The sequence below is a fragment of the Phoenix dactylifera genome, chromosome 7 (assembly GCF_009389715.1).
Source record: "Phoenix dactylifera cultivar Barhee BC4 chromosome 7, palm_55x_up_171113_PBpolish2nd_filt_p, whole genome shotgun sequence".
NCBI classification, from domain to species: domain Eukaryota; kingdom Viridiplantae; phylum Streptophyta; class Magnoliopsida; order Arecales; family Arecaceae; genus Phoenix; species Phoenix dactylifera.
The window spans coordinates 2,797,159-3,080,996 of record NC_052398.1 but is presented as its reverse complement, the minus strand read 5'-3'; the positions used below and the strand labels follow the sequence as shown (position 1 = coordinate 3,080,996).

The 283,838-nt window shown below is 39.5% G+C and overlaps 22 protein-coding genes and 4 long non-coding RNA genes across 48 annotated transcripts in view; 9 read left to right on the top strand and 17 right to left on the bottom strand.

Moving 5' to 3' along the window:
- LOC103702396 (F-box/kelch-repeat protein At5g15710-like) overlaps window positions 1–1,889 on the bottom strand; it is a 3,500-nt gene extending 1,611 nt beyond the window's left edge. Inside the window, exons 1-2 of one of the 2 annotated variants that reach the window (XR_003384743.2) lie at window positions 1,799–1,878; window positions 1–1,202 (exon numbers count right to left, since the gene is read on the bottom strand). The exon at window positions 1–1,202 is cut by the window's left edge and continues 637 nt beyond it. Coding sequence is in view for 1 of the 2 variants with exons in the window: in XM_008784823.4 (XP_008783045.2) it covers window positions 1–1,143 (1,143 nt within the window). In the remaining variant the exon portion in view is untranslated. Of the gene's footprint in view, window positions 1,203–1,798 lie in introns of both variants that reach the window. The other variant, XM_008784823.4, reaches the window with a different exon arrangement.
- A 3,932-nt stretch (window positions 1,890–5,821) lies between these two features.
- LOC103702397 (DNA-directed RNA polymerase 1B, mitochondrial-like) lies at window positions 5,822–20,110 on the top strand. Of its 2 annotated transcripts, XM_008784824.4 has the most exons (19): window positions 5,822–7,002; window positions 7,263–7,475; window positions 7,599–7,732; window positions 7,814–7,880; window positions 7,990–8,048; window positions 8,475–8,592; window positions 9,213–9,326; window positions 9,492–9,623; window positions 9,719–10,135; window positions 13,155–13,205; window positions 13,825–13,895; window positions 15,498–15,582; window positions 16,157–16,309; window positions 16,426–16,500; window positions 17,856–17,945; window positions 18,084–18,131; window positions 18,268–18,382; window positions 18,467–18,570; window positions 18,837–20,110. In XM_008784824.4, the coding sequence occupies exons 1-19, from the start codon at window positions 6,043–6,045 to the stop codon at window positions 18,945–18,947; spliced, it is 3,117 nt and encodes a 1,038-aa protein (XP_008783046.1). In that variant the 5' UTR covers window positions 5,822–6,042; the 3' UTR covers window positions 18,948–20,110. The 2 variants fall into 2 exon arrangements, 1 of the variants encoding a protein (XP_008783046.1); XR_003384744.2 differs by lacking the exons at window positions 18,268–18,382; window positions 18,467–18,570; window positions 18,837–20,110 and adding an exon at window positions 17,117–17,180 and having other exon boundaries at window positions 18,084–18,098.
- A 2,823-nt stretch (window positions 20,111–22,933) lies between these two features.
- Window positions 22,934–28,547, bottom strand: LOC103702398 (transcription factor bHLH49). 2 transcript variants are annotated; one of them, XM_008784825.2, is made up of 9 exons: window positions 27,882–28,538; window positions 27,658–27,763; window positions 26,493–27,539; window positions 26,166–26,375; window positions 26,005–26,070; window positions 25,855–25,923; window positions 25,629–25,700; window positions 25,242–25,436; window positions 22,934–23,616 (listed from the first exon to the last, which is right to left on the bottom strand). In XM_008784825.2, exons 3-9 carry the CDS (start codon window positions 27,261–27,263, stop codon window positions 23,500–23,502), a joined length of 1,500 nt encoding a protein of 499 aa, XP_008783047.2. In that variant the 5' UTR covers window positions 27,264–27,539; window positions 27,658–27,763; window positions 27,882–28,538; the 3' UTR covers window positions 22,934–23,499. The 2 variants fall into 2 exon arrangements, with proteins under 2 accessions (XP_008783047.2, XP_038983862.1); XM_039127934.1 differs by lacking the exon at window positions 22,934–23,616 and having other exon boundaries at window positions 25,328–25,456; window positions 25,532–25,700; window positions 27,882–28,547.
- A 7,598-nt stretch (window positions 28,548–36,145) lies between these two features.
- Window positions 36,146–48,878, bottom strand: LOC103702400 (transcription initiation factor IIA subunit 2-like). Of its 4 annotated transcripts, none has more exons than XM_026802725.2 (5): window positions 48,666–48,878; window positions 43,531–43,662; window positions 43,401–43,451; window positions 37,955–38,138; window positions 36,146–36,397 (listed from the first exon to the last, which is right to left on the bottom strand). In XM_026802725.2, the coding sequence occupies exons 2-4, from the start codon at window positions 43,657–43,659 to the stop codon at window positions 37,998–38,000; spliced, it is 321 nt and encodes a 106-aa protein (XP_026658526.1). In that variant the 5' UTR covers window positions 43,660–43,662; window positions 48,666–48,878; the 3' UTR covers window positions 36,146–36,397; window positions 37,955–37,997. The 4 variants fall into 4 exon arrangements, with proteins under 4 accessions (XP_026658526.1, XP_008783050.1, XP_008783051.1 ...); XM_008784828.3 differs by lacking the exon at window positions 36,146–36,397 and adding an exon at window positions 37,234–37,493; XM_008784829.4 differs by lacking the exon at window positions 36,146–36,397 and adding an exon at window positions 37,569–37,849.
- A 983-nt stretch (window positions 48,879–49,861) lies between these two features.
- On the bottom strand, window positions 49,862–50,619 carry LOC120111420. The gene is made up of 2 exons (XR_005512611.1): window positions 50,421–50,619; window positions 49,862–50,155 (listed from the first exon to the last, which is right to left on the bottom strand). It is a non-coding gene; the product is annotated as an uncharacterized LOC120111420 (long non-coding RNA).
- A 10,313-nt stretch (window positions 50,620–60,932) lies between these two features.
- LOC103702444 (pentatricopeptide repeat-containing protein At3g02330, mitochondrial) lies at window positions 60,933–64,527 on the bottom strand. Its single transcript, XM_008784883.4, has one exon. The coding sequence runs from the start codon at window positions 64,303–64,305 to the stop codon at window positions 61,636–61,638; it is 2,670 nt and encodes an 889-aa protein (XP_008783105.2). The 5' UTR covers window positions 64,306–64,527; the 3' UTR covers window positions 60,933–61,635.
- Window positions 64,528–65,307: 780 nt separating this feature from the next.
- LOC103702401 (trafficking protein particle complex subunit 6b-like) lies at window positions 65,308–71,136 on the top strand. The gene is made up of 4 exons (XM_008784831.3): window positions 65,308–65,584; window positions 69,899–70,016; window positions 70,108–70,339; window positions 70,816–71,136. The coding sequence occupies exons 1-4, from the start codon at window positions 65,433–65,435 to the stop codon at window positions 70,842–70,844; spliced, it is 531 nt and encodes a 176-aa protein (XP_008783053.1). The 5' UTR covers window positions 65,308–65,432; the 3' UTR covers window positions 70,845–71,136.
- Window positions 71,137–71,412: 276 nt separating this feature from the next.
- LOC103702403 (serotonin N-acetyltransferase 2, chloroplastic) lies at window positions 71,413–72,349 on the top strand. The gene has a single exon (XM_008784832.4). The coding sequence runs from the start codon at window positions 71,521–71,523 to the stop codon at window positions 72,130–72,132; it is 612 nt and encodes a 203-aa protein (XP_008783054.2). The 5' UTR covers window positions 71,413–71,520; the 3' UTR covers window positions 72,133–72,349.
- A 511-nt stretch (window positions 72,350–72,860) lies between these two features.
- Window positions 72,861–74,008, bottom strand: LOC108511127 (protein SOB FIVE-LIKE 3). 2 transcript variants are annotated; one of them, XM_039127933.1, is made up of 2 exons: window positions 73,845–74,008; window positions 72,861–73,608 (listed from the first exon to the last, which is right to left on the bottom strand). In XM_039127933.1, the coding sequence occupies exons 1-2, from the start codon at window positions 73,873–73,875 to the stop codon at window positions 73,100–73,102; spliced, it is 540 nt and encodes a 179-aa protein (XP_038983861.1). In that variant the 5' UTR covers window positions 73,876–74,008; the 3' UTR covers window positions 72,861–73,099. The 2 variants fall into 2 exon arrangements, with proteins under 2 accessions (XP_038983861.1, XP_017697115.2); XM_017841626.3 differs by having other exon boundaries at window positions 72,861–73,629; window positions 73,845–74,007.
- Window positions 74,009–85,823: 11,815 nt separating this feature from the next.
- Window positions 85,824–87,960, bottom strand: LOC103702404 (zinc finger protein CONSTANS-LIKE 2-like). Its single transcript, XM_008784833.4, has 2 exons — window positions 87,333–87,960; window positions 85,824–86,395 (listed from the first exon to the last, which is right to left on the bottom strand). The coding sequence occupies exons 1-2, from the start codon at window positions 87,855–87,857 to the stop codon at window positions 86,042–86,044; spliced, it is 879 nt and encodes a 292-aa protein (XP_008783055.2). The 5' UTR covers window positions 87,858–87,960; the 3' UTR covers window positions 85,824–86,041.
- A 13,793-nt stretch (window positions 87,961–101,753) lies between these two features.
- LOC103702405 (probable serine/threonine-protein kinase DDB_G0291350) lies at window positions 101,754–114,613 on the bottom strand. 4 transcript variants are annotated; one of them, XM_008784836.3, is made up of 7 exons: window positions 114,540–114,609; window positions 114,216–114,455; window positions 111,506–111,648; window positions 108,299–108,442; window positions 106,170–106,355; window positions 104,355–104,479; window positions 101,755–102,320 (listed from the first exon to the last, which is right to left on the bottom strand). In XM_008784836.3, the coding sequence occupies exons 2-7, from the start codon at window positions 114,415–114,417 to the stop codon at window positions 102,095–102,097; spliced, it is 1,026 nt and encodes a 341-aa protein (XP_008783058.2). In that variant the 5' UTR covers window positions 114,418–114,455; window positions 114,540–114,609; the 3' UTR covers window positions 101,755–102,094. The 4 variants fall into 4 exon arrangements, with proteins under 4 accessions (XP_008783059.2, XP_008783058.2, XP_008783056.2 ...); XM_008784837.3 differs by having other exon boundaries at window positions 101,754–102,320; window positions 104,367–104,479; window positions 111,506–111,665; window positions 114,216–114,613; XM_008784834.3 differs by having other exon boundaries at window positions 111,506–111,665; window positions 114,216–114,612.
- A 2,695-nt stretch (window positions 114,614–117,308) lies between these two features.
- Window positions 117,309–122,748, bottom strand: LOC103702406 (protein NSP-INTERACTING KINASE 1-like). Its single transcript, XM_008784838.3, has 11 exons — window positions 122,134–122,748; window positions 121,914–122,046; window positions 121,688–121,759; window positions 121,438–121,581; window positions 121,253–121,324; window positions 121,096–121,155; window positions 120,537–120,634; window positions 119,499–119,648; window positions 119,041–119,382; window positions 118,113–118,492; window positions 117,309–117,901 (listed from the first exon to the last, which is right to left on the bottom strand). The coding sequence occupies exons 1-11, from the start codon at window positions 122,234–122,236 to the stop codon at window positions 117,581–117,583; spliced, it is 1,875 nt and encodes a 624-aa protein (XP_008783060.2). The 5' UTR covers window positions 122,237–122,748; the 3' UTR covers window positions 117,309–117,580.
- Window positions 122,749–132,077: 9,329 nt separating this feature from the next.
- LOC103702407 (H/ACA ribonucleoprotein complex subunit 2-like protein) lies at window positions 132,078–141,538 on the bottom strand. Its single transcript, XM_008784840.4, has 4 exons — window positions 141,294–141,538; window positions 140,202–140,271; window positions 135,357–135,462; window positions 132,078–132,506 (listed from the first exon to the last, which is right to left on the bottom strand). Exons 1-4 carry the CDS (start codon window positions 141,418–141,420, stop codon window positions 132,345–132,347), a joined length of 465 nt encoding a protein of 154 aa, XP_008783062.1. The 5' UTR covers window positions 141,421–141,538; the 3' UTR covers window positions 132,078–132,344.
- A 2,400-nt stretch (window positions 141,539–143,938) lies between these two features.
- On the bottom strand, window positions 143,939–151,700 carry LOC103702408 (uncharacterized protein At1g32220, chloroplastic). 2 transcript variants are annotated; one of them, XM_017841605.3, is made up of 12 exons: window positions 151,528–151,693; window positions 151,349–151,447; window positions 150,495–150,612; window positions 150,292–150,380; window positions 148,791–148,846; window positions 148,630–148,685; window positions 147,638–147,731; window positions 146,478–146,557; window positions 144,840–144,882; window positions 144,527–144,618; window positions 144,272–144,431; window positions 143,939–144,181 (listed from the first exon to the last, which is right to left on the bottom strand). In XM_017841605.3, exons 2-12 carry the CDS (start codon window positions 151,402–151,404, stop codon window positions 144,168–144,170), a joined length of 858 nt encoding a protein of 285 aa, XP_017697094.2. In that variant the 5' UTR covers window positions 151,405–151,447; window positions 151,528–151,693; the 3' UTR covers window positions 143,939–144,167. The 2 variants fall into 2 exon arrangements, with proteins under 2 accessions (XP_017697094.2, XP_008783063.2); XM_008784841.4 differs by having other exon boundaries at window positions 143,939–144,431; window positions 151,551–151,700.
- Window positions 151,701–154,789: 3,089 nt separating this feature from the next.
- On the top strand, window positions 154,790–165,407 carry LOC103702409 (plant cysteine oxidase 3). Of its 2 annotated transcripts, none has more exons than XM_039127932.1 (6): window positions 154,790–155,087; window positions 160,313–160,473; window positions 162,266–162,428; window positions 163,679–163,879; window positions 164,741–164,859; window positions 164,981–165,407. In XM_039127932.1, the coding sequence occupies exons 1-6, from the start codon at window positions 154,973–154,975 to the stop codon at window positions 164,993–164,995; spliced, it is 774 nt and encodes a 257-aa protein (XP_038983860.1). In that variant the 5' UTR covers window positions 154,790–154,972; the 3' UTR covers window positions 164,996–165,407. The 2 variants fall into 2 exon arrangements, with proteins under 2 accessions (XP_038983860.1, XP_017697099.3); XM_017841610.3 differs by having other exon boundaries at window positions 164,962–165,401.
- Window positions 165,408–166,448: 1,041 nt separating this feature from the next.
- On the top strand, window positions 166,449–173,153 carry LOC103702410 (probable 2,3-bisphosphoglycerate-independent phosphoglycerate mutase). Of its 2 annotated transcripts, none has more exons than XM_039127931.1 (6): window positions 166,449–166,711; window positions 167,486–167,944; window positions 168,530–168,675; window positions 169,273–169,549; window positions 171,089–171,361; window positions 172,402–173,153. In XM_039127931.1, exons 2-6 carry the CDS (start codon window positions 167,636–167,638, stop codon window positions 172,879–172,881), a joined length of 1,485 nt encoding a protein of 494 aa, XP_038983859.1. In that variant the 5' UTR covers window positions 166,449–166,711; window positions 167,486–167,635; the 3' UTR covers window positions 172,882–173,153. The 2 variants fall into 2 exon arrangements, with proteins under 2 accessions (XP_038983859.1, XP_026658529.2); XM_026802728.2 differs by having other exon boundaries at window positions 166,453–166,711; window positions 167,504–167,944.
- A 901-nt stretch (window positions 173,154–174,054) lies between these two features.
- LOC103702411 lies at window positions 174,055–179,305 on the bottom strand. 2 transcript variants are annotated; one of them, XM_008784846.4, is made up of 8 exons: window positions 178,890–179,305; window positions 177,811–177,891; window positions 177,647–177,706; window positions 175,059–175,102; window positions 174,839–174,881; window positions 174,657–174,728; window positions 174,487–174,588; window positions 174,055–174,374 (listed from the first exon to the last, which is right to left on the bottom strand). In XM_008784846.4, exons 1-8 carry the CDS (start codon window positions 179,259–179,261, stop codon window positions 174,255–174,257), a joined length of 894 nt encoding a protein of 297 aa, XP_008783068.2. In that variant the 5' UTR covers window positions 179,262–179,305; the 3' UTR covers window positions 174,055–174,254. The 2 variants fall into 2 exon arrangements, with proteins under 2 accessions (XP_008783068.2, XP_026658531.1); XM_026802730.2 differs by having other exon boundaries at window positions 174,055–174,322.
- A 2,013-nt stretch (window positions 179,306–181,318) lies between these two features.
- LOC120111292 lies at window positions 181,319–184,685 on the top strand. Its single transcript, XR_005512437.1, has 2 exons — window positions 181,319–182,787; window positions 184,559–184,685. It is a non-coding gene; the product is annotated as an uncharacterized LOC120111292 (long non-coding RNA).
- Window positions 184,686–186,212: 1,527 nt separating this feature from the next.
- Window positions 186,213–186,747, bottom strand: LOC120111419. The gene is made up of 2 exons (XR_005512610.1): window positions 186,469–186,747; window positions 186,213–186,375 (listed from the first exon to the last, which is right to left on the bottom strand). It is a non-coding gene; the product is annotated as an uncharacterized LOC120111419 (long non-coding RNA).
- A 1,826-nt stretch (window positions 186,748–188,573) lies between these two features.
- LOC103702412 (transcription initiation factor TFIID subunit 10) lies at window positions 188,574–200,110 on the bottom strand. 5 transcript variants are annotated; one of them, XM_039127928.1, is made up of 7 exons: window positions 199,933–200,110; window positions 199,772–199,836; window positions 198,498–198,560; window positions 197,145–197,261; window positions 195,530–195,584; window positions 195,399–195,449; window positions 188,574–189,006 (listed from the first exon to the last, which is right to left on the bottom strand). In XM_039127928.1, exons 1-7 carry the CDS (start codon window positions 200,017–200,019, stop codon window positions 188,926–188,928), a joined length of 519 nt encoding a protein of 172 aa, XP_038983856.1. In that variant the 5' UTR covers window positions 200,020–200,110; the 3' UTR covers window positions 188,574–188,925. The 5 variants fall into 5 exon arrangements, with proteins under 5 accessions (XP_038983856.1, XP_038983857.1, XP_038983858.1 ...); XM_039127929.1 differs by having other exon boundaries at window positions 199,768–199,836; window positions 199,933–200,024; XM_039127930.1 differs by lacking the exon at window positions 197,145–197,261 and having other exon boundaries at window positions 198,441–198,560; window positions 199,933–200,109.
- Window positions 200,111–202,322: 2,212 nt separating this feature from the next.
- On the bottom strand, window positions 202,323–208,872 carry LOC103702413 (protein FLX-like 2). 2 transcript variants are annotated; one of them, XM_008784850.4, is made up of 5 exons: window positions 208,749–208,872; window positions 204,339–204,909; window positions 204,080–204,237; window positions 203,868–203,968; window positions 202,323–203,194 (listed from the first exon to the last, which is right to left on the bottom strand). In XM_008784850.4, exons 1-5 carry the CDS (start codon window positions 208,825–208,827, stop codon window positions 202,733–202,735), a joined length of 1,371 nt encoding a protein of 456 aa, XP_008783072.2. In that variant the 5' UTR covers window positions 208,828–208,872; the 3' UTR covers window positions 202,323–202,732. The 2 variants fall into 2 exon arrangements, with proteins under 2 accessions (XP_008783072.2, XP_008783073.2); XM_008784851.3 differs by having other exon boundaries at window positions 208,739–208,839.
- Window positions 208,873–215,493: 6,621 nt separating this feature from the next.
- On the top strand, window positions 215,494–219,457 carry LOC103702447 (protein trichome birefringence-like 19). Its single transcript, XM_008784885.3, has 2 exons — window positions 215,494–216,053; window positions 218,495–219,457. Exons 1-2 carry the CDS (start codon window positions 215,511–215,513, stop codon window positions 219,302–219,304), a joined length of 1,353 nt encoding a protein of 450 aa, XP_008783107.3. The 5' UTR covers window positions 215,494–215,510; the 3' UTR covers window positions 219,305–219,457.
- Window positions 219,458–221,456: 1,999 nt separating this feature from the next.
- On the top strand, window positions 221,457–226,351 carry LOC103702414 (cingulin). Its single transcript, XM_008784853.3, has 6 exons — window positions 221,457–221,774; window positions 222,329–222,451; window positions 222,829–223,008; window positions 223,089–223,170; window positions 225,735–225,799; window positions 225,881–226,351. Exons 1-6 carry the CDS (start codon window positions 221,484–221,486, stop codon window positions 226,178–226,180), a joined length of 1,041 nt encoding a protein of 346 aa, XP_008783075.2. The 5' UTR covers window positions 221,457–221,483; the 3' UTR covers window positions 226,181–226,351.
- Window positions 226,352–230,346: 3,995 nt separating this feature from the next.
- On the bottom strand, window positions 230,347–235,304 carry LOC113463524. Its single transcript, XR_003387878.2, has 2 exons — window positions 235,078–235,304; window positions 230,347–234,227 (listed from the first exon to the last, which is right to left on the bottom strand). It is a non-coding gene; the product is annotated as an uncharacterized LOC113463524 (long non-coding RNA).
- Window positions 235,305–238,294: 2,990 nt separating this feature from the next.
- On the bottom strand, window positions 238,295–261,882 carry LOC103719046 (methyl-CpG-binding domain-containing protein 9-like). Of its 4 annotated transcripts, none has more exons than XR_005512432.1 (11): window positions 261,134–261,882; window positions 256,357–257,002; window positions 254,849–255,991; window positions 254,017–254,709; window positions 251,279–251,587; window positions 249,962–250,294; window positions 248,793–248,891; window positions 247,784–248,215; window positions 241,734–244,067; window positions 238,793–239,434; window positions 238,295–238,632 (listed from the first exon to the last, which is right to left on the bottom strand). XR_005512432.1 is itself a non-coding variant. In XM_039127926.1 (10 exons), exons 1-10 carry the CDS (start codon window positions 261,658–261,660, stop codon window positions 239,192–239,194), a joined length of 6,759 nt encoding a protein of 2,252 aa, XP_038983854.1. In that variant the 5' UTR covers window positions 261,661–261,882; the 3' UTR covers window positions 238,298–239,191. The 4 variants fall into 4 exon arrangements, 2 of the variants coding, with proteins under 2 accessions (XP_038983854.1, XP_038983855.1); XR_005512433.1 differs by having other exon boundaries at window positions 238,797–239,434; XM_039127926.1 differs by having other exon boundaries at window positions 238,298–239,434.
- Window positions 261,883–268,129: 6,247 nt separating this feature from the next.
- Window positions 268,130–269,287, top strand: LOC103719045 (RING-H2 finger protein ATL14-like). The gene has a single exon (XM_008808111.4). The coding sequence runs from the start codon at window positions 268,396–268,398 to the stop codon at window positions 268,897–268,899; it is 504 nt and encodes a 167-aa protein (XP_008806333.1). The 5' UTR covers window positions 268,130–268,395; the 3' UTR covers window positions 268,900–269,287.
- Window positions 269,288–283,838: the final 14,551 nt, after the last annotated feature.

The window sequence follows — 283,838 nt, the reverse complement described above, 5'->3', positions numbered from 1 at the left end:
ACCTTTCCCTTGGTTCCAGGATGTAAAGCATATGAGGTTATCCTGCCCAAAACACTCAAATCTTTCAGCTGATAATCTCAATAGAACTCTAAAATACTTTGGTGGCATCCTACTTATTTCCACCCACGCAGTCTTAGCATGATCCAACTCCCAGATCCGGATGCTCTGGAGAGTGCTGTAAAGTCCTATCCTTCCAACCAAAAACAAACGCTTTTGCGCACCTGCAACCAAATAGCCATCCAGCAATGATCGTGGAAACTTGGCTGGAATATGTTCCCAATGCCCTGTATCTACTCGATACATCATCAAGCCAAGTGGCGAAAGAGTCTCAAGATACAGTCTTGAGTCACAAAATGCCATCTTTGATGAACATAGATTAACGGCTGGCATTGTCTGATGAACAGACCAACGGTCAAGGTTTGAGTCATAAACTTCTGTAGGCAGTGTTCTGTCTCCATAAATATCACTTGCCGCAATCACCTTGAATGAACGATCTGCCCTATCAACAACCAAGATCAACTGCCTTTGCTGATTGTAATGCATGTTTGGCAATGTCCTCCATGTCTGAGTTAGGGGATTGCAAACAAGGATTTTGAAACAAAGCCCATCGTATCCACAAAAACAAACAAGACCACCTGAAGAACCAACCAACCAGAACGCCCAATCTGGTAAAAAACCAAATGGGACCTTATACCAAGTCTTCAATGGTAGGCTGAATACAGAACACTGATGGGTTTGCGAGTTCTTCCAGAATGTGAGAAGGCAAGGCCCATGTGAAGGAACCTTCGAGTGAGATGTGAGAAAGCTACTATCTTGAAGAATTGAATTCCATCGCCTGCAAACTGACCTCATCCTAAAGATCAAGAATGGAGGCACCCTAGCAAGAACCTCGATTAGCAAGTCCTCGGGCAATAGTGCCCATATGTTATCTTCCATTTGGATATCAGCATGAACGACTTTACCAAATGTTGCAACAGTCTCCTCATCAAAACCCCTAGGCTTAGTCTTGATCACCTTCTGCCGAGACGGGCTTGTATTTCGAGATCCAGTTCTGGTCAAAGGGACCGAATATCTTGGAGACTCGCCTTCTCCAAAGTTGCCATTTTTCACCACTTGCAACCCAACTCCTCCGACTCTTTCCATCACTTCAGAACTCCAAAGTGCAGAACCTAAGAATGCGATCTATTAGTCCATGATAGTCACTGCAGCAGAACAAAAGGCAGATCTCAGCCCTCCACTTCTACCGAGCAATCTTTCCAGTTTGATTCCCAATTTATAGCAAAGCCCGTAAATTTTAAAACTCCAATCGACTGAATCACTTACAACGGGAACAGGCAACCCACATCAAATTCAACATTATCAAAATCAAGAGCTTTCAATTCGAACATAATAATCACAAGCACTTGGGTGATTCAAATAGAAAACTATTTCATATTGAATGACAAAAAGAATCTAAAACCTGCATTGCAGATCAAAGACTTTAGCACGATAAAATTAAAACAGGAGGAGGACAGACAGACGGCTCCCGGAATCTACAACTAGAAACACGCCCCTCCCAAAACCCTAAAAATCTCAGACAACTAATCCAGAAAGCAAACAACAGAACGAGGATCAAAACCCTAGCTTTCAGGATTCGCAAATGGGACGGACATGATACAGAAATTGATCCCATTATCCAAAAAAAGGGGGAGAAAACTCATCCAAGAAGCCATCAAACAGATTACACAAGATCGAGCAGAGGATCTCCTACAAAAACCTCGGAAAAATCGAATCTTTGAGGGTTTCAAGGGAGAAATACCTTTCGAGAAGCCCTTCCGATGAGAGAGAAGAACGGGGGAGCGACTGCCCACGGCCCCTCTGGGCTCTGACGGTCTTTTCCGTTTCAACCTCTTAGCTGATACCTTGGTCAATTTCCGGTGTTCTTAGGAACATTATACGGAGACAGAACCCAACTACGTGGCGGCCTCTCTTTGGTCGGAGTATACTTAGTCGAAGGGGATATTTGGTGTTTAAGTGATCCGCGAGATCTCTATCAGGGTTTAAGATTAGGTCGAGCGCGGTGAGAATAAGTACATGCTTACCGAGTCCGGTCGGTCAAGTAGGATGCCGCCAAGGGAAACATTGGTGGCCAGCCAATGTATGGTTCCGTTAGGTATGGTTTAAAATAAAACAATGTAAATACAAATACAGTATAGGGATTGGCGACAAGGGCTGAAGGCATCTCTCATGCTCGTCTTATTCTAGAGATCGATTAGATTTAGCTTAAAGTAGATTCAGCGACTATCATATGCTTGATCTAGGGTCCGTGGTCTCCTACATAATTGTCTAGATGCCAAGACCACTGGTGTACCGGAAGGCAAATAGGGCAGTTGATTGGATGGCATTATTCGCTGTCCAGCACTTCGATGGTCTTCTGTGGGATAGTTTGGAGTCTTTTCTCCTCCTCCTACGCCGCCTTATTTTTTTTTCCTAATTTTATTGGATGTACTCGTACTAGAATGGTATGGAGGTATTAGTCTTATAAAAAAAATAAAAAAAAAAATGTAGAGAGGTTGAGAGACACTCTACATCCGTCTAAACATATATCTTGGGCAAACGATATTGGCTGAGAATTTTAGATTCTTGATAGGTGAAAGAATACATAAATAAAAACTTTTGGCCTCGCTTTTGGAAGAAATGGCATCCACGTCGATGTTCATGGTGATGAAAAAAATCCATTTTAATGAACTTTGAAATTATTGAAAACCTATTATGTCCTGCAAATTTGTTTAATGGGTCATATGATTTTTTGAATTATTTGTGAGTATACATAAGTAAGAATGAATTATTTAAATTTTAATTTTATAGACTTTACAGATGTGGAAAAGGATCTTGTATTGCATGATGGGTACTTTGTGAAAAATAAAATACATTTTTTTAGGTTGTTCTCAGCCACATTGGATGTGTTATCATCTACATTTTTTTGAGAAATTCCAAAATCAAGGTTGCGGTGATTTTTTAAATGCACTATGCATGTAGCAAGTCGGGTATGATTTATCTTATATTATGAAGTTTATTTGCTGAGATCATCCAAAAATTTGATAATTTTTTTAGAAAATCTTAATTGTGTATTTGAAGGTTTTCCATAATCTTATACACATTCATGACTAAAAAATACCTGCCAGAGATATACATTCAAATTCCTTACGTTGTATTTTCTATGGTATTCTGAATGTTTACAAATTAATTGTTGTTTCTTTCAGCAAAGACCAGCATCCATGTAACAATGCACTGTTTTTTTTTTTTTGGATTGTGAGACAAGCATTGATCAAATCGCCCTCATTTAATTAAGAAATTGAAATTAAAAGGAGAATGAAGGGGCTTAGCATAGACCCCATGGAGGAGGCAAGAGAACGCCAATTGAATATTTGATATTGATTTTTTCCCTAATTATATTGCATGCACTATCCATCTAATTCATCAAGGTAAAAGAACATGATTCTCCACTTTTACAAAGGTCTTATTTTTGATCAGTAAGACATGGACAAAATCTCTATTCTTTTTCCGTGAACATTGCTCATCTTCCTCCGAGATGCTCTGTACGAAGTTCATGGATTTGAAACTGCCCGCACCCGCAAGCCCAAGCCGCTGGGGTTTTAACATGACCAAAGTCAAAAAAGTCTTGTTTTCATTCCGGGGCAACAAGGAAAAAATGAAATAAAGTTTTGAAGCCTCGAAAAGTCTCTCTATCTGGCTCGGCGAATACTTGATTCTCCCCTCTCTTTTCTTTTCCATGGAAAAAAAAAGACTCTTTATATTTATAATTTTTCATCACCTCAAATACCAAAAATCTAAGAAGAGATATAAGATTATTTGAAAATGATAAACAACATAATCTAGTCAATACAAATCTTTCAATTAAATTCAATACCTTGCATATTTATTATGCAAGAGAATGCATCCTATTTCTTCTAAATCTCTTGTAGTCCGCCAATAAGCTTCGTTATCAATACAAAACTTATCTTTTTATATACTTTTTTTGGATTACCCAAAGCAAATTCTTTTTCAACATCTTTGATGTAAAATGAAATATTATTTTAGTTTTATTTTAAAATTGAACAATTTACAATGCTCCTACTTTTGCAAAACAACTTATTTTGACTAGTCATCCAATCCGAACACGAGGCAGTACAAATTGTTTAAAAAAAATAATCATATCTGAAAACTACCAAGTCATAGCTAGATATTGTCCATAAATTTTTTTATTAGAATTAGAAGTGCAAATAATGTAGTGATTGTTATGCAATATCTAAATAGAAACTAGCAGATAATAATAGCAACATAACAATTGGATATTGGACTGACAGCTTCACTATTCACCAATAATACATATTGCATAATACTTCTATATATTTGCAATAAAAAATATTTTATTGTATAAATAGGGAGGAAGAGTAATAGAATGGGACAGTTCTAAAAGTAATAAAGCTGCTATAAAAGCCACAAAAATATGTTATAATAGAAAATGGCTAAAATAATAAATGTTATTCTCTTATTTAAATTCATATCATGTATGGAAATCTCTAAAACTATTGTAGTTATAGTTGCATTGTCGTATTAGTTGTTATTTGAAATTATGTTTCGAAAAAGTAAAATTTTTTCTCCTTTAAAGATGGAATATTATACAAGCATTGCAAAATAATAGCAATGATGATAATGATTTGATAAGGCCTTGTCACGATCCAAAATGTATAACCACTTCGAAGGTAAAATTGAAGGCCATAATCATGCCTTTATAGATAGGCTCATATTTTTACTATAAATAGTCACAACTATATTACTATATCAAGTAAAAAAATGTGAATCAGAATTTTTTTTTGTAATTTTTTTTTTACATGTATATCTTTATAATTTTTTTTTTTTTTGCTCCTTTGGCAAGTAGACCATCCTAGCCAGTGGGAACAATCCCATCTTTGAGACTCTCCAAATACCCAAGATATGAGACCTCGAAATCCCTGTGGACTAGGCCCAACCAATGGCTCCTTCTGTGGCTGGATGCATCACTGATGGTTGGTGATTGAGCTACATCCTTCGCAAGACGTCCAAATTCTTATCTAAAATTCCAAGAGCACCTTTAGAGACATTTAAGGTAAATCCAACATATTCAATTACTCGCATATACATGCCTTTATGAATGGAGATGACAATGGATGGATACATTTTCTTATTACACGGACGCCATTACCAAAACCAAAGCCTACATAATGACAAACCCCACTCCAGTGAAAATAAAAGCAGCCAACAAAATAGTCATAAACCAGCTTTTGGATGTATGATTCATTAATGGAGGATAGGCATACGTTAACCCGAGAAATAAGAAGAAGAATGAGAGCTTATTTGAATAATTAGGTTGAAAATTTTATAGAATCTATAAATCAGGCTAGTACAATAAGTAAGATTACAGGCTGGAGACTAGATTTATATTTATAAATATTCAAAAATAACTTTTGAGAAATCATTCTCAAATTTTATAAAAAGTATTTTTTTTCTTGTTTAATTTATAAATTTTATAAAATTTTTAGTCCAAGAAGATCCAAGGAGCAAAATCAAAATTTTTTTTTTTGAAGAAATGGTGGGATGGCACAACCCAGAAGGTCTACCGGACCGGCCAGCTCCAAACCCCCTCAGCCAAGCTGGTTAGACCGGGGTGGACTCGGACACATTCGGTCCGCACTCACGCTCCAATTCCTTTTTTTTTTTCCTTTTAATTCTTTTGCCCAGACAGAATGGAAAAATAAAAAAATAAAAGAAACTCTTGATCCCTAAACCCCCCCTTGCAAATAAACGAGAGAGAGAGAGAGAGAGAGGGTTTAAGGTCGGCTGGCCGGGGGCTTTAAAGGCGGCGTCCTCCGTTCTCCCTTTCCCGCCGCCTCTACCCTCTCTCTATCTCTCGTTTATTGGCTTTCTTCCTCTCTTTGATCACATGAACTTCTTTATCCACCCTCTTCTCCATCGCCGCACTCACTTTTTCTTGCCATCTCGCCCTTCGAAATCCAGAGTTTGATGTGTAGCAACGCCGTCCTCGGCCTCCGAACCCCTAAATCAGCTCCTTTTCTCCAGTCCAAGAAGTGCCTCGGCGACTTCGAATCCGTTTTGACCCCAATCCCGAAAGAGATGTGGAGAAATCTTGCAAGAAAGGCATCGTCTTCCTCGAGATATCTGGATTTCGCTGGGCGCCCATCATCCGTCCCCGCCATCCCCTCTATTTCCAGCTTTCTTGGTTCCTCCCAAGATTCGATATGTTGCGAGAGAAGTAGAATCTTGGACCTCGGAACGCCCTTCAGTCATCGGTCCTCCAACACGGGTGTTGGTCATAATGGAGATTCGTCGCCCTTCATCAGGTGCCCCAACTTCTCAATCGGGCGGATTTCTGGTCGCTTGGGTGATTCCAGGTTCTTCGCTAGCGTCGCCGAGGCGGTTTCTTCTACAGACGTGGATGAAGACACTTCCTCTATAGAAGAAATTCAAGGCATGCTGGAAGAGATGAGCAAAATTGACGTGAGAGAAGGCAGTAAGATAGGCGGCAATCTTGAAGAGGTTCGGCCAAAGCAGCAGCTGGGGCAGCCGAGGATGGTGTGTGGAATGGGCTCAGGCAAGTATGCGATTCTCCGGCGAAGGCAGATAAGGATAGAGACTGAGGCTTGGGAACAGGCGGCGAAGGAGTACAAGGAGTTATTGACGGACATGTGTGAGCAGAAGCTGGCCCCAAACCTGCCGTATGTGAAATCTTTGTTCTTGGGTTGGTTCGAGCCGTTGAGGGATCAGATTGCTGCGGAGCAGGAGCAGTGCAGGGATCCGAGGACTAGGGTGTCTCATGGTCCGTACTTTTATCAGCTTCCGGCTGACATGATGGCAGTGATTACTATGCATAAGCTGATGAGTCTCCTGATGACGGGCAATGGAGATGGAGGTATTCGCGTGGTTCAGGCTGCTTGTCAAATTGGTGAGGCTATTGAGCATGAGGTCTGTATTTCTGTTTCTGGCATTTTCTTCTATCTTGATTTCAGTATAGTTATCTCATTTTTTCATTGTAATTGGTTATGTTTTTGCCATGGTGTTGATATTACCATCTTGCTTGATGTGCTGCGATTCATCTCATGTTACCTCACTTTATTCAAGCAGTTGTTTGTCACACATTTCTGGTGTCTTCTTGCCCATTTAAATTATCCATAGCCCGAGTTTGGCATGTAAGTGTTTATAGCTATATTTCTGGTTTGAATCAGGTTAGGATCCACAGGTTTCTAGAGAAGACAAGGAAAAAGACTGATAAGGATAAGAAAAATGAAGATGTGGAAGGTGCTACTTTGACCAAAGAGCAGGAGTTTTTAAGGAAGAAGGTTACAAATTTGATGAAAAAGCAGAAGGTGCACCAAGTAAGGAAGATAGTGAAGGGACAAGATGACTCTAAGCCATGGGGCCAAGATGCTCAGGCCAAGGTTTGCTTTTCCCTTGGCCAGTACTGGTTACTCTACTTTTAGCTTTTGCTGTTATGTAGATAGGATTTCCCCCCTTTCCTTCCCCTTGTTCCAATTCTTCAATTTTTCAATTTTCATTTTTAGGTAGGGAGCCGTTTGATTGAGCTGTTAATGGAGACGGCTTATATACAGCCTCCTGTTAGTCAGTCAGCAGATGGTCCACCTGATATTCGACCTGCGTTCAGACACTCACTCAGAACTGTCACAAAGGAACAGCAGTAAGAAGTCTGACCATCTGAGAGTGTCAAACATTACTCTCTTTTCTATATATCTTGACAATAATTTCCATCATTCAACAGAAAACATAGCAGGCGATATGGGGTCATTGAATGTGATCCACTAGTCCGTCAAGGGCTAGATAGAACTGTGAGTACAGTTTATGATTGGTTGAAGTCTTGTGACATTTTACTAATATATGTTCTTTTCCATGCCAATGTTTATTTTGAAATGGGACTTAAGAGTTGCTTTATAACAGGCAAGACACATGGTTATTCCTTACATGCCAATGTTGGTACCTCCGGTAAATTGGACAGGGTATGTGGTCCTCAAATATTCGTTTGAAGTTCACTTGTTGATGTAGTGCTAAATCTTGACTGCTTGCATTTGGGCCCTCTTAAGGAGTGGCACTGCATGATTATAATCGCTACTACTAATTATTCGTTATTCTAGTGTGCAGTGCATCATGTCCATGGCTTTCAGTTCTGTAGTTTCTTTGTAACTGCTGGCTATAACAAGTAAAACTTGTACCGATTTTAATGAAGCTTACTGATGCTTTTGGTTTCTGGGTATTGTTAAATATCATCCCGTTTTTATGGAAAATGATTTTCATAACATTTCATTACCAGCTTTCAATAACTTTTTACAGCTAATTTGTCCCTTCTATAGACTGATAGTGAATTAGTTAGTTATTTTGTTAATGTACTAACATTTTCTTTAATATCATTATTTGAGTCTTGACAGGTATGAGAAAGGAGGACACTTGTTTTTACCATCTTACATCATGCGCACACATGGAGCAAGACAACAACGTGAAGCAGTTAGAAGGGCTCCAAGAAAGGAAATGCAAGCCGTTTTTGAGGTTTCTCAATTTCTATTTTTATTATAAAAACTTGAACATAACTAGATAATGAATTTATGTATTGGGCAGAGATAAAACAAAATCCTTATTAAAATATTGCTCACTAAGATTTTTTTTTTTTAATCCTTGATATGTCAAATTACTGTTTTTCACTATGGATGTAGTTTTCCAAGAAGATTTTGAATTTCTATTGCAGAATATTTAAATTTTATGCTGGTTATTATGCTCAAGTAAATGTTCACCAAGAGAGTTAAGTCAATATTCACAAAGAGAGTTCAGCTGTCTCTAATAACTTCTGCATCTGAGAGATTATCACAAGTCCTTCTTATTGCTTCTAAATTTGCTTCGATCTTTAGGGTTGCTCTTTGTTATCTTTAACATGTTGTTACTTTGTGCCTGTACACATGCATGTCTATTATGGGATGCATGTATGGAATTTATCCAACGTCCAAGATTCAGGTTATTTGTGGGTGGCCTGATTTGCACCATCTATTCCTTGCTTTTGCTGTATTTGTCATTATCTTTTATTTTTAAATACATTATCTGGCTCTTTACCTGGAAATTAAACCTCCTTGCTTTGTTAATCATGCTGTAACTGAATATTGTTATGTACTCTCCAGGCCCTGGATACATTAGGTAGTACAAAATGGAGGGTTAACAAAAGAGTTCTTAGTGTCGTTGACAGAATATGGTCTAGTGGAGGTCGTCTTGCTGACTTGGTTGATCGTGATGATGTGAGTTGAATTCATAGTTGTCCAATTTTTAGATGTTCAAATTTTATTGTAGCAGCATGAAGGAATTCTTTTGTTGATTTGATTATATATTCTTGGTTAAATTAGGCCATGTTTGTGACTAGATATCTGGCTCAGTTTTTGCTCTAAATATATATTTGTTTTCAGATTCCTCTGCCAGAGAAGCCTGATACTGAAGATGGAGCTGAAATTAGGAAGTGGAAGTGGAAAGTAAAGTCAGTGAAAAAGGAAAATAGCGAAAAACATTCTCAGCGGTGTGATGTGGAACTTAAACTTGCTGTAAGACATTATCAATCATGTTATTGCTATATTACAATCATAATAACATGGCGTTTCGGTGCAATATGATGCCATTTGTTCTTTTCTGGGAGCAGGTGGCTAGAAAAATGAAAGATGAGGAGGGATTCTATTATCCACACAACCTAGACTTCAGAGGCCGTGCATATCCCATGCATCCTTATTTAAATCATCTTGGTTCAGATCTATGTCGAGGAATTTTAGAGTTTGCAGAGGGTCGCCCACTGGGAAAATCTGGCTTGCGCTGGTTAAAGATACATCTAGCAAATTTATATGCTGGCGGTGTCGACAAATTATCATATGATGGCCGGGTAGCATTTACTGAAAATCACTTAGATGATATATTTGACTCTGCAGATAGACCACTGGAAGGTAGACGGTGGTGGTTAGGTGCTGAAGATCCCTTTCAGTGCTTGGCAGTTTGCATCAATCTCTCTGAGGCACTAAGGAGCTCCTCACCAGAGACTACAATTTCACACATGCCTGTGCACCAGGTTGTTTTTAAATGCAATTTCTGTCTTCCCATTTTTTGTGATCAAGTTTGTGCTTGTGCCGATTCCAGATGAAAATATTTTAGATTTCACATGTTATTGGTGTTAAAATGTTATCTTTTAGATCAAATGCAGCGCAGGAAATAGGATAATCATGTAGTATATAAGTTTATTCTATGTTTTGTTACTCTTAATCTGCAAACACCCATCAATATGTATGTATTGTACCAATTACAGGTGACATGTATGTTTTTATTGACTGCATTACATATGCATGTTGACATTAGAGAATTTCATATAGTTTATATTTGTAAGAATATTTGTCGTGCTGTTTTATGTGAATTATGTAAATACTGTAGTACTTTCCGCGGGGTAGATGCAGTCCATTATTATGGAAGGCAAATCAGTGATTGAACTACTTGCAACCTGGATTACTTTTCTGTGTCTGCCTTTTTTTAATTAATTTATGAAATAGGCTAAAGGAGAACTGAACTTAACTGTGGCTTCATTTTTCTGCATTGAAGTTATTAGGTGGAATGTTCTAGCTGGTATATCTTATCCAAGTTAATTTTCTTGAGCTCAATCCATGGTTTCACATTGCAGTTGACCTATTTTGAGAATTCCTTCCAATTTTATGTGTTTGTGAATGCTATTTTCCCCTTGTCTTTTATACTATTCCTCCTGTACCTTTTCTCCTTTTATCTTCAAATGCTTTATAACTTCTAGCTTTGGAGTGGAGAAAGTGTAATTTGGCAATGCCAAAATAGTAAGCCTGAGATAAGATAAAAGAATATTGCTGACATGTGGATAGAAAGAAACTTTGTATGTATATTTCAGAACTTTCATTTAATTTGCTATTAAATTTTGTATTTAATATGCTAATAGAATTTGAAACTCTCTAAAATGAGTGTTTAGTCCAACTAAAAATTGGCGTTAGAATGCTTAGAAATGTTATTAAAAACTTAGATGAAAATTTTGGAGATAATTGGAAAATTCTTCAATAATTGGAAGCCTTGTTGTCAGTAGCAAGTTTGGAACTTGAAGCATGGTCAAAGGTTACACATGGGATATCTTACCATGTCAAATTTTGACATGTGCCGGCATAGCAAAATACACGTCTTTAAAAAGAAAAAAAAAGATGCAAGCTAAAAGATGATACAAAGGCTAACTTCTATATCATTTAAGCAACATGTCATGTGGAAACAGTCATCTGTCAAGCACTAAAAAGTACAAGCCTTCCATGTAGTATCTTAAATCACACTAGCACACATCCTGTTACTGGTCTATGCAACTTAAAGGTATATCTTATTAATTAGAGAAATCTAAATGATGAGCTAACACTTGCTAATATCATATAGGATGAGAGAAACTAGAATAAAGACAAGTTCATGTTAAAATGAAACTTACTATTTTTATGACATTTTAATGCAAAAATAGTTATAATATTCGATAAATTTTGTGAGAATTACAATAATATCTGGATCTTTCGTCAAATTATGTCCTTTCAGGAGAAAGTTTAGGTAATAAGGAAACCAATTCCTCACCTTAATCCTTCCAGTTATTTTGATTCGAGCGTTTATCATAACGCAAACATTTACACATTACAAACTTAGAATATGAAATTTCAATTCCAAAAACTCATGTCAACCTCTTTATTTTGGTGGTTTAATCCATGAACTAATGTTTCTTTGCCCTTGATACTATGAATTTATGTAACTTTCAGATGGCTGAGGAAAAGGTTTGGGGGGATAAGAAGTACATATTTGAGTGTAATAATGCTCCCAGCTAATATTCAGCCAAGAATGGGTTCAGTTTGATATTTTAGCAGCCTATTCCAAACTGTATTGTACTGGATCTCTACATTTTTTTATATTGCGGGTTGGTCAGGTTATCACTGCCGATACAAACCAGAACAATATAGGCACCCTTGTATGCCAGCGGCGACCTTGAATATTATCTGATATAGTATGAAGTGGATTGACATTTAATATTGATCATTGTGAAGGATAGGGTTGTGTAAATAGCTTGCTTTTAAAGTATTACAACACAACAAGGTTTGTCGAATCCGTCCCAGAGAGCATACTAGTCGGCAATTGGTTTAGCATGGTATAGGTCTTATCGTGCCATTCCAGGGCGTACCAAAACAAAGAGAGTCGGATAGTGAGGGGGAGAGGAAGAAAAGTATAGGGAGGGAGAGAGGGAGGAAGGGGGAGGGTTGCGAGAAACCCTAACCTTAACCCAAGCAAAAGAGGGAGAGGGAAGGCCGAGGAAAACCCTAACCCGAACCTGAGAGAGAGAGAGTCTTACTAGACCCTCAAACAAGGGCAGCAGGGGGTTCGGACCATCGTGAGCAGGGGTTAAGGTGCTCTCTCGAATATCCCGAGCGAATTGAATCATGAGTGGATGGAGGGGCGGCTGGGCGGGGCGGGGGGAGGGGGGAGGGTGTTTAAGCGAACTGGCCCTATCTCAAATAAATTGCTTGAACTGTGTTGGTCCTCGACTGGTCCAGTTTAGTATCCCTTGAATTGGTTAGTTTGGCATAGTTCGGCCATTGTTGCAACATAGAAATGGCGGAATAATCTAATAGAATTCCCTACAAGTTATAAACTCAAATTTATCCAATTTGGAAGAAATGATATTTTTAGGATACTGTTCATGGAATATGAACCGTGAAGTAAGAAAAATTTAAAAAAGGGCAAAATTGTGTTATTTTTTCTTTCTTTTTTTTTTTAAAAAAACCTTTCACTGAAAGGAACTGGAAACATGAGTTAGCCTTGGGTCCAAGGGGGACCTGCTTATCTTTGTTGCCTACATAATATATGGTTATATGATCCTAGTTTACATGGAGATGGCAAGAATGAAATAACTGCAATTCCATTTTATCACTGATTTATTTCCTAAGGAATTGCTCTATAACTTTGATGATGTATGGTTATGCAGGGACGAACTGTAGTAAGTTCATAGTATAATGATGATTATGTCAATTAAAGAATATTTAATAGTTGAACCATTATTTTCTCAGGATGGATCGTGTAACGGTTTACAACACTATGCAGCTTTGGGAAGAGACAAGGTGATATTCTCATCTTTAATATTTAGTTTGTAGTACTAGTTGGTAGTGATGTCCAGATGATAGATACATAATCACAGTACTTTTTGATATTGAAATATTATTATTCATTTAGTGGAGAAACAAAACCAAGAGCAGGAGAGTTAGTTTTTGTAAAATCACCTAAACAATATGCCTTAAAAAAGGTTTGATTTGTTATAAGTATTTTCGAATTTTCCCCTTTTTGGTTTTCATCTGCTTATTTTATTTTGCTTTCTGGGGTTTTTCCTTTCATCCTACTTTAAACAGCTTTAAGTAACATCTCTACCTTTCTCTCTTATGTTGAGATTTTCAATGAATTTTGCTCCATTGGGCCACAGTGAGAATTAAATTGCATAACTCAGTTATTATGGTCTTGCACTTGAGAGAATGATGAGAAGCACATACATGATTATTTAGTCAACTGCTGACAAGCTCTTGCTGCCAAAGATCATGTTTAGAACTAACTTTACCAGCTAAGATCATACTCTTTCATTATTTTTATGCATTTGATATATTTTCATATGATCTGGTAAGGTAGAAATACTATATGTGCTATTTTATAACAGAGGCTATTTCTTGTTTGTTGAATTGTTATATTCAGTTGGGGGCCATTGCAGTGAACCTGGTCGCAGGAGATAAGCCTGCAGATGTTTACTCAGAAATAGCTGCTAGGTATGATGTTGTTTCGGAATGTATAGTTAAATTTTTTCAAAAGTCATGGTTCGCATATTATGACTTTGTATGGTTTGGAAAATCTATATGGCCGCACAGAGACTTATCAAGATTGTAACAGCAATGCCTATGTTAAACTTCATTTTTTCCGCCAAATTTATCATACTATTGGTCAAAGTGTAGCAGCACTTCAAATTCTTCTTTACCATTGGGAGATTCTCTATCCAAGAATTTTGAAACTAAATTTCCAACTTTAGAGGCTTGATAACTGATTTTTTTTTTTATGCCGGATTATTGGGACTATAACTGGGTAATGCCGCGCCCCCCCCCCCCCCCCCCCCCCCCCCCCCCACCCCACCCCCCAACACACACACACACAAAAAAAAAAGTTTTTTTTTTTAAAATTGTCGTTCTCTACTCTCAGAATTGCTTTGCCATTAAATAGTATTGGTACATTATGAATACTGAAGATTTACTTATTGGATGTCATGGCTTTCTCTTCAAATATTCTTTGGCGTATTGACTTACTGTTTGTCGGTGTAGTGCTGTGCTGTGCTAATACTTGGTTCGTGTTGGCACACATACATCAGCATGTGAGACAGCAGCCATATGGCAATGAGGCACTGTTATGGTACATGCCAGTCCATGCTGACCCACATAAACAACTTAATCCTTTGCTGTAGTGTTAAAGGCCAATGTGAACCAATAGTTACTGACACAAGTTTGTCTAGAATAGGCACTTGTTACCATTTCGGTGATCCTCTGACAACATATAGCTTATGGCGTGCTATGATGAGGAAGGCACTTAAATCCATGATTTGCTAGCCTGATAAATATTTCACTGTTAGGCGCTGCACTAAACTAATTGCTCTATACTAAACTAATTGCTTTATACTAAATTAATTGCTTTATGATTATGGAAGACCAATATGTTGGTGTTACATATGCAATGCATGTTAATACTTGCAAATTTCTCATGTTGAAATTTTGCTTTCCACTTAGCATCAGAGAAAAGGCCAGGCAAGAATAGGAAAGTTAAAAGTGAAAAAAGTAGTAGGCTAACATGATGCAAGAACCATGTGAAGGGGCTCTCCTCTTGATTCTAAGCTGAAAATTCCATGGATTTCAACTGGACTCATAGCATTGTTGTAATGCCCAGTGTAGGCAATATCATGTTAAATCCAAAAGTTTTAACCACATTCACTGATACCTCCCTATGTCCTCAAATTCACACATAGAAGACATTCTTCATGTGTGTCCTAGAGTTTTCTGTGTAGACTTGACTATAAAAAAAAATGAAACACTGAAATGCATATTCAATATTAACTTCCTCTTGTTTTCATTTTAGCTGCAAAATTAATAGTAAAATCCTTATTATTTCAATTCATGTTTAAGGGATTTGTTAGTGCTATTTCAATTGAATGTTATAGATAGTTTGTTTAGCTGGTTAATCACATTTGTAGACAGTTACTATGAATCATCGATTCCTACAATTTCTAATTTAGCAAAAATGGCATTCATGTTTATGTGTGGACATTTTTAAAAACACATATGTTGTTTGAAAGATTTCTGAACTAGTTTTATCATAATTTTTGAATACAGGGTACTTGAAATTATGAGAAGAGATGCACAGAAAGACCCAGCTACTGACCCAGATGCCCTTCGTGCTAGGCTTTTAGTTAATCAGGTTAATGTTTTATCTTGCCTCTTTTTCCTTATGGTTTGGAGTTTTCCAGGATATTCATGATCTGGTTGAGTGAACCATGGTTTTGACTGTTAGAAAAAGGTGATCCTGTCCCCATTAATTAGATGTTTGTGGAGTTTTGCATGTCTCAAGAATAAGTGCCTTTTCCTTTTACCATTACATATTTATATGATGATTTACATGTCTTATGAATAAGTACCTTTTCTTTTTATCATTACATATTTATGTGATGATATTTCTTAATATTTTAATGTTTAAGCTGATTAAAATGATCAGTTTTGCTGCAAAATTTCCATTATCCACAGTAGTTTTACTTATGACACCTTCAATATGATAGTTGCATGGCGTAGATAGCATATCCAGTCATTAATAAGGTAATCCATGTTGTTCATGACGCCAAAATCCTACATATAAATCATGTCCCATCCTCATCCAATTTCTGTTCGAATCAATTTTGAAATCAGGAATGCTTTCTTTATCTCACTTTTCATTTAAACAGCCAATTAAAAAGTAATATCAACTTTTCTTGTTAATTGTTGATGTCAATGGAATGTAGGTGGACAGAAAGTTGGTGAAACAGACTGTCATGACATCTGTGTATGGTGTCACTTATGTTGGGGCCCGTGAGCAAATAAAAAGAAGATTAAAGGAAAGGGGGGTTATTTCAGATGACACAGAGTTGTTCAGTGCATCATGTTATGCAGCCAAAGTATGGAACAATACATTGTCATTTTCTAGTCCTTGTTTTCTTTTTACTTGAATTTATGTTGTACGAGATTATTGGAATCTGTTGTTCAACTGGAAAATCTTTAACCACTTGAACAGACTACATTGACTGCACTTGGGGAGATGTTTCAAGCTGCACGTAGCATTATGAGCTGGCTTGGGGACTGTGCAAAGGTATGTATTTCTATCAGTGCATGATGACAATATACCAAGAAATGGATCACGAAAAGAAATTTGCTCACATGCTCTTTTAGTGCCTTCAACTATGGGTAAAATGGACATCCTACTGCATGAGGCTCCTGCTGCTGCAGAGTTCTGGGAGTGTTAGATTATGCAGCCTTACCCTCACACGTGGAGAGGTTGTTTTTGTGTTTTGAAGCTATGACACCTAGGACACAATGGAGCAACCTTACCATTGCATGAAGGCCTGCTCTTGGTGTCTTCAACTATAGTTATAGAGAGTGAATAGACTTGCAAGCAAGGAATGCTGAATCGGCCCGTACCGAACCGATCCGATCTCTGACCGGTCCAGTTCGGCGTTAAAAAACGGTACTGGCCTGTACCGGCTAGGCCAAAATTTTTAGGCTTTTGGATATGTGAACCAGGCCGAACCAGTGGTACCAGTACCGAACCAGTCCGGTGGCCGATCGGTACACCTATCGCAACCGATTCGGCGATCCTTGCTTGCAAGTGATTTTAGAATCGAATTATGTATGTTTAGAGAACAACATTTGGTAAAAGACACAAGATGAATCAATCACGGATGAGGTGTTTGAATGTCTTATCGCAGCTGAAATGAAGACATTATTTTGAGATGAACTTTGGAACTAAGCAGCTGAGGCGAATGAAGGCAGGTAGGTTTTGACCTAAAATAATGCTAGACATTCCAGAACAGGGGGTTTGAACTCAACCTGATAATGGCCGCTAATGGTCGATGCACAGAACCAATGAAGCTTTTTAGGTACCAATGTTTGGCGCAGACCTCCTTAGCTAGACAGTCCGGAATCATCTTTCACTGCTTAGATTGGTTGATTTCTCAAATGGCCAATTAAGAGTTGGCCAATCCAAATACTCATTGGTGATGCTAAGCTGATGGCATCTTCAAGTCTTTCACTGAGATGGTCACAGCTAAGATGGAGATAAATATCCAATGAGATGATCTTCCATGAGAACTCCATAAAGTTGTTTCCATGAGTCTGGCAGTCATGATGTGGTACACCATGACCCTGGAGGCTGTAGATATGCTTTGCTACAAGGGCAGTAGCCTGATACATAAAATTACAAGAGGTTTCAGACTTTCAGCTCTTTCATGTAACAAAGTATTATTACTGTGCATGGTAAAGTATTTGCACACATTCAATGGAGGCTACTGACAGCTCTTTCTTTTTGTTTTTGTTTTCATTTTTAATTTTTCCTATCCATTGTGCATCAGGATCAAAGCTCCGAACTTTGGCATATTTTGTGAAAAATAACTAGTTTCCATAAGCATGATATTGGCACTGATTTCAATTTTCCTTTGTTTCTAACAGATTATTGCTTCAGAAAACCAACCTGTGAGGTGGACTACCCCTCTCGGGCTTCCAGTAGTTCAACCTTACCGTGCATTGGGAAGGCATCTTGTAAGTGTTTCTCAAACCAGATATTCTTTGTTTGTTTTCCCAGTGTTCATTTTGTCTGTTTTTGGTCAAAATCAAGAAGGCATCATGTGATCTTTCACTCTTCCTGAAACTAACAATTGCTTGGTGAATTGCTCTCAGATTAAAACTTCTCTTCAAGTTTTGACCTTACAACGGGAAACTGACAAGGTCTGTAACTATTTCCTTTTGACCTTTTCTTCCGAAAAACTGGAAATTATAAATCTGAATGTGAGAAATTCCAGTGTGATTTAATATAGAGAGCTTTTTAAGCTTTAATCCCTAAACCTATTTTTTTTATTCTTAGGTCATGGTAAAGCGGCAGAGAACAGCTTTTCCTCCGAACTTTGTCCACTCCCTTGATGGTTCCCATATGATGATGACTGCAGTTGCCTGCAAAAGAGCAGGATTGAATTTTGCAGGTTGCTTAATTTTGGCTGATTGTAAACCTCTCATGTTATGCAATATAAATCTATTTTTATCTCAATGTTCCTCTAATGTTGCAGGAGTCCATGACTCATACTGGACACATGCGTGTGATGTTGATCAGATGAACTGGATTCTTCGGGAAAAGTTTGTGGAACTCTATGAGACACCCATACTTGAAAATGTAAGAATGCTCTTCCATATCCAACCAACCAATAAAAATTTAAACATCCTGACCTAGGAAGTGAATGCTATGTTTCAACTTAAAAATTTCTGGTCTTCAGCTTATTACATTTCATTATTCATTCTGACAAGATTATCTTAGAACCTTGCTTTTCATATCAGCGAGATCTCTCTCTCTCTCTCTCTCTGTCTGTGTCTGTGTGCGTGTGCATGCCAGCACTTTCTTCTTTAGTAACATCTGTAACACATGTTGATACTATTTTGCAGTTACTAGAGAGCTTTCAGCAATCTTTCCCTACATTAAGTTTCCCGCCGTTGCCAGAGCGAGGAGATTACAGTCTAAAAGATGTTCTGGACTCACCATACTTCTTCAACTAACAGGGCATGCTGTTCATTTCTTTCCTATATCAACAGCCTTGCTTCAAGCAGTGGCTCTGCACAAATATTCTACATCTGCTGTCAAATTGCATGGTGGCAGAGCTAATTCTTTTGCTGGTGGGCATGGCAACATGAAAGACAGCTCTCTGCGCTGCTAAAATGCCTCACTTCGGATGTAGCAATAGCATTCCATATATTGTCAAAGACTGCTGTGGAGTGCTGACAGCAGAATTATTGCGCTTAGTGCAATGGGCTTGTATTCATGAGAGTCGAGGCTTTCATAGAATTGTTTGAGGCATTTCTGAGGTTGAGGCGGAGTATATGCAGAGAGATGATTAGGTTGATGGTCAGAAAAAAATTAGTGATGCCAGCCAGCAAGACGGTCTAATAATTTAATTGAGGCACCGAGGGTCATTGACAACAAAGCCGAGCATGTGTAAATGAGAGGCCAGTCCAAAGCGGCAAGCAGAGGGTTCAAGCATCAAACAGACATTTCTATCTGCATACTGTGGATCTCAACCAAATAAGGGATCTCTATGTTGGCTATTGCAGATGATATTCTTGCTTGATTTGTGATTTAGTTCAGTGTAATCTGCAGAATCCCTGCTTGATACTACTAACTACTAGCCATTTGTTTCTACTGCAATATTACAATGCACCTCAGAGGAGAATTAAATTCAAATGGTGGTGATGAAAAATTATGGAGTGCTTATTTCTCCTAACAGAGTTTTGTTGTAAGCTAATAAGAAACTCCGTCAATGTTAATGAGGTTTATAATCCCAGTGATTGATTAGCTGGCAAAAAGTGATTCCAAATTTTCTGCTGGAGATGCATGTAGATGAACATTTTCTCTTACAAAGTATCTCTCTCTCTGAGTATGGTTCTAAACCGAAAAAGGATTGATGTAGCGGGTAGTAACTAGATTGGGATTGAGGCTTAGTTGAGTTGAGCTGGAGCTGCATATTGATGAAAGTCCCATCCAAATGCTGCTATATGACCCTCAAAACTTATCTTCTCCATTTTTACGTCCTTTGAGGATTCCAAGGAAGAAACCTATTGGTGGTTTGGTATAACCAACCTTTGTGCTGCAATCTTGTTTTTATTTTTCCATTTATCTTGAAAGGTCCATTTGGTACTGCTTGGTAGCGTTGTCTACATTTATTCAATCTTTGTGTAAAATATGAGTGGTTGAGCCTTCAAATTATCCCCAAAATACTAATGAGTCCATATTTTTCTGTTGTTGGATATGGTTGTAAGGATGGATAGCATCTCATTAAGGCATTGTGATTCGTGACTAACTAGCAAACAGAAAGTCTCACATTAAAGCAGTCTCCTGTGGTAGGTGATCATAACTTGATGCGCCAAGCGTTGCAGGATGCGGTTGAAACACGAGGGAGCTCCAGGAGTTTTGATTGTGATGCATGGTCTAAACTTATTTTTATCATTCAGAAAGATCACCATCCATCCAATTCCTATCTCAACATCCAACAACAGTAGCATTACTGAAATAACTGTTCAAAAGAGGTTAAGCAAGCTAAATAATCAGCTTAGCATCCTTAAAGCCAAGCCCCTTTCCATTGTGAAAAAGACCAGCAGTCGGTGTTGGCTTGGCTTTGTTGAGGATGGTTGCCCTGCAACCAACTTTTATTGGCCCCCCCATCTCCATGGTAGAGCCTCTCTATTAGATGACGGACGTAACAAAATTTTCTCGCTCATTTGCTACTTGATTCATATACCTTGCGATTCAACTAATTTTGGAAAACATGAAAACCATAATAACAACAACAAACGCCAGGGAATCACCGTCGACAATCTCGTATGTCCAGATATGTCCGCACTGTTTGTTTTGCTTGAATGTTGGCAACTAAGATCATGTCAATTTAGTGGTCAAATTCAGTGAATGATGGTGAATAATGGAAATTCAGTGAATGATACGCACCAACCTCAACAATCTATTGCAAGTCTCTGTCGTAATTAAGCAGTGCTCAGAACGAAGGTATAGCCTTCTTATCCCCCTACAGAGCTCAGAACACCTTCAGACCTACAGCAGATGAAATAAGGACCTACAAGAGCTCAGAAAACCTTCACAAGTCGTAAGGCCCACCAAACAGACGATCGCGGGCATCACGCCACCACGCCAAACTGTGGGAATTCCACGAGACACCGTCCCTCTCAGGAATCAAGTCAAAGATTTACTCCATCTCGGAGCGATGGCCGGACTTGGAGGAAGCCAAGAGGACAGCATTCCACGAGAAGAGGTCTGGGTGGGGGATTTGGTCGAACATGCTGCCAGCGTAGAAAGGGAGGGCGGAGCTAGACCTGGAGGGTGGCATATTAACTTCCAAATCTTACAGGAATCTTGATTTGCATATCAGATTACTTACTCTAAACAAATCATAATATTAGATGTCGAAAGCTTCTAATGGTGCATATTTTTCTCCATGAGTCCCAGCTGTGACTATGTGAAGAAATACCCAGCCAGATAACTTTTTGAAGGTTTTGACTATGAAAAGGTGAATTATATTATTATCTTACCCTACCCAGCATGAAGATTTTCACCATTGCAGGATAGGATGTGAGGAATTGCTTGTTGATGTGCATTCCAGCTGGAACTCATTATTTATAACATGAGTTTGATGAATCCTTAATTGTTGTGGGAGGTTAATTCTAGTACACTGCCATATTATTTAGTGCCTCATTTCACATCATACATGGTACTCCTCAGGATTTCTAGATGCTGTCCTCAGCAGGACACCAGTCGCCCACATCCAACAAGAAACTCTATGATGAGTGCCTAAATGATTAATCCTTGACAGTTGGACATAGATCATGACATGTCCTTGCTGCAGCATCTATAATGCAGCTGTGGAGCCAAACCCATGTTGGCTCAGCAGGATACCTGTGGTTGGGCAGACCTACCATCACCTACAACCTACTGTTACTGGTTCTTCACAAAGCATGGAGATAACACCATTAGAGAAGGATTGAGAATTAAGCTTTCGCATATTGATCCTGTCTTCCTCCAAAACTCAGTCATCCATTCCTTGTGGTAAAGAAGCTAACCACCTCTTTATGGTTTGCCTTAAAACTGGACACAGCATGGCAGCTTCCATTAGGTTCCTCAGTTAAAGGTGGCCCATAGGGAAGGTGTAAATTGGTTGTTCAGTTTGAGAGCACTGTTGAGAGCTTCGTTAGTTAAAAAAAGCTGAAGCAACGGCACATGCTGCAAGCTTCAGGCTTAGAACTTAATGCTGAAGTATAGCACCTTCCTTCCAACTCTGGGACCAATGGTGTTCGAAAGTGGTCCTAGGCCAACCAGCCACTAGATCTTTGTCGGATCACAGTTGGTCCACCAAAGCCTGTCATGACATCAGGGAGATATTCCTCCATTTTGGAAGCAATTGGTCGAAGAACCGCTAATTAAGCACCAGCCTGACCCCACTGCCATATGATCGATTTCCTTTCACCGGCAAGGATTAGCTCTGCAATCTAATGACTTCAGACAAAAGGATACAGGTGAATAAAGATGCACCTCTGAGCAATTAATGGTGCACTACTGTGGGGGAAGTGTTGCTTCTAATTGCTTCTCCTCTATGCCAACCAAGCACTTCATATTGCTTCTCTCTTACACCAACCAAAGTTGGTTCTTGGGGGAAGGAAGAAAGGTGGAAAGAGAAGTGGGTGATGGCAGACTGTTGCTGCCCTGTACAGAGTTCCTCAAAAATTCAGGTATCTATCAACAAAGATTACTTTTGCCATTCCAAAATCTTTGGACCCACAATCTTTCCACAGCCTTTTCATCCTTGTCCCTTCACACCTTCGAAGTCAAATGCAAGATATCTAATGAGTAAGCTGGCCGGCGAACCAAACAGACCAGTTGAATGCCTGAAGATCACCGTGTCAATGAGCTAGCAAAATAGCTGCGTCAGAAGAGCATGGAATATTTAATATTCTTGTTCTTTAGTTTAGAAAAAATTGGACATATAAACCAGAACAATATATGTAGAAGTTGCACAGATTTCAGCCAAAGGAAAGCCAAATTTGGACTCATAGTTTACAAACTTATTTACCGACATCCGGAAATTAACAAAAAAAGAAAATTATTCAAATGTAAAAAAGAACCTGATATACAGGAGCACTTCGCTAAACTCATTTGCGATTTTTTTTTGGCTACATTATGCTAAGCTTTTGATACCAGTCTCATCATACAAGCGTCCTCTAATACTCTAAAATTTTCGATAAAAGAAATGAAACTAGTACATAATATAACCAACTGCAGGGCGAGCGGCCTTCATTTGCTGTACAATGATGAAACTTCAGACAGTGCTCTGAAATCAGATGCTTTAAGTGGAATAAGCCATCTTCCACTAGAACTATCGGATGAGCATATACATTCGCCTTGGCCTCTTACCATGTCGCAAGAGAATGAAGCTTGAAAAGCATCAAATGTGATAACCAAAGCTCGAATTCTGAATGACGTGTTGGCAGCAAACACATGAAGCCAGACAAGGAGACTTCATGTTAGCTAAGGAACTCGGATATTGTTGTAGCCTTACATGGGGAAGCCATCACGAGGTTTACTGTTCGACTCTTTTGAGTGAAGAGGGGGATTAGTGGTATAACTCAATTGCATGACATTGTGAAGCTCGTCATCCCATACATTTGGCATCTGCAGAGATATAAAATAAAATCAGGTGGTCTGGCCTTGCATAATTTATCATTTTAGATAATGCTATCATGCTAGTGATAAAAGAGAGTTTTAAAAGGATAAAACTAAAGGCATAATTTGGCTTTGTAAGTTTGAAATTGAGGTAAAAATCTTCTTGGCTCCTATACTATTATCATGCCAGTTTTACGTTATCCTAATCTAAAGATGATGTTAGGCTTTCCTTCAAGAAAATCTAGAGGCTAGCAGAGAATACGGTAAATTGGAAATTTTCATCATATCTATGAAAATGGCAAGAAAGAATTTTAATTTAAACTCTCTCTTTTTTTCTACACTTGGTTGTGAGGCATATTCCCAACAAGGATATCAAATAATGGCGGTTGTATTTTTGATAGAGGAAGTATGAGAAGGAAATCTCTGGCCAGGGAAAAAAAAATCATCTTTAATTTAGTTATATATTTACAAATATTTACGACTAGCAGATAAAATGGATGATATACTAACCTAAATTATTGAAAGTTGTCTATCCTTTCCAATCTTCTCTTCCTCGAACTAGAAGTTTTTATCTGAATTAATTGAACAGAAAAAAACTTTTTTATACTCATCAATATTATGGTTTGAAGCTAGATAGGGTGGAAAAAAAAGAGAATAGGGTTTTAAAAGAGTAGCAAAGGAATTGCTACCTGAAACTTCTTTAAGATAAAAGAAACTAAGTAAAAGATGTAACTTAATGAGGAAGACAATTTTTGAATTGCGTTAAGAAAAATAGATTATCCAACAGGACATGAGTCAAATTTTCCAGCTAAACATACAGAATGCACTGGTAGAACACTCCCAACATATTTAAAGCAGAGGCACATAACAGTACAAAATATACTTCTCTGACTTCACTATATGCAAGTGCTTGCAATGGAAATATGATCCCTTCAATTGCTGTTCAAGATAAGGAGCTTGAAGTCAGAATTAAAGCAAGTCTGGACTTAAGCATCGAAGGAGAAAATTGGTTGTCCTTGTACGAGTCATGTGTTGCAGACAATCAAGAGAAATTTAAGTAGGAAGTTTCTTTTCCTCCATATAAAAGGTATATTTAGAGTTGCAATTTTTTGACATACTTAACATCTACTTTACAAATTATACTGCAGTTGGTGCCAGTTGAATCAACATAAAAATTTGCTGGCTAGTGGCCAGAGGTGGATATCTAGTTCAAAACCCTACTTGAAAGATTCAGTCAAAGGGCGAGAAAGGCCACTCAATACCTAAGTTAATTCATTCTCCAGGCAATTATATACTAATTGTAAACATCTCAGGCTAATGATAGTTTCAGTTCAACTAATTGGTTCTTTGGCGAATGAAATGAAAACAGAGGATAAAAATGTTTATATTCTGAAGCTTCTCTTTCTAATGTAAATTATCAGTGTTCTTTAAAAAAAAATCTTTTTGTTTTCCAGACTTCAACCTTTTCCCACATGTTTGGATTTTGGAAAATGATTTCATTCTGTATGCTTGTATATATGAAATTTTCTGATCCAAGCAAAATCAAAATCATTACTTTCAAGATGCATGAATATGACATCAAATCATTTCTTCATGTATAAGGTAGATTAATAAGTCTTTTCGAGAAGGAAAACCTGAGGCGTAGGCTCTTTGAATCCATTCATGGCAGTCAATTGAGCATTCATTGCTCTCCTAGTTGCATCTGAAGGGTTTCCCATGCCAGATATCCCAAATTGAACCAAACTGTGTTGAGATGGATGCAACTGAGGAGGAATCGTGTCCGGCGAGAAACCAATCATAGACGAAGAACTACCGCAGGACTGAAAAAACTGTTATGCAAAGCAACAGACTGCATCAACCAATTATACCACTATATATTTTGATACAACAAGCATTAAAGAAACCGGATTGTTAATAAATAAACCATTTGTATCCCAAGTCTCTTCAAACTTCAATCCTACAGACATCCTTTCAAATGATTGCTGATCAAACATTATTAACAAAGGAGATATGTCGCATACATCTTTTGAAAGAAGCCCTTCCATGTTGAAGTCCAGTCGTGGATTCACATTCGCAAGTTTCATCGACAGAAACTAGGGGAAGAAAAGATACATGATTAGTTACAACTGCTAACCAGTGAGCACATTCGAAATGATTAGTAATATATGATATTTGGCAAGATATGGATGCAAGGCTTCATGTTCATTTCGGTCAAAGAAACATAGTCTTCCATGTCCAAAAACTTACCTCAACCTGCCGTTGTAATGATTGAACATAGTTTATGATCTCATCCAGCATGACTGCTTTTCCTGTGACCTACAGTTCAACATGCCATAGTAAGAATGTAAAATTGAATTTTGAGTAGGAATACCATCAAAACTATTCTTTTGAACATACTTTACTGCAACCAGGCACAAGCTCTTGAAGATACTTCATCCTTTCACTTATTTTTTCCCTTCTTACCTGCCACAAATACCGGCCCACCCAAACCAAATAAGCTTCTACTATGGAAAACAGGACACAAGAAAACTTCTGCAACTGTATTATTGGAACATTACTCTTTCTGCAAGACTATGGCTATTAGTTGCCTGGCCACGCCGTGCTCTCACATGAATATAATCTTCCTTGGAACCTTCTGTGTGATCTTTGACCTGCTTCCCAGTAGGCTTTGAGCTGGTCTTCTCAACTTTTTGCTTAGTTTCAGTGCTATCCTTTGTGTTTTCTATTGATAATTGTGGGCCTCTTTGTAGCTGGTCCAATTCCATATCCTACCATCCAAAGATCCACTCAGAAATCTTGGCTATAGTTAAAAGCAGAATAGAAGGGAAAGAAAGATAGCCAGCCACAATAAAACTTTATCTCAAGAAGAAAGTGCTATAATCTACCTGATTGGTTCTTTTTCTCTTCTTTGCACCAAGATCACTGGAAGAAGAGTTCCCAGCTTTGTTGGCCAATTCAGGAGACTTTTCTCGATCATCTTCAGAAAAGTTGGCCTCCCAGGACTCGTTGCCCAAGCCCCCAACCAGGGAGCCCCCCTTGACTCTCTGGTTGTTCGATGGACTTCCACTAATGGATCCACCATCGATTGTCCTGGGAACTTCAGTTAAGTGCAATTCACTCTTCTGGACCTGAGCTCCCGCGACACCTCCTGGAGCATTAGAGCCTGGAGTTAAAGATTCAGATGGGCCGAAAGCGTCCGTTATGTCACTAAAATTACCACCATTGAAGCACGAAAACCTCGCAGCCCTCTCGATGAAATCAGAATCAGCAGGAAAAAGAGAGAGGCTTGGGAGTAGAATTCCCGGGACGGCTGGCAGGAACATTTCTCTAGAAGAGACTGCAACTGGTTTTCCAATCGGTATGCTGCTGGAAGCACTCATGGTGGTCTGAACATCACTAAAACCCGAGTTCTGTGGATTGGCAGGGTGGCTCCAGAGGCCAGGAGGAAAGGAGTCCACCACAGTAACTGAAGGGCACGAGGAGGAGGAAGTCTTCGAAGCTCCCTGTCGACACATGGCAATGGGAGGGTTGGCTGGAACAGCACCCATCGACGGTGTTCCGAATTGCCAGTTAACAGAGATACCAGAAGTCTGGTGGTTCAAATGATCCCCACTCCTCTTCTCCATCCCAAACCTATCATTTGCATCCATTTCCATCTCTCTCTTTCCTTGACAAGAAAATCTTAGAGGCAGCTATCAGAATTGGATCTCTTCTTTTGATGTAGAAGAAGGAAAAAATCAAACTTGATCTCTTTTTTCACATTTGCTGTCAGTGACAGCAATCCAACAACAGACAGCCATATCAGTGACAAAGATTGACATCAGTGGCATCGAACAAGGCCATCCAAATGGAGCCACAAAGAAAGACAAGCAGTCAATGGGAGCAAGTAACTTGTCAAATGGCCGGGGGCCACAGACTTCGGAGATGAACAACTGCGGAAATAAGGGAAAAGAAATAAAGGAATAACAAGGGTCAGCTAATGTGCAAAGAATAATTCCATTATACCTCATGGAACAGCACACATGGATAAAGAGGTCAAGAGCATAGAACCTCTTTCAAAAGCCAGTTCACCGAGCCACCAATCTCAGAAGAGAATCCTCAAAAGTCACATAGCCCCCAGCTCATATCCGAAGCCATCGATTCCAGACACCAACAGCTTTATTCATCACAGGGAGCAAAAGTAAGCAAAAAAGGAAGCTTTTATTAAACCAACAATACTAATTCAAGATCGCATAGTGATCAACAGGATTAATGGCGTAAACATTGATAAATACCTTCGAAGATCACCGGTCAAAGGAGGGATTGGCTTATGAATGGAAAAAATTAATAGCACAGGGTGGGGGGCAAACAATATGAAAGGCCAGGAATCAGACAGAGAAGGCTTCAAAGGACAAGAAACCCAGTTGCAAGGAGGGGTTGAAAAGACAAGGCAATCAGAGAATCCTTCTGCTATCGGCAAACTGGGAAGCAGCAAAAGTGCCTTGGTTTCAGAGAAGAGCAGGGCAGCCCAGTCCGACCCATTCAAAGCCAAAGCCTCCCTCTACTGCCTTCCCTTCTCCACACTCAAAGCTCTGAAGCCAACACAAGACCACAACCCAAACCACACAGTGGAAAAAAGAGAAAAGCAAAGATGGCAACTTGAGATTCCTCCCTCTTTTACCTCCTCTTCTCTCCACTGAAGCCTTTTCCCATTGAAACAATTGGAAAAAAAAATGGGACCTTTCTCCTGCTTGGGCTTTGCTTTTTTTTACTGTCTTCTTCTGCTCAGAGGCCTCTTTACAGGTCTAAGTCTAAATGAAGAGAGAGGTCATCTTTTTTTGCTGGAGAAGAGAGTGGTACATCAATAGATGGAAAAGAGAGAGAGCTGTGTGTGTGAGAGAGAGCGAGGGTGTGCAGCATTTATACCTCAGTACTCCATGAATGAGAGAGAGAAAGAGGCATTGAATGATTAGCACCACCCTAAACTATATACAATTGAGAAGAAATGGTAGAGAGAGAGAGAGAGAGAAAAAAAAAAAAAAAGAACCACACTTTTTTACAGTTTACTAGATTGTTTAATCTATGTTGGGCTGTATTAACTTTTTTTTAACATAGTTTTTTATTATCTTACTTGACTTATTACAGCCTTGATGCAGCGGCATCACCCGGGCGTTACCAAGTGCCAGCCCTCCATTATCTTAAACTTTTAATGAGCTCAGTTATATCTTAATCTTAACACAGCTGTTGTTTCGCATCGGATTGATAGTAATGAATAATAATCATAAAATTTTCATGATTTATAAAATTTTAGATTAAAAAGTTAAACTAAAGTTAGGATATAAACGGTTAATCAATTCAGAAAAAAACAAGCTAAAGATAATAAATTCAGCCGTCGTGGGCAGACTCTATTATAGATTTCTGACCATGTTCTCTATAAGGCCTTCTTCTATTGATTCCTACAGATTGGATCAAAATTTTTTTTTGAATAAGATATTCAACTCCAGAGACGAATCAATTTTTTTTTATTGGTTCTACCTTATCTTTTTTTGAAGAAAATAAATTTTTTATCGAAGGATCAGGAGAAAAAAAAAACGATCTGAATCTCGGGTGTTTCATGTGTCCTGAAGGTGTTTTTCTAAGTAGATAAATTTTTACTAATTTTATAAAAAAAATTTTACAATGTTTCCATTACTAATATCTCTATATAGACATAAATCAATGTTTCCATTACAACAAAATAAATCATTAAGTATTGGCCATATTCTAATTGTGCATTGCAGAGGTCCTTTATTTTTCTAGTGTGATCACCATTATAATGTAATTATTATTTCAAACCATGCAAGATTAGGTTTCTGACGTAAGTAGTTAGAAAGTCTAGATTTTTTTTAAAAAAAAAATCTTACGGTACTTTTTTCCCCATTGTTCATGAATAATCTCCGGAGGAATTAAAGGGCGGGGGTTGGGTTGGGCGGAGATTTCGAAGATCTGAGGGATATCTCGGGAGATTTTGGGGGGCCGGCGAGTGAGTTACCACACTGGAAGCATCGGTGTGGAGCCCCACCGGCGGTCCATTGATCGGACGGCTGTTGTTGGGTGGACCCTCGGATCCACCGACCGCCCTGCGTTGCTTTTTTTGGGACCACCGAACCCCAGGAGGACATCAGTGATCGGGACGCAGTAACCGTTGATTTCGGCATGAAAGGACCGATTGGTCCTCCATCAGGGAGAGAGTTACGGTGTAAACTCATGGATTTGGACCGTCCATCTTGATGATTCGAACGGTTTGAAATCGATGTGGATGCGAGAAATTCTGGTAATAGATTGCTATGATCGAGGTTGTTAATTCGTATCCCCCAATCATGACCCCACCCTCTTTCTATTACTTTACTTTCCTTATACAATAACGGTCAAAAGCTATTCTTTTGAGCTTAATTTGAATATATCCGTAAACGAGCTATGAAAGCTCCAAAAGTGTTAGCTTTTAAGTTAGGAAAGCTCGAGTCTGGATTAAGTCAACCGTAAAATTTGAACTATGATTGAGACTTGAGACATATTTGGTTGGAAAAAATTGGACTCTCCAGCCGATTGGTTGATTGAGAAAAGTTTCATTCTCATTTCAATTTTCTAGAGGAATGAAAATGGTTCGATCCTTCAAAACTCAAATCTTACTCTTTTCCAGCATTCATATTTCATTCTGATTTCGATTCTGGTTACGAATCATACGTAAGATATGGCCAAATCGATTTCTATTCAAATCTATTCCAATTTTGATTTCGATCACGAACTAAATGCTCTCTTAACTAAAACGGATCCAAACTAACGAGGTCCAATTAGACTAATCCAACTATTTTACATAGCTTACATCCTGGCTATGTTTAAGGTTAGTAGGTACTATGGACCTTTCTTGGTCAATCTATTGCTCAAAGTGAGAGCTAAGCTAGTCTAACAGTTACATGCTAGGTCTGAAAGTAATTGTCTTTGATTAGACTGAAAGCATGTGAACGGATTAGGGTCAGGCTATGGTTCACCATCATCATAAGAGAGGTAGGTCCTGGGGCAGCATTTATTGTACCTTACCTAATTGTTTCCTTGCTGCCACATCAATTCTTTGTGAAGGGATTTACATGGCACATTAGTTCAATCTTGGTATCCAAGGATCATGCAAAGTCTACATCGCCATAAATCAGTTTGTCTAAATCAATTGATCATTTAATTAGGGGCTCTATATTGGATGTAACTGACTCATTCAAAATTACATGAGTATCTTTCTACCTATTTATACTCATTAAAGGTTCTTTCAAATTGTCTTTCATTAGATACAATCCTACTCTCAGCAACCAAGATTGTACCACCTAAAACTAGGAGGCAATACAAGGCAAGCATCGAAGGTGATGACGGTAATATATTTAATCGAAAACGATAATTACAGCAATATAGATCTAAGAGTTATCAGTAAATTTGTAATATATCTAATGCTGCAGCATGACTTGCACAATGCTATAACAAGCGGAGCTGATTAACTTGACTAATTTTCGGGTCGACTCAGAACTCACCCATAAACAACTCTTTCATGGCACTTGACATATGTGCTCTAATTTTTCTGTAAAATATTTTAGGCTATAATAAATGAATACAAGAAAGGTTTTACCAATAATTTTTAGTATTTAATTATATTCTTATCTCAAAAAATATATTTTAATATCTTTTCTATATTTTTTTAAAGTTTTGAATCTAAATTGCATGATGGATATCTGAATCCATGATACAAACTATTCATCATGATTAAAGACAGATGGTTTCTTAATAACAGCATAAATATTCTTTTTGCATGCGGTTGGGTTGAATCCATGCTAAATTTTTGTTCTACAGTTGTTTCAGAATATGCTAATTTTGGTTAACAATGTGCTTTGTTTATTTGGAGAGTGCATTTTGCATTTTTCACACCAGACATAGCTAATTTTCTTACATCTAAAAAAGACAATAAAATTTATATTATTTATTTTAAAATAAAAACATTATAGATAAACTATTCAAGTCCAACTACTTAAAGAAATACATCATCTAGGTTTCAACTTGCAACCTCTCCCAAAAGGTGTACATGCTCAAAGATATTCCTCTCTCCCCCCCTCACATACAAGCCATTACTAGGTAGCATGGGGACTTGAGACACACCTAACTCCAAGCATTAGAATAATCAGGTCTCACTCACACCTCTTTACTAAATGAATCTCTCAGTCCCTTATACCATATTAAAATGCAACATATGGGAGGAACTATGACTTGTGTTGATTGAGTGGGCTTCACCAGAGATTTGTTCAGGAACTTTTTCTTCCCTCACTTTCCTTCACATATGTGAAAGTCCTTTATGACATCCAAAAAGCCTCCTGCTTCTTCTCTAAGGGGAGGGTGGGATCCCAAATTCCGATGTAGAAGACAATGGGGCACAACCTGCTTTTGAAGTTGAAAAAGAGGATGACAGATTCCTTTGCACCCCTTTGGTCGTTTTATATTATTTGAGCTATTTTGCCATGCCCAATAGGCTCCTCCCACGCATCCCTTGCGTTTGTTAACCCACGGGCCTCTTACTGTGGGGTGGGGCCTACATGTTCGGAAAATGGCAGTGGTTATAATGTCATGGAGAATTTGGTAGCTGAAGTAACAATTACTAAGGAAGCATGAGCACTTCTTTTTGTGAAAGTAACAACTAACAAGCAACTCATCTAAAGCAACAAACGTTGGGAGGTGGGAAATGGAGATGACTCTCAAGCTTGCTTGCTTAGTTTTCCATTTACGATAAGATAATTGGAGAGGGAACCTCTTTGCCTCTGATCCACTCGAGCACTGTTGCAAACTAAGGTCTGTATACGTACGTATACTCGTGCATACGTGTTTAACCGATCTTTGAAAAGTAAAATTTATAAGGTCCATAAAAATATAACTCTATCAAATTAAGTGAGAAAGACTCCCACTTATCTATCAAATTAAGGGCACTAGTTTTGAAGTAGACATTTTTTGAGTGAAGCTCTATACCATTGGCATGTCATGTGGAAGGAGGGCATTGATGCAATCCATGGTATCATTTATGTAGCATTTTTTCAACATTTAAAACAAATTTTACTGAAGAGTCCAAACGTTATGCATTTCGATGGCTTAAATATTACTTTCCAATGTGCATTGGGATATTATACTCCTCTAGGTTGATGAAGGTCCACCAGCATATGATTGGCATTGAGCTAAGAAACTGCACTAGTTGCATTGGTACACATTAACATATTATATCGTTATGCACCCTAAGTGCTATGATGTTTAATTACCTAATAGGATTTTGATTGACTCTTAAAGGCCTAAGATATCTCTCAAAAAGCTAATAGGATTTTGGTAATCAGGTCCCTTGTTTTGGTCCATCTGAAAGCAGTTCTTTCCTTCGAATGGATCTCACTTCTTTTTGTAGATTAGATTAGTTGGCATTTGGTCTCAGGATGGAGATTTAACCATCGATATGCCTAAACTGACATCTAACTTTTAAAGCATTTTGTTCTCATAACATGAGCTTAAGTGTGTCCGCATGAATAGAGATGTCATCTTTGTTTTGCAAGGGGGGTAGTTGTGCATGCAGCTCTTACAACATAATACAAACATGATCAAGATGCCTTTATAACGTGATCGAGATGGGGTACGACCTAAGGACTAGTTTCTTGAACGTGAATTGCATTTGGATCTGAAAGCCACTAGAATTGCCACTAATTCTAGCTCTACAAGATATGCAGCGAATCTAATTCTGAAAGTTCTTGCAAGGTCGACACAGCAAAGGAATACCTCAATGCATGTGTTCTGCAGCTGCTTATTTTCCAAAGAGATGAAGGACATGGGTGGAGTTCAAATTAACTATAGTATTTTTTTTTTATGTAAGGGAGACAAAAGGAGCCACCCTGCTTTTATTAAAGATTAATCATATTTACAATAAAAATAAAGAACATAGATGAGTTACATTCTTAAGGGAGGAGAGGAACAGATGTGAGAAAAAGAAGCTAAATGGCTCTAAACCAAGTGTTTGATAATCGGAATAGAGAATGTTGATGCTCGTAAGATGTTAACTTTCTCATTCATGAAGACATATCGAATATGCAGTAGTGTTATGCATAAATCATCGTCATGAGGTCATATTATAGACAAAACCTAACAGCAAGCACATTAATTTTCTTTTAAGTTGAGCATCACTGGTTCTGATGGTTAATAATCCTTCCAAACTTCTTTACACATCGGCGATAATCTCCCCACCTTTAATTTTCCATATAAAGCATCTAAATCGAGTTAGAACTTTCAAAGACCAAAGGCATATTAGTGGTCTCTTACTGATGAGTACTGATTTCGATCAGAAAAGGATTCCCTCGCATCAGCCTAGTGAACGGATAAGGAAGGTATTGCCAACACCAGAGAGTAGGAGGTATCTTTTTTTTTTTTTTTTTTGCTGAAAGAGAGTAGGAGGTATCTTGGTGGACTCATTTTTTAAGGAAAGCCGCCATCAAACTTTTCTGAAAGAAGATTGGACCTCCCTTCAAGAGGGAAGAGAGCACATCTTATCTTTTGTGCACATTTTCCACACTGCCTCCTTTCAAATGGGATAAGTTTTGTGAGTCTTTATCAAAGATGCCGTGCTCCAGGGTGGTCTGTGGAAATGACATTGGCAGTGGATAAACGTTGAATCACTGGCAGATTTGTGGCAGCTTTCATTACCATTTGTTGGCCAACCAAGCTATAAATCTAAAAAAAAATTGATGGGAGGGTTGATAGAGGCACTGATAGATCCTCGAAGAGCATCCAATCATGGTGCTCAAAGCCGTATTGCCATGCGCTGCGAATGATTGGCGAAGGCACTTCGAACACGTCTCTTGCACTCAGCTTTGCGTCGCCAAGAAATCGAATCATGGAGTTTTCGCTATCCAATTCAAGATGGCTGTCTTAATGATGACATGGTTTATTGGTGTTTCTTATCTCGTTCGCTTAGGTGGATTGAGATTTGGAAATGCCAGTAGAATTAGAGGTTGGAATGTACTTGTGAACGCTAGTATCTTTATCGAGGCTCGAAGGATGGAATAGACTCATCCAGAGACAGCTTGCCCACAATTTAATATGATTCATATGATACAGATTGGACCTGTAAAGTTTACGGGCGACATAAAAGGAGTACCAAATCATTGTCGCAGGCAGCTGGCAAGGATTCTGTCATATGCGCCTCTGATGAAGAATAATCTCTCTCTGTGTAGCTTTAGTTACAGCCCTTCTAACAAGTATAGAAATAAAACCTATTGTTATTTGACTTGAATGCTTTTAATTATGGATTGTATTTTAAGGAACTGACAAACTTTGGAGGGTCTCTTCAATTTTAGCCATTGGTATGATGTAACAAATAACAATTGAAGTCCTTCAGTCATCCCGTGCCATCGGCCGTCGAGGTTGGCCGAGTTTGCCTCGCCGCCTTCTGCCGCCATCGTGGCTGGCCACTATGGCTGCCCTTGGATCTGATCAAAAAGAGGGGAGAGAGTGATCCCCTATTTTGGAAAAGAAGAAGAGAATCTCTCTCATCTTTCTCTCACCATGGCTGCATATATGCTTATTTTCTATAAATTATTATCTATCTGATTGCCTGATTTATTTAGCTAAGTGATCATTGCTTAATGGGTTGTCTAGCTCATTATATAATTTCTTGTTTTTTTATAGATTTAGAGAACTAGCCTACCGGAGTTTTCAATATATAAGAATGACTAAAATAACTGTGGCACAATTATCTTAGATTTAGTTTAATAAAATTAATATTTTTATTTTAGACTAATGTTAGAATTATAAGACATTATAGTTGAATTAGTTAATAAAAATAAAGTTTGCGTATTATTAGTTAAAATTATTTCACTGTATATTTATGATACCATGTTAAGATATCTTGTATGCTTTATGGAAAGAGTTCGATGATTGCCCAGCTCGCGATCTTAGGTCGAAAGTGTGATAATTTATATTATAACAACTCAGGACGTCATCCAAAAAGACTAGTTGGAAGATATTCTATGGATTTTTAGTCCTGCAAAAATATCTAAAATCTTCTCGGTGAATAACTGATGTGAAACTAAATACATGTCCGTATGGATTCTCACATATGCTTGGGATAACAATTGGATTGCATGCACTTGACATCTTCAATCCAACTCATTCACTCAAAGTGAGGCTGTCGTTCCTATTTCATCTTTTGCAAGTTAGCACAGGCAGAATAAAAGCAGCCTGCTGTCGTTCCTTTTCTTCAATTTCATCATTTGTAAGTTCCAAGCACAAGCAGGAACACGTGCTTCTTTCTCATCTTTTACGTGGCCAATGGCTTGCATTCTTGAGGCCGGGCTAAGCTGTCGCCACAAAGATTGATACTATTGAAAAGAATCAAGAGTTTCTGATTTATTATTACAAGCTCAACGAACAAGCAGCAAGAGAATATACCAAGTTCCAAGGGTGTATAAAATCGGGGATTGGTTTATAAGCAAAGATGATTGAAAGAATTTCACAAGATTTTCCAAACTACTTGGAGCAAAACAAACAGAAGCGTATGTTTGTTAATCCCTGTTTACACTTTAAGGTGCATTGAAGTGGCCCACAGGAAATCCTATAGTTTAACATTAATGGGAGGTTAATATTTCTTAACAATGGCAAAGATCAGAGCAACGAGAAATTAGTTTCCAACGTGTTACAGGGGAGCGTCTGGATCCAAACATGAGGGTAATTCGAGTCTTGGATCCAATACACTCGATCGGCTTAAATCCACCTTCGACTCCTGTGACCATAAATAATTAAAAGTTACAGGGCTAGATTTCGTGACACTGGAAATAAATTCTTCAAGTTTTTTTTTTTTTATTGAAAAACAAATTAATGCATGAAATGGGATAAATATTCTAAATCAGATGCAACAACCTAATACCCGTTACCTCATAGACAGCCATGTTATAAATAATTTTTCTAGGTTTGAATTGATTCACCATGCAAAAAGGAGGGGGAGGAGAAGGAATCATTAGCCTTTTTGGGCTCAGCAGTAGGTCTGATCAAGGCCTAACATCAAGAGGCTATATAATGTCTAGTTTGACCCGGCCAACCCTAGACAATGCTGCAAGCCTTCATGATCAATTAAAGCTACTTCAGGTTAAGGTCAAAGGTCAGGTCTTTGGACCACAATCTAAAAGCTGATGAGAATTAAGTCAGTTCGACCAAACCACTACGAACACCACACAAAGCCTTACCGATTGACTAGTCATATTTATGCCCATCAACTAAACCCTGCAATCACCACCAAAAGAATTAAAATCGTATGCTGCAATAATATAAACCCACAATGAGAATTCTATCTTTGGAGTTTAAGCTATCTCATTTCTTATTTTCACCTTTTGAGTCACGACTACAGTAACTATGGCGACCTATAATACTTTTGATAGAGGCTTTGCTTAACTACCGTAAGCCAACCCAATCAGAAAATATTGGAAGATAATTTGATGTTCAAATGTTGGATGCACAGAAAAAATACATCAAAAAATCATGAATATCAATACATGCACATACGTGTGTATATATACGCAAGAAATATATGTATACACATGTATATGTATATAGATATGTATGTACATATGTATATGTATGTGTATGTGCATATATATAATTTTGCAAAGGATTCCCCAAATAGCTCAACAATCCCCTTCTAAAATGAATGTAAGACTGTAAGGAGTTCCATTCAAGATAATTAAATAGCCATCCCAGGCAACATGGACAAGAAAACAAACCACCGCTGCTATGGTTTCAAAACCAACGTGTTAACTGGAATACAGGAAATTGACAGTCTATAATTCTGTTCTTGTCCCCTGCTGCAACCATGTTGATTGGACCTATTGATAAATAAACACGTAAAACTGAAAACAGAGAACAGAACACTGAGAAAATTAAATTTGAAGAATACCAAATAACCAAAAAATAAAATGAATTGCAAAATAGTGTAGCTATGGTCTTAATTAAATTTTGTTATTCATGAGATCAAACCAATGGAGAACTAGGTTAAGGTCCAGCAGGTACAACCATGGGTATAGGCCGATACCTAAACCACTGCCATTGCCATAAACCCACTACTCTCCCTCCATGCATATGTTCAGCCGACCTTGGTCAGCGAACGCCTAGATAGGGCCCCAACACATTTTGAGTAATCATGCAAAAGATGCATTCAAAGACAGTGCAATTACTTAGATTCCTGCAGATATCCGTGGTCAAATGCATGTAAGAAACATGCCCCAAGTATATTAGTTATTCGGCTGCAGGATTGGTAAATGCGAATCCAAAAGCAAGAGAGGTATACCATCCATATGCTCTGTAATAAACAAAGCTAACATGTAGGGCACTCATTGAGTAAGCAACTTGGAGTCGCAAGCTACAATCTTCACTCTCCCAACTTGATCCTGACGTTCCTCATTCTTGAATGTTGCATCTTGTAATATGAAGGTCCACACATTGTCACAGAACCTGTAGGTGTGCAGGTGTCCCTGTAGAAAATATAAGAAATGAAATGAGGTGGCTCAGACATCCGATCCCAAGAAGTATCAAAATCAGGGACTATGAAAAGATGGTAATGCCAAAAATCATATGCAAGAAAGTGATGGATACAGTTAAAATAAATTTTGAAAACCAATCCGGTATGATTTTCTTAAAGGTTGCTCACACATGGAGGTTTGGGGTGATAAATACAGAGGTGGCATTATTCCCAATAAATTCAGCTTCAAGATCGTCTTGCATTTTTTTCCCGAGTCCAGCAAATGTAAAGCCCCAGTATGCATGAACTAAGCCAGGCCTGTGGTACATATATGGGAATTTTTAAACTTAATAGATAGGATCTTGCATTAGAATAAAGATAGGATTTTGTGTCCATCAGCAGCCTTCCACAGACCAAGAATATGCAAGAATTATATCACTTGGGCCCGGATCAATAACCCAGATTCAAGAGACAATTTATCGGTGATTTTTGAATACCTAGTATCAGTAATTGCTGGGCTGACATTAATAATTTTGCACATTACGGACCAAATTGACAGGCGCCTTCCGTGAGATGTTCCCCTCCTCCACAAGGGAGAACCCCCAAATGAAGATAAGATCAACTCCCAACCATCCAAAAAGTGGGTATTTTTTTAGTGCTTGACCCTTTTAATAGGACCAAATTACATTTTGAATATATAAAGCTAGCATAATTTGGGTACAACCACTACCCTAGAAGGATTCTCGATCGGGATTAAATAGAATAGCACTCACAGCGGCTGAAGCAAATAGTAAGACAATCTGCTCGAGCAATCTTGAACTCTCTTTTATATTCCAACTTCATGCTTCAGAAAATGAGAGTGAACTGTCACCCATCCCCCCACCCCCACAAAAAAATAGAATGCAAAGACCCATGGACCAAAAAAGCATGAACTCTGTAATCAAACAACGCCATAGGTATACTAAAGTTCTAACAAAAGATAAAAAATTGGTATTCACTGTCAAGTACTAGCATGGAAACAGCCTCTTTGCAGATGTAGGTAAAGCTGCACGCATCAGACCCCGCGATAGCAAAAGTCTTGTGCACTGGGCCGGCCCTCTTTTACTGTCAAATACTAGACCTATACATCAACATCAGTGAAGAAAGCAATAGTCATTTCTTCCAATTAAGCATAATGCATCCCCATATGGGAGGGCTCACATTCCACATACAAGACTCTTAAAATATAATAGTACCAGAACAATTGTACTTATCAACGATTATTATGAGATTAAAATTCCTTTTATTTTTAGCAATCCTGGTAAAAACATCTTCTTTAGCATGACCAGAGCTGAAATTCTGAACAATTCTTTGAAAGACCAGCGCTTATTGTTGACTAAACAACTACATAAGCCAACTTTTACGTGATTGACAGTGACCCCAATCATAGTATGATCGTACCCCAATTCCAAACAATCTGTCAAATATGCATTTAGTCAGATTGGATACATATTTGTTGCAGCCTATGGCACTATTTGTAATAAACTTATGCTCATCTTAGTTCATGACATAAATAATGACTACATCTGAAGATAGACCATAGATCTAAGTGGAGTTGCAGTACTTGCTTATCATTTGCATGGATGCGGAGAATTAAACAAAACTATTGCAATGGCTACTCAAAGTTAGTTATATTTATTCATACTGGCAAAGATCTCAAATAACTAAACATATCCACCATATCATCAAGCCAAGATACGGAAAACTACACATTGTAATCTTTCTATTAATGGCATGGCTATTGATCACATAGCTCATGCCCCATCTTCATTGGAGCTAAGAGAGTGGAGCAATGTATTTAAACAAACTGTAAGATGTGTCACCATACCAAAACCTATCAAAATCCTCAGCTTCCATGGAACTCATACAATAATGAGAGAAGTGTGGTAATGTCTCGCCTAGAATTAGATTAATGCTTATTGCATGCCAAAGGAGAAAAACTGTCTGAAAGCTCTAAACCAGAACATGTATAAAAGAAAACCTTAACCCCTTCCTACCTATAAAGACCAGGGCAGCTCTTTATACAAGATTTCACACGCTTAGCTTTTCTAAAAGCACTGGTACAAAAGTGGCTGTCACTGGCAGCTCTGGCACATCTTTTTGCAGGCTTATATAGTTATTATGCAACAAGTGTTCTCTTCATGTAAGCGTAAGCATCCTACTTCTAATCATGTAGGGCACATCCTATTGAGGGCTTATATAGTTCTTGTATTCAATGAGTATTATCTCCATGTAAGTGTAGTATCCTAGTCAACTATATGTATCCTACTCCACATCATAAGAGGCCTTACAATTTCACTGACAAAGACAGTGTAGAAAGTTTCATATATCTGAAGGGAAGCAACACTACAGCACATGAAGACCTCATAGATTCACCTACGAAAAGATTATCTGAGCATTATAACTTGAAATGAACTTCTCTGATCTAGTCACTTTTATATAACCAACTTATCTTTCAGTGTCGTATCTCACTCTGCCAGGAAATATTCATAGTGATCCTGAAGGAATTACAATAAAGCAAAACTTTCCACCTAATGTGTAAGTGGTGTCAAAGACAGTACAATTCGACCACCTATTGGACTTGGGAGTCCTGAGTGTCATCATCTCAGTTCCAATGGTGTTACCATTCTCGATGTCAATGCTCAATGTGCTCTCTCTGTCCCCCCGCCTCTCTGACCCCAAACATTCTAATATAATCACTCTAATTCATCATTCTCATGGACTGCCTGTATATCCAAGATTCCAACCAATGTCATCAACTCATTATGCTAATAGTTTCAAGAATTGCATATTCTAACCGGATACTAGCCCTATTAAGTTTAACATCTAGCATGCTAACTTGTTTTTTATAGCCTAGGCCAAGAACTCCATATCCTCTGCTGAAAGTTGTGTTAGAACAAGTCCAAGATCTTGTTATGCAAGCCAGCAAATTTATTGCTTCTCATACTTAAAAAATGCATCTATGAAAATGGAATGTAACTCCTCTACAGCATATCTACACAATAATTACACTCTGCTATCAGAGTCGCTCAATAGTCAAACATCAGATACCAAAGCATAGGAGGGCTCTTTATCATGCCTCCAGCTTTGTGCATTCGCAAGAAGATTTGGAGTAGGGTTCCGTGATCAAACCTTAAAGAATGAAGAGAGAGAAAGGAAAAAGAGGGAGAAGAGAGATATGAATAAAAAAGGAGATACATGTAATAACGACTTGGATCTTTTGCTCATGGACAAACTAGGTAGTAGGCTAGTAGAACACTGCACAAAAGTGTGCAGATGAGACTAGATGTGTCCCATAAGCTAAAAAGTGACTTACACATTGATCCACCCTTGTGCTTCACTCAAGTGAAGCGTGACATATGACAACGTATGTGGAGAACCACCATATCATGGGCCAGCTCTCACCTCATATAAAGTAAGTCTCCATAAAGCAAGAAACCAATGTTTTAAAAGACAGTGGCTTTGGTTGTCTAAACAAACACTTAGGCAAGGCCACCTAGGCATTTGCTTTATTGTTTCACATTGTGTTTGAGTATGGAGGATCAGATAGATCTATGAATCATTGCCAAGTTAATACTTCCAATGACAAATTATTTCTTCTTTGTTATGCTACGTTCATTCTTTGGGTCATAAATATTTTTCTATACTTGTCCTTCTATATTGTTATGTTTTTGAATTTATTTTTCATTGGCTGCTTCGACCTCTAGCCTCACATCTAAGCACTCGCTTAGTGCCAAGAAGCAAAAAAGCCACAAGCTGCACAATTGCTGACAAAAGAATCTATTATTGATGCCTCAATGAATGGGAAAGTGGTGGGATCCATAAAGATGGACAATAGTAATAGAGAGATAAAATTGCCAACAAAATTATAAACTCTTCACTTATATCGCATCTTTCCAAAAGCATTTCATCCTCATTCATTATTTGAATCGAATCTTTTAAACATTTTATCCTAAATAATATATTGGCTCGAATTCTGTCATAGTCTGATCAACTCTGTTCATGATACAATTTTCTCAATCAAGTTTAGTGCAGACATGAAGAGGCCAAGACATGACGTTACTAACAGGAACTGCAATGATTTTATAACTAGGTTACCCAAAAATTGTTTTTTAGTCATTGGAAGCCCAAATGGTTCATAAATTACAGTGGATGTGTTGATAATTAGAGATTTGAGAGAGCAGAGAAAAACGGAGGTCAAGACATTGAGATGAACATTTCCTAGAGTGAGCAGTAGTGGAAGATGGATGGGAAAAGATAAGTTTCATGACTGTAGTTTTTATAATTCTGAGGCTTTCCTTTTCCTATAATATTTTTTAATCAACTAAAACATAGTTTATCAAAAATTTGATAAGAAAGACATGCTTCACTACTTATAATTTCTTTTAAAAAAATTAAGCAACATCCTGAAGGCCCCTTGGTCTAACTAGATCCATACATAAGGCATATATTATCAATGATGATTTTTAGATCACAGAGGAAATGATATACTGCTAGATGAATGTCTCATTCAAATAGAATACAAGGTATGCTAATATAAGTGGATCACAATACACCAATCTACTCATATGTGGCTACAATGGGCCTCACAAGAAATTTTCCTTTTGTGTAGCTTTACTTTGATTCCTCCATTCTTGGGAGCTTTGACTTGGCTACTGAATGGCTAATGTAACTGTATTTATCTCCTTTACAATAAGCCTTCTATACAGTGTCATTTTCACAATTAAAAAAATTAAAAAAGGATCCACTATTTTAGTCTTCAGCATTCATTCCTTCGTTAAAAAAATAAGCAAAGTGATTAAGTGTAACGCATGCAAGTTTTTAACATCAGATCGAATCTGATCATGAACATATGAAGCTTAAACACTATGTTCCTAGGTGAAAAAATCAATCAATCTTTAAAAGGAAGTGACTGCAATATGAACTAAGCATTTTCTAATAAGCATCAAAAAAAGATACTGGAAACCATGTAACAGAATAAAATGAGCAAAAGAAGGACGCTTATGAGAAAAAAAACTGCAGTTGATTGGATTTAAAAAATGAACAGATTACAATATTGTCAAGGTGTGACATTTTTCTTGGTTCTCTTTCATTAGGCCACTCAGTTTTTTTGAAACTAAAACTTAAAGATCAGTTGTTCAATCAGTGTCAGATCAAGCAACGATTACTGAATAAAGAGGCTGGAGCCCTACATAACATATACAAGACACAAGACAGAAATACTGCAGATACTTACCTTGACAGTAACCTTGCTCTTCACTTGGGTTTCCAAGGCCTCCGTCATTGACTAGAAAAATTTGAGAAAAGAAACTACACGATTAGGACTCAATTTTTTCAGGGAAATTAATAAAGTGTTCAAAACTAACCTTATCAAACTGCACCAGTACTTGGATAGCAAGGTCTGGGCTCAAAGTCCCATTAGAGACCATCTCATCTAGGGTTTCTGTCAAGCACATGCCAATTGAGGACCTCCGGTATAATTCAAATGTCGCCATTGCCTATTCTCAGAATCCAATGCTCGAAAAGGTTAGGAAAGAAAAGAAAGCCGAAAAATTTCATCCCCAAAAGGTCAACATAATTACTAAAAAAGGCATCAAGAAGAGTGTAGGATGATATTTGTTATAATATTCTGCTTCATTAGTACCATGTCAATATAATTTGATGGGTAGATTTCGTCATATCCATAATTTGAAGGTTGCAAGTAATTTTTTCTGCAAATTGAAAGCAATACCAACTGGTTTGCAGCAATGGGACAAAACCATATCAAGAACTAGAAGATTGAAACATAAGGTACAATACCTATTTAAGCTATGTTATCTCCAAGAGTCAAGACAGTGAAATAAAATCAATTGGAACAGTTACAAAAGATCTCCTCCCAATTGTGTGCTTCAAGGTCAGTTTTGCAGTGTGAAGACTATTTTGGAGGTACCAACCACACTACTGAACCTCATAAAACGTGAACCATTATTTAGTAGTTGCAACTGCCCCATGCAGATGCAGCCAGAGAGGATTTGCAAAAACCTCAGAAATGAAAATATAATGCAAGGTTCAAAATCTTAGTTTTGGCTTAAGTTTCAGCCGAGCCATAAATGAGTTTCAATGTTTGACAATTTTAGTAGTTTTAGCAAATTCAGTTCGATTTTTCCAGCTTAAGCCAAGAAAATGATTAAAAACAAGAAAATAAAGAAAAATAAAAATAAGTCAACAAGATATGTTATATGCCACTTTAGAGTATGCTCTATTGTTTGGAATCTTTAGGTGTATTATGTGTAGATTTGGAAATCTGAAAGCTTTAAAACAGTAAGGTCATTATGAAAAAACTCAGAGAATTTAGAAAACTATACTAATTACTAAAATATATCACATACCTTTTTTCTTGGGGAGGAAAAACCCACCAAATTAACTAAAAGACAGAAAGATTGCAATGGATAATGCATACCATTTTAAAATCATTCATTATCTGGTAAGAAATTTATACATCAGGTTTTCAGTATGTTGTCATATTTCATAAAATTCAGGCAAAGGTTTACATGAACTTGCATGGATTGCACAATTTTGAAATGTTGATATAACTAGATACCTAAATTTCGCAAGAAACTTGTTGCGACCCAATATCCATGCTTTCTAAATTCTAATCAAGTCAAAACTTGAAAATCAAGTAATTTTGAATCAATTTTGATCATAATGCACCACATTTCAGCTGGAAAGTTAACACTTTCAGCCAAAGCTTCAAATCTTAGTGACAATGGAGTTTTTCACATACTGTGGAGTGTGGACAATTCATTGTTACAAAAGCATGTTCTGCATAAGAAGTTTTATTGCCACTTTACCCAACATGATTAACTCATCATGCTCTTGTTCTTACAGAGCAGTTCATTAATTCTCCAACTCAATAACTTTTTCAGAAAGTTCCATATGTTGTGATTCTTTCAGCCAAAGCTTCAAATCTTAGCGACAATGGAGTTTTTCACATATCGTGGACAATTCGTTGTTGCAGAAGCATGTTCTGCACAAGAAGTTTCATTGCCACTTTACCCAACATGATTAACTCACCATGCTCTTGTTCTTACAGAGCACTTCAATGATTCTCCAACTCAATAACTTTTTCAGAAAGTTCCATATGTTGTGATGCTTTCCACAAAAAACTCAGTTTATGTATGCATTTCTGTTTATCCTCCCCTTAAGGCCCACTATGTATGTGATTTGAATGTGACTGTGCTATATGTTTGTTTGCAGGTTGGTTCGAGGTTTCTGGCAACCCATTAGCTGTTTGAGTGAGATATTGTAAAAGCCTTGTGATAAAACAGTTAGCATGTTATTTCAACCATACTTGTGATCTTGATCATGCTTCCACCATATTAGCTAAGGTTTAGATTAGCCATCAGATTGATAGGGCCTATGGAGATGAGAGTTTCTTCCACGCAACTAACAACATATTAATACAATGCTTTTGCAATATTAATGTGCAAAACAAGGCCACCGAGATAAAAGTCATGCTAGAAACTTGGTCCAAAGCTGGAATTAAACACCATCGTACAGCTATATTTAGCAAGTCTTAGGCCCTATTTGGGGGAGCTTTTGGAGGGCCAAAAAGCACCTTCTGGCCCTCCAAAAGTACTTTTACATAAAAAAGTGTTTGGTAAAATTTTCGGAAAGCTATTTCAGCTTTTGCGGGAAGCTAAAAACAGCTTTTAGGGAGGAGCTTGGAGCTTTTCGAAAATGTTGTTTTCAGCTTTGTCAGGAAGCTCTATTTTTGACCAAAATACCTCCATTTTAAAAATAAATTTTCTCCCCAAAACCTCATCTCGCCGCCTGTTCCTCTCCCACCCACGCCCCCCTTGCAGCGCCGCACCCCCTCCCTCTCCCCCGCCGCCGCAGTGCCGCACCCCCTCCGGCGCCGTCGGCCACGTGGGAGAACCCTTCCCAGGGGGCTAACTGCGGCCGCCGAGACTGCCGCAGGCACCGCCGGCCATGGCCCAGCCCCCTCCCGCGGCCGCCGCGGCCTGGCCCCCTTCCGGCGCTGCCGACCGCGCGGAAGGAGAAGAACGAAGAAGGGGGGAGAGGAAGGAAGGAGAAGAAGAGAAGAAAAAAAAAAAGAAAAAGAAAAGGAAAAAAAAGAAGAAAAGGAAAGAAAGAAAAGAGAAGAAAAGAAAATAAAAGAAAATAAAATAAAATAAAAGAAAATAAAATAAAATAAAAGAATAAATAAATAAATAAATGCATAAATAAATATTTATATAAATGAATGAATGAATGAATAAATAAATAAGATAATAAATAAATACATTTCAATGAATAAATAATTATATCATAATACATTAATATGTTATTTTAAATAATTTAATATTATGTTATATTATGAGAAATTAATTAATACTAATAATTATAATATTTTATATCTTTATTATTGTATTATACTATAAATATAATATATATTACATTATATCATAATATATTAATATGTTATGTTAAATATTTTAATATTATGTTATATTATAGAAAATTAATTTACTCTAATAATTATATTACCATTATGCTATGCTATGCAATGTCATATTACTATATTATAATAATAATATTTTATATTACAGTAATATTATACTATATCGTATATTATGTATTAATATATGTTATGTTTTATTATGCTCTATTGTATAATACTATGCAATGTCCTTTATGGTAATTTTGTCATATAAAAGTACTTTCTCAGTTTGTTTACCAAATATATGTTAAAGTGCTACAGCACTTTAAAAATATAGTTACCAAAGAGCAAACAGCTTTTTGTAACAGCTCTACTTCAAACAGCTCTTACTGCCAACAGCTCTTACTGCCAACAGCTCCCCCAAACAGGGCCTTACTCAGAGATCAATACCGTTGATGGCTATCACTAATAATAAAGTGTTAGAGAGGACTGAGGCTAGGAACCTCTCATACATGCCACAATTTTACATGATCTCATAAGGACAAAACTATACCACAAACTCCATGTAATTTTTAATTTCACCTAATGTTATGTTCCGCAAAACATTACCTATTTTTAATTTCACCTTACAAAAATAACAATCAGCATTCATAAATAATATAGTACTGAAATAAAAATATATACATAATTAAATATACCAATCGAAAAATAAATAGAAGGCCAAGTTGGCTTATGCATGATCTAAGCAAGAAAGCTAATATCTAGGTTAAGAAAGCAAGTACATACTAATTCAATTGCAAAACACAGACAAAAAGCATAACATTATTTTTTATTACTCTTATGACAAAAATAATATAAGCAATGGAGAAACTAATTATCATAGGCCAGCCATATTACATTTCTAATCATCAAGTGTCTTCAAAAGAGACCATGTAACAATTTTTACTAGTGAGCTTCTGCTATAAGGTTGCATAAAGAAACTAGCCTAGTTTACCAAATCCAACACCATTATATTGTGAGCAATTCCAAACAACCTACAGAAACACCATGTAGTTCCATGGTTCCTCATCAATCGGATAGCTTGACATTTATGGTAACGATTAGACAGATGGCTTGAACTTTGACATAAAAAGGAGACAAAAGAAGAATTCTATCTCGTATATGTTCAATGTTCTAATATTTTACTTATTTACTTATTTATTCAAAAGCATAAAATTTTATGATATACTTTTAACAGTTGAAGTCTAAGCAGAGTCTTATATACCCATCCTGAATCCTACAATGATTATCTCCTTAAAAGTCCTAAATTGGATGAGCACACCTAGACCGTCCACCAATAAACTCCAGTTCCCAATCTCTAAAAGCCACAAAACTTGGAGCCCTTCCACTTGTTAGCTTCTTAGTTACTCTTGCTCTTAATTTTTTTTTTGTACACCTCGCAAAAATAAGTTGTTTCACTGGATAATAATATATGCCTTTGCTTCTGTTCTGTCATAATCAATTTGGGAAAACAAAATCCAACTATGCAATTAGCAATCATGGCCTTAATGGTGAGTTCTCATGTGTTCAATTCAAGGGCAGGCTAAAATTGCAAGGATCTTTTCTCCTATCGTTGGGATCTAAACTTCTTTTTGCATGAGTTTAGAAATTTTAAGATACTCTAAAAATCAAAAATCTTAACAAGATTTTGCATCGTTATGGTTTAACATACAGGGAATATTAGTTGGAAAGTAGATTTTCTTGTGAAAATGCCCATTTGATATGGTTCTTTTGAAATGAGTCGTGCGGTAAAAACATCCATTTCAAATTTCTGCGTGCAATAAAATCAGGCGAGTACTTTATTTCTATAACATATTTGAATCGATCCAGATACTAATTATTATCCTACACTAAACTTATATCTAATCAAGAGAAAGTTGACCGATTGCAGACCTAACTGCAGACGGACCCTAATTTCAGGAAGGTGGGCGCAACCCTAATTGCAGACCTCGGTGGCGGCCTTCTCGCTTTGTCCACCGGCACAGAGAGGGGTGGGTGGGTGGGATTAAGAAGATTCTAGAGAGGAAGGGAAAGATGAACCTGATCGATGCACCGCCGTCGGCCGACGAGAGGAGGGTTGCGTCCGCCTTGCTTGGACCGGAGACCGGCGACCGATCACGACTCGAAGGGCGACGTTCAGCCGGTCAGGAACCCAAGAATCAGGTGGAAGACCACGAAGAGGCGGCGGAGGCGAAGAAAACCCTAAGACGGAAGAGTGGAGCAGGGAAGGGACTTCCGACGGTTATCGTCTCGATTTGGAAATTCGGATGGGGGTTAGATACAGCTCAGCCCAACACGCGAGTGCCGTGATTCTGGGCCTGGGAAAGCCCAATTTTTGCCTGTCGGTTTGAGCATAGGCCCAAGAAACGAGTGGGTTGATATATACGCATTAGGTTCGGATATGGCCTTCAATTCGAGAATGGGCCTAAGGGCTGTTGCATGATTTAAGAGACTACCTCCCTAACTCCTTGAAGTAGAATAATAGTAAAAAGGAAAAATGTCTAAGGGAATTTAGACTGACACGACATCATTGAAGGGTTTGGATCTTAAACTGAGCCTTGTTTGGTTTTAATTCGCAATCCATACCTTAAAATTGTAATTGGTCTGAGAAGCTGGTTTGGTTCTACAAAAAGTTTGCTTTGGGTCAGAGTGCAAGCTGGCCTCACCACAACAAAGCATGCCCTGTAGGCTTAGATATATGACCATGAAATCCAATGGCACTGGGCCCAACCCAAATAGATTCATGAACCTTCATGCCATGCATGTTACAGGTACGATATAAGGATCAGGGTTGTATCTTTCGCACCAAAGAAGAATCCACCTTTCTTCATGCAAATCCACCATTGGATCATATGCTAGTCACTTTGAGATCTGTGCATATTGAGAACTTTAAGATCTATGTGGTGGGTGATTTAATAGTGGATTCGTACGGAAAAAGGTGAATCCTTCTTGCCTTCAAAAGATACAACCCTGAGGAATAATCCTCTCTAGCTTGGAGGATTGAATATGACGAGCATGCACGTATCTATCTTGCCCTGTGGAGATTTAGTAAAGGGAGAAGATCCAAATTCTAACCTAAAATCCTCGAGCAAATAAAATAGTTGGTACTAGTTCTCATTCTCGAGGTTGAGACAACAAAGTTGATAATTGTCACGTATATACGCCTTTCGATCGAGCAGATAATAATATGTGGATACTTTTGCATTGCCTGTGGCAGACACCATTACCAAAACAAGTACCCAAATACCAGTAAGCAAACAAATATACACACATACACACACATTGTTAAAGAAAAAAACATGACCCTTGATGACACATAGACAGCAGAGATGATTAATTGCCAAGAACTCCACATATCTTAATCCAAGAGGATGACAAGAGAGACACAGACAAGAAGAAGCAAATTTAGAAGCAGATCATGGATCGTTGATATCTTGGGTGTAGATATAATCCGTGTGAGCTTCCATCCACTTCCCCATGACACACTTATTGTTGACACGTTCGCATCCTTCTTTCTCAGTGCTTGGTCCCTGCATAGAAATAATCGGGCACGAAACTGAAATCATCAGCATTCAAAATAAAAGAGAAATATTTCAATTGTTGGTAGGTACTGGCGTCTAAGCTCGCAAAAATAATACTCCAGAAACTATTCCTTTTCTTTCTGAAAAGGCTCATAAAGCCGAGTCCACACAAACACACACACATAGAGAGAGAGAGAGTACTTCAGAAACTATTCCTCTTCTTTCTTAGAAGGCTCACACACTCAGAGAGAGAGAGAGAGAGAGAGAGCAGTACATGAGACGTAGAAGCACGAGTTGGCTTGTCAGGCACCATCATCAACCTTCTTGAATCAGACTCAGTTATTAGCAGAAGTAGACATAAGAGAAAGAGCACCCTTGCCATTTTTCTTTCTTTCTTCCTGAACCGAGGAAAGAATGAGCATGCAGGATGGAGATGGAATGGCGAGTGGGATATTTGAGGGTGAGCGTGCGCACCAAACACCAAGTAAGAAATATTGTGCAGCCCAAGGCTCATCAAAAAAAAATTTAATGTAGTTGACAAAGTTTGAGGAGCGTGAGTTGAAGAGATGAAGTAAATGACATTGAAGGAAAAGAGTGCTTTGGGTTGGATGACATCTATTAACTCAAAGTCAACATCGAACCAGCCCTCCACCTCGGAAGCAGCACCACATGGACAACATCATGGTGAGCCGTTTCTTCCTGTCCTCCATGGTTGGTAGCCGATTTCTGCTTCTAGAAAGAAAGAATTGAAGTCTTTTCATTGCACTGTAGAATGGCGGTGTAAGGTGCCATACTGCCATTAAAGGTGACAGCCTAGAGATAGAGCAACGGAGCAGTGTCCAAAGTCCAGTTCCTGGGTAACGTTCGAAGACATGACTCTAGAATCATATCCCATTTTTTTTATTTATCGTCCAGCTTCGACTTCAAAGCTCTCCGGAAGGATGAGGTCAGGCCTTACGTGTATCTTTGGGTATCCCATGGCGGCAGGCGATGCGCAATGGAGGTTGCAATATTGCAGCTATTCATGCTTGCGCAGCAGCTGACTATTCGTCTTTTACCATGCAAAATACTTTGATCCTTCGTCTCTGAGTTTTCGACTTTCTTCTCATGTGACAGCAGTCATCCATGCTTTACATCGCATGCATCATAATTTGGAGAACAAGTGTGTTGATTATATTGGTTAGCATAAGCAGCTAGTAATTTTTTTTCTTGATTGATAGAAGTGTTGAAATTTTAACTTGAAAAAATTAATTTTAAAAATAAATATACCGGCTTTATTTTCTAAATTTTAGATGTTTAAAAACATTAAAATGCATGCTCTTTTCTGTGGACTCTTCTTTCAAAAAAGTTACGACTCTTTCAAATGCAGTTGCTATCTTTTAAGAGGAATTATTAGATGAACCAGATCTATCGTAAATTCAAAAGGAATTTAACCCTTTTTTTTCTCCTCTTTTTTTATTTTTTTTATATACATATATGTGTTATAGCAATATGCACATAGCTGAATTTATCTTAGATCTGCTCTAGATCTGATCCACCTAATAATTTTTTATCTTTTGGACCATGCATGCATGCGGGTGCATGGTATACGCAGTCTTCAAGCAGCAGCACTGAAATCCACCATTAAATTGTGCACCGTCGACTCACCGTGCGTGGCCCCAAGCACTTGGGTTGACGTGCCAAGGGGAAGCGACTTCGCGAGAAGCGGGTCGTTTTAAGTTCTTCGAAAGAATCGTGCTTGGGTTTTGACCTCAAAAAAGCCACGGATTGCAAAGATAAGCACTCTTCCACATGCTTTTAGCTTTGACTTCTGACCTCGCTCCGTTTTATTGTTTTGTTCGCCGACCCGGAAACATTGGAGCATCCCGACGAATTCCACCCAGAAATCTCATTGCCGACCACGCATAATGCATGCATGGCATGTAAAAATTTCTTGCTCCGGGTAGGGATCAACAGTTGGGTATCACTTGAGATCTCGATAAGTGTAGCTGGGCTTTAATTAAGTTCGGGTCTTGTTTAGCTTATGGTTGTTTTCATTTTGCAGTGCATTGCTATCATATTTAAGCATACATGTCATGCATGTCATTAGTTTGACTGAACATTGAAGCAAGTTAGGTCTGTGACGGTTTTTTTTTGATACAACGGCGACCCACACACAACGAGTGTGGGTGCAACCATTCTTTGGCAGATGTTGAAAAAGGCTTGGAGATTTGGGCTGGAGACATGATTCTTTTAAGTGTGCATCGAGGCTTAGATTTGGTGGTGGTGTCATAAGAAAGGATCTTAGAAGCTATGGCTTCTATCAATGAACCCATACAGAATTTCATTAAGGACTCATTTGATTTGTTGAAAGAATTTTTTCTCTTTACAATATTTCTTTTGAGATTACATGATGTCTCGAAAAATGATTTTGTATATTTGGTTGACCATAAGAGCGACATATTCTACAATAGCTTATATTTGGTTAAGTATCTATTTTTCTTGAAATATTCTATAAATATCTGTTATGTCTTTAATAAAAAAAACTTACTTTATTCAATATAAAAGGTTAAGAATATTTTTGGAAAAGAATTATCCTAATTTTTTATAAAATTTTATTTCTACGGGGTAACTACTTTCTCTTCACATTTCTTTGAAAACTCCAACCGGCGCCATTCCTCTACTTTTTCTTTGAAAACACTTTTCCCTTTTTATCTTCCTACGGAGTCCTAAATGGTCTTCAAATCTATAGGTATTATAGTGATGCCCAGCGACATAGAAAAGGGTCACCAACTAGAGGGGTCGAGTCAGCAACAATTCCCATATTTTGGTCCCAAAATCCAAATCTGTTATGGACTATGGTCCCATGCAATTGAAATTGGTTGAGCTTTTGAGTCACGAATTAATTCGATAGACCTTAAGGGGCTGGCTTAAAATTTAACCAGGCTATTAGATGACAGACTCGACGATAGGACTTGTAGAGAGATCCTTTGAACTTGACTTGGGCTGGGACCTTCGTGTTGGGATTTCGATTTAAGCGTTGACATACTTGGATTAAGTTCAAATTTCATGTGCTTCTAGGTTTTAAATCCTTCGACATGGTTGATGTCTAAACCTCTGGACCTGTTTCTAAGGTTAAACTAATATTAGTTATTTTGGACCTATCAATGTCCATTCGGAATCAAATCCTATTGATCCTCCCTGATAGCCCCTTTAAGCTTTGTAGCATTTGGAGAATTTTAATCCGAGTCTAAGCAATTCATATTCATCTTGACATGAATTCTTGATTTGGACTCGTCTATGTGTTCTCGAATGCTTTTTAAAAGTGGATATGATTCTTTGAGTTAATTAAGGTATTTTGAGGTCTTTTGTGACCAGCTCTGGCTAATTTAAAGAAAAAAAGGGGACAATAACGACGACTACATCCATTACTTTACGACTAAAAATCTTTGAAATGAGCAGAAAACTACGCGCGAGTTCGCTAAGGGGCCTAAATCATCGTTATCATCCACAATCTTAGTGGATCAATACAAAGATTTAGATGTCCTTGCAAGCTTGTCAAAAGTGGAGATTAGAATCTAACATTATACAGCAACATTAAGAATGTCTCATGTACCAAGTATATATAACAACTATTTTCCTTACATAATTAATATATAATAACTGCATCAACCATTCTTCCAAAAAAATTTTAAAAATAGAAGTTAAGCAATATGAATGCTTATCTAGCCTAGTATTGTTTATTGTAGCACATTTGAATGATATTAAATAAGCTAACTATATGCTGCATTCATTAGTAATGATTAGGGTGGCAAATTATATCAATTCAACACGTAACTAATCCAGGTTCGGATTATAATTAAATGGGTTAATCTATCTAAACTTGTTCATTAAATGGTTTGAATTTAGACCTTTTACTCTTCAAACTCATTTTGTTCTATTTAATAGTGGGGGTCTGGTCATGACCTGACTCGCTTAATCTATTAAAGACATGTCTAACCTATTTGAAGTCTATTTTTAATCCATGTATCTTGTTTAACTTGACTTGCTTGATCTATTTAATCCATTTACCTGTTTAGTAAATAGTTTAAGTTTAAATTCAGATTTTTTAACCTGTTTGATGAGTAAGTAAAGTTTGGGGACAAATTGTTGACCCAATCCCCATCCGACCTGATCTAGCCTAACTGCTACCCTTAATGACGATTGATGAACATAACAAATAACTCCTGCTCTTTTTGCATCAAAAAATAAATAGATAATTTATGTAGTCAGAAGCTCACCTGCGATCCATTCATCGGTGGACCATACGTACATCGAACAATATAAGCCATAAGTTTATCTATTATATTTAATCGCTCGTCCATTGTTGATGAATGAACTATATATGATTGGATCCTCTAACTCCCAAGATCTAGGCTCGATGATCAAATAAATATCTGGGATTAGCCATCCCATCTATGTCGAGTTTTCATTTGCTCGCAATCTTACCAACATCTCATATTTTATTCACACATCAGCCACCAAATTTGAGCCACAAGGTGATATTGCGCAAAAGTTGCTTTTAAAGATGGGTTTGGCCACCTTTTAGGTGGTGCAATTCGGTGGCGGTGTGGTGCACCTGCAGCAGCACATTAAGAGGGCCCATCCTCTTCTGCTGCTCGCCCTTCTGTCCCCTCCGTATACCACACCGCCGTTACCACCATCCGTCCATCTCTCCCTCTCTCTCTCTCTCTCTTATTTTATTTGGTGCAATAGCTGCTCATCCTACTCTAGTGTAAGACCTGCCAACAGAAGCAAAGGCTAGAATCTGGCACAGTTGCGAGAGAGGGGCCTTCCGGTGTAGCCAAAGTATCTCTTCAGAGTGTTGCGCCGTGTAAGATGCAACCCAGTTTGTGGTCCTATTCGCCTCCGTCCATCTCTGACCCTCATTATTTTAGCTGCTCCACTGCCATTTCTTTTCAGTTGGAGGAGGTTTGGCTTGGGGTGAAAGGGTAAACCCCTAATTATATATGAAGTCCTTATTTTTATTTTTATTTTTATTTTAGCTTTGATAGGCAGTCCTTATTTTTTCCAAGAAACTATGCAAAATTCATGTGAGAGAAAAGATAATTATAAAACAATTTTTTTTACAGCACCTTGATTTTTATCAATAGAATAAGATTCGATGAGAATTAGACTATGAGGTTTTTATATTATGCATCTTGATATTTGGCTAGCCATGCAATGGATAGGAGAGGAGACCTTGATGTTTTTATTTCTGCCGGTAAGCAAAAAAAATGTAGTTTTTTGTGTAAAAAAGAATTTCTTATTTTTTGGTTAAAAAATTAAGTTCGCATTAGCTATGATATAGAAAATTTCTTTTGAAAATGGTTTCACAAAAAAAGAGGGACACCATCCCAGTCTATTTGTGTAAGACATTTGTGGTATCTAGAACAGATACAACAACCACTAATATTTTGTCCAACTCTATCCTAACTAAATTTAATTAAAAATAAAAAATTGACAGATATAATTTTATGATAATTAATATGATTTATACAAATAATAATAGTTTATTATTTATTAAATAAAAAATAGCTCTCTTGTCTCTCAAAAATTTTTTATTTTGAAATATTATATGGTGCATATGAGCTATATAGGTGTGTACAACCAAACACTCTATAGCCCAAATTCCATGGAAAGAAGAACAAGATTTTCATGGATCTTTATTTTCTCCATGCAGCTCAAGGCTAATATGTTTGAACAGGCTCTTAGAAAATATGAGCTAGTGGGCGAATTTTCAGCCTAATTTTGTAAGACTATCTAAAGAGGACATTGATTCAAATTTCTTAGATGCAGTTCTGATCGATTGATAAGCCATACTCAACATATATTATATGAGATCCTTGTTAAGGGCATTATAAAAATAGACAAGAAACAAGAGTAGGTTGTCTGCTGCATCATGTCTTAAAACCTAAAACTTCAATTATCTTTGTACTTGGCCCAGTTTCTTCATTCCATTCCTCTTGCATGGGAGATATCAAATGTTCGGAAGTGCAAATGTGCTCTAAAAGTTAGACAAGAACATAATCAGCAAGAGTACGTAAAAGATACCTCAACACTATCCGTACTAAGCTTCAGTTCAGTGATGCAGATCATTGGACTTTTAGAGAACTTCTTAAGGGCAATCTGAGCTAAAGCTGGAAACATCCATGAAGATATATTGAGCTCAATGTACAGTCCAGTTAGTGCCTCCTCTCGGCACCTGAACAACCTCGCAAAGTGACCATCAAGTCGCCACGCAGAAAGGCAACTCCAGTAGAAGGTGCGTCCAGCCATCAGCAGCATTTATACCAGTAGGGCCACCAAGGTGGTCAATTGAATCATTATTATATCTAGCTCTACTCTGCCGAGTGGTCTTCCTCCATAATTTTAGATTGAAAATCTTTCAATCTAAAAGTATACAAGCATAGTCTGTGCCCCCCAGCACCCTCAGTATTAATGGATAAACTCTTTTACATCTTTATAATATAAACAATCTTCATCCAACTCTACCCGTTTATGTTATCTTAGAATACCAGGCAGTTCTGTATATGTAATAACTATCCAAAGAATAACAAAAGCGAGATTAAACATATGTATGCTTCCTCCGTTTAAGCCCTGATGCGTCATCGTCAGGCTAAGGATCTAAATTTATTCGAATCTAATTATAAACAACATGATCAGCTCGTGGTTATTATAAATATATCCGTGCTGCAGTATCCCTCAGTCCACATAACAGGTTATGCGTCGGATCTGCTCTGATACTATTTGTCATGACCCAAAATTTCATCCAAAAAGGCTAAGTCCGAAAGTATTATTTAAATTTCTTGGTCTTATATAAATATCTAATATCTATCAGCGAAAGAACTAAAGTGGGACTAAACATACATCCGCATGAGTCCTTGCATGCATAAATATCGGGGAAAGCTAAGGGGTTGTGTTCAATTTTAAAGCATACAGGAAGTATCCACAAAGAAGAACATATTTATAGTGATGTATCATTCTACCAAGACTCATCTTTAATTAATCCTTTCCATCGAACTCTTCCACTCAGCTTAATATGTTTTCCCACCAACACAAGACAGATGCAATATTTCCATCATTCAGCACCTAAGACTATGCATTAGCCTACATACTGAAACATCAATGCGCAGAGTCTGTCATCATCATAACAAATACATGTTATAGTTAGCCAATCAGCAGTTGGATTAATGGTTGCAAAACCTAATCTGATAAAGGGCTCATCTGACTCGAGATGTCTGATCATAATCAAACTGGTTGTGGTGAGGAGCCCATACATGTAACTCATGAAAAGCCTAATGGTAATCTTGTGATGCATTTTTTATATATATGTATGTATTCTTGGTTGCTAGAAGTGGGCCACTCTCTCCAATTGCAGCCTCTTTTCACTATTAAATAGCCCACCACCATCATGCTTGCTTCCTCCCTCCCCACCCTCCCCTCTGGAAAACTCTCTGCACACAGAGCTCTCCCTCCTAACCTTTCTCCACATTCAATATATACCTTGAAAGCTCCATCCATGCACCCCCCCCTTGAGGTTTCCGACCTACAGCATGGAGGCTAGCTAGAGTTAAATAAGGTTCTTTGGAGCTTGTGCAGCCCAAGTCCAAGCCATGGGCTCAGGAGATGGGAGTCCCTCTGCCCTGTTCTGGCCCTGGTAACACCTCAACGTCAGATGAGGCTGGTGAGCACCAACCAAGCCTTGTGGATGAGATGAGGAGGAGGAGGAGGATGGTATCAAATAAAGAGTCCGCTCGAAGGTCACGCATGAGGAAGCAGAGGCATCTGCATGAGCTGTGGTCACAGGTGGTATACCTCCGGGCCACAAACAGAAGGCTCGCCGACGAGCTCAACCATGTGATGGAGGAGCGCGATCGGATCCTCTACGAAAATTCCTGGCTCGGACAGGAAGCATCTGATCTTCGAAAAAGGCTGGACTGCATGCAAGTCGAGAGCAGTAGTTGTGCTGCATATGAAACCTGAAAAACTGATCTCATCCTGCATTCACCAGTGTAATTCCCCTCTCATTGTTCGGGGTTTGTGTTCTTTTAGATGTTATATTTACCTGTATGGCTGGGTCAATCAAACATTCACCATGAGCCAATTGTAGCAGAAAGCTCTACTTGTAGCGACTCAGTTCAAGATTACAGCAGGGCAGAAGGAGGCAGATGATTAAAATCTCTGCATCAGCTTCCACAGGGGAATGTTAATTTAAACCTACGTTGTCCTACAAAACTAGAAAATTTCATGTGAGATCTTGCACCGACGTGTCTAGTCCTGCATCAGTTATGTGCTAGAAGGATATTGGATACTTATATAAGGTCAAGGATTCCAAATAACACATTCCAACCAGTTTTTTTTTTGGATGGCGCTATGCATAGTTGCCAAAGGTATCGAGGTGGATCCAATTCATGACTCATGTCAAATGGGGGACATTGCAGCATGGATACTTTTGGAGCTGACCATGGGCTAATCATGGTATTTATGATTGGACTTGATTAGATAGTGAAGAAAATCAATCAAAAAACAAATCTGCCAAACTTACTAAAAGGATGCAACCAGATGTATGATAAAAAAGATTAGATAATTGATCAATGCATTGGCCAAATTAGGGAGCATGCAATTGTAGCTCCAAAAGGAAAGGCAGTTAAATGAGAACTGCTGCTGGTGGTTGTGGATCATATACCTACAAACACAAGCCTTGCCATAGAAAGTCAAAAACATATAAAGTGGCTTTGCATAAAAAGAAGATGCACACTTTCCAACTTTTCTAAGGTAGCAATGTCTGCAGTAATATTGTTCATCTGGGTGGACCTTGTCTGCCCAGTTCCAGATGGCATCCAGCATCATTAGCACTATCACTTTCACTCAAAAGAGTATGTCTGACTGTCAGTGTAATGTGGGAATAAAAAAAAAAAAGTTCTATTCTGAGTTTTCTTATACAAGAGAAATATAGAAAAAATATTCAGCTTGCGAGCAGACCCACATAATGATTCAAGGTTCTTCTCTGCTTGTGTATAAGTTCTTATACATATGCACCTAAGGTGAAATTGAATGCTTCCCCATGTTAGAGGTTTTATAACCTCAAAATAGGTGCATGGCAGCCTCCCCATTCACTGCCCATCATACATAGCTGAGGAAGAATTTCCCCTGGATTTGAAGTAATTTGTGACTGCTACTCTTAAAAATTAGCTAAAATGAATACTGGAGTGCCCAAAATGTTCAGTAACATTAGTCATGGAGTTTTATTTTGATTTTAAACACATTTCTGATATGCATCCAATGTCGTACCTACTAGATTGAGTTGCAGTCTATTTTATCTCCCCTGTAACTTTTGAGCTTTTTAATCTTTAAACTAGAAATTTTTTAAGGTGTTTCAGTTTGATGGCTGACTAGGACTCTGTAAGATATTTCCTTTTCTTTTGACCCTTCAGACTTTTTTATTAGGTAACCATTTTAGTTGGACAGCAGACTATGTGTAAACATTGCTCCCTTCTTGAAAAAAACTTTCTTGTTCAAATCTTCAAGTAGTTCAGATGCCGATCTCTTGGAGCTCCAATGGGAGTAGAATTATCCCCTGTTTCATCTTTCAGCAAATCTGATTATCTACTTTAACATATCCATCTTCACCAACATCTCTTCGGATTAAGCATGCTGTTAACCTAATCATCAATTTCCCACCATGATTAGTATAGCAGGTCAACAATGACAGAGAGATAAAATCAATCCCAAATGACTTGATAAAGTCGATACAATGCATATTCTTGAACTTGTTGATTTGTCACACTTAGTTATGTGCCCTGTACCATCCAATCGGCTAGTATATGTTGAATTGTTTGATTCCTGTAATGCCCTTTGGGCTTTCTTCAGCCAATTTGGACAATTTAGCTTGCATTGTTTTTCCATCATACAAGTATCTCCTACTAATACAGAGAGGAGATTTTCTTGAGGGTATCTTAGATTTAGCCTTTTAGCAACAATCACATCTTGTTTCTAAATTTGGTCAACATGGCCAGGGCTTCAAGACCCATATCTGTCTTCCTAAGCTGAACTGAAACTACTATTCTATGTTTCATAATGTTGGATCATGGATGTGACCGATTCGGCTCTGGAATGCATAATTAGACTGTTGGACCAATTATATGCTCTTAGAAATCAGCATATAGATATCTTCATATTTATATTTCTGGTCATATAGTTTGACATGATGCATATGTCTCTCTTCCCTTTTTTTTCTCACTATTATTTGTGCAATGTGAATTATAAGGACAATTAAATTACCATCAATAACTTATGTAACCTTGTATTAAGCCCTCTTAATGTCTTGGCAGCTATATATTGGCCAAGATATTTGGATATCTATCATTTAATAATTAATAAAAAAGTTAAAAAAACTTTTGTTGTCTTTTTATCTCAGACAACAACATACTTGAGATTACAGTATCTCTCGGTATTCATTACCATACAAGATGACGCTCCAAAGCCAATTCTCACAATATGAAAATCTTGGAATCAACGTAAGCTCTTTTTCGCATTGTTCTACTTGTATGGCTCTTACCAACTAGATGTGAGTTTCACACCTTATCTGTCATACAAAGAGTATAGAAGGTAGTTTTTTTTTTATTTTTTTTGGGTAGTGGAGGAATATAGAAGGTAAGTTTGCAGGAAAAAAATATAAGATTAAAATTAACTTGAGTTGAACCATTAAGGATTACAAAATAAAAAATTTCCATCAAATAGCCTGCATTCTTTTAAGTCACACATGGAATTAAAAAAATATGCATTATCACTAAAAATATACATTACAAGAATTGGGAGCTTGCTCGTAAAAGAATGATCCATAAAAGATCGAAACCTTATTGACCAACATTCAACCTGATTTCTTCCTTCCAAAATTATGCTAGAGTATTTGGATCATGCTGAAACAAACACCCGATGTAAGCTAGCTCTGTCATTCGTGAGGGTGCTAATATACCTCAGGCTTTTGCTTCATAGCCAAATGGATATCTAGTAATTGAAAAAAGGTTAAGGAAAACCTTGATTATTTTTTTAAGGGGTCTTTGAAACATATTTTGACACTTTGAATTTGTATATGCTGCACAAAAAGGATTAATTTCAGAACACAGAAGTCCAACATTTTAAGGATGAGCCTTGGCACAATGGTGAGGTTGCTTGATTGTAACTTGGGTGTCATGAGCCTGAAACATGAAAATGGCTTCTCCGCAAGCAGGGGCAAGACTGCATACATCTAACCCATCCTAGACAAGTAATAGCGGAAGCCTCGTACACTAGGCCACCCTTTTTTTTTTTCTTGTAGAAGTCCACCCATTTTTTTAACCAAGGGAAAGATGCATTGATTTGTACTTCTTCCACTGGAGGAATATATAGCTGCTTTGAACAGACATATCAAATGCAGTCATAACCTGGTCCTAACGATAAATTTGCCCGAAAGACCACATTTTGGTGGATCAAACATTACCAAATTGGAGCTGCTCTTTCTGATCTCTTCTCTCCTCTTCCTCATCCTCAAGGAAAGAATCTAAATTAGGCACATATCCAGCCCATTTCATCTCACAAATTAACTCATCTAGCCTCTGATATATCTCCACGCATCTTGGGTGAGCCTTATCTCCCACAAGAAAGGCGTGCATCTCGTTCTTCACTTCAATCCAACTACAACCAGGCTCCTTTTTCATCCTACTCTGCCTCATTATCCTCCTTATCTTGGAAACTTCCCCCCATTTGCCGACTTCTGCATATATATTTGACAGAAGAATATAAGCTGCAGAATCTTCAGGATCCAGCAGCAGTATATTATTTGCCACCATTTCTGCCACCTCTACATTTCGATGGATCTTGCAGACACTCAAAAGATTTCTCCATATAACAGCATCAGCTTCAACTGGCATGTCATTGATGAGATTTAAAGCTTCATGGATGCCCTTTGAGCGCCCTACTATATCCACCATGCATGAATAGTGCTCCAATTGAGGCTCCAATTTGTAGTGGTTGGTCATCAATTGGAAGTAGTGCATGCCATCATCAACCAAACCAACATGCCCACAAGCTCGAAGAACTGCTACAAATGTTGCATGATTCGGTCTCACATTCTCTAGTTGCATCCTCTCAAACATTCTAAGTGCCTCTAATCCAAGGCCATGATAAGCATAACCACAAATCATGGCATTCCATGACACAAAGTCCCGTTCATGCATCTTTTCGAATATTAAAAGAGACTCCTGCATGTTCCCACACTTAGCATACATGTCCACCAGAGTGCTTGATATGAACACATCCCTCTGCAACTCTTGCTTGACAATCTGACCGTGGATTTGCTTCCCTAGACCAACCATGGCAAGGTTCGCACAAGTATCAAGTACCGAGGCATATGTGAAGTTGTCAGGTTTTATCCCAATATCTAACATCTGAGAGAAGAAATTCTGAGCCTCTTCACTTTGTTTCTGAAGAGAAAATCCAGATATGATGGCATTCCATGATACAAGTGTTTGCTTCTCTATTCTCTGGTGAAGTTTCTGAGCTTCTTCCATCATCCCACATTTACAATACATGTCAACAAGAGCACTTCCAATGAATGAATCCAAACCAAGTCCTGACTTGATAATCTTGTCATGGACCTTCATTCCATTATCCAAAGATTGCAATCCTGCACAAGCTTTAAGAACACTGCCATAAGTGAACTCATCAGGTTCCATGCCGCAACGTAACATCTGACTGAAATGTGCCAGCGTCTCTTCATACTGTCCATTCTGCTCAAGAGCTGTGATAATAGCATTCCAGGAGACAGCATCTCTTCGGTCCATCTCCTCAAAAATATCGCATGCGTCCGTCAAAGCTTTACATTTTCCATACATATCCAGTACTGCATTCCTAACACAAATATCCGAGATCAAACTAGTTTTAATAGCTAAGCAATGAATTTGTGAACCCTGGAAATACCCTTTTACCTCTGCACAAGCACTGAAAACACCAGATAAGCTGATCTCGTCGACACCAACCCCAGATCTGTTCATGAGTTGAAATAGATTCATAGCTTCGAGCGTTCGATTGCTTCGAGCAAACCCAACAACAATGGCATTCCATGACTGCAGGGTTCGGGTAGGCATCCACTTAAACACTCTCAAAGCATCATCCAAGCAATCACCTTTTGTGTACATATCCAAAATAGCAGTCCCTACTACAATATCTGTACTAAAATTGTTCTTCAACGCATGCCCATGAAATTGACTGCCCACTCTAACTGAGGACAGACCTGCACATAATCTGAAAACACTCGCATAAACTGACTGACTCACTCCTACTCCTGAACGCTGCATCTCCATGAACAACTCCAATCCGTCAATGAATTTTTCATTTCGAGAACAACCCCCAATAACTGCACTCCATGAGACCCAATTCCTTTCAGGCATTTCAAAGAAAAAATGAAGCGAATCACCCAGACTCTTGCATTTCGCATACATATCCACGACCGCACTCCCTGTCACCACATCAAAATCCAGACCCATCTTCAGTACCATTCCATGAATCTGAGAACCCAATTCAAGTTCCTCTGATGCAGCACAAGATTTAAGAATGATAGCAAAGGTAGTACGATCTGGTTCTATCCCGCTACGCCCCATCTGTAAGAAGAGTTCGATGGATGAATAAGAACTCCCGTTCTGCAAATAACCTGAGATCAGCGAATTCCACGAGATAACATCTCGCTCGGGGATCGCATCAAAGAGGGATTCTGCGATGCCCATCGCACCGCTTTCGCTGTACCCAGAAATCATTGCATTCCAAGAGATGGTGTCCTTCTCAGGCATGCGGTCGAATACTTTACGAGCATAGTCTAAATTCGAGCACCTGACGTACATGTGCATCAAACAGTTGGCAACGAAGGTGGTTGGGACGAAGCCAGTAGTGATCATCTGGGCATGGGCTTCTCGGCCTGGGTTCAAGTCTTGGTGCTTGGCACAGTGCTGGAAGATGTGGGAGAAGGTTCTTCTCTTGGTGGGGGGCGAGTGCGGCTCGGGCAGACAAGTGGAGAAGGGAAGACGGAGGGCGAGGCATTTGGAGAAGGGGTTTGGAGGGAGAGAGGAGGATTTGGCGAGGAGGTGGCGAAGGGACGGAAAGGCCATGCTATTTGGAAATCATGCCTCATGATGTGCTTAGCTAGCTAATGTGACCGTTGGGATTTTGAATTTGCCTCCATCAAGCAGGACGGACCCCGGACGGAAACGCGTATGTTATATATATATATATGACCGCTGCTCACACTGAAGAGAAAGACGGCAAAGAGACCGAGGAGCGGCTAACCTCTTTTGAGCATAGGAGAGTCTGTAATTTAGTCTGTAATTTTATTCGTCTCTCAATATACATGCATAATTGGAAAGACGCTATAATTTTTCATCATCTAATAAATATTACAAAGCAGTAGATTTTCATCTTTTACCATCTCTAATTTTTTATTCACCCGATAAGAGTTTTCTTTAAGGGCTCGTTTGGTTCGCGAGAAGTATTTTCCCCAGGAATCATATTCCTAGAAAGAGGATACCTAGGAAAGCACTTTTGGCATGTTTAGTTAACCATGGAAAAGTGACAAATTTTCAAAAGTGCTTATGTTTGGTTGACCATCCACTTTCCTAGGAAAGTTATGTATAATTCCTATTATGCCCTTAATAAAAATTAGGTCTTTAATGCCTCTTCAATGCTTCTTTAATGCTGAAGGGTCTTTTTGGGAAAAAATAAAAAAGGAGTGATTCCCACCTCATGGGAAAGTAACTTTCCCATGTTTCTCATGGGAAAGACTTTCCCATGATTCTCATGGGAAAGACTTTCCCATGAAATGTGGGAATCATATTCCCATGGGAATACAACTTTCCCATCTCTCTTCTTTGAAAACTCCAACCAAACAAGAGGCATTTCATTACTTTCCCGTTGACCACACTTTCCCCCCTCCCTTTCCTGCGAACCAAACGAGCCCTAAGTAGAATACGCTCAACCCCAGCATCCGTCTCGCTTTGGCGATAAATTCAGGGTGAGGACTGAAGCTTTGTGAGGGCTGACGTCACTCACACCGGGCAGCCTTTATTATATTATTCTCTTGTGGTGACGTGGCGTTTAAATGAGGAGCCCTCTTTATGGTTTGATTCTACCGGACCGTCTATAGGATTTCTATTCGGACCGGACCCGGATCGAGAGGCAGGCGACCGAGACCGAGAAGACCGAGGACGGAGAGGGAGAAGGGGGCTTGGAGGTGTCGGAGATGGGGAGGGAGGTGGCGGAGAGCTGCGTTGATGGCGTGATCATGGAGATGGTGTCGGCGTACTGCAATCGCTTCTACTCCTCCAAGCCCGAGCTCGCCGCCCGCCGGATCGAGGCCATTGGCTTCCAGGTCGGCCACCAGCTCTCCGAGAGGTACCCTCCCCCCCCCTCTCTCTCTCTCGCTCTCGCTCTGACCCTTTCTCGTCTCCTTCCCACATTCCTCTCCTCCAGATCTACTTACCAGCCTACACTTCGTTTCTCATATAATCGAGTAATTTCTATAAAAATCGGCTTCTTTTCTTCGAATCATGCGTCTAGGGCAGATAAATTTCACTTCTTTTATGGATAATTTCTTCTGGTTACTTGTGATTTTCTTCTTGAGAAGAGGGTATAGTTTTAAGCTGGGGCATAGAGTCGGTATTTTTCTCTTTGTTTCTTGAGCAATTTGTAAGGAATTGGATTTCTTTTTCTTGCATTTATGTGAAAACTAACGTTGGGGCGGAGATGAATTGCATTTTTGTACGATGTATTTCTGTGATTGTGGATTCTTTATTGGGTTTCAGTGTCCGTGGCTTCAAGTTGGTATTTGTGAAACTTAAGATCCGCCTTCTTGTTAATGGCTTATATGGAGATCATAAGAGGATCATTGGCTAAAAGGGGAAAGTGGCTTTATATCAAAACTTTATCCTTTTGTTCTGCCTCCAGACATGGGGATCTTTATTAGGATGTGGAATAAGGCAAACTAGGCTGGACGTGTTGTAGACTTTGATATGTACGACATAATCTGGATTCTAAATGGTTTCTCTCTTCTTGATTTGCCTTGTTATGAAATCGACAGATAATTTGTCCTTCCAACATTTTGTGTCACGCCAAAATATGAAGTCATGGATAGTTTGGAAGCTGATTCTTTTATTTTCTTTTTTTTTTTTTTGGATTTCATGTTAGAGGAAGTATATTTGTAACAACCCAGGATCTCACCCAAAATGGCTAGCTGGAAGTTATTATTTGGGTTCCTCGATCCTGTATAAGTACCCAAGATCTCCTCAGCAAATAATCGATGTGGGACTAAATACACGCTCGCACGGATTCTCACATACTCCCTCCGTTCAAGTTTTGATGTCCTCGTCAGGTTAAGGGTTTAAATCCATTCAAATCTAATCACAAACACCACGATCGACCCGTGGTCAGCCCCAATGAATCCGTGCTACAATGTTTTCTAGTCTACATAGGTTATGAGTCGGATCCGCTCTAATACTATTTGTAACAACCTAGGACCTCACCTAAAATGGCTAGCCGGAAGTTATTATTTGGATTCCTTGATCCTGTATAAGTACCCAAGATCTCCTCGGTAAATAACCGATATGGGACTAAATACACGCTTGCACGGATTTTCACAATACTGATTAAAAGAAATAACTTCTTTATTGGAAACTATGGTTAATATTGCTATTGCCATGTTTTAAGAAGCTCATGCTGTTGATGTTATTAAAAAAGAGAGCAAATGATGGAATTAATGGTTGTTTAACAATTTCGATATTTGGGGTGTGATGTTTATTCAACACATTATTCATGAATGGTTAAAAATTTCAAAACGTCCAACGACTATATCTTAGCTGTCTCTAGGTTGCTTATGGAGTATAACTTTACAAACACAACCCAGATTAAATTATGTTCTTGTGTATACTTATACTAGTAGAGAAGAGAGGAATTGACTAAACATTATTTTGTTCTAGATTTTTAACTGAAAAGTATTTTATGCAACACAAAATAACAACATATCTGGACTTCTTAGATTGTAGAGTTACCAAGGCAGCTCTCTTAGGCGCTTGAGTGGTGTTAGCAGATGAATTTCTCTGATTACTTGATTATGCATACATATTTCACTCGATATAGGCTTATAAAATTCAAGCCTACCAAGTTCATTACTCTATATCAACACATGCTCTCTTAGGCACCTTCACAATTTAGATTTTTGGACTATTGCTGAACCCACGTTTGGTAGGAAAAGTCTTGGATGGTGATGATGATGTAGTTGTATACCTTGTACACGCACACTGTGTGCATGTATTTTTGTCTTGTACATGCAATCATGGATGTCTAGCATTATATTATGTTTATTAATGCCCTGAAGTAGCTACATTGAGTATAAATGGATTATGTGAATTCACTAGTTTTTGCACTTGAATTCATTGTGAATGTGCCCATATTAGCTGCATATGTATCTGAACACTGGTAAAGAAGGATTCATAAGCTCGATACTAGGTTGATGGCAAAGGGCTTGCTGAATATGTTTCTAACTATTTTTAATCAAGATTATTTTTTGGCTGAAAGGTAACATTAATATGCATAAAGTTAATTTGTCATGTATAACTCATTCGTTGCATCTCATACTCAGAGAAAAAAAATAGCAGGATATCTTTGCATGTGGTGCTCTTATACATGAGCTATTTATTTCTGGTAATCTCAGCAGATTTACTTAAGGCTTTGTAAAATCCTTTAACTTGTTCACATCAAATATGACATGTTCATATGTCTTTTATTTTCCTTATGTTTGTTTTTAACAATGCCTTCCTCACTTACTTTTGGTTCTAGAAAACATTGTGCTGATCTTTCACACATATTTGTCAAATAGCCGAGGTGACCCCAGGTGATGGACTCTCCTACGGTCCAGGTGATAGCCTAGGTCATAACAGTCTAGGTGATAGCCTAGGCAAGGTGACAAGATTTGTACAAAAAGTTACAAAATAATTTATGTCTTGATGTATTTCAGTTTTTGATCAAAACTTGCAATGTTCTCAATCAACCATCCTAGACTATGACTCTAAGATATGTGGTAACAGTTAATGAATTAGTTATATTTAAAATCTAATGAAAATTTCATTTTTATCACAATTTTATTATCTCTACTAAATTCAGAGTACAATAACATTGTTGTCTTAGCTCAAATGGTAGAGCACAATAGAAGGTCAAGCAAAATTTCCTCTTTCTAGAGCACAACGGAATAACAAACCTGGGAATGAAAACATGAGGATTTCAAATAAAAATAGAGCATAATTATTAACTGTTCCCTCTATTACTGCTTTATAGAACAGAGCAAAATAAATTAGAGTTTACTCTTTGAAAGACCCCTCATCCTCCTATGCAACAAAAATAGACAAGTTTTCCCTTTTTTACTAATTACCACCATGGAGGAAATTAAGAGGGCTAAAAAACACAGTAGATCAAAATAATTATAACAAATAGTTGTAACAGCACAAATTACAATTAAATCTTGAAGAATAGTGAAAGTGCAAAAGAAAGCTCACTTGAACAGCTACCATTTGAATAGAACAACCCAAAGAGTTTTAACATACAAAGTAATTTAAAAAATTGGAGGCTTTGCAAGAGTATCTTAAGCTCTTTGCCTCTCTCAGAGCTTTGGTAAAGAATAAAAAAAGTAAGAAAAAACCTCTCCCATTTTGGAGGCTTGGACCACCCATTTTCTTTGGGGTTTGACAGCATCAACAATAACCCAAAAGGAAACAGAAAAAAGGTAAAGGAGAGAAGAGAAAGAGCGAGAGACATAGGAGAGAGAGAGAGAGAGTGAGAGAAAGAGAGAAGCATACCTTGATTGGCCTCATTGTTCACCATCAACTCTTGCTTGACCCTTTTTAAGCATTGTTAGCCACCGTTGACTATCATTTGGGACATTAGAGAGTTGAGAGGCAGGAGATACAAGCCGTCTTCTTGCCCTAAGGTTGGAATGAGGAGGGAGGGGTGTGAGCGGATTGCCCAGTTTGTTCTTAGTGTCCTCCTTTTTTTTTTCTTTTTGTTGGAAAAAAAATGGTTTGACCTGATAGCTACCCACTTGGTCTGAGCTAGAACTCTGGGTCGAGAACTAGTGTGGGATGGCCGAGCAGCCACTCGCATAAATTAGGTGATATAGGCAATGCTCAATTGCCCAAGCAGGTGCCCAGGTTGGTAGGTGGATGCCTGTGTAACAGGCCATCCAGGTGGGCCTTGCGGCGCTGGGGGGCCTGTTAGTCACCTAGGCGCCCACCTAGGTGCCTAGGGGAGCACCTGTAACAACTATGCTTTTATGTGGAAAGAAGCTCAAACCTAGGATAAAAACAACAAATCATAAATAACCTGTTGACATGAATTTCTCTTCTGGCTTTGAGAACTCTGCAGAATATCACCCTGGTTTCTAGGTGCTTCCTTACCTAGGCTTTTCTGGGGAGCTCAGTTTTCGTAGTACCATAACCAAATCCATTCCCACATGTTCTCACGATCAAAATAACAAAGTTCTCCAACATTGAATGTTTGTGCATTTCTTCTTGCCCTCTGGCTCGGTCATATTTTTAATTTCTTTTTACTCTAAATATACTCTTCAGTCATATCAATGTTTTCTATTCCTCGGGAGCAGATGCATCCTATGGTTGGAATTTAGACTGTCACATCTTATCATGTTCGCTTGTTTCTGGCCAGATATACAATGGAGCGCCCAAGGTTCAGCGATCATCTGGAAGCTATCAAATTCATCTGCAAGGATTTCTGGTCAGAGCTATTCAAGAAACAAATTGATAACTTGAAAACTAATCACAGGGTAATTCCAAAGAGCAGATTGATAACCTCGGATACGTACTTATATAATTAGATGTATGTGTGGTTGCGTGATAGTATTCTGCACCCTGCAGGGTACTTTTGTGCTGCAAGATAACCAGTTTCGGTGGCTTACTCACATATCGATTGATGCATCACCAGACAATGTGGAAGCATCTCAGCAGGACTCTTCATCGCCAACATCTAATAACGCAGCCCAATTCACAAGCATGCATCTCTACTTCCCATGTGGAATCATAAGGGGGGCACTTACCAACTTAGGAATTCCATGTGCTGTTTCTGCTGACATATCCAACCTTCCTGCATGTGAGTTACAAGGACTGCATCTCAATTATGGGATTTTGACATCTAGAACTACCAACGCTGACAGTAGATTATCATTCTTCCTATTAGAAAATTTTCATCTTTAGTGTCAATCACAGCAAACTTGTCGATAATAGCCTGCTGGAGAGTTGGTTGATAAATTCTCAAGCTGATCAGCTTGCTCGCCCGCATCATATTCTGTAGCCTCAAATAAGGGCTGAACACAACCAAATATTCCCTCAAAGACAATGTAATCAACACGGACAGGTGTGGACATGTCTCGAGAGCTGGGTACATGTCGGACCCCAAATTAACAGCCTGACATTTTTGTGCTTCTCATGGAGCAGCTGATCTTTCGTTGAATGGGCTTTGTGTAGAATACCCTAGCACACGAGCATTTTCCAATTTTAAGAATTTTGACATAGATACACTTTGAATGCAATGTGCTAACGAGTTGCTGGTTTCCAACTGATCAACAGGTTCATTCGTGGTACGTATAAAAGCTTAAGGCACGCTTTGTTTGGATCAGAGATATATGTTTAAAGGGCAGCTTCAAGGCAATCAGAGGAACTATATGTTAAAGTTGTTTCCATTTAAATCATGAGTCTTGAATCCATGTAATTTGTCTCACTTCTTATAAAAGATGCTTGCGGTCACAATTAGAAATTGTTATTTTTGTTTTCTTGAGTATCAGCAATACTTTGTTTGGTTTGAAAATTGTAACGTTAGCTTTAGATTGAGATGCATATTTTTGACTCTATGGATGCAATACTGAACCGTCAACAGTCATGTTTCTTCTAGTTTGGCTTCTTGGGTAACCTCAGGACAAGAGCATCCCTGTGGCTACTATTGCCTAGTTATCACTTGTAACTTGTACTTGGAAATTCATGGGCAATCAATTCAAAGCTTGGAATGCTAGAAATTTTTATCTTCAACTGCATGAAAAATCGAATGGTGGGGTGGCTCTTGATCAGGTTTGACTCCCAAGGTCTTGTGGGTGTGCAAGGCGTCACAGGACCTGTTTGTAGGCCAAAAAACGACTATAGCGAGCCTTAAAAAAGGTTATGTCTATAGATCATAACGGAGGACCAAACATACCAACCGCCCAACGCGAGCGAAGTGGATAAGCCGTCCGTTTCACATTATTTCTCCCTCGTCCATCTCTCTCGGCCAACCATACTGAGATGCAAGTATTCCCCGGCATCCGCCGCACCACCCCTTCGCCATCTCTCTCCGCCCGCCTCCGGATCCCCACGAAACCAAAGACGCCGCAGCGCCGCCACCTCTGCTTCGCCTCCAGCGACGGCGGCGGCTTTGGGCTCTCCGTCTCCGACGGCGAACTGGAGTCCCGGGGCTTCCGGGTGCGGCGGACGGCGGCGGGGCTGGACGTGGAATCCCTGAACGAGGTGTTCGCGCGGGTGGGCTTCCCCCGGCGGGATCCCGCGCGGATCCGGCGGGCGCTGGAGCATGCGGGCGGCGCCGTCGTGTGGGTGGAGGACGCGAGGTCGAAGGCGGAAGGGCGGCCGGTGGCGTTCGCGCGGGCGACGGGGGACGGGGTGTTCAACGCGGTGGTGTGGGACGTGGTGGTGGCGCCGTCGTTCCAGGGGATGGGGCTGGGCCGGGCGGTCATGGAGCGTCTCGTGGCGGAGCTCCGGGGCATGGGCGTGTCCAACATCGCCCTCTACGCCGAGCCCCGTGTGGTGGGCTTCTATCGCCCCCTTGGCTTTGCGGCAGACCCGGACGGGATCCGAGGGATGGTCTACTCCCGGAAGAACCAGCAAAAGAAGAGAAGATAGCAGCATCACAGGAATTTGGATGCCTGCTCTCACTCTATATTGATGCACATTACTGCTTGTTTGCATCTAAAACTTTATGTATGGTACATTTTAATGGTGTAATTCTACAATTGAAGCACATCAGAGAAAATACAAATATTTTTGTAAAGAAATGCCCTGAACCTTTCAAAGGGCAAGCTTTGAAGCTTTGTTTCATTTATGAATGACATATTGATGATGACCTTGGAATTGGTATCATGTTTGGATATTTCGAGCTGTATAAAGCTGAATCACAAGGATTGACATGGGAAAGAAAAACGTCCGAGTCTTTTTTGAGCAAATTGGTGGAATCCCACCTCTCGATTGAAATGGGGAAGATAATAAAAGAAAAGAAAGAGAAGAAAGAAATGGCCGAGAGGGGCCAAGAACAACACAACAGCAGAACAGACTACCCATGGAATGAGCAGCAGAACTGGGTACACCATTACACATCAATTAATCATTCTCCCAACTCTTTTATGGACCAGCTGAGGATAACAGTAACTAAAATGCCATTCTTTCCACCAAGAACGACTTTGATCATATTACCGGGTCTTGCATAACTGCAGGAGCTACAAAAGCATGAGCATGAATCTTGTGACTAGTGATAGAATGGATCCATTTTTGCTGGACGTAATTTATTGTAATTTTCATTTCGTAGAAGGGAAACTGCAATAGAAGATTAAGCATGTGCTCGTTTGAGGCATGGATGAAGATGAAAGGTGAAAATTAAACACCATATCTTGGTACCATTAAGATGAACAAGCTTCAAACTTGAGTTACAAGACTAGGATACGTCATGTTATTTGATGCCCGTCTATCTATTTTGCAGATAGCTTCCCTTTGAAATAGTTGACAATTCTATTGAAGGCCAGCTTTCTCATCTGAAAACATATAGAAAGGTCGATATTTTTTTTCATAGCAGAAACATAAAGAAACATTCATACTATCATTTTCCAGATGCCTTCTTTTTTTTTTGGTTGAATCCAGATGCCTTCTTCACCTTCGAGCCGGTGTGGAAAAAAGAAGCAGCACCATCTTCCTTGTGAGAAACACCAACCCTTCTTCCACTTTTCATTTTGTTCGCCTCACAAAACTTCTTGCATGAGTACGACAAGTGATACTGGTTGCGCTCATCTTCTTCAATCCCGTCGTCGTCGTCATCATGTTCGAGACGACAAATTAAGCTACTTTGATCGCATTTTGTATCACCATGCTTGCGCTGAATCGGTCCAGTAGAAGCATCTGAAGCCATAGAATCATTATCTTCACCTTCACTCCCATCATCGCTTTCGTTCCTGCAGCGATCATTGGCATCATCCTCTTCTTCATCATTAGGTTGGAGCTCGGCATCACTATCTCCACCATCATGCATGGGGGATGAGAGGTACATGGTCCAACCAGACTCACAGCTGCTGCATTCTTCTGCCTCCATAATGAGTGGGGAAGACTCCATAACTGTGAGAGAGAACAACAGACCTGAAGAGAGAGAACCCAGCAAATTAACTGAGAGATAATTAGCTACAACTTCTTTAACAGCAACGCAAAGTGCTGGTCTGATGACACTTCGAATCCCACTCCCTGATGAGCTTCCTTCAGCATTTATAACTCTGATTTCATCAATAGAGGGCAGCTGTCTGCAAGATTCAAAAACATCTCGAGTACATCATTTATCAGGATGAGTTGATACCTACCACCTGAAACTTTACTGCATCTTTGAATCATCTGACAGTTCTATCGATAGCAGGCAGCTTTGGAGCACGAGACAGAGATCCAGAAGAACAAAAGAGATGAACGCTTTGGCCTGAACTATCCCGTGTACTTAAATATTTTGCCTTGCAGACCCAGTGCTCATAAATAAGAGACGCAGCCAACCCTCATCAGCACTGCTTTTTACGCTTCTCACAACCTTTAATTCTCTGTCTTGTCTTCATACCAAAAGGCGGTGCTTTTTTACTTTTTTTCTTATTTTTTAAAGCTTAGTGTTGGTGCTGCAGTTGGTGAAATTGTTAAAAGAGGTCCTTTCATTAATTATCCAGCAACCTCCAGTGTTTCTCATTTCCTTGTCTCTCTGTCCTATGAGAAAGCATGCAAATATTTATTAAAGCAGGCTTTGCATGGTGATCTAGTTTTTTATAGTGTGATGACAGAAAGCCACAATCATTTATATCATGTTGGTGCAGTGATCGCCATGAACACAGCTTCTCCATAATTTATGGCATCTACTTCTTATGTTACACATGCGAACTTGATAAATTATCAAGAGCATTTAGGTTGAAAATAGGATCTTAGGCTCTGCATGTTTGAGTGGCCGCATGCCCCTCGATCTCGGGTGTCTTGTTGGTGGGTGGTCTCATGCATATGGTCCACAGGCCGAAATTGCACTGTTTCCTTGTTGCTAGTTGTCAATGAATGCACCTTTTTTTCTCTTCGATGTCTAAAATGAAAGGCTAAGGCATTTAACTATTGACTTATCCTAACTCAATAGGAAGTGGGATCATCTAAAGAACTTAAGCTAAGTTAGAGTTAGTGCATCTAGACTTCCACTAGCAATGTGTTAGAGCTAGAATTCTTATCCTAATTAGGGCCGGCCAAACTCTTAGGCGACTTAGACGGTCGCCTAAGGCTCCGACATAAAAAAGGCCCACTGCAGAAAAGACCTCAAAGACAAAAAAGAAAAGAAAAAGGTGCTTCTGAGTTCGCTTTAGGCCGGTCCACTGCAGAAAAGATCTCAAAGACAAAATGGTCTTAGGCCTCCAAATACGTTGGGCTGCTTTTGATCCTAATCGAACAGATACTGCCGATTTATGGTTGAAGCACTTGATTTATGATATACGTTTTTGTCGGCTTATTATAATCTTGAAATCATAACACTCAATTTTCCAGAATTCAAGTGGACTCAGCTAGACTGAAAGTTGAGTATTAATTGAGTTTTTGTGCCTTTTGGATTTCATTTATCAATAAAGGACAATCGTAGATTCTTACTCTAACACCAAAATACTCATCTTAAAGATGGGAAGGTGTTGATCCTCCACTCCTTCCATCTCTTGGGAAACCTATGCTCGGAAAAGAATGTAGATAGGTATAGGAATCTGTTGAAAACTCTGTTTCCCTTGATGCACATGTCTTCACATTAAAATTATTGTGGACTCAAATTACTTTTTTTATTGTTTTTTTCCAGGATAGAAAAATTTTTCCCATTCCAAAAGAATCCTCTAGGATAAAAAAAACCCTAGAAAAGGTTAGGTAAAAAACTAACATACGTTAAGACTTTTTTATCTCTATCTGCTCCAATAGCTGTAGAAGTAAAAAAGTTCGGGCTCCTACTTATACCTATAAATATTTCTTCTCACTTCCTCCATTACTACCTCAAGATTTGTTTAATTTGAAGGAATGAAATAAGTATACTTCCATGGCAAATACCACATCCAATCTTGATGGAAGCTTTATGAGAAGACTTCAAGTCTAGCACACATTTGCTGGACTCATAGGCCTAAAAATAAGAAAAATACTTGTTTTTCATTCTACGCTTAGCAGTCTCGTATGCATGCAACATACAATTGTAGATTTTAGATTCTTATAAAGAACATATACTTGTACATCCATGCTAGTGTTTGCTCCATTTGGTTTACCTAGAAAGTATTGCAATTAGATAAACCCTTACTTAGTAACGATAATTAAATGTAACAAGATAAAAAGGTGTGATAAGTCACAAAGTGTAAGTTAATTTTGCCCATGCTCTCCACCTAGGAAAGATGATGGGAAAATCTTAGTGCGGTAAGAGGTATTTGCCGGAGGCTTAACTTTCACACTCTCGCCACCTACCGCAAACCAGCGACAGACATCATGATTAAAATTACTAACCCCACTTACCTTTCAAACTGCCACATCTAACTCGTCCAAACCACATACTCATTTGTCAAAGAGAACAGAAGAGCTGACGATATCTTGCGAGGTTTAAAACCATGGACAAAAGCGATGCATGTCAACATACTGTTTTCTGATTTGGCTCTTGATGAATATGTAAGGACTTCCTTTATTGAACCAACTTTTAATTTTCATCAAGTAGACTTTAAATTATCTGTGGAAGATTAGACTTTAAATTATGCTTTTTCGAGAACAATATTATTATGAATTAAAAGTTATTAAGTAAATAATCTTCTTTCAGAAAGAGTACTGGTGGAAGATTTATTTTGATCAGATATCATCAAATGGACAACTAATTGGAGCTGCACTTTCGAGCTAGGAAAGCAACTTGGTCCGTGGTGAACCAGTTTGCGTGAACCATTAAGCTAAATCCATTTCATAGTCACGGTGAGTATCACATACATTATTTTTTAGTTATCATACAGCTGCACATAACAATAGAGAATCAAATCCATTTTATAGTTAATTATAGTGGATATCTCTCTAAAAACATGAGAGAGAGAGAGAGAGCTTACACAGTTAATTCATCTTTTTAGAAAAATACTGACTCACATCAGGATGCAAAGCTTATATAGTTGCACATTAAAGATACAAAGATCCTTCAAATCATTTATGAGATTGTTTAGTTTGTTGAATAGTTTAATAGGTCTACTTACAGTCTACTATCTTTTGCAAAAGTTTTTTTATTATTTTTTTTTATTTTTTTAAAAAATTCTTGATAAGTAGTTTATATAAACTCTATTTTTTTAATAAAGGCTGGATGGCTTTGCCGCCCTCCGAGATGCTTCTTTGGTATACTGTTTTAAATGAGATTAGTGTGCATGCAAGTCAACGTATAATTCGAGTTCGTGGCACCCAGTTTCCCATTGCGCACCAATGGAACCATATGATGCGAGATGACTAGCTATCCACTTAAACACCTTGGAACTATAATAACTTTCAAGATATAGATGAAGGATAAGGTGCCATCCTTCAACCTTTTGAGAGCTGGAAACAAAGATGACATTAATAATGACGAGAAGGATTAGGAGCATACCTAACGTTGGGGCCGAATTCCCACCATCTTTTTCCTTCTACGTCATACCGTGTTAGAGAGTAATGACCAAGATAATGATTTCGATAACTTTACTCCCTAGGGGTTGAAGAAGAGTCACTAGCTTCTAAATTTTGGGAACTTGTGGTCTAACATTGTGGACAAAGGCATTTTATCCCCCTGTTGACTGCTATTCAATGTCCGGTCGAAGCACAAATATGGACAAAAATGAGCAGAACTACGTTGAGGAGTAGGTATGACTGAGCGCAGAAACAAGACTTGATTGTGCATCAAGGATTGAGCATGAAATGAAACTTGGCCAAAAGAATGATGTCGTAAAACGGAGCACATTCAAATGAACGACCCTTTGCATTAGATCTTCTCCAAATATTATCGTTTTTTTTAGGACATGCTTTGGAGTAATATATAGGGAGTACTCATCACTTCTCCTCTCTCTCTCACAATTTTTTTTACCATCTTTCTCTTTTTTGTCCTCCTTGTTTCACACTGCCATATCTGCAATGAAATGTATGATGGTTTCTCCCATGAAAGAAAGAAAGAAGGAAGAATCAGGAATGAAAAGAGAACAACCATGATCATGACTCTTGCTCGAGATCACTGCTTGTCTGATGCTTGCTGCTGGGTATGCAGACTCAAGGAAACGGGCTTTGCTAAGAAAGTTGGATCGTCATCTCCGGCCATGGTCACCGCGATCATGGGCTCCATGTCCAAAGGAAGAATCGCCGGCTCTCCCATCGAACTCGGCGATTCCGGGTCCCCGTCGGAGGAGGGATTGGAGCGGGAGCATGCAAGCACTATAAGGGCGATGGCCATGGCTACCATCATGGCTGCAAGGCCTCCAAAGAGATACGGGATTGGAGTGCGCCATAAATTGGATCCGGTTGCGCCGTGCAAGCTTTCAGGCCTCATCTTCTCTCTCGCCTACTCTCTCGTGCTTTAGTTTGCCGCGCCTGGCCGGAGGAGCTCGGACGTATGGGTTTTTATAGGCGGAGAACGCGGTGCTGGATACAGTGGAACAGAGAGGACGAATTCTCGGCAGAGATGCATTGTTCCTGTGGGTCACCTTCGATCGGAGCGTGAAAGCTTCTTCTTCCGTTTCCATCCGTCCAAAGAATCCCTTCGAATTTCCAACTAAAATATAACCTGCAAGATATATGATTTTTATTGTTTTAAGTACATTATTTTTTAGTAGTCAAAAAACTGTTACATAGTAATTAAATAATGAACACTAGATTGCTGAGCAAATATTTCTATCGGTAGATGGCGAATAGAGGGCTGTGTACGTGATTTTTAAGTGATATTTTCGAACATGCATATTTAAAAATTTGAGCGTTTTAACCGTTTGATTGCAGTTACTCACTTTAGGTGTTTGATTGTAGGATGAAAAAAAATCACTTCAGGTCTCTTTGGATTTTTGGTTCTTTCTATACTGAAGAGATGTGGTCACCCAAAAATGAGTGGTGAGGTAATCCTCCGTGCAAATTAATATGTTTTCTCTCCTTTATTATTACACTATATATATATATATAATATTTTTGGTGCAAATATTTACTGAATAAAGTAATATAACTTCATTGGTAACTAATTTTTGTTATTTAGATGATATTATTTGATATTTAATATCAAGAAATATGAACTATCTCCTAGAGGCATGCGTTCGATTAGTAAAATGATATTAATCTTGTAATTAAATTAATATTATATAATTATTAAGAATGTTGAAATTATATTTTTAGTTGATTTTTAATTGATATTTTTATTATTTGTTAATCAGGAATCAAACTCATTTAGCTTTTGAAAATATCCTTCTTGAAAGTGCTAGCTTATCGATGGTATAGATAATTTTTGGTACCAAACAAAGAAATTTTTCAAAATACGGGATATATGATTTGTTCTTTTACTAAACCTTTTTTTTGACTATTTGTAACCTCATTTCGTGTTATCATTTGCTATAATAATTAGTAATTTATATTATAACAAGTGGATTCTTTTTATACTAATGATGAAATCTCCAAAGCTTATCTCTCTCTTTTTTGTTTTTTTTTCATGCACACGCGAAGAAGAGTTAAAATAAAATCTTCCATGTCCATGGTGAAGCAGCCCTTAAGATATTTTTTGAGGGAAGCAAATGATTTGGAGGAGGAAGTAAGAAAAGGAAAGGAAAAAAGGAAATATAGTAGCAATGGATTCTCTCAAAGACACAGTTTCAACTATTCCTGACAATGGAAGATGGCGTGGAAATGTTATCACCGACGGAAATCCAGTATAATTTTCTTACAAAAGATGTGTACGTCCCCTTCTTACTTTGAGAAAAGAAGAAAAGGTTCCATGTTAACACCATGACACCATTGCCCACATACAACCAATGAACGTTTATCCTTCTTGCACACCGCTAAACCATCATCACGAGCCCCACCACAAACCTTCGAGCCACCGCATTTAACAGCCTTTTTTTACTGTGAGAATAGAAGAAAAAAGCTTTGATGTTAACACCATGACCCTATTGCCCACATACAACCAATGAACATTTATCTACTTTGCACCGCTAAATCATCTTCACGATCTCCACCATAAACCTTTGAGCTACCATGTTTAACAATCAAGTTTGCTGACGTTTTTCATTCGTTGGTGAAAGATTTAGAGTTGATGACAAATGTAAGAGCGACAAAGAAGAAAAACCGCATATTATATAGCTCTTACGTGAGTACAATCATCCAAGTCAAGAAAAAGAAAATGATACAAGTCAGGAGGGATAATATCCGTCCTGATCCATGAAAAATCTCCGAAATGCCGAGCAACGAAGGAGGCAATCCAATCTGCAACTTTATTTGCCTCTCGATACACATGCGCTATCTGAAAAGACTCCATCTTTCTGATCAGTCTATAAATCTCACAAATCAACGTGTGACCATCTTCATAGCGATCCACTCTCCAAATCGCCTGCGCGATATACAACTACGCCGCCAGCCCACATCGGCAACCACCGTTATTTTTTTTACTTAGAAAAGATAGGTTATTCTGGCACTCGTGCGGCCGAGCTTCCACGGCCAACCTTATATTATTTTTATTAAATAGAGTGCGGATGGCATCACTTCTCTCTCGTGCGAAGAGAGATGCCAACTGATTCAGGTTAAGTCAGGTTGGCGATCGCCCCACCTCACATCATTTCATGAAGTATGGATGAAATGCTCTCTTTTCTTCATGCATGTCACCTGACGAATACCATCAACGGTAATGAGGTCGATGGGGGATGCAGCTACGTACTGTGATCTGTGAATGAGGACATGCGAACGAGAACCCGTTGCCGAGATCTGTTGAACTGCTTAAGCCCAGCCCAAATGGATTGGGCCTGAGAATCATACGGGCCATCCGGACCTGTTGACACCCCCATAGCTGGAGGAGAAAGTAGATTGGATAATATTCGTCTGAATCTATTTTTTATTCCAGATCTCATCCGAATACGGATAGAAAGTTGAGCATTCGACAAATATCCGTTAAAGAAAAATAAATATGGATAGACAACTATCCGATCTCTATCCAAATATTTTTAACACTATATATAATTTTAGAACAAAAAAAAATACAGAGATGCTACTTCAAATTTGAGCCATTTATACTTAGATCCCAAAAATTTTAAAAAATATTAATTAGCCATTGAAACTTCAAATTGTTATAATGTGGCCTAGCCTTCTATGTAGATCCTAACACTATTAACGGAGTGAGAAAAAGGCAAAAATACCCTTGATTTAGAGAGACCGTCCTTTAGCATTCATTTACTTGTACAGATTTCAAAGTGCTCTATTCTTTATGATCCATCCACCTGCATACATTTTAAAGTGCTTCATCCTTTGTCATTCATTTGCTAGCACTGGTCTTAAAGTGCTATGACCTCAATGATCCATCCGCATGCACAGATCTCTGAGAGTTTCGTTCTTTGCAATCCATCCGTTTGTACGGATCTCAAAACACTCGGCCTATGATCCATCTACTTGGATAAATCTTAAAGCTCCTCATTTGTGATCCACTCACCTACCTAGATCTCAAAGTGATCCACCTTTATAATTCATTTGTTTGTATGCATTGATCTCAAAATACTCCATTCTCGATCATTCGTCCATTTACATGGATATTAAAACACTCCGCCCTTTGTCATCCATTCATCTATATAGATCTCAAAGTACTTAATCCTTTTTTATTTATCTACCGGTAGAGATCTCAAAGTGCTACTTTCTCTCTTCTCTTTCCTTCAATTCCTGCCAAATTTTAATCTTGCTATGTTAGCAGAAAGGGCAGTTACGAAGTTTTACAAAAAATTAGTTATCATGTAATTCTCATGTGATACGTTTTGTAATGGAGATAAACGCTAGGCTAAATTGCAATGAATTTAAAGTTTTGGCAGCTAATTGATACTTTTTAAAATTTGAAGTTTTAAGTGTAAATGGTCCAAATTTGAAGAAATGTCTCCGTAATTTTTTCTTAATTTTATATACCACTAATAAACTTTTAGAAAAAATAAATGACCACATTAACATACTATTAACTTGATTTATTATCTACTTAATAATATCTTTAATTATATGATCATAAAGTTTAATTATCTAATTTATATTCATATTTATATCCACACTTTCAATATACGATTTGCATATGTATCTATTTGAAACAAATATTAATATAAATTTCTGAATCCAACTAACATACATATTCATATCCGTATTCATCAAATAAAATAAGTATGGATTTGGATATACTAGTATCCGATCTGATTGGAGTCCTTCTTGGAGCAGAAAATAGTTTTGGTCATAGGACAGAGTGAGTAAGGATCATGTTCTTTCGTTATTTTTCTTCGAGTGGGAGACCAGGAAAATTGGTGCATGCATGGGCACAGTGGAGTCAATGATAGCTAGCAAATGCTCCCCACCCCAGAAGAAAGGTGTCGTGTGGAACTGTCGATATACTCCCTTGCCAAAGTGCTTCAGCCGGAATGTGAGCCACAAACATTTTGCTCAAATCAAAATGAATTAGGCTTTTGTTCAAAAGTCCACACCATGGAAACATCTAACCCCACTCTAGACCTGACCATGGTTCGGCTCTAACCGGAAAACCGGACTGGAACCGAACCGGAAAGAATCGGACCGGAACCGGAACCGGAACCGTGTCTTACGGTTCTTAACCGAACCGAAACCTTGAGGAATATGATTCGGTTAAGGTTTCAGGTTTGACGGAACCGGAACCGGAACCAGAACCGAACCGGAATCGGAACCGAAACCGGAACCGGCAGTTCGGTTCCGGTTTGAACCCAAAAACGACTATTTTACCCCTCCTAACAACTAAAAAATGCCTAGTTTGAGAGGCATTTTGGGAAACGAAAATTATCTCCAACATTATATATACCTTTTCAAATCAATTTTTTCACCACACCACTCAATCTTCCAATCTCTCTCTCTCAATTTTTCACTCTCTCAATTATTCAATCTATTCTAATTCTCTACACATTCCATAACATTCCCATATTTTCATTTTTTCCAATCCAATTATCAAAAATGTCTTCCTCCCGCTCAAATAAAGGCATGGAAATATATGTTCCAAACCCAAATTCTTGAGATCCAAATTACCGACCCCCCCTCTATTGATGAGTAAATAATAAAATGAGGTACAAATTATCATTTTGTATTAATTACTCAATCTATTTGTATTTAAAATTTTTTTCAAATTAATTACACAATCTATTTTTTTTTTTCAAAATTTTATAACCGAAATCGGAACCGAAACCGGCGGTTCTAGAACCGGAACTGAACTGACTATTTTCGGTTCCGGTTAAGGTTCTAGGTTTTTGTGGAACCGAAACCGGCGGTTCCGGAACCGTGGTCAGGTCTACCCTACTCTACACCGCCGAGCTGCCGCTTCCAACAACCTAACGCATAATAAAGGCTCTTCTTTTTGTCAAGAGTAGTTGGAATGTGCAGCTTAGAGAGTTTTGAACTAAAAAAGAAATGATATAAACAAAATGAGGAATATAATCTTCAAGTGAAAGAATAATGGGAAGGGCTAAAGAGAATTTTCTTGTTGTTTGTACCCTTTGAGGTAGGAGTAGAGCCATAGCAATTTGGCTGAGATTGGCCAGCATTTTTGATCTGATAAAAACTCTTTAAAGAACATTAAAGGACGCCAATCTTCAGTTAGGATTACATGGTTGTGGTAAAGCAAATAACTAGGCTTCAAGTTTATTCTTTTTCTTTTTCTTTTTCTTTTTCTTTTTTTGTTTGTGTGGGTGGTTGGGGAGAGAATTTTGCATTGCATCGAGGTAAGCTCGATGCCACTACATGATCTTAAAGCTATGAAAAGCCTACAGGCCATTGCGTGGCTTAAAATGTAGTCTTTCATGACAAGACAAATTATACCCTACACTGCATGCACCAACATAGCTGTGCACCACGTCAATCAACCTATGGGCCAATCACCGAGATGAGCATATAATAAATGAAGCCTACAAGAAGGAGATAAGGTAATTGGAATAGTGTACATCTATGTGGTGTGTGTGTGGTGTAGGATATAATTTTTTCTGGTGACTTGTGTCTGACCGCCACCATACACGAGCAAGAAACATAGAAGCTCCGCACTTGTAAAATGGCCTGGAGGCTTTGTGGTCCATGTGGTAGTTTTCTACTAAAACAATGGGAGCTGGTTACAAGTGATGTGATTAGGATAGCTTATTGTTAGCCTTCTATATATCACTACCAATTGCTTTATGTCGACACCAATTGCCAATACGTGCATTAAATTCAAAGAATCATGTATCAGATGTCAAACAATGGACGTGCATGTAATTCAGACGAAATGCTGCAACTTTCATTATACCCAAGTCTTACTCGAAATTGGTTAAGACGTTAAAATCCCCGTCCTATCAATATAGATTTTTTTTTTGGAGGAAGATCATAATAGATCAATTTATAGATCAAGGTATGACCATGTTGAGGCATGGTAGTCCTATATTAGATAGATCGGTGATTTTTGTCGTGCTTATACACTTTTAGGTCAATCCATCTAAACATCCAGATTTTCAGATAGGATCTTAATATGATATCAGAGCTCACCGATCCTTTTTGTCTATCAAAATCTTCGTGCTCCCACTTGCTAACCTAAGTATGGCCTCTCATTCCGAGTTCTTTGGTTAACTAACCAGTTATTCTCTTCTATTATTATTATTGTTATCATTATTATTATTTGCTCCCACCCCACTTACTAATCTTCATGCTCCCACCCCACTCTTTGTTTCCTTAATTTTTTTCTTGCTTCCCTGTCCTGATCCTGTATGCCTCCATGCCGGTGCTGATTGTTTCTCCGTGTACATCAATCCATGTGCTTTGCTTGTATAATAGCAAATTGTCATATCTAGCATCCAAGGAGACATCATATAAAAGACTGCTGTCTTGTAGCCATTTTAATCTGCTATTCCATTGCATTACATTTTAGTCTTTGTGAATTGTGATTATAAAGAATTGCAGTTTAGCCTTGCTTTGTTTCTGAAGAATTTAAAAAGAATGGATATTTCTTTGTAGCCCAAGGAGATACTGAATATGTAACATAGCAAATACTACTCATTTTACATGTCCTAGAAAACGAAGCCAACCCCAGTCCTATAACCACCTCAAAGTCTAATTGAGCAAACCACTTGTAAGTCCTTGAGAGTCAAAAATTTAACATGAAACAGATCTCCATTTAGGTGCAAGATCTACGTCAACATTGTTCCTCTAGAATACCGTAGTTGGATAGATGGAGATAGTGCGGAGGAAAACACAATGGCAATGGAGACAATATCCAGGGAAAAAGTCACTGCATGCGCAGCTGTACCTTGAGTTAGGGATGAGCGAGGTGAGAATGATTTCTTTCATTTGGCAAGACGATTGACCTTCATGTGCCCCAACTCCTTACAAAAATGACAGCAAATAGATTACATATCTTGAAGAGCAGGCATCACTCTGTTGATAATACATATAGAAGAAGCAAATAGGATGTATTTAATAGGTTATAGGCAACAACATCTTGATGGCAGATTGCAGCAGACATGCAGATTTTATGCATTGACTCTCATGGTTAGGCATTGCTGGACTGAATTGTGCCTAAGACCATTACAAAAGATCTTGATACAATAATAACATGTAAATTTTTCTTAACATATCCACCTATGGAGCCTCAGGAGCTGCAGTTTTGCAGTCCTCCCAGCTCAACTATTGGTTAAGAAGCCACAGAGCGCAAAATATACAAGACACAGGCTGGTTGCTGATGGTAATACATTAGCCGCATGAGGAATGGTTGTTAATTTGTTATATATATATATATATAACAACTAATTATACATGACTTGGCTATATAGGCAGAAAATATAAACTTCAATCGTTCCAATTATGCTGCTAGTCTAATCTGTGAATTACTAGATATGACTCATCTAGAAATTACCATGTTCATCTCTACTGCTGAGCTTTGACCTCTTCAATTTATATAAAGGCTAACATGAACCACAAGATTTATTATTTTTTTTTTTTTTTGAGATAAATGGTGGAAAAATCACCCAACATTTCATTAAGACGATGAATATTAATTACAAGACAGATGCAAGGAAATGTTTCAGGGAAGGAGGAAAAGAGAGAGAAGAAACATGGGGGAGGAAGAGAAGGCATGACAGGAAAAAGAGTAACATGAACCAAAAGACAGTTTCATAATTCAGAACAGAAATGGTTGTAAAGCTATGAGCAATTCTTTACAGTTCCCATGTCTTTAAAAAAATATTACTCAAGAGGGTCACAGTGAAGTTGCACTAAATTTTCTTATCTTTAGCTACTAATCATTGGAAAAATAGAAACAGTGAAGTAACTCATGCATTCTGTCATACGGCGATCTCTTGCAGAAGAACTAGAATGAAGGGACAATGCCGTAGCTCGAGTCTGTCATCACAGTGGTAGAAAAGAACTGATCCACTTCAACATCTGATCTCTTAGCGAAACGGCCTTTAATTCGAGGCCGGGTTTCAGCATATGCCTTTCTTGATGCATATCTGATTGTCTTCTCGAATTTTCTTGTCTTCTTCTTCTCCCTGTATCTAAGAACCCTGGCTTCTCTATCCATAGGAGTGAATTGTGGAGGCATTTGAAGAGGAAGGCCTGAGAAGAAGTCTATGGTCCCTTTGGAAGGTAGAAGGTGAGAGTTCGAGATATCTGCCATAGTGGTGTCTGCTACGCTGCTTGCTTCCATCGGTGACAAGGAAAGCTGAATTTTAGAGTCAAAAAGACAAGGAAAGCTGAATTCAGATCAGAAGAGAGAGAATTCATCAATCTAATAGATTCGTTCCTCCATTACATTAATCAAAATGGAGAGAGAAGAGAGTTCTCTAAGCAAAATGTAGCTCTTTTATCTTTTTTTAAAGTATAAATCACAAGAGATCGAGATCATGAAAAGACCATAAAGACCTTCTAGAAACACTACATGCCAAAGAGAAGATTATTAACAAATCTATCAAAGAGAAAATCTTCTGCCACTCGGGTATCGGATATCTAATTTTTGGTTCTTATTCACTCATAGGAAGATAGATAGAAATAGAAATCCTAAATGACCAGTTCCAAGGAGAGGAATGGTTGTTGCAATCCAAGACAATATTAATATTGAATTCATAACGAATAAATTCTCTGCTCAAAAACAATTAAAAAAAAGAGAAGATCAGTAGGAACAGAATCTATTATAGTAGGGCTTGTAGATGTAGTCATTAAAGAAATCATCGTATTGGGAAAAGGACTTGCACCAAATAGCGTCAAATAGATGACAAAATAAGAGAAGGAAAGCCATAAAAAATCACATAACCATGAACAGAATATTCACACCGGAAGAGAAATCACTGGTATCTTATCTTATAGAGGATAGAAAGAATTTGATTGTGGATGCATTAAATTCAGAATTTATATTATTACGAACTCGTGCCACCCAACACTTAACTCTTCTTGCCACAAAACTGTATAACAATTCATTTTTCAACGATAATTCCCTCATTCTAGATGCTCTGTTAGTTTAAACTACTACTACTACCACCAGGAAAAAAAGAAAAAAGAAAAAAAAAAGAGAGATACAGAGACCAATAAAACTAATAAGTAATTTGAAAAGGAAAATAAAACAAGCCAGCAAGATATAGAAGAGCTCAATAGAATCAACTCACGCTGTGACTAAGTGAAGCAGTGCAACCTAAATTACCGAATCCAGCTTCAGAGGAGGCTTCATACTGAAAGCTCTGTTCGCTCCTCCCATTGTTGGGATCCGATTGCTGCTGCTTCTGGCTCGTGCTCTGCTTCTCCGCACCCGAATTGTACTCGCCGAGATCCAAAAACCCGTCAACCTCCTCGCCGAAGAGGCCGTCAACGTTATTATGATTGCTGTTCTTCACGGGATCACGGAGCAGCCATGACAGAACTGCGTCGTTATCGTCCTCCTCCTCCTCCTCCCCAGGAAGCTCGGTCTCGGCCTTGCCGCCCGCATGGTTATTATAGTAATGGTTAAGGCTCGGCCGGACGACGAAGCCGCCGGCCCGGACAGGGAGGATGGGGACGCGGTGGTGGCGGCGGGCGAGCAGGTTGGCGGAGTGGATGTCAGCATCGCAGGCAGCGCACAGCGCTGCCGCATCGGCCCGGCAGTACACTGCGCACGGCGCCGACCGACACGACTCGCACGCCTCCGCCTTCACCATAAGATTCGTGGAGATATAATTTCTTATAATCCGTATGGGATCTTCTTCTTCCCTCTCTTCCTCTGTTAAAGGCAACCCGGTCCGGTTGCTTTTGCTTCTTTGTCCATTGGGGGTGACTTGACGAGTGGAAAGAATCCGTTTGATGACACGCGGCAGGAATTCAGCGGTTGAGAGATCTTGTGGTTGGCTACGGTTCTGAGTAGGAAAAAATTATTACACTAGACGGTGAGGCTACAAATATTTATGACCACATATTTTTAACATATACAAATATAGATATAGATATGATATAGATATTAAAATTAATTTTTTTATTTATTTTGAATGGATACAGTATGAATTGGATCCTAAAATATATGTATCCGTCATAGATAGATACAAATGCAAGATCAAACTTTGAATGGAGTTCAATAATGAAAACTAACATCAATTAAATAAGAACCAACATCAATGGTACAAAAGTATCTACCATCCAATATACATGTAATGCACAACCAATTTGGTAAGAGTTGGAAGTATAAATATACGTATCCGTTATAGACCGACATGAATGCAAGATCAAATTTTGAATAGAGTCCGATAATGAAAACTAACGTCAATTAATAAGGACTAACATCAATAGTATAGAACTATCTGCTATCTAAGATACAGGTAACGCACAACCAATTTGGTAAGAGTTGAAAATTTATTATAAAATCTGGATTGGCAAACAATGAAGCCAAGGGTTTAGTTTGCCAAATTACTAGTCTAACTGCTAGATTATTGATCAGATTACGTTTTATCCACTCTTTGAATTAAATGGATTTTATTTTTTCATATTACACTTTTAATTACAGCTTAACTAGAAAATAATTATAAATCATCTGATTTTTAAAAAATTCTAAAAAATTATATATAATATATGGATATGTAGAAGTTATTGATATTTTATTATTTTAAATAATACATTTTAAAAAATATGAAAAATAAAGCATATTCGTTATTATTTTCTATCAAAGAAAAGGATTTTTGTATAAAAAAAATTAATTATTAACTTGGAGGGGATTGGAAAGCTGTGCTTTTCAGGATCAAAAGCATTGCGGTCTTTCTCTCAAGTCTAAACACGATGTCTTATCTCATCCTAATGTAAATATAATATGAGGAGTCCGAGTACAAAATATGCTGAAGCTAAATAGGTACTATAGACAAATTTTCCTATAATATATTGATAAAGTCTGGCCACATAAGAGGTCATCCAATCCACATTATTCACGCCTCTAAATATATGGGTTGTCTTAAAATCCATCGAGTCCTCCGCCATCCCCTAAGCATCCATCAGAAGGGGATGGGCACTCAGTCAAACAATGTTGCCAACTTTTCAAGAAAGCTCAATGTTCCAAAATTAGTATCATAAAACATTTGTCCGTTGCCTTGAATCCACACGAATAATTTTCCTACTATCTAAAAAGAATATATTAGTATAATTTGCCAAATTTATTGTCAAGCATAGAATTGATTGGACTATAGAACTTCAAATTAGTGGTCGTGACTCATGACTTTTTGTGTGCACATGACAAGCTCCCCAAAGCATTTTTCCAAATGGAAACATGTAAGGCTTGTTTGGTTTGCGGAAAAAGGAGGAAAAGTGTAGTCAACATGAAAATAATAAGATGCCTATTGTTTGGTTGGAGTTTTCAAAGAAAAGAGACAAAAAAGTTGTATTTCTATAAAAAATATGAATTTCACTGAGTCTTTTCCATGAGAAATATGGAAAAATAACTTTCTGTGAGTCGGAAATCACTCCATTTTTATTTTTTTCTCCAAAAAAAGCCCTTCCGCATTAAAGAAGCATTAAAGACCTAATTTTTATTAAGAGTATAATAGAAATTACACATAACTTTTTCAGAAAAGTGGATGGTCAACCAAACATAAGCACTCTAAAAATTTGTCACTTTATCATTGTTAACCAAACATGCCAAAAATACTTTCTGAGGCATTCTTTTTCAAAAATTTGCTTTTCAAGAACCATATTTCTAGAAGTGAAAATGCTTTCCGCGAACCAAACGAGCCCATAAATTATATATCATTTCATCTCTTTGCATTCGAAATGGTTATGTTACGACGAGGACTATGAATACATTCTTTATTATTTTTTTCCTCTCTCTTATATTTGCTGCGAGCGAAGTCCAATCACATCCAGCCATAGGAGTAGGTTTATCAGCTAGATTGGCACTTTACCTCATGGTCCCGAAGGACGCAGCGTCACCGTTCGTCTGCGCGCCACGAGTGGAACGAGTTTTTGACGTGGAGTCCGGACCGATCGGCTTACGTGGTTAGGGCCTGCGAGCCGCACCAAACAAGTCTCCGCCACGAGAGTGCCGAGATGCCATGGTTGGTCATCGCCTCGCTATTCCTTTTCCGGGTCACAAGCGTGGGCTCATCCTGACAGCTGACTAATAATATAGTCCAACAAGAAAACATATAAGTTTTTCTATCAGAAAAAAACAATATACATGACATGGATGAGCATAGAACGAGCCATTCTAAAAACCACATTGTACTTACACACGTGCTGTATGCGCTGCTATTGTACAAAAAAAAAACACACACACACATTAGAGTGAGGAGCAAAAAGGTGTATTTTTTTACATTTTAAATATAAATAATGCGAATCACAAACAATCGATTAGGTTGGGTCCAAGTTCAGCTTAATCAACTATGTTCGCGGGTTGAATTAGGTCTGATTTGTATCCAGATTTAGATCCGGTCTTTAAACAAATTCTTAGGAGCAATCAGAAATAATCAGATCAGGTTCAATTTTAGCTAGATCAATGTCTATTCTAAATTTCTAATTAGGTATTATGTTTCGATATGGTACTTGGGTTCTTGTGGAAATCCAAAACAAATCAGGCACAGGTCAGATCCAGGTCTCCTCAAATTATGTGCAATCCCCTCATGGTTGCATTAGGCATTTTAGTTTCACCAACATATTTTAATATAAAGCATGACGCGAGCAATGTGAAACAGGTATTGTGAGCGTGGTGAGAAACAGGGTTTGGATTTGCAAAGAAGGGTTAACAAGGGGTGGTACTATATTATCCTTGCAGAACTTATTTTTTGGGTAATATTATCCTTAATATCTGTCTATGATAATGTATTGTGTTGCTGGTGGTCCAAACCGAGAACGATTGGCACTGCGGTGTGAACGGGGTTCCGTCTGAGTTGTCTTGGTTGGTGTTGGTTGCGCTCCACCTTCCGCCAAGAAACCTGCAAACAAGCCTTGCACCACCACCAGGGTGGTGATGGCCCTCCGACGGTCAAGTCAGAGGAGATTGGAGGAGGAGGAGAGGTGATAATCGCAAGTAAGAGAGTGCTCTGGGAGATATTGCTCACCCCCCCCTTTCTCCCCCCAGCCGCATATATACCTGGCTGGGGGGTCTCTCAGGGGGGTTCGTTATCGTGGGGCACGATGGTGTGGCCACTGACATGGCCGTTACAGGGCGTCGTGGAGCAGCACCGGGTACGGCCACATCAGGGCATAGTGGGGCTCCGCTTTGTACGGCTGATGCAGGAGATCGTGGAGCAGCATCGGATACAGCCGTTGCAGGGAGTAGTGGAGCAGGAGGCCGCGGCGTGCCTCTGGGGAATAGCCTGTCGTTATCAAGAGATCTCCGACTCGGGGTCGGAGCGCTGGATCAAGGGGCAGCCGACTCGGGGTCGGGCTGCGGAGCCGAGGATATCCGACTCGGGGTCGGATTGCTGGATCAAAGGGCAGCCGACTCGGGGTCGGGCTGCGGAGCCGAGGACGTCCGACTCGGGGTCGGATTGCTGGATCAAAGGGCAGCCGTAGTCTTCCTGGGCGCGCGTGCCGGTCACGTGGGGCATGGCGGCTTAGTTCCCCCGTAACAGTAGCCCCCCACTTCCGAGCCTGGAACCAGAAGGGGAACAGGTGAAGGGAGTGATGTTTCGGGATTGCCGCCGTTCCTCGGAGAGGCGCGCGCGCTTCGAGCTCCCCGCCCTTTTTATGGCGTATGGCGGTTATTGCTGACCTGGCAGTCTGAGGATTTCGGCGGACATCCTTCCTTAATGGTGTCGATTCGCCTTTGGGGCGCGAGCGACCCTTCGGCAGCCAGGCGTCCTCTGGCGTCATCGAGGCGTCACTTGCCTTTCCGCCTATTTAATCGGGGGCCTTTCCCCGTCCGTCTTCTTCTTTACAGATATTTTCAAGTTTCCCCTTTGCGCAGCTGTTGCTGCCGTCGGACTGTTCACTTGTTTCTCCTTTGGCGCTCTCGGAGCCGTTCTTACCTCTTTTCCGGTGAGTTTTCCCCATTCTTCTACTTAGGGCGCTCCATACTTTCCCCTCTTATACTAGTGTACTCCAGTCGCTCCGGTCTTTCCCCCCTTCCTGTCCCCGTCCTGACCGTAGGTTTATTGGCCATTAGGAATGGGCGAAGTGAGAGCAGACCAAATTAAGTCGGAGCTGGTCGCCACAGACTTAGACAGACTCGTGGCTCGGTACCACCTTCCCGAGGCCTGCAACGCCACGCTCCCGGGGCCTGAGGAGAGGATGTCCCATCCTCCTCCAGGGAAGATCGCCATCAATGAGGGCATTCTCCAGGCCGGGTTCCGCTTTCCCCCTTCGGACTTGGTCATGCAGGTGCTACGGGGTTTAAGAGTGGCACCGACGCAACTGGTGCCGAACTCGTGGCGGGCCCTGACGGTCTTCCAGGTTCTCTGCCGTATGCACGAGATCCCCGCCACCCTGAATGTTTTTTTGGGAGTTCTACAGCCTGAGCGGCCACCCCCAGGACAAAGGGTGGTGGTGCTTCGCAGCGCGGCGAGGATGCGGCCTTGTCAAGGAGGCTCCTACCTCCATTCACAAATGGAAGGAGCGCTTCTTTTTTGTTGATGCAGATCCCTCTTGGGAAATCAGGGCGACCTGGGAGACCCCGATGAAGTCTCCGATCGGCCTATCGAGACTGTCAAGGGAGGAGTCCGATGGCTTGGCCGCCTTGAAGGGGTTGGTTGCCGAGGGCCAGCTCCCCCCGGTGGCCCGCCTTATTTCCGAGGATACTTTGGTGAATGTCGGTCTGAGCTCGGTCCCCACCGACCGTGAGTCCGCCACCGATTCTTTCTTGACTTTTTTCCTTCTTTCGTCCCGTTCTTTCCTTTGGTTTCTCCGTCTCCGACTATCCCGTCCTTTTTGCAGAGATCGACGACGTCATGCGGTCGGTGAAGACAAAGGCTGTTGGTAGGGCGTCCCTGCTGGAAGCAGCCCAGAGGAGGAAACGAGCTCTTCCGAGCGGGGCCCCACCGGCGAAGAAGTCCCGTAAGGAGGTGCCTCCGACGCCGACCGACGAGTCCGGGCCCACCGATCAGGGAGACGTCGTGGGCACGGACCGGCAGCTGACGCTGTATCAGCCCTCCGGTGGTAAGATTGCCGCTACTCCGGAGGTATCATCCGAGCCTGCCCGAGACGGACGGGTCGGACGTGATCGGTCCCCGACCCGGCCTTCGACTCGGTCGGCTCCTGATGACTCGAGGAGGGACGCGCCGAGGCCCCGACCGAGCGGGACCCTATCAATTCCTGGGGTGACCCCCGCCCCGAGCGCGATCGGCCGGACTCTTCCCCAGGCGATGGATAGGGGTAAGGCTGCAGAACCACCGTCCGGCTCTGGGGAGAAATCGGGGTCTGCCTTCACTACCGATGGCGCCCGAAATCTCATCGAAACAGTGCTGCTGGAGAAGGACCGTCGGCGGGTCCGGGAGTTGGAGGTCTCTGACGTTGGGGCTGCCAGCTGTGTCTGTCTCATGTCGGTGAGTGTTCTTCTGGCCGCTTTTCACCATTTATTGGCCCTGTTGTTCTCCGCCTGACTCCCTTATTTTTCCTATTTCTTAGCTCGCCCAGTACATGATCCGTCTGGAGGAGTGCTACAAGGAACAGGCGGGGCTTCTGGCGAAGGCCGAGGACCGGCTGAAAGCAGTGGAAAAGGGAGGCCAGGCTGTGGCAGGCAGGACGACCGGGGACTTCGAGGCGAGGCTCCGGAAGGCCGAAGAGCGGGCACTCGGCTTTGCTGCCCTCGAGAAGCAACTGTTGGAGGCTCAGGAGCAGCTCAAGGTTGCCTCGGGTCTCGAGGGCGAGGTCAAGAAGGCGGATGAGCGGGCCGAGAAGCAGTCCCGGAAGGCTGCCGACTACCGGGAGAGGTGGGAGAAGGCCCAGCGGTCAGCCGACAACGCCCGCAACCGAACCCGGTCTCTTGAAGCTAAGCTGGGCGAATTGGAGTCGGCCTTGGAGAAGTCCCGTGCGAGCGATCAGGAGCTTCATTCGCGCCTGACGGAGGCTGAGGCTACTCGCATTGCTGCCGAAGCGAAGCACAAGGAGGCTCGGGCTGAGCTGCTGAGGGTCTCCACCGAGGCGGAAGGCCGGATTGTGGCGAAGGTCTTGGAGGCGAAAGCCCAGATTATGGAGCGGGCAGAGGCGGCGCTGGCCGAGAGGAGTGCGGAAATCGGGCGTCAGGCGGTAGAGGCTTATCGCCAGTCCGCCGAGTTCGCTCATGATATGTCGGAGGCAGTACAGACCTATCGTCAGTCCGACGAGTTTGTCCGTGACGCGTCGGATGCGGGGGCCGAAGCCTTTGTCTTAGGCTTCGAGGAGGGCCTGGCAAGGGTGTCGGCTAAGTACCCCGAAGTTGACCTGAGCGAGATCTCCCTTCTCGACTCCTCTCCGGCGCCATTGCTTGTTGGTTCTCCTGCTGCTTCCCTACCTCCTGCGGACGAGCCCGACGTTCCCGACCCGGGAGTTCCTCCAAGCTGACCTCTTGTACCTTTCGTTGTCTTCTTTTTTTTTTGTATACCGGCGTTTTGCCAAATTGTATGGGCCTCGGCCCTGAAACAATGAAAATTAATGCAAGTTGAATGTTTCTTCATCTCGCCTTCGTCCTTCTTTTTCTTTTAACTCTCGGTAGCGTCTTGCTGACTCCTGGCTCCCGAAATTCTTCCGGCGCTAGGCCAGGCATCCGAGGGTTAGGCCTCAGGAAACTCTTCCGGCGCTAAGCCAGGCATCCGAGGGTTGGGCCTCAGGAAATTCTTCCGGCGCTAAGCCAGGCATCCGAGGGTTAGGCCTCGGGAAATTCTTTCGGCGCTAAGCCAGGCATCCGAGGGTTAGGCCTCAGGAAATTCTTCCGGCGCTAAGCCAGGCATCCGAGGGTTAGGCCTCAGGAAATTCTTCCGGCGCTAAGCCAGGCATCCGAGGGTTAGGCCCCAGGAAATTCTTCCGGCGCTAAGCCAGGCATCCGAGGGTTAGGCCTCAGGAAATTCTTCCGGCGCTAAGCCAGGCATCCGAGGGTTAGGCCTCAGGAAACTCTTCCGGCGCTAAGCCAGGCATCCGAGGGTTAGGCCTCAGGAAATTCTTCCGGCGCTAAGCCAGGCATCCGAGGGTTAGGCCTCAGGAAATTCTTCCGGCGCTAAGCCAGGCATCCGAGGGTTAGGCCTCAGGAAATTCTTCCGGCGCTAAGCCGGGCATCCGAGGGTTAGGCCTCAGGAAATTCCACTCGTTGGTCGACCAAGGCTGGCGCATGCCGAGGCAACTGGTCGGGGCTTCAGGCTAGTCTGCTCCCGGGATGGTCATCGGGTTAGCCTGGCATCCGAGGGCCGAGCCTCGGGACCTTCCACTCGTTGGTCGGCCAAGGCTGGCGCAAGCCGAGGCGACCGGTCGGGGCTTCCGGCTAGTCTGCTCCCGGGATGATCATCGGGCTAGCCAGGCATCCGAGGGCCGTCAAGCCTCAGGAAATTCCGCTCGTTGGTCGGCCAAGGCTGGCGCAAGCCGAGGCGACCGGTCGGGGCTTCAGGCTAGTCTGCTCCCGGGATGATCGTCGGGTTAGCCTGGCATCCGAGGGTTGTCAAGCCTCAGGAAATTCCACTCGTTGGTCGGCCAAGGCTGGCGCGAGCCGAGGCGACCGGTCGGGGCTTCAGGCTAGTCTGCTCCCGGGATGATCGTCGGGTTAGCCTGGCATCCGAGGGCCGAGCCTCGGGACATTCCGCTCGTTGGTCGGCCAAGGCTGGCGCAAGCCGAGGCGACCGGTCGGGGCTTCCGGCTAGTCTGCTCCCGGGATGATCATCGGGCTAGCCAGGCATCCGAGGGCCGTCAAGCCTCAGGAAATTCCGCTCGTTGGTCGGCCAAGGCTGGCGCAAGCCGAGGCGACCGGTCGGGGCTTCAGGCTAGTCTGCTCCTGGGATGATCGTCGGGTTAGCCTGGCATCCGAGGGTTGTCAAGCCTCAGGAAATTCCACTCGTTGGTCGGCCAAGGCTGAGCGAGCCGAGGCGACCGGTCGGGGCTTCAGGCTAGTCTGCTCCCGGGATGATCGTCGGGTTAGCCTGGCATCCGAGGGCCGAGCCTCGGGACATTCCGCTCGTTGGTCGGCCAAGGCTGGCGCAAGCCGAGGCGACCGGTCGGGGCTTCAGGCTAGTCTGCTCCCGGGATGATCGTCGGGTTAGCCTGGCATCCGAGGGCCGAGCCTCGGGACATTCCGCTCGTTGGTCGGCCAAGGCTGGCGCAAGCCGAGGCGACCGGTCGGGGCTTCAGGCTAGTCTGCTCCCGGGATGATCGTCGGGTTAGCCTGGCATCCGAGGGTCGAGCCTCGGGACATTCCACTCGTTGGTCGGCTAAGGCTGGCGCAAGCCGAGGCGACCGGTCGGGGCTTCCGGCTAGTCTGCTCCCGGGATGATCATCGGGCTAGCCAGGCATCCGAGGGCCGAGCCTCGGGACATTCCACTCGTTGGTCGGCCAAGGCTGGCGCAAGCCGAGGCGACCGGTCGGGGCTTCCGGCTAGTCTGCTCCCGGGATGATCATCGGGCTAGCCAGGCATCCGAGGGCCGAGCCTCGGGAAATTCCGCTCGCTGGTCGTGCGCTTGTCGCTCGCTGCCCGACGGGGTTTCTCCGTGGCCAGCCGCGATCATGTTTCTCCTTGAGCTGGTCGAACGCCACTTGACATTCAGCCGTCCAGAGGAAGTCTTTCGGGCGCTTCAACACCTTGAAGAACGGTTGGCAGCGTTCGGCCGATTTTGCCACAAATCGTCCGAGCGCGGCGACCCTCCCAGCGAGCTCCTGAACCTCCTTCACTTTGGTCGGAGGGGACATATCTTGGATGGCCTTGATTTTGTCCGGGTTGGCCTCGATCCCCCGCTGGTTGACAATGAAGCCGAGGAACCTCCCGGCCGAAGCACCAAAGGCGCACTTCGCTGGGTTTAGCTTCATACGAAACTTCCGCAAGGTGGCGAAGGTCTTCTCCAGATCCGCAATGTGCTGATCCGCATGGCGGCTCTTTACCAGCATATCGTCCACGTACACCTCCATGTTCCGGCCGATCTGCTCCTTGAAGATTTTATTGACGAGGCGCTGGTAAGTAGCGCCAGCGTTCTTCAGACCGAAGGGCATTACCTTGTAACAGTACAGCCCCCTGTCTGTTATGAAGGCCGTTTTCTCCTCGTCCTGTGGAGCCATCATTATTTGGTTGTAGCCGGAGAAGGCGTCCATGAAAGACAGCAGCTGATATCCGGAAGTCGCGTCGACCAGTTGGTCTATTCGCGGAAGCAGAAAGCTATCCTTGGGGCACGCCTTGTTCAGGTCGGTGTAGTCGACGCACATCCTCCACTTCCCGCTCGCCTTCCGGACAAGTACGACGTTTGCCAGCCACTCGGGGTAGCTCACTTCTCTTATGAAACCTGCCTCCAAGAGTTTGTCTACCTCCTGGTCGACCACCCGGATCCGATCCGGGGCACAGTGTCTCTTCTTTTGCCTTACTGGTCGGTGGGTCGGGTCGACGTTGAGGGCGTGAGAAATGACCTCCGGGTCGATCCCAGGTACATCGGCCGCCGACCAGGCAAACACATCAGCATTGGCTCGGAGGAATTCCACTAACCGGAGCCGAGCTTCCAAGTCGAGGTTGGCACCGACCCGGACCGTGCGGTCCGGGCGGCCTTCTTCGAGGGGAACTTCGATTACGCCCTCGGCCGGCTCCCCGTGCCGCAAGGCCACTTCGTCTCTGGCGTCAAGGGACTCGACGCTTAGGGCCTCCATGGGCTTCTTCCCTTTGAGAGTTGCTAGGAAACACTGCCGTGCGGTTGGTTGGTCACCTCGGACCTCTCCAATCCCGGCCGCCGTGGGGAACCGCATGAGCAAATGGTAGGTAGAAACCACCGCGCGAAGGGCGTTCAGTCCGGGTCGTCCGAGGATAGCGTTGTAGGCCGAGGGGACACGGACGACCAAGAACCCGAGTCACACCGTGGCTTCTGCGGGTGCAACGCCCGCAGTCACAGGCAGCTCAATGACACCTTCGGCCGAGATAGCGTCTCCAGTGAATCCTATGAGGGGGGTGGATGTTTTGTGCAACAATTGTCGGGACAAGCTCATCTTTTGGAAGGCCTCGTAATACAAAATATCAGCTGAGCTTCCACTATCCACAAGAACACGCCTTACATCATAGTTCGCCATAGTGAGAGAGATCACCATGGCGTCATCGTGGGGAGTCTGAACCCCCTTTACATCTTCATCACAAAAAGCGATTACATTTCCGACCCGCTGCCTCTTCGCGACGGCCACTCCTGATGCTTCCGCCGAGCCCCCTGCGTTCCTCACGGGCCGAGAGCAGCCCCCAGTGATGGTGTGGATCACTCCCGCAACGGGTCGATTCTGCTCCCGAGGCTCCTGAGGGGCCGGGTCGGCCGGACGCGGGTCTGCCGGGGGACGTCGGTCGTTTACATATCGACCGAGACGCCCTCGGCGAATGAGAGCCTCGATCTCGTCCCGAAGCTGGAAGCAGTCTTCGGTATCGTGGCCGTGGTCTCGGTGGTACTCACAGTACGCCCGAGAAGGCCTCCTCCCAGGGATCTTCTTCATCTGCCTCGGGACCGGGAGGTCCTCCCGCCCCTTGACCTCCATGAGGATCTGGGCCTGGGGGGCCAGGAGTGGGGTGTACCGGTTGAAGCGTCGGTGCGGAGAACGAGGGCGTGTGGCGCCGTGGTTCCTTGCTGGTGACGGGCTTCTGCGCCGGCGTTGAGGCGTCGGGCTCCTCCTCTGGGGTGCCTCTTTTCGCCTTTTCTTCTCGGGCTTTAGAGGGGCCTCGGCGGCCTCCTTGTTCCGGTGGGAGGCTGCCTCCTCGGCGTCTGCATACTGGTTTGCGCGAGATAACAGCTCCGGGAAGCTCCGCGGCAGGCGTTTGTCCAGGGAGAAGGTGAGTCTGCCCTTCCGGAAGCCACGCTTCAGGGCTGAGAGAGCCACTTCCTGGCTCAGGTTCCGGACCTCCAGTGTAGCCTTGTTGAAGCGGGTGAGATAATCCCGCAGGCTTTCTCCCTCGTTTTGCCGGACATCAAAGAGGGAGTCGGAGACCAGTCGCCGCCTGCTACTGACGGCGAAATGGCTGATAAAGAAGCGGGTGAACTGGTCGAAGGACTGGATGGAGTTAGCCTCCAGGCCGGCGAACCATGCCCTTGCCGGGCCACGGAGGGTCGCCGGGAAGGCCTTGCAGAGGAGCGGATCCGATGCTCCATGGAGGAGCATAAGAGTCCTGAAACTCTCCACGTGGTCCCGCGGGTCCGCCGCCCCGTCGTAGGGTTCGATCGCCGGCATTTTGAACCCCGGCGGGTTCGGGGTCCGCAGGATCCTCGAGGCAAGCGCCGGCTGGGAGGAGATCTCCAAGTCAGCGAAGGGATCTTTGGAGTGGCCCTTCAGGACCTGGAGTTGTCTGTGGAGATCGTCCACCCGCCGGTCCAGGGAGCGCGACCGGTGGGTGGGGGACAAGGAGCGGCGCGAGGGGGACCGACTGGAGTGCGGGCCCCTCGAGGACTGGGGTGTCTGAGAACGCGCCCGGGTCCGCCTCTCGTACCCCGCACAGCTCCGATGAGAAGGTCCTGGCAGAATGGACCGCACTCGAGAATCCTCCTCGCGCCGGCGCTCCTCTCCATGGGAGAGGAAGGAGCGCGGGTTGTGAGGAAGAGGCGAGTGCTCGGGGGGCAGCGGCTCCTGAGCCCGTTGCGGCACCCGAGAGATCACACCCTGCAGATTCTGCACTGCCTCCGCGAGGGTGCGAACCTGCTGGGCTAGCTGGTCGAACTGAGCAGCTTCGACCGTCTGAATGGGAGAAGGGGCGGTGGAGTGCTGCTGAGAGTGCGTTGGGGACGCAGCAGCCTCTCGGCCGGAGGCGCGAGAGGCTCCGCGACCGGAAGCATTGGAAGCTCCACGACCACCTCGCCGTGCCATTACGATCGTTCTAAGATTCGGCCCTTCCTCTAGCGCCAACTGTTGCTGGTGGTCCAAACCGAGAACGATTGGCACTGCGGTGTGAACGGGGTTCCGTCTGAGTTGTCTTGGTTGGTGTTGGTTGCGCTCCACCTTCCGCCAAGAAACCTGCAAACAAGCCTTGCACCACCACCAGGGTGGTGATGGCCCTCCGACGGTCAAGTCAGAGGAGATTGGAGGAGGAGGAGAGGTGATAATCGCAAGTAAGAGAGTGCTCTGGGAGATATTGCTCACCCCCCCTTTCTCCCCCCAGCCGCATATATACCTGGCTGGGGGGTCTCTCAGGGGGGTTCGTTATCGTGGGGCACGATGGTGTGGCCACTGACATGGCCGTTACAGGGCGTCGTGGAGCAGCACCGGGTACGGCCACGTCAGGGCATAGTGGGGCTCCGCTTTGTACGGCTGATGCAGGAGATCGTGGAGCAGCATCGGATACAGCCGTTGCAGGGAGTAGTGGAGCAGGAGGCCGCGGCGTGCCTCTGGGGAATAGCCTGTCGTTATCAAGAGATCTCCGACTCGGGGTCGGAGCGCTGGATCAAGGGGCAGCCGACTCGGGGTCGGGCTGCGGAGCCGAGGATATCCGACTCGGGGTCGGATTGCTGGATCAAAGGGCAGCCGACTCGGGGTCGGGCTGCGGAGCCGAGGACGTCCGACTCGGGGTCGGATTGCTGGATCAAAGGGCAGCCGTAGTCTTCCTGGGCGCGCGTGCCGGTCACGTGGGGCATGGCGGCTTAGTTCCCCCGTAACATATTGCAAAGTCAATCTCCCAAATATTTTAGAACATATACATTTTATTTCTAGTTATGATTGTGCTTATATTCCAGTGATTAGATTTCATATAAGTTTATCTGGCCTTAGTTTCAGATTTGCAATGAGTTCATCAAAACAAGAGCGAGTGCCCCTAGGATCTCCTAGGCATGAAATGTTGAAAAACATTTTTGGTGACCCTATTTAAGATATTTCACTCTTTTGCAAATCTGGCAAAAATTACATTGATAGGAGCACATCCTCCATGGAATTTTAATCCAAGGCAAGATGCCAACTTTTTCCTCTGACGACAAATATTTGAAATCTTCTTTTGCAAGCACTTCTTCTATCGACCCACGAACTATTGTTTATTCTCTCAATTTTCGTGTCAATAGCTTCCCCATGTTATGAAAGGCTAGCCTGGGCTATAGTGCCTGAAAATTGTAAGCCCTTGAGCCTAGGTTAACCAAGCGGCCTTTAATTTGTCTCACTTAACAAACAACTAACTGTACCAGTGATATTATTTGCTAGATAAGAAATTTCATTCACTACCTTATGAAATGGCTTCTAAAAAGTTCCATGACAGTTCAATTCATGCTTCTAACATGCAATTTGCTGTTCTTATAGCAGTCTTCAGTTCCAAAATACTGCAAATTAACCGGATAGACCAAACCTCACCACCCTGCACAGCCATTGCCTTCCCATAGTCAATTGTTCCAAAGCTAAGACTGAGATCTATAAATGATATTAAACAGAAAGCATGGAGTTGATTCTCTAATCCTTACCATGGAAGGGAGGGGGAAAAGAGAGATTGTTCGTTCAGCTCTTACTAAACTAAACATCATGAAATTTATTATGCATAGACAAAGTGGCATAAAATACTACAAGATGTTCTGTCGTTGTATACAGCCTTTTGAGTTCACTTTACATAAGCTCACCAAATTGTTAATTACAAAACCAGCAGCATCCTCAAGATTGTGTGCTGCATTATTTTAACAGTGGCTTGTTTAATATGAGTATAATTACAACCGGCATATACTGCGCCAAGAACTAGAACTGTTGCTAAATTGATGATTTCTTTTAGAACCACAAAAAATTGTATTTTCTTAACAAGAGAGGATAACAATATGGCTTCCAATAAATTAACAAGTCGAATAGCAAAAAGAAGATGCACTATAACTTACATAAATATGGCCCCAACTAGCATTTTCCATTGAGCTCAAGATGAGTACTTTGATATGAGCTTGTCAACATGAAAGATGATATCATCAATGTTAGGCCGGATTGCAGGTTGAGGCTGAAGCATCCAAACCACAAATTGATGGAGGGGCTCAGGATAAGGGGGGTCGGGACCAGAAGGCCATTCTATCTGTGCATTCATACCAGCCAACTGTAAGTTTCCTCCAGATTCACCAAGTACATACTCAAAAGGAGATGAGCCATACCTGCGAGGACCAGCATTTCATAATGTCAGAGCATCATATAAAATCTAGAAGAATTCATCCTTCTGCTTAATCTACAGAATGTTGTGCATGGAATTCGAGATCTGATTGGATGATGCTATAACAGATTCATATGTTACAAGATTGAAAGATAAGATGAGGGAGAGCAATGGACTAGTTCTCATCAATAAACTATAATTTCTAACCACTGGACAGAGTATATTTGTCCTTTCTTAAACTTTTTCATCAATAGTTACAAACGATAACAGAAAATTAATAAAAACAAATATTAGAATTACCTATCTGATGGGGGATGTTCAATTACAGCAGTTCGGACCACCATTGTGCAGAGCTATTATGAGTGATAAATTTTGAACAATAGAATTGAATGATCAGGGTCCAAGAGCTGATAACCTAGGAAGCTAGAGCTTTTAATATGAAAACCAAACAAGATTTTTTTTTTTTTTTTTGCTAAGGTGGGTAAATCATACATGACAAGTACAGATGCACCCAATAAAATCAAAAAACAGAATGCCTCGGAGTGCCAAGGGCAACTCCCCGTCACCAGCCCACAGGGTGCTACCGGAGTGGCTGGTTACATAAGAAGCCACCCAATCCACAACCCCATTAGCTTCACGGAACACATGCTTGGCCTGAAAGCCCCGCCATCCCTCACCATAGCCCAGATGTCTCACAGCAACGGGTGGGCGCAACCGTTGCCCCTAGAGCCCCTCCGGATCCAACTGATGACAGTGGCCGAGTCCCCCTCCTAGACAATGAAACTAGCATGTAAGATACATTGGGCGTGACGAAGGCCCGCCCAAGCGGCCTGCAGCTCCGCACTCGGAACCGATATGTCGAAGAGTTGACTGCCCCCAGCAGCCACAACCCTAACAGACGAGTCCCGATTAACAAAATCCGCACCACCCTATGTACCTCCATCTAAGACGGACCCGTAGAAAAACCAAACAAGATTTAGGAAGCACTTCTAGTGCGGAAAAAAAAAGCATGATGAGGTATTTTTGAGCAAATAATTTGTTAAAGGCTACCATGTTCGTATAATATCCTGTGCATACATGCAAAACATCATGTGATCTTCTTACAATCACCTTTAAAATGGAAAGAGATTCCCAATGCACAGCTGCAGTTGGAAAGTCCCAACCATGTTCACATACCATTCTACTGTTATTCTCATCCACATAGAAGATATCCCTTGACCATACAAAAAGATATCATCATGTACAACCATAAGCCAAGCACCCCACAAATTTTATGTGCGCTGTTTCACTAGTGTTACAGCATCACCTTTATAGGAATTGCATCCACATTGTACAAACAAGCTCCTAATTGACCCCCTGTGAGCTATTTTGAAACTCAGCCACATGTACAGTTCTAATTTTACCAAAATATACATAGCATATCCATTATCCAGCATCATGTAATTAGAGAAGCTGAAACAAGGAATATATATAGAGATCTATCATGACAACCAGCTTTGTTCTGTTTTTGTTCCTATCAATCGAGTATTAATTATCCCTGTTACTACTCGTTTACACATTATATAGCTTTTGATATCATTCTGTTGTTTTTTTTTTTTTTGAAGGAATCATTCTGTTGATTTGTGTATGCATCACTTATACATTTAGGGCAATGCAGAGTCAATGTAAATGCTTTACAATTTCCTTACAACATGAAGGCACATTAGCAATTGCAAATGAGAGAGAATATAAATTATTAGTTTCCATCAAACAATTACATGTTGGGTGCTTATGTTTCTATACATAGACATTCTTCCGTAGCTTCAAGGATTAAAACAATCATATATGATTTGCTTTCAATAATTAAGCCTCATCAACACAATCAATTTACAAAAGCCAAAAATCTAAAGTTGCATATTGGTAATTATGAAATTATATATATAATGAATATGTGCAAAACAATGATTCTGGTACATGCATAGCTAGGAAAGTTGACCTCATAATTAAGAAAATTAAGTGCAGAAAGTTAAAGCATAGTCAGATGAGAAGATATCCTAACATTATTGCGTACAAGGTACATCCGAGAGACCATATATCTGTCCTCTCATCAATGTTAGCATGGCTTGGACAGTCCCACAATTCAGGAGCTCGGAAGGGTGCAGAACAGTGCTCAGCAGCCCATTCCTAGACAAAAATATACAAAAATAAATAAATAACAAGTTTAACATATCTTCTGTTGCTGAAAAAGCAGTTCCATATACAAACAAAAAAAAATAATTCTTGTAAATGCTTGTAAAGACAATCTATAGAACTACATATGCAACAGAACTTTAGCAATATGTCTATTTCCTGCATCTCTGAAATCGATTATGCAGATTCAGTTACCAAATATTCTTCTAAAAACTTAGAAGTTTAAGCTTCAAAAAATGCACCAAATATCTATTAACCCTACTGTCTGAGAACTAATAATTAATCATGACATTTAGAAACTCTGTTTTGGTTGTTTAGGTTGGCCTGAATGAGTTTAAATTTTGGCGGCTTTGATGGTGAAATCTGATATCAGATGTTCCAATGCAAAAATAATAAAGAACATCCACAAAAATAAAAAGACTTAGAAAATTAAGTAAATTAAGCCAGTACTACATAATTTATCAAAGTTACAACGTGTTGTCAAGAATCTCTGGGTCTATTATGTAATACAATTTTGATGGGTGAAACCATTCTATAAAAGTGCATAATATTATTAACAAAAGAAAATTGCCAAAATCTTAAAAAAAAAAAGGAAACTATCCAAGTTAAGAAAACACATTATATCATTCTAGACTACAAAATTATTTGGTGAGAAAATTATGGCTTCTACATTCAAACTTGAGACATCCTTAAAATTTCAGAGATTTAAACCCCCCCCACCCCCACCCCCCACCCCACAAATGTTCAGCCCAGATCGTGCACATGGGCTAGACTGGGGGCAGGATGACGTCCGAGAAAATAAATAGATAACCAGCACGAAGGCGATTCAAACTTTGTGACCTACAACTAGCCTGAGCTTTTATACCACGTTAACTAACCAATTGACCCAAAAGCTGATAGGAAAGGATCAACAATGTATATCAAGCTTACCACTGAGATGTATAACTCAAGATCAATAATGTACACTTTCATTTGTGTCACCCATCATGTAATCTGGCACACTAAGTCTTCTTGCGTTATCAATAAAATATCATGTCGATTTGATGCATAAGTATGAACTCCGTACAGTATTTAATCTTCAGTTTTTAGGCAATTAGATGTTGAAAATCATGATACTCGATGTCTTGGGCCCGCTTGATCAGTGAATCATAGCACTCTATACATGAGTGACATGAAGAATTGTGATGCAACAGCCATACATGACTCCCAGACATTATGGTGTCTTTGTCTTCTTATATCTCATAGCCAAGGACATATTTCAGGAAAATACTACTTTAAACTAGTTGTCACAGAGATGCTAATAGGGTGAGACCTTCATGCTCATTGGCACTCCCAATGCTTAGCATCCTCTAGCGGGCAAAAGTTATTTCCTACTTCTGAAAGACTGAAACTCTTGGAACACAAAATGTACAGCTCCTCAACCAACTTTTGCATCTCCATACATTGGCCACTTCATCTTTCTCATGACTCATCGACACCAAATAATAGTTGTCTAATAAAATCACTAAAATAAAAGAATACTTTCCAGGATAAGTGTTTTTTATAATACTTTAGCATCCAGACATAATTTTAAAATAGTATTACCAATGATATATACTTGATATACTAGTAATAACAGGATAAAAAAATTATTTGCTGGCATGGAGAAACATAACTGTACAATCAGAAATAATGAGTTTCTTACCTGTACTTGTAATGCCTCTGCAGGTGAACGAATTTCTTTTCTTGCAGGACAAGTGCTTCCAAAATCCATTAGAATGGCAAGAGGTGGTTGTCCCTTTCGATGTGTTATCATAATGTTACCAGGTTTGACATCATTATGAGCATATGAAGGATCAAAACTGTGCATGTGCTTCAGTCCTGCACAAAGCTATATATTGAACTATGTTAACTAGCATATCATCTTTATCCATGTACGAAAAGCTAATTGGGAGAAAACACAGCAAAATTTACAGTAATGAAGAAGTATAAAGAACAAGGTAAAAATGCAGGGGAAGAAAAAGCAGTCATGTCCAAATAAATGGAATTTTATGTTTCAAAGCTAATTCTTGACTGTACATCCAGGCTGGAACTGAAAGCACACAACCATTAGTCTCACATTAGAAAAATCTATAGCTGCTAGCACTAATTTTGCAACAAAAGTTAGCTGATTACTTCATTAGAACTTAGAGATGATAAGTCTCCAATATTTCCGTTTTTGTATTCGAGATTCTAGTGTCAACATGACAAGTTTCAACAAATAATTTGAAAAATAATTTTGGAATACTAAATCTTAATTATCCCCTTTAGAAACAAAGTGAGGATCTGTTTAGCAGTGGTCTACCACTCTACCTCAGCATTTGATCTCAGCTAATTTTGGAGTTCTAACTGAGCATAACAGCACACATCTTGCCTTTCCAAAGACTGAAATGTTATTCTGTTAGTACACCACATCTCTCCTACTTCCCTCCTATCTCAAGCTTACATTCTTAATGAAGTATACACAATAAATTAAAAATGAGTTATTTTATATGAGAAGGAAAATACTCGTGAGTATGTTGAATCATTTTCTTAAAATAAATCAGCTGATCCTTGTGTAACTATGTACCAGTTTATATAGAAACAAGAAAGACAACATTTTCACATAATCATGATATGTACCAGCTAAACGTGGATTAACTTAAAAGAGAAGGCTACAAGTTCAACAGTTATCCAGTCATTATGACAATAAAATAGTTGTCAGGAATAACTGCTCTGCATTATGAATAAATAATTAGGACACATGCACACGTTGAGTTAATGGAGAACCAATGTGGAAGCATTACAAGGTTGCAGATTTCGGTGCATCAGCAGCATAAATTGTACACACAAATTAGGAAGAGACCTTTGAAGAACCCTATAATGATACAAACATCAACACTTCTTTTATGTTTGGAAAAGATTACCCTGCAGAACTATGTAGATCTAGTGAAACCTTTCTTTTAGCACAGCACAGATAATCCCTCCTAAAGCAGCTTAAAGGCCTGTTTGGCAAAACCCTGCCAGATCCGATGGATAGATGGAGAGAGAGTGCACTGAGGGGAGGAAGGGCAGGAGCGGGATAAGGGAGAGAAAGATTGCAGGGGATCATGCGCTTGATCCCAGCAGGATTTCTTTTTTTTTTTTGAAAAAAAAAGACCTTGAGAGGCCTATTTTTCAATTCAATCGGGACCGGGCCTTGCAAACCCCTGCCCTCTCCCTCTCCTGCTCCTTCCCTCTCTCCCCCATCCCACGCTCTCTCCCCCTCCAGTCCCACCGGATCCAGCAGGAACTTCCCAAACAGGCCCTAAAAGTGCTTTTTTTCTCACTTAAAATCTGATTTCGACATATAAATAGCATTCTACAAATACATTATAATACGTACAATTTACTGTATTTCTAGATATTTCTATATTCTCTTTCATTCTTTTGATTGTTCCCTATTATTCCAAAATTTTCTAAGCACTTAAAGAATCCTACTTATCCATGGTGAAACTCCTATATGTCCTAAAAGAGGAAATAAGCTCTTCTTGTGTCTTTGTTTTCTTCTTTAGTGAAAGAACTAGCATATTTTAACTCATCCAGTGGATCATGATGGATAGAATCGAGGGTACAAGAAAGAATGCAAGTAAACTTACGATAGTATATCCACAAGGGCCATTTAAAAAAAATGAAAGAAATAATTATGACATAATATAATGTATTTGACAACATGCGCACATGCACATCTGTTTTAAATTTATAAAACTAATAAGATATAGTATTTTCACAGCCAACAACAACTGCACAAAAGGAAGGATATTGATGGATGCATACCTGTCGGAATATCTGAAGAACAGTGATTGTTGGAAAAAAATCCATCTTTGCTTGCATAACTTTAGTAACATCGAGTAAAGTTCCATCCAAATGAACAGGGAACAGTAAATAAGCTTCACGATTCTGTGATCCTTGTTGCGCACCCTAGAAAAGCACAGTGACTAGTAATTACATCTATGATAATAAAAATCACAGAGAAACTAGTATATAGAGTACCATAATAAAAAGGCCGAATCTCAGTCTGCATGTGCAACTAACATGACAGAGCTTCTAAGACAGTAAATGATTTCTTCGCCTCAATCACTACAACAGAAGATCCTTCCAAATTATGAACATGGATGCTGAGAAAGAGTCTTTTAACTATCATGGAGAATGTTATCAACATAGTAAAATTATAGATGATAGCTGATCAGTAGCAAAAAAAAAAAGAAAAACATTTTTGGAACTTTAGAAAATGTACAGCTCTTTTGCTCAGTTATGCATTATATAACACAATCAACGATTAGTTTGGATGCGTAGAACAATTCATAAAAAGAATTCTTATATCATTATCATGTTACAAAAATTCTGATGCTATTGGATGCTAAAGCATATAATAACCCATTCAGAAGTAGAGTTTCGAAACCTTTCGAAACAAAAAGGTACAGAAAATATGTTTATATAACTCCTAATGTTATAAAGTGGATAGTTGGCAAAATAGCAGTACTTCAAATGGCTATGTGAAACCAAGAATACAACAACAATTTCAAGTGGGTACAGAGAAATTATAGAGCAAGAACATCATTTTTAATCAGAAAAGTTTGACCCTCCAATGTCACTATTCAAAACACAGCAGTAATGTCCTTCTATCTATGCTTCATAAATTTGATTCCTAAATTAATATCTTTTCTTATGCTAAAATTGACAAAAAAATGATCGAATGTTAATTTGCACCCACAGACATCAGAAAGGGGGAGCTGGAGAGACTAAAGAGCACCAGTACTACTAAGACTAGAGAGAGAGACAGCAAAAATGCGCTTTTTAAATAATGCTATAATCAAGTATTCTGGGAATCTTATTCAATGACTAAATTACCACATGGCAAGCAATGACATCTATGTAAGGTATGATAATAAGGTTTAGATTTTCAAAAATTTTGCTCCAAGCCTTCTATCCAAGTCACCAATAAAATGACTGATTAATGAACAGCTTTCAGCGTAATGATAATCCTCTATTTTTTCCATATGTGACAGGAAATAGTCAGGCAGTTTGTTGCATAGTAGTTAATTATAAATATAAGACATTTTTTATTATTTTATTACTCAAGAATCAATTATTTTCAGCAAAAAAGAATTAAAACATAGATATGCTACTTCGCATAAAAGCATCAAAGCTAGTCCCATTATTGGTAAAAAAAATGATTTAGAAGAAAATATTTGCTAAAAGGAGTATGCTAATGGTAGGATATACCCTTCAAGTGGCATGGCAAAACTAAATTGTTGTTATGGTAAGAAATGGGCATTGAGTGGATAGAAAATCCCCTATAAATTCACTATCCTGCAAATTAAGCAAGGACTGGCCCAAAATGTTCCTAGGAAGACACATAGCATGGAGGAAAAAACTAACAGGCCAAATTCACAACAGGTGATTTGGAGTGCTATCACCCCTAACTGGATTTGTTTCCATCATGGGCCACATAGGATTGGTTTATAAGTGGTATCAACCATACGAACCTGAAGGCCATTCTAGATCTGTCAATGTGAGATGATTCGAACTTCTATAAGCCCTACCTAAAACATTATGAGCAACATACATGGTTTTTATTCAGTTAGATGCATTTTATAATCTTAGAAAAGTGAAAGATGTAGATATAATATAAGAGAAAAAAGGAAAGGAAGATTCATAAGGAGATCTACACTTGATTTAGTAACCTACCAGCAACATGTAGTGTCACTTCAAAATCAATTTATTGTATTACTGTATTTTAAAAAGGTTATATGTTTCAGAGCTTTATATGAAGAACATGTTTAAGCATAAGGATTAGATTGGTATGACACTTATGTACAAATAACTGGTAAAACATTGAGTATTTTTTTTTTCATTAAAGACTTTATAATATGTTTCCAAAAGTGAGCAATTTATAAGTAGCATACCTGTTCTCAAATATCTAAACAAGATCTACAAACATATTTTGGAAAATTTACTACATATTGTATGATAAAAAACAAATAGTTTGGACTCTAATGTTCATAATCGTTAGAACTGATTCTGCACTTATATTCCAAGTAGAGTTAATTATGTATTTTTTTAAAAAAAAGTCCTTCACAGTTTTCAATATTTCATATTTATTTTTCACGTTATCAGTTTTTTGAATATCTATTCATACTATTCTAGTGCTTAGAAACTTGGTTAATATATATTCTTTTTTGTTAGCATTACCACTTGGAACCAGTATCATATGCAGTATTTTTTATTTTTATTTTTTGAACCGTTAGGCATAAAGAGCGAGAGTTTCCACACCAAAGAAAAAGAGGGATGGTAAAAATGCTGGTCATCTGAAAGGAAAAAATCAACCTGTCTCTCAAAACATGGGAGTTCCAAAAAAAAAAAAGAAAAAATGTTATCAGATAGTACACTTTTAAGATGAAGAGTCAATGTTATAAACTAAAATAATACCAAAAAGACAGAAGATTTATTGTTAAAAATATATCATATAACAAAGAAACAGGTGAAAGTAGGATACATAAAGATGCTAACATATAGATAAAATAAATAAGTCATTAAGTATGCGAAGAGATTAACAAAAAAAAATGTTACCAGTTGTACAGTTTTAAGATGAACAATGTCATGCACTAAAATTATACCAAAAAGACAGAAGATTTGTTGGTGAAGATTTATCATATAATAAAGAAAAAGGTGAAAGTAGGATACATAAAGTTGCTAACATATAGATAGTATAAATGTCATTAAATATGTGAAGCATCAATTTTGCAGAAAAGCAAAACTGTGATGCTAGAGATTGATTGCTAGGTTTCATTACTACAAGACATTGACATAAAGAGGATAAGAAGACACTTTACGTGATATAAATACCATGGCTTACCCCTAATTTCAAGGACAACATACAGATCTATCTACATAATTAACACGCACATTTGCTTCTTCAGAAGCATAACAGTACAGGATAGTTTAATAGAAATGACTCCAAAAGAAATAAAATTGGAGTACCTTAACTGCAATAATCGCATGATCAAGAAGGGGAAGCAGATTAGGGTGATTAAATAGGGATGAAACACGGATCTCCTCCCTAACCAACTTTAACTGCTCCTCGCTTTGGATGGGAACTTTCTTCATAACATATGTTCCATCATCTGAAGAAAATTCAGATCTGGAATAACATTAGCACATCTACCATTGAACTGATGAGATGACAGGTAAAAAAATATTAAGTGGTGTATACTTAACTTTAGAAATTACACAAAAATATCACATTAAGAAATGAAATGACATGTTTCTATTGCATAATGCAAGAAACTTAAGTGAGGCTGAACATTGCCACAGAGCCTGCATAAGTACAGTCCTTTGATTAATACAACCTCTTGATCTTGTCTGTATCAGAATAATGTTTGAGAAAGAGAGAGGAAGAGAGGGAGGCAAACAAAATAAGCCAAAATGGGTTTGGCTTTACCAAATCATATAACCTAAGAAATAATACCACCCATCAAATATCCTTACCATCAAATTAGCCACGTGAATTGCACATGCTATCATATAGAAGTGATAACTAGGAGATTGGCGTATTTGAAAGCCATGAAATGTTCTTCTGTTTCTTTTTTTCTTTTTTTCTTTTTTTCTCTTTTGGTTTGGCAGGGAGGGGGGATTTTGTTAGTTGGATAGTTCCATGGGAGAAGATCCCAGGGTGAGTTCAAATACCATCCAAGTTAATTAAGATTGATCTCCCTATGTGGAGGAGATATTCTAACTCTGCACTGCATATCATCCAAACTTTAGCCACAGTTCTACGGATATGATTTACAGCTGCAGGATACATTGGATGCCATCTAAATTGCAAATCCACACCTTAGTCGTGGTCTGCAACATCTTATAATGACTTGAAGACAAATATCAAATTATTTGGAGGGCTTTTATGTATGAATTGAGTGGATACAAATGGACAGTTTTCAATAACAGGATCGATGGGCTTCTTTAATTTATGGCAGGCTTATTTGATTTATGGTTTATAAGTACTCAAACCTATTTAACTTTAGTTAATGCATTTTAAGATGTATAAAACATGACCATCAACAATCTATTTTCTTGATTTATGTTCCACTATGAATTTTGCTACGAAAGTAGCACCAAAATACTCTTGAAGAAATTTGAATATCAAAAAAAATTCATGTGATATGATACGATGCTGTGCAGTCTAAGAAAAACCAAATCATGCACTTTGGCAGGGAAATTGCAAGTGGGCCTCAAACAAAATCCATAAACCAGTAGGAATTCAAAAAGGAATCAGTGAATGTCTAAGGTGCAAACAACTCTAAGAAAAACAGCACCTTGTAATTTCCAGAAATTTCTTGAGGTTGTGTAGGTACTATTACTTAGCATGAACTATCTATTTCAACATCCATACAGATTCTCCTGTCCTTTCACTCCAATTATACAAGAACTCCAGCAAAAATAGCATCTTTATATTTATCTTTTTCATACTGTGACCTCGCATGCACTAATGTCTTTGTTGAGGTATTCAAAGCATTAGGTACGCAATTATTAAAAGGAAAATTATAATTTATTTCAAAATCATATAATTCTTCAGATTTAGTAGCCGAATAGGATTAAAATTCCAAGTTTGCAGTATAATAGCTAAAAGGGATTCCTAGCTTCTGTTATCGGTATGCTCAAGGATATGCATCTACAAGATACATGTAGCTGTGCTGATATGTACTCATGTGGTACTTTCTGTAAATCATAGTGACTAATCCATTCCAAACGGCATGTTGCCATGGGACATTCAGACCTTGACATTATCTTAGTATTGTTTATCCTTCCAGTCACATTATCAGCTTAGATATTACAAAAGACGTGACAAACTTTCATCAGCCTGTAAGAGAAGAAGGAAAAGAACAAGAGAATCTTCATGGCTTACTGGGACCAACATTGTATTCGACATTAACAAAGAAAAAACTGTTTCCAGCCTAACTCACAAGAATAAGAGTAACAATTCGAAGAGGTATTAATAACATGTTTCAAATTAACAAAACGGCGACATTCTCTATTATGAGACCCAAGAGCCTCTACTTCGATAGAGGCAGGAAGATCTTATCATAATAACATTCTATGAATCTATATAATAAAGTTACACATGCCTCAAATAGTAGTAGTGGAAGCAAAACTAAACTCGAATCAATGAGCATTGGAGAATATACGAGGAAGAAAGAAAAAAGAGAAAAATGTAAGAAAGGAAAATCAAGAATCTTGCTAAAGGTTAAGCAAAAAGAAAAAAAAAAAAAATCATCCTTTAGCACAAGATTCAAGAAAATTTTTAACCACACGGTCGAATCAAATGCTCACGGATTCAAAGATCTCCTTTAATTATGCAACTCAAAAAAATAATAAAGAAAACGCATTCTTCACATTATAGAAAAAGAAAAAAGAAACCAAATTTCTCAAACTATGATTGGAACGGAAAATCTGAGAGGAATTCAAAGAAAAAGATAATAAATGTCACGGGATCGACTTAAAACGAGCAAGAAAATGACTGTCATTAAAAACCAGAAGATCAAGAAACCAATATTAGAAACAAAAAAAAAAAACCTAACATCTCGAATTTGGACTCAAGGATCTAATTTTGGATGAGAAAAAAAAAAATCCGGCATCAAGCAAGAACCGGGGCAATGCAGCCAAGAAACAGGGATCGGATCTACGGCGGCCGGACCTGAGATGTGCGAAGGGTCGATGGACTTCTTCCTGGCGAGCCCCGCGCCGTCGGAGACGACCTCTTTGACGAGGTAGACGTAGGACAAGCCCCCCTCGCCGAGCTGCCTCAAAACCCGGAACCGGTTCTCGTTGATCCACACATCGCCGCCCGCGCCCACGGCGTCGTAGAAGGCGTTCAGCCCCGAGAACGAGCATCCCATGGCCTCCTCTTCTTCTCTTCTCCCCCCTCTTCTTTTCTCTGAGATAGATACCAAATTTTTCTTACATGCGACGCAATTAGGATGGGATGGGTGGGGATGGAAGTGATATAAATATACTGAACTGATGGAGAGATCCCGCTCGTCTCTCTCGGTTAGGAGTCCTGCTCCTAGAAACGGATCTCTCCTCCAAAACTAAATCTTGGAACTGTGTATTAACTTGTCGCATAAATATGTCAAAAAAAAAATTAGGGTTTTTCTTCTCATAAATCCCCTAAATTTAAATTACGTAAATATCTTTTTAAAATTTATATTTATTTCTATATCTTTATAAAATATTATTTTTAATAAATACTTCTAACTATTAATAAAAATCATATTTATTTTAATTAAAAATAAAATAAAATTTTGAAATTATTATTATTATTTTGTTTTCTATGGCGATCGCCGTTGGATCGAAAGAGTAAACTTATGAATTCTCTCAATTAATTTATGTTACATTGCATGTGGTTGGGTGTTAATTCGGCGCATTCCGATCTGGTCCAAAGATTGTAGGTAATAGGAAGTCAAACCGGAGACGTGCAAAGGTAGCATTTCATGCGTGTCAGTTGGATCACATCCATGATCTCTGCGGTACATAAAAATAGATTAAAAAAAGAAAAGGGAGCAATACATTCATGTTTGTGTGCTTTGATTCGCAGTTGACCAGCTCAGTGATAGGTCTGGTCTAACCGAAAAATTTCACCATAAGCAGTGATCATGTCCTATATTAGAGCCCATTTTTTTCACAAGGAGGATTGCTATGAGGATCCGTGGGGACATGTGTTTAGTCCTACATCAGTTATTCACTTGGTAGATTTTAGATACTCATACAAAATCAAAAAATTTAAATAATATTTTATGACTAGCCATGTTGGATAAAGTTCTGAATTGTTACAAATGGTACTAGAGAATATCCGACCATACGTAATTAGATTTGAATGGATTTGAAGCCTTAGCCTTACGAGCACATCGGAGCTTAAATGGAAGGAGTATGTGAGGACCAGTCCTATAATTTTGGGTGAGGTCCTTGTGATATCAAGAATCTCTAACTCAAGGTCCGAAACTTAGTGTATTAATTCATGAATTAGCTGTTGTCGAATGTTCATGCATAACAAGCTTTTTTTTATGGCAGGGTTAGCTTTAAGACTCATATTACTTGGCTTAAGAAAAAAAAAATTTCCCTTTTTGTTTTGTGCAAGGAAGATGACCCTTTTTTCAGTCAACTTATCTTTCAAAATTCACTAAATGCAAAGAAAAATTTATTGGTTCAAGTAAATTGGAATGAATTTTAACTAACTCGTCACACCAAGCATAGATGCTTCTAAACAATGTCATTTTCTTGAAATTATTAGGTATTAATTCTATCTGTTTCTCTAATGAGTTTATACCAATATGCAGCTTAGCATCAAGTAGTTATTGTCTTAATCGATGAGCAAAGGGTAAAAACTTTTACTGATTTCATATACTATCTTCCCTAAAGGTTTTGATTTTGTTCTTCGACACTTATTTGATTCCTAATTCCTAGTCTATTGTATTTACTCCAATACATGAAATCACATTCAAGTCATTGAGCTGACTCATCCAATTCAAATAAAATATGTGCAGATGGTACGAATCTCGCTCGGGAATTTTCCAACCTTACTCTACCTACCAATTGCTCATGTTTCTGGACCAGTTACATTCCAAAATGTAACTTGTTGGCTCTGCTCAAAGAAGATTAGGGCACAAAATCGTACAGGATTAAGTTGGGGGAATTCTGTGTTTCTTTTTTTTTTCTGTACAGAATTTTTTGCTTCTTTACTTTGAGCTCAATCCTAGGATTAGATCCATGGTAGGAATGTTTTTGGATCGCGCTAGTTTCGGAATCTTCTAGTTAATGTTCTTACCTATTATTTAGATATCTCAAGAGATGTTGTCTAATGAGACTACTGAATCCTTGTCGAATTAAATCATATCGTTGGATGGTAAAGGTTAATTTCATCTACTTCTATATCCTTCTAGCCACCAAGACAACATAAGAACTGTGCCTACAGTTCTCCACCATACTCTTTCTGTTTTCCTACGAAATAAACTTGATGATTACTTAAAGTTTGCAGCGGAAGGCAATCTTCGATACGAGACATGCAGCCCTAATCTTTTTTCCTTACACCTCTCCTCTTTCCAGTTTGTCTATTTTATGATAGGTCAACTTCACTCAGTTGGGCATGGTAGTTAGCACAAGTTTTCCTTTCCATCTACTTCCACAGAGCTAGATTCCATCCTGGCTGGCCCTGCTAGAACTTTCTTATTAATGAGTTTCTTTGTCAACCAACCCCCTAAGTAATTCCGACTTTTTGATTTTAGGATCCCTAATTGCCAATCAGTGAGGTGAAGTAGAGCCATATCATGCCTGCCTCTCTTCGTCTTCTGTTCTGCAAATCTACAAACTATAGTTATCGAGCAGCTAGCGAGAAGAGAGAAACGTGATGACTCGATGTCCCTAAAAAAGATAGTGGCTTCTACCTTTTTGCTTTTTTTAAAAAAAAAAAATTGAGCAGTAAATGACTTTCAAACAGAACAAAAAAAAGCAATAATAGCACGATCGATCTGAGATGCTTAAAACCAAATGAGAGCAAACAAAGCCTTTCTCAAGCAAGCATCATTATGACTAATTAACCATCTATCGTACAACAGGTGCAACTTCAACCAGCTATATTTGCCCAGTCAGCCCTTTGAAGCCCCAGGCAACATCTTCTAGATCTTGATCAGGGATTTGGCAGCAATAAGCACTGGAGCACTGCAGCTGGGAACATTCAGTCTTTGTGCTGCGGCATCTCTGCTTCAGCTTAAAGAGGATATCCATCCACACAATGAATCTAAAGCTGTATTTGCTGCTAAAGAAGGAACCAAATTGCTTACAATTTCCATTTATATGATTCAATTACATCACCTATTCCTTTGTCACTGAATTGTCATGATTCATACTAATATCAAGCTATTTTATACAAAATGCTCATGATCCATTCACATTCTTCAATACTCCCATCAAGACTGACTTAAACTACCTCAATAGCCATCGCCAAATATAATGGCCCTGATATGTACAGTACAAAACTGAATTATTTATCTCTTTGTTATCAACTAATTACCTTGGCCCGGATAGCTCCATTGCTTGGACAAGCAGTGAGGAGTCATCAGTCAGGTCAGAGTAGCGCTCCGACGAGGAGAATTCAGGCATCTTGAACTTGTGCGCCTCGACTCTCTGAGAGGCCTCCCATCTCTCTGCAAGTCCATCACCTTCGAGCATGCGGACCACCTCGGACATCTTGGGCCTCTGGCCTGGCAGATACAGGGTGCACAAGAGTGCCACTTGGACCATCTCTTCGAGCTCGATCCGATCGTAGTCATTCTTCAAGTCCTTGTCCACAAGCATGTCAAGGTTCTTTTCTTGGTGGATCTTCTTCACCTGAAAAGTTAAACAGGCAGAGAGCATTTCTTACATGGTGATTGAAAGCATAACAAGCTCATGGTATCCTATCAAACAGCCATTTCAGCTGTACTACGAGGGATCAAGCATTCTGCTTATACACAAAGGTGGACCAAGGATGATGGATGAATACATAATGATCTAGGAGATAAATGATCTCAGCAAAACAGAGCTTGTGCAGTGTGCTTACCCAATCAAGCATGGCTCCTTTCTGGTTTGCTGCCTTGCCAAATTCCATTGCTCTTAGACCAGTAATCAGCTCAAGGAGAAGAATTCCAAACCCAAAGACATCAGTTTTCTCGGAAGACTGGCCTGTTGAGAGATATTCAGGAGCTATATGCCCAACAGTGCCCCTTACAGCAGTAGTGACGTGGGAGTCCCTGTGATCAAGAAGCTTGGCAAGCCCGAAGTCTCCTACGACAGCCTCACAGTAGTCATCTAGCAATATATTAGCAGCCTTGACATCTCTGTGAATGATCTTGGGATCGCACTGCTCGTGTAGGTAGAGCAGACCCCTTGCAGCACCCAAAGCTATTCTCTTCCTAGTGCTCCAATCCAATGCTGGTTTTGCTGAAACAAATAAGAAAGAACTCAAAGATTTAGGCTACTCTCATTTATCTGAAATCGGTAATAAACTCATAGTCATTTTGTACATGCATGGTCAAGCTGTTATAAGACTACCTTACAGCATCCTATTGCATGCTAGAACATGATGACCTTATTTAATCATAAACTTTCATCCATCATTCTCTATCATCCAATCTTATCTAAATTATCTTTAGGAGAAAGGCATCGACTCTTACGATTTGTTTACCGGTATACAGCATGTCTAATGTCAAAAAATTCAAATTTCTCATCTAACACCATTTTCACCATTCTGCTCAAATGAAGCCATGGTATATATAGTTATGGCTTCCAAAATCTCGACGACTGCCATTATCCTATGCTGTAGATAGTCCCTAATAAGAACCAGTATGTGAAAAGGTTCAAATTTTTTTAAGATTAGATTCACCATTTACAGTAGATAGTCCTACAACATCTGATTTCCTCTGGATAACCATTTATCTGCTATAAACAAATCATGGTATACTGGCTATAGCTTAGGCACCATATTCTACCTTTGAGTCGGGAAGCAACGCTTCCATTAGACATGTAAGGATACACAAGAAGCCTCTCTGTAGTAGTCATGCAAAATCCATACAGCCGAAGTAGGTTTCTATGCACTGCCAGGCTTATCATCTCTACTTCAGTCTGGAACTGGATCTCGCCACCTGCAGCGTTTCCATCCTTCAGCCTTTTAACTGCTACCAATGTTCCATCTTGTAGCTGACCTTTGTACACATTTCCGAAGCCACCTTTTCCTAGTATATTTTTGCTGCTAAAATTATTTGTTGCAATCTGAAGCTCTCTAAATTGGAACCTTTTCAGATTTCCGAGACATACTTCCTCGTTGTGTTGATCTGAAAAGTGACATCGTGCTAAGTTCAGATGAAGGATTAACGTACAAATTTGTCATGATTTCAACTGAAGAGCGAGAAATGACAGTAGCTTTTGTTTGTCCTAGACTTTCACTTACCATTTACATCGAAGAAGATTTGTTGGTTACGTCTTTGCCTCCACCAAAGAAATAGTCCAAATCCAAGGCTAAGTAAACAGATGCTTCCAAGACTGGAAACAAATGCAATCATGACTTTGTGACTTTTGGGTCTTCCCGTGGTTGGAGAGCCTTGGGAGAAAACAGAATGAAGGTCAAAATTATGGCAATGATAAGCCCAAGCAGTACAAAAGGTGTTCAAGCATGACAAGTACTTTCAAGAACAATAACTAGAAAGTAAAAGACCTAATAGCAGCAACTTGAGAATATTTGGAATAATGAGATAGTTGTAAATAACCATTGAATGAATATATTTATGCACAGGAAAGAATATGGAAACAAATCTGTAGAAGAATAAAAGATGAAACCCAAAATCAAACATGGTAAGAAATCGACTATAGCAGCAAATTCTGTCTTATAAATTGCAGAATGATGGTCATAACACTTCTCTGGGGAATTTGGTAGCAAAGGACAGCAGGATGTCCAACTAATGTCCAGATCTGTCCAAAATCTTTTCAGGCAATGAAATAGTAACTATTAAAGTGCAAGAGCTATTCAGGACTCTAACAGCTAAAAACACATTAATTTCCATGTCCAATCTATTTCAGGTATCAGTACTGACCCATGAACAATTACTCTGTGAATTTAGATGGCCTGGCAGAAATATATATATTGGTGCAGTATCAAACTGTTTGGTACAGCACAAGAGCTGATGATAATGGAAGAAGCAAAGATTAGGACTAGGAGGAGAGAGGAATTCATGAATGATTCCTGGCAAAGCATATTGCTGACCACCAAATTCGCATGATAATGTTCTCATTCGGCATCGTGAGCCAGGATTTTGGAATTATAAGATCTCCACCAATGTAAACTGGCGGAATTTCAAACACAAACAAATGTCACAAATTATCAGAAGGAAATTAACCATGATCGTATGCCAAATGTCGATCCCATTTAGCCAAATAACGGATTTTATTCAGAAAATTTTTAAATGCAAAACTGTAGAGTTAGAATCAGTACTTTGCGAATTATTCAAGTTGAAGGAGATTGGCATAGGCACTGTCCCATAGCATTCTTGCTCCAAACCGGTGGCACAGATTAAAGGATTCCCGACGATGCTGCAGTGAAATTAAACATAGATTTAAGCTCAGATCATATTTTTTTTAGCACACACGTGAGGGAGAAAAAATTGCAAGAGCACAACATATTAAGCATGAAACGTGAAGCCGAATCAAATGCCTGCTGTGCTAATCAGTCTTGCCCCTAGACCCCTGTAGGGGAAAGCATGATGGTTTATCGCTCATTTATGCGATAATTAAATGAAGGTCTGGCTGTGACAAAGGACAAAGCTCTTAACAGGTAGGAACTAAATCGACGATAAATAATTGGGCTAGTCTTGATGGTATCTTTATGAATAACATGCCTTCATTTAGGTTATAACTGTAGGAACTTGTCGATCAGTTTAAGAACCTTGATCAACAGAGTGTGCACTTACTACAGAGAATCTAACTCTCAGAACAGCAATGAAATCTATATAGAAATATCATAAAATGTAGATTAAGGAAGGGGAAAGATTTACTTGAATGTTCTAGCCGGAAACCGGGGTATAGGACCACTCAAATTGTTATAAGACAAGTCCCTGAAACATGGAAACCAGAGAATCCTCTCCTTCAGCTACAAATGGCCATAAGAGAAAGAAGTTGCTTAACCTCGAAGAGAGAAGCCAAGAGCCTTACAGAAAAGCAAGTTGAGTGATATTAGCCAAAGACATGGGGAATGATCCCGACAGACTGTTATTGTTGAGCCTCCTGCTCTCCCCCAAAGAAATGAAAAGAAAAGGAATTAGTAAGACATCGACCCACAATTCAGAAGTTTAACTCCAAAAAAAAAAAATGAAAGTTTTCTGTTTATCTCCACTTACAGGTATTGGAGGTTTTTCAAGTTGCCTACTGAGGAGGGAATTTCGCCAGAGAAGTAGTTGTTAGAGAGATCAAGTGTGCGAAGCTTTGAGAGCTTCCCTATCTCTGCTGGTAGTACTCCTGATATGTTGTTGTTCTGTAGAAGCCTGCACAAATATTCTCCACACCCAGTGAGAGACAACTCCTACCAAGGTGTGCTCAGGGAAAGAAATTGAAGAGAAGAAAAGAGAAGAGCATATTTGAAAAACTTACACAATCTCAAGGTTGGTCAAGTTTCCTATGCTTGGGGAGAGTCTACCAGATAAATTCTGGCTTGGAGTTCCCCTGCAACAATGCCATCAAAAATAGTTCAAAACCTCCTTTCCCACTTCCTCCCTCGCTTAAAAAGGATTAGGTGCCAAACCAAGTAGAGTGAATCCATTTTGTCTCTTAACATGATGAAAAATAGAGAGGAAAAAGGGAGGTGATGGGGATTTACAGGCCAGTGACTAAGTTTTGAGGTGAGCATGTCACCATAGTCCAGCTGCAAGGATCAACAGAGTCCTTGTCCCAGTTCTCAAGAACATTATGTGGATCCTTCAGAAAGGCTTTTAGACCCATCAAAGCTTGCACTGGAACAGAAAAGCAATGTTAAAAGAAAAAGTCTCTCTCTCTCTCCCTTCATTGAAGATAAGGAGGGGAAGAAAAGGAGATGCTACCTTCAAAGTTGACACCTTTAGGTGAGAGGATAGCAGTCGCAGAAGCCCAGGACCAGAAGAAGACCATCCAAAAGACCAAAACTTTGCCCTTCTTTGCTCCCATGGAACTCACAGGCTCCCAAGAACAGACACCAATATAGGGAAAAAAATACAGCCTGTGAGTGGCTTTGAAGCTTGCAGGGGCCGGTTTTAATGGAGTCAGTCGATCAAGTCATTAATTAGCTCTCGCTCTCTCTCTCTCTCTCTCTCTCTCTCTCTCTCTCTCTCTCTCTCTCTCTCTTTCCCCTTCACTTCTGATTGTTTCGTGACTTCTGTGATCAGAACAAGCAGGCAGCCTTCGTCATGACTCTCTTATGCCAGGCACCATGACAAAGGCCACAGGCTTTGGTGCCTTGGTTGTATGAAAAGAAGAAAAGAAGAGGGAGAGCAAACATGCCGGCCACTGGTTTTTGGCAGAATAAGGGAAGTGGGTATAAAAAATAGAGAAATCTAAGAAGCTAGCAGTTAGTAGTGCCATGAAAGTATTATGCTTCAAAAGAATCAAAAACAGAAAATTCCTTGGTGGGTCAGTGGAATCGCTTGTTTGGAAAGTGTGCTTGGGGGAATTTCATGGCAGATTAAATAGTGATGAGAAGATTTATTTTCTTGGAATAAGCTGGATATGTTATTTGTGTAAGAAAGAAAGAAATCAGAATTCCTCTGCCATTTTGAGCGTAAGCATGGAAGACTATAAAACAAATAAGCGAAGTGCAAATATTATAATAAAACCACTTGATCGAAGCATGCTTAACTTGTATAAATAAGACTCGCATTAGAATACGAATGAATGCTAATGATAATGTCGCAAGAAAAACAATTTTAGATGGACCCCAAAGGGTCCATATGATGCAATGCAACCATCTTCTCCCCGATTGGTTCAGTGTAAAACAAGATTTTTTATTCGGTCCATGTAACATTTTTTTTTTTTTTGACCAAGGAGGACATGCAAAGGTGGTCCAATAATGCAACGGTCACATCGGACCTATGATTATTGAGGCACCATCTATGGTGACATGATCTCCATCACTAAGTTAAATTAATGCAATCAAACAAGACATGCCCATCTATCAAACAATTCATACGTAACATGAGACCCGAAAAACATCTAAATACAATCGCATCCAAAGGACACTAAGAGCAAATATGTTTCAAACATAAATAAAGAAACTGTGGAAGAAGAACAAGAACAAGAAGGTAAAGGGTGGAAGCAAGAGATAAGGAAAAGAAAATAACAAAAGGACAGTGGTTTTGCTCTTGGAATCCAACATTCCATGGGTTCGCCCATTCTCTGATATGGTTGGAATCTTGAGATGCGTGTGGAAGCACAGATCTTTGTCGGGCTCTCCTTTGTTTCATTTCCCATATCACAGCAACATTGTTTAACGTGGAACAGTAGGAAATTATGTCAGGGGTTTGTGTGTGTGTGGGGTTTACGTTGCTTTCTCGAGTCTCCCAACGCAAACCCTGCCATCAGCACATTCACACGCCTCGCTGGACAAGACAGCAGGTTGTCGAATTTACAGTAAAACGAATCAGAGATGCAGAGGGGAAGAGAGAGAGAAGAAAGCAAAGCATTCAAAAGCAAAAGGTGGCAGCTCTCTCTCTTTTATTCATTCCTTGTCTCTCTCCTTCTTTTTCACGTATCCACATGCAGGGAGGCAGGTTAATACTTTGATGTAGATTTGTGAAGCAGCCAAGATATTATGAGATCTCAGTTGATATAAATTTCAATATGTTGGCAGCTTTATTATTATTGAAATATTTATTTAAGAACCTTTGTTGGTATTTCAATCTTGTTTTCGTATTGATGAAAATTTTTCAATGTATCTGTTTATATTAATCATTATAGTAAAAGATCAAAGTGGGTGAGCTTTTTCCCACATAGGGACAAAGTTGATCCTCTCCGGATCCCACAAAAGCCTCGAACACTTTCTCTAACATAGTAAGGGCCAAAATATCACCAACTATTTGTTGATGGTTGATATTGATTAAAATGGAGATATAGGCAATTTTTGTTTCCAAATAAAAAAAAATATTTATTATTCTATAATCTACATATATATTTTTATTATAAATACATCTAAAAAAATTAAAAAATAATAAATTGGTCCAAGTGATTGACCACTTACAAAACCACCCAATTTCCATCCTTATTAGTTTCTTTGCAAACTCGGTCTCGAAAGCAACTAATTCCTACCAATATAAGTGATCACTTTTTTGGTCAACCAGATAATTTAAATTAAACAAAAATAGATACATTCATGGAGCTAGATAAATATTATAAAACCAGATAAAATGATTGGCAGAGGATAGTGATCACTTCTTCTAGATAATTTATCTTATCTTGAAGAATTTTCCAACTCCTCATCTCTCACCACTTTTTTCCAAACCATCTCCTTCTCACCTTAACTTCAAATAATTTAGGGCCTCAATGGAAGATTTTTTTTTATTTGGTTAATTTTCTAAAATAACTATCTAACTGAAAGCTCTCTGTCAAGGAAAATGGATGAATGAAAAAATGAGGGCTTTATTTCAAGACTATTGTTTTCAACAAGTAAAGCTAGGAATAAACTAAACCACCTTTTTTTCTTGCAATACCTATTCTCATCATAAGGAAGTTCGATATTATGATGATATCAAATACTGTGACCAACCAAATAAAACCAGCCAAGCCGGGTTCAAAAGAACCTGGCTCATTGCACATATGACAGATTTTTTGTAATTTTTTGATATGGTTTATTTTGGATCATAATAATATCATATGCTTCTTCAAAAAGGAGTGAGAAAAAAAAAATTCCATGTTTCCCTGGACTACCAAGACTCAGTTGCTAGATATTTGGCACGGTGCACTTTTGTTATGGAGATAACTGAACTATTTATTCCTCCCCACCCAATGGGCAATCGGCATTCCAAACGGTTGTCCTATTGGAATACTATTGGATTTATTTCTGAAAACTTTATCACATAACAATGAAACTAAACTCAATCCCCTCTCCTGCATCCAAATCCCACATCTGGTGAGATCATTTCTTCTCTCCATCCAAACTAACTTCTCTCTCTTATTCTCCTCTATCTTCCCTCTAACAACCTTATTCACCTCTAATCCCTATCTCCCATTATTTTATTATACATATATATATATATATAAATAAAGGGAGAGGGTGAACCAGAATCCGATGGCGCCGGATCTTCAACTTGGATCCAATCAAGTAAAATCGGTAAATGGGATCAATATTGATATTTCAGCTGGTGTATATCATCGATTATCTCCAAATAATATAATAAAAAAAATTATATTATTCGAATACTCCTAACCTATGCATCTAGTGGTTAGAAAATGAGCAAATTACATAGCATATATAATACAATACCATTTTTGACTATTCTTGCATAGGCTAGAGTTTTTTAAATGACATGAATTTGGGTTTGTAAAAATAGTAGATTAGATTCGGCAATTTGGATTATCAGTTTTGAATCATTATTTTCCTATTTCAACTAACCAGATCCAATTGCAAATTTGATTGGTAAGATCATTCCCCCCCCCCCCCCCCCCCCCCCTCTTTCTTTATATAAATCGATTATATTCCTTTCAAAAGAAAATAATATCTACTCTTCTAATGGATATATGGATCAAAGGTCCACTCCATTAGCGATGATTTATACCACTAAAAATTTGTAGAAACTAAAATTCATATATTTCAATGATTTCTATATATACATACATACGTACGTACTTACATGCAAATATATATATATATATATATGTTCTAATTTATTTTTAAATTAAACGATCATTATTATTATATGCCACAACTCACCAGACTAAGGCTAAGCATTATGTGAAGAAAGAAGAAACGGAGATATCATTAGATTATACATCTACTACTACGTTGCAAGATGTTGTTTTTGGGTCAAATTAAAAAGGGAGTCAAAAAAGGAGAGCAAGCACTAATTGGTAGCCGAAAGGGTGGTGCATTATTATGCTCATGCTAGTTGGTGGGGATCCAATTGAAGGAATGAGCTACTTTTTTCCCCCATGTTGGAGCCTAAAGCCGCATCCAATGAATGTTTTCGCCCAAGTTGTGTTACAATAAAAGCTTCCATATTTTTTTTGACGCTCCTTGGGTACCATTTCTCCCTCAATTAATTCACACGCAGTCCATCCCGAGATTCCTTCTTCTCATCACCATATAAATAATAGCTAGTTTTCTACATAAAGCTTATTATTTTAATGCCTCGAACTTATTATCCAAATTTTAATTTTTTTATAAAAATGCATCCATATGATATGGCTTGATGCTTGCCTATTGGTTAGGTAGCTAGAAAAGCATGTTGCCATGACAAGAGTGATGGAGAAAAAAGTTCTAAACGTTTCTAAGTGGCATCGATGCCTTTTTTTTAGATTGCTGGGTGAAAGCATCAGCCCATAGTTTCAAAGTTTAACGCCGCCTGGAATCTAAAGCTTCATTTGGAAGCAAAAATAAAAGAGAATATTAAAAGTCACCTAATCCAGTTATTCCATTTTTTCTAGTCAAAGACTCGTCCAAGTACTTCAATTAAATCACTTTTCAGAAAGGCCAAATAGGTACTGCTGAAAATTTTTTATACATACATACATACATACATATATATATATATATATATATATATATATATATATATAAAACCATTTACTCCACTTAATTTAGGAATAGATTATTCTACCACGTAGAATGAATGGAGTAATATAATCGTGGAAGAAAAAGATGTATGAATAAGTTAATCTATTTAATAATTCTTAGTTAACTTATTTTGCTTCCGCAAGCAGCCTAAAAATATATGTATATTTTGACTTGCATTTTCTTAAGACTAATTTAGTTCGTAGGAAGAATTTTTTCTTACTTCAATATTTTTCTTAGAAAGATGATTTTTGGAAATATGATGCCTAAAAAAATGGTTTCGCTATGTTTATTTGATCATGAAAAAGTGGCAGATTTTAGAGTGGCTTATATTTAGTCGAGTATCTATTTTCTTAGAAAAGTTGTATGAAATATCTATTATACTCTTAATAAAGAAAAAGATTTTATCTATGGATTTTGATGACTTAAGAGTACTTTTTTTTTTTTTTAAAGAAACTCTAATTTTCAATTAGTGGAATTTTTTTTGAATCTTATTTCTCATATTTTCATAAAATATGAGAAAAACAAAAAGTATTTTTTATTTTTATATTACCACGCTTTTTCTCTATTTTTTTTTATGGACCAAACGAATCTCTCTAGGAGAAGCTTTTCTCAAAGTAAACATGATTTGAGCATCCTTTTGACGAGCAATGCATTTGAAGGGTACATATAAATAATTTTTTGCCAAAAGTAAGTCAAGCATAAATTCCTTTTAGTCCACTGGTGTCCCTTGGAATGTTGAGGGATCACCTCACTGCTCTAATAACAATCTACAACCCTTCAGCAATAAGCTTCACCTTTTTCCTCAGATATCCATGTCACGATAAGAAGAGTGGAAGAAAGCTAGTGATGTGCTTAATTCCATTCTTTTGCAGAAGGTTTAGAGATTGAGAGAAGCTGAAATAGACGAAACGAGGAATTAAAGGTTTGTCCCGAGAACCAAACCCTCTGAAATGACCCCTAAAACTTATCCCATCATCTGGAGATGCACTCCTCTTCCACGTGAATGTTTAGTCTAAGGGACATATATTCCCTTGCTGTCTCTTCATCCTCCACTTCGCACAGCTTTTTAGGATCCATGCAGCTCCCTGGTCATTTTGTTCTCTCCACCAAGACAAAACTATTAGTTGCCCCTCATGATCAATGATAGCTTCGTGCTATGTCAACTCCTCGTCCAAGGAGAATGTTTGGTCCCACTGATGACTATGCTTGCTTGGTATCTTCTTCTCATTGAGGTGGCTCGATCATGGAAGGCTCGTCTGTCTCTACTCTCAGCAAAAATTTGATTTCGCTGGAGCTCCAGTAGTGTACGAGTGGTTGTTGAGTCATCTTACATACATCTTTTTCCCTCTCCTTCGTTGAGGGAATTGATTAAATTTATACTATCACAAGCCATCATACTATAATACTGTAACTGCACGACTCCTTTCTAGGGCAACCACTCGTACACTACTCGAAATAAAAATGGCAGTAGGAAAGTGTTACATGCTAGTTGTACGTTCTTGTACGCATTCTTTTTAAATTTCTAGAACCTGGCTATTAGTTCCTCTTCTGAATTATATAAAAGGCAATTCTTGTCGCCAAGAAGGATTTATATGTATATATATAACAAAAGAACCCGTACGTGTTGGCTATCAGAAGTTATACAGAGATGCTGCTATCCTAAGTATACCTAAATCTCACCATTAATTATTTTTTTTTAAGCATGTTGAAGAGAAAAGCAAATGGTTCAGAAGGTAAAGTATACAGACTTCATGATTCAAATAATATTAGGTGGCTTGTACTGCATGCTGTTCTTGACTCATGGATGCCATGAGCCAGCTCGCCATATTTGTCCGTTGTAGCATATTTGTACATATCCGTAGGATCATTTGCAAGAAAAGAAGAAGAAAGAATTCTTTGCTCACGTACTGCTTTTTTACATACGGTCCAACAGAATTCTTTACTACAAGATATAAAAATGATTACGTTGCAGTGCCTGCAACGTTGCATGCCTTTCTTTTTAGGAGGAAAAAAAAAAACCTAATGTTTAGAATCCACGGTGCCTTCCCAAGCCAAAGGCTCCACTCTCTATATAAGACGGTCCCACTCTAAAGCGTTGTCATTGCTTTTCTGAAATTATTTTTCCCTTTGCATAACATAACCAACCATAATTGTGAGGCATTTTTTTTTTTTTTTTGGCAACACACGATAACTATGAACCAATAGAACATGGATCCTCTGCAGTATGCATACCGTAGTAAATTTTTTTTTAGTATACCAGCGACTCATACACAACGAATGTGGATGGTGCTCAAAGAGGCGTAGTGGATGGCTATCCATCTTTTATTGAAAGATGGATAACCATTAAATAAGATAGTCCAGAGTGCATGTCATATATATATATATATATATATATATATATATATATATACACATTGTTTGATAGCTTTCCATCTTTTAATGGCGGTCTTTTAATGGCGGTCATCCACATATGCATAACATTTTAGGAGGGTTAGGCTAGAAAGAATTCTGGTCGGAACCAACAAGCATTGTCTTATCTATTTCAGATTGGGCTTAGGGAGGGTATGACTCAAATATCCACTCTAGGCCGAAGAGGGAATGCTTCTTGTGCATGTTGGAATGCATGATGGGATTAATGTGGGCAAAAGAGAAGCATGGGCCTATGAAGATGTGATTGAGGTTAAAAAGTCTGGTTTTTGGTTGGGGGGAAAGGTGTGCAAGCTGACCCAGAGAATAGCTTGATATTAGACCCATTTACCCTGATTCTTTTATTGGTCACAAGAAAAACCTAATCCGAAAGTGCTCAAGCGTGATCTGGTGAAGCCTGACCAAGTTCTTCGACCAAAGTAAACTAGTCTTGACTCGGCCAAGCTAGAAAAGGAATCAAAACCTATAGAGTGAAAATTTTGTTATTTCAGTCGAACTGAGTCTACGATGACAAAGAATAAGTCCCTTTTTTTTTGTGAGCTGGATATATCATATTATCCATGTATCAATGCCTCCATGAGAATCATCGTGTAAAATATTCAGGAGCCGAGTCTGTATGACTAGCTAAGTCCATAGAACAGTCCAAATATTAGGCGCTCATACAAAGAATAAGCCGTTCACTCCACTTAAAGTATTGCAATTAATTTGATGAATCCGGATTTCATCTTGCGTGACTCATCCCATTCCTCATTGTTTGTTCTTCTCTTTCGAATTTCATCTTACCTGACATGTTGACGCCACTAAATTTCTTTTTGAGGGCCTTGTTATAAGAAAAGAGTGTTCTTTTTGGAACATTAACACCTACATGATAGATCAATGACACCTCCTTTCACCTGTCATTAGGTGCTGCAATCTTGTTTGTCCAAAAGAAAACAAGAGAAGCTTGTGCTCCAGATATAGGAGAGGAAAACCTATGAACGCATGTAGATCTACCAACTTCACTTCAGGAGGACATACATGAAATCAACCAAGCGTAACTCAGCAGAACAACATGGTTTAGACTCGGTTAGCTCGAGAAAGCGATGTAGCAACCCTGCCATGTTCAAGTCTACGAGGACGACTCAACCAGAGTCTTGAGGGAAACACTTCATATGTCAGGCTCTGAAATCACTACTTTAAGCACCGAACGTACGCATAACTCAGCAGAACAACATGGTTTAGACTCGGTTAGCCCGAGAAAGCAATGTAGCAACCCTGCCATGTTCAAGTCTACAAGGACGACTCAACCAGAGTCTCAAGGGAAACACTTCATATGTCAGGCTCTGAAATCACCACTTTAAGCACTGCCCGTATGTACGACGCGAGCCTAAATAACCCAAACGCCGAAGGACCATGCACTGGTTCCTATTGGAATCCCCCCTTCATTTGTACTAATCCCCTTGTCTTCAAAGGGCCGATGGCATCGCCTTCAAAACTATTGTGCAGGACCGAGCCTGAGGCAAAAGGAAACGTAGGACAAGGGATCCTATACTTCCAAGCAGATCCGAACCCAAAGGCAGATAAGCCACTCAGGTGAGTGCAGAGCATCGAATGGAGGAATTGGGAGTGGAATCAAAAGCGGACATCGAATCAGATGCCTTCAGCTATCAGCTCGCGTACAGAATTCAGCAGCAGCAGCAGCAGCAGCAGGAGGAGGAGGAGGAGGTGGCTCGGTGGGGCCGGTCAAAGATGGCGAAATGTTTGTATGGCCACGGCCCGTAGCTTTTTGTGCTTGGAATTTGGAGGAGCAATTGGCTCGGCATGTTTGTTGGTAGCAAGGGGCATGTGAGCCCCTCGGGATACCCTGAACAAAGCTCACCCCTACCTAGGACGCTACGTCGATAGCTATCCTGCTTTAACTTAAAAACACTTGGAAAAGGTGTTCATGTGAGCCTTGCTTGCCCTCTAACAATTGTATTTAAGCATATCACGTATGTTTTCTTTTTCTTTTCCTGTCGTTTCTTTTAAAGCAGGCTGTTGGCTTTGAGTCAGCTCCTTGTTGGTTTGAGTCAGGACTGGCTAGTTTGCCCTAATGTTAAGCCAACTAAGCCTTCGCCTCCGTTCAGCCCGATTTAGAGCTATCCTTTCTGCAACATGTCGAAATATCAAGTTCTTCCTTTGCAACTTCATCCCGTATAATTTTTTTATTTTACTAATCCCTCTTGGTTACACGCCTCCGAATAACATGCTTTAATCCTATGGATAATATCACCTTCAAATTCTTCTCCTTTATAAATAATTAATTCTAAATGCTGAGAATAATTATTTTTAGCTTCTCCTCTTTTTCTCATTTTACTAAACTTGTATATCATATATTCCATCTTACTCTTGCTTAACCTAAAATCCCTAGCACATGCCTTCATAATTCAACTGACATATATAAGTGGTGAATTAAACATGTTCAAGAAAAAATGACACTCATGACTCCATAATGAGAAACTAGTTCGCATCATATGGTAGACTGGTTGCAAGAAAGATATGAAAAATTTGCTGAGAGAAGCTAAGACCACTACCAGATTCAAATGACAGACGAACAACTCTCCAAATGAAAATAGTCATGTAAGCTGCAAGATCTGCAAAACTATCTAGTTTTTTTTTATGCATGAGTCATGACAATAAAGAATTTGTCTTAACCTTTACCTGATGTATAGATCCAATTCTCCCTGCATCGTCATTTCAGGCTCGGTCGGACTAAGTCATGTATCTACCATACAAGGCCCGAATATTATTAAAGATATATGTGTGTGTGTGTGTGTGTATGTAACCGTTCACTTGGGATGGCAAAAAAGTAGAATAGTAAAAATGCTCAAAAACAAACCTATCAGCGAAACATAACAATGCCTGGGATCCAGCATCCAGCTAATACATCAATCAAGTTCGACAAACAAGAATAACAAGAACAAAGAGAAACAACTTTGCTCTTTGGTCCCCCATAAGAACGTACAGCATCTGCGTCTTGCCTATGGACACTGACGCCTCATATCAAATAGAACCAACAAAATAATTGGACATGTAGGACATAAGAATGAAATTTGCTCTTCCTTTTCAGAAGAGGGAGGATGTCAGCTCCTTTACCTCTGATGCAACCTGGTTGTAATCAGCCTGCAGCTTTTCCTGGACCTCCTGGGCCAATTCCCCCCTGGCTGGCTTTGTTAGCACCAATACACAGCATGTAGGCCTCTTGGTGACCCCAGCAGTTGCAAGATCCTACGAGAGAGAGAAAAAAACACCAAGAAAAGAGAAAAAAGATGTCAGCAAAGTTGGGGAATCTATTAATTACAGCTAGAGCATTACGGTCAGCCTTAAAGGAACACAACAACATTTTGTGTATATAAAAAGCCTTTTCTTCATTGATATCGACCTAATTATATAGAAATAGCCTGCTCTATCAAACATAAAGGGTTCCATCGTAGGTGTGTGCTAAGCTTTTGAAATTACACCGGTCTTCAATCATGTGATGGGCCAAAACCAAGAAATTGCTAAGACAGCTTCGTCACTTAAGAGTTGGTGATGGATAGATTGCTACAAGCAATGTTTTAAAACCCAGACCATTTGCCAAACAGGAAAAGTGACCAGGTTATGGGAAGACGATGTTTATTTGAGTTAGCGATGGATACCTTGCTGCAAGCAATGTTTTAAAACAGGTTCAGTTGATCAAAGCAGAAAAGTGACCACATGCTTGTGTTACAGAGTATAAACCTTTAATTGTTTTAATTCCAACCAAATAGAAGAATAGATCTATTGTCTTGCTGCACTACCCACATGGAGTAAATATCCAAGTTGTTCCCTTTTCCACCAAAATCCTCATTGATAGTAAGATCTAAAAATTCAAAAAGTACTAAATATTATAGTGGACCGCACCAAAGATCCTAATCAGAATATGAATTCATACCCAAGGAGCTCAAAAACAATCAAAAATTTCATGCGGGACATACTATTCATTTAATGCTTGTAAGAGCTCAATAATCATTCTCATGTTGATGGGCCGCTAATTCCATTTTGTGAAAGAGTTAAAGAGTTCTAAAGCTTAACTACAAGGTCAACCATCGAGATGGAGAACAGAGCATGGTGAAAACAAGAGTATCTCATGTCGCTTGTCAAACAAGAGGAATCCCTAAACCCCAAATTGATGGCTCACCGTGATCTTTTATTTTTAACCAATACAGAATTGTCCAGTTCATGTGAATCCAGAATAGTTCAAACGAGCAGCTGGTTCAACTAGCAATTCAGATGGTTCACTGAAAAGAACGTTTTTTTTATTATTATTAAATAAAATGGTTCTAGGTTATGGTCCGGAACAGAGATCTGGCCGGTTGATGGTCCAACCAGTTCAATTGGCTGGTCTGGTCCTGTTTCAAAAACATTGGTACAACTCTCCTTGTGGAACCCGTAAAGAATCTGCTTTAAAAAAGCACTTTGAAAGCTATTCTTTAAGAGGTCCCAGAGCCTGACAGAGATGGGAATTCTTTAAAAATACCCCAAGCAACGGTGTATTTGTAAGAGTTGGGTCAGGTAACTAGTGAAGTAACTAGTGAAGATATGGCATTGAATCTATGTTGCAAGGACTCGAAACATGAAGTGACGGAATAAACATACCATGGTTAAAGGTAAAAACATCACAGTATAAGTTAGGCACAATATGGTCAATCGGCCATGATCCACCTGGAACTTGAAAACCTGCTAAGTTGTACTTGGCTTAGAGAATGGCACTTCACAAACGCCAGGGACTGAAAATGGTGAAGCTTCTTGCCAAATCAACTATATGGCCATTACTTTGCATTGATAATACTGAACCCAATATTTTGGGCACTCCTTGATTTTACATTTTATCTGGACTTCCAATAGAAAGGGACATATAAATAGGGGTCTTTACAATGGATATCTTGAACCCCATTATTCAATTCACTAACTTTCTAGACTTATTCTCGAGCCCCTGGAGTTTGATATTCGAAATCACAATTTTCCTTTTTTTTCAACACTTAAAGCTGCATTTGGAAGTGGAATATAAGGCAGTAAAAGTCACTTAACCCAGTCATTCCACCCTTTTCAACCAAACACTCATTGGAACACTTAGGTTAAACCACTTTTTAGAAGGAAAAAAAATAGATATTTTTGAAAAGTTGCTAAATAACATTTTTCCTTCCAAAACCATTTACCCTACTTAACCTCAAGAATAAATTATTCCATATAGCATGGAGTAAGATATTTTGGAGTAAAGAGAAGTAGGAGTAAATTAACCCATTTATTCCAGGTTAACTTATTCCGCTTCCAAAAGCAGCTTAGACATTGACACAAGCAGTCTATGGTGACACAAACAATATCTGCATGAATAAAAAGTTATCAAACACGTCTATGTCATATGATTAGAGTATATGTCATGGTGTGTTTAACAATTACAAACAAATGAATTTGATAGGCACAAGAGTAGGCACGAAAGAAGGGAAAAGCAGTGGACGCCACAAGGATCTCATTAGCAAAAAGGTTAAGCTAAGAAGATGATAGTCATTTTAACTTGTTATCAACTTTAATTTGCATCACAACCACAAGAAACACATAACAGAACTAATTTATTCAACCACATTGATTGGGAATGGAAATACACATCATTATGTTGAGTATACAAGTTGTTTGTGTTGCTAAGGATTTAAAATTAAGAAAGGCAAATGCATCATTCAAAATAATATCATGAAGAATAGGAAACAACATTAATTTATTTACATTCTAGAGACTCAAAAGTAAGTTTGGGACTAAAAAAATTGTCTATCCATGCAAGGACCTATAAATTATTTTAGTAGTCTGACCATAAGTTCTTGAAATGAAGCAGCAACTGGGACCATGAAGTTCCATACAATGGTAAGAATGGCCCAGAAAAGTTATCTAAGTTGGTGAAAGAATATTATACATCTTCAAATCAATTAGCTCTTATAAAAACACCGAGTCATGCTAACCTAGAGTCAGAAATTCTTATGGATACCATGCCATATATACATGGACAATGCATTTACCCAGCTACCAAAAGAAAAGGGAACAAAAAAGTGCTAACAGAGTCCAACCGACCTCTTTCGAAGGAACATATATGTATGGAATATCAGCTTCCTCACATAAGATGGGCACATGTGTGATCACATCAATTGGGGAAATGTTTCCTGCTATAACACACAATCTGCACCCACCAATATTAATTCAAATATTAACATATATAGCTCATTAAACAACAAGGAAAACAATTAACCAACTGGCATTGCAATATGTGTAAAAAATTCACAATGCATGAGCCATTGAGATAGTAAAAAGTTGCGAGGGCCAAAAAATCCATTCTTATCAATGTATCCCAACCATATAGTACATCTATCTACTTATTTTAACATAGTTCAACTTCAACAAATTGGGATGTATCCATCATGCAATATTCATGACAGGTGATTTCAAACACCCTGTCCCTCCATGTTTGTAATAAAATTAGGCCCAATATATCCAAAGCATATTGCAACCAACAAACTGCATCATAGATTTCATTTCCAATACATAATGAACAGTACCAGATAGAGGCATGCAACCTCTCAAAAGTTTCTCATATTTCCATTTTTTAAAGAAAATTGCACCGCTAGTGTTGCTACTAAACAGCATCATCACATGACAAGAGAGAATCCAAGGGTCCTCAACGAAGGCATAGGTTTGGCAAGGGACAATAAACTGCACTACAATTAATGCAGCACAAAGCAAATTATTCCACATAGAAACTAAGATTTTCTCAACCACCAGATTTCGCCTCAACAAACAACTTGCAGCTGTAACAAATCATGTCCCAAACATTTTACTGATTGTCTTGAAAATAAATTAAAATACCAGAAGGAATTGAGCTGTCAAATTGATTTAACAGCTATTGTTGTAGGTAGAACAAAGTAGTTTATTGGCAGAATCTAACATCAGTCAGCCAAATCTATGTAACAGAAACTCAGTTTTTTATGTTCTACCTTAAAGAAACAAGGTTTATTAGGTTTATTAGCAAACATACCAAGATGAGATCTAGGCAGATGGGTTCTATTCAAGGTTTTCAAATCCAGGGATCTTGGCCACCTCAGTGGGTGGCCAATACCAACATGGACTGAATCTTGCCAAGATGGAAACTTTGCCCAAAAGGGAAAGATCAAGATATTCCAGGATCTTGGCCAATACTTTAGGGTCAAGCGAAATCTCAGCAAATAAAGTAAATCCCAGATTTAAGTATTATATCAAGGCACTTATTTGATATTTAGTAACTAACAAATCACTCAAAAGGTAAAAATGATTAGAAATATCAGCTGATATTTTCCACATCAGTCAATTTATAAGATTATAGTCATTTATATTGACCAAGACAATGATGGTCGAGATACTGATGATATCATCACTGTAGGTGGCTGTGACCAGTAAAAGCGATATCTTGGCCAAGATGAAAACCTTAGTTCTAGTCTAAAGATATGAAACCAATTAGGGGCAGCTCAGTGAAATTTTTCACAAGACTGTTCCATGTATAAGCAGGTTTGGTTCTAAATTGATCATATTCAAGAAGGTTCCTAGAGTTGAAGCTCATTGGATGTGCTTCTATTGAGAAACCACCCATCCTCCTTTTACCACAAAGAAAACACAAAAAATATTAAAAAATAATGGGTTTTTTCTTCAAAATTATAGGAATTATGGAAACAAGGTTATGTAAAAAGCAGTGGGCTTTTTATTATTGATGGGACATCCCATCACATACCACCACTCTAGTTCCCAATTAAGGCCGTGGTTAACCTAGCATTTTTGGTCCACGTTTCCTACTTTAACTTCCTCTGCATGTTGATCTAAATAATTGTACTGCTAGATTGCAAATGGTGATTGCCAAATTTCTTTCATAAAAGAATCTGCTTTTAATTAGTATAGACGGATAAATGGTTGTACTTTTTAAACTTTCAAGTTCACGAAGGGATAAAGTAGCAAATAACATATCTAGAAGGAAGCTTTAAGATGATCTTTGATTGTTTTACAGATTACTAGGAAACTCATACAGCATGCTATAAGGCACATGGGATTTGGTGCAAGGTGGATTGAATGGATGTGATCACCAATGTCTATGCTGCAGGTTTAATCAAGAGAATAGACAATTGAGACAACAGGATCATTTGCTTCCCCAATTTTTCACATTTTTTATGGAGCATTTTGCACTTTCCTCATACATTTGGCTGTGATTGAAGGAAATGATGCTTCAAAAAGAACAACTGAGGATGCCTTCCATCTCACTTTTACAAATAATTTCTTATGACCCACAAAGGCATTTAAAAGTCCCCAAAGCTCTTGAACATTCTTCATTCAGTGCTGTTACAGGCACAACTGAGGCGCAAGGTGCATCCAGGTACAACCTCAGCACCTTGCCTACCTCAAGGCAAGGCAACTTCATTAAGGTGCAGAAAAGGGTGGGCCTTACACATGCATCATTGAGGCATCGAGGAACAGAAAGGCCACAGCTTTGTGATTATGTGAATGTTGTGTGTCTATATAATTGTGGTGGCTGTGTGCTGTGCTATGATGAACGCTAACCAGGTATCCGAGTGTTTGTGTGATTGTGCTGTCTGTTGTGGTGTGCTTGACTGTTATTAATGCAACCATTTATGTCTGGCTGAAATTATTTAGGTGTCTATATGAGTTTTGGTGAGTATTGTGTTTTTATTATCTTTGTTGTCAACATCATAATCCATTTATATATGCATATACAAATATACAGATACATAAATATAAACATACATATATACATACATAAAGATGCACACATATGGATCTATGTATGTACATATTTTGTATTCCTATCTGCCATTTCTTTTTCGACAGGAGTTGGTTTACCTTCTGACCCTAGGACCGGATACATGATTTTGTCATACTTTTTAAATTCTATTACAAGAAAAAACTGCCACAATAGTGCAAGGCTGTCATTAGTGTCTACCACTGTGTTTCTAATATGATTCACAATAAGATAGGTACAACTTATTGGTCTCATGAATATCAAATCCTCTTGGCTACCTTAAAAAAGAAAACCCATATTTGAACTTCTAATGACTCTTTGTTCACTTCTATCTTCAACACAGCTTATCAGTTTGTACAGATTAGATAATTTTTCCTCACAGCCTGTTTTTAAAGAAGAAAATTTTTGTGCAGAAGCTTGGCATAAGGAGGAGTATAATATGTCTCATTCTACTTCTCATTACTGAAATTTCTTTTTTTTATGTGAATTACTGAAATTTTCATTCACCTGCTCCTCTAACAAAAAGAATGTATAGATTTGATAGTTAGAAATTACTTTCTTTTGTTGGAATTCTACATGTGATTAAGTGTGCTGCATAATATCCAAGACTTTTACTTTGCAGTTTTCTTCTTTCATGAAATCACCGTTACAAAGCAATATTATGTTATTTAGATTCCTGCAAGTGAATCCTATCTACAAGTTCATCTGATATATATTCATGTATATGAAAATGAAGAACCTAAACTTCAGAATCTTTTACGAGTGTATAAAAGAGTCAACCATAACCTTTCTCTCATACAAACTAGGAAAAGCTGGCAATTGGACGTTAGAGGTGGCAGTCAGCAGGATGGACGCTGGTGATAGATGACTGGCGGAGTGAAACTGGCAGCAGGCAGCGAGCAAACACTAGATGTGGCAAAGAGATGCTGCAATGATGAACACAAATACACACACAGACACAGACACCCCTTTGAAATCCCTACCACCAGCACTAACTCTCGCAATGCCGGCACAACCCTTTTCCCCTATCCTTTGACCACCCATTGCACCCCATCCTTAGTCCTCCTACCAGCTCCACCCGTTCGCCACCTTCAACCAACATCCCCAACCAAAAAAGTAAATAAATAATAAACATAACTATGCTATATCGCTTACCAATCCACCCCTAAAATCCTAGTAGAGTAACCTAGAATCTCATACCTCCCATTTCTTCTCTTCTTTGTCAAGCATAGTCTTTATCCACTCCATTACCCTCAGTTGCAAAGCCACCCTCACTAGGACCCCACATGCCCCCTCTGGTCTTGCCCAACCACCCTGAAACTTCCCCCAAATACGCCCCATGAAATTTCTCTCAAAAGCTTCAACCTTCAACCTGGTGAGTTTAGCCATAATCCAAGCTCAGGTAGACCTCAGCCTAGGACCCATCGACCCTGTTATGCATCTATATATCATTTTTTTCTAAAAAAAGGCAAAAATTTAACATACATAGACTACAACATGTATCCGCTATAAGTAACTGCCTGGACATCACCAACCATCTATATAGGATGCCAAAAACACGGGAAATGACACACACTAAGTTCCGCTCCTGCCGAATATTGGGAGGATGGGAGAGGGGGAGGAAGGGTGCGAGGTTTCACGCTTGTCCAATTTCCACAACATGGAAAAAATGACCTTGCAATGTCATGTTGTCATTTTTTTCATCCTGCAGGGATTGGGCAAGCACGACCCTGTGAACTCTCCCTCTCGTCCTTTTTCTTCCTCGTTCCTTCTTCTCCACATTCTCTTTCCACCCTATCCCGCTGGGCCCCATGGGGTTTTCCCAAACATGCCCTAAGCGATCTAGGCAAGGATTGCTTATGCATTATAAGGCTTGCACAGTGCCTATCTGCCTAGATAATCCTCATAAAAATATTACCATGTATATCATAGTTAAAAATTCAAGCACATTAATATTCTTACTCATATAAGGCTTGCCAGCTACCATAGTTATCATAGTAATTGTGATCTTACTTCTACCAAAAGCTAAAATCACAATTCAGCCATAATTATTTTCATATAGCATGAGCATTGATGACCAAGAAGATAGATATCCGCAAATTGAAAATTAAAAAAAAAAAGAATTTGAGGAAAAGAAAACTAACCCTTTATGACCGCGACGAATGCTCTTCACTACTTCCTTTACTCCTCGTTTCAAACACTTAGCCTCAGAAGCTGGACATTCAAATAAGAGAGAACACATCAGTATAACTCCCATAAATAACAAATGGAGGTTACAAAACCAAAACACAAATTAGCATGGAGCACGGAAAATTTAAACCATAAATTAAAGTTTAAAAACAAGCAAATCAAAGAAATGCCTGTTTCTTTTAAATAAAAAGCACAACTTGATCTCTGCCTCCAGATACTAAAACAATCCTATAACAGCCTAACTAGATCATTTTACCTAAAATAAAGAACATCAAGAAAACCTAAGCATTGGTTCATGAGATACTATAGCCATCAACATAACCCAAAAAATATGTGAAAAGTGAAGAAAATTTGCTCAAAGAGAACAATCAGGTACCATCTTTTCACTGAATTGTATCAAGGTATCCCAGGAAATTCACTTAACAGATGATCAAGATATAATAAAGAAACATCTTTTTTATTAGAAGAAACCAAAAAAAAAAAAAGCATCATCTCGCAAGACAGAAGAATGATCAAAATAGGGAAAATTATATCGACAGAAGAAAAAAACCTCCAAAAGAATAACAACGCACCCTCCTTTTCACCGAATCCTATCAAGAATCAAGCAATCCCAGAAACCCATTTGACAGAAGATCAGGATAATAAAAGGAACATCTTGAGTTCCGCCTGGAGACATTAAAAGAATCCCGTAACCACCTAACTAAAAAAATTGACCTAAAAAAATAAGAAAACCTAAAGCATTGTTTTTTTTTTTTTTGAGGGAAGAAAACCTGACGCATCGTTTCATCAGATGATACACCCATAGCCCAAAAAAACTGAAAAGAAAAAAAAAAAAAATCCAAGAGAACAAAAACGCACGACCTTTTCAAAGAATTTTACCCAGAATCAAGGAAACCCGAATGACCCATATGAAACAAAGATCAATATCACAAGAAAGAATAAAAAAAGAGCTCCGCCGAGGTAGAAACTAAACAACACAACCGAAAACGAATAAATCGGCAAAACCAAACAATAAAGAACACATAAGAAGTATTTTGGGTTTATACCTCTTCGGACGAGCTTGAAGGTCCGCTTGCAGAGCTTCTTCCCGGCGAGAGGCTTCGCGATCGGGGCGACAGCCATCATCTTCTTCTTCTCCTTGATAGATTTCTCGGTCTCGCTGTCGCTCCCCATCTTCCTCTCTCTCTCTCTCTCTGTTCTGTCTCCGCCCTCTTTCTCCGCTGCGGGTGGGTTTCGGAGGGTTTTTGTAAGCGAAGAAGCGTCCTCGGCGGGTTTCAGGTGTCCGAAGACTCCAGGGTCCATACGTCGTCCAAAATAAATGGCACAGGGAAGTTCCCTTGTATCATGTGCTCAGATTGTTGTCAATATTCGCGCCATTTGATTACAGCCGTCCATCTCAACTTTGGGGTGAGCCTCTTCCCCGGAAGACGCCTGATGCATTAACAGCATTTAACATTATGTTTTTTCGACAATTATTTTAAGGTAAAAAAAATATCATATTTTTAAAGTAAAAAAAATTAGGATTGATATCTCCAGCTAAAAAAATAATTTCTTTTTACGACGTCAACCGTTGGATTCAACAATAACTATTTTAAAATTGGTATTAAAAAAAAATAAAATGCTTTAAGGTTTATATAAACCATAATCAAACGCATTACGAAAAACAAAAAAGATCGATCAAGATACAATCTGACCCTCCCGAAAACCTAGAAGGGGTATGAACTACAATGCTATAGTTCAATTTGTAGAATAAGGTTCATAAACCAATTTCTTCTTTTCTCCGGATCAAACTTATACTTTTATTATTTTTATAGCTAGCACATTCATTTTTTGTAAATTGATCTTCAAATTTGACTTCAGCTCGGTAAACTTTTTTTTTGCAGTTCTTTTTTTCATAGAATTTAAGTGCTTTTCCCCAGTGAGTTGGGGTCCAAACTTTTAGGAGATCATATGATCATGCTGTCAACTAAACAGATTCTAAAAGGTCGTCGACACCTTAACCTTGTAAAATGTCAACTAAAGTTTACCGACACTTTAGAAACTCAAATTCATGCTTCTTAATATAGGAGATGTCATTTCAGTCCAAAAATTTAGCGAAAGCTTTCTGTTCAGTCTCCATGGTGGCAAGATATTTTCTGTATCCATTGATAGTGCTTAGGCTTCCGGGTTGGTGATGGCGTCATTGTTGTTTTATACTGCTTTTCTTTAGATATTTGATGCTCGTTGTAGCAAGAAGAGTAAGATTAAATATGAGAGTTCTGTATAAAGTGAAGAGCCTGTTGCTTAGGTGTTCGAGGAGCAGGACAAAAAGCTTGTAAACCCATTCAGGGATTGGACTGGGGCTTTAATCTACTTAAACTAAAAAGAAAAGAAAAGAAAATTCATGCACTGTTGATATGCTACGTGGCAGGCGATCCATCGTAAAATGCACGAACCCCATGAGTTGCCCTTCAAAAATGTACTACTTATAGTACAATACTTATATTTATCAGCCTCAGCAACTTCAGAAAACTCCGGGGAAGAAGGTGTTTTAGCTTTTGTTAGATCCAAATCACCTTCCTCCTTCAAATATATATCTTGTTCGATCCTGCGTATGCTTGTCGCAAAATATGATAAATATTTTGATGTCATTACTATTTCTTGTCATTTACATTATTGAAATTTGCCCTTTCTTTATTTTTGGACAAGACTTAGTTTCATTTGATTTCTTAAATTATGGACAAGATTGTTTTGATCCATGAAAACTAGCGAAGAAGGTTTGTTTAAATTGGTTTGAACTACTAACAAATGCTACAAACTCTTGAACCAATCCAGGCTGTTGCCTGTACTTTTTCGCCCTGGTGCTTGTGAAAATCATATTGCAAAGGTTAGTGAGATTGAATGCAAACCACTCAGGTCGCTTAGTTTTTTCTTACTGTTCTAATTTCCACATGGTGGGAGTAGTCACATTTCTGATATGGCTATTATTTTTGGGTTTGGTTATCATCATTATCTTTGTAGTTCAGATCAGTAAAAACTAGCAATATTTTGGACTTCAGGTAAACCTAATGAATTTTCCTTTTCAACTAAGAAATGAAAACAGTTATTGAATTCCTTTACATTTGCAAAGCAATGCATAGTTTCTTAGTTGATCATTTTCATTTTCACTCCACACTAGAGCAAGTCATCATCATGTTCTCAGAAGCACTCTTTTTTCCTCGTCTTGCCCTCAACAGTTTTTGTAATAGCATCTGCTCTAAGTAATTCTCTTGATAATGTGATGCAAGTTTAGGGATCAACTATAGAAAGATTTTTCTTTTTTTCGTTTCGACAAGAACTCTAGAAAGAATATGAATTAGCAACTACAGCCAATGTTGCAATTTAACAATCATTCCATAAAGATGAATTCCTAAATTTGATGACAAACATTGTCAATTGGGAGAATGTAACGCTAACTAAAAGTGTAGAACGTAACAACTCAAGGAAAAGTTTTTTGTTCTTTAAAATATTTTTCTGGTTGGAAGTGATATATGGTAGCCTAGGATCTGTAGCTGAGCATATGAATGGTAGCTTAGGAAGCGATGAATGGCCAGCGTGTATGTGGCCATGCCCTCTGGTGCTTTGAGTCAAACTTTGAAAGCATCGGCCATGGCCAACCAAGAAAGAGAAGTCACAAGAAACCAATCCAAGACTCCAATACCGCCACCCACTATTATCACAAGCCAGATCATTAGCTATCGACCAAATTTTTGGCAGAACATGGGACATGTAGCCAAGGCATAGAAGCCAATTTAAGAACCAAATCTTATAAGGAAAAGCGATTTTTACACCAAAATAACCATTCATGGAAAACTGGGTGCATGAAAACGGACGGGAGTTGAGCTCTGCATAAACTCATGCATTCTTATTGCTTGGCCAGAATTTGATGAAACGAATATTTATCATCCTTTGTGGCCTGTATGGGAAGAACAATAGCAAATTTTTAACCTTGAGATGGTGCTGATTTGTGACCATTTCCTCTGGGAGAGATGTCACTTTTGCTCACCATAGCGCAGGATACCATACACATCAACAATGCCTGGAGGAAAAACTGGATCCGTTGCAGCTCTCACAGCAACCTTTGCAACAGTTGTAACATTCACTGGAGGAGTGAGGAGAGGACCCACAAGTGGGATTTGATTGAGTGGTTTCGCACGCTGCAGGACCTGCGCATAATTGAACTCATGATTCCAGGTCTTCTCAGTTTGATCTTATCACTGCACGTGTGTGTGGAAGTGAATGTGTGAGAGAGAGATTTTACCATCTCCAGTGGTGACCCAATAACACCTAGAGGTATTTTCATACTCCCAACTCGGCGAGTCCCATGTATAAAACCGGGCCTGAGCACAACTCCTGTAAAAGATAAACTGTGATGTACGCTCTCAAGCAATCTTAAGGTTCTCCACATGCTTGCAATGCACTGTGAGGCTTCCTGAAAGCCCTCATTGTATAAACTAAAGAATTTTTGAATTTATTACTATTAATAAACTAACAATTCCTAACAAGCTTAAAAAAAAATAAGTTTTGGATTCAACACAGCCAAGATTAATGAAACTAAGATCAAGGAAACTGACCTCCATATGTAAATTTTGATAACAACTCTGCTTCAGCAGCTTTCTGTGCCACAAATGAACAATTTTTTTGTCATGAATGACAGATGCATACAGAGCAAGTGCAAGATGACAATCATGAACAGAAGTGATAAAACTAGGAAGATAAAATAAAACAAGCAAAAAATGTTTACAGCAAGAAAAAAGCAAATGATAAGTCAAGAATCACGAGAAGCTACAAACAGGCTACAAGCATACTACACTTTCTGCTGTCACATCCAGTAAAGATATGGATGAGTAAGCCTCCCATGTCAAAAAGTTAATCATCACCAACAAAGCTTATCTAGCTTCTCTAGAATAGTTTAATAAATCTTTCAAAATTAGTTCCTATAAGGGTTAAGTGCTCCCAGAATACAATCCGACTGAAATTTTTTCCACTTCCCCTCACTTGACCACTTACATATCTATAGATCCATTCCCACACCAACACACTCCCCATTACACATCCCAGATTGCTCACACAGTAACCTTCCCTCCAGTCTTTGGGGAAAATAATTATACCACCTCGATCGGTCATCACTAATGCCTTGTGCTATGTGAATTATGAGACAATGACTTTGGTGATGGCTCTGTCAATATCAACAGCATGCTAATTTAATTAAAAAGGTGTCAACTTGTAAGAAGACCCTCTAATTTACCTAAATAGTACAGTATGAACTATGTATCAACTAAATACAAACTGATGAATGAGAAAGTTTATTACGGCTACAATTCGATCAGCTCAAGTCAAGGTCTTTCACAATTTCAACCTATCTAGACTTCTAATTTCATATTTTTGGCAAATTTAGGGTCATTCCATTACTAAAGTTAAATGAGTTAGAATAGATCAAGTCCTTAAGTTTCAAACTTTAGAACATTCGATCTGTCATAGTGGATCAACCTAGAACTGAAGCCTTTTCAAGAAGAAGTCATAGTTGAAGCAAGACCACCAGAGAGGACCACTAGGTTCGCCTGAATCGGGTTTCAGCTAGGTGCAACTTCTGACAAACACAAATCATTTCCAAGAGTTGTTAGAATCGGACACTACAAATCTCATTTAGCTCAAGTCAGTTCATTGCAAATGGGTTTTCTTTATGGTTACTGCTCTACAAGTTCCGTTGAATGATACATCAAACAATTGATAACTTCAAGTATTGAGTCCGCTAGAAGCCTCTACCAACTGCAGTATGTCAAACTACAAAATTCTAGATTATATACTGAGATGTCTACATTCGTTAACAATCTACAAACGGCCATCATTTTTTTTTAATACTATAAACAATGGAATAGTTTAGAAATGTCTAGATGATTATACACCTCAAGTCCTATTTTTCTTAATTACAAGTAATTAAAACTTATGTCTGAATTATTATGGTTCTTAAGCTTAACTTACTGCCATAGTTCCCAGAAAAGATAACAGTTAAACATCTAGATTATTAAATAGCAATACCTTTCCCTCATAATAACCTTGTAACACATCATTTGCATCACCAAAATCAGCAGCCAAGATATAAACAAATCTTTTTACATGTGGCTGAATCATTATGGTGTCTTAAGCTAAACTTACTGCCGTAGCTCCCAAAAAAGATACAATTAAATATCTAGATTATTAAAAAACAATACCTTTCCCTCATAATAACCTTGTAGCAGATAATTTACGAGACCAAAATCAGCAGCTGAGATATATACAAATCTTTTTACGCCTGCAATAAAAAAGACATAAGGTGCCGGATAATTGAATTTTTAACCACGTGCATTTCATCTAGAACAAGGACAACTAAACATCCTCTAGAAACAGTCATTAGATGTATGGTAGTAACAGCATTAAAGAAGACTTAGAAGGCAATGAGACATTAATAGACATAACTTGCTGTATTGCTTTTCTTTCTTGTAACCCCACCCCCAACCAAAAAAAAAAAAATGTAACAGGTACAACACATATAGGTCAAGCAGAGAGAACAAAGAAGGAAATTAGACTTTTATCTCAGACCATGGTACACTATACCGTACCAGTTTGGTACGGTACAGTATGTACCGTACCGAAGTGGTACAATATGGTATATACCATACCGAACCGGTTCGATATCGATACATGGTACGGCGGGCGAACTAACACACGGTATACCGAACCAGCTCCGTACTGTACCGTACCAACATAGTGATAATGTGGCACCAGTATGGAGCCCGATACCAAGACTATGTACCTTGTTTTGGACATTAAGCAACTTAAAATATAAAGAAAATAAATATGCCAACCAAGCACCCCCGTGCAACTAAAACATATGCCAATGCTCATGATGTCGAGGAAAGATATTAAGAAAATAAATATGTGAAGTGAGAAAAATATGTACAGAAATATAAAATAATGAACCAAGGTAATGAAATTAAAAACAACAGAATTTACACACAAATAAATTAGCAGAAATTTGCAAGTTGTTAATTTGCAAAACAATTCAATCTGTAAATCTTCAAGTCCTTTTGGCTTAAGAGCATTGGCCTCCCCATGCATTGATGCTTACTTTGCCTAATGATTCACAAAGTCTTTTTCTTCTTTTATTCTCACCACATATTTTTTGGGTTGATACCATAGAGCTGTAAGCGAATTGAGCCCAGTTGTTCCAGTCTATCACCTCAGACTATTTACCAGTCTAATCATATCTTTTATGTAACTTTGCACTGTTCTCTTTTTTTTGGCCTTAGTTTTCTGGTATCCTGAAGCCCAATTTTGGTTTTCAAAGGATGATATCTGATGGTAATATGAAAATACAGTAATACGTAAATACCTTGCTCAGAAGCTGCTCTGATAGCATTGATGTTTGCAGTTCCATTGATCTTATACATATGAGAATATGACCCAAAGCCTCCAACACATGATATCTGCAAGAGATTTTGGTATTAATTCTTTAACAATGCATAACATTACTTAATTAAAATCTTGCATGTATTTCAGTTCAGAAATTACAAATAAAGAGATGGTTCTGCAACAAGTTTAGACATAATTTGTTCTGTTATTTCTAAATTTGGTCCATAACGATATGTGGTGTATATCGTTCATGTAAGGAAAAGCTTTCTGCCTAAATGTGATCAACATAACACGGCAAAGTTGGAGAGAGGGATAGCATTAACCCCTCAAGATCTTCATGAACAGGAAAAGGCCCCAATACGACAAATAGCAAGATTGAAGATCAAGACAAACAGCAGCAAGATATTAAATGATCATGAAGGCAACAATAGGATAAGACCCATAAAAGAAAAGTGTTGATGCATCATATACGTAACCAATAAGCTTCTTGTATTGAAATCAAACATAAACATTTCATTTTCTCCATACTTTGACTCTTTTTATTATTAATAAATCCAATTTCAATCAAAGAAAACAAAATTGCTTTTGAGGGCAAATATGAGATATCAACACTTGTCCTGCCTGAAGGTTGTTTTGGGTGCGAAAAAAAGGAAAAGAAGGTAAAAGAACCTGAGAAACAAATCCTACTACTAGTATATTATCATGAAAATGGGAATAAAATCATAGAGACCATATCATCTTACATTTCAAAAGTACTTCTACAGAACAAGGTTATGGTCCAGGGAGAATATATGAGACAAAAGGCAAAAATTTATAAATATTCAGTGTCCATGCTAAACTAATGAGGCCGCCACCACCACCAGCATCTCCTATTTAACTGCAACTACCCCCAAGCCATTTTCTGACATTCAAATAAACTCCTAGTGCACTAATGCTAAGTAGAATAGAGTATTTATGCAAGCACTGACATACCACAGCAGTTACACCATTCATAACATCCTTCAATGAATCAGGTACAAGAAGGTTTCCTGCCAAAAGAGAAACAAGTTTCAAACTTCACCAAAATTTAGTCCAAGAACAAAGCAATGGGCTTATATTAGACGTAAGCAATGGGCTTATATTAGACGTTCTACCCTGGTGCCACGCAACTTTATCAGCCCATGATTCACGTATCGATGACCTTCCAGATCTGAAAAACAAATAGAAGCATGTTGATAGTCTAAGTAGGTTTCTTTGAAGGTTGAAAATACCATATGCTAGAAAGGCTTGATGTTAGAGCAACCCCCACCCCCTCCCAGAAAAAACAGAATCCAATAAAAGATTAAGTTATTCTAGATGGAAAGGTGAATGCATCTAAAATTATATATAAACATATATTTTTGGGGCCAACAATTATAAAACAAGTACATAGTGAAGAAGTAGTTGACAACAGCAGATACTATAAAAACTACAGAACAAAAGACATCAACCATTTTGAGCATGTTCAAGCAACATATTGGCATAAATATAAGAATTATCCTCACATGGAAGGCAGAATATAGACTATGTGAAGAGAAAATTGAACATAGACATTTCATTCTTAAGGACAACCAAAATGGAGCCACTGATTGCAACTACGTTAAATCAGAACATACAAGTCACAAATTGGAGGGTTCCTAGAATTGGAACATAATTTCGAGTGCATCAGGACTCAGGAGTATCAAAATCAGAGAAACTTTATATACTATAACCAGGGTCAACCAAAAAATATAGCTAGAATCTGATAGCCCGATTGTGTTAGAATTGCAGCAAAGATGTATATGTCCACTAAGAACAGTAAATACATAGCTCTCCACTGTTTTGGCTGGCAAATACCTGAAAACCACTTTCTTTCTTGGGAACGCAACATATCATTTTAGATTTGTCACAATCTACCTATAAAAGGGCCACTGTCTCTTTATAAATGGAATTTTTCCCAAAGCAATTCTAGTTCAAAGTAGAGTCATACATTACACCCAATTTTAAAAAGGCAGAAGTAACGAAAAGTTGTTACATAAAAATCTTCCAATGCCAACAATCTGCTTATCAAACATATGCATGGAACCTCCTTATTCTTCCCAGTTCCCACTCAATTTTCACAGATAAAATAAGATCCACTTCAGCTATAATAATTTCACAGAAAGTTGTTCTGTGCATTGCATTCAGTTGTTTATGGTAATAGGTATTCTATTATTTCCTATGCCCAGTCCTTTTATCACAAGTGTTTGAGGTTTTATTAACTCTACTGAGGTTCTATATGAGCATGACGATGATGGACTATATCTCCTTTTCCTTCCCAGTCTCCCTTCCCCTTGTCGAGCTTAGCCAGTAAGTTTTCTCTTTCTGCTGTTATATCTAACCTAAACTCCAAGCAAGAAGTTCCCACTTTACCATCCCTGCTACTCATTTCCATCTCCATTGTGGCAAGCAATTTGACCAGCAAAGTATTGTCACTAATCAGTTGAATTCTCATAATGGAAATATATATACAAGAGCATGTTATGTGATTTTTACTTTACCAAGAAAATACAAAGAAAGATAATAGATGCAGACCCGATTAGTATTCAAGGCTCAAAAGCCCTAAATCGAATCCTGTGCTTCCCAAAAATACGATACCTGCTAAGACTAGAAACAGACAAGCCTTGCTCTAAAGCTTCTTTGCAAACATGTGAACCAACAAAGCCACTGCCGCCCAATACTAGCAACTGTAATGAGAGCAAACAAGGAATATTTAGACAAAGGTTATCAGAATCTACCCAAGACATATCATACATGTAAATAAGCAATGTGAACCATGTTCCAAGAGTGATCTAGACAACCTTATCTGATGGAGGAGGCGGCACATTGAGTGTCTCTGCTTCCTCTACTTTAAAAGGCTCATCTACATGATTAGAATCAGTAGACAATAACCTGCCATTTCTTAACAGACCTGATGTGCTGAAATTAATAGAGAGTCAGAGAAGTTTTTTTATATATAAAAAAGGAAGTATTCTCAAGTAAATCATGTTTAAGGCCATGAAGGCTACATTACCAGACTAGGAAGCATGACACAAGGTTGAGACGAGAAGTAAAACAATTACGAGCATTATTAATATTGAAATGGACAGAGAAGTAACATGTATACTAAACTTTTTAGGTAGATAGTAAAGCTGATGGCTTCCAACATGTATACTAAACTTTTAGAGAGGTTACCACCTATTCACGAGAATGATGTACCAAAAATTACAGGAAAGAGCTGTTTTACTACTACACATTACATGTTTCCTAACAAATTGAAGCTCACCCCTTGGTCTAATAACATGGCATGATAAAGACCAATAAATCCCTAAATTCCAACGAGAACGTAAACTATGGATTGCAGATATCAATGACAGAATCCACTGGGAGGAGGTTACATGTACCAATAACGGGAGGCGTTACCCTAACTGTTTGACGTGGGAAATTCTCATACCATTAAAACAAAAGATTAATGGTTCTCCCGCCATTATCCTCCGGGGGTTCAAGAACAGAACTAATGTCATCAGATTTCAATGAAGAAAGGGCAGATACTTTCTTCTTTTTATCTCTTTATTTTTATTTGCCTCTTGGCACAAATTATTCAAGCAAAGACATAAAAGAAAATGAATTTTATCAGATTACAGAATTACAAGAAATGGTTAAACAGTGAGCTTACTATAATCGAGAGATGGAGGACTTTGAGTAGATCAAACGCGAGACAATCGACCTCATCTGGGAATTCCCTTCTTTCGTCTTGCGGATACCTTCCCTTGTTCTGAAGCGAGGAAAAAGAGAAAGGAATCGAGTGAGACAGGGGTGTAACAAATTTTAGAGAGGAGATTGAGGTGGATCTACCCTATTGTGCAATGAAATCTCACGCGCAGCGAGTTGCGAGAGAATCGTAGGGATGCAGTTGGTTTGGGTTCTTGGTCTTAGCTTTGGCCTCCAGAGAAATCGAGAGAGAGGGAGAGAAACGGGGAGAGAAATGAAGAGTCCGAGAAACAGGTGGCACGCAGCGGTCGCCAAGTTTATTTGGTTCGTGTGGTTTAAAGCTCGGGTGCGCCGTTGGCTGATTTTGGGCTGCCGGAATGCCGCGTGCTGCCGACCCGCATCAATTGGGTGCAAAGTATAAATCTGATGATATGATTCGATGGTCCCCGTTAGCTTCAATCGACGAATGTTGGTCTTGGTTTTTTGGATCCAATGCTTTTTTTTCTTTTTTTTTGGAAAAAAAATATTTTGGATCCAATGATGGGATCGGTGACTGAAAATTGAATCTTGTATTTTTTTTTTTTATTTTTGGTGCAAGAGAGGTCTGATTCAAAAAAAAAAAAAAAAAAAAAACAAGGTTAATTTTGAAGAATGCATGTTAGACGATGGTAGGAGGGGTGATACAAGCTTCGTCATTAAAAATTAGGACTCCAAGATGGTTATTGCTGGTGGGTGCAACCTTTGATATTTCTGCGCCGGGAGCGGAGTTGAGGGCAGCTTGGGCTGGTCTGTGTCAAGTCCGGCATGTTTTACAAGTCAGCACAATCTTGCTCGAGAGTGACTCAACGACGGTGATTGACTGGATACAGGAAACATTGACGGTGGGGTTGACTGCCACACTTTGCTCCGAGATATTCGAGCTATGGTCGGTGAATATGTCGCTTTTTAAGCCAAGCACACTTATGGATAGATCAATGAAGCTGCGGATTGGGTGGCCTTATGTGGCTCACCACTTTGGGAGCTCTATAAATTAGTAAGAGGAAGTTACCTAGAGCGCTCCGTGACTTATTATTTTTTGGCTTTTATTTGAGGTAGGTGACCTGATTTTCTTCCCTTAGCACATGGATAAGGTAGAATATAGCTGCACACTGAACAATGTTTGAAAGAAGAGGCTGCAATGAACCGGTTGACATGAAAAATCATTCTATGTTCTCTAATCCATTCAATAACAGTCATGGAATCTCCTTCTAACCAAATATTCTTAAATTGAAGGTGCGAAGTAGCTCTGAGGAGACTTATCCATATTGTTCGATCCATATCTACTGGGGTGACCACCGGTTTATGTTTAATAAACAGCTGACACATGGTATGCCAAACATCCGACATAAGGCATGCTCAATCTCCGACACATGACATGCCAGCCAATCACAATCACCAGCTGCAAAATCCTTCAACAGATTCATCCAAATTTTGTTGAAATGTTGAATGGTTTCTTGATTCGAACAAATTCATTGGTGCCCTGCTCAGGTCTCTTTTTTTTTTTTTTCCTTTCTTTTTTTTTTCTTTTTTGTGAATTGGCTGCTCACACTATCCTAGCATGAGCATAACCAGCTACATTAGAATCAAGCAAGCAACGCAAAGCAAAAGAAACAGAAAACTGCTGAGTCCAAAGAAACTCTCCAAAGTGTTGTGCAGCGAAAGAGGCAATCCAGTCAGCAATCTGGTCCGCCTCCTGAAATACATACCTGACCTGAAGAATCCGGCACTTCCGTAGCATCCGACAAATGTCGCCCAGAAGCAAGTGCTCCACCTTCACCCACCCTTCTTTCCTAAGGTGCGCCATCAGAAAAGCTGAGTTTTCCTCCAGAATGATACAATCAGCCTGCAGAACACATATCGCATAAGAAAGTTCCTCCCATGCTGCCCTAAGCTCCGCCCCAAAAGTATGCCCTGCTTAGTTTTCATTGGTAGTTGATGTATAGATGACTGCTTGTTCTCAAAAAGCCTCTTATTAACATCCATCCCGTATAAGTTTCCCATCATTAACGGTGGAAGTTGATCATTTCAAAATCCCTTTCAAGATGGGCTTCTTTAGGATTATTTGAACCATCTCTTGTGGTAAAAATAGAAGATAAACTTAGAATAGTCCATTGCCGTGCATAGGAAATCAGATCAGAAACCTTATTCCCCCTAGATATGCATCATATATAGTGGCATCGGCAATGCATCAATAGGCAAAGTTGAAATCCATGGATCCTCCATTATAGAAACCTAGTTACGCAAATGGCCTGCTAGTTTCTCCATTAAAACTAATTTCTTTGGTGAAGAAATTGAAGTCCAAGACCACCATTTGATCTAGAAAGGCAAATTAAGCTCCAATTAGCCACCACGTGTTCCAGTCATCCATAGTCATTTGTTATTTTAAAATTTATTTATTAAACATGCATCTTGACGTATTATAATAAAAATAAGAGTTTTTTTTTTGCATGAATATTCTTCTAAACATCGAATTCTGCATGAATATTCTTTCAAAATTGATATTTGTATCTATACCTTCATAAAATATTTGTTTTGCTATTCTACCTTTTTTTTTTATCTTCATTTTTGCATATGTTCCTACACCATCTAATGCCGCTAAAAAATTAATAATTTTAAATTAAAATAACTAAAATATTTTTAATAGATGAATGTAGAAAAAGAAATATTTATAAGACGATTATAATGAGAACAAAAAAAATTCAAATTTTATTTTATTTTTAATTAAAATAAATATAGTTTTTATTAACGGTGTTAGAAAAATTATTATATTAGAAGTATTTGGTCTAAAAATAGTATTTTATAAGGGTAAAAAGTAAATATAATTTTTGAAAAAAGTATTCACGTAAATTTAAATTTTTAGAAGCGTATTTATAAAAAATAAAATAAAATAAAAATAAAAATAAATGGTTATAATTGGGATCGTGCACGGTTTAATTTCAGAGACCCGGCCCGCCGAGACTCGAGAGGGACCTGCCACGCGGCTGAAGGGGGATCCACCCAAAATCTAACCTTCATTTCCATCCCTCCTGGGCCCCGCCCCGATTACCAACAGCCTGTACGGAACCGGCTGGAACCTGGGTTTCCCATACCGGGGGCGCACGTGTCGCGGCTGTATCTCTCTCGCGAAGGATTCACCTTCCTTCGCGCGAATCCACGGTTGGATTAATCCATCGCACAGATCTCAAATCGATCCGAACTCATCATTCACCTCCTGCGCGGCTCGCAAATCGATAAGTCGATGATCCAACGGTTGAGTCGCCCGAAAGGAAGGTGAATCCTTCCTTCGTGCAAAAGATGCAATTCTAACGAGGGGCACACTGGTTAAAGTTAAACCGCCGTAGCTGAGCTGTTCTCTCCCAGGTGCCAGATGACAGCTGCCCGCGCGGCTGCGGGACCCGCGTGTACGTGCGGCGCGGGGGCACGGGCCATGAAACCCATCTCCGAACCACTCTTTTACAAGAAAGAAGGAAAACGGCCGGAGGTCCGAGACTCCGAGTGGTGCTCGGTTTAGTAACCAAGAAGCCAAGCAAGAAGAAGAAGAAGAAGAAGAATGGCGAAGGGCTCTTCGGTGCAGGTCCTCTACGAGCTCTGCAAGAAAACCTTCTCGCCTTCATCAGGCGCTTCTCCTTCCCCGCAGGCCATTCGGAAGCTCTCCGCTCTTCTCGGTAAATTAATCGGCTTAAATTCTTCGTGCATCCTCTCCCTGTCCCGTTTTCCGACGAAAACTGAAAGTGCTCTGATTTTTGGAACCATCCTTTGAGGGTTTTGTGCGAATCAATTGGTCTGTGTTGACGCACTTGTTCGTGGACATCGAATTGCTATGTGGAATCGGTCATGCATTTCATCGAATAGTTCATCTTCTAAATCCAGCCCCCCCTCCCGGGGTGTTGTTCTTATTTTTGGTCATTTATCTTTTTCGCGCTTTTATGAAGCTGGTAAATTTACGTGCAAATGCACGTTGAGCCTAAATGAATTTAGGAGAAATATTATAGATTACAATTATGCCGTTAAATTAGCTTAGGATATAAAAATGGAAAGAAATATATAAATAATTTTTTTGATTCTATCAAATACTTTTCGCGAGATGAACGTATATTTACCAAAGTCATATAAGAATGTGTTATTGGTGCTTCTAATAATACAGCATGAGAGTGGAAAAATAAATAGCTAATATGATGATATGCTGGTTCCATATGCTTTTAAAAACAAATCAGAAAAATGATTTTAACAAAAGCAAGACAACACTATTATTTTATTTGGCTTCCAATGCCTTTTACTTGTTGCTCCTATTTTTTCTATTAATATATTCTTAAAGATTTTATGATTCTGATTTTTATATGGCTTCCTATCAATAAGTAGGTGGGGCAGCAAAAATCGTTGCTGACGTCTTGTTCAAGAATCAAAATTGTTCTGAGTTTTGAAGGATGGTGATTAAGCTTAGTTTGGAAGAGAACTGTCATAGATTATATCATGATCATAGCGACAGCAGGAGGGATCAAAATAGGATTGGATTCTTCTGAATCTTTTGTCAGAGATGCATGTGCTTGGAATTGCATATGGCGATAATGGTTGGGATATGTTGGCTAGCATTGGGATTTGGGGTGAACTTTGAGATGAGGTCTATGAAAGAGTACAACAGATTTTGAAGAAATGAAAATGATGAGAAGGCTTTGAACAAAAAGGAGATGCATTTGATTGGATTTGTGCCAGGGGTTATTTCTAAGTAGGAGACGACTGATACTAGGGGTAGATGGATCATCGAGGATGTGAGGTAGTTAAGTAATAATTCATTCTGTGTGAGTCCGCCAATTAATGGATTAATGGATACCTGGGAACAAGGAGGCATGGTCACTGTGGAGAATGAATCTTTGCCAAAGAGAATTCGACTTGAACTCTTGTTAGAAGAGGGCAAGATCCTGCCAGGATAAGATCACGGGAGTGGATGAGAAAGAGATAGTATCTGGTCTAGAGTTTCATTTTTATAGAGTTAGTACAGAAATTAATTGGATTGGTTACATCCTTTTGTGGTTAAGTTTCTATTTTTGGGTAAATTCTAGGATTTTTTAAGGAAACTAGAGATAGACTCTTTTCTGGATTTTATTTCGAAGTCGCAGATTATGCTTTCTAGCAAATGTTCTGAGTTGGATTTGAGATGGATTTGGTGTTCTTTTTGGTGCACGGTGAGATTTAGGGCACTTATATCGTCTAATGAATTTGGTTATTAGTGGTTCGGATGCTCTCAATTAAATGTTAGGGTTGTTGCTTCTTGACTTAAATGTGTTGACTTAAGGAAAAAGTAATCACAATTTTAATTATGTTGATTTAATTATGATAAATTTATCAAAATTGCATTAGTAATTTTCTAGAGACATTCATGTTACAAAATAACTCTAAAAATAAAACATTCATAATATCATTGTTACATTACATTAGGTAGGCCTACTGAGTCTCTGCATATCTTTGACTGCAACGAGTAATATTTTTTTTCTAAACAAAAAGATATGGTGAATTTGAAAAAAATTAAATAAAACATGTATTTAAATTTAAAAAAAATATAAAGATAGAAAACTAATAAGAATTGATTGAAAGTAAGATATATTAATTATGATAAATATTATTGATATACATGTTAAGTTTTACTTGAAATTTATCCTTTGGATTTAACTTCTATTTAACATATAAGCCATTTAAGTTACATGTGGATTATATATTTTTGAGGGTGTCTAGAAGAAACTTACTAATACAATATTTGTCCATTAATTTAACTTTCATAGCCTATAATGTATCTCTTTTGTTCAGTTAGTTTTTTCTTTCGTACAAAGCTACAATGGATCTAGGGAGATATGGAGCTCACATCAAGTGATCAAGATGCAATTCTTATTATGCTAGATGATTAAGATTTGCAAACCAACCTTATTGGTGGGAGATGACCTGCATGAAGCCATCTCAAGAAGACTTGAACAAGAATCGTTTACCCAAAGTTTAAGAATAGCCTTTTTTCCCTATATGTTTTATATCTACTAGTCTTTATTATAAACACTGATTTGGCTTAAGCCTTTTCCCTTTTTTATATATTTTGAGAGGCTAACCTTTGCTTTTATGAAATAAAAAAAGTCCTTTTCTAACTGACATTTTGTTAAAATTTTAATTAAAATTCTTCACATGAGATCAAAGGTCCTTCTTAGTCAATTTGATGAGGAAGGTTTCACCCCATATGGCACTTGTCTCGGTATCCTTGCCATTGTCTTGCAATAGGAGAGGCATAAGATGGTATGCTTACAATTGTTGCCATTAGAGGTCCAAGATGGATTCACTGCTAGATGATTTTTAGGTTAAGGTATATAGCCACAGCCGCTAAGAAGAGTAACTAGGCAATTGAATGGAAAAAGGATTGAGTAGAAGAGTATATAAAAGATGGTAGGTGGCTCCTAGAATGCAAGATGAGAAAAGGTTAAGGGTTTAGCTTAGATAGTTAGGACCAATATTCTAAACCTCAAACTCAGTATGCTAGATTTTTTTAAAGATTCGAGTGAATTCATAACTAAGATGAGAACATCAAATAAAAAAGCATACCATAATAATGCATGAGAATTGAAGTACTGAATAAAATTATGCTCACAGACTGATCAATCTACAGCTAAGTTATAAGATGTAAAGGTAATCCTTGTCATCAAGTAGTAAATAAAAATTTTCATAACTAATGTTAACAATGGTCCTTTAATCACCCAATAGCTAAAGTTTTGATGTTTAAAAATATAAAAAGAACAAACATACAAAGAGGAGAAGAAAAGAGTGTCTTTTTTTGTGGTAAAGTTTGTTGTTGTCTGAAGAGGAGAAGATGTAATGCATGAAGAGGAGAAAAACAATGTTGGATTGGTGCCCCCTAGAGGAGGAGAAGAAGAGGAGAAAACACATTACATCAGATCCAATTGCATGAGATATTTGGCATGATCTTATTCTTTTTTGAAAATATTAGGAGCCATGGTTTGCCTGGCAATTGAAAGGATATGAGTTTCTTACCCTGTTTGTATGGCCTGCTAAATTATCCATGGACAAATCCTGCAAAGCCCCTAAAGGAGGACAAGAACAAAGTTCAGTATGGACTAACGTGATTGCGAACTCCATCCGAGCAAGCAATCCCCCCCCCCCCCAAAAATATAAGAACAGCGGATTCTCTGTAAAAGCTGATTTCCAGTATTTTTTTTTCCATGGGGGAGTTGGGGGGGGGGGGGGGGAGGGTGGCTCTACGATCTAAAGATAAATTGCTTTCCTTCCATCTTTAGCTTGTTCCCGTCCATAACCATACAAGGAATATTCCACAAATACATTATGTTTGCATCCAACCAACCCCTTGAATTATGATTTTTTTTGTATTAGGTCACCTGCTCTGTTGGGTTTCTTGTCCAATATTTTCTGAGAAAAACCAAGGATTTCTTTGTGATAATTAGATCCTAATGGAAATGTTCCAGAAGCTAGGAATATTTTAGTTTATCTCTGTTCTAACTTATCGATTTCTATGCACTGATTAGGATTAATTTAACAATATTAATATGTTGAGAATTCATATTAAATTGGGAAACTGTAATTGGGAGAATTTTTTTTGTGGCTTGAATGGCCAAGATTAACTCAGCAAAAAATCAAAGGTATTTGGTAAAACATATGCTACAAGTTGGCTATCTATATCTCTGGAATCCTTTGGGAAATTGTTTTATCTTTGCTTATTGATGGGCAGGGGCGATTTTGTCTTTAGATTCTATGATTCTTGTATGAACCTCTAGCGGACAGGATTTGTTTTATTAGTTTCAAGGGTCCAGATTGTCTCTGGATAGAAATTATAGGCACTTATATATATATATATATATATATATATATATATAAAATATGGATTAAAGTGGATTCTTTTTTGGGATTTGTTTCTTTGGTAAATTGAGTTTTCACAAGTTGACTGAAAATTCTGCTTGGTTGGAGATAGAAATCGATTCCCTTGAACCTTTTGGCACTAGCCTAGTGGAACAATTTATCTAATAAGTGACTTACCTGCCTCCTTCTCCTTCCTTACCTGTTAGCATCCAAATCTATTCCTTGTGATTAGCTGCCTAGCTGGAATGTCGAATGTCACAACATTAACCTTTTTTCAGCAGTTAGTGCTTCATAGTGTATGAGTTTGTCTTTTGGAATGTTGATGGGACATAAATACACGTTAGGCACGTGTCGGACACTATAACAGGACATGTATGTCCATCAAATTATAGATACGTATATTCTTTTGTATTCTTCTTGAGAAACATCTAGGTCAATCAGACAGCTTGGAAGTTCATTTTCTGTTTGTTAGTTAATTCGAGTACATCTGTTGACATCTTTGATATTAAATTGATGTCCAGTTTTATATGGTTAAGATAATTGTATGCCGATCTTGGTATTATTGTTGCAATAGAACTTAGCTGTTAACTTTGACATAACATAGGATCATGTTCAAGAATAAATGATCCCTGTGTACGATTTCAAAGGCATCCGCCTTTTCTTTCCTATCAGTTGCATATATTATGTGATACAGGAACTTTCTTGCTTGGTCCATGCTATTTTGTGGAGATCAGCTTTCTATTGAAGTTCTTTTTTTTTAGCAATATGGTGGTCATTTGCCACCATTTGGTGATTGAACTGAGCACCTCTCCCATGAAGAGTTGGCTGCCAACCAGCTGAGCTAAGACCTGCTGGTGTTCCCTTTGAAGCTCTAGATTGGTCATAAATACAAAATTTGAGGATTGATACCTTGTACATTGTAAATCTGATGGATCTTACCTTTAAGAAAATTATATTGCAAGCTCCATATTTGTAAGCCATTGTTCAGCTTTCATTTAGTATATGTGATGAGATAGTTTATGTTGTTCAGATACTATTAGTCCGGCAGAAGTTGGTCTTAAAGATGATAACCTGGAGGATGATAGGGGACATGGTTTTTTTGGGTTAAATTCGTTCAAGAATTCAGCCAGGACTGCTCAATGGGCTCAACCGATAACATACTTGCATATATATGAATGTGATAGTTTTTCGGTAAGTTCATTCAACTGCTTTGGTAGTTATTCTACTTGAATCTTATTCTTCTATATATTTTAGTTGCGTCCATTTTAATTTTATATCTTAAGAACAATGAGCAAGTCAAGGTGCTGAAATAAGCACATGCATGAAAAACGATCATCGATAATAAGATCCCCATCATTAGGTTGAAATTTTGACATTAAGATCATACTTGGAATAGTAGTGCAGGAGCTGGTTGCAAGGATTCGGATATTGGTAGTTTGGTACCGATGGTGGTACCAGTTTTCTATTGGACCAGTACAGTGCCAATCCGACCCCTATCAATTCACTATATGTGGTTGTGTGCCAGTACTATTCAGGATGCATTTTTTTTTAAATAAGAGAAATAAGATGGGTGGTTAAGTGGTTGTGAATATGAGCCATTGTGTCATTGATCCAATGGCTCAGAACTTTATTTTTGGGGGATGAGGAGCTTTCGACACTGGTTTCTTAACCCTAGCTGCTTCCTATATTCCATGTATTCTCTCTCCCACTTGGTTCCTTCTCTCCACCATGCCTCCTTGTCTCTTCTTGCCTCCCAGGCTTCTCCCACAGGTGAACCTTCTAGGCTCTTTCTGGTGACCCGCCTCAGCTCCTCTCTCCAGCAACCCTCCTCAGTTCCTCTCGCCAGGAACCCTTCTCAACTCCCACTGCCTTTCCACAACCCTCCTCCTCCTCCTCCTCCTTTGGGCCTCCTCCACCACACCCCACTGCTTCCTCCTCTGGTGCCGCTGCCACATCCTTCTCTGATGCCCCGCTCTTGTTTCATTGTATTTCAGCATCTCAGCCTTGGGAGTAGAGAGCATTAGAGAGAGGTCCCCTTCTCACCCTTTTGATTAATTTAAGGCCAAATTGACCCGATTGGGCTCGGTACTGGCTGAACTAGCCCTGGTGCGAGCCTATACCGGCTGGTACCAATCAGTATGTGTGTTATGCATCGATCTGGGTCAGTTTTGATGTCCTTCATTGCAACTCCGTGTGGTTTTCTCGCAGAACAGTAGGGCACCAAGAATATTGTTCCGGCGGTGTTAAAATCCTTGATTGGTTGAATAACCACAAAAAAATGGTCAGATCAGCAACTGTGTTCTTCTATCGGATCAACTATTCACATGGGGCATAAGAAATCTCAACCAGATTGACTTGTAAGCTTGAAATCAGAGTAGAGTTCTCATTGGCAATTTAAATATTGAAAGTTTTACATCATAGATGATTAATGTTATTTATCATTAACTTGGATGACAACATTTTGCTAATAAAATGACATGTCGATAATCATTGGTTAATGCAAATGACAGACATCTTGGTGATTGAAGTAAAGGTCTTCGTAAAGCAATACTCATAAACATGAGTGAAGCTATGAGTTGTCACAGACACTTGCCATGGGTGCCGTATGTCACAGTGCTATGGAGTTTTTGAGACTTCAAACTCAAAAACATGGGCATTTTATTGTACAATTCAAAAAACTTACTATGGACATAGGCCATCATTTAAAGAAACCCGGATGCCACTGTATCCTTAAAGCATTTGACCCTGATTTTCAAGACATTACCTGCGAAGTCACCGGCTTTATGTTGTTATGCTGGTATTAAAGGTTAAGTTACATATTTGGGTTTTAAACAGCTTAGGAAATGGGTTTGTTAAATTACTGTATTGCATGGCACTTTGTAAGTATAACTGCTTATTCTGGATCAGAGCATTTCTTAACTGTCTTCTGTATTTTTATCCCACTAATACGATATGGCACTTAAGTTGACTTGTATTTCTGCAGATTGGCATATTTTGCTTGCCTACTTCATCTGTTATTCCACTACATGACCACCCTGGGATGACCGTTTTGAGTAAGATGCTTTATGGCTCTATGCATGTGAAAGCATATGACTGGATAGAACCTGCCTGTATGATGAGAAGTCAAGAGCCTGACTCCTTTCCTGGTCTGCTTCTTAGCTTCATGGTCCTGCATGATTCTTATGATAGTGCTATAATATTCAAGTACACGCTTAAATTCTATTAATGTTTCTTGGCAGTAAGCAATAATTTTACAAATTCTGATAGCATTAGAAGGAATAAGTATATATTTCTGTTAGATGCTTCAAAGGGCGAGGAAAGGTGGTTTCTTGTTTTTGTTTATTTAGTTTTTCATTTATTTATATTGAACCAACTTTCAAGAGACAGACTACTGGTTTCTTTTGCAATTCGCAAAAACTTACTGCTTGAGTGCCCTATAGTTTTTTTATGCGTGCTTCCTTGTTATCGTTCATAGATACATGCTTGTGTCATTATGCGCATCTGTATGCATCTAATGTACTTCGCTCTGGAAATAAAAATCTTTATGAAAGCTAGCCACTTCCAAGTGTATGGCTATCAGGACTTCTTGTAGCACTTAATGTTATTTTACCTAACCTGATCTGGATCTAATATATCAGCAAAGACATCGATATCATGCTACCAAGCTTACAGTGCTCAGAAATAGTCACTTCTGCTTTAAGTTATGATTGCCTTTGTTAATTTTCTATAATAGGAAGCCTACTTTCTGTTTTTTAGTGTAAGGCTCTTTCCATATTCACTGTTTTTGAGAAGAAACTCTTTCCAAGTTCACTGAAGCAGTTTAAGCTGCAACTACAAACTAGACAAATGACTGTATCCACATAGTTGTCGTCAGTCTTGATAGGGAAACCTTCTCTTGATTCTTCAAATGCCGCAAGCCAATGATCAGACTTAAGCTGAATTACTTGGCTCCACAGGTACAAGGCTGGATCAGGTTAACAAAGCTGATGAATGAAATAATCCTTCCCAAAGCTTACTTGGCTCCATCAAGGTTTTGAACATCAGGCCGACCTTTCGGACCCTAAAGATAGATTCCAAGGTTGGACTATTCTGTTATTCTTAGATGCATCGGGCAGGTTAAAGTGAAGTCAGAATATTAGTTATGCAGGATATTAGATGTCCCAGCCACATTCTTGAACATGCCAATGAACATTCTCTTTTTTCTCTTGGCTTACTATGGATCTGCGTGGCTACAATATTTGCCTTATTTTGGAAGGAAATTATTTTGTCTTCTTGTTTATTTAGGCCGATTTCTGAAAACTGGAGGAGCTGCTAGATCTCTTGCCCTGCCAATTATATGATTTTATATCTGAATTCAATAGATGGTTTATGTATTGGAACTGCTCTTTTTGTGCAGTGAGATTAGCAAAGTTACACAAGGACACTGTCCTGACAGCACCATGTCCAACCACTGTTTTGTACCCAAAAAGTGGAGGCAACTTGCACTGTTTCACTGCTGTTACTTCTTGTGCTGTGCTTGATGTCCTTGCTCCACCATACTCTGAAGAAGCTGGCAGGCTTTGCACCTATTATCATGACTACCCGTACTCCAGTTTCAGTAAGTAAAGTTCGTCTATTTTTCATCAAAATATGCTCTTGTGAGTAACTTTATTTTTGAATTCTTGCATATGTATGGAGTCTATACTTTAACTAGTTTTCACGAGCAGAAGTTTCTGTATTGCTTATCATCCTGTAAAACAGAGTCTTACTTTTTACTATCTCTATAGTATATCAAGTGAACTTCCCAAAGGTTACTTGAAGCAATAACTGAAAACCTTGTCCGTTGCCACCAAGGTGGTAGCCTGGTGGTAAGGGGGCTTGGACTCCATCCGAGTTGTCCGGGGTCGAAACGCGCGGGCGTCGATTAAATTAGGGGACCACATGCCCCACGCCCGAGTGGCTCTGTGTGGATATGCTTTCCTTCCATCAGTACTGAGGTAGCCATCAGTACTGAGGTAGCGCTGGGGTGACATACTCACACGTGGATGGCCCAGTGGGATTTCCTACGGGTTGGGGAGGGCACACGGAAACTTGCGACCCGCATCGAACATTCTCTAGTGGAAGGGCCCCAGTGGGGGTTGCTACGCGGGTGGGGTTCTGCCCCTCCCCTTCCCCTCTTATTTTTCACCAAAAAAAAAAAAACCCTTGTCTGTTCTGTAATATACCTATCATATATATTACATAGCATTATATACTCTTCCATGCTGGTCTTTCCCAGGCTTCTGTTTTCCATTATTAATATAATTATTGAAATTTGAAATGTATTATAGGAAGGACAAATAAATTGATGCATATGAAAGAATTAGTATAAATTGCTAATCAATTCTGAATGTGATAATAAAATGGTGAAAAATATCTAAATAAAACATAAGTTGCTTCAGATGATTGGATACTATGTGACAGACCTTTTTAATGACAGCAACTGAAAACAAACTGGGTGTGAATGAGAGTAATGAGGATTATGCATGGCTTGAGGCTATAGATGCCCCTGATGATCTCTACATGCGCTCAGGTCAATATGCTGGTCCAGCTGTGCAGGTATGGCTCCATTGACTGTTATCTGTTGATAGTTGGCTGCATGTATTATTTAATTTTCTGACCATCTCTTCATATGCTGTTGGAATGAGTTCCTAATAACAGGAAGAGTTCTGCTTTCCAGGATCATGTAATGTAGTCTAGCAAAGTGCCTTCTGTATGTACATCAAGATATTTGGGAAGTGACTCGTCTTGACTGGGGCTAAATCTGGCTGAATCCGTTCGTCACCGATCCATCAAAAGCCCTAATAGGGAAGACAATATTCAAATACAATCGATAGGATTGCACCTATCAAACATATATTTTATCTTTGAGGGCCTTGCACTGAACTGGGGTTTCTATGCATATGGGACATGGGACCCTAATTGTTTTTCCTTGCTGCACTTCAAACATGAAGTTGTTTCGCAAATTGGACTGGTGAATTAGATTACTAGTGCTGATACTGTAGTTGAGTGCTGCGGTATATTTTCTTTAAGAAAACTAGTACTGTGGTTTTATTGTTAAAACATGTTCAGAAATTTCAGTGACCGCTTTTGAGTTCCCACTTGCAGAAACATGATCAAAGAAGATGGTGGCCAAGTTATGGTTCTTTTTCCAATATGGTTATTGCAGATTGTTTTTTGATCCTTAATGAAATAATTACATGGCCATCTGCCCTGCGTTGAGGTGGCTGAAAGTATTTTGGTTTACAGGTGTTATGTTTTTTTTAAATAGCATTAATAGCTTCATTCAACTTACCAAATCTCAGCAGGATTTGTGAGCTTTCAGGGAAGCTTATTTTCTGGATGTTGGAGGGATGCAGATAAAATCCTTCAGAGATCTTCGAAACAATTTGTGAAATTTCCATATTAGTGTAGATTCTTGCCTGGCCAAACTTGTTTTAGCGTCGGCAATTTTTTATCAGTGTGCCGAAAACATAATTGGAAAGCATTTCCAAAATCTTATGATGATCCAAAGACTCGTTCCTCTTAAACGAATAGCAAGGAGTTATGGCTGAAGAGGTAGAATAGTCTTTTACAACTAGCTTAGTTGGTGAAGTTATTGGGGGTTAAAAAAAATTATCGGGGTGGAAATTTTGCTTATGTTTAGGTGAGAGTCCTCCCTTCCTCTCTTTTCTCAAAATACTAATTGCCTGTTAATTCATGATTTGGCATGCGAAATGTTTCAGCACCTTGAAGTGTTACTATGCAATAAGCCATCAAATGCAGCTTATGACGTACATTCTCAGGTTCTAAAGTGGAGTTTTTTTAAGTGGAGTTTCAGCACCTTGAAGTGTTACCATGCAATAATTCCTCTCGTTTGATAGAGCTTTTAAAGTAGAACTTTCAAAAGTGGAGTTTTTGAAAATAGAAATTATAAGCATCCCAGATGTTTGGCGAAATCGGACCTGTCGGTGGGTCGGGCTCCGACCTGACATGACCCGAACCGAAGCTTTACGCAATCGGAGCAAAAACAAAAAAACAAAAAACAAAAATACCAAATATATTTCCGTTGTCAGATATTAAAAAATAAAAAAATTCTTGTTTTTAATTTTTTGCAGAAAAAATGACAGTGACGGCGATGCCAAGCGCAGGCAAATTATCTCCGTTTCCTCGGGGAAGGGAATTAGATTTTCACGTCTTCCGCGAAAGCCGGTGGATGCGAGAGGTTACCCCCGTCGCCCTTTTGGAACCATGGAGCTTAAAGCAGGATTCGTGAAACGTGGCCGACGAGTTAAAAGCGAAGGGGAAAAAAAAAAACGAGGCTCGGACAGGATCTCTTCCGTTGCCGAGTCACCGATGAACGCAAAATAACTGGCAGGAGATTAAAGTTTGCAAATTTTGGAGAACACGGAAAAGATCAAAGCTTTTAAAGGTAAGATCCTTCCCTTTTTTCAATTTTTTTTTTTTTTGGTCTTCTAATTTTTTGAGGGAGATAATAAAGACTGCCCGAGCCAAGATGTTCGATTTATTTGTTTATTTGCTATCTTTTCCTTGGGCAGTTTGTATGGGTCTCTCCAATGAAACTTCTTGTCGAATCATAATGAGGTGAAATAACTAGAAAAAGAAAGAAAGAAGAAGATGGGGAAAATGGGTTGGGAGAATCCTATTCTCCAGAGTTACCATTCTTTGAAACAGATGACAATTAGAGAAGTGTTTAGAGAAACCGTTCTAATCAGGGAGCAGAACATCTCTGTTCTTATTTTAATGAGGGATATCTTTTCTGAGTGGAATTTAATGCAGTTTTGTTTTGTCTTGCATCATGATTTCTCAAGAGAAATAGATCGAAGGTATCTGTGAGTGTTTCAAAACAAATAAGCATTTGTGCATCCTGATGCCGTTAATGGCTATTGTGGATGAGTTTTCCATTTTATTCATGCCTTTTGAATTGTCCATTATGAAAAAAATTTGCAATTTGTCACCAAGAGTCTTACTTAACGGTGCTAAAAGAATTGTATAATTATTTCTTTCTTCTTATTTTGGATAGTTCTGATCGATGACATCTTTGAGTGTAATCTTGAAACCTTCCTGAAGATCTGTCGGGTTAGAGGCTCAGAAACACAAAGCAAAATATACTTTTTTCATTTTTTTAATTGTTTCTGGGAACAACATATCTCCATTGGCTAGTGTTTTTATATTTTCACTTCAGTTCTATTCTTGGTTGCAGGAATTTTTACTGCTTAAAGTTTGGTTCTTTAACTAGAAGGGTGTAGTCAGCAAAGTTCTGTAGCTGTCTGGAAGGAAGATCTTTCTATTCCAGTCAAAAACAACTTAAAAGAAGGAAAAAAAGACTGATATCATGGAAATGGGCAAGAATATCAAGAAAAGGCTCGCGTTTGTACTAATTGATGGGTTAGGTGATGTATCTCTGCCAAGGTTTCAATACCAGACACCCCTTCAAGTAGCAAATACCCCCAATTTGGATGCAATAGCCTCTGCTGGAGTTAATGGGCTCATGGATCCGGTGGAAGCGGGCCTGGCTTGTGGGAGTGACACGGCACACCTTTCTATACTGGGTTATGATCCGAGAATCTATTATCGAGGTCGCGGGGCATTTGAGTCGATGGGTGCTGGATTGGCTATGTCGCCAGGAGACATTGCTTTCAAGGTGAGACATTTGTTCCTTGCATGGAAGCATCCCGAAGATATATGACGTCCCCATGAAGTTTATGAGAATGAAATATCCGCTATGCTATCGATTCAGATGGCAGATGGCATTCTAGCTAGTTTGATTGTGTAATTTCTGAAGCCATCAAACTGACAAATTGGCCATGTTCTGCAGACACATATAACAGACATACATATAAACTTCAATATTCATTTAGTGATTCACAAGGATATGGAAGGAAGTCATTGTAATGGATTGCTAAAAGATGAGGAACCAAATGTTAATTTCAGGAGTTGAATGGATATTTGTCTAACTGCTTTGTTCAGGTAGTAGTGGTTCAATATGGACTAAAAGCTGTGTCCACAGGATTAAACCTGATATCCCAAAAGAAGAATGTGGAATGACTGCTTTTCTACAATCATAGCTGTAAGGTGTAACATACATAGGAAGGAAGCTGTAAGATGATCATGTAACAATGCTATTTCTGTGCACATATGTATGGGTGTATATTTGAAAATTTGCGTGAATGAATTTTATATCTGTGTATATTCACCTTACAATATAAATCTACATTTTGTTCTTCAGTCAAATTTTGCTACCATGGATGAGAACACTGGAATTGTGACCAGTAGGAGAGCTGATCGGCATTTTGAGGAAGAGGGTCCAATTCTTTGTGCAGCTTTGGATGGAATGAAGCTCCCATCTTTCCCCAAATATGAAGTGAGAGTCAAGTAAGTAGTACATAAAAATAGTTGTTCCATGAAATACATATTAGCTTTGGTAACTATTCCACACCTTTTTCTTCAAAGTCCTATCTAAATCATTCTTAGAAACATTGCAAAATTTCCTGTGTCTCATCTTGAAGAAAGCACCTTGTAGAAGAAAATATATGCTCTGATGTTAGTGGTACCCTGAATAATCAGATAATAGCGTAGTACAGGAATGTGGTGTCCATCATTTTTTTTTTGTAATTGCTGCTGCTAGCTAATTGACGAATGATGGTTTCCCCTAGCAAACTTTTTGAGCTTCCGCTCATGTGATCGATCAAGTTCTTTCAATCCCTTTATTGTCAGAAAATAAGGCAATTTTCATGCAGTCAAATGCTCCAAATTTAATCCAAAAGGATCTGTTAAACTATGTTTAGTTAATTAGTTCAGAAATCAAGCTAATTATTAAGCATTCAACTTATCATGTTCTATTCTGGCTTTGAGTTTTTCAATCTGTTTATGATTTGCCCATGAAAATTAAGTGTTCCTTGGAATGACAATAGAGAGGTACTTTTTTGTGAGACTAGAAGGCTACTAATAGTAGTGCATAACCGTCTACAGATATGCCACTGAGCACAGATGTGGGGTAGTTGTGAAGGGTCCAAAATTGAGTGGAAATATTTCTGGGACTGACCCATTAAAAGACAATCGGTTACTTCTGAAAGCAGAAGCTCTGGATGATACAGAGGAAGCAAAGAACACAGCAGCAGTGGTCAATGAACTTTCTAAAGAAATGTCACGTATTCTGGTATCTCATCCTTTGAATGCAAAACGAGCAGCGGAAGGGAAAAATATTGCAAATGTTGTTCTTTTGCGAGGTTGTGGCATTCGAATTGAGGTCAGTTCAGTTAAAATGATCAATATGGTATATTCTCACTTTTTGTTCAGAGTTTTGTGCATAGTAATCTAGGAAGACTAATTTTTTATTTGAATTTAGGGGCTGCATGCACTCTGATATCTTGCACCTATTGCAACCCTATATGCATGTCGAGGCTGTACTATATTCTGTGCACTTCCTATTCTACCATGACACAGATGAATTTGATCCAATAATCATGATGCCAAAGTCCGGTGGTTTACACTGGTTCCATACTGCCCTGCATTTTTTTCTGAGCAATTTGGTTGCAGTCCATATTAAGGATTTAGATACTGGTGCGTACTTGTCCATAACAGATCGTACCAAAGGGGTACTGTATTGTACCAGTGCCATATCAACGCATGGTTTCCTTCTTTTTTCTTTGCTGTCCCAACAAAGGCATACTATGTTTTTAGTATGGTACTGTATTGCACCGGTCCATACTATATTGATGAGGTGCCGGTATGGGTATTGGTACCAATACTTTAATACTTGGTCCATATTATATAATCCTTTGAAAAATGGTATCTACTTTGAAGTATCGAATATTATGTCCATATCATCCATTTTGAAAGCAGGTTCTCATATTATGTTGTGTCATGCTGAGGGCTAACACATATTGGCATTAAAAGATATACGACTTTTCAAGTATATTTCCTTTGTATTTCAACCTTCACTTTATTTGATGCCTTTATTAGCAGAAGGATAACATTTTCTGAAAGCAGGTTATCATATATGATTCTTGCTTCCTCATGTACATTACACTTATCTGCTCTTCCTATGGATGCATCAGAAGAGGCACTGTGGTACATGGTCTCTTTTGTCACATTATTAAGCAAATGAAGAAGTAACAAAGGGAAAATAGAGAGTAAGAAAGAAGAAACAAAGAAAGGGAGAGGATGTGAAAGAGTAAGAATGAGAACAGGAGAAGCCACAATGCCATTATGGCATTTTATGTTTTTTATTGTTTTAAAATTTTCCACATTTTTAATTCAAAGTAAGCAAAACTGCCAAAACTACCAACACTGTCAAATTTGAATGTCCACAGGCTTGACCGAAATTGGAACACAACATTTTCAAACCTTGACACGAACACTATGAGGATATGGCATTTAGGTAGATGGAACTAGGTCTGACCTCCCACCTTGGGAAGCTATCCCTTATTCAAATACTTAAACCTTGTTTGGATTTATGAAAATGATATGAAAAGTAAATGAAGGTTTAAGTCTGGACATATTAATTTGTCAATGTAGGCGTGACTAAACCGCTAGTCTCATTTGCTTTTCATGACCTTTAGTTTCTCAGCATTCAAGTAGCACTTTACAGTATAATTTCCCTCAAGATGAACCATTCTTTTCGTTTTCAGGTTTTTTTTCGAAACTTAGATTTTGAAAATGGGACAACCGTTGAGGATTCAGCTTATTAGAGAATGCACTCAACAGCTAAATGTCTGATTTTGTTATTAGGCAATTTTGTGCCTCAACACATTTGTAAAAGATCCTTTCATTACATGGCTATCAGGTTCCTGCTTTTGAGAAGCAGCATGGATTATCACCATGCATGGTAGCTCCCACCAAGATTATAGCAGGGTTGGGTCTATCATTGGGTATTGATATCCTTGAAGCTCCTGGAGCAACTGGAGATTATCGAACACTACTAACCTCCAAAGCTACAGCTATAGCAAAGGCGCTTTCTGCACCACTAAAGCCATCCCCACCTGTTTTTGTACCTGGGGAGGATGAACATAAACCAGGCCGAGCAGATGGATACGACTTCGGGTTTCTCCACATCAAGGTAAGAACTGCCATGCCTTCTTTTTCCTGGTTTGTCCCACAAAGTTGATGCATTAAGATTTCTCTAACACATGTTGCAAACTTTTCCCCATTTTACCTCCTTAAAAAAAAAAAAAAATTATACTATGCTCTATTGAACTATCACTGTTTATGCCAATGGGGGTCTTCCCCATACAACAATGAACTAATTCTTAAAATGTAGTGGACAAAAAATTCAACAACAGGCAGCTGGATTTGAGATCTCAAGTATTTTTTTTGGTAAGGATTTTTTAGGATCCCTTTTACTGAAACCTATTCTGCTTGTTTTGATAGCATTTGGTGTTTGTGGTTGTTTTCTATCCTTTATTGTGTGCAGAGGACAATCCAGCTTTGAAGAAAAAAAGATGTTAGGCAAATATTCTGCCAGAAAAATGTGCAAGAAAAGTTTAAGGATGCTTCAGTAAATAGAGTCCTAGGTTTATGTCAAAGGAATGCAGGAAGGGGTGAGATGTTGTGGCTCAGGTAGTGACTACTTTCCAGGAACCTTATTATTTATTTAGTCACCGGCTGTTCACCGGCAGGTCAGTAGGCCTTTTAGAAGGCGATGATGAGATTGTGAAGAAAGATAAAATGCCTTGAGAGAGGATGTAGCCCTTATTTTGTATCAATGCTGAAGAAGCATACCTAAAACCGAGACACAATAAGTAGGAAAAAGACTGGTTATGGTTAGGGACCTAGGGTTGAAGAAGTAATAAGATTGTGGATCTCTCTTTTAAAGGGGACAGAAGTCAGCAATGGGAAACTAAGAAATCTGTATCGGAACTATGCTCTGATTTGTCAGTCATTCTTGTCAGAGGCTCTTGCAGCATTCTCTTGGTTATTTATATGATTTTTTTTGTGTGTGTTATCCCCAATTTTTGGCAGTTTTCGGTACCTCACTTTTGAGACCTGCTGCTTGTTTTAGCCATTATGAATTGTTTTACATTCTTAAAATTTTCAACTCTTAGTATTGGCAGCAATATTGTTGGAAAATATCACAGTTTTCATGTAATGTTGTTGTAGGCAATAGATGATGCTGGTCATGACAAGGCAAGTATATTGAAAGTCCGAGCATTGGAAGCCGCAGACCGGGCCATTGGTCAGCTGACAAGACTTCTCTGGGAGGCAGAAAAATCTGGGAACTTCCAGTATTGCCTCTGTGTCACTGGAGATCATTCCACTCCAGTGGAGTATGGCGATCATAGCTTCGAACCTGTCCCATTTGCCCTCTGCCAGTTGAAGGACTTTGTCAGCATTGTAGAGGAGGCAAATGTGGTGCAAACTCCCCTAGAAACTTTCCCACTTCCTTCGGTCAAGGCTGGTGAAGATTTAAGGGAAGAAATAGTAATGTTGGATAACAGAAGTGGTGAATGTAAAGCCTTTGGTGGTGATTCAGTCTCTGAGTTCAGTGAGGTTGCAGCTGCAAGGGGTTGCCTTGGAAGGTTCCCTGGGAGTGAGATGATGGGCGTGATAAGGAAATTCCTTAAGCTAAAGAATGACTAGTTATGCGACAGATGCAGAGATTTGTAAATCCAGTTGTGTCAAATGCCGGGTTTCAGTTGTCTCGGTGCTGGCCAAAAAATAATGGAGGGAAGATGAGGCTATTTTAACTCAAATGGGCAGATGAATTTTTCATCTTTTGTACATGTTAATCCCTGAATGATGCAATAATCTATGACATGCAGATATTCATATAACTTGTTAGGTGACTGAAACTCAAGTTTGCAGTAAGTCTGCTGTTTCTATTTATTACAAAGTACAAGGTTTCGGATTTCTTTTGTGGCAGTCGCAACAGTGCTTACGGTGTTCCATTAACAGATGGACACCAAAGAAAGTTATCCGAGGTTCTCATCTGATGCAAACTTAATTATGACATGTTCTTGCAAGCAATCATGTATATGAGGTATAAAGGCTGAAAGAAAGTATGATTCTTAATACACCAAGAAAGTATGATTCTTAATACACCAACTGGGCTCAACTTACATGCTTCACTCGCTCATTTTAAAAAAGCAGGCACTTTGTTGCAGCCAGCCGACAAGTTAAAAGTGATGACCACAGGCTCTTTGACTATACAGGTTTCATCACCAATAATGCGTGATAATAATTTGTGGACAAAAAGAACCATTGAAGAACTAACTATAAAGAATATTAATTTATCTTAAAGAAACGCGCAATCAATATTCTTCTTTTTGAAAACTAGATCAACTATCTCTTCGCAACCTTCCAGCCTGAAACTTCTTTATACATTATATGATTGGACCTTGTGGACAAAAAGAGCCATAGAAAAACTAACTATAAAAAATACTGTCTTATCTTAGAAAAAGGCGCATTGTGGACAAAAGGAACCATCGAAGAACTAATTATAAAAAAATACTAGCTTACCTTAGAGCAAGGCGCAATTGATGGGGCATTTTTTTCAGTCATTTGATGGACTTGAATCAATGACTTAAGGCCTATTCTAGAAGATTTTATAGGGGAGTGTCCCAGCCATCTCACATGCGCACACGTTACAGAAATTTTATGACCATTAGTCCATAGAGGTTTAAACCAACAAAACAACACTGTTAGGAAGGAAATTTGCTTCAGGAAGATCGGTCATAAACCAGATAAAAAGAATGGATGAGAGTTACAGACCAAAATAATAGAACTGAGGGGAAGGGAGAGAACACGACCAAATGAACCTTATGTAAAATCTTCTATAACCAAGCTTTCTTCAACTTATATTCCGCAGCAAAGAGTGTGCAGACATCAATGAGAGAAATGGTGATGTTAGCTTTACAACAAAATGGCACTAGTGGCAATGAAATGTATGACACTGAGACCATCAAGAATTTATGAGATTTGTGCAGACGCTATTGGAGCTTCCTATCAAGGCATCAGATTGCCTTCTCAAGCCATTCTGGAAGTGTCAGCGAAGCCTTCATTCCAAGTTTAGCAACGAATACTGCATGCAAAATGTGCAGCAAGAAAACAAAGAACCCACAATTGAGTAGCAGCTGTTTTGGGACAGACAAAAACAAACACATAATCAATAATCTCTGCATGAGAAGCTCCACAAAATCCATGTGATGAACCAACTACAAAACTCAGATATTTTTAAAATGTTACCAGGCTCCCAAATATAGCATATATGGCATCCATTGATGGAATTGTATTTACACCCATGCCCGTAAGGATATAGGTGAGAGAAGCATGAAGGTTGACTGTGATCTGCAGGCCAGTAGACAATTAGAATAACATATCAAGGTTTTAGCAAAGACGCGTGTTTCAGGAAGTACCAAGTCAAGTATGTTCTCTCTTATCAAAAATGAGGATAGTAAAACATATCCAAGAGCTCCTGTTGCACGAACCTGCACATTAAGGTTCTCTTCAGAAATATATGCATATGTCTATATGATGCCTAATTGAAAAATCAAAGTCAAAAAGGTTTAATAAAATGAAACAGCGAGATGGGCATTACTATTGTGCACAGGACTATTGAAAGACCCCAATTTACCCGCAGCCTGAGAACACAATGAAATGGTAACATAATTCATTCATCTTCTAGATTATAGCTAAGCACATTCAAAACTCTGATCTGGGTTGCAAATGATGAACTGACAGAGAGCTGTATATGTCTGCCTATTTCATAAAATTGTAAATAATATAGGGAGAAGAGATAAAAACATCATATTTCATACCTCCATAGAGAACCCATGGCCAGACCAACTACTCCATGCATAAGCTGCAGATAAAGAAGAAGGCATGAGAAGGAAATGCACCGATAACTTCTGGTCTTATACTTTTATGTAGTTTCAAAAGAAATCTAGTTGGACAGTCAGGTAAAATATAGTACAGCTGCTTTTTGCAAGCATAAAATAATTTTTGTATAAAATCAAGTGATCTTAAGTTGCAGGATGTTCAAATGTGGCAGTTGAAACAGTAAGTTTGTTTCATGTGGCGTGCATGGTTCATGATTGCAAATGCTACTTAAAACAACCTCTAAAGTGTGCTTATTTGGTGTATGTTTATTTATGGTGTAGATTGTCCATCACCAGTACCAAACAAATCTTAACAAATAATGTATCAAGTCAGGTTCAGCATATGATCTGCTTCATCCAGTAATCATGCCATATTGTTGATGATCTTAAAAATAGAAACAAGTTTTGATTCATGTTCAGCGTTATTACAGCTTTAAATACAGAAGTTGGTGTTCAGGGGTCATCTCAACTGCAAACCCAAGACTGGTTCAAAAAATGGTAAACAATCATCACTTCATTTTAATTTTTAAGTGGATCCAACTAAGTGACACTTCAGGCATCGTTAATTGGAGTTATCCAGGAAAATGTAATATTGCATGAATTATTCGAAACTTGTGTAAGAGTACGCATATATTTCTAAAACATGCCAGAAACACAGAAAAGAAAGGTTCTCTGTGGTTAAAGGATGCTAATAACAGAAAAGAAAATATAGTCCTGTTCATTAGATGTCAGATTGAACTGAGCAATCATCCAAAAGTTGTTAATTACCGTCAAATTTAATGGAATATGCAGAGATATACCAGAGTCGAGGCAGGGAACATTAGTTTGATGACCCAATTACAGGAAACTCACAACCTTAAAAAACTGCTATAACTTAAAAAGCAGAAGATTTAATCAACATAAGATTGTAAACAAAGTAGAGTGTCGATTAAAAACTTGGGATCCAGAAATTGGCAAGAAAAGGGGAGAAAAAGAGTCACAGGTTTGGGGTTAAGGATGAGAATTCACATGGGCTGGAAATTATTCCCGAAAAGAAAAATAGAGGAAATAAGGCTTATTGTTCAAGTCTGTATCTAGAACATTTGATATATCAGCCTGGAAATTTAAGTAAGGAATGTCAAATTTTTGCAACAAAATCATAATATGATCCATCAGTCCATGATTGCATCATAGTGCATAAGAAAATTCCACTTGCATTTTTTTTCTCTTAAGACTGAAGTACAATACTGCAGGTTTGTTTATGTTTAACAATTAACAGAAGCTGATTATCCTTAACTATAACCTTAACCAGCAAGCCATATCCATTTTGTTGTCTAACATATTAAATGCTACACAAATCAAACACAAACTGGACAGAGTCATTGTGGCAATCTGTCCTTTTCTCTTTCTTCTATAATATTTTCATTCTTTCAAAAATAATACCAACTCAAGTGCATAAATATTAGCTTGCGAAAGAGAGCATCTCATTCAGTAGCTCTACGATATCTTCCCAGTGCAAATAACATCTTAAGAGAACAATCCAGCAGAATGATGTTTACATTAAGGCCCTGTTTGGGAAGGCCCTGCCAGATCCGGTGGGATTGGTGGGGAAGCAAGCATGGCCGGGGAAGAGAGAGAGCGGGAGCGGGAGAGGGAGAAGGCACGGGGTCATGGCACCTGATCCCTGCCGGCTTTTTTTTTAAGAGATTTTTTATTATTCCCGTCAAGATTGGTCCGATGACTGCCTCGATCTCCTCTCTCTTCTCCCACTGCCTCCCACTCCCCCCTCCTGAGCTCTATTCCCTGCTGATCTCCCTGGATCTGCAGGATGTTAAGCCCTAAGAAGCTGCAAGTTTATTCCTTTGGATATCTTAAGAAATCTAAACCAAATTATAGTGGAAATATTTTAATTACTCTCATCTAGGTTCCTAGAATAAGGAAGACATGCATAAATTGAATTAAATAGGGACAAGAAGTAGTGTATGAAGTAACCAAGACTTCTTGAAGCACGGAAGGTAAAAGCTAATTTTCTTTTGAAAACAAATAATGCAAAGTTAAAAGGAACATACAAAAAACTGCCTTTGACAAATAAGTCCACGGTAGATATAACTTAAAAAATAGCAAGTTGCCAAATAGTGTGCGCCTTGATGCAACGGAAAAGTTGCTCCATTGTGATCCAGATATCATGAGTTCGAATCATGGAAACAATCTCTTCACACGCAGAGGTAAGGCTGTGTACATCTGACCCTCAAACATATATAGGTTGGTTATACACACAGATGCAGCTCAATTACTTCCAAGGTTCCATGAAAATACAACAAAGAACCTTCTGGAACCAAGTTCTTGAAGATCTTGCAAAATTCCATAATTATGCTGAAACCACCGCTATAGCAATGCTGAAAGCACCAGTTTTCTTAAATGAATATAACAGACACAGACAAGACAGAAGCTCATGTATAGCAAGGTAATACAAACACGTTCTTGGAGGTAAAATATTAATCAAGACAAAGATCAAGATTTCAATACTACATAGTTTTAGAACTGGTCACCAGATATGTAGATGCCTTCACTGGACCAGCCAAGGTGAGCAATAGCATAGAAGTAGCCACCTAGAATAAAAAAAAGAATAACAAGAAAACATTCAACAACATCAATAGTTCTCCCAATCAAAAAATGCACCAAACTTCAAGTAGTTATCTAGGTACAGACGAACCATGGTTTTTCTACCAGCTGCCACACCCCATCTGATTGAAGAGATCACAATTGGCAATGAGAAGAAACAACCAAAGTAATTCTGTAGTCATCAAAATCCATCAGACAAAGTTACAAATTTCGCCATAACAACTGTTAAAATGTCATCTACATGCATATATGAAGTCATGCATGTATGTTTCTATATATCTATCTAGATAGATAGATAAGCCTCAATAATCTTGTTCAAGGTATTCAGTACAAGCCAAAACATAAGAACATAGTGCCCGATTAGTAAAAGCTTCGGAAAGGCTCCTAGAGGAATGATCATATCTTACAAATAACATTTGAAAAGGAACAGAAGAGAAGTGGCAAAATGAAGTTAAAATGTAGCTAGGTCATTAGGAAATATCATGAAAATCACCTTCATTGACCAAACAATATGAAATGGGTTTGGTAATAAACAGAGTAAATAGTATATTTTATAATGGTTGCTTTGCTAAGACATAGTATAACATTGTATAAGGAAGCCTAAATAGTGAGCTTTGCTAAGACATAGGCCATAATGGTTGCTGTCCAATTTTCCACAGCAGGCTTTCATATGTCAGCATATATTTTTCGGAGTGGACCATCATCAACTGAAGCATGTACATAATTTAATGATTCTTCTTCCTGGCCATTTGGAAAAAGCTCGCGTTGATAGCCTCTTAAACAGCAACAGATATATAGAGAAAAAGAAAAGACTCTTATCCTACTGATTATGCAACAAAATCAACGAAGGTTGCAACTTTCGCACCAAAATTAAGAAAAAAGACACAAGAAGATCTCACTACAAGAAAATCATATTACGGAGACTCTGAGAACGTGGAGAGAGAGAGAGCTGACATCGATGGCAAGGAAATTCCTCAAGAAATAGGCCAGGGGCCTTCTTAGCGGTACAGGGAAAGAAAGAAAACCATTGTTATCCCACTTATATGCCCCGGAATCAACAAAGATCGCAACTTTTGCACCAAAAGTATAAGAAAACCACAAGAAGATCAGGAGTCGACACAATCTCTATTGCCGAGACAGCGAGGAGGGTAGGAGCAAGAGATAGCTGACCTCGATGGCAAGGGAGTTGCTCAAGAAATAGGCCAGGCCGGAGATGGACGCGAACATGGCGCACTCCACTAGCCTCAGAGTTTGCCTAAAGATTTCCCCCTCGGCACCCAAATCCTCGTATTCCATCGAAATCCCACCGCCATCTTCCTCCTCCTCTTTCTGGGCATGCTTCTCGGCTCCGCTGATGGAAACCCTAGGTTGGAATTCAGGGAAAGAGATTGGGAACGGGGAGAGGGCGGAATAAGGCAAGGAGGCATTGCGCCCGAAGAGGTTCTTGGGGGATTCGGGGAGGGAGAGAGGGTTGCGACGAGGGTAGAATTGGCGCAGAGAAGCGGAAGGAAGGTAGAGGAGTCGAAGATTTAAAAGTGTCATCTTGGAGAACAAAAGGAGGGAGGAACGCGGTCCCTTCTCTCACTCCATATGTTGAGGAGAAAAATATATATGGATCCCTGGCATAATTTTATTTTTTTTAAGTTTTTTTTTCATAACCTTCTCAATATTCATATATATATATATATATATATATATATATATATATATATATATATATATATATATATATATATATATATATATATATATATATATATATATATATATATATATATATATATATATATAGGGGATTGATAACTTACTCTCTGTTATGGTAGGTTATCAATCTACCCATTTTTCATTGGACAAAAAATACTCTTATTTTTTATAACTTTTAAGGGTGCTTTATGTCTTTTTACAATCTTACACTAACTCACCCTCTCAACCCCCAATTAATGCTCTCTCCCTCTCTCTCTCTCCGGTGTGTGTATGCATGTATGTACATACATACGTATGCATGTATGTCTATGTATGTATGTATGTCTATGTATTTATGTATATGTGTGTATGTATGTATGTATGTATGTGCGTATGTATGTGTATGTATGTATGTATGTGTATGTATGTGTGTGTATGTATGTATGTGTATGTATGTATGTATGCATATGTATATGTATGAGAGAGAGAGAGAGAGGGAGAACATTAATTGGAGGGGTTAAGAGGGTGAGTAAATGTGAGATTGTAAAAAGACATAAAGCACCCTTAAAAGTTACAAAAAATAAGGGTATTTTTGTCCAATGAAAAATGGGTAGATTGATAACCAACCATAACAGAAAGTAGGTTATCAATCCCCATATATATATATATATATATATATATATATACCTTTTCAAAATTAATATTTGTATGTATATCTTATAAAATACTTGTTTTTCATGTATGCCCTCCATATTCTTTTTTTCTTGCATGTATGCCCATCCCATCTAATGCTGCTAAGAAATTAGCGGTTTAAAATTAAAAATAACTGAAATACCCTTAACAGGTAGATGTGCAAAAAAATATTTGATAAGAGTATATATATAAATAATACTTTATGAGGGTATTTATATAATTTCATATATTTATGAGAGTTTACATGTAAAAAAATTTAATTTTATTTTTTTTAATTTCAACCTATTTTAGTTGTCAGTAAGATCTGTTGACTTGTTACCCAATTTAGAAATAAAAAGATATTTTTATAATTTAGAAATAATTATATTTTTGGCTAATTATATTAACTGAATCGTTATGTCAAAAGTATTCATATAAAAATAGAGTTTTGTGAAGACATGCAAGTATAAATATTAATTTGGAGGGTATTCGTGCAAATTTTAATATTTAGAAAGATATTTATATAAAAATCTAAATTTTTTTTTGCGTGTATACCCTCCTAAATATATGAAATTGCATGAATACCCTCCAAAATTGCTATTTCTTTTTATATGCTTATCCATTAATGGTATTTTCGTCATTTTAATTTTAAATTGCTAACTTCTTAACGGTATTAGATGGTATGAGTATACATACAAAATAAGTATTTGATAAGGGTATACATGTAAATATCAATTTGGAAGGATATTTATGTAAATTCAAATATTTAGAAGGGTATGTACGGTTTTTTTTTTTTTTTTTAGTCTCAAATAAAGTCGGCAGTGTGAACAAGAGAAGATGTCAAGTAAAAATTATTCAGAAGTCCCTCTTTTAGTCACTAACCTTTCCAAACTCCTACTTACAATCATAAATTAACTGTAAGTCCACTACATGCATCATATAAAATATGCTGACGGGAAGCTAATCATGAGTCCCGATTTGAACCTTAAATTGTTTACAAGTTTCTAAGTTGAAGCTTCAAGTCTCGCAGGGAACACAAATACGAGAGAAAACCTAATTACAACTTATAAGATCCTGATTAACCTTCAATTACTTATAAGTCCCTAACTTATTAAGTTGGCAGTCTCGTACAAGTTACGCCGAATGCTAGAGGGCCCACCGCCAAACCGCCTCTATAAATAGAGAAGCCCCTCAACCGAGAGGGCTCTGACGTAGAGAGCGATAGAGAGGGTAGAGGGAGGGGGCGAGGGAAGAGAGAGAGAGAGAGAGAGGTTCTCCTCCTTGCTCGTTTTCCTCTTTATTTGTTGGTCCGTCTAGAATTTTTGATCGAATGCCGGAGAGGTTCTTGTTTTAGGGTTTATCTTTCTGATGTTTTGTTTTCGATGAATTCCCAATTCTTGATTCTGAGTTCTTTTCTTTCTAGGGGTTTTGATTTTCAATGAACTTTTAATTCTTTTTTCTGAGTTCTTGATGAAAACTATAGTCTTTTTTGACGTTCCCATGATAGCACATGTTAATCCGTAATCAGACCTACCAGTACTGCCAATAAAATCATCATTCTTTGATTGTATTGGCAATAATACCTTGCCTTTTCAATGCTCTGACCTTTCAGTAATATCTTTGATCCTAGAGAAAGCAACAAACAATAACTGTCAGTGTCTATACTATCTACCTTTTTGAATGGGCAACTCAATTTTAGTATAACTTTTATTTTGGTTATAGAAAATTCTTTATTTTATTTGGTATAGATTTTTTATCTAGATAGCTCTTGTTTAAATTTTCTGGAAATCTTGTTCTGTCCTGCTTAAAATCTGTATTTGATCATTTTCACTGAGGTTCTGTACATGTTGAAGTAAAGGTATTTCTTATATGCAAATCCATTTTAATCATTTCGTTAACTTTCTGCAGATGCTTGTAATTTGCTTAGCATGGTTTTAGTCATTGACTTAAAATGCCACCTTCATGGACTATGTACTTTCTGCATTCAAAATTTAATTGTGATATAAAATTACTTCTGTGTGTTTTGGTACATAGAAATTCAGTTGTTGATATCCGAAGCCAAATGATACGCCAGTTGATTATGAAGTAAGCCTTCCCTGCATGTCCATGGGACATGAGTTCTTGTGAAATTTGCAGCTGACACTTGGAAACTTGCAGAGTTTAAAATAGCAATAACTTCTATGTTCTTGATATCTTAAAATTTTCATTTTTAAACTCAACATCCTCATTTTCTGTCAGCTCTTAAAGAACAGTCATGAAGATGAGTTATATGCCTAAATATGTGGATCTTGTTGAGAATTATTAGTTTTATGACTCTTGCCTATAAAATGATGCAGAGATTTGAAAATTCTTATGATTGTAACACTATATTGTTGGTTATATTTACCTATCTGTTGATCTTCAAGTTGCCCCAGTGTGGTGGGAGACACTTCTAGGTTTTCTTAGTCATTTGTGTTCGGCCATAATTATGTGGATTTGTTGAGTTGTACTCATGTCGGTTTAGTATGAGTTCTCTTATTGTAGCAGTAATTCATAATTGTTTTTCTGTATAGCATACATCTGTCCTAATCCCAATTCTTGCAGTTCCCATCGTATCCATGCTTCTCAACTTCCACCTGAATTTCTTCATACCTCAGTTGATAGGCATCTGGTCATGGGAATTTATTCTAAGGGTGTTGACCTTTGTTGAAGTAGAACTCTTTGCATAATGCGGGTAAGTTACTTTTTTTTATCTTTTCTAGTTTTACTTTACCGCAAGGAATATTTTCCTTGTATGCTTGAGTAAACATTTCGAGTGTAATTGCATTTATCTTTGTATAGCATGTTAATTCGGCAAAGCAGCAACACTGACTAGTATAAACTTATCAATTTTGTTCAACTGCAAGATCAAGACATTACTTTGCAAAGTTTTTTGCATGGCATGGCATTTGCATGCCATAAAAACCTGGTCTAAAATCATGTTTTTGTTTTGAGTTACTAGATATTTTCTACTTTTTTTTCAGTAAGTGTATGAGGTTCTTTGTTTTTGGGGGGGGGGGGGGGGGGGGAGTTCTGCTTTCCATATAAAGATACGGCAGATAGAAAGTTTTCTTAAACTGTGTAAGGCTGAAAAAATCCATGACATGTAAAGTGGTTACTTCATAATGATGTCTTGTTGCTTCATGGCTATAACTTTGGGGCCTGTTTGCTATCGTTGCTGTTTTTGTGTTCCCGAACTCTTTGCAAATTAATCTTGGAAAATGGAAAGTGATGTTGAAGATAGCATCAGCACAAAATTTCTGCTGTTCCAGGGTTTTATTCTCACTCTTCTTCAAAGCAAAGAATCATTGCTACCAAAAACTCCAGAGATTTTGCAAACCACTTTCTGTTAAGACAGAGATGGTTCCATCATACATATTGTTCAGTCTAGTTTATTTTTCTTCTTTGTCTTTGTAAACAAAAACAGAAAAGCAAAGCAATATCAAGAAGGCCCTTAGCTTATCTGTTTTTCCATATCAATTGAAGTCTTTGAGATGTCATCAGCCTGCACTGTCAATATCATTCAAGATGAATATTTTTAATGCCAGAAATGATTGGGTAAAACCATGGGTGTTTTGATAGTGCCACGTAGACACTCATCTTTTGTGTTTCTATGAGCTTTGACAGCTTTTAACACATTACAACTGTCTTCTATGTCATTTGGACTTTGTATAATGTTCACTTTAAAAAGATCACACACACGTGCGTACCTGGTGCACACATGGACATACACATCCATGCACTCACACAAAGAGAGAGAGAGAGAGAGAGAGAGAGAGAGAGAGAGAGAGAGAAAACTTTCTTGATCCTTCCCCTTTCTCATGCTTTCGAGGAACCATGGTTGGTTTGTGGAACAGTGTCTTTTTTAATGTTCTTAACTGCTGATTTATTATCTGCTTTTCTACCTCTCTCTGTGATCAGTGATTGTCTGCTGTGGTTGGGTTTTCTTGAGGATTTATCACACTAACATCCTGCAGTTGAAGTTATATTAGATTAGTAGTAGATGTATAAGTTTGAAAATAAGATTAGGATTGAAAAAAATCTGGTAGATTGTTTTGCTACATGATTCTGAGGCTTTCTTCCTGTATTTAATGCGAAGTCTCCGACCGCCTAAAACACCCACTTGGAGTGCGAAACAGTGATTGTCCAGCGTATGCTCATTTTGGTGAGTCTGTGACTCCTAGCTCCTGCAGTACCAAGAAGGGACAAATCAGGTTTCTCTGAATGCAGAATTAAGCCAAACAAGATTCTGTCTACTTGGTTGTGAAAAAATCATTTTGCTGCAATTCTGTCATTTTGGCTTGTGATTCCAGTTGCTATATACTTGGTTGATGCTATTTAAGATGATTGCAAACACAGGATAATGAGGTCTCTTCGGAATCCAATTGTTCTTGCTGTTATGGTTGTTGTTGAAAAATATTCACCATGTTCATTAGCTTGCTCAAACTTTTGTTTATTCGTTGCAGGTTTTGTATTTTCGTGCGGTACTTGTCCTCGATATTATATTACCATATTGTGTGTTCTCAATATCATTGAGCGGCAGTAGTCCTCGATACATAGAAACAGTTGATCTTCCATGATGTTTCTTTTTTACTTGTAGCTAGATTTCCAATTGCATCACAAGAAATGGGTTAATATGTTTTACTAAATTTTGTTGAAGCACCATTGCAAATAAATCCCTTCCAAAAGATGGAAAACTTTGCCACTGGATTCAGCAGCTGTGTTTTGGGTTCATCTGAGGAGGGAACATGATTGTTGGAATGGAAAGCACTTGTAGAGATTTAGCAAAACTGAGAATAATGCAAAACCTATAATCCGAGGCCATTATCACAACTGGATAGTCGTATTGTAAAGCCCCATATCTTTGTATATGCATGTTTCTGTTAAGTTATTAATTAACACGTTGAAAGATTTGAGATATATTTTATTCCATTCTAGACAATTAGGATTTAAGAAAATTATCTCTTCGAATTTCATGATTTCATATGAGGATGAAATAAATAAATAAAGAAAAGAGACAAAAATCAAAAGCCAAAAGGCTGATATGGAGGCCAGCTGGCAAGAACTGATACGAGCGACTTGTGAGTCAAGGTGGGGGCATGGGTGGAGTGGGAGAACCCCACCTCACGCAAAAAGACTGGAAGACGAAAGAACCGTCTTGCTCGCCGAAAAAAAAGATGATGCTACAGAGGAAGGTTCGTGAGATTTCTCTTGTTCTGCTCCAATCCATGCTTTCTTCGTCTTGGACATGCATTGGAATCAATCTGTCCTCTGCATCAAGAGTGAAGAAGGGCATATATAGCAGTCTATTTAGTCCCAGTTCATCGATCATGAAACCACCGTAGCATGCGTGCAACCCCTCCCAAAGATCTTATTTCACCATAGAAAATATGAATAAAGGTTTACATCCGCCATGCATGAAACTAACACAAGGAGGGCTAGCTATTGCGGCAAAATAGCGTTAGAAAATGCTCATTACTCTACCGATTAAAAATAGATCAGTGGACCCTCGTTTGTAGAAAGCTTCGAACCAAATCTAAGGAATTCCTGAAGAAAGATCGAGATCGAGTAAAATCCTGAAGAAAGGATGATCTAAGTTGATATATCCATGGGATTTTGAAGTTCAATTCTACATAGAAAGAAAAGAAAAAGAAAAAAAAAATGGTACTGGTTGATGTTTGCACAGAATCTAACATAAGCGGTGTGATTTTAAGATATTCCAAGCCAAACTGGGCGTATTAGAAGTATAAGCTTCATGTTCATTATTTATGCAACAACCATGCATGATTTTTTTTTTTTCTTTCTTTCCTGATGGAAACAATTATGCATGATGGCTGAGTTGATTTGGCTTTTCTTCCTTCGCCGAATCTTTCGAACTCAACTCCGAGAAAACTATACCTTTTTTTTTTTCACCAGCAATGCAAGGAAAAACTATATCAAGCTATCGACAAGAGAATTCCAACAGGCGATCACCATCTGGATGCTACTCAACAAAGAAAATACTAAGAAAGAGGCATTGCTCTGCCAAACTGCGACCATGGCACTTTGCACCACACGACAATCCCTACCAATTCACAACATGTGATTTGGAACGAATTACCAAGAGTCTTGAACATAGAGCTAATTTAATTTATTCTCATAGTTTCATTCTTAATTACAGGGTGCAGAAGCTGCAAAAGTAGAATAAGGCAATACGACAATGCCTCACAATTATATGGCATCATGTGCTTAATTCTTGCGCTAGCTGCTGATAAGAAAAACTGCAAGGAGTACATCAACCCTGCTGCAAATTAGAGGAAGGAACATATAATTATAAATGGTAATAAGCAGAGGCAAGGATAAGGATCGAGGGATGTGAGGCCAGAAGAAGCTAAACCTTACTCTTTCCTCTCAGGCTTCACGAACCTGCCTCTCATGGAATTTATCTATATAGCCAGCGGCTTTCTCGTTGATTTCTGGGTCTGCGGCATCGTCAGCACTGTCCCTCACCTTACCTGAGGGGTACCTCGACACCCCCTCAGCTTCTTCATTCTGAGATGAAAAGCAGCAGCCCATTGCTCTCTCTCTCTCTCTCTGTCTCTCTTTTATTGAGCTGAGCCAGGGGAGCTTCTCACCACCCAAGGCAATTGCATTGTCCCTGTATTTATAGGCTTCATGACCGGGTCCATCCCCTACTTATTTCACTAGCGAACCGTTCACCTTCAGAATGCTGAAATATTAAAGGGGTCGACATGCACTAAGAGACAGGAGAATATTTGTGTTCAGTTTTGAGACTTGGTCAGGAAGAATGATGACTCAAAATAGGGAATCTGGAGAAGCTGGACGTACGAAACCTGGAAGCATTCTTCTGAATTTCTCGGCGCCTTGCATAATGGTTCCATAAATTTTTTGAGTAAAACGTGGCGGTTGCATATAAATGAGAACGAGCTCAGATGTTCGTGGTATGGATGAGAAACTATTTTAGTCCCTTATCTAACATATTTATAGTCTAATTCGCTGTCGTGTTTATGGTATCACTGCCCATTAAGACATGGCATCTCTCCATCCGTAATGCAACATTATTCATATCATTCATAATTGGATTCTACTTCGACTTTTAGGTGATTCTTCTTCTTCTTCTCCTCCTCGAGAATAACTCAAACACAGCCCTATACCCCACCTTGAATGGCCTGCCAAACGTTTCGAGCTTTTCTGGCGTCTCTCGTTTGTCCTTTAATATGATCTTACTTTTGACGGATAATATTGGCGACCGTTTCACACGAGGAGGTGTTTGGATGGCCAAGAAGAATCATGGACCGGTGTATGAAATAATTAATTCATCTCCTCCACTGACGTTAGAATATTATGTTACTTTGGTTAAGCGAGGGAAGGGGAAAAAAAGGTCATGCCCCATCGATTAATGTCGCACGATTGGAAGTTTCCTGGAGGTGGTTTTAGCCCTTCAGTCCTTTCGGTGGTCTTTTTCCTGCAATTTCTTATTTAGTTTCTAACGTCCTAGCATATTACTCGAAGTTTCATAGTCATATTCAAGATATTCTTGCAAGCCGCTGTCTTTGTTTGAGTATTTACTCGATCGGCACTGTTGGATTTCTTTGTTTTTTATTTTTATTTTTTTCTGCTAGTTTTCAGTGGGTTACGATGATCCTGCCATTGTCACAGATATTGAAGGTACAGATGGCAAGAGCTATATATTTATCAGCCATATCAAACTATGATTTATTGGCATAGATTTGTGATTAACCTGCATTATAAACCAACCTTCACAGTGTACTCATATGGTGTATGCTTATTTTGTGGTGCCCCTGGTCCTCATCACTTCGCCTCACCTTCCTTGATCTCGAAGACTGACTCCCTCCCATTCCTCTCTCTCTCTCTCTCTCTCTTATTGAGCTAAGCTCCCCGGAGTGGAAGGGTTCAACATCAACTTCGCTATCTCTTTGTTTGGCCGACCATTCGTGAAGTCAATCTTGGCGGGCTGTGAGACAGTGGTGTAGTTTCGGTGCGTAAATGGGAACAACAGTTGATGCTCAATTTTTGTAGGGAATCTTTGTAGTTTACTTCAAACATCAGCCATTCAATATATTGCCGCTCAATTTTATTCTTAGAAAAGGAGAAAAAAGTTTTACAAAAGAATCTTTGTAATTTTACTTTAAACGTATATATGCCATTCTATATGTTGTTTCTGCGATTCCTTAACAATGATGTTTCTGCTATTCCTTATCAGAAGATGACGAACTTCTAACCTCCTATCATGTGAGTCAAAGATCCAAAGTTGCAAGTAGCTCGACCTGGCCAGCTCATAGGATCCTAAAAAATTGAATGGAATTGATGTCCGACTCATTAGTAGCTCACTGATGTCCAACGCCATCATTGACGCAATCTTGTCAGAAAGTACCGATGAAACTTTCCAAGAAAAATGCTGCTAGCAGTCAATAAAGGAACCTATTGGAGGCAGATAGAAACTCCTTGGAGGCAGACATCTGAGGAACTGCTGATGCAATGAGATTATTGAAAAACAGAACCATGGAATAAATCAGGTGAAACATACATCGATGTCTTCAGAAAGCCCAAAAACAGGACAAAGCAAATAGAGTTGGCACGTAGCTTCTACCGCTAATGTCTGGCCTTGACACAAAGTGACTCCACAAATTATGCTAGCTGAATCTCGTCGCATATGATATGATCGGGGAAACTAATAATGATAGTAGCGATCAATCAAAAATAATAATACATCAATGACACCAAACATAGCCTCTAACTGCCCAAGTAAATGGCCTTCAGCCTCTCCAATGGGTTGGGTCCCTAGGAACTCAGAGGCATCATCCATCATTAACTATTCTTCTCTCGACGAAGGATCCATTCCAGTCAAGGGGCTGTCAGCAAAATACTCTTGGTGTTTCAAGTTTACACCATGCTGTCCAGCGACCAATGAATAAATGTCAGTGTGGAATCTAAGCTTTTAAAAAAGAAAAATCTAATAATAAAATAATATATGCATATACATATTCATATGTATATGCATTCATATATATATATATATATATATATATATATATATATATATATATATATATATATATATATATATAGGGATAGAACAGATAGATAAAGAAACATAGTTGCACAAAGAATCCTCGACTTTCATCCGAAGATACAAAATAGGAAAAAGAAGACATGGTACAAATATTCAAGACCTAATAGGAATAGGATGGATCAAAACACCGCAAAAAGGGGGCACCAGAATGAAAGTAGACAAATAAAAAGCTTACACTGTGATCGCATGTATCTGAAGAAGTAGACTGAGATCAATTAATTTCTATATTAAACTATGAAATATAATCTCTACTAAAAATCTACTGATGGATTGTGAACTGAACTTCCAGCTGTTGACCTTCGTCAAGCAGCCTGATCGATGGGTGCATAACTGTCTCCATAGCAGAGGCCAATCTCCATCTGATGATCCATAAAGTTCACAAAGATCCAAAAGTTTAAAGGGCATGAAATGAAGTTCATTTGAAGGACAGGCAATTTAAAAATTGCATTTCTCTGTCCCATCATCTGCATGGTTCAAGTGAACTGCTTCCGGCAGTTCACTAATTAAATGACACATATACAACGCATGCATGCACTGCTTGCTGTTTCACACCCATAAGGAACCGTATGATGTAATTATCATGTAAATACGGAAAAGGCCAGTGCATCAAGACCATTTCGACCAATCTTACACTTGAGAATGCACAGCACAAGGTTTGAATCTTCAACAACCATATGAACAGATTAGCATAGGACTGGCCAGCAATCTGGGCAATTCAATAACCAGATTCATCAATTAGGGCCATTTTTTCTACCTGCAATTCAATTACCTACAATTCAAATGCAGGCTGACATTGGAAATGCTGCAATTCGAATTGCAAATGCAAAAAAAATATCTATTTGATTTATGTAATCGAAAATTGTAAATGCAATCATAGCTGTTTGCTTTTATGATACTGAAAAAGATATGATAAACCTGCTAATATTCCAGTAAGGTTAACCCTTGAAAATAGTGCACTATTTACATTTTCTATTGTAGTAGAATAATTAACATATCATTTATATATTTTTAATAAAAAATAATAATATTATTAAATTATTATTGAGATATTATAACAATAACCACTATAGTAACTATTATATCGCTCTAAAATAATTTGATACTATGACAATTAGATATACTATTACGATCACAAGTATATATTTATAATTTGTATTATGATAATAACTAATAATTATTATAGTAGCTAATATAATATAATCATGATTATTATTAATACTATAATTAGATTATAATAAGAATTAAATAAGTATTTTATCTTCGATTTAGTACAATAATTATCGTATTATTTTATAATTTTAATGGAAAAGTTAATATTATCATTAAATTATTTTAGGTTATTCTAACAAAAAAAGCAGCCAGGAAAAGGGCTTCCAAGCAAATCCGTACTTAAATACTATAGTAGTTAGATCACCATAAAATAATTTGATATTATAATAATTGAACATATGGTTATGAAACATAAATATATATATATATCGTATATTATTATAATAGCTAACAATTATTTTATAAATAGAAACTATAATAGAAATGTGACTATTATTATAATATTACATATTAGAGTCATTAGATATACAATAATAATAATGAAATATGTGATGATCATAATAATTATAGTTATATTATTAAACATTATAACAACAACTATTAAAGCAATATGATATTATAAACTTTATTTGACATTATAATAATAATGCATATTATTATACCAACAAATGTATAATTTATAATATATTCGTCAAAATAATTAATATATATTGAATATATGAAAGTATAAAATATTAAATTTTGATGGTTGGAGAATGGTGAGGGGACTCCTTCAATAGTTGCTTCCAATTGTAATAGATCGTGTAACTAGAACCACGGCCAATTTTGCTTGCAATTGCAATTACAAGATTTGGGCTTTTTTTTTTTTTTACAAATCAAAGATAGCCTACAGCTGCAATTGAGTCTATTTTTTTGGATACCTGCAATTACAGCATTTGCAACTATGACATGCCCAATTGTAAGCAAACAAAACCTTTAGATGATATTAATTTGACCCATGAGTCGGAAGCTTTAGAGAGAGACAATAAATCAAGAGTGCATATGTGTGCAATTTTTCCTTCATTGGTCAGAATTCATCCATAAATAGGCATAGTTATGATATTTCTTCGAACTAGTGTTGTAGCTTCTCTCTCTAACCTTTTCTAGATAGAGAAGCTCTTGGATTTTTGTTGGGGCTCCCAAGCTTAGTGTGGCTAGGGAACACCCCCCCTCCCCCCCCCCCCCCCCCCTCTTCTCCGACCTCTCCTCTCTTGATAGGTTGGCCCAGTCCACCACCCACGCATCATCGACAAGCAAAACAGAGACCCCACCAAGACAAGGGGGGCAAGATTCCAACCTCTCAGCATACTGCCTAGCATAGCAAAAAGAGCAAGAGCAAAAAAGGCCATCAAAGCTATTGGGCTATTGCCATTAGCCTTATAAAGGGCTGGGATTTTGCAACAGGGGATCCAACAAGGAGAAAGTAGAAGAGGAAATGCGTAACCAATTGGCAAAGTGGTCACGGGAGGGGGAGAAGGAAAAGTGCAGCCAGTTGAGCAAAAGTGGTCATAAAAGGCTTGTGAGGAGGGAAAAGAAAGTTGGGACACAAGGGGCTCGTTTGGTTCGCAGGAAAATGAGGGGGGAAAGTGTGGTCAACGGGAAAGTAATGAAATGCCTCTTGTTTGGTTGGAGTTTTCAAAGGAGAGAGATGGGAAAGTTGTATTCCCATGGGAATATGATTCCCACATTTCATGGGAAAGTCTTTCCCATGAGAAACATGGAAAAGTTACTTTCCCATGAGGTGGGAATCACTCTTTTTTTATTTTTTCCCAAAAAGACCCTTCAGCATTAAAGAAGCTTTAAAGAGGCATTAAAGACCTAATTTTTATTAAGGGCATAATAGGAATTATACATAACTTTCCTAGGAAAGTGGATGGTCAACCAAACTTAAGCACTTTGGAAATTTGTCACTTTCCCATGGTTAACCAAATATGCCAAAAGTACTTTCCTAGGTATCCTCTTCCTAGGAATCTGATTCCCAGGAATCATATTCCTAGGAGGAAAAATACTTCCCGCGAACCAAACGAGCCCAAGAAGGAATGGGAGGGGGAGAAAAGGAAGAGATCGGTCGGTGAAATGGTCGTGGCAGAGGTGAGGTTAGAGAGGGTCAGAATTCCGGCAATCGCTAGAGAGATCAGGTTAGAGAGTATGTCGAAGTTGAGTTAAGGATGTAGAGGTGATGGAATGCAACAAGGGCAGGGGTGATGTGGCCAGAGCAAAAGTGGCAGCTAAGCTAGGAAGAGGAGGCTGAAGAAGAGGGCAAGAGAAGGGACATGGGGCCCGCAAGGATAAAGAGGTGACCGAAGGCAGGTTTGAGGCGGTCGGCGAGATCCAGGAAGGTCAGTTAGCAGAAGGGAGCCAAGGCATAACAAATGATGACCAAGAAGGTGCACGACATCGGTGGTGAAGTCCCACCTGATGAAAAACGAGGCGCCTGACAGAGGGGAGAGCCTAACAGTATTTCAAATTTCAAATTCAAATTCTGAATCTCAAATTTGAATTTCAAATCTAGATTGTAATTGAGCTATTTGAAATGGAATTGACTTAAGATAGGCAAGCAAACCTTGATAGCGGTTGGACCCAATTAGTTTTGTGGACTGAATTTTTGTGTGACCAGGCTTTGATGTTAGGACTGGATACTGTTGGTTTCCATTTCCTTTCTTCTCTTCTTTTTTTCTTCTTTCCCCTTTTTGTATCCTATTCTTGTATCATTCCATTTATCAATAAAATGTTAGGTGGCTTGCCACCGTTTTGCTCAAAAAAGAATAGGCATATTATACTACATGTATAATACAGTATTTACAGATAACTTTTCCTTTTTTGCCTCCCACCCCAAGACCACTTGGTTACCCCTGCTCAATTGTCATGGTCCTAATGTTCTCCTATTATGGGCCTTGGTTGTGTCCAATTATTGGCATCGAGTCACAGGGTCGCTGGCCTTATGCCTTGCCACTAACTCAAGTATATCCCTTCCTCTTTCAATTGCTTATTATTATTAAGCCTTTTGTTCTATTGATGCATTGGATTGATATCTTGTAGGATCTTATAGTTCCTGATCCTTGTTTGAATGTAGAAAGTGACTAATCTAGCAAGATATGGAAAACAAAAGAAGTGGAGGAGAAAAGAACGGGAAACAGAAGGATCGTCAAGTGGGTTAGGGGACAAGCACAAGGCCAGACCATGGGATGGTGGTCAGGATGGGGGCTCAAGCAAGATCGAGTCATTGATCTTAGTATGGGCTGGTGGTCGTCCGTGGGGCTCAACCTTGCTCTCAGCAGGGGATGGTGATCGCAAGGGGGACCTTGCTCTTAGCAGGGGATGTTGCTGGTGAGAACAACATCCTTTCTTTTGCACGTCAATACTCTAGTTGAATGGTAAGATGGAAAAAAGATAGTGGGAGGAGAAAGAAAATGGAAGGAGAGGAGAGTTTCTCGGTTTTTCTATTTTCGTCTTGTGCAACAAAAAGACACCATTAGCCTCACTTAGTTAAGCATGATCTGCACCGTCCATGAATAGATCTTGTGGTCCAAAAAAGGACTGGATACCCTCATCTCTGAAGAGAAGGGTAGTCCATCTCACATATACATACGTACAAAGATACATACATATATACGCGACGGATGCATGTACATACACACATGTATATGTGTGTATGTATAGAGACACATACAAAAATATGTATATATTTATCCCTAAATTCAACTCCATTTGCTCCATCAGCCAAATCAACATGTCTGACAGGCTAAACACAACCATTCCATAATAGTACAATCTGGAAACATTTGGATGGATGGCCAAATACGGAAAGGCAATACTATTGGGTCAGTCATGGTGGTACTGGGTTAAGAGTCTCCCAGCAAATAATATGCAGATACAGATGCATTTAAGTAGATAATTTGTGGTGTTCCATAAATCATGGAAATGCAGGACCAACAGCCTGCAACAACATGTCTAGTTGATGTAGACAAATGTTAGTATTAGGTTCAGATTTTGTGAGTTTTAAATTTAAGGTATCATTTTGGTTAATCTGCCGATTTATTGAGCCTTAGGAATATCTCATCTCAATCTTTTTGGGAGTATGTTACCTATTTTGCATTCTCTTGCAACATGCGCTGATATTTAGAGCTATTTTTAATTGGATTTTCAATTACTTAAATCAAGCTAATGTCCATTAGACATAACTAAGGGATGGAAGGGAAAGGAATCTGTACAGAAATTCAAAATGAGTTTCAAAGTGATTTTGATGGCTATCTAATATAAGATTTTGTGAAAGGTCTTTTATTAGGAAAATTCCAAAATTATCTTATCACTGTCCTTAGAATTATTTTACTTATGTTAAAGAAGGAGAAAAAGGAAGAGGAAGAAACAAAGAGTTTACATGATGAATGAAAGAAATTTAATTTTCTTGTTCTACATTCTCCTATGTTCTTTGTTGAGTATTAGCAATGAACTGTGGATGCCAGACATTTTGACATTCTCTGGTTGATTTTCAGCAAGAAAGATCTTAAACTTAATTTAGGTTCAACACAAAATTCAGATTTGATGCTTGGATCAAATCTAACCACTTCAGAGATTCCATTTTTTAATTGGATCTACAAGACCAACCCTTCCTGTTTCTCCCTTATCCCATGTCTTAGCTTTAGTTAATTCAAAGGATTCAACTTATCTTTTCCCATCCATGCAGTCTGGGCATCCAAACCCACCCCCCAGACAATCCTCCACCCCCACTCTCACCTACCAACCCAAAGCTAAACCAAGGAAAAAAAAATCCTGTCCTACTTAGTTATCATATGGCTATAGCCCCTGGTTAAGTAGTATTTTTCTATCTGATAATATGTAGCGCATTATTTAATCCAAATATTGCATCCCAATGTTAGATACTGAGATGCCATTTCCCAAACTCTAGCTTGAGAAAATAACCAGCAGATTCTTTTTCCATTCTCTGAATTATTTTTTTAAGAAGGCAGATCAGTTCTATGTATCCTCCAGCATGGATACACTACCTTGCTAGACTTTAATCATAACAAGCTTTTTTTTTTCTTTTTGATAAGTAAACAACAAATTTAAATGCCCAGGAAAGTAACTTCAAAAAAGTAAATGCAAGAGACTGTAAATTTTCTCACCTTATGCAGGGCTTTCGACAGATCCTCCATTGTCAAGACAAGACGCTTATCCTGTAGCATAGAAAGTTCAGCGTTCTTTGTATAACTTTCAATAAAAATGAAATGCTATAATTAAGAAGCAAAGTTTGCACCTTAGGTTGCTTGCTCTTATCCTTAACTGGTGGTGCTGGCCTTGCCTTGCAATGCCTATTTCATAAAAGTGAAAATGAATGAGAAGGTATTAATAAAGGTTTTTTCGAATCAGAAAAGTTGAAAATCCTAGAAAGTACAAGACCTGGAAACTGGAAAGGTCTTACCTTAAAAATCAGCTTAATGAAAAGTCTTATTTCAACCCTGCTGGAATTTCAAATAATTGTTTCTATAATAATGTATGAAATACAGAACTAGGCCCTAAAAGAGCAATACCTTCCCTGGGTCCTTAGAGAAAATTAGAAAACAATTCATCAAGTTAATCAGGATGATGCTTTAGACTCTGTCGCATTCATGGGAACAAGCAGCTGTGGAATGACCACAATAGTCAAATCCATGGAGAGGATAATATTAATGTATATCATAGAGGGTTGTGCGAGGGGGTTCTCTTTTGATTGTGACATGGCTGTTATGCATTATAAATTGAATATTAAACTTAGCACATCAATAAGGAAGAAGAACAACCAAAAGGAAATATATCGACTGAGTCACAAGATATTAAAAGATCAATCTTGATCTGCAGAAAATCTGTTAGTAGTTTATATAAGAATTAATAGGTATGTAAGGACTCACTTGGCTGCTACATCTGTTTTATCATAACTGTGATGAATGCATCTTCATAGTGTCCTTAGCATGTTACAAATATTCTCAATGAGTTACTTTTATTAATTAACTGGTTGTTTTTATTTTTTTTATGAACATCACAAGTTGGGTTTTCACAAGTAAAAAGTGCAGTTTGCTGACATGTTCATGTTTGAAGCTTAGTAGCATGAATCTTCTGTTTAAGGTGGCACACCCACATCTGAATCTCCCTAGAAACTCGTCCTTGCACCCACTTCCTAAGCATTTTTTCATTATTTGTTTTAAGACCTGCTTCCTCGTACCTGCACTGGACCAGTTCTGGTAACTAGAGTTTGAAGCTTGCTTGTTGTTAAGAGATCAGAGGTACTTTTTAACAGCGAAAAGATTGAAAAGAAGGAACCTCAAGATCAACCATAGATAGGTGAGATAAGACTTGATGATTATGGTTATGCTATTACAATTACTGCTAAACACTACTATAGTTAAGTTTCTTACTTTAAGGCCCTGTTTGGACGCCGGAATCCATCATCTGGCTAAAAGGGATGATGATGGAAGTACTAGTTTAACTTTAAACAGATAAAAAAATTGCTGTGAGAGAGAATCGAATGACCCATCGATTCCCCCTCATCCCAATCTCTCAGGGATTAATGATTCCAGTCCAGAGGTGATTTAACTTATCTGGAAAAATAGGGATGACTCATGTAAATGGTTTCCCCCATTCCATCAACCCCTCCCTTTCAACTTCCCCTTCCAACAGAAATTTTCAACGATGACAACCTCGCACCAATAACGCGAAAACGTATTCTAGTATCCAAACAGGCCCTTAAGCGTTTGGCATATGCTGGAAGCAAAAGACAGCAAGTAAACAGCAAAACAGAGGCTAAAATTCAGCAAGATTGAAATAGGAACAAAACCAATAGATTTTAGGATTTGTAAACCACTAACTTCTGAAACAAGAACAAAATGGCTGCTTACTTTGAGTCTAAAAGACAATTTAAGCCGGGACACCGCAGCTCTCTAATCCCAGCCCTTGATGACAAGTAACCCCCATCTAATCTTAGCCATCCAAGCTCATTAAAAGTCGTATGACTCCTTAATATAAACTAGAAAAATAATTAGCAACCATAAACTAAAATAAAGTAACAAAAGAACATATTAAAAGTAGCTACTTAAGCAAACTTCTTGGATGCTCCTACATCAACATTACTTCTATTTGTTGCAAATAGATATGCTAAAATGACCAATACTATGAAACTTGTGTAATAAAAACGATCAAAAGCATGCAAAGGACATCTCTTATGAAACCCAGATATCTGACCAACATTGTTGGTCATAGAAATAATCTGGTCCTGATAGCCATCAAACAACCTGGTCAACATGCATGATGTGTTGGTCAATCTTCCGAGCTAGAGATAGTAGGCGCACACTTTCACTAAATGCACTGGTTGACTATCTATTGGGTTGATGCATGTTATCATGGTCCAAATACATTAGTTGACATATGGGAGTTCCTAAACTATCAAACTGCAACTTTCTGGCGTATACAAGACCAGGTTAGAGAACAAAATGAGTGACAGAATTTGTAGCATTCCCAGGTACCAGACTGCATGCAGAGTATGTTCTGTAATGCAGCACATGCTGGATATATATACTTGTGCTATTTGGTGTTATCAAATAACCATATCGATACAAATGAGGATTATCATACACGCTAAAGCATGCACATGGAAAAGCATAAAAGATAAAAAAGTTGAGAACAAGTTATTCAATATTAAACAGTAAAATATAAAGGGAACAAGGGAAGTCACTAAATTAGACTCAAAAAGAAATTCTAGACAATGCCAACAGCTTTATAGACATAATTTTAGGCATAAGTATAGAAAAGCTAGCCATGTAGGGAGGTTTCACTCAATAAATGGATAGTTCAAACCCATGATATCATTGTATTAGAAAAAAAAATGATGTATTAGAAAGAGAGGATCTACGTAGTTAGAAAGGAAATATTGTAGGTGCTTCCTTAATCAGTCGTACAAAGCTAATCATATTAGAGGTAGACATACTTTGATAATCATGATTCATGAAAAGTGAATTGGCATACTTCATCAAATGTGTTAGTCCAAAATACATACCCTGAACTTAGCACATTAACAAAAGCCTAGGTTAGGAAGAACAAGAGAACTGACAATGGATTGATGCATAGAGTATTTATGGTACTAAGAGACTATAATAATTTATATGAAATTATACAAGAGAGTACCGACAATAAAATACATGATACGTAGTTCAATGGAGCAAAAGAATGCCAGAAATTGGAAAGACTGGACATACTGAAGAGCATCACTTGCAACCTCCGAAATGAACTTTTGAGCAGCTACAGCTACCAGCCTTGTTCTGCCCAAAAACATAAGTAAAAAGATTAAATAAATACTAATGGTGTATAAAAAGTGCTAGCACAAGAAAAAGCTCTGACCATGACTGATGAATTATTAAGGAAAACATGCCAGCATCTAGAAAATATACCACAAGAGCACTTCGAACACATATAAACAATAAACTTGTGCTGAAATATGAGTAATCAATGTTTATGTCTACTCAAAAAGCAATCAAGATTTTTTTTTTCACTTAAGTTAGCATAGTATGCCTACAAACTTCCAACTTGGTGGATATGTTATGGGCCTCTGACGGTATCTTTGACGAAATTCCCTTCACAGAAAGGAAACAGCATACTACTCAAGCATACTAAAGAGTAAAAGTTGTGTTTGGTTTTCCCATAGTGATAGGATATTAACAAGCAACTTTTAAGGAATAGGAAGAGTACGAATGAGTATGAAATTCAACTTTAAAGCCCCGTTCATATTCACTCTGATCTCCCACTGTTGGCACATATAAGTGAATTTCTGTCACTTTCCAAAGCAATATATCTCAAGCAAAAGAGGCTGTCCAAAAGCAATGATTACATCCCTCATGTTGCCCTCTTTTCTTTTGAATTTTCACACGAAAGGAATCAAGATCGTACTCTCAACTCTGCTCCCCTACTCCACCTCACAAGGACCCCAATTAACACCCCCTTAGTGCTCACCAAATAATTTTAACTTTTAAGAGAGATCAATAGAAAGTTTCATGTTTCCATCAAATCATCTAGCACCATCATCAGTAGAAAATTAGAGGGGCACCAGTCTATCTTCTCTCACCTAAAGTCTTATTATTCGCAACAAATTTGTCCACTGCTTGATTTTCAAGAAGCATCATATATCCAATATGGTCAACAAATTCATCCACATCACAAAAACTACTATTTAGCATGTAGGATCAATTTCAACAAAGTCCAACAGCGATTAAACCATGGTCAAGAACAATCAACGTACAAGAAGCATCAAATCGTCACAATTTTTTTAGGATTAGAATCAAGCTTAAAAAAATCAAAAGAAAGTTTCAAGTTTTTGTCAAATTCCCTAGGTCAGGATCAAAAATAACAAGGTTAAAGTCAACATAACAAGGCATCGGGGCGATGGCAGGAATCAGGTAGGGGGAGGGGGAAATTCAAGAAGGGGAAAAGATTTTCAAAAAAAAAAAAAAAAAGGAGAGGGGGAGAGAATACCTACAGTCGTAAGTCGGGGCAGTGGAAGCCACTCCTGGAGAGGTAGTGCTCCACCAGCTCGTCCGGAATCTACTCCTCTCACAAGTACCATCGAAATCAATAAGAGATCAAGATCGAGACAGAAAAAAAGAGGAAGGGTTTCAGTTATTCTCCGACGAGACATACGGTGGGGGTGTAGTCCATGAGGGAAGCGAGGAATTCCGTGAGAGCGGAGTCGTCATCGTGCCTCCCTTCGCCCGACGATGAGTTCATCTCGCCTCCCCGCCCTTCTCTCCGGGAACGGAATCTCGAGATCTTCTGCCCGCACGCCCCCCCTCACGGTCACGGGCCATGGCCCTCCGCCAGTCCCTGCTTATGTAGGCCAACTAGATTCTCGAGCGCGTGCGATGCACGCGAGAATAGCGATGAACGGCTGTGATGCCATCTTATTTGATAGATTCTTTTTTCCATCAGTTATAAATGATAAACAAACACTTATTTTAGTCTTTTCCTTAAAGACTGCAATATAAATCCAGCAAGAGGCGACTTTGTACAGTTTGGAAGAGTATTTATCTTATTGCGTTACATTAGCAGAGACTGACCTAGTTCATGAATTCAGATTGTTGATTCAAGAACAGGGAATGCTTAACTCATGAGATGGTTGGTGTTGCCATTCAAAACCCAATTGACAGATTAAATAGCTGGAAGGGAGTTCAATACTTTTTTTGGATATTGGGCTTTCTTTTATAGATGAAAAGTTCTTGTTTCGATGTGAAGAGATCTGAGCTTTCGTTATCTAGACCAATCTAAAAGTTTGAATTCAAATAAAATTCCACCTCTATGTGCATATGCCACACCTTCTGATCGGTTGACATATTTTAACCACATCAGTTGGGATCAATCGAATCGACCCACCATAACTTATCATAACGTGGCAAGACATACATGTGAAGAATTATTAAGGTATGTAGTGGATAACTAAGATCCAATCCAGATGTTCGACATCAAGTGTTCATTTGCTTGTAAGATGTTTGATATCTTCTGAACTGCTGCTCTAGGGTACGAATGTGTTACATTAACTATGACAATTTGATCTAACAGAGAAGATCTCCTGAGAGCAGGGCCGGCCCAACCCTTAGGCGTAAGGCCCCAGCCCAAAGAAGGCCCACCACAGGAAAAGTTTTAAAGACAAAACAGAAAGAAAAAAATATTCTCTTTAGTGAGTTCGCCTTAGGCCAGCTCACTGCAGAGAAGGCCTCAAAGATAAAACGAAAAGAAAAAAGGCCCCTCTTAGTGAGTTCGCCTTAAGCCCCTAAATGCATTGAGCCGCTCCTGCGGCTAAGAGTGGCTGGATTTTCAAAGATGTCCATTAGAATCGTCATGGTTAATGTGCCACATCCATACCCTTGAGAGCTTTTGCTCGATTCTTGAAATGCTTTCTTGGCCTCTTTAATGTGGTTTTGTGCCATCTCGACTTCTGGAGGTCTTAAATGCTACCTGCTTTTCAACTTCATGCTTGAGCTTCATGATCATGCAATCTTGAGCACTATTTTGGTTTAGCTTGTGATGATGCCCCTTGGTGACTACAATCTACATCCAATTTTCTTCATACTTCGACTCTTAAGCTAGCTTGCCTCCATTCTTTCCCATCAGTTCATCTACTATTTATTGCATGGTTGCTTTTAGTAGATGTACAAGCGTCTGATGCTTCAACATTTGCTGCTTTACACTTGAAATTTCATGGAGTTGAATAAATACAAATGAAGTGTCCTCTGACAGGACACCTCAGCAAACCGTGCCAGGTATCAACACTCACAGACTGAAATAAACAAGAAACTCTCTTTTAAAACTCAAGGATAAATGAAGCATGTAGCATCGGTCCAAATTCCCAGGAGCGCCCTCAATCTATGAACCATGAAAATTTCAGTGTCCATAGCATTGGTGGGGAGCTGTGGGACAGGGCAGTATCCCTATATCACATGACCGGGCTTCCAAACACCAAATATAATGTAATATGCAAGTCTTGACAAGTAATATGCGATACCTACTCATGGTGAGTTTGCTTAAACATCTGTGCTTTTGGAGTGAACACAAATGATTCTAATATACATACACAGGAATTTTTCTTAATAAAAAATTGAAGAGGTCCCATATTAGTTCCTGTCTTAAATATTGACCTCAAGTAAGCCATAATATCCAATAATTTTTATCATGTTGTAGATGTTTTGTTGAATCGAGCACACGGTTTAACACAGAAGCTAATACCCTTCCATGGAAGCTAACTGTCAGTTACCGAACAGTGAAACTTTGCAGTGACCATGATCCATGCTCAGCTTCCAGTCATCTGAAACAAAGCGGACCTCAATCCATCGAAAACAGACAAAACAGACATAACGCTTTTGCGCAATGCTACTCTTCAGCCCATTCAGTGCTGCTATGAGGCACTTCACGAGGCATTGAACAGACAGCTAAAAAGTTCTTCAGCAATGAAACCACGCACAGCACAACTCCCATGATTGAAGGAAAAAAAAGGTGCAAACTAGCTGATACAGTTTGATATGGCAAGTCCTCGAACATTCGGAGAAGAGACATCAAGGTGCAAGGCGTGTTTTTTTTATGCATGTTAAGCCAGAGGCCATAAAACAACAAAAATATCCATGCCAGCAACCCATAATATTTCAGAGAAGCATAAAGAGTGGGAAAAAATAGAAGAAAGGAGAAACATTTGAAATTTAGTAAGCAAATGGAAAGATCATAACTCATAAGAAATTCCCAGCTGATCCCTAAACAGCTTGCGCATTCCTGTCCACAAAAGTATTCACCACCTGCTGTAATTCACTAATTCTACAAACAACAATGAGAGCTTCCATCAAGTCAGCAGGGTAGAATCCTTGAAGCCGGTGATGTTTTATCGTGAGAGAACTATCACCTGGAAATCTCCATAGTTAAAAAAAACAGAAAATGCTTTGGCAGGATGAATTCAAGCTTATCTTCGTACTGCGCTCCCACCACGAGGTGCTTCATAACTGCCTCCTGCTCGAGTTGGAGTCTGCCCTGATACATAGCTTGGAGGCTGCGTCGATCCATAGGGTGATGGCATCCGAGCTGACCCATAGGTGGGTGGTGCCTGTGTTGATCCATAGGGTGCAGCATTGCTGCCGGCAGTAACTGCCGCCTGAGGCACCCCTGCTCCTCGAGGAGCATCATATCCAGATCTTATAGGAGCCTCATAGCCAGCACCTCTGGGTGCCTCATAGCTAGCACCTCTGGGTGCCTCATAGCTGCTGCCTCTGGAAGCATCATAGCCGGCAACCCTGGATGCATCATAACTTGCATTTCTTGGGGCATCATATGCGGGGCCCCTGGGTGCATCATATCCAACCTGGGCAGAAGCAGGTCCAGCTGGACCTCCACCATATGGAGCTGCACCACCTGAAGGCCCACGTCCCTGCATTTCAGTAAGAACAGGGCGCCTTAGATTATGCACAAGAGATATAAAAATAGTATGAATCAATAATTCTTGTTCTCTCTATTTGATCTATTGATAATTAATTAAGAACTGAAATGACAAAAGTTATACTTGAAGCCAAATGCAAATACTGTTTTTAAGCAAAGACTGCAACTAAAAACAAAATGGTACCACCAAAATGAAAGTTACAGATAAACCCCTTTTCTTATCCTCTATAAGCAAAGGAAAAATTAGCAATGCCCATTTATTCAGCATATGCTGCCTACTGGAAAGCTTCTCAAAATTTTGAGGTAGCACCTTATCAATTAAAATTTTCTAAAGCAGTGCCTCGTCAGAATCTTATTAATGTCAGAAACTAAATCCCTGCTGTTTTTTTTTTGGTACAAAAATGCCTGCTGCTTTATGTTGTCAGAATCGATGAATATTGGTTGCCTGAAGCAAGAAAGACTCTGTGTGCATTAGCACACAAGCACTTTGTTGATAAGTGACTTGAAAACAGATAGGACAGTTAAATAAGTCAGTACATTAGAATACATTACATTGTCAGGCAAATGATCTTGAAATGTGGGACATGCAGATGAAAATTATCTGAGTCAAGTATTAAACAGTAATTGGACAAACTTTACCAAAACAAAGTGAAGATGATGCCCACCTGCGGAACTCGGTAACCTTCCTCATAAGCATTTTGTCCACCAGAATGATGCCCAGATGAATCATTTTCCCTGTGTGCAGCATTGGTACCAAATGGCCCCCCTGCAACATATTACAAGAGCCATATGAAAACCTTAATATCCACTAGTCACTATAAGTTAAAAAGTGACTGCATGCAGAAAGGCCGGCAGCCAATTATGTGTTCATGCATACCTAAAGCACCGGCACCACTTCTATCAAGGTTAGTAGCATTCGTCAATTCAGCACGCAATTTCTCCACCTCCCTAACCATGGAAATGTAGTTCCTCTCCATTACCTGAAGAGACTCATAGTGGTCGATGCGCAGTTTCCTTTCATAATCATATGTAGCTCTGAAATGGAAAAGCAGGAAAATTGATCTTAAACATTTAGATTTCACTCAAAAAAAAAAGCAACCTTGCTAAAAAATAAAACTTAGAACAGAGATTTTGACCTGCAATGTTGATATTCTTGTCTGAGAGCATCCAGTTCAGACATCAGTGCAGGGATTTGCTGAAGATCACCATAGCTCCTCTGCATATCCTGAGTCAGCTGTTGGACTTTTGAAATGAGTTCCTCTCTCGCTGCCATCAAGCTATGGGCTTCTGCACGAGCCTGTTGCAACTCCACTTTAACAGGCTCAGAGGCTTTCAAGTCAGCTTCCATCTTTGCTATCTTGTCTTTGAGGACTCTCAAGTGTTGCTCTTGCTCGGCGTTGACAACACCACTACGGGTCTGCAATCTCTGCAAATCTTGTTGGGCAGAAGCTAGTTGTTGCCTCAGAGTGGAATGTGTTGCTGCAAGCCTTTGGTTCTCTGTTGCAAGCCTTTGCATCTCCACATGTTGATGAGCAAGCTTCTGCTCCAAAATTTCTGGAGGCAACACATCAAAAGGAAAGGCACCAGGCGGGGGGCGGATGCCTGGACCAAATGGCTCAGGGTGTAGCATGCCAGGGACAGGAAGAGGCCGCCGTAAATGAGGTGGTTGACGGCCTTTGCTTGCCATCACAGTCGACAGAATCCTATCTGCAAATGATGAAATAACAGAAAATTGTCAGCCTGGGAGATATCATTAGATTAACAAATTTACATAATACAGAAAAGAAGAAATGTCAAAATGTGCCCCAAAGACACAGGAAAAAGATGAAATGTTATCAACTGACAGAGCTCAACATAATGCAGTAGACAATGGTGGGCTTAGTATATCTTTTGTCATCATCTCACTCATAGCACAATCCAACATTCAGATGACTGGCAAAACACAAAAAATATAGCATATAAAGGAGCAAAATTCCAAAGCGGAATTTATTGCAGTCTCAAGCTCAAGCAGCATATTTTAGACATAGCAACAGCCAACCAATACAAAGAGATAAGTGGATTAGGTTTGCTGCTTGTTGTTACTAGATATTTACTCCTGGAACTCACTATGGCTTATATCCAGGGAACAATTTATCATCCTTGCAAAAATTCACCAATCTACATTCATGGAGTCATCAACGAGGGAGCAAGTTCCACGGACCATTTTCCGCATCTTTTAGCATAAAAAAAAGATACTCAGCAAGGATACCACTAATTTCTTCCAAGTACCACCAAGCAAGCCAAGATAATTAAGCTTGCCTCTTCTCCTGGAAAGGATGCATTGGACAATTCCTTTATCAAGAGTCTTCTAAATAATATTACAAGTTTTAGAGGGCAAAATCATCCCAGGCCACAGCCACAAAGAACCAAAGCACGCTGCCACTTACAAGGAATGCCTCTAATTTTTATTGCAGATGAACACATCTAAATATGTAAAAGAAGTAAGAAATGCAGGTAAATGGAAAGCAAAAGGAAATAACAAAAGAGAAAAGAAAGGGAAATTTTACTTTATTAGCCTTGAATTTTTCTTTTCTAAATATGAAAAGGAAAGTTAAACAAAGACAGAAATCACTTGGAAAGGGAAGAAGTAAATACAAAACAATTAAGATAATTGGTAGGAGGCAATCGTTTTAACAACCACCCCCCCCAAAAAAAACAATACTGTGTTTGTTTTTCGATTTGATATGCACTATGATCTTGCGGATCAAAAGGCCAGTAGAAGTAAGACATTCACCAAACCACGAGCATCTATTTATATAAACTATAATAAATGTTGAAATAGAAAATGAGACAAATAACTTGATCGATAAAAGATCAGCATCAATCATCAAAATCTTTGGAAACACCCATACCACCTTGAACAAAGCAAAGAATAAATCTGGAAGTAAAACATGAAATGAGGAATGGATGATGAACTAGATCCCAAATTCAATGTAATAACCCACCATAAGTCGTGGAACATAAGTCTTAAGAGCCTCCAAAAGACACAAATGCCAATAAGTAAAGGAGGAATGCACACTGAAAACCTGAAATTAAACTCGTCCAGTAACTAAAAAATCTAAGGATCACAGTTGCAACGCAAAAGTTTGGAAAGGATCTAGACAGCAGAAGTTTCAAAGTAAATCAACAGAAATCAAGAATATAAGATTATAGAATAATTTATATGTTTATTAATATAGAACCAGCATGGAAGAGGCAAAAACAGTAAAAAAGCCAAAATTAACAGCACTGGCATCAGAGAATAGCAACATTTATGCATGGTCCATATATTTTTCTTGAATTATTAGTGATTCATGAACGATTCATTAGCAAATCATAAAATTTGTGAACAACTGGGCAATTCTCAAGTAATTTGTATACTGAGAATAAATTCAGATTTTTCAATAATTTGAAGAATGTCGTTACCATGTTATGGACAATATTTAACCCCGTTTGCCTATTGCATCATCCATCTTTAGTTTTTTGAATTAAAAAATCATCAAGGACTCTTTCATTCAAATCCCCTCATTTGCACATCTGCGACATAAGAAACACAGTACACCAGACCACCACCGAGTGCTCTACCTCTCAAAGTAATTTAGCAATCCCATCTTGTTTCGCATGAGTAGTGCGCGCATGCGCGCGTACACAGAGAGAGGCAGAAATCTTGCACAGGAGAAAACTACAAACATATTGCTCCAAAATACTGGATGCAACTTCCAATTTCCACTTTATATTTAGTGGCCATAAGAAGCCAGCCACCAGAATTCACATTCTGTGATAACCAATGCTCACCAGAACTGTGATGTCTGTGGATTAAAGAACCTTAACTAGGTTCAACAAATGGACTGTGTTCCCTCTGTTTATACTTATTTCATGCAAAAAGTTTCTTACGATTGACTCAAGTTTTCCCTCTCGTCAACTAGAATCCCAGAAACAAATATTGAGATTAAGAATACCTGAGGAAGGACAAGTCAGCCGCCAAGATTCTCCCATCCAACAAGTTAACTTTACTGTGCATGCACTCTGATACAACCTAAAACATGGTTGGGTAGCCAGCAACTTAGTTCTATACAGAGTCTCTTTCATTCTTTTTCCCTCATCTTCAATTGTACCCATGGTTTTCACCTCGGCCAAGGTCTTAGCTTTGTATCGGTATCAAGTGCATCCCCCAACCCCAATATGATATACAGCCATATATGAAATATCAGTACATAATATCTTGGCAAATATGAACCTAAAAATTCTGAGGCATCCCTCAATACGAGACAAACATATCAACTAATATGTCCAATCACCTTTTTGCTTCCTTAAATAAGTTTTCTAACTAACTAATTTCAAAATAAATGACAAACATAGCAGCTAATCTTGAATTTGGTGTAATGGTATTAAAATGTTAGCTCTAATATCAAAAATATCTCATTTAGTTCCATGTTTTTTCTAGTTTCACTTTGTCAAGGTAAGCCAAGATCTCAGTTCATTTTGGACTTGGCCACCCACCGAGATGACCGAAACCTCAGTTTTCCATAACCATGACTGCACCCCTCCTCTCCTCTCCTCTTTCCCTCTATCTTTTTTAAACCTCTCCTCCTCTTTCCCTCTCTCCTTTTTAACCCTCTCCTTCACCCTTCTCCTTCTTTACCTCCTTTCTCTCCTCTTATTTATCCAAGAGTGAAGCTCTCACAACATCCTACTTTGAGAGGACACAGATGCAAGGATCAGGTGCACCACAACCCACAAGACTCTTTTCCCACAGTTTAGTGACATTTTTCATCCTTTTCTTTAGACTTCTTCTTCCCATTCACTTAATCTAACATAACCTTCCCACCATAGTTGCAATTAAAATAAACGGGAGTGATCCCTACGCCTATTTGGAGCATATCTGCTACTCTTCTCATTGCTCTCTAAATCCTACTTTAAATCATATTGTTTGTCGCGTCCAGGTGATCAGAAGCGTTTAAAAACGAAAGCATTTTGATGTTTACTATGACCAATTAACCTTATTCCATCTATCTTCACTTGGGATTAAATTTTAATCCTTGCACACCAATCATTCTAAATATATGCTATCAGAAAACTTTTCCAATAATTGGGCGTTCCTTAGATGTCTCATCCAATCAGCTCCGTAGAAAACTGGAAAACATTGGTTTCCTCCACCATCGTCCTTACAACCCCAAATCATTGCATCTCGCTTCATTTTTTTCTCAATAAAAATAAAAACCCTCAACAATGAACCAAATACGAAGACCAGAGACGATGAGGAACAATTGGTTCTCTTTAAAACAGGAAAAAAGACCACCGATTCTACTCTAAATCCAAAACCTGTGCATTATTCTCCATGCTTCTTATAAAAGAGGCCAAAAATGAAATCAATAAATAAAAAAGAAAACGAAATTTTCACAACAGAAAAAGCCACAACAGATTAAAATCCAAACGAAGGAACAATAACCCTTGGGGTTCGCCGGTATAAGAACGATCACCAGGAGAACGAAATGGAAGCGAAAAAGGGAAGATTTACAGGTTCTTATCTCTCGCGAGGGTTTGGGTTTGGATTCGTCCGGCCTTCGAGCAGTCGATGGGAGAATGAGCAAGGGAGGGGGAGCGCATAGGGTTTGGGGGATTTTTCGCGACTCGATCTCTGGCGGTGGATGTGGTCACCGCCAGAATGCGCCGTGCACTCACCACCAGATCCCCGGTGGACGGTGGTGCAGATACTCGTATAGACATTTCTATGCGAGCGCAAGATCTGCCGTCCACGAGTGATGGAAGTCCATCACGTTTCGTCTGGTTAGTGAGTCTAAATTAGCTTCTGTGCTAGATTTCTACACAACAAATTATATTTATGGGAAAGCATTTGCCAAACCAAGATTTATTAATCAATCATGAATTTGATGACACCACTTTAGACCGCAACGTATCTGTGAATCTGTGACTGCAATGGGTTGCCATAATACTTCTCATTCATTTATATGCCAAAACTAAAAGCTAACCTAATGGAGTGCCTCCTAACATCATCTATTTCTTAGGACTACTTTTAATATCACGATTGAAGTCAACCATTCGTCGCCAATATTACAATACTTTTGCACAAATTAAATTATCACTACACTAATGGACATATATTTAGCCCTATATCGGTTATTCGCCGGATAGTTCTTATATACTTATACAGAACTAAGAAACTCAGATTCCTCTTGATGGTAGTACATACTTTTCAGGCCGCAAGATCACTCTATGACTTTATATCATGTCAATTACATGCTTGGTAAACCCCACTTTCGCAAAATTGTGACTAAGATGATAGTAGAGAAGATTGAAACTTGATTGGCTTCCAAATTGCTTTCATGCACCAGTATTTTAGCCTATAAAGCAAAAATCGAAACCATTTTGGTGGCTTGTGAGTGAACTAATGCTTATCACTTTAGGATTTGTATGAGAGGTTAACTAGGTGGTGTTTTTTTATCATGCAATGGCATGTCCTTTTTTTGCCGGTTTGGTACTGTGTATAGCTGTGTATTTTGGTGCAGTTTCTCAATTCATTATTGCATCATTACGTTTTGGTCAGCATAAATGGTTAAAGCAACCATCAGGATTTGGTTAGAATAAAGCCCATATAATTTGGTCAAATTAAAGTGACTGCTACTCAAACAACACAAAATACATGATTCTAGGCTACTAGAGAGCAGTTCAAGAAAAATAACTAACATAATTATTAAAATAACATAAACCACATGCTCATCGCTCGCAAGTCACAACTCAAACCTACTACCAAAATCCGATATATAACCGGAGTCAAGTTATTTGTTACATTAATTCAGATTGAAGTTTGGATCGCATGGAGTTTGTGCCAAATTTCTGCTACCGTCCCTAGTTAAACAATCAGTTGACACTATATTGTGATTGAGAGTATCATATACTATCATGGGCAGTAATCTGAGATATTAATATTGGAATAATTGTGGGTTTTCCTATTGGCAGTGTACTGCTTACCACTCGCTCACATAGTGCAGGTGAAGTGCCCTAAATTGCAAAATTATGTAGCCTTTTTGTGTCAATTCTCTAATGAAGCTTTGTGTATTTTTTCCCATTCACGCAAAGGATATCATACTTTTTTCCCCATAACTGTGATTCTGTGTTTAGAACAGCAAGAAAGGTACTAAATCTTTAGGTTTGGAAAGCATGAGAACTGATACGAGAACAGAGTTTGTCACCTAAACACCTTCGGTTTTTGTGGTTAAAATTGTTTTGCATCCAGTGACTACGAAGGAGACTCTCTCTCTCTCTCTCTCTCTCTCTCTCTCTTACATTGCAGGATTTATCATATGCTTTTCATGATACACCAATCTTCATGGATAAACCCTCCATTTTCTGATGTTAAGTACTAATGGTGCATAGACCCCTCCAGTCACTGATGTCAACTTTTTTCCCTTCCCCTTTAAACTGAGGTGAATTATTAGTGGAGCTACGATAGCAATTAACAGTCCTGTGTCTGTCTACAGAGGGAAGTTCTGTTGATGACTCTCAGTAAAGGGTTGCTCTTGGAAAGAAATATCTTTACTGGCTTAATTGCAACCTTTATTTTCCTAAAGAAACTTGGCTGCTTAATTGCAGCTTTTGGGTTAATTCTTGCTTGCTTCCTATGGAGTCACATGTATAAGTGGTAATCCTAGCCCCAACCCCATAGTTGATGAAATCTAGGCATGACTACTGAGCTAAGCCAGGCATGAAGCACAAAACTAGACCCATCTAATTATGCGCATAAGGATGGTAGTTGATTTAATTAGTTTGGACCACTAACATAAATATGATATTAAAATTCAAATTTTCACCTTTTTTTTTTAATGAAAGTTGGAGCAAGTAGGAAGCTTCCCCCTATTTATTTAAAACAGAGGCTATGTACAAGACATTAGAGGAAGAAACTACTAGTATAATCAAGGTATGTCGTACTGGTCTAAATCGAGAGGTACGGAATATACTGTATCGTACCGATTTGATACCGTTATCCAGTATGGATGGCGTACCGATACTCGATATATCAAAAAAAAATTATACCATACTATACCGATACTGTGCTAGTATGGCACCAGAATCGAGATGGCAAATTTTGAATAAAATATTGTGCAAATCAGAATGCAGGGTCACAATTTAGCTAAGATGGTGATGCACCAAAGACCCTAGTGAGCTCCGCAACTTTTCATCACTGTCTTTCATATTCTTAAGAGCACAAATGTTCCCAATAGTGTGAGCTATGCAGCACTCTTTGGAGAATTGAATAAATGGAGGAAGTCCACAAAATTCTTGCATTCCTTTCTCCCCAAATCTCCTGACGCTGGGCCGTGCATAGCTGATCTCCCGTCTTTATCACTAAAATTTGGAATTTTCTCTACCTCTAATCAGCCCGAAGGCTATGCAAATTTGATGGCCAACCAACCACTCAAATTCAATTGCATTTTGATGCAGTTCCAGAGATTTCGTGCAATGGGGCATTTGATGAGCAAATGATTGATAAATTCTACTCATGCCCCATATTGGACACAGCCACAGATAATTTGCCATCCGACTTTGTAGGCCGCATTCACACCTGTAGGGTGTGAGCCGCCGTTGTACCAAAAAAAAAAACAAAACACAAGGCGGATAGCTTTGGCCACCACCAGTGACTCAGCTTTGCCTGCACAGAAGAGAAGAGCATCATCTACAAAGAAGGGGCTTCTGATGTTAGAGAAGACATTGCTGCTACCAATGCCTTCAATAGATCCTAGTGATCTAGCCTGCTTGAGGAGTTTGGGGAGAACATCTGTAGCCAGAATAAATAATGCTGCCAATAGCGGATCTCCCTGTCCAAGGCCTCGCCAATATTTAATCCATTTACTTGGCGCACAATTCACCAGTACCAGGGCTGCAGAGGCTGAAGAATTTCAATTTATCCTACCAAAAGCCTTTTTAAAGTCTGGCTTGACACTTTAAAAAATTTTGATAATTGATCTGCCTTTGAAAAAATCTGTTTGGGATTCATGTAAGGATCTGTGCAGACGTGTGTTTAGTCTCACATCAGTTATTCGCTGCATAAATCTTAGATACTTATATAGAATCAAAAAATTCAAATAATACCATCTAGCTAGTATTCTGGATAAGGCCCTGAATTGTTTCAATTATTGAAAAAACAAATCCCTCCGTGCTCTTTTCGTCTGTCCCATAGACAGCTGAAACAATTAGGCTTCTCTTCATAACTTTGCAGTACAAGTCCACTGTAAGAGAGAATCCTTTTTTGGGATAGAAGTTCTGATAGAGAAATGACGAGAATTCCATCCAATCAAAATCCCTTCTAAATCCAAAATGAGGCAGTTGGTGATGCCACCTTGAACTCCTGGATAAGCACAAGAGCCTCTCACAATTCAGGAGGCAACGACATCTTGGTACATGGAAGCACACTAGAGAGGGGCCCAGGAATTCGGCTGGTCCATGCCTTGCAAATAGGACTTTACCCATGGAAAGAACTCATTACAGTAAATGGAGCTGGTCTGGTCCATATCCTGCACTAAGACAAATACTGAGCTTTTCTTTGGGTTGGTGAAGAGGATGATGAGCATGGTACCAACCAAATGATATCAACAAACCAACCATATAATTCATTCTCTATACCTAAGGATTTATTTTGATTCCTTCCCTTCCTCTTCATCCTGCATTTTGGAGACTCCATGATGGCCCTTTGTCTGCATGCCTGTCGGCATGGTTTGGGAGTATGAGTAGGAGATCTAGATGGACTGTAACCAAAATTATGGTGGGTAAGATGTCACCATAGAACTGCCACCTCAGATATTTTAGAGGTTCAGAAATCCAAATAAAGCGTAAGGCAAACTCCAAGTTGCAAAACCTTAAGGTTTAATGGATAAATACAACTAGTATAATAAAATGAGCAAATGGTTAAGTGGCAAATTTATAAAATCTGAAGGAGAAAGTAAATTTTAAAATTCTCTTATGCTTAAGTTTAATGCTGGGCATTATGTTCACTTTAAATTCTAAGATGCATTTGTCGCCTGCGAAAAACTTATTCGGATGTGCATTGCATTGATTCTTTAAGTCACACAATTCTCAATTCTTATGTTATGTGAGTCACACTGACTACTCTCAATCCTGGCATTGCAAATTTCCTTCAAATATATGTTGAGCTCTTTTTGTCACTTCTTGCCTTACACTATTGTCTGGACCTTTCATCATGTTCATAAACTTTGGGCAGCTATATATTTTTTCATTGTATGTGCTTAATTAAATCTTATAGGCAGCATCGCAAGTCTTGAAATACATTAATTAGATTTTGCATTTCATTTCAGAGTCTATGAATTGGAAGAGTCATTCTTTTGAGGAAAAACTGCACACACACACACACACACAAAGAAAAAAACCAATTAATGTGGAGTTAATATGAGGTTGGGAGCAAGTTATGCGTCCCCATCAAATCGTTTTGGACTATAATTCCCAGACAATTGACCTTGCACTAGATTGGGCAGTGAAGCTTAAGATACAATTTTACAAATTGAACAATTGCAGCAATTCCACGCAGATTTTCCCATTAATTGATTGGTGATAGGGCTATCCTTAAGGTTTGATATGTAGATTATTTAAAAGAATAAAAGCAACATCATAGTTAACGGTATTATTTAGATGAAGTACATCTTCATTTCATTGGTTAGCAAACTAATCCAAATTTAGGTCAACATAGTCATCAAAATTAAATGTCAGCGTCGATCTGATATTCAATTAGGAAAGGTAAGCAAATCCAAAAGTTCTTGCTTATGAACCTTGTTAGGCCAAATTTCATCCAATCTCGATACTTAATACTTTCGGGGACCAATTTAGGTGGGCAAGACATATCAGATGACGATGTTAGGTATTGTATTATGAGATGTCACACATTGATGCAACCAAGTGCCACCTGTTTTTCGGTCTTTCTTGCTCACGGAATGGCTATTTATCTTTATATAAATCATTCGATATATCTATCATAATTATTCCTTTGAACTAGGTAATTAATTATGACTTAATTCATTTTGTTATCTAATGTGTAGAAAAGCCCATGGTTGCAAGGGTACACGCTCATGGACTAGCATGCATGTGATTGGCTGCACGCCTCATACAGGCTCCGAAGTCCAAACATGGCAGTCACGTAATGCAATGTAACAGTGTGGCGTTAAATGCACATCTTATATTGGCTTGATCTACATCTCTGCTTGTGTGCAGGCATATATTTAGTCCAATATCAGTTATACACTAGGTAGATCTTGGGTACTTATATATAGACAAGAAATCTAAATATACCTTCCGGCTATATTTTTTAGGTGAGGTCCTAGATTACGACAAATGATATCAGAGTGAATTCAACCCATAGTATATATGGACTAAAGGACAATAAAAAACGAGCCTATCGGGGCTAACCACGGGCCGATCATGGTGCTTATAATTATATGTTTAGTCTCACATTAGCTATGTACTGGATAAATTTTAGATACTTATACAGGATAAAAAAATCCAAATAAAACTTTTCGGGTAGTTTTTTTCGATAGGACAGCAAATTGGACACCAAAGCTACCATGAGTGGGACATTACTTAAATATTTGCTGATACAATCCATAGATTCTATCTGCAACAAACGTAATCATAAAATACGTTGTCTTTGATTAAACTATCGATGTTTGGTGCAGAATCGGAATGCCTACTCCATGAGTGATTGATAAAGTTATTCTCTTATATATCCAACAAAGAATATAGGCTACACATCATTTGGAGCTTCCAAATAATGCACGGTAGTTGAGGATCCCTTTTAGAAACTTCCAAACAAACTAATATGGCAAACTTGATGAAGACCCCATTTACAGTGTTTAGGAAGTGGGTCTCATATTAAATTTATATGCGTTACATGAAGGGAGAGGAAGGACATGTTGAACCCTACCTCTTATGAGTCATCGCTAATTCCTTCTTAGCAGCATCTGCTTTCTCAGTATAGTCCTTAGTTTTTACCACTAAATTTTAATTTCCCACCAAACAAAAAAGAAATTTTAACTCCGTATAGGAATGTCCTCCTTTTTGGAATGGGCATTCAGGGAAGGCCTTTCGCAAAATTTTATCTCTTTTTATGTAATAATTGCACGATCTGATATTGGTAACAAATATCACAGGAACGTGAGAAGAAATTTTTTAAATGATAGGGTGTTATTTGTAAGATGGACTATCAAAATCTACTATAAAGTGCAAACACTAGCTTGCGGAATTGTACAAGCTTCTTCCTTTTCCATTTCATGCACGGCTTCTTCTCATCATCCTATTCCAATCCAATGAAGACCTATGCATCAGAGTTTCCCTCTTGGAGGAAAACAAACCCTGAAAACACCCCAAAAATAGTTCTTTGCCTAACACTGACACTAGTCCTCCTCACCATCTCTCCCCTCTATTTCTTTCCTTTATTAGGCTCATCATTTCCATGGAAGAGTTCTGCCTCTCCACCCCCTTCTCCTTCTTCTCATGGAGACATGGATGATCCAATAAGGAGCGTAGGACTAGCTAAGAGTTGCGATATCTTTAAAGGGGAATGGGTTCCAAATCCTAAAGCACCATACTATACGAATGCGACGTGTTGGGCGATCCATGACCACCAGAACTGTATGAAGTATGGAAGGCCTGACACCGACTTCATGAAGTGGCGATGGAAACCTAATGATTGTGAGCTACCCATCTTCAACCCGGCTCAATTTCTAGAGCTTGTTAGAGGAAAGTCCTTGGCCTTTGTTGGGGACTCAGTTGGAAGAAACCAGATGCAGTCTTTGGTGTGTCTTTTATCTAAGGTAAACCACTCCTATATAAGCAACTCCAATTTTCTTTTTCCCATTCAATTTTTTCTTTCACATCCATTTAGGTTTAATTATTTGCCAAGTACTAAATGTAACATTTTTTAAATGGTCAATACTTCGTTCATGCAACGCTGTACTAGGGCTAATGTGAAGGCAAGTTTGTCCATGATCTTTTCATACACTTCATTAGAGAAATGTTTAAGTAGCACATAAACCTCACATAAAAAACCATGCAACTTTATCCAATGTTTTAGGTTAAAAATTGGTAATATTATTTTTCTAGCACTTGGTCTAAGTTATTCAAATAGATAGTTCTTCCAGTATTATTCTTTCTTGCCCTTCCTCGGCCTCTCCCCTTGCAAGACAAAATTGAATAAAATGATTTTTATTTTAGCAATTCTTCCATCGAATATGATCGATCATGTAGCAACAAAGAATCTCAAAGGCTTTGCCAGGTTCGAAATCGATCCAAGCATGGCTGTGGAGTTTCCTTATGTTTCATCACTGATCAAGATAAAAATTTACATGTCCAACTGAATTTTTATCCATTCATGATTCATATATATAATATGGATGGCATGACTAAACATTCACAGTATAATCAATGCGCCATTGTCATCATTATCCAAACCGGAAATATCCAAACGAATTTCCATATCACATATACCACAATCTTATTGCTTACCTACATTAAATGTTCATGCAATGAATAACCTTTCTAAAGCATAATTCACAATAGTTTGTGAGTGTTTAAACCAAATAAATCTTGTTTCCATATAAATATATATATATCTCAAGAGGTCATATTGTTAATAATTTAAATGGTTTATCATATGGTATCTAGTATTTGTTTTTTTTTTAAGGAAAAAAAAAGAAAAGCTTGAATAAAGAAATTCTCCTTATCTATTGAAAGATGCAAGTAGTGCATTGTCTTGGACCAGCTGCAGTCACGTCGGTTTTGGCCATGTCTCTTGGATTACATTTGTTAAACTTTAGGGCATTTGGTAGGTTGAGTTGAGTTTTCATATTACAATACAAATATATAGAAATTTGGACATCCAGCCTTGGCTTTCGTCTAATTGTGTAGTAGACATTCCAACTATCTTTTAATTATATAACAATAATAGCGGCCTTGCATGCCACTACTAATGGGAGAGCTCTCTAGTATCCTTATCCAACCATTTCCTTACCTAACGTGCATGCGCTACAATCGTAACTAATCACATCAAATATGATAGTGTGTGTCACCAAATTTGGTGGTCCCTTTAAAGAATCATGGATCAAAATATAGGTTAATTCACACCTAATGGAGTTGGGTGGCTTGGTGGCCCCTTTCACAATGTCCAATTCCATTCCCATAGATTTCTTTCATGTGGAGCCCTAGTGAGCTAGCCATTGGAATTTCCAAAACATCGGCTCGTATATGTCATTTTGTAGTAGGGATCGCTTGAATCGGACATTTTAATAAACATGATAATGTAAGATTGGGGAAAGCTAGCAGCCTCATATAATTGTGACAATCGAGCATGGCTTTAGTCCAAGGAATGCACCTCTCTCTTGTTGAGAGGAGGTTTTGATTTAGAATCAACTAATTCTCTAGGTGTATGTCATTTTTAATGAAAGATTCTCCAGGTGCATGCCATTAGCAATTTGTTAGCCATGATGAAGAACAAAAGCTCAAATCAAAATCTAGCAATTTTGGGTCCAAAACAGTAAGATTTAAGTTCAATCAGAGACCAAGTTCAGTCAGGAATGTGGTTCAATCTCTAGCAAGAAAATGAAAAAAGAAAAAGAAAATGGTTTTGATGTCTAAAATCTAAATTTGGTCCAAATATGACCGAAACCGAACCTTACCTTACTCGACTTGCCAAAACGAACAAACCAGATTTCAAAACCTAAACTCAAAGCTAACTCAGCCCACATCTGAGAAACTTAGGCTAGAGTTCACAATAGTCAACCAGGTCTAAACATAAACAACTAATTGTCACAAAAATTAAGACTTTTTCCTAACCATGGTACCACTTAATTATTATTAGCTTAAGCATGCAACACTTTCCACACCGCGAATCCAAATCAGCTCAGCTCATAGAGGTTCAACTAATGCCATCCATTTGTACCCAAATTATTCAAATGGTCTATTTCAAAAGGCTTGGCTGAAAGAATTTGCTTAAGCTTCGTGTAAATCGCCAATAATATACCGGCACATATACATGCTTCCAGATGCAGGAGTTGAAATTATTCTTGAAAATTTCCTCATAATTTTTTTAATAAAAAAATACAAGAATATTGTAACCTACAGGATCGACCATGGTATATTTAAGGATATCCAACTAACTGTAACAAAAAAAAAGAAAAAGAAAAAGAATCAATTACATGAATTAATGTGAAAGATTGTAACTTTCCCTTGCACTTCCTCTTTCATCCACTATTTTCAGGTAACATACTTAGTAGATGTCTCACCTGCAACATCGGACGACAAGTCCAGGCGCTATTTCTACCCCACCCACAACTTCACCCTAGCCAACATCTGGTCGCCATATCTGGTGAAGTCTGAAGATGCTGATCCCAGCGGCCCAAGCCTAAGTGGCCTCTACAACCTCAACTTAGACGAACCCGATGCCAATTGGACGACCAAGATCGAGGAGTTCGACTACGTTATCGTGTCCGCCGGACACTGGTTCTTCCGGCCCACCATGTACTACGAGAAAGACCACCACCTTGTGGGGTGCTTCTACTGCAAAACTGAGAACATCACCGACCTGACCATGTATTATGGCTATCGGAAGGCCTTCAGAACTACGTTCCAAGCCTTGCTGAATCTGGAAGGATATAAAGGCATGACGTTCCTGAGAACTTTTGCTCCGGCCCACTTTGAGAACGGTGAGTGGGACAAGGGAGGGGACTGCGTCCGGAAGAGGCCCTTCGGAAGCAACGAGACGAGGCTGGAGGGGATGAATCTTGAGCTCTATTTGACGCAAGTGGAGGAGTTCAAAGCAGCTGAGAGGGAGGGCAGAGAGAAGGGTCTCAAGTTTAGGCTGTTGGATACTACTGAAGTGATGTTCCTGAGACCGGATGGGCACCCCGGTCGCTATGGCCATCTGCCAAATGCCAATGTTACGTTGTACAACGACTGCGTCCATTGGTGTTTGCCGGGGCCGGTCGACGCCTGGAATGATTTCTTGCTCCATATGTTGAAGATGGAGGGTGGGAGACTCTCCTCAGGGCGAAAGATGAGGATCAGATAGACTTATTCTTTAGAGAGTATTTTTATTGACTCTATAACAATGCCTTTCATTATTGTTTTGTGTGCATGCATGATTGTAATTTTAAGTCATTGTAATCGACGTGCAAGTCACTGCAGAAGCTTCATTCTCGAAATAAAAGTAAATTTGCAGCAAGATCTTTTTTTTAATAGAATTATCAGATAGAAAAGAGGGTTAACTCAGGTGGGGGTAGACCTCACATCAGCTAGTAGAGGGTGAGTGATTATAATCTAACATAGGAGAGTAGGGATTAGGAGATTCACCCAGTGCCCATGTGAGAGCCATATAAGGGAGGAATACGGGACTCCCCTGCAAGATATTGTCCGGTTCCGAAGCCCATACGCGTGCACATGCGCCGCTCAGATCCCTCCTTGATTTTGTTTTTCATCCAAAACGCGTGTGTAGGATTTGGAGATACCCATTTTATATGCCCAGGCTCTGAAACGAGTCTTTCCGATGTGGAACTATTGGGCCTCACATCTAAAGTATAGGAAATCCATTAGTATTCTTTTATGTAAGAAAATATAAAATATATGAATAAATCTATCTCATCCTATCAACTTAAGCTTTTGGGACAAGTGGTGATTTCAACATAGTATCAGCGAGCTTAAGCTTTTGGGACAAGTATTGATTTCAACATTTTAAGACCATGGCACATGAATAAGTGTTTGAATTGATGTACCAGTTTGAAAGGTTTCCTTTCTATTTCAGCATACGCTATGAAGTATTCAAAAGGGGATGGTGTTCTTGTACAATCTATGTACATGAACAGGCATCTAAGATGATGTAGCGGTGTTCCTACATGAAAAGAAAGTGTTCCTAATTCTTGCAATAAGGTCTGAGTCCTCGGTACCCGTCGCAGAACTTTTTCTGTTTCCTTTTAGCACTTGCCTGAATGCTTCTTGTTGCATCTCGTCGGACTTTAGTTTCTTGAAAGATTAGTCAGTCTAATATTGCCTGTTAAGTGAAGTGACATTATTAATGTCATCAATTTTTTTTTTTATTAGTTAAGGCATCAGTTTTATGAGGCCTTTGAGTATACACATCCTCTAGCATTGGACGCCAATATGTTGTAATCTCTAGGATAGCAATACCAATATCTTTCATTAGCGCTAATCCGCTGTGATTTGTTACGAAGGATCGATGTCATCCAATTGGCTGTACTATTGTTGTAAGTATGCTCGATTTTTCTTTTCTTTTTTTTTGTTGATGAAAACGGTAATTCATATTGCTCTAACGTGCGTACATTCTGTCAAATCAAAAAAGAGTAAAGAGTACAAAAAAAACGGAATGTCATCTGCAGATGTCCACAGGAACTCCTCGGTGTGCCGCGTGACGAAGGTGGCGACTCAGTCTGCTGCCCTGTTCGCCTTCCGAAATACATGTGCTGCCTGAAATACATCCATCTTCTAAACCAGTGTACGGGTCTTACAAATGAGAGGGTGGCCATCACCATACATGTTCGCTCCCCATATCTAGTCGATCACTATGGAAGAATCCTTCTTGAGGCATACCCATTCGGCACCAAGTACCCGCCTCACATAGGATATACTCTCCCAAGTTGTCCACAACTCTGTCCCAACAACTGTGAGTCCTGGCGTACGACGCCCACCAGCCGCCATCAACCTACCAGAATGGTCTCTGATCGCAAAATCTACACCTCCCACCATCTCGTCCACGGATACACTACCGTCAAAGTTCACTTTGAGATGACCAAAGGGTGGGGGTACCTAAGAAACAAGGGTGAACCTGGACGCTGAAACAGCGGAAAGAGTACCCCAAATATTTCTGGCCATCCAAGAAGATAACAAAGCGGCTGCTGAAGAGACCTCCCCTACATGGAGCATAGCTTTCTTCATGCAGCTGATTGAGTTTACAACCTTAACCCAATTTGACTCTAGCTCACCAAATAAACTTGTCTCACCTGAACCCTAACCCAACCCTACAAATTCTAATCCAAACATAGGTCAAGTCATTCGTGTGAAAACGTGTGGACTGATTCGAGTTAAATTGGAGAGACAGAAAAAGAACATGAAAAATTTTGAGTCTGACTCTAGTTTGGGTGAGTTTGCCTTGAAACAAAGCCAAGTAGCCCTGCCTTGCATCTTTCTTTCTGCATCGCAAGGAAGGGAGAGAGAGAGAGAGGAAGAGCGGGAGAGAGATGGCGGGTCTGTTGGCGTGGGCGGCGGACGTGGTGGGAGGGAGCGGGCAGGGCGGGGAGGAGGAGGAGGAGGAGGAGCGGCTGCCTGTGGTCTTCACGCCGGAGCAGCAGCAGTACGCGCTGGAGCTGGACCAGAAGGCGGCCTCCCTGAGGCGCTCGATCCAGGATCTACGGCTCCGGATACCCCCCGCACACATCTCCCAGCGCCTCCCCCACCTCCACGCCCACACCCTCGCCTCCAACGCCGCCCTCGCCCTCCAACTCAACTCCCACTCCGCCACCCGAGAACAGGTATGTCTGATCCCTCCTCCGTCCATTCCCCAAATCAATTTATATACCATACAAAATTCCATTTAATTCCATCCCCCCTTTTCAATTTCGTGTATACTCTGTTGCATTTGTAGGGATCGCGTGAAATCTATGCACGCCTGTCTTTCGTTAAATTTCTTTATTTGGGTTTTGGGGCATTGGATCGGACAACATCAGATCTCTCTCTCCCTCTCTGTGTGTGTGAGTGATTAGTTGATAAAATTATGTTATTCAAAGAATTCTCAAGAACGCTTCGAAAAGATTATTCTTTAAGTGAAAAGGAAAGACCAAACTGAATCTTATGCGGGAAATAAAATCAGCAATTGTTCTGCCATATCAATCTTTTGCATTTATTCAGATTCATTCATTTTGATTACGGCTTCTTATTCTGCGTTGCGTGTTCGTTTTTGTTGCTATAGTTTGCATCCGGACCGGTTGCCTAGAACTTGTCGTGAAGCTGCTGGCTTCTTTTGTTTCTTTTTTCCCCCATACCTTCTTGTTTTATGTACCTAATCTAACATTGAGATTTTCCGTAGGCACAATTAAGAGCTGCCACTCTGCAAGAAGAAAATGCTGCATATGAAAAGGCTATATCAAACTGCCAGAAGAAAATTCAGGAGAAGTTGCATGAGGCTGACCTACTTCAGAGTAAACTGAGGGTCAGAAGTTATCGCTTCCAAGCCATTTCTCTTTATTTCTTCCTGCATTAGCGGTGTTGACTTCTGGAGGTTTTAAGTTCATATCAATTTTTTCGACTGTAATTTTAAAATTTCGCTAAATATAAATTCCTTCATGCAGTGCTTTTCCTTTTGCCTTTCTGATATGCCCATGTTCCTTCAAGTTTATCCTTTCCTGAGAATTCAATGAGCATAACTCAACAAATGCTCGTCACCTACAAGAATTTAAAAGTTTCTCAACTGACTATCAAATGGTTGTTTTTTTTTTCCATTTTGTTTTATTTTCACATTAATTTTCTTTGATAGGCAATTTTTATTTTTCACTTGCAAATATTATTGCTAAAGATGTTTGGTTGCAGGAAATGGACCTAATCGAGAAGGATTTAAAGGCTGAGCTGGAAAGGGCACTTGCGGCAAAGGAAATCGATCAACCTGAAGCATTAACTGCTGATTCTAATAGTACAGAAAATTTACATTTGGAGAAGGGATCATCAGACAGTGTCAAATTAGAAGAATTAGAGGAAAAGAAAAGAGAGTTGGTCTGTTCCATTCTTCATATCAATTAATAACGTCAACTGGCATTTTGGATGACACTGTTACTCTTCATCTTTACTGTCAGAATTTAATGGAAGAAAGGGTCCAGAGATTGGAGAATGAGTGGTCACTAGTTCAACAAGAGTCAATCAAGCAGCCTTCACCAGGTACTTTGAATCATCAGTTTACATCAAAGATTTCTTTTTGATGCTTTGTGGGTTGCCTACATGCTGCTCTGGTAGTTTAGTCTAATAAGAGCACCATATACACCATGTAGAAAACGGCATTCAGATAGTTCACCATCAATCACATTATGGAAGGACAATCATGAAGGAGGCTGTTTTCTTGATTAGACAAACAAGAAATTAGAGCTGAAAATACATGGATTTAATTGACTTGGAAGCATTAAATAGAGTACCAAATACATAATATGGTTGGGTCAAGGAACTGAGTTATGTCTAAAGAAATCTGTGAGTTTTAAAAGCTACTGTCCTGAGATAAGCAATTTCTGAAAATGATATGCTTAGTGTTAATATAAATGAGAATGAGGTCCCGCCAAAATTGATAGCCAAAGATATCTCCATATGATCTTTTTGCTATCAGGGATTGATTGTGCAAAATGATGGGACATATATAGTCTAATTAGGGCAGGAGGGTTGAAATTGAGAGAAGGATTGGAGTTTGTGATTCCTATATCAAGTTTCGAATACAATCTTTCAAGTATAGACTAAATTATGATATCATTTTCTTTCTCCTACGAGAGGGTGAATGAGACCACAAGCATTTGTGAAATTCATCAGTGACTCCAGACATGGCCGTAAGGCCCACAAGCATGTGGCAGGGCGAATAATGAACCAAGCTGTTCATGAACAGCTTGTCCTTGGCTCAAAAACAACCTCTGTTGAGCTCATTCTATTAGGAAACAAGCCAAGCTCAAACTGCATTTAGAGCTTGGCTCATAAATAAGCAGATCTTGAACACTTTGGGCTTGCAAAATAGAAGCTCTCGCTCGGTCAATAACAAGCTCCTTCAGTTAACGAAGAAGCCAAGCTTGAAAATCTGTCGTTAAGTTGGGCTCAGGTTCGAGTACCCTTTCATATGATGAGCTGATTCGAAGCAGCGCAATGCTCAGCCTTACTCACAACAAATGTGGTGGCAGACTTCTGCTTCTTATTTGACATGGATTATCTATCACTGAATACAAGTTTATTATTTCTTTCTTTACTGATTCCAATTTTGAACTTTATTTCTGTTATAAAAAAGGACATATTTAATGAGTATGCTTATGTTTATATTTATGCTGAATGATAAAAGTTAAGAATACTTTATAAATTAGATAGGCATAATGGTGGAATGTTGGATGATCTGTGCTTTGAAATTTTTTTGCAGCTTCTTTAATAATTTAAATTATTTTCTTAACTTTTAGCTATCACCATCTAAATGCTCGCTCTGCATTCTCAAGGTTTAATTCTGAAACTTCTTGTGGGAATTTCCGATCATTTATGTAAGTGAAAGAGACTGAGTTCTTTTGGGTAATGATTATCGACCCAAATGTGAATGCTTTCTCTCTCTTCTCTAGTTATACACCAAAGACACATCTATCTGATATTATGGTTAAGTTCAGCAGACAACCTTCAGTGTTTCATGTTTGCTTGCATTCAAGGCTGTGTTTTAAGCAACAGACATGAGTTTAGAACCTGGTGAGTGAACTTACAAATCTTGTGGGATGGCTCTCAATATTTGGTCTTAGTTTTTTCACATACACAAGTTAGAACTGCATGTAAAATCTGATGAATTTCAAAATTTCAAGGTGCACACAGGTACATACTTGCCACGCTTTGTCCATTTGCATTATATTTTATTTAACTCTAATTTGTACATGTCACTTTGTCATGCAAATTTGGACCTCCTTGTCAAGATATCTGCTTAACACTACAATTTTGAATTTCTACCCCTTGATCTTCTTGAGAATGAGGATGTATCAATTACATCTGGGCAGATGAAGAGAGGTGTTTCTAGAATGTTATATGATTGATACATGCTTTTGAGAACCACCGGATACAGTAGCAAGGCCTATGATTTTATATGGTTCAGAAAATCCACGCACACTTGATAAAGGCTTGCAGTCTTACCAAGAGAAGATAAAAGAAATGTAGATGAAAGAAGGTGGCAGACGTATGGTAATATTAGGAAGAATATGGTGATGAACAACAAGGTAAAATCTGGTGCAATAGTTACACCAATTGAGGACAAAGAGATGGAGAACTGTTAGAGATGGTTTGCGCATATTCAATGAAGATCCGAGGAGGCTTTTTCAGTAGAGTGGCTAAGATTTGAGTCAGAGAGAGAGAGAAGGGAAACACCCAGGATAACATGGATGGCAGTAGTGAAAATTTGATAGGAAAAAACTTGCACTGTAACCACTAGGGGACATGTTCGTCCAAGGAGTTTAAAGCCAATACCATGTTGCTTGGGGTAAGGCTTGAGGGATATGGTAATGTTCACATTAGTGATGCTAATATGAAATCCACTGCTTGCTCTCAAACTTTATACCTATCAGACATAGGCATTGCGATATTGATTCTGGCAAATAATTTGCTTATTCATATCGGCATCCCCTTGTCCTGTAGCCCAATATATGAATGCCTACAATTGTATGCATGCTTTTACTTATATTAGTTCTGCTGGTATAAACCAATATATTACATATACATTATTCTTTTATATCCAGCTCAAAGGGAGAAACTATTGGAGAAGCAGCTTCATAGCCTGATTGAACAATTGACTGCAAAGCAAGTCAGTGACTCTCTTTCTAGCCACAACTGTGTAGTATTATCAAATTTTCTTGCTCACTTGTACATCCCTTTTATTTTATAGGCACAAGCAGAAGGCCTGGTTGGTGAGATACGGGACAGAGAAAAGAAATTGGAGAGATTGGATGGATTGCGGAGAAAACTTGGCAGTGGAAGCTTCGATGTGAATGCTACAAGGAACCGGTTTGCGAGAGGCTTTGCAAGATCAGGAACTTCTGCAGACTATACCATCGAGGCCCACCGGAGACCTTTTCACACCACAGGTAGAGTAGAAAGCCAGCAGAAGTTCATGCTTCTAAGGTCTGCTTTTGTTCTGTATATTCTAGCCCTTCATGTCATTGTCTTCATAAAGATCTCATTTTGAGTTTGCGTTTAGATGATTTTCTTTTCAATGTCATACTATATGACTTATGGTGATCGCGGATAGCATCTATTTTTTTGTACATCACCAAATAATGTGGCGACAGTGTTGAAAGTAGAAAAGACGTTTTTGTTCCCCTTGAAGTATAATGGAAATTTCGTTGGTGTTTATAAACTCTGGTTGGGAGGATGTGTTCCTTTTGTTTGAGCCCTGAGAAACAATCTCTCACATTCTGGACTTCCTCTTGAAAAAGTGCAGCAGGAAAGGTAGCGAGAAGCAACAGGCGAGGAGCCACGTTTGCCCCGCGGGCTGAGAATTCTGACGACAGAGGCCTTTAGCGGTGTTTTGCTGGAGCATGATCCTAGAGCATTATTACCAACTATAAGATCAATACTAAATAACATTAATATTGTACACCAAAAAAAATCATTAATATTATTATACTATAATATAATATTATATAATATTATATTATTATATTTTGTAATGCAATCGTATTAATACTACTATAAATATTAATATTGGTATAAGAATATTATGGGATTTTGGTATGTGAGTCCTTCCTTGTCTTTAATCTATCCCCAAAATGGTCCCCTTTTTTTTCAAAAGTATATGTAGCACTTTTTTTTGGTTATTAGGACAATTATTCCCTACATTTCGGCTAATTATTGATTTGATCAATCGCCATCTCTTGACTAATGATCATGCTTTAGTTTTCCTAATATTATATCACAAACTACTTGGATGGATGATTCATTCATTTATTTTCTTTTCTTTAAAGAAAAAAAATATAAAGACGATGATGTAATCTCATCAGATGCCGAACAAGGGATGTAGGAACGAAATTAGCAAACAGAATGCTGCACACCTGATATTCACAACTGGCCATGGAATGCATCTAGAGAGAGGATGAACAAACCAAAAATCAAGATCCCATGGTTACATAAATGTGACAAATATTAATTATGTCATCATTAAGATTATTAACTCCAATGAATCTAATAAGCGTATATCAATGAGCAAACGTAAAAGATGTAGGTCACAATTTGATCCGTTGGATGACATAATTTCACCGTCCATAATATCAGTAGCCTATAATTTAACAATGTAGAATGCAATAGTAGTAGCAAATAATTTCTCTACCATAATTCGATATTGCACATAGACACAAAAATAAACTTCGAACATAGTTACAGTCGTCTCCAGATCAATATTCCAAATCAGTGAAAATAGGAAATTAAGAGACACTTGTCAACTACCGCACGTAAACATGGAAAATTGTCACTTTTACATATGCAGCCCTACTTAGGTGCAGAAGAAATTAGGGTTTGTACGGTTGCCTCTATTTCTAGATACAATTACAACTAGACATGCTGTTTATTGGACTTGCGTGCATCCGAAAATTGCAATTGCAGTTCCTGTATTCGGTTGTTTTGATAAAAAGGTATAATTATCCTACAACAAACATGATAAGATTACCTCCACTTATAGTATAAATGGACCTTTTGAGACCCGCCAGCGCCCACATGATGTAGATTAAATATTGATGGATTAGTATCTTCCAATGTAGGGACGAACATGGATAAGATAACATTTGTCTGAATTCATTTTCGTATTCAAATATATCCAGATATAGATAAAAATTTGAGCATCCGATTAACATTAAAAATGGATATGATATAGATAGACAACTATTCGATCCGTATTCGAATATTCAGTTTCATTTATAATCTTATTTAATTTTTTAGGACGCTAATGAACTTTTAAAAGAATAAATGATCATTATTAACATACAATTAATTTGATTTAGCACCCACTCTTTAATCAACCGATTCATATCGGTATTTATATCCATACTTTCGGTATCCAATTTATATCCGTATTTATTTAAAATAAATATGTATATGAATTCTTGCATCCGACTAACATCCATATCTGTATCTGTATTGGTCAAAGAAAACAAGTATAGATATGCATATGCTATCCGATCCGTATCCGATCCGATTTCAGTCCTACTCTGATGACAGTAACAGGCATAGGTACGATAATGAGGAACCATTTGGGTAGACCTCTTAGTGCCAAAGGTATGCCTCTCCTTGCTCTAGCCCCCCTCGTTGCCCACTTCTTGAGTTCTACCAAACCATGACTCAGTAAAAACATGAAACCAAACCAAAAAAAAAAAAAGCAATTCTCTTGAAGATCACTCTAGTAAAACTTAAAGCATCAGCAGCAATTCTCGGTGAAGGTTATCTGATAGTACAGTAAAGTGGCCTCAAATCTCTTATGCATGGCATAGGACCACCTCTACCAACCAATCGTCTCCGGCTCACGCATGCAAGTATTGATTCCGATTGTATCATACGCCATCAAGACAGCAAAACAGTCCAATTGTGAATATCTCAAATCATGAAGTCCAGCAGTGTTGTTTCACAAAGTAGTGGTTCCAAACGCGCCTGGCATCAAAGCCAACAGAGCAATTATTTCTGTCCAGTCGAGGAAAACAAAGTGGTTCCCTAGAACTCCAAAGAGATGTGGACAAACAGTAGATTTTTTCCCAAAAATAATCATTTCAGTTATGATTCTCAGATATGGAATTTTGGTACCAAAACAAGCATAGTGTGGCTGCTCAATGTTCAAAATATTTGCCAGGGTTCATCCTTAAAGTGATGGGTCCAAAAAAAGATGTAAACAACTGAAAATTAGATGTTACAGAGCATGGAAAATATGCTGTCCTCAGGGAAATTTTTTCCACAAATACTGCTCTCCAATGGCAGAATCAGGAGGGGGGCGAGGAGCTCAATTGCCCCCACTACTATTGTTGAATTTATCTAAGGTGGTTCATATTTGCCTAAAATTTAGTAATTTAAGAAGTGGGCAGTTATAGTTGAGTTTTTAGGCGTATTTTGTCCTAGAAGCCTTGTGCCTTGGGATCTCCCTCACCTCCAGACCAACTGCCCTGCAAATCTATGATGCATCCTCATATATTCATTTCAAAACTAAAAACAAAATGATTTTAATGCGAGGCTTAAGCAAGTAGGTAAAAGAAAAGCTTTTTTAATCGAAAGTAGGATAAAGAGGAGGAAGACGCTAAGAGAAGTGAAGCGACAAAATTATGATTAAGTATTTACCTTCTCCACCGTTGAAACGGAAACCCAAACTATTTTCCCCTTTCTTATTATTGTCCCAAGTCCTCACTAATAGCAAGTAGTAGTAACAGTAGCCTTCTGAAGTATTCCTTTCTCGTGTAAGTTTTTGGACTTGCTCTATGTTCTGATAAATGGATGCGCATGACATAGGAACTTTTTTTTGTTTAAACAATATCTTGTTTGCATATATTAAATTTATAACAAATTGACATTATTATGTTAGTTCATTTGGTTATTCATAAAGTAATAAGTATTACTATTGCCGCCACCCCCCTCCCAACCATAATCCTGTGCCCACCACTGGTGCTCTCAAAGTGGGCCTCTTCACCTTTTAGCACTCCACCTTGTACAGAAAAAGATAAGATGCATACGTGCCATGATACTTGACATGCTGGATATCAACATAAGAAGAGCCCTCTCAATCCTGTGAGCCAGAAATTGGTTATCAATGTAGCCAAATACAATTCAGGCTCAAACCTGAAGCGAACATATTCCATGATACCGGGGCTACATCGATCCTGATTGGTTTGCTTTGCACTGCAGATGCATTTAGGTCATGCTGCAGGAATGCTAAGGTGCTGCAATGGATTGACCTCAAAATGACTTGCTTAGTGATGAGGAAGCATGCATCTGAGAGTCACACAAGTTGCAATGTCAACTTTATTCAGCTCAACCAAAATCTAACAAAAGGCAAGTTTTCAACTGGTGACTTCATATGCACATTGCAACATTTTAATCAGTCAACTGAGTAGTTATGAAGGCAGCAAAAAAATTACTTTGATAAATGCTTATTTTGGAACACCAAAAATATGGTAGGTACCATCTAAACTCCAAGGTCCGCTGGGTATCAACTCAAACATATCAGCCAAATTATAAGGAGTCACATATCCATAGGGTGCAAAAGCTTTAGTTGTTTCTACATAATCATTAATAGCCAAATTTTATAACAAGGTTTCAGCATTCAATCCTAATTCTATGTTTCCAATCATTTGCCAACAGTTTTGTCCCCCAACAAGTAAGCAATAACCAAAATGTGAATAAGATCAGCTTTCGATAATTCATCCATCTGTATGGCTTATTGTCGTATAATTCAATCGATCAGTATTTCTTTTTTCACAAGATACGAAAGAAGACCCTTTGGCAATATTATTAGAATGTTGAAGTCTATTTCCAGCTCATGCTACAAATATCTTATATGCTGGATGCTATTGGGGCTACAATACGTCCATAACCTGAAGCATTAAAAACAAGTTGAAGTGACGCTGTGGCGCTTCTGCAAATGTGGACAAAGTTGGAGTGCCCCATCAAAATGGAAATACATAACTCAAAAAACTCCACCGTAGTTCTATTGCAAAAAATATAAGAAATACAGACGTACAAAATAATAAGGCAGCATTAAGTATGACAAACGTTGACCATGAGCTCATTTACACAAACTAATTAAGGATGTTGGATAGTGCGTAATGAGAGATAACAAGTTAAATACACAAACTTAAGCTATTAACATTCCAAACAAGTAAAAGAAAGTTCAATACATATCTGACAGTCTCCATTAAAGGACCATACAAGAGTCCTAAGATGTATATCACATGCTGCAAATGGTGATATGTGAAGTGGAATAAATTTTGCATTATTCTGTTTCCAAAGAAAAGGACATTCTATACAGGTATGATAGTCATTATGGATCTAAGGGCATATCATAGAATTAGAATAATCAAAACAGCTTCGCCAAATCACAAGAATTTGATTCGCAGGCATATACCAAATTTGCTTGGTTGGTAATAGACTTGAAAATGAAAAGTATAATTATGACCAAGCGTTGGCCAATACAATATCAAAAGATGGTTCTTCAAAATGACTTGAGCTACTATTTTCATGATGAAATCAATCATATGCAAGGAAGCTACATATCACTTCGAGTCTCTTTGCAACCCAGCTTAAGCTAATATCAGTGAGATATGATTGCACTTATCCATGGAAATTGCAAGCTGACAATTTTTTTAAGAGATTCAAGCTGTCTAAAGTACCGGAGCAAAGAATTTGCAAAACATCGATGCACGTGAGAAAGGTTTGACCCTAGGTAGGAAGTAAACTGTAATTTTTTTTAAAAAAAACAGGGAGACCAAAATATAAAATGAATTACATTCATTTATATTAAAAGTGCAAGTGAAACTTTCTGCACACAAGCTAAATGAAGCAGGAATGCCAAAGGTAAACTAGAAACGCATTTAACATGGAAAAGTTAAAGATACTACCATTCCAATCTCTAATCCTTATAACAGTCAATAACAAAATTCATTTGCAAATGTTCCTTTCACAGGGTGTGGAATTGGTATATGCGAGATTTTGACTACATTTAGACGAAAACCTTCATCCGATAAAAACTCTTTCTGCATGCACAGCTTTATTTTCATGGTTCTCTATCAATTTTCCGTTCCTTACCGGTCAAATAAGAACCACAGTTAGTTCACAATCAACCAAATGATTCATAACATTGACTTAATTATTGTCTTTTTTGTATAATATAGACATTCTAAATCTCCATTTGCTCATTTACATAAGTTCTTAGAACCAGAGTACAAGCAAATAAAGAAGGATTTGCCTGATGATTCAAACAAATTCAAGATCATCTGATGATGTATAAAAACAGGGTATACATCAACCTTATGGGAGCTAAATGTTTGGTTAGAATCATGATATATAAGAAATTCTCTTAGAGCCAGGCAACTATAGAAGTTTCACAAAGCTCTCAACCTGCAAAATAAGATGTCTTAGATCGCAATTCCGGATGTTTCAAGAAACCAACCCTTATATGATCATTTTGAACTTGATTTACAACCTTGCTCAAAACAAACCTGAAATATTTTCTATTATGGAGATAAACCCAGCAGATCTCAGCATTAAAATACAACTACAAATAAAAAACAAAAGAGGTGGTAGATAAACATGTAAGTCACAAAAATTAATTATGCATACTATTTACAAGCACCCAATTTTGGAAAGGTCAGAGCAAACCTTCTGAATTTGGATTTTTTTTTCTCCAATTTTCAATTTTGTCAATTAGATCGTTATCTTAGAAATAGACGTAAAGTCTTGGTTTGTGGAGATCAAAATGAAAATTTTACAACACATCAAACTGCTCATCAAGCAAAGAAGCTCACAGAACTAAACAGAGAAGCATATAGCAATCTCTTAGATAAAGTGTCCTAACAAGACAACAATGTTATACAATGAAAGGTTACTTGACAAAGTTTCTGGATTGTATCTTGGCCATCTCACTGGATGACCGGAGCCAAGTTGTACCAATATCTCGGTTTATGTCAGTGAAGATGGAAGGCTGCAAAAATTCGCAAAGTAGCAAGACATTCCTAGTGCTTGGCCAATATATGAAAACTGGGATTAACTATATTTAAAGCATTGGCTTTAACTTTTTATTAATTTAAAATCCCATTTAACATTGTTGCTCCCAAAAGATTAAAAAAATCAAGGCCAATATGTTCAGTATCAGCCAATGTCAACTCAGGACATGTTTCTTTACATCAGTTGAGATAGCAAGGGCAGGCAAGTTTCCAATACCAATAGGAACCAATTTCTAGGCCAAGATGAAAACATTTCGGACTGAAGGTAAGAAAAGGCATCCAAAGAAAATACAAAGAGTGCATGTTCAAACCTGGTAGAGATGTCAGCTCTAAGGTGGCTAACAAAAAGAAAGCAAATACCACGTCATTTTCATCAAAACATAAGAAATATTATAAAAAAAATTGACACCTTATAAAACTATTGAACTGGTTTATCTTTCTTGCTTCGCATATATATTCTTTTTTTTTTTTTGGTGAAATTCGCATATAGATTCTTTCAATAATGTAAGTTCTAGTGCTAGGCTGAGTACGAGTAACATACTGGTATAGTATTGTATGATACAATATTCTTCATATCTGCACATGGTACAATGTTGGAGTCAGCAAAGCACTCATACCATGTGTTGGTAAGGGGGTGTACCAAGCCCCAGAATTGGACCAAAAATGGTACCATACCAGGCAAATGGGTTACACCCGATACCACCCAGCACATTTCAGTCCTTAAAACACTGATTTTTTAATTGATGAATATTACAAGAACTCATTTTTATTTCTTTATTCACTAATATGACATGAGAAGTTGGCCCTTAGCTACCAGAAGTGGGTTCAAGTGTAGGGATGAGTTTCCATGAAGATTTTGGAGCAGGTGCGCTGTCCTAAGAAAAGAATTCTTGCTAGTATTAGACAAATATACATATGCAACTCACTTCATGCAGATCCATGTACAGATAATGTGTATTTAGATGGATACTGAAGAATATAAAGACATTTAAGGTATATACCACCATCCCTATATGTCGTTATGTATGGATTTGGGAACTTCATCTCTAGCAACTATCAAATTAGTCATATGATGATTATACTTGCATGAATCATATTGAGGTAATAGGATAATATACCAAATAAAAGGCATGAGATTTGTTGGATTATGCTTATGGTTACCAAGTAGTATTATTTTAGGAATGTGAGGTTTGGCTTGTGATCTGATGGCACTAAGGAACTTGAGGAAATAATGTTGTTAACTTCTTGAATTACTTAATTGCAGAAGATATTTCAGTAATAATCATAATGAACAACAATTGTCCTTTCTGTACAGAACAGCTTAGATTTCATAATATATTTATTGGCACAAAAAAAAAAGAGCATTAAATAAATTTCTGAACAATGGGAGTCAGTAGCAGCCATAAATACAGAGCATCTCTGAATCACCTGAACCACCAATTATTTAGGTACATTGCATCTATATACAGCAGAGATATAGATATCTTACCATACAGAGCAAAACCTGACAAAGAAAAATCATTTTGCCAACAGGATCCCTTATTCCTGCCAATGATGGATGACAAATAAATAAAAGAGTTAAAAAAAAAAAACATCATCTCACAATTTGTATTGCTTGATTCATGATCAGGACTCCCACTCTTATGATCGATCGATTAAGAGAACAGGAATTTTCAAACAACACAACGTACCATCGTATTACAACGAAGTTTACCATCACATTCTTGACCTTCTTGACTCCGTAATCATACATCATGAACCATGCTTCATCTTACCCATAACATCATCTTACCATAAGCACCCTACCATCCATCCATCCCCTTAAAAATCTTTTCTTTCACCACTTGACATGCCAGATTCAATATTATCAAGTTATTTCTATAGTCAAATCTACAATTACCAGATCAAAATCTGCATCAAGTGGGAACCCTAAGAGCCTAATAGCTTTGCGACGCTACAAATTTCCTTTTCCCAATCCCAATCGTCTATCTACTAAGATGATCCGATGTTGAATCCGCCGTAATTGCAACCAATCAATCAGCGGACCGATCTGGCTTGAGAAATACCAACTTCTTTTTCCCAACAAGGAAGTATAACTAGAACTAGAGTAAAATGGCGCGAGAAAAAGAAGCCCTAGTAAAAGAAAATGAGGGGAGATTGGGCGTTGGGAGTGTGGGGGGGATGTGAGAGCCGGATGCAGAGGTTTATCGACCGATTCCCGCTTTGTAGCACCCTCGACTCCTTCCTTTTCTTGCTTTCTTGACGTCACACCCCATCCACCAAATCACCAACTCACAAGGCCGGGAAGAGATCGATAAACCGCTGCGTCCAGAAATCCCATAAAAAGAGAAAGAGAGAAGAAATAGGGATCAGACCCGAAGCCTGAATCACTTACTCTGGATAGTACGAGGATCGATTCACCGGAGGAGAGAGGTTGATGGGAGAGGACGGAAGCCGGAATGGGGGGGAAACGAGGATGAGAAAAAAAAAGAGGAAGAGCCCCGGAGAGGGCAGAGATTTCCTACAAACCGAGAAGAGGAGAGCCCTCAGATGATAGCAGGCGGGTGACGAGATGGGGGATGGGGCTGGCTATGAGCTCAGCATGACCTACGCCCAAGCGGATGAGCTTATTATTATATAGTGGAGCTCGGATTCCATTTTACTATGATACCTCTTTTGATGCCAAGGTATAGGATAGGGCTTAGACAAACAAAAATCCCTTGATCCACGCATCAAATGGCATCTCACCATGTTCCCTAATTTTACCACGTATCCTATAGGACTTATTATAAAGTTTGGAAATCGAAAAGCTAAGATGAGGCCAGATGACTCATACTAATAAAGTTTTATCTTGTAACTTACGAAAAAAATAATACAATAGTATCGTCGTAGAATAATGTGAAAGACGAGCAGTACTCTTAATAAAAAGTGATTCTTTATTACCGATAATTCATCGGTATTGGGGCTGCACATGGGAGCAAATCTCGACATTAAAATGAAATTTTGTTTGAAAGATCATGAATCGAGTTTCTCAAATGCAAAGAACAACAACCAAGTGCTCAATATTTACTTCAAATGTATGCAAATGTATACTAGCAAATAAGTTCATACATATTTTTTTTTTTGGTACAACAGCAGCTCATACACAATGAGTATGGATGCGGCCAATAAAATCGGAAAACAGAAAACTGAGGCAGTGGCTACATCCGTAATTCTATCAAGAGACCCTTTCAAGCCTCTATTTGCAGTTTTGTTAAAGGTGTATGTTCCTGCATGCTGGGTAGAGAAACTGAGAACAGGATTTTTGGCCGGCACTTCTTGATTCATATCAGTGCTCGGGTTTTACATGGAACTGGGACCAAAACGTATCTATCAAAATTGCTTTTTTTTTTTGTTTTTTTGCCATGTTCATGTACAACTACCTATGTAGCACCGATCAACAAGTTGATATGGGCCGTTGGACCATCAATATCTCTTCATACTGTGGCCTCCAGACTGAACAGTGGTGGTTGGTGTGGTCGTCCATCAAACTCGGTGAATACCATAATGGCATCTCCACATAGCTAGGAAGAGGGTCAGGTTTGAGTTGGATCCGACTTCAGAGCAGCACTGACTACATTGAGCAGTCATTCATTGGATGCATGGCATGTATAGGTGCATGAACTGGGGTATGTACTCCTTGCACAGTTTATTATAAAATGGAATAGTGGCCCACAACTTAGGTCCAAGCATCAATGTGCTATACCTAAGATTTGAACCTTGGACCTCCAAAAGCCAAATTCTCATAGAAAAGTGCCAACCAACTACATTAAAAAAAAGTGCTGTACAATTGCTGTATGGAAATATTATAAAATTCTCCTCTCAGTCAATTAGTGAGGTAGTTGCTCTGCTGAGAGAACCAAGTCTAGTAATTAGCTGGCTGGTTTTCTTTATGGCAATGCAGGCATGTCCTTGCTACAGTTACTGGTTTTGTCCTCAGGAATTTAGGATTATATGGCTCTATCTGATGATGGCATTACTAAGCTTCTAGTTGGTCGCTGCGACAAAACTGGGTGCAGTCATAAACTAGCTGTAATCTCATACTGACACTATGGAATCCGAATAGTTTGAATTTAATATGTTAGGATGCGTCAACCAGATATTGATGGTACCATGTAAAGCTTGAAAGGAACGTATTATGGAATACGAAAAGTTTGAATTTAATAGGTTAGGATGCATTTGAAACTTAAACTAAAATTGGAAGCGATCAATAACGATTGTTAGAACCTTTGCAGTGAGGTGGGAATGCAGAGTTAGTCGATGATGATATCTTTGCTACGTACCTATGGTTTGGAGGGCACAGTATGAGGCCATGACTTTTTCTTTCTTCTTTTTATCCCCCTTTTTCTTTTTGGGTGAGGAACGAAGCCATAAAGTTGCATCCATACTGCAGAATTAAATGAAATCAAGATGTTTCCTATTTATTTTTAATGTTTAACATCCAAATAAAAACTGAAAATAATAGATGGATCACGGTTCTGTTTATGCTTGCCCCGGTCAATGTGGAGAGATATATCTTAGTTGATGACAAGCCGTAACATAGAGTATCATCAAATTTTTAAGTTTTGAGGAAAGAACAAGAGAGGGCTCAATCCGCGTTCATGAATGAGATGAAAGTACAGCAAGGAGGGGAAGGGGAAGAAACAAAATAATGGTAGTAGATGGAGGGAGAAGACAGAATAAAGGGACAAAAGGGAAAAGAAAATGGAAAAAGAAAAAAATTACACAACAGCCAAGATAATGGCATCAACAAATCAAGATTTCCTCTCAGGCAGACCTTAATATATTGGACATTAATTATTCATTAAAAGGCCAGTCTCCTTATTAGTCCAAATTGCTCCCAATGGAGCAAACGCCTAGTTCAAAACAGAAAAGCCTGCTAGTGCAAAGCAGCTCGCTTGGCCACTTTCTCACCACGTACTCCACAATATGCCTTCAAAGCATGCTTGGCTTCAGGTAGTCAACGTATTTGCAAGGATTGTAGAGCTTAAGGTGCCCTTCATATATACGGTCAGGTTGGACTGTTTTGAATTGATCTTCAAAAGCATCAAATTGAAACCGAACCCTCTTTTTTCGGTCCAAAACTTTCTCAAATCAACACCAAATTAGATTTTAAATAACAAAAATAATATAAATCAAATCAAGAGACCAATTCAGACCGGGTTCACGGTTCAGCCAGTTTTTTTGCACAGCCCAACCAATAATCAAAGGCAAAGCACTGTTTCCATAACAATCAAATGCAGACCATATCCATCAGATCACAACTAGGCGAAAAAGTTAATTGCAAATGCTGAGGCTCCACAGCCGCAGTTCAATTTTTGAAATGTTTGCTGATAGATAAATAAACCATCTGCTACCAAAAAAATGAAAAAAAGAAGAAACCACCTATACCAAGGATCAAGAAGAAGAAAGCCCCTGTTTGAGACAGCAGAAAGAGCCAAACAAGGGTAGATCACATGAAGCCGCCAACACAATCTCACATACAACAGCCACAATCAGATTTGAGAACCACAGGCATCGAGTCTCTCACCAAAATGTTTCACACTTTCACCCAATCATGGGCTAAAGAAACATCAGTGCAAACAACGTTCATTTCATTATCTTATAACAAGTTTCAATAAATGAGTACAAATATCCAGATATACATCAGTTAATCTTCACATCATGCTTTGTTATTTTCAGAGTGTCAGCTAGAAGGCTTTCTACTACAAATCGCTACAGAAATTCGACTAATTACCAGCAGTGAGTTACCGGCATCTTCTCTGCTGTATGACCGGTCGTGCTTGACATGAGGATGATGCAACTTCATCTGGCTGCCTCCTTAACCAAGAAACCATCCCAACCATAAATATGAGAAGAAATTAACAGAAGCCTGCGACCATCCTTACCAAAACCATAGCCATAACCCTAACTACAAGGCACAATTGCATTTAATTATGATAAAAAGAAACAAAAGGTGGGCTAAGAAACGCAATTCAATGTAAAATATGTCGCCAGAGAGAGAGAGAGAGAGAGAGAGAGAGAGAGAGAGGAGACTGAATTTCATATTTGGTATTTTTGATTAAACTTACGTACAACTACAGCTGCTTTTACATTGGTTGCATTTTGTATGTCGTGTGAATCTTTGCCACTCATTGGTGACTCCCGCTGCAAAGAGCCTGCTGCTGAGTTAGTTCATTCTGCAAGAAACTTGTGCACCATCACAGACAGCCCAGCCTACTTCCGTCCAGCTGAAATACACAAATCCCCAGCAGGTCTCTGGTTCTCAACCAAGCAACCACCCTGTCAGTGTTGTCAGTTGAAATCTTTAAACATATGTACAGCGACGGCAATAACACTGTAATCTTCTCGTTTTTCCTGGTTCTAACTATGAGAATCATGACTCATGAGGCAGAGTATCAAAGGCTGCCACCACACATCCCGCAGGAATGAAAATTTGGTTTCTGTAATTTGACTGTATCCCTAAGATCCTATTCAACTTCTTTTCTCTTCTTCCCTATCTTGTTTGTCAGCTTCAAATTCTCCGTTGCATCTGAATTGGGAAGCACGTCCTTGTCGTAGATGATAGAATCATCAAGAGTGTATATTCGGAGAGCAAGGGATGAAACAGTTGGTGTCTTTGCTGCAGCTGTGAGGGAGGACCAGAACCACCAACTGTTTTTCAGGTATTCCGTCTTGATCATGCCCTCAAACAGGATTGTTGCTTGAATCATCTACAAGAAACACCATAAGAACACAGTCAGACCTATATAAAAGAAATCTTTTTTAAAGGGACTTCCAAAGAGATCAAAGTGGATTCTCTTAATCCCAAGTGGCCATTAGCACTTCCCTCTCATTGACCAATTTCTCATTTCATACCAGCTAGTTCCTACTTGACCAATTTTGCAACCCTCTGGCCTGGTCTTGGTCGAGAAAATTTCAGAAAATTATGAGTGCCAAAAAATTACAAATTATTTTATGAAAAATCTTTATGCAATAAGCTCCCATGCTTCCTACCTTGGATAAATTAGCTTCACCTATGCAAAGATATTATTATTTCATTGAAACCCCTCTTGTCTGAGCTCACTGGCGGACAGCCAAATTAGTTGTTTGGTGCTAAACAAAACTTGTGGGGTCAAAGCTATTAACATAATATCAAGAGATGAATCTATGCCGAGGAAATGGAAAATTTGTTGCAGCATTCGAAGTCTTCCGTCGCCTAATGATTTTAGTCAAGACATGTGCAATGCACATTTAAGAAGAGCCAATATATATATATGATTATAAGATATTAAATTATATTAAATACAAATAGTTATAAAATAAAAATCTAAAACATAGGAATACATAAAAATAGGGCATAAGAAATTCACACATCCAAAAAACTAATAGGCAAAATAAGGATAATATTCCAAGTCTTTGAATTATTGCAAATAAAACTAAATTAAAATAGATAAATTGAATGCACAAGAGGGGTAGGATAGGGGGAGAGGAGGTTAGGGAAGGAGGGAGAGAGAGAAAGAGAGAGGATGCAGGGATGGGGTGCCTTTTTTCAGAGAGAGAGGGGGGGCAGGTTGGGTTAAAGAGGGACAGAGTGGATGGGCAGGGGAGTACATACATCCATATTATATAGAGAGAAAGAGTTACTTCTTCCCCAATGTGGAAAGGGAAGAGAGAGAGGAGAGTAACAAAGTTTTTTTTTCCGCACAAACACTCCAACTAGTTTAAGTTGTTAATTTGATAAATATTGTCAAGTAAAAATAATGAATTCAAAATTAATTTTGGTTTTTGATCTGTACATATAAAAAGGAAATATCTAGGGAACTTAAGGTGTATTTTCTTGATTATTATTAAGGGTATTTTTATCACAAAATTTGACAGATGGAATCTGTCAGATAAAATATCGAAATTTGAAACTCTCTTTTCAATATATAGTATAGATAAAACAGAACATTCTATAGGAAAAAAATTGTAATTAATTTTCGGAATTACATTCCTCATACGCTAGACATAAGTCCGTGGATCTTGCTTATTGATGCTTTAGTGCTTACTTCTGGCCTGAATCTTGAACTGCAGAATGTATCGGCATAGTCATGAGCTACATCATGGATATTTTATTCATACCGGTTCTTAGACACGAAAGCAGGCAGCATATATGCTGACCGCCATCGAAGTTTTGGAGTGAGTTGAGGAATCGGACTTTGACGATATCTGGTTTAGGGGCGGCTTTGCCTTTGCTCCTTAAACAAGCAAAACTACTTACCTAGATGCATATTGATCTTACTGCTGACTGCTTCACGGTCCTTCACCAACTACCAAACTATATGGTCATGCAAGTCACAAACATAACAAGAAGATGGTACAGAAGATAGCTTACATAATAGAGTTTTTGATCCAACAATGGAACCCAATTACCATTAACATTTACATTTTATTTAAAGCCTCATGCCTTTCTAACCAAAATAAAACAAAACAATAGCCATTGAGGTGCACGTAAGAGAAGGCAAACTGACACAGTCTCTAGCTCGTGTTTACAGATTAGAAAAAGAGGACAAAACTAAACATAATTGGAAATCAAGCTGCAACAATAACCATTCTAGGAACGAAGTTATTTAAACTATCTTGTCATTCAGAGCTATACTCCCCTGCTCATACATATTTGTTAGGATATCTAAATGTACATCTCTGCTGTAGGAAGCTGCAAGTCAGTATTTTGGTTCTCCAAAATTATTCATATAAGATTTATAAACTAGCTGTCTCATTAACAACCTCCAGGATTGACCGTAGCCAGCAATTAATCCAGACAGCAGTTTTTATGCATCCAACTTTTTGACAACAAAAGTAAAGAGGATATCATTATGTTAACTTGCTGCAATTTACCGAAAAGAAGTGTTAGAAAGTCCTAGACAATAATTCTGTGCTTAGCAAACCAACAACATTCTGACTGGAAACACATCAAATCTATGTCAAACTACAAGACAGCTGCAAAGTAAAATGCAACAGGAAGAGTAACATAAGGAGAATCCAACTTGCCTCAAATATTGATTCTGAAGACTTGATAAATGCACGCCAAGCACATCTTTTCATCAAGTGCGACTTAGAAGGCCTTACTGCTTCCTCAGGCAGGGCTGCATCCATATCAAGTAAGTTGATCTTGAGCTGCTTTAATATTTGAGCAATTTTACCCACAAGAGGCCTGAATGAGGACTCAGGAATTGCGCATCTGTTACTAACTTCCAGTCCTTGTGTCTTAGTAGTTACGAAGGATGTTCGCTCTCCATCACCCATATAATCTGATGAGGATCCCTTTGTTTTTATCAACTGGTCATCAGAACCATTGCTAACACAATTTTGCGCCGACTTAGTGGCTCGTTCAGTGCCATTTCTTATGTCATCTCCGGATGCAGTTGCACCAGCTCCTTCCCTTCGCGTGGACATTGGCAGCCACTCTTCTGATAAGGCTAATCCAGCATTCTGACCAGTATCAGATTTTTTATTTTGGTTCAGCAGTAATGTAGGATCAAGAAAAAATACAGGTGAAGGGACAAAAGATGGGACCCCATTTGAACCAATAAGCCCTACTTCCTGCACCAACTCCTTGTTAGAATTTTTGATGATGAATTTCTTACTAATCTCATCCAGGTCATAAGGACATACTTTCTTTGGAAATTTAACCAACCTCCAGCAGATTAACTTTTTATTGTTTGATGTCTCAACAATATCAACCTCATCAGAGTGCTCCTTTTCTTTGATGATCTCCGACTTTGCTCCTTTTCCTTTTAATTGATCATCACTTTCTTTGCTTTCATCGGAAGCTGGATTAGTTGGAATGCACTTTCCATCACTATGCCCTTCAAGTTCAACGACAGTGCAAAAAGTCTGGTGACAGGAAAGACAGTGATATCTAGAAGACCATATAGGTTCTAAGCACAAACATCTATACATTCTCTCCTCATAACCTATTTTTGTCTTCCCTCCACGCTTTCTTGGGATTTCACTTGCTTCTGGCTCTAAGCAAGGACCATACCTGCTCTCAAGAATCATTGCAGCCTTTGTACTCAAACAATGTGGAGCTGCAGATTTTTCACTGACAGAAGACTTTGATATTTGTTGAAAATCATCAGGTGGATGGTTCGTATCCTGGTACAACAGAAGTCTTAGCCACTGCAAGATGCATTCCTTCAATTCTCTTTCTCTAGGATCACCATCCCTCAACCAATCAACAAGTTCTTGAATTTCATTATCAGATTCAAATAAAGCCCAGAAGTTATTCAGATCAGAATTAAAAGGGCTACAAGTATGAGACCCACTTAGATACGTATCTCTTCTTTCGGATGGTGCTGGCATGCTTCCATCAGCCACAAACCAAGGACGTTTACCAGGCCTACCTATAACCCAGTACAATCGGCCAGAAGAATCCCTACCTAGAAATTCCCTTCTTACTGATGTCAGCATAACTTGTGACTCTAAACTGGAAATTGAATCCTGCAAATGTGAAATCTCATTTTTTAAAGATTCCATCTCAAGGTAACTGCCTTCAGGCTCAGTTACATTGGCATGAATATTGTTATGACTTCCTTCGAGTGTTCTATCCTGATTGGAAGCTGGTAACTCTCCCACTAAGGTATTGACGGCAGAACATGTGGACAATGAATGAGCACTCTCTTCCAAATCACTTCTCCTACTATCAGAAAACTGATGAGATCCATGAAGAATATCTGCTTTTGATGGAATAGGGGCATTCTTTTCGATATTTACAATGTTCGTCACCACTTCTCTCCCAGCTTCATCACTTTCTCCCTGTGAAGAAACTACTGATTTTTCATCGTGTCCATTGAATTGATCTCTTTTACTAACATCCATACTACAGGATGACTTTTCAGGAAATGATGTATCCATAGCAGGTCCATCAATGGTGTGCATCTGGGGTCTCTTAGCATTGGCATTTGTGTCCATTATGCTCTTCAGCAGGTAGTCCTTGCTGACAGCACCTTGTCCATTCTCCACAAGGCAGTCCTCCATCGTTGTGGATGCCCCCTTCAGTGGATTTGCTGAACCAATTGCAGTATTGTTCATTTTGTTGCTGAAATTTTGTTGCTGTCCCGTCAATCTACCATGGCCGGCACACATAGCAGTTATACCCTCTTCTCTTGCAAGATCACCAATTCCACTAAATTTGCTTGCACTTTCCTTTACCGCACTCATTGCCAGTAATTCTTCTTTGATTTTCAAGTTTCTCCACTCTACACCTAGATTACGCAATTTTTGCTGCATATCATTTGATTTATCAGCAGATTGTTCTAGGTGTTCTCGAATAAGTGCGGTATTCAGCACTTCATCACATAGAAACTTCAGCAAAAATATTCTCTGCAATCAGCAGAAAACATGAGAATAATACTGATAGTAAGTAAAATTTTATGTAGTAGGAAAGTCAAGCAAGCAAGGTGCATAGTTAACATTTTGGGATAACATTTCAATAATCACATTCACAATATAATGTGAGGACCACATACTAAAATCCAACAGATATAACTTAAAATGCCATATAATTGATTAGCTATAATTCAAGAAAGAAATTTAAGTAAAACATTCACAGACATGTTCAAATATATGCACACATTCCCCATGCATGCTAATGCAAGGGCACATAAACATATATATACTTGTATGCTTCAATGCCAAAAGAACACAGGAAGAAAGGGCATTCAATAACATGAAACCCGGAAAGGTGAACTCTGTTACTTGATAATCAAATTGCTAATGAGTTAGACAATCAGCTAACAAGAAATACAAACACCATTTTATAAAATTTTAAAGAGGACAAATTATGTACAATACTTAGCACAAGAGACAAGAATGGAGAGAAAGAGATTACTTGTTATGTAAAATAAGGACTAAGATTATCTTAAAATTTTAGCTGCCCTGCTAATTTCTAATTACCCTGTTCCAATATGAAGAAGGGGCCCATGCATCAGAGGTTTCATGATTGGGCCACAGTAATTTATGAACCAAACATCACTAGATCATATGGTTACAAGCAGACCAGACATCCTAGACTTTATAACCATTCATCCATATGAAGTAACCTGTGTGCAATTCACTCAAACAAATCAGACTATATAGCACATACTACCTACATAAGGATTGAACACATACCATACTGTTCTTTGCTTTTTTCCCCTGGTCAGATTTAAATGAAGACAGAAGGCATCAACACACCTAGCAGTTGTAACAATAGGAACATACTGATCTACAACTTGTCATACTAATATTAACAAGAACAAACATGACGTTGTCAACAGGTGAATTGCTCTTGATAACATCAAAAAACAAAATCCATCTAAATGTGTCAGTCTACTTAAACGTTTTTCTAGAACAAGGATGGCACAGATCCCATAAATTTTTCCCACCTACTGTTCTTTCACAATCGGATTGCATGATAACTTTTATCTAGATAACTGAGAAGTAAAATGGGCATGATAGTGTCAAAAATAAAAATGGTTGATGCACGAATGGGCAGATTGGCCAATCTGAAAGACAGTTTGAAGGTAATGGCAAGCAAGGTGAATATGCAGCCGACCAAGGCTTCAAGAATGAATAAAGAAGAATGGCATATTAATACATTTTCACAAAATTAATTCACAAAAAAATAAGTCAAATTGAAATTATCTGACATACCCAATAAGTAGTATCAATTTCAAACTTTGTTTCAGAAGGAATAAATTGTTCCCATTTATTGGATAAGAGGTGCAAGTGGGTCGGGTTGGCTTGAAGTGGTGTTGGGCCTATAATTTGACAAAACCCCATGCTTTTCCTACATTTATGCCATGTGCACATATTAAGCGGAATTAAACGTATCCTAAGAAGAAAAGAAATCAAATGTTATAATATGTATTTAAAGTTTTTCACTAATATTTGCATAATAATCGAGTAATTTTCATCATTAACAAGATGTTACTTCATTATAGTGTGCCCTTTTTTAATATTTTGAATCCTTGATCTTTGTTTCTCAATTAAAACATCCTCCAGTACATTGCATGTCATTTGCTTGTTCCCCAACTGCATAGTTCAATAAAAACCGGGACTAGACAAGGTGACAAATGCAATAGAGTATTTCTATAAAATCTCAATAAGCTCAAACCTGCATCAAGTATAATACAAGATTACTTTAAAAAGTCAGGTCATCACACTGGGAAATGAATGTTACACCACACAACTAATAGCATCATTTGTGTTGAAATGGAAAGAAAAAAACAAAGAATTGGACCATTTAATTGACAGCTCTAAACAACATAATATAGAAATAATCATGCCCTGGATCATCTTCTGTAGAGTGAAAAGAAAACATATTATAGGACAAAGATCTTATAGTTCTGTATTACCATCTTTTCACCATTTATGTCTGTTTTTTTCAACAAAATAAAATGGAAGAAAATGTTCCAAATTTGAAGACCATGATTGCAGTACATTCATTACACATCATATTAGTAAAGTTTGACATCCGCAGCCATGGCTTTCGAAGAGTTCACCAAGGACTGCCCTCTTCTGATAATACAAGTTTCTGTACTATGTCTCATATGCATCAAGAACATGGACTATGACCTGAAATTGTGGCTGACAGACTCTGAAGACAACCATTTGCTTTTGGAGGAAGCATTTCTATGCTGCCATCTCTTTACACAGTTTAACTGAAGCTAAACAAATATTTTTTTTGATAATAAATCGAACAATCTAGCTGCTACAAGCTCTTTTGCAAGCTGTAATAGTTTTCCAGTACGACATCCTCACCCTCAAGACAATATACAGGTGATATGATTTGAATAACATACAACTACCAAATTTAGCAACTCAGGTGCTGTAGAAGCATTAAGAGCCCACTGCTCAAGGAGCATGTCATAACTTGCAAGCTCACTCAATAGAATGCACAGCTAAGGCAAGGAGAGAGTAAGAGTAAAATTCTGTGGAATGATGGGAACAATAGGTTCTCAGGCATAAGCGTCAAAAGACATTCAAGTAAATGAACCGAACTGATTTGCTTTTAGTATAAAGAGTTGTACATTAGCTTCCCCAATATGGAAAAGCCACGGTATTAGTTTTCACGATACTTGAAAAGATGCAAAATTTATATGATTTGGCAGCATGCATCTATTATATACAACTATAAAAGGAAAGCAATCTAAGAGTTCAGAGCACCGATCTCCCTCTTAGAGAGAACTGGAGAAGGGGCTCTCAAAATTATTATTTGGTTCACCATGAGAAATTCTCTCATATTTGGAAATCTATATTGGAAAAGCCCATGTCTAATAACAAGGACAATTGAATTTGATACAACCTTAGAGAGTCGCTCTCCATTTAGTAGAGATGATAATTGGAAAGCAGTAAAGCTAGCTAATTGTGTGGCTGTAATATGTGAAAAGAATATCAAATCCTAGTATGCATACAAAATTCTGAACTAAGCCTAAGATAAGATTCTTCATGACCAACAACATTGAACGCCACAATCCATATTCCAGACGATGCCTTTTATATTTTAGAAAGTTGTATTTTGGCTTCTTACATATTTGAATATGATATAATTAGGATATAAATTTTAATATTAAAGGAAACAAATTTGTTACTTTTGGTGGACTTTGTATATTTTGCTGATATCATAAAAAATGAATCATAGAAGTTTTTTCTCTTTTTTGGGGGGAAACGTAGGACACAGTGTATAACGAGTTTCCATTAAGGTAACGAAAAACGAACTCCAAACTCCAAGGCTCTACTGCTAAACACCAAACCTGGACTCTGAAGTAAACCAAAGGACACAAGTTTCTTTTTCCCCTCTTAAAAAAAAAATTAGGAATGCAAATATATAGTCAGTTTTTGCGGGACCACATGACTGCAGAGTTTATAAAATTCAATTCTTGAAATTATATTCAACAAAACAAATGCATAATGAAAGTGATATCACATAAAATTTGTTACAGTGCTAGACAAGTTTGTCAAATCATTACTGAGAGACTAATATAAAAGGAAGCATCGCATAGTCATGCACCGTTTGTAAGGCCAAAATGGAAAAAAGAAAAAACAAATATACAAACCTCTTCTATGCTGAACTCCCAGTATTCTCTTTCTTCCATTGTGACTGCTAGCTGATTTAGAGCCTCCTGGAAAGCACGAGCTTCCTCTCCCAGATGTCTCCTCGGATGGCGTTTAATAAATTGAGAATGCATCCATGAATCTGGCATCTTAGATTGACTCTGAACACAGGATGGACAGTACCAATTCCCTTCTGGAATTCGAGCTAGTGGAGGGTCCAAACAGTATGTATGATACTCAGAATCACACTTATCACAGAGTAAAACACTGTCGTCATCTTTATCGATGCCACAGACTTTGCAGACTCCTTCCTCCCAAGGAGCTTTTGGTAGCTCATTTGCTGTAAGAAGAACATCATGCAGCTCCTTCCACGTTTCAGAGTCAAAATGCTTGGCACCAGCATGATCTAAACACTTTTTAGCCAGGTTGAGCACCTGTACTCAGAACAGAAGTTTTTAACGAAGTAGAAAAGCAGCAGTCTTGCATGCACACACACACACATACCAGACACATACATATACGCATGCGAGGAGAGGCCAGGAGAAAAAGAAAATAAATGAAAAATTTTCTGCAGAATGATTGTGTTAATAATACATTATCCGCATATGATTATGTTCTTATACATCCTTTCTTTCCCCATACCAAGGAATTATAGAAGTGAAATACTAGACACCAAAAACGATATTCCGAATCAGTGAATCATCAGACATGTACAATGTAGATATCAAAATTGGATTGTAAAATTTGCTTCTAGTTGAAGATCGTTTCGCAAGATGACAAAGAACGAGATATCGCATTGCCAGTTTAGACATAACAAGAGAATAAAGATCTAGATTTCACTTCCCTGAAATGATAATCCACACACTCTAACCTAATCTTTGTTCATCATTCTCTATTATTTACCCAATATTGTAACAATTCTAAAAGACTACCATAAACTTCATTAGCAGGTAGTATGAAGAGTATAAATATAAAATAAGAAATTATAGAGTTAGAAGATTAGATACGGACCTCCTCCTCATACAATGACTCAAACTTCTGTGACAATGTTTCAGCCAATTGCATCAGATCAGGTCGATCCCCATATGCTGTGCATATATTATGCCAAACCTGCCATCAGAAGCAAGACTTAAATATGCCAAAATGTTGACCACTTGTACTTCAGTAACAGGATACCTCAATCACCTCATTACTTGCAAGGATACATGAAAGTGTATATACATATACATAAATGTATATACATATATAAGAGTTTAAAAGGAGATGTGAGAGATAATGATGGGTTGTTGGAGATAATGTTAAACTACATTGCTAGTTTAAAAAGAGATGTCCAAGATAATGTAGGATATTTATAGTGTGACATACACGCAGTAGCATGTATGAGCAAGATTTTGTTGTACCGATCCATACCACCCTCTATCAAGCGTACTATACTATACCAGTACTAAATCGAGACTTAGTGGAGGGGGGGAGGTGGGCAAACCAAGTCTTGGTACACTAAACCGATCCCTATGCTAGGTATACCGACACTGTAACAGTATGGTAACAATCCGGGATCTGGCACCAAAACAACAAACCTTGGGTATGAGTGTGATGTGAATAGTTTATTGTATATGCATATGCTGGGTTACTTGCAGCATTCCTACGCTTAGTCTATAGCTAAAAATATACATTTTCTGCAAAATCAAAAAATAGGAAAAAAATCAATTTGAATTGTCATGACAACCAGCAACATAATTTCTATGTGAATAAGCAACAATTTCTTAGCAATATTTATGATAGCAATATCACATGTCAATCAAATTATCTATGACTTTTTGGTTGTGTTAATATGTTCAAAACTATAATCTCCCACATTTAATTCATATAAGAGTAGAATAGAAAACAAAAAAAATATACAAAAGGGTCAAAGATATAGATAACTGCCTTGAATGCAATGCCTCTCCTATTTTGAAAACGAACAAAAGAAAGAAAAAACAGGAAAGGTGTGCAGTATAAAACCAGCCTAATAACTAATATGAGCTGCATCACATCTATTTTTATTCATGATAACGAAAAACAAATATACCAGTTTTTAAGCAATAGATACTCCTTAAGACACAATGAAGGCAATAAAATGATCGATCAAAAAATTTTAACTTTTGTTACTTAAAACAAAAGAAAACAGGAAAAAGACATACCCCCCGCACATCCTCTAGAAAAGCCTCATGTGATCCACCATAAGCCCCAACAGCCAGTCTTAGATCAATTGCACGGAAGTCCAAAGGGCGAGAAACCATAGCAGGAAATCCAAGAATACCATCATCCTCATTATCATTAGAATATGTTAGTGCAGCTCCAAGCAAATTGCAGAAAACTTTTGCTTCATCAGCAGAAACAGCACGGCGTAGCACAATACGACATTTTTTCATAATGACATCTGATAGAGAAATAGGATTTTTCTCTTTCCGTCCCTTGGGTTTCTGCTGCAGACCTCCAGCAGATGCCTCTGCCAGCACAGATAAAACAGCTTTCTGTACCCAACCAACAAGAAATGTCAACAGATTGACTGCATGGTTTGCCATTATAGAAAATATGAACTCCAAATCAAAAAAAAACAATAAAGTATAAAATCTAGAAAAATATGATTCTGCAACAGCATTACCAAGCATATAAAAAAAGAATACAAGACAATAGAATGACATGAAGTCTTTAATAGGGCGCAGTAGAAGATTAGAGGATTTCCAGACAGTGAGGAAAGAACAATAGCTCAATAACAGCTGATACATGAAAAAAAATAGAAAGATGTATAAAGTGCAAAGTATAAGCTTTCTCACAGGCAAATTTTGGATAAAGATACAAATATCAGAAGGATTGAAAAATTCGCAAAATATCGGACTCGTCATTCAAATTATTTAGGTAGAATGAACCAACAAAACAATTAATATTAGCAATAATAAGACACAGAAAAAAACTGTCAAATGGGTGACAAAATTGTGAGTACAACTTCTCCAGGTCAAAAGTAGTGATAGTTAAGTGTGTCCCAAATTTGAGATGAATTTCTCTCATAAGATTTTGCTGGCATGCATGAATTGGTGATGGTGCTCAGTACTATTTTACCAAGCTAAACTAGACAATGTCAAAGAATAGGTTATCATTCTATCATACTAATCCAAGAATGATAGCATTAGAGACTCCACAATAAATGTTACATATATTCATTAATAAATAATAGCATTAGATATCACACCATCATATAATCCATAAATAAGATAGATAAATATTTAATGGAAAAGAAAGATAAACAAAATCAATTTACAACATTATCAAACAATATTTAATATGCACATATTCAATTCCAAAACATTATCTAAAAATATCTACAACTAAAAGAATAATAGTGAAAATTATAACTGCCTCACATGGTGAGGAATTTCAAAATCTGTTTGTAAAAAGCTTATCATAATTTTGGAGAAAATATTGGACAACTACAGCATTATAAAACAGTGACAATTTACCTTGGTCGGTCCCGATGCATTTCCCTTATAAACTTCTTTACTGATTGAATGCTCCAAAATTTTCTTTGCCCATTCTGGAGGATTTTTGTCCAGAGAATCATAGATGCACTTTCTAATTCTTGTTCCCACATTGGTTGGTAACTTTTTCACAGGCTCCAGAGGCTGTGCCCACTCAGGAAGACTATTGCTATTCACAACAGCTGGCTCAGAAGCAACTATTGCTGCATCAAAATCCTTGTAATCCACAGGCAAAACTTCATTATCACGCTTCATATGACCAGATATTTGCCTTTCAGCCTCCGCAAGCAGCTGAGAATCAAAAAATTTAGTTTCAACAATTTCAATCTAATCTGCTAAAGACTCTTAACCATAAATGCTAAAACACCGACCAATCCATTCAGAATACCAGATTTACAGCATATATATTAAACATAAATCTACAAAATTGTGACAAGTCGCAGGGTCAAATCAAAGACCTCAAAAGCTGTTCAAAGAAAATATATGGGTGATTCATAGATGTCATATATGGAGCCAGCCCTCATCGATAGGCACTTTCGAATATCAAAATCTTGCTTTCCTGTCAAAAGACTACAATTTTGGGTTTTGTGCTAGAAAATTTATACCATAAGTTGTTTCATAATATATGCCACTTGGGTAAGCAAAGTGGAGGTACTAAGTGTACTCACAGAAGCCTTAAAGATGGAACTAAATTATGTGATATACATGCATCATGCATACATTTACATATAAATATAATATCAATCGGCATGAATTATGAATTTCTTTAAAAATGACCAAAATCTGGAACTCTTTTCTTGCCTTGCTCATGGATGTTCTTCAGCTCTCCTGCTCCCCTACCCAAAAAATAAGAAGGGGTGTGACCAAGAAACTTCAGTTTTCCAGGAATCTTGGAGTGCCAATAGTTCTAGACACTTGAACAAACAAGGAACTCCAAAAGGAATAGCTATTATGCTACATCAGCCAAAAGTGTCAGCACTTGGCATGGTTTTTTTTGGAGTGTCCAGCAAACGGACACTTTAGTCTAAGCGATGGCACTTAATTGTTATTAAGCACTAAATCAAGGCTTAAAGTTTAAACTACAAGGTATGGTATCTACCATCACCATGCTAACACAGGATACCAGCAGGCATGGCAGGCACCCCTGTATGTTATGGACGGTAAGAACTGAGCCGCACACCCTCATATTGGCTGGTAGGTGAACCCATGCACTAGATTATACTAGCCTAAAGTGTTAAATAGAACTTCTATTCAACAGAAAGTGTCAATAATATATATACCGTACGGCAGTGCCCCACTGTTTTTGTTTTTCGAGGTTGAGATGTAGAACAACTGGACATTTGGACCTGCGCCGAGTGTCTCTAGGTAATTGAATTTGTAAATTTTCAATTTGGATGAATACAGTATATGAAATTGACTGGCCATAAAATGGGATTCGCAACCCATCTGATTTGTGAATTTAAGCTCAACCTCTGTAAATAGCTATATGATGAATATCTGATTGTGGTCGTTCAGACTCTATACATTGTAATTAATAATATTGGTCCTTGGTACTTGATATGATGGCAATCATCATTCTTCATATCCCTATGCAGCTTTATAATTATACATTTAACCCTTCTGTAAATTTACCAAGTTATGTATCCGATAGTTAGATTGCTACCGTATAATTGAATAACATGTTACAGATTTTGATTCATGTGCCATGTGATTCCTTTATATCTTCATTAGTTTTTAATATAATAATAAATTATACAAACATATGTTTCTTAGTAACAAAAACTAATGTTAAAACATTGATAATCATTCAACAATACAATCCTCGATTCTTTAGTCGATTGTCATGTGATAGTCTATGCCAAGTAAAATTTACCACATAACATGGATGAATCGAAGTTCTAATTAATTTTTATGAGATTCACTATACCGGTACCCTACCAATACAGTATGGTATGCCCAATATATAAATTACAATACTTGTACAAACACAAGATTGGGAGGCCTTTTTCCAATCTTTAGTTATCATACCGCCTAAAACTGGGCGGTCGAGCCAATACAATAAGAAACCGGATGGAATTGATCGATTCCATCTGGTACAGGCTAGTTTGGCCCATGTGTTGTACCAAACCTTGATACTGTATGAGTACCTTACTAGTATGGTAGGCAAACCATGTTCCCTGAGCACTTGTTTCAAGTACCAAAGTATCCAAGTGAAAGAAGCATTCAACACAACTTCCACAGTCCACACATAATAAAGGACAAGGCATGACTATATTTCACATGTGTATAACATACAAGGTATCAAAGTGCAATATAGAAAAAGACTGAAATTCAAATGTGTTATCAATGAATGCACGACACGTATAGGAAAACAATCTTTGTTTATAATATTTGTTCTCTGCAATATATTCATGCACAGGTCACTAAAAATCAAATTATCTATGAAAACTAGCAAATATCTTAAGAATGAATATTAAAGTTCTTAATAATGAATTTACTGTCAATGCAAAGGACTCTAAATGGGACAGCACATCAAAGCTCTCACCTAACAATGCATGCGGTAATGTGAGTTTTTATTTAGAAGAGAATTCATAGAATATGAGTCATGAATCTTGTCCATTTTGGTACTCACCACATTTTTTAAAATATAGCTTCAACCGAAAATTTATTAGACACCACAAATCATATAAGGGCAGATAAAATGAAATGTGCTCTCTTACCAATGCATCCGCTTCCATTCCAGAAACTCCCGAAAGTGAGCCACAAAGCACACCACCATCACCCTGTAAGCAGCGGAACAACTTCATACCTTCGCGACTATAGACATCTGGCGAATCCATGCAACAATTCATAGATGAGACAGCTAAAATATATCTCCGGGCTATTTCCGGCCATGTCAGCTCATTAATAGTTAGCATATCAATCTTTGTTTCTTTTGCAGGTGGGCAGTTATCAACATCTTTCTTTCTTCCACGTCTAGGTTTTGATTCTCTAGCATCAAAATTTGGATCTACGAAAACTGCAACCTTGCAAAGTAGCTCACTGACCAACACTTTCAGCAATGCAATGTGAATCTCTGTCAAAGCCACTCCATTGCATCTGCTATAAGTATATGATGCCAATCTAGCTTGAGCAGCTTCCCTTGCAGATGCTGTTTCAATTGGGATGAATATGAATGGACTCTCTTCATGAGCTACTGGACCAGATTCACCAGTTGGGAATGAGGTTGGACCATTTGCACTATTGCTTAATTGTGAAGCAGAGTCCTTACATTTCTGAATTTCCTTTTGTAATTTCTCCAAATTATATGACCCAATAGGCCATGGATCGATGAGCTCTTCTTCAAGCTCGTCGAATGATGGAGGTTCTTTCAGACCCAAAATTTCATAAAAACGCCACAGCAATTCCCATATCTAATATTTTTTTTTGGAAAAAAAAAAGGAGAAATGAAAAAAAGCAGCACAGAAGATACATAGCTCAAAATTTAAATATGATAAATGTCTTTCAATTGAGAGAAAAAAATAAAAACAAATTGCAATGTGAATAAAGTACCTGAAGAACATCCCCAACCAACTCAGCAGGAAGCCTGCTGTTCATAGGTTTCCCTGGTGGATGCTGCTGCTCACTTGATCGGTTGTCTTCAGCAAAGTCTTGCAGCCTAGGTTTTTTGTGCCCTCTGTATAAACTATACAATGCAACTTCTTCTCCACCTTGTTCTCCATTCTTTTGGATGGCTAAGAGCAACCCACTTGCAACAGTCAATGATGTCGAAAAATCAGTCCTATCAATCAAAAATTGGTAGTGCGAACAAGCAAGAGATCCAGGAAGGCTTTCAATAATTTCTTGTACAAAGCCCATATCCAATCCAAATCTATCCTGGTTTAACCATTCTGCAAGTGATTTGCATGTAGCTTCTAGTTCACTGTCATTCTGGATTACTCGTGGTGTATTGATCGGCCCATGGAAACAGCAAAATTTAACTAGGGGACCAAGATGATCAAGAGTTTCTAGAGTTCCATTACCTGAATATGATGAAAACTTTCTACTATTGTGCCTGCAGCAAAATTGCAAACATCTTGATTGCCTGTACACTTCACGGCAAGCATCAAGAAGAGTATGAGAAACCATCTTCCATACTGACTGTGATGACCTTCCTTCTACATAAAATTCTCCTATTTCATCTCTCATTCCTGAAGCCTCGGAAGACCTTTCTGAATGGCAATTCAGATCAGGTGTTAAAACAGCTGGGTTCTGCATATTAATTTGCACAGAGGATTCATATGATGTTTCACCAAGATTGCTGCTAAAGCATGATAACAAGTCTTGCTGTGATTGATCTGGATCTGATAGCAGCATTAGAATGTCGTCATCTTTATCATAATCTGCATCAACAGTCGTGCTAGTACTTTCCATCCTCTGTGGCATATCATCTTTGTTAACACTTTTACATAACAGAACAGTTGCCCCATGGGGTATAGGTGATATGAAACATGGACGCCTTCGCACCTTGAAAACAGGCCCAGCATTACCACCATCTGACACTTCACACTCAAAAAGTGAACCTGTAATTTTATCATGCCAATAGGATTTATATCCCACTGGCCAAATCTCATAGCTGTCATGATACGTCATTCGTAAATCAATTTTCCCCAGTCTGACAACAAAGAAATCTTCATATTGAATTGGAAGCCCAACCTGGAATAGGGTTTTGAAGATGATGAAAAACCAAGCATGAACAGTTGTAGTCTAATTAAAGAAAGAAAGAAATAAACATATGATGTATGCACTTATCTATCCAAATACGCATACATATCAATGGAATTGTAATCACCTCAAACACACATATATACATGAATGCATAGTGTATGTATATATGTACAATGAGTAGGGATACAAATATGAACATATCCACGTATGTCAGTTGGCAGGTAGGTAAGCAGATATGCACATATCTACATATAGAATAAGCAATAATGTTCTAAACTCGAAATGAAAGAATGAACAAAGCAGAACCAAAACAAATGAATCTAAAACAAATAAGAAAATGCGTGGCTACTTACAGTCACATCTTGACATTCATGGTCCAGGACCTCTGTATCAGATGAGGGCTCCATTCCACAGCTGACCTGCACACAGTCTTGATTTTCATTATAACTTGTTATCATCAAATTTCTGGCAAGATCTTTTTTCCTTCTGCGAAGGGTCAATGACTTCTGTGCAGTGCCAGAACCATCACTTCTTTCATCAATGTCCATAGTAGAAAAGCTTGATTTTATCCCAAGATATTGGGCAACACCAGCCATTGACTCAAACCTTTTCTTATCTGGGGCACAATATACAGCATATGGACCGGATCTGTTTGCAGATTCTTTGAAATCCACTGACCAACCTTCACTCAGAAAACCTCCCCTTTCCATAATAAAGTTTCTTAATGACTGCAGAAACATCTCTCCCTGTGACTGACCTGATACTGTTACATTATTAACCGCAGACCTTCCTAAGAGAGAAGAACTCGAAACTGGATCTTCAGAATCTCTACTTGCAAATAGTCCATGGTGTGAAACGCCTTCCGAACTGTTTCTCATATCATCAGTTACCATTTCAGTATCCTTGCCTAAATCAAAAGCATTTCTTATGTGACCATCATTTAAATGTGGAAATGATGCACCAAACCCACTAAATGAAGATCCATCAGTATTGTTTATTCTGCGTGCAGTACAGATCACAATCACTCACTTGTATTAGTAAGTTCAAAAGGATTGATCAAAGACTAAGTAGGGTAAAAATAATAATTATTGGTCAGCAAAAAGTTTAAGCAAATAAAAGACTGTAGTAATATGCAATGTCTTTAGATCAAAAATTTTGGAAATAGAATTTAAAATCTTAAAGGTCTACTGCTTCATGGTATGTCTTTTACATCAAAAACCATTAAGATGGCTTAGTCATCAGTAGAAAAGAAGAAGATGTAGATCCAATTAGGAATATCTGGGCTTGGGTTAAAGAAATATTAGACCATTATGGCTATTTGAGAGATGTAGATAGCTTGGTCAGCATTATTTTGAGGAAGCTTATAAGCAAGATTTCATGACCCTAGGATGAACATGATGAACACAAAAGCATAAAAGTGGACACTTGATTTGATTATGGTTGCCTGGAAAGATTGCATGCACATTACATGAGTAAACATGTAACAGATTACATTGATGAGATGATATAATCGTGTGGCAGTAATAGCATTACAACAATTGTAAGTAACAAGCTGAATCCCAACTGTTCAGACTGGTTTCATAAAAATACTCCTTTGCTAATTCATTCCTCTTAAGAGCTACATCCTTTCTCACTGCAAACTTTTCGAAATCCTTTATCTCAACATCAATCTATGTAATCTAAACTCTTTGCTGTCTCTTTATTTAACTTTCAACACAAATCTGAGTCACTCTCAATTGGAATTCTTTACTAGAGCTCAGCATATCTCACTGAAGATGCATGTTCCTACCAACTAACTCAATACCATGGAATTCTCAATTAGTGCAACTTTAATGCTTCCTCCAATTAACCTTCTGAAGTCCTATCACCAAAACACTCATCTCTACCATGCTCATCTATGTGCCTGAGGCCTCTTTGTTATGCAACATTGCAATCCATAATGGGCAAGATAAGGGGATTACAAGAGACCACCTCACCCCCTATCCTTCCCCCTCCTTGCACCAGTGCCATAGGGGAAGAGAGGAAAGGAAGAAAGATGGGATAATAGAAGAAAATTAGGAGGAAGAGAGGAAAGATAATTTAGGCATTCAGCTAAGTGGCAAAGGTACATGGCACACCAAAACTAGTATTTTTTTTCCTCTTCCACTTTCTCTTCCTTTCCTTCATTCCCTCTCTCATGGTCTCATCTTCCTCATTTTTTCCCTCTACTAGTTGCCTCCAGATCATGTAGTCACCCCTACCACTGAAGGCAGCAATAACAACTCCCATCAGAGGTATGGCAGTTGTTGCTGCAGTCTACAGAGGAAAAAAAGGGCAAAGGAACAGAAAGAACAGGAAGAAAATGGAAAAAGATTATCGATCAGGTCAATTCAAGCTATGTTTGTAAATTGGGAGAATTGAGACAGTTAACTCTTTTTCTGTGCCATATATATTAAGCCCTTTGCCATTTTGGCATGTGTTTCTTCCCTCACACGGACATCCCTTTGGTCTATTCTCCCTCTCTAAGATGACATGCACATAACTCTGTCCTACTCTTTCTCCTCTTTTTTTTTATATTTGCTTATTTTACTAAGCTTTTTGAATCTTTAGCTGTCTTGAACTCAGGGCCTTCAGATGAAACTAGGTAAACCCATGGTTTCATGTTTTGTGCCTAATATTTTCAGCAACATTATATAGTTTTTATTCTTCTGCTTATGGCATATTTAAAATCCCACATTAGGGTGAATTTGAAGAAAACCTAAAAGTCCCTGTATCTCTTATTTGCAGTCAGAGTTAATCTGAAGCCATGTGTAGTCAAGAAAATAAACAGATTCTGACAATACAAGGCTTTAGGTTGATGAGAAATCATTCTGAAGTCAAAAATAAATTATGGAAGACTAGGGTAATGATAGTAATTCCCTTTAAGAATATATTGCATTAGGGTAGTCTTGGTGTATTTAAATAGGGAGATAATCATTGTATTTGATCATATGTTGCATCAACACATTGATGGATGTGAAATGTAATCAAAGTTTCAACAGCATGACAATCAGTTAGGCAGCCCTCAATTTCTAACCTGCAACAAAGGATAGATAATCTATCAATGAAATCGAATGAATTAACGGTGTTCATGAAGAAAATGGATATGAAACAGATATAAGAAGTTGAGGAACCTCAAGATCTACTGCTTATAGACACCATAGTCAAAAATCTACACATCGGTTGACCCTTCAGCTTGCAACATGACTACGAAAATTTTGAAAGCAGATGAAGGAATGATTATTATCAAGGATCCAGGAATTAAAGAGATGATCTAAAATTGTTTTCCAATAATTATTGACTCTTGGCAAAATAGGGATATATTCCTTCGTGGTTATACAGATCCATTAGTTGCTCCATCGCTCCATTAATCTAAAGTGACACAGGTAATGATCATTAGCAACCACTTAACTTCATGTCCTAACATAGTATGCAAAAGGCGTAATAAAATATAGTTGCATGGAGAATACCTTATCATTTCTTGTGATTGAGAAAAATCACTTTCATATTCAAGCAGGGTATACTAGTATTTATTTTTGAGTTAGTAAACTCTCTTTCTTATATTTAGAGTTAGATCTATGGTTTTGGGCCCAAAATCATGGTGAGTCAAAATGCAAACTCATGAAAAAGCTTGTACATGATGGAAGCATATGGTGTGGGGAAATAAAATACTATAGTTTTAATTTGCTGCTATTTATGGATTTTGCTTAGGCAAATTTTAAGGATAAAAGTTTTCATATTTGTTTTTCATGAATATTTGATGCAACTCCTTAGCTACTCTTATGTTTGGAAAGTTCTATCAACCATAGGTGTCCCAAATGATTAACCATGTAGCAGACAACCCTCATTGAGCCCATTAATCTTGGAGGAAGAAATACAGAAGCTGTAGATTTCTCGCCTTATGGCCAAAGAAGTGAGCACCAATGTTTCTTGAGAACGGAATAAGGTTGAAGAGGAAATGTAGGAAGAAGAAATAATCATTAATATTAGGCTTCATGAAGAACGATATTGTTAGCTTCACATCATTCCACCATGTAGCGTAACACGCAAGCTGAAACCAACTAATAGTCGTAAGATGCCAAAAAGCCCAAAGACCAGTGTTAACTATAGAGCAGACTATAGTCAAAACTATAAAACTATTACACTGAGAAAAGCATAATTGGTAACCGCAAAAACTCCCTTAAGACTTATTAAAACCTCTTTCTTCCTTAACCAAAGCCTTAATGCAACAATTACCCATTATTCCTAGCTTTTAGGGTCCCTCCAGTACTTTGAGGACTCACTATAGCCACTCTCTTTTCCTAATATATAAGATTTTTTGTTGATCTTCCCATAACCAGATTATGAGAGAACAAGCATCAAAATCTCATAAGCCATCAAATTTCAGAGTTCTAGCACTCCCAGCATGTTATACATGATCCGAACACCTAGGCGTTACAACAATAGTGATACAAAGCATAGAAGCATCAAAGCAAATAAATTGCCAGATTTCGTTATCAAACCCATCTTAAAAATTACTCTCCTGCTCATGATCTTTGTAACGCTTCCAATCATAACAGAAAAAGATTATGTTCCTTTGACTTAAATCACATTTGCACCACTACATTCTAAGCAAAGGAGATAGAGACATGATATGTTATTAAGTCATTAGATGGAAAAGCATAAATTTTGATGTAGTATTGCCACATTGTCCTTCATCCTTATGATCTAAAATAAACCATCATTTACCATAACGTTTTTGATTGAAAAACTAATATGAATACTACATGTGTGTCCAGGTCGACAGCAGGTTTATCTACATATATTATGAGTTGAGAGACTGCAGGTTTCACCAATTTCATGTTCTGGTTGATACATTATGGGATCCTTCCAATTATTTGCTTGCAAGGGGGCACAGAATTTTGCTCTTTTTTTATTACTATATTTATGACAAGACATTTTCTAACCTTCTAGATATGCATCCATGATTGACAATTAGAAGAATATGATGAATATAATCAAAGAAAACATTGTAGCAACAATCAACAACTCCAGTATTGCGAACGCACAAGTAATACCGAAGAAGATTGAAATTTTCACAAATAAACGAAGAGCAAAGAGAAAAAAAGATGCCTGTTTAGCCCGCCGTTTCTGCCGATGTGCAACTCCTCCGAGGTGTTCACTTCCCCATCTCCCTCGCTCGGCGGCAGGGCATTGATATCAAGAAGCCTCGCAGGCCCAAGAGCCCACCTCTTATTCGGCACCCCATTCAGCATGCACTCGGTGCAGACCCAGTCCTCGAACGCGACATGCTGCCGCCCCCGAACCCGGGCGCAGCTGAGGTGGAACCCCCTCTCGCAGCCGTCGCAGACCACGGTCCCGGCCCGGGTCTCGGGACGGCGGCAGAGCCCACACGGGAGGGGCCGGCCGACGCCGGCCTCCCCCGGGAACTCCGCCGGGAAGCCGGCCGCGGGGGCAAGATTCCCATGGAACCTACACGCCAAAGCGTAGGCATCGTAGGGCAGGAGAGGGGGAGGAACCGGGGGCCCAAGAACGGGATCCGGTGGCGCTTCCGCGGCCCGGGCGGCTGGAGGGGTGTCGCAGGGGGGCGGGGGGAACTCGTTGAGGTCGATGGCGAGGGGGGCGGGGCGGGGATCCATCAGGGGCGAGGATTTGGGGCGGGCCACCTCGGCTGTATCGGGAGCATTCTTGTATATTCTTGGAGGCGGGGAGGAATCTAGGGATTTGGCAGCCGCGTCGCGGCGAATGGAAAGGGAGGAGGGTATTTGATTCGAGGGAAAGGAGAGAGCGCTCGGTTTCAGTGGATTTCGGTGGGGTGGTGGGAAAAGCGTGGGGGGTGGGAGAAGGCGGTGGGGTGAGGGAGGACGGACGGCCGAAACTACCGGTGTCGGGGTGCGGCGAACCGGGGCAGGAAAAGCGGTTTGGGAGTTATGTGGGACGCGTGGAGATAACTGGGGTGGGAGTTGGGGAGTGTTGTGTTGGGGGAAGAGTATGTGATCGGGAGCTCGTCAAGATTAGGAGGGGAGGTGACCAATGGGAAAAAGGTGGCAGCGCACGCGGGTTGCATGTGACTGGACGAAACGAAACGACACGCAAACGTTTGGAAAGGCGGGAGGGTGGATTGGCTGTTGCGGTTGGGATAGCATATGGACTTCTTTGTAAATCAGGATTTGACACGTGGTTGGCCCATTGAACTATGCCCCCGCAAATATTTGTTCAGATGGGCTTGTACTTGGGCCAACATTTAGAAGGCTGCCAGCCTTCTTACTGTCTTATTGTCAAAGAATGGTTACAACAACCACCGAGGTGGTAGCATGGTTGAACGGGGCTAAAATTCCACCGGAGTGGCTTAGATTCGAAATATGCGGGCGCCGATTAAATGCGGAGATCGGATGCCCCCCGCCTAGTTTGCCCGGTGGAGTCGTCATCTGGTCCGTTGGTACTGAGATGGTATTAGGATGACGTATTCACACGTGAAAGGGGCTGCCACATTGATGGGGCTCCCCACAGACCGAGAAGGGTATGAGGGTATTGTCTACCCGCATCAGACATTCTCTAGTGAAAGAGAGGACCAGTGGGGGCTGCTACGTGGGTGGGGTTAATTCTCCTCCCCTCCTTTCGCCAAAGAAGAAGAAGAAGAAGAATGGTTACAATATGCATTTAGTCTCATTCTTTTTTCTCATAAAAGAACATTGTTTTGTACATTTTGCTTGTTGGTTTCAATTATTCGTATACAAATATATTTTTTTTGAAATTATTTTTTTTCAAAAAATGTTATTTATAGTGTTATAGAAATATGAGGTGCTAGAAGTTCTAATTCAATATCTAATGGCATGTAAATGCGAACAATGCCACGATGCAAAATAGTTGCATGGTTTTTGTACTGTAATAGAAATATTTTTATCTCCAAAATAATCTATTTATTTAAGCTATTTAGTCGTTAAATGCAGTGTCATTTGACCGGTTTTCTCAGCATAAGCAGTTTTCATCGGGGCAAGACCGATATATGTGTTGGTTCTATTCATGACTCAACTTTGTCGGATGGCTTATTTGATTTCGAAATCATTAATCAGGTGCTTTCTTCGATAACGACACCTAAATCCATCAGCACTATTTTGCATCAGTCTCCAGTGTATATTCGGGCATTAAATGTCTCAAACAGTCATGTCACATTCACGACATGGTGATCACACTGACTTGCGTGACGCCATAGATATTCAATTTTTTCGAGCTCTTTATCTAAATCCAACCCAACTTTCCATTCTTTTGTTCATGCTCATCACGTACTAGTTTTTTCTTTTTTTTTATTATTTTTTATTTTTTTTGCTACACCGAATGATTCATATAATTCTAGTACAGAAGCTCATCACGTACTAGTTTTTCTTTTCATCCGGTGCAATGCATGATAAAGCCTAGCCTGCAATCACTTGGACGTTATGGTGTAACCAACGGGACAGTCTCCCATTATCCTAGAGAGACTTTAGATACTTTCTCTCAAAATGATTTAAAGTTTAATTTTGAGGTCAATTTGGATATTGACACCCAGCTAGGCTGAAAATTTTATAGGATTCATGGAATGAGCTATTCCTTTAAGCATAATCATGTAACAACAAAACACCCATCAGCCAAAATTCTGTGGAAAAAAAAAAAACTTTACGTACAGCCCAAATGCTGGGAACTGGGCTCCAGTTGGATAGGATCATAGGATCTTAGAAAATGTAAAATATATGAGCCAAAAGATCTTATTTCTATAAAATTTTCAGCCCAATCATACTGGAATATTCAAATAGATCTTTACTAATTTCTTTATATCCAATCAAACACATGAATAACTTTCTAAATTTTCAGCCCAATCATGTAGGAATATCCTCTTTGCTTATTTCTAGCTTACCACTTTCTGCGAATTAGGCATGCACTCGGGCATTGCCTTGAAGCTTTTTTTTCTCTCTCTATTTTTTTTTATTTTAAGCAAAGAGGATGCATAGTTCATTCAATCCTTTAGAAGTTTGACTCCAGGAAAGTTAATATTTTTTAAAAAAAACTTTAAAAATATTATGGAAAGTGACTTATAATATGTGGTCATGATCTTTGTTTGTAATTAGTCATTTATGTGCATTAATTTTTTTTTTCCTTCTATAGATTATTAGGGAGAGGTCTTTGGAGGGTATTATTGTGAAGACACGGCTTGCTTCGGATTGTTAAATATTCATGTTACCGTGACACATACTTCAGGAAAAAAATATCCTTCAATACTTTTTCTTCGTGGTATATACCCATCAAAGCATGCTATTTCTTTTTAGAAGTAGAAAATTTTGAAGGTTTCTTCTCCCCACAGTTTTGTCATCATAAAATTACTCATTTCTGCTATCATAACGGAAAATGTTGTGGTTGCATACCAATAATGGATAAGTTTAACAGTTTATTTGATATACGAGGAGAGGAAAACCCTTCCAATAAAATTACCTATGTTAAATACTTTAAAAAGCATTTCTTTTTTTTATTCTTTATTAAAAAGAAGGGAGGCATATCCATATTATAATTTTTTTAAGTCTCAATATGTTAAAAAAAATACACAATCCAAGTTTCTACTTGGAAGTGCGTTGCGTTGCATCTACCGGCTACAGCTCGGTTCATTTTTTAGTTTATGATTTCAAGAAACCTACCACATCCTTCTACAAATACTATTAGAAGCCTGCCCTCAACTTCAGATTATGAAGGGGAGGATCGCATTTTGCTCGAGAGAGACTCGGTTACGGTGATAGAGTGAATACAGAATCGGATCTCGACGTAAATTCGAACTGTTACGCGATGTTTGCAGACTTCTAGACGAGAATGGTCTCTCGTGGGCCACACATATCTACAAGAAGGAAAACACGAGCGTCTCATTCCTTGTGTTATCTTCTTTTTTTTAATTTTGTTGGTTGTACTCACATCTGCATGGCTACCGTTGAAAAGAAAAAAGAAGAAAAGAGGAGGAGGAATACGGAACATTATAGTCCAACGTAGATATCCGTCCAGGCACCAAAATACTTATAAGCTAATTGGATCCAGGCCATCCCATGGGATACTCTAACTTGAAAATATCACGCGTATACATGTACGCCTCCTCTTGAATTTGTCACCTATGTTCCTATTTAATGCTCTGTAAACAAATGTGGCAAGACGGCTTCTTCTGCCAGTAAACCGGATCTGGGTATAAACAAAAGGAAAAGAAAGAAAGACGGAAGACCGGACTAGAAACGTGACTCATATGGCCATTACTACATCATCCTGGTTTCAATATGTATATGCGCATGTGAGTGTGTGCGTGTGAGAGGGAGATTTTTCTTTGATATCCCTCCGTCATCCATATAAATTCTTCAGTAAAAGCAGACGAGCCTTGAGTTTGTTATTGGAAATGTGACCCATATGGCCATTACAATATCATCCTGGTTTTCATTAAAATTATCGCTTATTCCAAAAACTTAAGCACACTTTGATACCATATTAAAATCACCATTTATCCCATAAATTTAAGCTTATAGGATGAGATAGATTTATTTATATATTTTATATTTTTTTATACCTATCCGAGAAAGAGATTTTTTTTTATATCGCCGTGTCATTCCTGCAGTTTTTTTCTTTTTTTATAAAACGTGACACGAAGACATCTCGTAAAATCAGAAAAAAAAAAGAAAACCTCGGAACTAGAGTTAATCAAAACCCGGCTTGAGCCGGGCTCTATAGCAAAAATTAGGCCCGATGGCTATGCCCGGGCCTGGCTCGGCCCGACTGTCGGGCTTAAATTTTTGTCCAGATCCGACCCGACTTTATAAATCTGATCCCAGGCCTGATCTGACAGGTCCGATTTTTTCTTTGTTTGGAATCTGGAAATGGGCCAGAATGACCCAACAGCTTAATGAGCTCTCTAAAACTGGATGTATATTTTTACTTTTATTTTTAAACACGGACCGGGCCGGACCATTTTTAAAAATTTTCAGGCCCAGCCCAATTTTTTGGTTGGGCTGCTTTTCCTGCCCGAGCCCAACCCATGTGCCTTTTTTTTTTAATGCCCAAGCCCGAAAAATTCCGGACCGGGCTGGCGGGCCAGAAGGCCCGTGATCAGCTCTACTCGGAACTAATCCTCCCACAACCTGCCATCAGAGTGCTATACCACAAAAGAGGTCATCCAGCCTGCCGCTCTATTGACCTCTGATACACATAAATAGTGCTAAAGGAAATATATGTCCTGACAAGCCTTCAAGTAGCCGAGAGTAAAGAATGCCCATTTGCTTGTTAGGTAAACCTCAAAAACTACCGAGTTCACCGCCGAAGTCTCCCTCGAGAAACATGTGGTTAGCTCACAATATGAGGGCCGTATACCTGATCCCCTCCTATGCCCTTCTCAGCTCTATTGATGGCCAGTAGCCGCAATAAATTAGGAGTAGCTTTCTAACCATGAACTATGCATCTCTTTCATTTTCCCAATCAACCATACTACCATCGAAATTTATCTTATAAAGCGGAAGGATGGGGCTCCCAAACAACGAATATCATCCAAGACCTCTCATCATCGTAGCAGGTACTAATGACCTCTTCGTAATACAGTCCTTTTCAAGATAAACCAAAAAATCGTGCCCCGAGGGTGGGGTCAAAATAACAACAGAGGGTCCATGTGATAGCTTTCATATCCGTATTGCGCTCGGGCGCTATAAAAGGACATGAGCGACGGATTTCCTAATCGTCAAACAACAGTAAAAGCTTGGGAATGGGCCCTTTTTTTTTGTGTTGTGGGCCCATTCCATCCAACGACACAAGAATGCAGCTTTTTTTTTTTTTTCTAAAAACAGAAGCATCATACATAACATATATATATATATATATATATATATATATATATATATATATATATATATATATATATATATATATATATAGATATATCCAAAAAATTTAAAAAGTAACGAATGCAGCTACTTTGATCTCCAAACCCGCACCCTGTCTGCCTCCACGCGGATTCTTCCGTTAGAGAAGAAGCCAAGCCTTTGAGCCCCAAGCCAGAATTTTTTACGGAAAATAATTGAAGGCAGGGCCACTGGGGATGTTGCAACCGGCTTTATTATTAAGTAAAGATCTAGTTCGTATTTTGCTACACTCAACACATCCCTAATGAAGTAGAGCAAACAAAATAAATCGCTGATTCTACCGACACCGCTTTACCAATGCATGTGCTTTTGGCAGCACATATGAATAGAATAGTTCCACAAATATGGGGTAGGTAGGGAAAGATGACAAGAGATGGCCACTTGAAATTTATTATTCCTTTGTCCGGGTCTTTAGGTAGGAAATGAGTTTAGATCTAGCATGAAACCAGAAATAGAAATGCATAAATGTAATCCCATTTTATAGGTAAAAATAATCACAACCCCAACTTATTTCACAAGTTTTGGCTATTTGGCAGTGGCAGAATCTAGTAAATTTTATTTCATGCCCTTAATATTTATTTCATATTTTCATCATATTATTTCTCAATGAGCGGGTATTTAACTATGCAACATGAGTTCTAAAATAAAAGAATAATCTGTACCGCTATATATTGCAACCAATTGTAGTATATTGCCGATCATACATGATTGCGAGAGACATTTCTTCTAAATTACTAGACATTTTATTTTCAAATGCTTGTGGATATATTTACTCTATACTGGTTTAATGATTCTGGTTTACTAAAAAAATAATATTAATAAGTTTTTTTTGCTGTCATTTATGAGAAGAGCATGCTTTCTTAAAGATCTTTAGATTCTGTCATATAAAAATAGATCTATTGCGATCCTGCGGCCATCTTGGATGCTTTTTATTATTACAGTCACATGGAGTGTTTTGGAAAGAAAGTAAGAACAAAGGTTTTCTACCCCACAAAGCATTATTGTTGTTCTTCTCCTCGAACAAAACGCTGATCTTTCCATCCCTCTACAGTACTCGTCATCGATCTTCTTACTTTTTTTAAAAAAAATAAAATGAAAATCTAAGTAAGCTGAATATTATAAATTTAAATTACAAATTTATATATTTTTATCTTGGGTGGTCCTCTCAAGATTCACGTTTTTTTCCATTTGTAAGGGAAACACCGTGGGCATGCACCGGCTGGCGACTGCTTCGTGTCCAGAACGCTGTTCGGTTCACCTACCGCATTCGCGATACTGCATTCATCTCTCCTTCATCGCCATCCCTTCCATTCCGCCTTTCCCAAACTCCCATCTCACCTCTCCCCGCCTACCCATCTTGGGTGTTGGTTTGAAGTCTGGAGCTGTTTTTCTTTACCAAAGAAGCGGAAGGGGCATCGCCATGGGAAGTTGAAGCACAGAGTTTGGTGACAAGAGAGGCAGCTAGCTGGAATGACGACCAGGCTGCTGGGCATCGCCACCCAGGTCATGCTGATAGCCATTATTATCTCGATCGCGCTCTTCTTCATCGCCATAAGCGTCCTGGTGGTGCTTCACGTACGTATTGTAGGCAGGGCCTTTCAGAGATGGTTTCTCACCATCTCCAGGGAGGAGAGGGGCGGCGCGAGCAATGGTTTATCCCCGGATGAGCTGGAGAAGCTCCCCTGCTATGACTTCGACGCCGCCGGAGAGAAGGAGGGCGGCGGTTCGGTCGACTGCGCCGTCTGCTTGGAGAGCTTTCAGGTGGGCGAGAGGTGCAGATTGCTCCCTCTGTGCAAGCACAGTTTTCATGCACAGTGTGTGGATTCTTGGTTGCTCACAACTCCGATTTGCCCGATTTGCCGGACTATGGCCGGTCGCCGGAAGGGGGGCAACGGCTTCAAGGATCAGCAGGACCGGTTTGCCAGTGGCGTCGTGATGGGATTTCCGGTGAGCGCTAATCCTCCTCGTTTCTAAGTTGTACTTTGGAACGGCTAATTCAGTAGCTGCTGCAAGTACGTACAATCTGATATATGGTCAATAAAATGTAGCCTCCCCAGTTTTATTGTATAAAAATGTGGATTCGCCGAGAGAAGATTCGGAGGGCTGCAAAATATCTAGCTTCTTAAAAGTTTTGGCTATTCTGGCTATATGATAATTAAAGTGCCATTGTGAATGTTTCTGTAAGTTTCTGCTTTAGGCTGCGAGTTTAAATTGTTTGCATCTAGTAAATCTTCCAAAGGTTTCTTGGATCCCAGATGAAAGGATAAGAGGGAAAACAGCCGATACGATGCTTCGGGATTTTTTTTTTTTAGAAGAGTTGGAACATGTCTCGTTCGGTCAAGAGTTGGAAATTGAGCTACAATCACTCTGCTGTTGAGCTATTGATCTTTGTAAAGAAAGGCAGCCTGATGGCTCTTTTGTTTGCATGTTCTTGGCTAGGTTCTCATCAAGATGATGCCTCCAAGGCCTTAAAGAAGGGTCTAAATCCAACAGGGTTGATTAAAAAGTAATAGTTACAAGAAGATCTCCCTCGCCAGTAGTTCATTAGTGACATGGTAGAATACATATCAGCTAGGTCTATAATATGCATCATTTCAGGGAAACACTACAGGAAGCGTGTCCTTTGAAAAATCAAATGTCAAACGAATTCTGTTCCTTGATTTTTCCATCGGCTTTCCATGCTAGCGTCGTACATAGTCTTTGATTCATCTAAACGCTGGGGTGTTTCATAAACAAAATATGAGACCAAGGCTCGTATTTTGAAATCCAAAAAGTTTTCTTCCATTTATTTGTTGCCATGTTTTGTAAGTTTGTTAAAACAGGATGAATTACTGAATCCAAAGAAAAGTTTCTTTGGACTAGCACCTGTATTTCTTCATTTGCAATCCAAGTATGGTGCATTGACACTGTTCTTTTGTGAGAAATGGTGTCTGAATTGTTCAAGTAGAAGTAGTTTCCATGGAGGAAAGAAGTAACTGAAATGACAAAAACTAGATAAGACAACCTCAACAATGGACATAATAATTAATGGGCGAGCGAGCAATGAGAACAGAAAACCAAGAAGGAATCCAAAGAGCAGCTCTCCTTGAAACAATCTTGAGAACATTGAGAAGCAGAGGCGATGGTGGCTATCGGCATGGGGCTGGACCAATTGCTCGCAGGGGCCATTTCTTTGCCTGCAATTTAATTGCAGATAATTCGAATACTGGCTAAAATAGGAAATGGTAAAATTGAAAGAGATATGGTAACCTGCAAATGGTCTATTAGATTAAGATTATCAATGTCAAATGGTCTGGTAGATTAAGATTATCGATGTTTAAATCAGGCGCATAAAAGAGAATTTGCTGCTATAAATTTTACCAGCATAACTTTGAAATATAAGTGCCATCACTGGTATTTCTATCAAGGCAGCCTGCTCATAAGGTTTCCCATTATCCTGTCTCAAGTAACGCAATCTCATCATTATACTTTTCAATCAAATTCGCAAAGCAATAACCGTAACTGTAATCAACAGAAGATCATAAATCATAAGTGATACAACTTCTGATAGTGTTATAAGATCCTGTATTCCTGTGAATGAAGCAAAAAAGATTTAGTGAAGCAGTGGTTGCAGAGTAGTAGGTAAGCAGTCATCCTTGACCATGGTCCATCAAATGCTTTACGAGCAGCAGAGATGGCATGGTTGACATCCTCTTAAGCAACATATGCAATCATTTCTCCATTTCTTAACAATATTACCAAGAAGAAGAGAAATAAGAGCAGCCTAGATATTTTAACCACAAGATGATTGAATGTTAAGCAACCACACAAGAATTAGAAGCAAGCAAGTAAATAGGAGCAAGAAATAAAACGACATAAGTATTTGTCCAGTATTTCCAGCAACATATGAGAAATCTAAAGTGGGTTATTTGTATTATTCTTAATAGGTATTATTAATTCTAGAATAAAGCTAGATAAATCTGAATCTGTATTTGCGTAGAATGTTATTAAACAATAAACACTTCTACGATTACTTGGAGATAAAAAGATAAAAATACCTTTGTCTTGGTAATTACTTTTTGCTGGAATAAGATTTTCGGTCATTACAAAATATGCGGTGGGACCATGGAACCATGGAACCGCTGAATCCTTGGTTATCGAGGCTATGACCGAATTGTTGGGGTCGACGGTCAATCGTTTCAGTTGGCAATTATCCTAGGGATAACTAATTATCCCAGCCCTGTCTCAATTCGATGCCTCAGGGGATAACTTTCGATTTTTTTTTTTTTTTAGCATGAAAAATAAAAGAGAAACTGGGAGAAGGGACTTGATCCTCCGAGATGTCATTTCCTCTGCCCAACCTCGGCTACTTGTACATCGTCTGGGTAATCATTTGTGGAAGAAAAGGGAGAGGCAAGGAGCAGGGAGGCAAATAGGGCTACTGATTGGATTGGATGGTCTTTTGTGACCCATCAATTTGGGACTTCATTTGGGTGAACCATATGTTGGTTCCTACTCTATTGTATGATTATTTTTTTTCTGATTTTGTTAGCTGCATTCACAGTTTCACACCAGTCATATGTGAGCTGCCGTTGTACCACCAACAAACAAAAAAAAAAAAAATCAAGTGGCCTGTGGGGCCCATTCAAGCCCGAAGCTTTTTGAGCGGGCTTGGCCCACCCAAGATATTAGGCTCAGCTGGCCGGGCCGGGCCTCAAAATTAGAGGAGAGGCGCCATATAATAAGCTTGCCATGTCATCGTAGCTTGGGATTGTGAAATCTAAAAATCCAAGGGTTCTCGGCCAGAGAGCTTGCCGCCCTGTAGCTAAGTGTCATTCACGCACTCTCTCTCTCTCTCTCTCTCTCTCTCTCTCTCTCTCTTTCTCTCTCTCGTCTTGAGCGGCAGTAGTAGGCTTGGTGATGTTAGCCTAATTGGATTTATTAATATTGTAATTAATAACTCAATTAACAAGGTTGGAAATTAGAGGTGAAAATGGATTAAATTGATGTCCATCTAAATCTATTCTCGTATTCGAATTTATCTGAATATGAATAGAAATTTGAGCATCAGATTATTATCCATCATATCCACTAGAGAAAAATGAATATAGATATAGATAGACAACTGATCTACATCTGAGTATCCAAATCTATTTATAGTCCCATTTAATTTTATGTAATACTCATCAACTTTTAATAAAAAAATGACTACACCAACACATTATCTATTAACTTAATTTATCTTCTATTTAGTAATATTTTAAATTTTGTGGCTGTAAAGTTTAATTAACCGACTTATATCTTTATTTATATCCATGCTCACACTATCCGATTGTATCTATATCCATTTAAAACAAATACGATTAATTTTTTTTCCATCTGACTAATATTTCATATTTGTATTTGTTGCTGGAAATTGGACCCGGGGGCAGTCTTCGGTCGAGGAGAGGGAGCGGCGATGAGTTCTCACGGTGGGGCGGCGGTCCGTCGGCGAGCGGCGTCCTCCGTCTGGGGCAGTCGGGGAGAAGGGGCGGCAGGTCCTCCTGGCGAAGCGGCGATCCGTCAGTTGGCGGCGTCCTCCGTCCGGGTGCCTGCACACAAACCGGTGGCCGGTTTTTCCGCCACCGGCCCTCCGACGCTCAAGTCAGGGAGGGGGCAAATAGTGTAGAAAGGGAGATAAATAATGTCTGTAGAGTGTATCAATCTTCCCCCCCTCCTGAGAGGCCAAGGCTCCCTTTTATAGGCGGGGGTCGGTTTACCTGCGATGTAACAGGGCGAGGCCGTAGTACGGCTCGGCATGTTGTTCAGGTCGGCGCATGGTCAGGCGAATCATTGCTCTGATGTCGGCGGTGAGGGCGTCGTATAACCCGAACTAGCACGCTGTCAGACGAATTATTGCATTGGTGTCGGAGGTATGGCCGAGATCGGAGACTTATCATAGTTGACTAGACTCTGCTGGGCTGATTTGCCGTGGAGAGCTGAGAGTCCGTAGATGACAGGAGCCATGCGCATTTATGGTGGAGTAAGTCGGAGATCCGCATTTATTATGGAGTAAGCCGAAGATCCGCATTTATTGTGGAGTAAGCCGGAGATCCGCATTTATTGTGGAGTAAGCCGGAGATCCGCATTTATTGTGGAGTAAGCCGGAGATCCGCATTTATTGTGGAGTAAGCCGGAGATCCGCATTTATTATGGAGTAAGCCGGAGGGTTACAGCGACCATGCGCAATAAATGTCAGGGTATGGTCCTCGGCCGGACCTCTGAGGCGCACGGCCGTAGTAGGTGGCTGACAAGAGTAGACCTCGAACATCGGAGTTTTTCTTAGGTCGGAGGTCTCGAGGTCGGGCGTTCCGAAGTCGGACGCCGACTTCGGCCGTCTGGGGTCGGAAGTTGTACGGCTTCTTAGGGGTATTTATGTCATTTTGGAAAAAAATCTTATTCCCCCCAACACTACCCCCCGACTTCCGAGTTCGAGCGACTTGTGGGCTCGGACGAGGGAAGTAAAGTCTGTCACTGAGGTTGGGGGGCGAGTCTCGTCCGCCCCCTTGCGCTTCTCGGAGCTTTCATGGTGAAACCTGCGCCCTTTGGCGTCTCGAGGTTGCTTCATTCAGTGAGCTTATGATGAAGCTCGTATCATTACGCTTCTTGAAGCGGAGGTGGCGTCTCTTGAATCGCCAGGATCGCCTTACGGCGGATTAATGATGGGGGTCCTCGGGCTCGCCGAGGCGGTGCCTCAATCCCGTAATCGAGGCTTCTCGCTCATTAATGAGTGTGCCGTTACGGGGTTTAAAACGGACACGCGGCGTGACCCAAGGTCGGACGCTCCCGGTTCTTCTTCCAGCCCGGGTTTCGTCTTGAAACTGCGGGGCCGGAGGACAGGGTGACGCAGCCGCCCCCAGGTCGGATCGCGGTCTACCGCGAGACACTTTGGGCTGGCCTGCGTTTTTCCGCCCACGAGTTCGTGAGCCAGCTGTTGGCCGAGTACCAGCTCGTCCCGGCGCAGTTGGCTCCGAACTCGTGGAGGACCATAATCGGGTTCTTGTCCCTGTGCCTCGGGCACGGGATCCCGATCTCGGTAGGCCTCTTCCGCCGGTGTTTTCTGTTAAAGAAGAACCCGGCGGATGCAGGGTGGCTATACTTCGCCTTTCGGGGCGGTATGTCACTCTTCCAGGGTGCCCCTTCCTCGATTCATGAGTGGAAGGGGAAGTTTTTCTTCCTGGCGTCCGAGGCGCCTTGGGGGTTCGACCCGAGGTGGGGGAACCCTCGGTTGAAGACCCTCAATAAGCTCTCCGAGCCCTTGAGGAGGGAGCCGAGGACCCTGGACTCCGTGCGAGCCCTCGGGAGGGGCAACGACCTGACCGAGCTCCTGCGGGAGGACGCCCTGGCGAGCGTAGGTCTGAGCTCGGCGCGCCCCGAGGGTAAGGGTGGTTACATTATTTATTTTTTCTTCGTTCTTTGCTTTTACTGTCACTGGTCTGATACTTAACGAAATTTTGATTTCAGATATTCCCCGCCTGCCGACCAGCAACACATCACTTTTCTCTCGCCTGAGGAGGCGAGAGGCCGAGGTCGGGGGAGCTAGGCCCCAGCCCCGGAAGAGGGCGAGGTCGGACGACGCCTCCAGTTCAGCCGGCACGAGTGGCCCCGAGGCGGGGGCCCCTGCAGCCGACCCGAGGCGGGAGCGGGTCGTTAGTGATGCGGGCCCGTCGGCCCCTCCTTGCCCTGCCCCCCTTGCCCAGCGGGGGGAGTCGTCCATGGCCCCGCAGCAGCCAGAACCCGGGCTTGCTCGAGGCCCCGAAGCGAGCGGCTCCGGGACCTCGGGCCCGGTCGTGCCGAGCTCTTCCCGGGCTTTCCGAGAAGAGTCGGTTGAGCCGGACTCCCCTATTCCCGAGGGGAGCTCGGCCTTTCAGGATGCCGAGGTCGCGCGCTCCATGTTGCGGCGTGCGGTACTTCCAGCGGACCGGGCCGTGTTCCGGAATGTTTCGCTGGAGGAGGTCGTTGGCAGCGCTTACTGCAACACTGCCCGGGTAAGCTTCCTTCTTAATTTTCTTGAGTTACTAGCGTACTTGTGTGCTTTTCAACTCACAATACCCTCGTCTCTTCCTTTTCAGCATATTCTCGAGCTCGACACCTTGGCGTTCATCGCCCACGGGTGTCGGGAAGAAGTCCGACAGCTCGGCCGACAGCTAGAGCCGGCCAAGAAAAGAGTCGCCGAGCTGGAGGCGGCGTTGGCCGCGGCCGAGGCTCGGTGGGCGGCCACCGAGGCTGAGCGCCTCGCTATGGCGGAGGGGCTCGGGGAGGAGAAGGCCGCCCATGCCCTAACCAGGTCGGCCTTGCGCGGCACGGAGGCGCGCTTAGGGGAGGTCCAGGCCGAGGTCGCGGCCCTCAGGCATGAGGACGGGGTCTCCCGCCTCCGAATCGAGCAACTTGAGGCCCGGGAGAGGAGGGCACTCGAGCGAGCCGAACATGCCGTGGAGCTCTTCAAGGAGTCGCAAGAGTTCCGCGACATGTTGGAGGAGGAGACAGTGGACGGGTTCCTCCGAGGTTTCGAGAACTTCCGGGCTCAGATGCGCCGGTACTGCCCTCAATACGACCTCTCGACGATCCGTCCGAGGGAGGACCTGGGCCTGGGGTCCGACGTGGAAGCCCTCCCCGCCATTTTGACATCCGAGGCGGGGATATACGAAGAAGACCCCACCGAGCCTTCGACGGGGGTGGCCGAGGCGGTTGGCACCATAGAGGCGGCTCCGGCGGCCGAGACGGACGCCGTCCCGGAGGCGGTACCCGAGGCCCCTGCCCCCGACCCCGAGCCTGTGCCGGCTGAAAACCTCGAGATCATCAACGTGCCGGACGACCCCCGGACGTTGCTCCCGCCGCTTAGGACTTAGCGTATTTTTCCTTTCTTTTTCATTGTATCCGAGGTCGGCTCTTAAATGGTCGACCTCCAATTTTGTAATCGGCCTTCGGCCTTCTGTTAATGAAAAACACTTTCATCATTATGTGTTTGTCTTTCTTTTTTGTTGCGAACGAGGCTAGAGCCTTAGCTAACTGCCTCGATGACCTCTAACTTCACATCTTAGTTTTTGGGTTGCTTAACGAAGTTGTCCCCTTTCCCCGGGCTATGTCTTAGCCTTCTCGGGTTCCAGTCATTCCGACCAAAAGGAGCTCCGAGTCTTAGGTTTTTTAGAAAATTCCTCTAAGTCCCATAGCTCGGATCTAAGAATCGTGGAAGTCATCACGTTTAGCCTTTAGGGAAATCCCGAGGCCTCTAGGTCGGGCCTCAGCCCTTCAAGTAAGACCGGACTAGGTCTATGCCTGCTGCCATTCGGAGATTTTAGTCGGGTTTCCGAACTTAACTCCGAACCCCTCGTAGGGAGCGCGGGCTAATAAGTAAGTCATCGTCGAAGGCTTTCGTAGTTATCGTTCTCGGACTCTGCCGAGAACTCGGTGAGCAAGGCTGGGATTTCCAAAAATTGCCTTGGTATCCATGTTTGGCTGACACACTCGTGGTCGGGACCACTTTCTCAGCTAGATGTCGGAGTTTACGTAGAACAGCCGAGTTGGGCCCTAATTTATGAAGCCTTCGTACAGATTGCGGAGACTTGACGAACGGAGCCTGCATAATGTAATTAGGGGGTCGATCTTAAGCCGACCCATTGGAGAGGCCCGACTTTGGGGCGAAATAAGACTCCAACGTTGGGATTCCGCTCAGCAATATGTAGATAAAATTTAACAAGGAGGGCGTCTAGCTGGATGTACCTCTTGCATTCTCCGAGTCACGCTTCGCGTGGTGGAGTAGGTTGCCTCCTTTCCTCGTTGACCTCCGGAGTCATTTTGACTTAAAGGGGGGCTCGGGTTTCTCACGGACCCAACAGCGCCCACCAAGGTTGAGAGGATTTGGCGAGGCTTTATTGAATTGTAGCTCTCTGCGAGGTCGAGGGAGTTTCAGACCCCATGGTAGGACCTCGGGCGCCTCAACCTTGGTCGAGGGATCTTGCGTCGGGTCGGCGAGTCCGTGGACGCTTTGCTGACCTGTGGTGCCTCCCGTGGTCGAGGGAGTTTGGGACTCTACGGTCGACCCTCGGGGCATCCCGACCTTAGTCGAGGGATCGTTCGTCAGGTTGGCGGGTCTGGGCACGCTCTACCGACCTGCGACGCTTCCCGAGGTCGAGGGAGTCTGGTTCTCTACGGTCGACCCTCGGGGCATCCCGACCTTAGTCGGGGAATAGCTCGCTTCGGGGATCGGGGATCGTCGACCACTCCCGGGGGTCCATTTCGTGGCGCCCCGGGTGGAGCCACCCTTTCCACCCCTTACGGCTTCTTCCCGAGGTCGAGGGAGTCTGGTTCTCTACGGTCGACCCTCGGGGCATCCCGACCTTAGTCGAGGGATCGTTCGTTAAGTCGGCGGGTCTAGGCACGCTCTACCGACCTGCGACGCTTCCCGAGGTCGAGGGAGTCTGGTTCTCTACGGTCGACCCTCGGGGCATCCCGACCTTAGTCGAGGGATCGCTCGCTTCGGGGATCGGAGATCGTCGACCGCTCCCGAGGGTCCACTTCGTGGCGCCCCGGGTGGAGCCACCCTTTCCACCCCTCACGGCGCCTTCCCGAGGTCGAGGGAGTCTGGTTCTCTACGGTCGACCCTCGGGGCATCCCGACCTTAGTCGAGGTAGGAGAACGAGCCGAGCTCGTCTGGTCAGAGAGGGCCGTGCTCATAGATTGACGTCTCGAGCATCCCTATAACCGGGGCATCCCGACGAACCGGGGCATTCTGACCTTAGCCGAGGGAATTTCGCGCCAAGTCGATATTTCGTCGTCCTGCGATTCTTCCCGAGGTCGAGAGAGTTTGGGACTCTACGGTCGAGCCTCGAGGCATCCCGATTTTGGCCGGGGAATCTGAGGATCACAGACGACCCAATATTAGAAGGGAATTACAGCCATCAAGATAAGAGAATTGTTTGCGAAAAAGAAGCTGAGTCCATTGTCCTGATTGTCTTGAACCCCTAGGGGTTTTACTGGTAGTACATTCGTAGATTCTCGGAGTTCCAGCTTCGCGGGATCAGGGTCCCCTCTAGGGACTTTAATTTATACGCCCCTGGTCGTTGTACCCGGGCGATCTGATACGGCCCCTCCCAATTTGGGGCGAGCTTTCCTTGCTCAATTGGTTGAGAAGCCTCGGCTCTCCTGAGGACGAGGTCCCCCACTTTGAAGAGCTTGGGCTTGACTCTAGAGTTGTAGTATTGGGCCGTTCGCTGTTGGTATCTCGCCATGCGGACCCGGGCAACCTCTCTTGTCTCTTCGACGAGGTCCAAGTTGCTCCTGAGCTGGAAAGAATTGGCGTCGGGGTCGTAATGCTCCACCCTTGGAGAAGGCAGGCCGATCTCCAACGGGATGACGGCCTCAGTGCCGTATGCTAGGTTGAAGGGGGTCTCTCCCGTGGGCAGTCGGAACGTGGTCCGGTACGCCCAAAGGACATTGTACAAGTCCTCGACCCACTGTCCTTTGGACCGATCAAGCCTAGCCTTGAGCCCCTGCAAAATAGTGCGGTTAGTTACCTCAGTTTCCCCGTTTGTCTGGGGGTGAGCGACTGAGGTGAAACGGTGATCAATGCCGAGCTCAGAGCAAAATTCCCTGAAATGAACATTGTCAAATTGTCGACCATTGTCAGATATAAGGATACGGGGTAGTCCGAATCTGCAGATTATGGACTTCCACACGAAGTCTCGCATCTTTTGCTCGGTGATTCGGGCGACGGGTTCGGCCTCGACCCATTTGGTGAAGTAGTCGATGGAGACGACCAGGAACTTTCTCTGTCCGGTGGCCAGGGGAAAGGGCCCCAGGATGTCGATCCCCCATTGGGCAAACGGCCAGGGGGCGATGATGGAGGTCAGCAGAGCTGAAGGTCGGCGCTGGACATTGGCGTTTCGCTGGCACCGATCGCACTTCCGGACGAAATCCGTTGCATCCTTCTGGAGTGTGGGCCAATAATACCCTTGTCGCAGGACCTTATGGGCTAATGCCTGACCCCCCAGGTGATTTCCGCAGATCCCTTCATGGACCTCTCGGAGGGTATAGTCCGTCTCGGAGGGGCGGAGGCATCTGAGGAGGGGAGAAGTAAATGATCGCCGGTAGAGTCTATTCTCGTATAAGACATACCGGGGGGTCTGGCGCTTGATTCGGCGAGCTTCCGTCTCGTCGTGAGGTAGGGTTTCGTCCTGAAGGTAGCAGACGAGCCCATCGATCCAGCTTGGCTCGGAGTCGATGCACATGGTGGGCTCGGGTTCCTCCGTGCTGGGGATCCGAAGATACTCGAGCGCTGTTCCCTTGGGAAGCTCGCTCATGCGGGAGGTTGCCAATTTGGATAGCTGGTCTGCCCTGAGGTTTTCCGCTCTGGGGATGTATCGAATATTGAAAGAATTCAGGGCAGATACGAGTTCCCGCACCTTTTGGAGATACTTTTGCATGGATGGCTCTTTAGCTTCGAAGTCTCCTTGGACCTGGTTCACTACCAGCTGGGAGTCGCTGAAGGCCGTCAGGTCTTCCACTTTTAGTTCTTTTGCCAGCTTGAGCCCGGCGATGAGAGCCTCATACTCGGCCTCATTGTTCGAGGCCGGGAATTCGAGGCGCAAAGCTTGCTCTGCCACCACTCCATCTGGACTGGTGAGGATGAGTCCGGCCCCGCTACCCTCCGAGGTCGAAGACCCGTCCGAGTGCAGGACCCATGGCTGCCTCGGGGCCTCCTCTAAGGATTCGGGTGGCCTCTCGGGGTCGTCCGGAAGGGTGCACTCCACGATGAAGTCGGCGAGTATCTGTGCTTTGATAGCCGGCCTGGGCCGATATTCGAGGTCGAATTTCCCGAGCTCGACCGCCCATTTGGCGATTCTCCCCGCACGATCCGACCTCTGCAGTATTTGCTTCATAGGCTGGTCGGTCAATATAGCTATCGTGTGGGCTTGAAAGTAAGGCCTGAGTCTCCGAGCCGAGATGATGAGAGCGAAGATGGTCTTCTCAAGTTTAGAATATCGGGTCTCAGGATCCCTGAGAACCCGGCTGGTGTAATAGACCGGCTTTTGGAGCTTGTCCTCTTCCCGGACGAGGACTGAGCTTACTGCAGCTGGGGAGACAGCCAGATATAAGTAAAGGACCTCGCCTTTCTGGGGCTTGGTGAGCAGCGGGGGAGAGGCCAGAAGGCTCCGAAGCTTTTCAAAGGCCTGCTGGCATTCTTCTGTCCTCCGGAAGTCTTTCGGCCGTTTAAGGCTCTTGAAGAAGGGGAGGCATCGCTCGGCTGACCGAGAGACGAACCTTCCCAGGGCGGCAACCCGCCCCGCGAGCCGTTGCACCTCCTTAACAGTCTTTGGAGGTGACATCTCTTGCAGTGCCCGGATTTTCTCCGGGTTGACTTCAATTCCGCGCTGGGTCACTATGAAACCCAGGAACTTGCCCGAGGTGACCCCGAACGCGCACTTCGCCGGGTTGAGTTTCATTTGATATCTTCTGAGCTTGGCGAATGTCTCGTTGAGATCGGCTATGTGGTGTTCCGCCGCTCGGCTCTTTACCAGCATGTCGTCCACATAGACTTCCATGTTCCGGCCGATCTGGTCTTTAAAAATTTGGCTGACCAGTCTCTGATATGTGGCCCCAGCGTTTTTCAGGCCAAAGGGCATCACCTTGTAGCAGTAGGTGCCCTTGTCGGTGATGAAGGCCGTCTTCTCCTTGTCTTCTGGCGCCATTCGGATTTGATTGTACCCTGAAAAGGCGTCCATAAAGGTTAGCAGCTGGTGTCCTGAAGTGGAGTCGACGAGTTGGTCGATGCTCGGGAGGGGGAAGCTGTCTTTCGGGCAGGCCTTGTTCAGGTCGGTATAGTCCACGCACATACGCCACTTTCCATTGGCCTTCTTTACGAGGACTACGTTGGCGAGCCAGTCCGGGTAGGAGACCTCCCGGATGAAGCCGGCCCCGAGGAGTTTGTCCACCTCCTCAGCCGCAGCTCGTTGTCGTTCCGGGGCGGAGCCTCTTTTCTTCTGCTTTACAGGCCTGCTGGTCGGTCTCACCTGGAGTCGGTGGACCATGACCTCAGGGTCTATTCCTGGCACGTCCTCGGGCGACCAGGCGAAGACGTCAGCGTTGTCCCGCAGGAAGCTGACGAGGCAATCCCTCTCGCGGGCGCCGAGGCCGGAGCCAACCTGCACAGTTAGCTCGGAAAAATTTTCTTGTAGTGGGATTTGAATAAGGAGCTCACCGGGCTCTACTTGCTTCTTCCAGAGGGTGTCCCTCGCATCGAGGGTTTCTATGGGCAGCGAAGGGCCCATCGAGTGGTCCGGCGCCTCGGCTGGTTGCTTTACTGTGTGGGCCGCCATGTAGCATTGCTTGGCGACCAGCTGGTTTCCGCGGACCTCGCCTACTCCTTGGTCGGTGGGGAACCGCATGAGCAAATGGCGAGTTGAAACCACGGCTCGAAGGGCATTTAGCCCTGGGCGCCCAAGGATGGCGTTGTAGACCGAGGGCAGACGGACCACCAGGAGGTCCATCCTCACTGTGCTCTCCCGGGGGGCGAGGCCGACTGTGACAAGGAAGCTAGCCTCACCTTCAACCGGGACTGCATCTCCGGTAAACCCAACCAACGGGGCATTGACTCTCCGGAGATGCCCTTCTGTCAATCCCATTTTTGGTAGGCATGATAATACAAAATGTTGGCTGAGCTTCCATTGTCAACTAGGACACGCTTTACATCAAACCTATTTACAATCATAGAGATGACCACAGCGTCATCATGGGGGGTTTCGACCCCTTCTAAATCCTCATCCGAGAACGAGATGACTTCACTAGTACGTGGGCGCTTCGGGAGTGCTTCCAGGGCGGCCGTCCCTGTCGAGGCCCGCCCGATCATGTTGATGGTGCCGGCGATGGGCCTGTTGTCGCGCGAATTTTCGGTTGGTGCGACATTCTCCGCCGGCCTCCTTTCCTCAGGTCGGTTCCTCACGAACCGGTTGAGTACTCTACGTCGGATGAGCGCTTCTATCTCATCCCGGAGTTGGTAGCAGTCCTCCGTGTCGTGCCCACGATCTCGGTGGAAGCGGCAATACTTCCTGGGATTCCGGGGGAATCCCGTGTCTCGCATAGGAGGCGGGGGTCGGAAGAAGTCCCGACCCTCGATTTCCATCAGGATTTCGGCCCGGGGAGCGTTGACGGGTGTGTAGTTCTCGTACTTTCCCGGGTACGTCCGAGGCCGTGGTGGGGACCTCGGCCGAGGAGGGGTCCTTTGCTGAGATCGCCTCTGCTGTCGGGGCGGACTTCTCAGTCTGGGGAGGTTTTTCTCTCGGCGGGGGGATCGGCTCCTTTGTCGGCCGCGCTCCTCGCGGCGTTTCTTCTGCTTCTTGGAGGCGGGCTCAATTGCCCCCCGCCTGGATGCAACTGCCTCCTCGGCCTTGGCATACTTCCGGGCTCGGGCCAACATTTCAGTGAAGTCGGCCGGGAAGCTCTTCTCGATGGAGAAGAGGAATCGGTAGGAGCGAACCCCAGTCTTCAGAGCCGACATAGCCATCGACTGGTCCAGCTCGCGAACCTCCCATGTGGCGGCGGTGAAGCGGTCCAGGTACTCCTTGAGGGGCTCCCCCTCTTTCTGTTTGATGTCGAGGAGGGAGTCTGACGTTCGTCACTGGCGCCGGCTGGCAGCGAAGTTGGTGGCGAACTGCCTGCCGGCTACTCAAAAGAGGACACCGTATTCGGCTTCAGCCCAGAAAACCAAAGCCGAGCGGTCCCTCGGAGGGTCGCTGGGAAGGCCTTGCAGAGCATGGCCTCCGAGGACCCTTGTAGGGCCATAAGGGCCCGATAGCTCTCCAGGTGGTCGAGAGGGTCGGTCGTCCCGTTGTAGGGTTCCACCTGAGGCATTTTGAACCTCGCGGGAACCGGCCCATCCTCGATCTGGCGGGAGAAGGGGGACTTGGTGGTGAACTCAAAGTCTCCCTCTTGTCTTGCCTTCTTGCTGTGGAGCGCTGCAATCTGACGCTCCAGATGCTCAACTTTCCGGTCGAGCTCCCCCACCCGTGGGATTGTCGCTGTGGTTTGCGCCGGCTCACGGTGATCTGGGGCTGACTCTGCCTCAGAAAGTTGGGGCCTCCGATCGAAACCTTCTCCCGGTAATTTCCTCCGGGGAGAAGCTCGTTCTCCGTTATTGGCTCTAGAAGAGCCATGCAAGTTTTGGCTTGGGAAAACCGGGCCGTTGGGGAGACACTCCGGCGGGGCCTGAGCCCGTGGGGGAGCGTAGGCAAAGCTTCCTCGCGCTGCAAACTCTGAACGGCGGCGGCCAGGGCCTGGACTTGCTGTACCAAGGCGTCGAACTGTTCCGGCTGGACCAGAGGAACTGGGTCAGCCGGAGTTGGAGAATTCTGGACAGAGTGTCCAGGGCTTTGCGGGGGACGCCGGGAGATGTTAGAGGCTCCCTTACTTCTCAACTTCATGACTGCTACTCGGGCCCTTCCTCTAGCGCCAACTGTTGCTGGAAATTGGACCCGGGGGCAGTCTTCGGTCGAGGAGAGGGAGCGGCGATGAGTTCTCACGGTGGGGCGGCGGTCCGTCGGCGAGCGGCGTCCTCCGTCTGGGACAGTCGGGGAGAAGGGGCGGCAGGTCCTCCTGGCGAAGCGGCGATCCGTCAGTTGGCGGCGTCCTCCGTCCGGGTGCCTGCACACAAACCGGTGGCCGGGTTTTCCGGCGCCGGCCCTCCGACGCTCAAGTCAGGGAGGGGGCAAATAGTGTAGAAAGGGAGATAAATAATGTCTGTAGAGTGTATCAATCTTCCCCCCTCCTGAGAGGCCAAGGCTCCCTTTTATAGGCGGGGGTCGGTTTACCTGCGATGTAACAGGGCGAGGCCGTAGTACGGCTCGGCATGTTGTTCAGGTCGGCGCATGGTCAGGCGAATCATTGCTCTGATGTCGGCGGTG

What these genes read in the sequence shown, in the direction of transcription:
- LOC103702397 (XM_008784824.4), top strand. Translation starts at nt 6,043, where the DNA reads ATGTGTAGCAACGCCGTCCTCGGCCTCCGAACCCCTAAATCAGCTCCT. An exon ending in GTCAAGGGCTAGATAGAACT is followed by an intron (nt 7,881 to 7,989) that starts GTGAGTACAGTT and finishes GCTTTATAACAG; the next exon opens with GCAAGACACATGGTTATTCC. An exon ending in CAGCTTTGGGAAGAGACAAG is followed by an intron (nt 13,206 to 13,824) that starts GTGATATTCTCA and finishes TGTTATATTCAG; the next exon opens with TTGGGGGCCATTGCAGTGAA.
- LOC103702398 (XM_008784825.2), bottom strand. Translation starts at nt 27,263, where the DNA reads ATGGAAATGGATGCAAATGATAGGTTTGGGATGGAGAAGAGGAGTGGG. An exon ending in AGAGAAAAAGAACCAATCAG is followed by an intron (nt 26,376 to 26,492) that starts GTAGATTATAGC and finishes TTTGGATGGTAG; the next exon opens with GATATGGAATTGGACCAGCT. An exon ending in AAGGGCTTCTTTCAAAAGAT is followed by an intron (nt 25,437 to 25,628) that starts GTATGCGACATA and finishes TTTGCATAACAG; the next exon opens with TTTTTTCAGTCCTGCGGTAG.
- LOC103702400 (XM_026802725.2), bottom strand. Translation starts at nt 43,659, where the DNA reads ATGGCGACATTTGAATTATACCGGAGGTCCTCAATTGGCATGTGCTTG. An exon ending in TACTGGTGCAGTTTGATAAG is followed by an intron (nt 43,452 to 43,530) that starts GTTAGTTTTGAA and finishes AAATTTTTCTAG; the next exon opens with TCAATGACGGAGGCCTTGGA. An exon ending in AGAGCAAGGTTACTGTCAAG is followed by an intron (nt 38,139 to 43,400) that starts GTAAGTATCTGC and finishes TATTTTCTACAG; the next exon opens with GGACACCTGCACACCTACAG.
- LOC103702444 (XM_008784883.4), bottom strand. Translation starts at nt 64,305, where the DNA reads ATGGCCTTTCCGTCCCTTCGCCACCTCCTCGCCAAATCCTCCTCTCTC.
- LOC103702401 (XM_008784831.3), top strand. Translation starts at nt 65,433, where the DNA reads ATGGGGAGGGAGGTGGCGGAGAGCTGCGTTGATGGCGTGATCATGGAG. An exon ending in GGCCACCAGCTCTCCGAGAG is followed by an intron (nt 65,585 to 69,898) that starts GTACCCTCCCCC and finishes GTTTCTGGCCAG; the next exon opens with ATATACAATGGAGCGCCCAA. An exon ending in CATATCCAACCTTCCTGCAT is followed by an intron (nt 70,340 to 70,815) that starts GTGAGTTACAAG and finishes ACTGATCAACAG; the next exon opens with GTTCATTCGTGGTACGTATA.
- LOC103702403 (XM_008784832.4), top strand. Translation starts at nt 71,521, where the DNA reads ATGCAAGTATTCCCCGGCATCCGCCGCACCACCCCTTCGCCATCTCTC.
- LOC108511127 (XM_017841626.3), bottom strand. Translation starts at nt 73,875, where the DNA reads ATGATTCAAAGATGCAGTAAAGTTTCAGGTG. An exon ending in ATGCAGTAAAGTTTCAGGTG is followed by an intron (nt 73,630 to 73,844) that starts GTAGGTATCAAC and finishes CTCTCTCTTCAG; the next exon opens with GTCTGTTGTTCTCTCTCACA.
- LOC103702404 (XM_008784833.4), bottom strand. Translation starts at nt 87,857, where the DNA reads ATGGTGAAGGCGGAGGCGTGCGAGTCGTGTCGGTCGGCGCCGTGCGCA. An exon ending in CTGCTTCACTTAGTCACAGC is followed by an intron (nt 86,396 to 87,332) that starts GTGAGTTGATTC and finishes TCTAAAATTCAG; the next exon opens with CTTTCCTTGTCACCGATGGA.
- LOC103702405 (XM_008784834.3), bottom strand. Translation starts at nt 114,412, where the DNA reads ATGCTCGTTCTCGGGGCTGAACGCCTTCTACGACGCCGTGGGCGCGGG. An exon ending in ATGCGATTATTGCAGTTAAG is followed by an intron (nt 108,443 to 111,505) that starts GTACTCCAATTT and finishes GTGCTTTTCTAG; the next exon opens with GGTGCGCAACAAGGATCACA. An exon ending in TTCTTCAGATATTCCGACAG is followed by an intron (nt 106,356 to 108,298) that starts GTATGCATCCAT and finishes TTCAATATATAG; the next exon opens with CTTTGTGCAGGACTGAAGCA.
- LOC103702406 (XM_008784838.3), bottom strand. Translation starts at nt 122,236, where the DNA reads ATGGGAGCAAAGAAGGGCAAAGTTTTGGTCTTTTGGATGGTCTTCTTC. An exon ending in CAAAACTTAGTCACTGGCCT is followed by an intron (nt 121,760 to 121,913) that starts GTAAATCCCCAT and finishes GCATTGTTGCAG; the next exon opens with GGGAACTCCAAGCCAGAATT. An exon ending in TTTCCGGCTAGAACATTCAA is followed by an intron (nt 120,635 to 121,095) that starts GTAAATCTTTCC and finishes ATTTCACTGCAG; the next exon opens with CATCGTCGGGAATCCTTTAA.
- LOC103702407 (XM_008784840.4), bottom strand. Translation starts at nt 141,420, where the DNA reads ATGGGGAGCGACAGCGAGACCGAGAAATCTATCAAGGAGAAGAAGAAG. An exon ending in ATTCGTCGCGGTCATAAAGG is followed by an intron (nt 135,463 to 140,201) that starts GTTAGTTTTCTT and finishes TGGTGGGTGCAG; the next exon opens with ATTGTGTGTTATAGCAGGAA. An exon ending in TATATGTTCCTTCGAAAGAG is followed by an intron (nt 132,507 to 135,356) that starts GTCGGTTGGACT and finishes TCTCTCTCGTAG; the next exon opens with GATCTTGCAACTGCTGGGGT.
- LOC103702408 (XM_008784841.4), bottom strand. Translation starts at nt 151,404, where the DNA reads ATGAGGTCGATTGTCTCGCGTTTGATCTACTCAAAGTCCTCCATCTCT. An exon ending in TCCTCCATCTCTCGATTATA is followed by an intron (nt 150,613 to 151,348) that starts GTAAGCTCACTG and finishes TATTAATTTCAG; the next exon opens with CACATCAGGTCTGTTAAGAA. An exon ending in TTGGGTCACCACTGGAGATG is followed by an intron (nt 144,432 to 144,526) that starts GTAAAATCTCTC and finishes AATTATGCGCAG; the next exon opens with GTCCTGCAGCGTGCGAAACC.
- LOC103702409 (XM_017841610.3), top strand. Translation starts at nt 154,973, where the DNA reads ATGGCGAAGGGCTCTTCGGTGCAGGTCCTCTACGAGCTCTGCAAGAAA. An exon ending in GAAGCTCTCCGCTCTTCTCG is followed by an intron (nt 155,088 to 160,312) that starts GTAAATTAATCG and finishes TATGTTGTTCAG; the next exon opens with ATACTATTAGTCCGGCAGAA. An exon ending in ATGCTGGTCCAGCTGTGCAG is followed by an intron (nt 164,860 to 164,961) that starts GTATGGCTCCAT and finishes TCCTAATAACAG; the next exon opens with GAAGAGTTCTGCTTTCCAGG.
- LOC103702410 (XM_039127931.1), top strand. Translation starts at nt 167,636, where the DNA reads ATGGAAATGGGCAAGAATATCAAGAAAAGGCTCGCGTTTGTACTAATT. An exon ending in AAATATGAAGTGAGAGTCAA is followed by an intron (nt 168,676 to 169,272) that starts GTAAGTAGTACA and finishes AACCGTCTACAG; the next exon opens with ATATGCCACTGAGCACAGAT. An exon ending in TCGGGTTTCTCCACATCAAG is followed by an intron (nt 171,362 to 172,401) that starts GTAAGAACTGCC and finishes ATGTTGTTGTAG; the next exon opens with GCAATAGATGATGCTGGTCA.
- LOC103702411 (XM_008784846.4), bottom strand. Translation starts at nt 179,261, where the DNA reads ATGACACTTTTAAATCTTCGACTCCTCTACCTTCCTTCCGCTTCTCTG. An exon ending in GCCATGGGTTCTCTATGGAG is followed by an intron (nt 174,882 to 175,058) that starts GTATGAAATATG and finishes TTGTGTTCTCAG; the next exon opens with GCTGCGGGTAAATTGGGGTC. An exon ending in CAATAGTCCTGTGCACAATA is followed by an intron (nt 174,729 to 174,838) that starts GTAATGCCCATC and finishes CTTAATGTGCAG; the next exon opens with GTTCGTGCAACAGGAGCTCT.
- LOC103702412 (XM_039127928.1), bottom strand. Translation starts at nt 200,019, where the DNA reads ATGAACTCATCGTCGGGCGAAGGGAGGCACGATGACGACTCCGCTCTC. An exon ending in AATTGTCTTTTAGACTCAAA is followed by an intron (nt 195,585 to 197,144) that starts GTAAGCAGCCAT and finishes TTTATGAAATAG; the next exon opens with GCATTGCAAGGCAAGGCCAG. An exon ending in ATAAGAGCAAGCAACCTAAG is followed by an intron (nt 195,450 to 195,529) that starts GTGCAAACTTTG and finishes TCTATGCTACAG; the next exon opens with GATAAGCGTCTTGTCTTGAC.
- LOC103702413 (XM_008784850.4), bottom strand. Translation starts at nt 208,827, where the DNA reads ATGCGCTCCCCCTCCCTTGCTCATTCTCCCATCGACTGCTCGAAGGCC. An exon ending in AACCCAAACCCTCGCGAGAG is followed by an intron (nt 204,910 to 208,748) that starts ATAAGAACCTGT and finishes CATCATTTGCAG; the next exon opens with ATAGGATTCTGTCGACTGTG. An exon ending in CAAGAATATCAACATTGCAG is followed by an intron (nt 204,238 to 204,338) that starts GTCAAAATCTCT and finishes TTTCCATTTCAG; the next exon opens with AGCTACATATGATTATGAAA.
- LOC103702447 (XM_008784885.3), top strand. Translation starts at nt 215,511, where the DNA reads ATGCACGGCTTCTTCTCATCATCCTATTCCAATCCAATGAAGACCTAT. An exon ending in TGGTGTGTCTTTTATCTAAG is followed by an intron (nt 216,054 to 218,494) that starts GTAAACCACTCC and finishes CACTATTTTCAG; the next exon opens with GTAACATACTTAGTAGATGT.
- LOC103702414 (XM_008784853.3), top strand. Translation starts at nt 221,484, where the DNA reads ATGGCGGGTCTGTTGGCGTGGGCGGCGGACGTGGTGGGAGGGAGCGGG. An exon ending in AGGAAAAGAAAAGAGAGTTG is followed by an intron (nt 223,009 to 223,088) that starts GTCTGTTCCATT and finishes CTTTACTGTCAG; the next exon opens with AATTTAATGGAAGAAAGGGT. An exon ending in AATCAAGCAGCCTTCACCAG is followed by an intron (nt 223,171 to 225,734) that starts GTACTTTGAATC and finishes TTTTATATCCAG; the next exon opens with CTCAAAGGGAGAAACTATTG.
- LOC103719046 (XM_039127926.1), bottom strand. Translation starts at nt 261,660, where the DNA reads ATGGATCCCCGCCCCGCCCCCCTCGCCATCGACCTCAACGAGTTCCCC. An exon ending in TGGTTGGGGATGTTCTTCAG is followed by an intron (nt 254,710 to 254,848) that starts GTACTTTATTCA and finishes AAAAAATATTAG; the next exon opens with ATATGGGAATTGCTGTGGCG. An exon ending in TTCTAGAGGATGTGCGGGGG is followed by an intron (nt 248,892 to 249,961) that starts GTATGTCTTTTT and finishes TTCTGATGGCAG; the next exon opens with GTTTGGCATAATATATGCAC.
- LOC103719045 (XM_008808111.4), top strand. Translation starts at nt 268,396, where the DNA reads ATGACGACCAGGCTGCTGGGCATCGCCACCCAGGTCATGCTGATAGCC.